Genomic DNA, 271764 nt, shown 5'->3' with positions numbered 1-271764 from the left:
GAAGGTATTAAAAGTTCGGCCCGGCTGAACTTAATGTTTTTTTCACTTGTTTAATACTGATGTAAGACAGACGAGATAGTAGTTTTTATAGATCGAAGGAATATTTGAGAGTAACTAATTTTAATAAATATTTCAGAATTTAGTTATATTTCAGTTTTTATAATTAAAATGCATTGATAAAGGATTGAACCTGACGTGGCAGATAGGTGTAGACCAATTTGGTGACCATATATGTATTCAAAGTTGACTGCTACTCCCAGAAAAGTTTGAAACTGCCGACATAGAAATGTTTAATATTTATATTCTACAGTTAGTAGTTTTGAAATTGGTTATTTACCAGTCAAAGCCCAACGCACTAGATATTGACCAGAGGAGGAAATGATGGACAAGTTTAACAGTTTGCCAAACAATCATAGTGTCACCAGTAGACGTACCCGTAATTTCTCTTCTTTCTACAATCGGCGATTTCATAATCTCTATACGCCGTCCTTTCCCTAACCGTTGGCTTAGCCACTTTCAGAGAGTACACCAATCGTTGCTTCAGACGCCAATCTGATGTTCGGCTAGCAGTAAGATTTTTCCGAGGCAGCATTAATGCTGCAGCCGCTAGCTTTAAGCCTGCTCGGCGAATACTCAAAATAGAAGAGACACTGATCCCAGTGGTTTTCAGTTGGAAGTGGGTAGTGTGGTCCCACTACGGAAGCAAGACAAGCTTTTGTCGCCATTAGCGAAGACTCTTGAGGTAGTTATCCAGTTGTCAATCATCACCTTACCACAACCCTTATACAGGGTGAGATAAAAAACTGCAACATTTTTTTTTAATTTTATGAATGAAAGTAAAAAATGTCGGAAATAGCACTCAATTTTAAAATGAAACCGTCACAGGCTGCCCGAATGTTGCTCTGCAATATTTTGGCCCATTCCCGGCGAAGTGCTTGCTTGAAGTGATCGACATTTTGGTATTTTTCATTGCCAACCTTGCTTTTCAAGACACAATAGTTCAACGGATTGGTATTCAGAGATTTTGGTGGCCATTGTGCGCTGCAAGTGAAGCGAGTAACCTCGTTTTGTAACCATTCTTGGGTGGCGGTTGCTGAGTGCGATGGTGCTGTGTCCTGTTGGAATGTCCAAGGCCTGCGGTCAAAATGTTTGTGTGCCCAAGGCTTTTATACACCCTTCAGAATATTTTCGCGATAATATTCGGCATTTATTCTGATGCCACGGTCGATTAATACGAGCGGAGAGCGACCATCGGCTATTATGTCGGCCCACACCATCACCATGGCCGGCGCTTGAGTTCTGGTGGCCAACCGAAGGTGCACATTTTCAGCTGACCTCTTTGGCAAGTAAATACGATCATTTCGTTTGTTTACAAACTGCTGGACAACGAATATTTTCTGATCGGAGAAAACCAAATTCGGCGGTTCACAACTTTCGGCCAAGCGAAGCAACTCTTTAGCCCTTTTGAGTCTATTTTCTTTCTGTTGCGGTGTAAGTTCTTGCATTTTTTGGAATTTCAATGGCTCTACCCCGAGCTCATGTTCCAATATTTGCCGAATAGATATTGTGATATGTTTAGCTCACAAGCCATTTTTCGACCAATGCGACGCGGTCTTCGATCAAGTCGCTTCATTACTATTCGAACCATTTCTGCTGATGTTGCTGTTTTCTTCCGTCCACTTCCTTGACATCGGATTACGCTACCAGTATAACGGTAACGAGCGATGGAGTGCTCTAACGATACCCCCTTGTGGTTTTCCAGCCAAATATAAAGAAATCAGACTATCACGCTTGAATTCCATCACAAATAACTTTTTTTTTGTAAAATTCTCACCAAAATGCTTTTGTACGCTTGTAAACAAAATACTGAACTGTCACTGGAATAATTTTAACAGCTTTCGGAAGAGTGGCTTAAAAATTTTTTCACCTCACCCTGTACAGAAATATGTCCATAACTAAAATTCAAGAATTCTAAGTTGAACCAGTAGTTGGCGTCTAACGTTAGAATTTAAATGAAGACTTTCAATCTCAAAATTAACTGTTTAAATTGTTTTTTATTCTAGTATCTGAAACGTAACATCTTCTGTCCGAAATGTCATCAGATTTTTTAATCAACCCTCCGTTCTTGTATTCGCCCAATAGGATGTTAAATCCTTTAAAAAGTCTTTCACGCGCCTCCACAACATTTCCAACTTTGAGCAATTTAAACAAATTTTCTAAGTACTCTAGGAAATTCCTTGTGTCATAATTTTTTATTGGTATTTAAGTCAGAAGTCCAGGTGGTGGTGTTTTAGTTTGCCCTGATCGACAGGTAACAACTCGAGAAAGACTGTCATAAATGATGGGCGCAATCAAAATGAAATCAATACAATTAGCAGTTGTTCAGCGCAGCGTTCGGCTACCTGCTGCCAAAGCAATCACTCGATGTTTTTCGTCGGCCGACCTCTCTTCGTGGAGTGGTGATAAGACAGTTTCAATTAAGACATCAACGAGTAATGTTGTTCGGTGGAAGTCGTTGACGGATCACGGCGTATTAGGGAATACGAAATCTTTCGGAACTTTTAAATGTAGATAGAAAATAATAGTAAGAAAAAACGGACATGGAAATTCCAATACATGTTGCAGTGCGTATTTGTCCCAAGGGATTGCAAGAGGTGAAAAAAGAAAATGAAGATACGAAAACTCAAGTGAAAGAAGAATGTGCAGAAGGAGAAGAAGACAAAGTGGATAACATAAAAACGGAAGATAATGCCCTAGTGATTAAGAAAGAAGTGGATGAGCTAAATGCCAAGGACAAATGTTGTGTGCGGGCAATACCGTTTATAAAAGGCCTACCAGGTCTAACGGCCCCAGGTTGTAGAGAACCGCCAGATGTTGTTCAAGTGGGACCCCATTCATTTCCCGTCACCCATGCCCTACCCTTGGACTGTAGCCAATTATATGTGTATCAAAAAACTCTGCTACCCATGATGACCATGCTCATGGAGGGCTTTGATGCTTCTGTGGTCACATATGGCCAGAGGGGTTGTGGTAAAACCTATACTTTATACGGCCATGGTCCAACACAGAGTGATGATCAAGGCCTGATTGCCTTCTGTGTACGGGAAATATTCAATCACATACATCGTCATCCGGAAAGGACTTGTATAGTTAACATCACCTGGGTGGAGATTTGTCGTGAGATCATCCGAGACATCTTCGGTGTGGGCAGTGTCCAGTGTATGAATATCACAGATGCCTTTCATTGGCTCCAAGTGGGCTATAAATTACTCACCTCCAACAAAACACAAATGGGTCATTCTCTGTTCAGCATCACACTGGAACAACGTTGGATCTCCAAGGAGGGTCTGATACAACATCGCTTGTCGACAGCAAGTTTTACAGATTTGTGTGCCACGGATCGACTTATGCTTAAAACTCCCAATGATCAAACCACCTATGTGCCCATGGACAAGGGACTACAGGCCTTGGAGTGTGTAATTGGCAGCCTCATAGATCCCGCCTTGGTCCACAAGGGCTATGACTGCATTCCCTATAATCGCAGCATGTTAACGACCATGTTGAAGGATTCATTTGGTGGTCGTGCCCAAACCTTGGTCCTGGTGTGCATCTCACCGTGGGAACGTGACATTGCAGAGACCATTGCCAATATGCAGTTTGCCTTTAAGGTCCAGTGTGTCCATAATTTTGTAGTTATCAATTCATTTTCGGATGACAATACACCGGCCATACCGCAAGAGGTACCGACACAAAATAATGACATCAGTGAGGAAGACGTTAATGAAGAGAAGGATGGGGAGGAGGATGAGGACGAAGAGGATGAAGACGAGGACGATGAAGCTGAGGAATCCAATTCTCCAAAGAAATCTCAAGACCCATTTGCCTTGCAATTCGCAGCCAATCAATATTCCAAATTGGTTTCCAATGCCGAGGATTTACTATCAAAGTGAGTATCTGATGTTATTACATTTTTTGAATATATAGGGTGAGATAAAAAAACTGCAACAAAGTCAAACACCATATTTATTATATACTTTTTTAAATGTTATTGAATGAAAGCACAAATGTCGGAAATAGCATCAAATTTTAGAATAAGTTTAGATTAGTTCGAAATGGCTACCTTTGGCACGAATTATGGCCTTCAAACGGACAATGAAACCGTCACACGCTGCCCGAATGTTTCTCTGCTGTATTTTGGGCCATTCCCGGCGAAGCGCTTGCTTGAGGTGATCGACACTTTGGTATTTTTTGGTGCCAACATTGATATCCAAAATACTCCAGACACAATAATCCAACGGATTGGTATCCGGAGATTTTGATGGCCATTGTGCGCTGGAAATGAAGCGGGAAACCTCATTTTGTAACCATTCTTGGGTGGCGTGTGCCAGTTGGAATGTTCAAGGTCTGCGGCCAAAATGTTTGCGCGCCCACGGCTTTAATACACCCTCCAGAATAGTTTTGCGATAATATTCGGCATTTATTCTGATGTCACGGTCGATTATTACAAGCGGAGAGCGTCCACCTGCTGTTATGGCGGCGCTTGAGTTCTGGTGGTCAATCGAAGGTGACCTCTTTGGCAAGTAAACACGATCATTTTGTTTGTTTACGAACTGCTAGGCAACGAATGTTTTCTCATCGGAGAAAATCAAATTCGGCAGTTCACAACTTTCGGCCAAGCGAAGTAACTCTTTAGCTCTTTTGAGTCTATTTTTTCTGTTGCGGTGTAAGTTCTTGCACTATTGGAATTTCAATGGCTTTACCCACATTTAAATGTTGGAGTGCTCTGACGATAGCCACTTCCAGCCAAATATAAAGAAATCACACCATCACGCTTGAATTCCATTACGAATAACTTTTTTCTGGAAAATTCTCACCAAAATGAGTTGTCACTGGAATAATTTTAACAGCTGTCGGACGAGTGGCTTAGAAATGATAGCAGTCTGAAGTTGGTTGCAGTTTTTTTCATCTCACCCTGCTTATCTGTTGCCAAATCAGGGTGGCAAACCACTTGTAGATTTAAGTTGGTTCGGCTCAGGTTTTTAAAATGGGCTTCAGATGGCTCAAAGCGAAGTTTTGTTTCGGTTCAGTGGTAAGCATAAATATGTGCTTGTCCTGTTTTGCACACAAACTGCTTGTCCAGTTTACTAATTTTGGACAGGTATGAATTGCCGATTTCAATATACTCTATGGGCATTTGCAACAATTTGGTTATAAATTGTTGTAGAGATATCCAGAATGTGAGACTCAACAAGAACGTGGCGACCAACGTGAAAGTTTGTAATATAAACAAGTTAAAAAGTAGTAAGTTCGGCCGAACTTTGAGTACCCTTCACCATTTGGAACGAATTTGGAAATTTTCAGAAAATAAAATCGTTAAAACATTCTGTTAAAATTTTAAAAATACCGAATATAGCCGTTATATTGAGGTGTATACAACGTGGGCCTACATAGGCATTGTTTGTCATAAGCCATTACAATATTCAAATTCGAAACTTGAAATAAACGATGAATAATGTAGCTAAAATCATCAAAATACCGTATATAGGGAGGTACCGTTATATCGGAGCTGTGCGAAGACCTGGACCTGCATAGACAGTTTTCTGTCACAGGCTGTAGCATCCATTACGAACTTCAAACACCACATCTCAAACAATTTCGGTGCGTATTGTACCTAAAATCGTCAAAATACCGAATATAGGGATGTACTGATATATGGGGCTTATACGAAGACCTGGACCAGCATAGACAATTTTCTGTCTTAGGGTGTAGTATCCAATTCGAACTTCAAATACCAAATTTGAAACAATTCCGGTGAATAATGTCGCTAAAAGCATCAATATACCGAATACAGGGGGGTACCGTTATATGGGGGCTATACGAAGACGTGGACCTGCACAGACAATTTTCTGTCTTGGGGTGTAGTATCCATTACGAACTTCAAATACCAAATTCGAAAGAATTCCGGTGAATAATGTCGCTAAAATCATCAAAATACCGAATATCGGGAGGTACCGTTATATGGAGCCTATACGAAGACGTGGATTTGCACAGACAATTTTCTGTCTGAGGGTGTAGAATCCATTTCGAACTTCAAATATCAAATTTGAAACAATTCCGGTGAATAATGTCGCTAAAATCATCAAAATACCGAATATCGGGAGGTACCGTTTTATGGGGGCTATATGAAAACGTGGACCTACATGGCCCATTCACGAACTTAACCTGCCTACTGGAAAACTAAACATGTGTGCAAAATTTTAGCCATCTATCTCAATTTATTCGAAAGATAGCGTGATTACAACAGACAGGCAGACAGACGTACAGACAGACAGACAGACAGACAGACGGATAGACAGACAATGAACCTAACCTAATGAAAGTTCGTGAACTAGCAGCCCATTAAGAAAATGGACCAATAGAGCTTCTAACATGGTATCCAGATACATAAAAGTAACTTACATTTATATGTTGTCTGCCGATGACAAAATCAGTGTGGTTACGGTACCCAGCAAATTAAATAGCTAAATTGCTAACTCGGAAGATGTTTATTTTATCTTTCAATCTGCATAAATCAGACCTTCAGAGAATATTAATAAAAAATGGAAAAAGAAGACAAGGCGATACTGGCGCCCAACGTTGTTCCGAAATCATACAGGTTTAATGGGACAATATGTAAGGTCTCAAATCCATAATTTCGAAAAGCGTTAAACGTAAACTATTAAACGCCAAATAAAAATTCAGCTATAATTAAAATAAAATGTAATTAAAATCGGTTTCTAAAAAAATAAAAATTTGTTTCCCTGGAATATTTTGTGTCGAGCAAACGTTTTTTAAAAAAATTCTGATTTATGTCTAAACGTTTGAAAGTTTTTATTATTATGATTATGATTATTATTATTATTATTATTATTATTATTATTATTATTATTATTATTATGATTATTATTATTATTATTATTATTATTATTATTATTATTATTATTATTATGATTATTATTATTATTATTATTATTATGATTATTATTATTATTATTATTATTATTATTATTATTATTATATTATTATTATTATTATTATTATTATTATTATTATTATATTATTATTATTATTATTATTATTATTATTATTATTATTATTATTATTATTATTATTATTATTATTATTATTATTATTATTATTATTATTATATTATTATTATTATTATTATTATTATTATTATTATTATTATTATTATTATTATTATTATTATTATTATTATTATTATTATTATTATTATTATTATTATTATTATTATTATTATTATTATTATTATTATTATTATTATTATTATTATTATTATTATTATTATTATTTTATTATTGTTATTATTATTATTATTATTATTATTATTATTATTATTATTATTATTATTTTTATTATTATCATTACTGTTATTATAAAAAATAAATATTCTATCCTTCCCCTTTTTTTCTTTGACAGATTAATAAATTCCAATGCCATTGGAGAAGATGAAAAGCAGCAGATTGAATCTTGGCTGATACAGAAGCAGGAATGTGATGACTGCCTGAATTCCAATGATTCCTCTCAGACCGATACAATTTTGGATCCCATACAAGAACAGGATGAAGCGGAACTGCAAGAAGGCGAAACCCCAAAATTAAATGAAGAAGAAAGTGCAAATGAACTAAGTGATCCCGATGTTACCGATCCGGAACTGTCCCTGCCTGCCAACTCTGAAAATGATTCCGATTCGGAACTTCAATGTTCAGATAGCGAAAACAAATTACAATTGTTAATGGAAAAACTGGAGAAGAAAACGGATGAAATGGCAAGAAAGAAATATGTCGACTTTATGAGCCAGCATCCCAAGGCTGTAACAGAATCCCAAGAAAGTGGGCTATTTCGAAGGACCACAAATGCTGAGGAGAGGAAACCTTCATTGGCTTCGTCGGAACGTGGACGTAGGCGCTCCATACACCCTGGATCGGCTTTGTCAAGTGTGGAACTTGCCATGCTGCAACAATTGGCCACAAGAGAACAAATGGACACGGGGACGGGGAACAAAGAGTTGGGACCGAGTAAAGATACAACCTGGGAACCCAAAGCGCATTCTGGCCGCGAAGCCATTGATAAGAAGATACGTAAATTAGATGCCAATATAGAGGGGCGTATGAAACAAATCGAGGAGCTAGAGAAAACAATACAGCTGAAACAGAACATTATTATGGATCTGGTGGAGACCAGTGATACCAGGACCACAGCCAAGCAGAGATTTCACAAGAAACGCAATAAACTGCAAGAGGAATATGACAAGTCGAAGAAGTCTTTAAACAAAGCTCTGCAACAGCGAAAGGACAAAAAGGAGGTGGAACGTTTGAAGGCCGATGTAGCTCGTTTGGAGCAGCGGCTTAACGATGTGACCTCCATAAAACACATTGCTGGGGATAGTGTGCAAAAAGTCAAGAAGCTGCAGCAATCTCTGAAAGATTCTCAAACCCTGTTGGAAAATCTCAAGAAAAAGGTGGAAAAAGAGAAGAAAAAGAAGGAGAATTTGGAGCAGGAATTGAAAGACCTGCCAAAGGAAGAAGAAATACCAAAGAAAATCACCAAGGCATTGGTCCATCCCACGCCAGCCGAAGAGCATCCTGAAATGCAAGAAATCCAATCACGTATCAATCATTTGGATCACATTCTCAAGGAGAAATCAAAGAATCTACAGCAACCTCAACAACAGCAAGAAAATGGCGCCCAACATGAAGGCCTCCGACATGAAATTAGAAATTTACGTAAAACACGTGATCATCTTTTGGATCAGCGATGTTTTTTGGATCAGAAATTTAAGCGGGAAAAGGCTCTGAGCCAGAAAGAGGAACGTAAGCTCTTGGAATGTGATGAGGCCATAGAGGCCATTGATGCTGCCATTGAGTTCAAAAATGAAATGATCTGCGGCAATAAGTCCATTAATACCGATGAACGTTTGCAGCGGGAAAAGGGCGAACAAATGCTTATGGCCAGGCTTAATAAGCTGAGCAGCGAAGAGATGCGCACCCTGCTCTATAAATACTTCAATAAAGTCATTGACCTGAGGGACTCATCGAGGAAACTAGAAATGCAATTGATGCAGCTGGAACGGGAGAAAGATGTCTGGGAATGGAAGGAACGTGTTCTATCAAATGCCATACGCCAAGCCCATTTGGAAGGTGAAAGGAAGGCCATCCTGATGCAGAGACAACATGAAATGAAACTCACGCTCATGTTGCGCCACATGGCTGAAGAGTCCTCCATGAGTTCAGCTTCATTCTCGGATCAGTCACTTTCCTCTTTGTCGAGCATACACAAACCCTCCTCAATGGCTCTGGTGCCCACGACGATGTCCATAACAACTTCCGGTAATACTGATTCCGATTATCAATGGCCCCATCAAATGAATCAAAAACTAACAAAACTACCCAGACTCAAGGAAGACGCGCTGAGAATGTGTCCACCCCCAGATCATCCCCTGCCGCTCTACAAACAACCCTTGGACGCTTTTAAAGGAAAAACTGTAAAAGTTGCGGCTGCCACTTCTCTGTTGGGTAACAATTTCGCCGAACCGAATCTCAATTGGCCCATGCCAAGGCCAACGAAAACAAATGACATGGAACTATGTCCCCTACCGGATCGTACGGTTACCAAATATCAGAAAACCGAAGATAAAATCAAGGAGAAGGAAAGTAAAAATAAACTTTTTGCCAAATTTCAAGTCCTGACACGTTATGCAACGAGTAGTCAGCGACATGAGGATTCTGCCACATCGAATTCTTCAAATTCCAGTGGAAAATCGAATAAAGAAATTGCCTTGGAAACAATATCGCCAGAGAAGCAGAAGAAGTCATCGAAGAAGAACCAGAAAACTAAGGTGACACGTCAAAAGAATAAACTCATAATTCAAGATAAGTCGAGAAAGAGCTAAGGCGGGAAAGGTGGAGGTGGAGGGAGAGAAAAAAGAGACAGAATCATGAGAAGTTTTAAATATGAGGGAAAGAATGGGAAAAGATAAGGTGGATAGTTTTTTTGAAAATGGTTGAAAAAGAAAGCTAAAGACGAAAGTGGCGCCCAATGTGAAAAACGTTTATACTTGAAAATATTAAACTAAACATTTTTGAAAGGTGCAAGTACATACAGAGTTTTTTAACTGGCTTAAGACATCGGCAGGCTTCTTCGTAAAAGATTCTCAGGTTAACTTAGTTCAAAGAAGCCAACCGATGACTTAAGCCAGTTAAAAAAGCTTTTTATGTATTCTCACCGTAATTTTTGATTTCAAAAGCTTGACAGCATTTGTAAGGTCTTTGGTTAAAAATAACCTGGCACTCCCTAAGAAAAACATGCAGAATCAGATGAGCGACAAATATTTGGCGCCCAACGTGAGAACTAGTTTTTTTCTACTTGTCATAAAGTTGTTCTACTTGTCATAGTTGAAAATTTCGAATTGTATGTTTAGACTGGCATTTTATATGAGGTATTTGGGTCGAAATACCATCCAGAGTTAGAGGAACCACGAATATGTGGCGTCCAACGTAAGAACTGGCATGGTGTAATTTTTTATTTTTCGATCTTTAATCGTAGCCAACGAAATCTCGAATTCCCAACTTTTTCAAAACCCCTCGTTTAAAGTAAAAAAGAACAAAGAACATAAGGCGTCCAATTATAATTGTCAATCTTAGGTGTCCAAACGGATTGTATATCTAACATTTAACGCTAAGCACATGGTATACGGTGTTCGAATTCGCAATTTATAGAAAAGTACTTCCGGGAATCCAAAAAATTAAATCATGCATCGATCATTTGGATCATATTCTTGGGTATATTAATCAAATAATCTATGGTAACAAGAAGGAAACGGCGCCCAACGTGAGGACCGTAGATAGCAAATAATAAGTCTACATAAAATTTGTAAACAAAAATTTGTGAAGAATGATGTATATCCTGAGGAAGGTTCCTTTTTCATTTATTACCAGTCGGAACAATCCAGTCATTTGCATTGCATTGGTCGTATTAAGCACAATATTCTTATTTTTAAACAGTCTATGACCGTTGTATGTCATAAACCCAGAAGGTACTAAAAGAGGTATTCCGAGGTAGTACAAATTTAGGCTGGATCCGGTACAAGCTTCCCTGTACGAGGTTTCTGTAAACAGTACCGCTAATTTTGTCTTCATATGCAAATATTCATTTATGAGTGTCATTTTTGTCAAACACCTATGCCAGCACTTTTTCAATCCCCGAAGCCCTTAAATATTCAATTTTGTGATAAAAATTAAATTCTTTGATGAATTCTGATTTCATCCCTTCAATGGTCTTTTGTTCAGTTTTGGGAACAAACATGTCTAAAGAATACAGAGGCTGCGATTAAAAAACTTGCGCGAAAGTAATTATGACCAATATTTTGATGTACCTTGCTATTGAAATGCACAGTAAGCTAAATATTCATAGTTGGCGCCAAACAGAAAATGATGAGACTTTCGATTTAGACAATTTCGACAACATGTGATTATTACCGTACACAGGGCTTAAATCCAATTGGAACAAGCTTTCCACGATGTTTAGGCAAATCCCGTTGCTTTCGCTTGTATTTCTTTGGAAATGATCAATAAATGTATCCTCAGTAAGTACATGGCGCCCAATATGGGGGATTAATGTATGAAATCTTCAGAATATTTTCATTACATGCAGAAAATACCAGGAATGTTCTAGCAATGTAGATGTTACGTTGGGCGCCATCCAGGTGTTGTTCATAAAAATTAAACATCCGTTTGTTTTTTTAGGAATTTTACATTCTCTAGAAGATTATTCTGTAATTTTCAATAGATTTAAGCTCAGAAAAGCATAAAAATACAGCGTTGCCAAACTCCGGAATTAAGATTCAATCATTTGGAGTGTTATCGACGAATTTTAAGTTTCCAAATCCATTGGTGTCAAATTGTGGACCTAAATGTTGTATTTTCAGAAACAAAGTTCGAATCAAAATTGAGAATTGCGTACTCCAGTGAGATTTCACCAGATTAGGGGGCTAGTGAATCAACTTCAAAATGACTTCATGGAAAACAGTACAAAAAAGATCAACGTTGGATAATCCACCTATTTAACATCCAATGTAGCGATGGGTAGTTGATAAATAGGCTTAAGATTGTATTGTCAAAATGTTATATTTTGACCGAAATATGCATTCTGGTTTGCAAAATGGGTCTAGTAAAAGGATTATCGGCATAGATGACAAATTTCGTTAGCAATGGAATTCTTGTAAACAATTTTGGTATTCGTCCTTGTTTGGTATATTTTCTATGAGTTGATATAATCTACAGATAGGTCCAATTCGACACTGAGAGGAGCAGGGACGTACAGGGCCAAATTAGGACGTTTCTGGCCTGAGTACGTCCGTGGAGAGAATGTGTATTATAGTTGTTTAAATGTTGTCTCCGAAATAATGTTTAGACGATATTTGCTAAATATTGAGCTCAAGAGTCAGTTGGCGCCCAACGTGAATTTGAAAATATTTTTTTATTACATTTCACAAACTTTATTTGTTTTACGATTCTATACCTTTTTAGATGTAATTCTCTGAATTTCATTTGTAATTCGAAAATTTCATTTGTATTTCGTGAATTTAATTTGCGATTTGAAACATTTCTATTAACATTTCATACATATTACTTGTTATTCATGAATTCCAAATGTATTTTATTTAATTGCCTTTAAAATTTGAAACATTTTGTTTGTAATTAGAATTCATGTATTTTTCGTGTTGTTCCATTTAAATTATTCCTTTTACAATTCTAATATATTTTTTTTGTAATTCGTAAAAACCAAGTACAAACCAATTTACACATTTTGAATGAAATAATTCAATCTTCATATAGAATAATTCGAATAATTATTACACCTGGCACATTCGAATTAAATTGCATATGTTTCGAATTATAAACGAAATACACGAATTACAACTGAAATATTACAAATTACATATGAGACAAGTTTAAAGGAGGTATAAATTTAAAAAAAATGCAATGCCAAATTAAGATGTTACTTTTTTCCCTGAAAAATCAATTCGACTGAGAAGTTATTAACAATCACAAGTATAAGAATTACCTGGCGCCCAACGTGAAGTGACTTTAATTTTAACCTTGCATTTCATTAAAATTATTTCTGAGTTTTAATTTTTGTAAAAATTATGGAAATATTTAATTTATGAAAAAGTGGCGCCCAACGTTATTACCAAGTATATGCAAATTTTGGAATTTGTCACAGAGAAATGTTTAAATATTAAATTTTGTTAATGCCTTCTATCTCACTTTTTGAGTACATTTGTGCTGAACTTTTTAGCGAAAGTGTTCATATGATGTTTTCGTTCTAATATCATTTAGATCCAACAAGGGACTTTATTTGGAATTTTCATCATACGAGTGTAATAACACAAACTATCCAATATTCCGCCATACTTTTAGCTTTGTTCAGAAAATGAAATAGAATTTTCGCTTCCTTGAGCCAGGGTTTTCTCTTGTCATACTCTCTAATTTTTTTCTCATCGCTCTTAGCCTATGACAACAGAATTTAGATTTTAAAATGTAGAATATAAGACAAATGCGTGTATGTTTCTGTAAATATAAGTCATAGTTTATAATAACCGACGAATTTTGATCTCAAAGATTTAAAATCTCATAATAAATAATATTTTGTATCACTTGTAATTTGTAACTATGTTTATATGTATTTTTAAATAACTGCTGTAATAAAAATTTTCATAAAAACATTTCTAGTCTTAGTAAACTTTTGTAAACCAATTTGTCAAATAAATAAAAATAAGAAAATACATTTTTTTCGAAAAAAAAAAAAATAATTCAACAACAGAAAAACCCATCTATTTGGATTTCGTTTTACCTGATAACAAAATAATTGCAGTTTGCTGTTGCTTGACTTAGCAGATCATAAAAATGTCGTCTTTCCCTTTGCCGTCTGAAGGTTGTGAGAGTAATTGTTCTCAGAAAACGCATGTTTGGATTTCTTGGATATTTGAAATACAAAAACATTGCGAATTTGTAAAACAGGTAAGCGAAAAGGTAAATAATTGTGGAATTTGGTTAGGGATTTACGATTAACGTAGGAGAGACAGAAAGAGAAACATTGATTATTCTCTGTTCTCCTTGTGGCAATGTTCGTTCGTTAAGTCTTTTATTATTCTTTTGCAAATATGGGTTTTAATTCATCGGAATTCCACTATTTTTAAGTGGCAAGGGGGATTATTTTATAGTTTTATGAGGCCGCTAACTAAAAATGATTTTGCTAGTACAGAATAAATCTGAAAGTTTCGAAATTGCATTCCTTGTACTGTAGAATTTATTGATTCGGAAGAAATTGAAATGGCGTGTATTCAGTGTTTTTGTGTGGTACTCAAAATCGTAAAACATACCTCTTTTTATATGCTAATGGTCCACGGGAATGTGGCGGTATTCTGTATTTTTTTATGATTTTAGCCAGATATATATATATATATATATATATATATATATATATATATATATATATATATATATATATATATATATATATATATATATATATATATCAATAGATTTTTCCGATATGTATTATGTATTTGAAATGCGCAATGGTTGGTAATGTTTTTATACCCTCAGCCATATGGCTGCAGAGGGTATATATCATTTGATACGGTCAAAACGTGCCTAGTCGAAATAACGGTTTTAGACCCTAGACGTTTCAGCACATTTGGAGTAGATCTAACGATGTCCGTCCGTCCGTCTGTCTGTCTGGCTGGTGCGCACGATAACTCTCGAAGGAGTATCCGATTTGGTCCAAACTTGGTACATCGTAATATATTTGTCAAACTTAGATCGATTTCAGAGATGGGCAATATCGGTCCACTCCTTCTGGTACCTCCCCCACAAAAGGTCGAAATTTTCAAAAAATGTATTTTTGCACAGAAAGAGAAGTGATAATCCGTTTTTGCTCCAACTTTGCAAATCCTAATATTTGCGTCAGTGCTAGGTCAGGTATAAAAATGGACAATATCGGTTCACTCCTTCAGGTACCTCTCCCAAATATAGTCAAAATTTTGAATAACTACAACTCTCATAAAATGTGATGTAAGACTCCGATTGTCTTCAAATTTCACACATCCCAATATTTAAGATGGAATATATCGGTTCACTCCTTCTGATCGAAATTTTCAATAAAATATATTTTTTGCACAGAAAGAGAAACGACAATCCGATTTTGCTCCAACTTTGCAAATAATAATATTTGCATCAGTGCTAGGTCTGGTGCGAAAAGGGACAATATCGGTCCACTCCCACAAAGGGTCAAAATTTGAAATAATTACAACCCTCATAAAATGTGATGTAAGAGTACGATTTTCTTCAAATTTCACACATCCCAATATTTGTATTAATCCAAGGTCTGGTGTTAAGATGGACCACTCCTTCTGGTACTTCCCCCACAAATGGTCGAAATTTTGAATATCCATTAAGGTCATAAAATGCGAAATTAACATCGGAATCCATTTAGACTTGGGACACCTGAATATTTCTATCAACCCATGATCTGTTATAAAAACTGTAGTTATTGGACCATTCCTTCTGGTACCTCCCCCACAAAGGGTCAAAGTTTTGAATATCCATTAAGTTCATAAAACGCGAAATTAACATCGGAATCCATTTAGACCTTGGACATCTGAATATTTCTATCAACACAGGATCTGTTATAAAAACGGTAGAGATTGGACCATTCCTTCTGGCACCTCCCCCACAAAGGGCCAACGTTTTGAATAACCAAAACGTTTATAAAATACGAAATAAGCAACAGGTTCTCTTTATATTTCACATATCCCATTATTTCCACTAACAAAAGATCCGTTGTGAAGATGGGATATATCGGTCCAGACCTTCTGGTACCTCCCCCACAAAGGCTCAAAACTTTGAATATCTATGAAGCTCAAAAAAAGCGAACTTGCAATTCGATTCTATTCAAGACTTGGTATATCCCAATATTTCCATCAACACAAGATCTGTCATAAAGGTGTTGGAGATTGGACCATTTCTTTAGCTACCTGTCCCACATAGGGTTCAGTTGATACCTCAATCACAAAGGGTCACAATTTTCCCTACTTTTATCTGTCACAACTTGCAAAACAACTTAGCGATTCTTTACAGCTTGCTATATCTAATAATATCTCTCTTTGCCAGATATCTGAGATGAATATGGAGTTTATGATTTTCCATATATTGGATATAAATGTTCGATTTCCTTATAATATACCAATATTTTAAAATGTATTAGATGAAACATGAAATGGAATGTTAACATTTTCTAAAATTTATCACATGCCTCCTGCATAAGGTGTCAAACATTTGAAAAATCATAACAGAAGTCAAAATATTTTTAATAATCGTACATTGGCTCAGGGTATACATCTGTCGACAGATACATTTTAACTTGTTTTTTTTTTTTAATTTTTGTAATCCTGTGATTCTCCCCACACTGAAACTTCAATATACCACACAGTTTTGGAAATTTTGAACCCTCCTCGGAAGCCATATAATGGTGAAAGGTAACAAAATTTTAGTCTCATCGAACATAAGTTCGGTTTCTGCAAAAAATAAACAAATTGTGGTGATGAGACATATCGGTCCATTGTTCATGTTTCCTCTTCCATAAAAGGCGAGCTGAATTTAATTATTTATTATAAAAGTCAATTAAGTACTTATTTACTTATTAATTCTTAATTTTTTACCACGAAAAGTCATTATATAATTCGTAGTTTAGTCGTAGTTTAGAAAATAACTATTAGTACCATGCGACATGCCCTTGTTAAAGTAATGTGTTTGTAACTATTTTTGTCATTATAAAAACTACAAGAAATTGGATTAAGCCTTACTATTTTGCAACAACAACATATTTGTAATGAGTGTTTTTTTCGGGGCATAATTACTCTCACAAAATGTTAAATGGATGTTCTATTTTCCCGAAATGATATATTTAAATTAATTCTTTGTGGAAACTCACCCCCATATCACAAATCACCAAAATTTTGAAAAACAAGTAAAAAAGCTGTAAGTTCGGCCGGGCCGAACTTTGAATACCCTACACCATTTGGAACGAATTTGGAAATTCTCAAAAACAAAAAAATCCGTTAAAAATTCTGTTGAAATCTTAAAAAACCGAATGTAGCTATTTTATTAGGGTCTATACGACGACATGAATCTGCGTAGGTAACATTTGTCATAAGCCATTACAATATTCAAAAGCGAAACTTAAAAAAAAAAAATCGGTTATAATGTCGATAAAATCAAAATACCGAATATCAGGAGGTACCGTTATATGGGGGCTATACGAAGACGTGACCTTTACAGACAATTTTCTGTCGTAGGCTGTAGTATCCATTACGAACTTCAAATATCAAATTTGAAACAATTCTGGTGAAAAATGTTCCTAAAATCATTAAAATACTGAATATCGGGAGGTACCGTTATAGGGGGGCTTTACGAAGAGGTGGACCTGCACAGACAATTTTCTGTCTTAGGCTGTAGTATCCATTACGAACTTTAAATACAAAATTTGAAACTATTCCGGTGAAAAATGTCGCTAAAATCATCAAAATACCGAATATCTGGAGGTACCGTTATAGGGGGATATACCAAAACTTGGACCTACTTGGTCATTTTCAATACCAAAAGTCTTGCAGACATAACATACATTACAGAAAATTTTTATCAATCTACTTCAATTCGTTCGGAAGCTAGAGTGATTTCCACAGACGGATAGACTGACAGACGGACGTACATCGCTAAACCGACATAGAATTTTATGCTGATTAAGAATATATACTTTGTGGGGTCTAAAATGTGTATTTCGAAGTGTTACAAACGGAATGACAATCTTAATATACCCTCCATACTATGGTGGAGGGCATAAAAAGTGAAAAACTTTAAATTCCACATGAAGGAATTTTCTGTTTTAATCTAAACTTCGAAAATCATCTTCAAACTTTATTTCGTTTTCTTCTACCCCTTCCCTCCATAAATTTTGAAAAATCGTGGATCTCATGTGACATTTCTCTTTCAGGGGGTAAAATGCTTAGAAAGAATTTCTAGTATAGGTTTTTAGACAATTCCATTGAAAAATATAGGCAAAATCATCAAAATATCGAATATAGGGAAGTACCCTCACAGAGAACTCCTTGTGTAGAATTTCAGACAATTCCATTGAAAAATATGGTTAAAATCATCCAAATACCGAATATCGGGAAGTACCGTTATGTGGGGGCTATACTATATCGTGAACCGATATAGCCCATCTTCTAACTTTACCTGCCTGCGAATAAAAGACTGATCTGTGTAAAATTCTAGCTTCCTATCTTTATTCGTTTTGACTCTAGCGTGATTACAACGGACGGATGGACGAATAAGGCTAAATCGTCTTAGAATTTTACGCTGATCAAGAATAAATATATACTTTGTCATATCTAAAATTATTATTTCGGTGACGAACTTAATATACTCTTCATACTATGTGTGGTGGAGGCTATAAAAATAACCTCATTTATTGTGTATTGACCTAGACCATATCATGATGATGATATGATACTTTCGAACATAGTTGTTTTAAAAACGCGTGGATCAGTACTTTGATTTGAAATCCATCCCTTGATCTTCGGTGTTTTCATACACAATTTGTTAAAATTTAGGACTCTAGCTTTGGATGCCATTAAGTAGACCCTAATGAAAGCACTCTATCTCCCTATTTTAAAAAAATTAATGGTCTTAAACTGTTTTGTTTTGTCGTTATATATATTATTCCTCGAATAATTGCAATTTTTCTAAAAACTACGTAAAAATCAGCAAATTTGTACTGAATTCGTAAACACATAAGGAAAGGCAAGTATAGGTGGCGCCCAACATATCCACCGTGAAATGCAGTGGTTAATTTCAACTGAATTCTTTTAATACCCAATGTCATATGCATCCGCTCACATTCGCGGTATTCCAAATCCAAGCACACACACACTCAAACACAAAACTTAATCTCATGGCAGGTATTCAACAGGTGTAAAATCACAAAACCGGTAAGCGTTTAACAATAACCCACATCCACACTCTCACACAAAACATGCGCAATACCCAATGGTCGCAACAGCCGGCTTACGAATAGCAATAATCAAAATAAAAACAACAACAATGACCAAAATAACCCAAAACACTCGCTACCTACCATACCACACAATTCACAATAACGCCTAAAATTGCCCACACTTCCCCTGACACTGGGAAATTTCCAGCACAAAGGGAAATTTATGGTCTGGACAAGTTTTGTGCGAGACACCGCCGTCAGTCACCGTTTGGATATCGGACGGAAACGTTCTTAAATCGTGAGGTAAACCGGAGTTTTTAACGGTTATTGTAGCACACACACCGACACACCCTGTATACTTTGCTGCTCAGCCCGAATAGAACCACCCCCCCGTTTGGAACGAGACGGGTTGGATTATTAAATTTTTGTTGGCTGCTGAGGAGTACTGGAGATACAGTGGATAGACAGACGGACAGACCAAACTTGGACGACAATCTGACAGACAATTTCAATTTGTTTGAATTCAAAATTTACTGAATTTGTTATTTTACAAATTTATTTTTATTTTGTTTGTTTGTTTCTCCGTTCGTTTAGCGTGTACCGTCATCGACATCTCATATCGTCATTGCCGTATCGTCTATCTTTTGAGAGCTCTAAGCGTTTCATTTGCGAATCTTGAAATCATCAATTAATTCATGAAACCGGTCGGTCGTTTTATAACGTCGTGGGTGCTTGAATGAAATCGAAAATCTAAAAATCTTCAGAAAGTGAATAAAGGAAAATAAAGCTGCCAATTTAGGAGCAGTCTTTGTTCCGCCCAGTGGAATAAGAATCCCCCTCCATCAAAAAAAAAGGTGAAAAAATGTGAAAAATATTTAATGAAAAAAATGAAAGAAGTGAAAAATTGAAATTGAAAAAATTGCAAATTGGATAAACCAGCCACCCCCCAGGATTAGTGGCAGTTTAACCCATTGCAATTCTGGTGTTAATATTGTCTGCTAGCCCCTCTCCGAGTAGAATCAGGAGGAGCAGGTCCTGCAATAAGTGCGAATGATAATTTTCCCGAAGAAATTGTGGATTTTAAGTGCAAATAATTTTCCCCGGAGAAAAAATAAATTAAAGGTAAGCCAGCCAGCCATCCAGCCCCTGTTGAAAAGCATAATTTGTGAAAAAGTATCAGGAAGAAGAAGAAGCAAAGGATGCTTCTTCTTCTCGTTTTAGTGGAAAAGAAAAGAAGAAAAAAAGTACATAGCTCATCATTAACGTCCAACGACTAATACTGTGAAAAACTTTTCTTTTGCTTTGCAATTTTAAGGGTGGTGTTTTTCCGTTTTTGTTGTTCCTTTTTCCCATTTGACTTGTTGTTGTTGTTGCTGTTTTTGCATTTGTATTGGTTGGGTTCCCATTCACATTACTGTGTATGGGTGTTGTGCCATTGTCTAAAGGATTTTCTCGTTGAAAATTCTTAATTTCTGCAGGATTTATTGGAAAACCGTGGAAAATTAAAATAATTTTTATGAAAAATTGAAAGAATTTCCATGTGGTTTTATTGATTTTTCCTAGTTTTACTTCCTTTTTTTGTCTTTTGACAAGTTGTAACTCTCCCCCTCTACCCCAACTACTGCTGGCAAATTTGTTTGCAATTGTTGGTGGTGGTTTGGTGTCTGGCAGTCTCTTCATCAACTGCGTATTCGGGTTCATGCGACTGTGTGTGTTAGGGAACAGAGTTGCCATGTCATGGGAAATATTTTAGAGGATAATGCATATATATGGAGTAAGGTAATCGACGTATCACAAGAAAGTGGGATCTTGGGAATGTTTATTCAAAATTTTACGTTTGAGGCACAAAATATTAACAATTTCAAAATCAACAAGAAATCAAAGGCGACAGTACTACACTTTTAAGCAGCGACGCGCCAAGAAATGCTTTTGAGAGGGCTAGTTGAAAAGACTGAATTTTTCTATGTAAAAGGTAAAAACATGTCAGAAAAGTTAATATTTCACAAGTGGTGATCCTTGCTTTCAAGCGAAGTTTTTCCAGATCTAAAAAACTTTGGATTTTCATGAAATAATTGTTTAAGATTTTGAGATGAATAACTACATTTTGCGATTCATGGTCAATATCAAGGTTGTTTTTTTGAAAATTGTCCATATTTTTAATTAAAAATATATAAATATATATTTAGAAAACTGCCTAATATACAGGGTGAGATGAAAAATCTGCAACCAACTTCAGTCTGCTGTCATTTTTCATTCAGAACAACATTCGGGCAACGTGTGGCGGTTTTATTGGCCATTTGAAGGCCATAATTCGTGCCAAAGATGACCAATTCGAACAAATCTAAACTTATTGTTAAATTTGATGCTATTTCCGACATTTTTTGCTTTCATTCAATAAAAGTTTAAAAAATGTAAAAATTATGGCGTTTGACTTTGTTGCAGTTTTTTTATCTCACTCTATAATGGTAAAATGTTTGAAATCGGTCCGAACTTTCCTCTTCATAAGTTTTCCTAGAAATTATTTTTAGAATTTGCCACATACATTGAAATCGGTCCGAATATTATTTTTATAATGCCAATGTATAGCACTCTTTTAAGCTTTTTCTATACCGATATTGGATCGAGCGAAACGTCCTGAAAGACACACGCATAATCAAATTATTTCTTCCAGAAATGATCATACATTTCGGAATCGATAGCACTATCTTAGAAAGATAGTGGCCATATATCTGGTCATATACCGAGACAACCGGCATTCTACGAATAAATGGTTCAATGTTGTCTTCCAATATGTTAATTGAAGCGAGCTCGCCTGTTTAGACATGCGCTATAAAATAACCCCACAAAAATAGTCTAATGGCGTTAAATCGCACGATCAATAAGTCCACTTTTTCGCGTGCTCTACGGAATGTGGTAAAAAAAAAAATAAATGAAAAAAATAAATGAAAAAAGCCGCTCTAAACTTTTAACATCCTCCAACATTTTGAAGGAACTTCAAAAAATCCGTCGAAAAATACCTCTCAAATTTTCTCAGGCTGTAGTACCAAATCCGAACTTCAAATTTCGATGAAAAAGTCGTAACGTTATGATTTTTGAAGAAGTCCAAAGATGTCACTAGCCCATAAACCGCACCAAACTTTGACTTTTTCTGGAGGCATTTGTAGTTTTTGTAATGGTTCTGGCTGATCTTCACTCCAAAATCGACAATCCTTCTTGTTTATATAACCATTGAGCCAAAAATGAGCTTCGTCGTAATGTGAAAGAAGCCCGCTATTAACTTAAAAGAGCACGCATTTTGATAATAAAATTCAATACTTCAATGACTTCAGTTTTATTTCTAGAATTCAAATTCAAGGGAGAGAATGTATTAATTAATTTTTATTAAGTCATTTAATGCCGGTAATGCGATTCTCTAACTAGTTAATGACAATTACCGATAACACCAATTTTTTAATTGCTTATTAATTTGGCAATTAACAAAATCTGTCGAAAAGTCAGCTACGAAAATAATTATAGAAAGAAACAATTTTCTTCACATTTTTCAATTTTGCTTCTAAAAGTTACCGATTTTAATGGTAAAAAAGTTAGAGAAGTCAAAATCTGATTGATAGTTAGATAACTAATTATTTTCTGAATTTGCATAACCAATTTTAATTACCGGAAGTGTGCCGGACATTGTTGAGAGGTCTCTGTTTTCCTCACCTCTATTATTCGTGAAATGACAATTTCGACAATTATAATTGTCTAAAGTAAAACAGAAGTTATTTCTTCTATTTGATGGTAAACCTTTAAACTTTAAAATAAATCTGTTAAACTTGGGCAATAAAACTTTGATAGAAAATGCCACTCGAACAAAGTTTTGAAATTTTCATAACTTTAAATGCAAATATGTTAAAAATAATATCACAATTTCTCCATAAATCGCTGAATAATTTTGATTTATTGTTTACAAATTCCCCTTGACATTATTACAGAATGTGCACACATATCCATTCTTTTCTCAAATTTGGCAACCCTTAATTCGTTTTAATCTTCTTCTTCCTTGTGCATGTGCGTTCTAAAAATGCGAATGTATTCTCCGTTCATTTAGCTTTTGCATAGGTGTTCGCTTGTGTGTGTGCTTGGGTATGTTTCAAAGTTCCACCACCCCTGTTCAAAAGGGTGTGTACATGGGTGAATTTTTCCTTTTTCTTTCTTGTACAAACATACATACCGACTTACGTATGGACGTACGTTCTCCAAAAACATTTCTCTATGTTGTTGCCGTTGTCGCCCCTGCCGACACAACATTTGTGCGCTGGAACATTGTAAAATCAGTCACAGCGATTATATCCATACACTTACACACATCCCTTCTCCGGCCAGTGGCGCCCGATTGCGCCACCCTTCTTCATCTTACACAGAGCGACGCTCTCTAAGCACGTTGTTTTGCATCGCCGACAACGATGACGACCATAAAAGATTGTTGGTTGTTCTTCCCTGTTCGTTCATCGTTTGGTTTGAAACAAGGAAATTTTTGGCGTTTCCATAAAAATGTTTTATTTATTGTTGTTGCCAGTACGTACGTACACGGTGGTGCATCGAGAATGATTCATATTGGGTTGTGTTTTATATAGAGTTTTTGTTTTTGTGTCTAGCAAACATGTGACTGCAGTCTTTGCAAAATTAGGGAATAATTCAATGCGATTTTACAGGGGAACTATTCGGGGAATATGAAATTTGAAAGAAGTTATTTTCTGTTACCCATGAATGGTGGAACGAAATTATTTGAAGTAGGTGCTGAACTGGAACGCAAATATTTGTCAATATGTTCCCGGGGAAATTTGACAAAAATCCATCAAGTTTCAGTTTCAGGATAAAATATTAATTGAGAGATAGATGCACACTCGGACGATGGTTTCACGGCCCAATTAGTTAATGACAAAGGGATCCCTGAAATTGTTTTGTATCAAAGCTTTTAAAACGTTGATTTTTTCTCGAAAAACATCAAAATATAAATACGCTTATTCTGAAAACATTGCAGGAAATATTCGGAACTAGACACAGTATTGTTCTTCGACAGGAAATCTGATCGAGGGCAAACTTTTAATTCTACTCTCCAACTGTTTACGGATAGAAATGTTTTTCGGTAACGGATAAAAGGATATTTCCGCATATCTTTCATACAAATATTAATTTTAGACTTTAAAATACTTTCCATGTTATATACACTGTTCAAATATTTTATCTCATTCCGATTCAGGATGTTATTGAATCTAAAATTTCAAGAATATAATAACTTTAAATGCAAATATGTTAAATGATTTATAAATATTTCGATTGTCCAATTTTTATTTTTTTTTGTCCGATTGCCAAATTTTTAATTATTCTCCATTCACGCGTTGGACGAAAAGAATTGTGAGAAGAATGGAGTGAAAAGAGGTACATGTCTAGACTTATCTCTCTAATAACTTATCCCTCTTTAGGCAAGCTTCGCAGGTTTAAATAGGGATCTATCAATTGAGTTCTTCGCTTCATTAGGGGAACTAGTTCTATGAAATTGTTCCGCAAAAATAGCAGATCGAAACTAGACAAAGGAAAAAGTTAGAGTTGTTACTTGAACATGTCTAGGAAAAAATAGGACTTTCCAGAAAAAAAAGTCAAGATTTACGGAAATAATTGAATTGCTGATTAAATGTCTCGTGATATTTTAAATTTTACTTAGGGAACATAATTTAGCTTTCAATTCGTCGATACGTCTTATGGATTTTTAAATTTTGTAGTAAAAATCGCAAATCAATTTTTTAATTTAGCGGAAAAAAACCATGGAATTGTTCTGACCATACAATTTTGGAATTCAAAATTTTGAATGAAAAATAATCTATATTAATTAAAAATAAATTTTTTGAAAAACAAATTGAAGCATCTGAACATCGAAGCAAAAGAAAATATTTGAAAATAATTTTATTTTGAAGTTGGATCACTAAGCGCATTAGAACTAGTTCTTTCATGTAGTTAACTTGATAAGTTTGTCATAGTTCCCATTTGCTTCATCTTATAAATGCATAATTTGTACTTCCATTAACGTTTTTGGTCCGGATCCAATGTTTTTATACCCGATTGAACAAGGCAAGGACTGAAAGAACTAAAACTAGATTAAAGAATAAGTTTGACATAGTTCCTTGACCAAATAGTTCATTGGAACTAGTTCATATTGGAAAGACAACTCGATGTAAGAAAATTCTTCTTCTTTTTAAAATGTTTTTCTTTTTTCACAAATAAGTAGATTTTTATAAGTTTTCTTCTACGACACCAATAGGAGGTTGTTATCATACGCAATTATTTCTTAAAAATTGTTACAAATTTAAATAATTTGTCATTCAAAATTTTCAATTTTAAAATTGGTCCAGCAGCTTTGTAGATGCGACTACCGGAATTCTTCCACCATATCTTTCTTTAAGAACAAGATAACGTCTTTGGTTCTGATACCGTAAAATATAGGATTATTATCGATAAGAAAGGGCATAAACATAACCGATGTATTCGCTTACACAACATATCAGAGTTCAATTTAAGAAGAATTTCTACACCTATAACTTTGATAAAGCAAAGCAGAGTCCTTATACGTTCATATACAGAATTAACCAAAACGGTAATGAAAAAATAGGTGAAGATACCGTTTACGGAACAAATTCGAAACACTTTATTTGAAATTCGGGCATAGACCGAACTTTAAGGATATGGATATAATGGCACAAGACGATTCACACTAGAAATGTAAATCTACCACCGGAAAATGGATTATAAAACTGATACGGAGCACTGTGCACATATTTATAGAAATTTAGTACATAAGCACAAATGGAAGAAAACTTAGTTAGACTATGACATCAAATTAGAGTAGACGTTTTCCTCTAAAATAAAACTAATATAATATTTGTGTGTTGTATAATTTCTGTTATTAATTGTGTAATTTGCAACAGATCCCTGAAGATGATTGCCGATGACAATCGAAATATTGGATATAATAAAGAGAAGAAAGGAAATAACTAAATAAAATAACTAAAAACTAACTAAAAAAATTGACCTTTAGCCGAACCATCATCAAACACATTAAGAATTAATTCGAAATTTCCTTTTGTTATTCATAATTTGAGAATTCCATTTGTTATTCGATTCGATTCGATTCCATTCCATTTTAATTTTAAATTATTTCATTTGTAAATCAATTTATTTCATGCTTAATTCAAATTATATCATTTCAAATTCGATTTATTCCATTTGTAATTCGAATGATTCCATTTGCCTTTTCGAATTACAAATAAAATTATTCGAATTACGAGTGGAACAAATGGAATAATTCGAATAACAATTGAATTACAAATGAAATTTTACGAATTCCAAATTAAATTCTCAAATTGCAATTGAAATATTTCGAATTACATTTGAAAATGGTAATTGAAAAACTATAGTTTCCAAATATTAACTTTAAATGCAAATATGCTAAAATCGGCGAGTATTGAACTTCCCCTATACATGTTTTACTATCATTTGAATCCTTTTAAGTTATTTTTCCATTCATTGTGGTGCATCGATGTGCCTGACTTCTAAACTGTAGCTCCACATCTCAGAGTTGAGCATTTTGAAAGCAGTATAACCTAAATGGGTGGGTCATTGATCTTTTGTTGCTTCGCCAAAATAACAAATTACTACAGCCAAGATTTGAGAATCTAAAACGCATTGAGACACATCTGAAAATAAAATTTAATTAGGTAGTTTATTTTATAAAAAGAAAAACAATAAAACTACATTCTTTAAAAATTATAAAAAACATTTCATGTGATTTTTTCTCACTTTTCTTTATGTTTATATTGGAGTATGTGTGTTTGATTTTCAAGTATCACTTGGCCGGCAGTGCGCAAGTCACAGAACTGTCAAACGGCAAACATTGTATGGCAACTGTCAAAAATTCCCATAATATTGAGTGGGGAGCATAACAGAGTTGTTTTTTGTTTGTGTTTTTTGTTTCTCTCTAGTGAAGTGCATGAGTGTGGCTGTCCTGTTGGTTGCTTGTTCTTTGCTACTCACATTTCAAGTGGTCCATGTGTTTGTCGGTCCTTGCTGTCCTTATGCTATTTAAAAATTAAATTACATTTTCAACGCCATAGAGTTGGTCTTCGTCACGACAGCGATGATGATGCTGCTTATGATGTTGAGCTACTGGAAAATCATTGCCCGAAAAAAGGCTTCTTAGAAGAGAGACGAAACATCAAAAAAAGGAAATTAAAAATAAGACATCATTCAGGCAGCCAGGCAATTGTTTAAACATTTGTAATGCTTCTTACTTCCCCGTTGATTTTGGGTAGTTTCTCTAAAGAACCCTCTATTTCCGGTGATAGGAACATAATTTCATCTTGCCTTTTTTTCTCCGTCAGTGTTATTTTCTTAAGGATTTTTCCCAAAGACAACCATGTGCTTTCCTCCCTTGGCTCTTTAAACTTCCTCCTCGGTTTCTCGCCTTATTATATTTCTGTGTTGTAACAGCATCTTTGCACCGCCCCTGGGGGCTACAAGAGTCTCAATGAGAGTCGTCATCATCATCGTCATTATGATGAGAACGTCAGACATTTTATTTTCTTCGTTTTACGAATTATTTTGTTGCTGCTGCTTGGGGTATTGTTGTTGTTGCAACATTTTTGTTAGTGTTTCTTTGTTGTTTTGCGAGCAGTATTCGTCGTTTCAATCACCCGTATTTTTTTTTGTTCTTGTTGGGGGCATCATGAATGCTTGCCTGCATTGCTTGCAGTCTAGAGTTGTTTGTTTGTCTCCTGTCTTGTTGATTTGTTTGTGTGCAGTTTTTTATTGTCCTGCATCAGGATATTAACCTCAAATGTTTTTTTTTTTGCATGAATGATTGATTCAACTTCAACTAAAGGGCGTATTTGTTACACATTTCGGAATTTAAAAACTTGGAAAGGTCGTAAAGAGAGCCAATGCGGTATTGAACTTGATAATGGGGAGGTTTATTGGACTAGTCGCATCTATAGGTTTCGTAGCCCTAAAATAAGACGGATTTCTCAATTCTTAAGTATTCTGTTTGCATCCTGGGGAACTATACAGAACTTAAGATTTTCTTCTTTTTTGAAAATATTATAGGTCTCGGTTGAGTTGTTTATTTTTTGAAAACGTGTAAATGAATGCAGTCCTTATATAGTTTCCTGTCGACCGGGCTCTAAGGGACTGGATAAACCATATGCTAAGGAATATATGAATAAGTTACGGGCTGTATGACGTTAACATAGATTGGTCAAGGTACGTCACAGGGAAGAACTAATATATGTCTTTTCACAAGGAAAACAAAACTGGGGCACTTCGATGAACCAATCTTCCTGAACAAGAAAATCAATATTTCCAATAAGGTTAAATATGTGGATCTGATTCTAGGTAGGAAACTTAATTGGAGATACCACATCCAAGAAAGAGCTAATAAGGCTCATTGATACTGGGCAACGTGTAAAAGGGTTATAGGCTCAAAATGGGGATTCAATCCAAATATGACACACTGGCTATTCAAAAGTCTAATTAGATCCATTCGAACGTATCGGTGGACTGGTGGACAGCTATGGATGGATGGATGTAATAATAAAATATTACAGAAAGTCTTACGAATGTGCTGCTTAAGAATTTGGAAAACGTGAGGACAAACCCAATAGATATTAAGATACGATATGAAGCAGCCATAGGGCTCAGCGCGACGGACGAGTGGACACATTAAAGCCAAGTGACATACCATCAACATATTTTACGGGTAACAACGGAGAATCAATGGAAAACATTTTGTCGGACCGGATACCTGAAACAATTGTAGCTGCATCATGCAAAACATTAATTCCTATCAGAGACTCGTGGATCGACGGATTCCTATCGTCAATGCCCACTGGAAACTGGCATAATGCCAACACGAGACCGGCTACCATAAACGTCCTAACGGACTGTAAGATCGCCAAGAGGCTATGTAACATCCAAAACTGTAAATCAATAACTATTATCAACACCGCTCAGTACGCATTATACGGGTACCAGGTCATATGGGGACTAGAGATAATGAGACAGCAAACTCTCTCGCCATGACAGGCGGGACGCTAAATGCGTCACGTGTAGAGGTAAAGAAATGGCACAATGAATAAGTAGGGAAAATTATAAAAATCCTATGGAGAGAGATGGAGAAAGAAGAGATTGGTGGGGTAACAAGGATCCTAACGGGGCACCTGATCCTACAAGCCCATCTGTACAAGATATGATGTACAGATAATAATATATGCAGGATAACTATGGTAACTGTCGGTCTTCTTTCAATAACTTTAAAGTCCAGAGCGCACAACAGACCTATACTGGCTTAAGTGTATGTCCACCAGGACATGTGGCGAGTGTTTCGCCCCTCCTCCTCTCTCAATCATATGCGTTCGGAATAAATTATAATTTTACAAATGTTTGTGGTATGAATTCAAAGAATAAAGTTTCAATACTTGAGATTTATAAAATGTCATTCTATACAGCTGTTTTTGCAAAACTGACGCATACTTTTAGGCGTCGTTGGCTTTAAAATCATAATATCTGATTGCCAAATTATTTCATGAAACTATTCAAATATCTTGTTCAAATAACTAGAGAAACGCCCATATATTTGCACTTCAAATAAGTTATTCTCTTGCAAGTTCACAATGAGGTTATGTATGACCAAAAAAAGAAGAAGAAAATTAAGGAAAAAAGTTTCCAAAAGTCAATAGAACTAAAGTAATGAAAAAAGGACGAAATTGAAAAGGAACAAACAAATTTCTACAAAACAAAAGAAAAACAAAGTCTTTAAAGAATATCTTGGCAATTTCCAATGACATTTTTGGTTGTTTTTTCCAAACACAATTCCCCCTTTGGAGTTTTACAAAAACATATTTTGTCGTTGCAATTTCTGAAATGTCATCTGAGCAATGGATTTTTTGTTTGCTGTGACTTAAGTGTTCGAAGTGGCCACTTCGTTAAGTCTAAAGCAAAAAAAAAAGAATCGGGGATAATTTCAACCCTTTGTTTTGGTAATAACTTCAGGCAGATATTGGTTTGCTCCGTTTTTTACATTTACTCCTGCTCCTTAAACATGTCTTCTCCGTTGAAGTGTTAAACGATAATATCTTCTAAAGAAGATTGCCTTAGCAGAATGCTTAGACAGAAAAGTGTTTAATGTTCGACGGTAATGTGAGTCAGATAATCGACTTTACATTTTTTTGTTGTTTTATGTATTAAGCTATTTATGACAATTGTTGGGAACATAGACATGGGGAAGCCGGAGAAGGTGATTTCAAAATTGAAGGTAATGGTGGGAAAAAGGGGGATATTTAAAATGTTATTCCTGCCACTGCCGATGTTCCAATTAAAAGACATTTCTGTTCAGTTTGACTTCTTTATTCTGAGTGATTGATATAAAAAAACTTACAGGCTAACCATAATCCAAGTATAAGGTCCCTCTTCAAACACATCTTATTACCAAATTATCTGTCAAATTATTTTGAATTCGCCACAAACTAACGTATGCATCTAAAACGAACGGTCAAGTCAATATTTTTATTTTCACCTCGAGCATGACATTTTATCTGATAAAATTGCAGATGTTTTTAGACTGATTCGCTCGCAGGAAGCCATGATGCTAACAATTTTAAAAAATTAAGCTAATATTTACATGTTGGTAGTTATGTGTGCGATCTATTCGCAAATGGAGTTCCATTAATCCAATAATTAAAAAGGTGCCTAGATGAAAGATCCGACGAAATACTGTCTTTTTCAGAGGCTGCCAGCGGTGAACGCTTTTGTGGCGCCCAACGTAACAGCTAGTCAGGAAGACCAAGAAAATAAAAATAGAGTAGCTAATAGAGGAGAATTTTTTGGAGAGAAGATTGAGGCATATTGCAATAGTTCAGCTTCAGTTCGGAACACTTCCAGGCGCTTTAAAGTAGACACCATTATTTTATCTATGCTTATAAACAGCTGTTTGATCACCAAAATGGGTTAAGGAATTTTCTTACTAATTTTCATCATATCTTGGGATCATACAAATCTCATACATTAATATAAGAATCTCTTTCTGAATTTCCATTCCGCCATGACCCAAGCACCAAACTTCCTTCCCCCAAAAAAACTTTTACTATACTGCTTCGCTAAATTTATTTTCCCATAACATAAAATTGAGTGCAAAATGTACCAACTGAACTTCATTCACATATTTTTCACTCGCCTGCAATCGATTTGAACTTGAGAATGATCGCTTGATGATAAATTCCCCGCGCTGGGTGGATGAACCAAAAAAATGTATTGAATTAAAATTCAATGCTCTGTTGTTGTGTGTCTGCCATCATCAGTAAACGTCACGTTTTTAGTCGTCGTAATGTTATTCATGGATTCCAAAGTCTGGCTTTGGGTAAAAAAAGAGGAAAAAGACAACAAAATGAAAATGAAAGATATGAGCCACTGAAAATAATGTAATTATTTTTGGGGAGAAAAAACGTGGAGGACAAAAGAGTGCAGGACTGTTTTTTGTTATTTTTTGGAAACAAAGGTTTAGTTACCCTAAAATTGTTAAATAAAAAAAAATTTCCCTTATGAAAACAGCGATTGGAACAAAAAAACAATAATAGTAACAAAACATTCTTATATCCCTGAATGTCTTAAAAGCCCAAATTTAATTAATGAATTTTTCAATGTTAAATGTGCCAGAAAGGACAAAAAATTAACATTTCGAGGGAGTTTCCTCCTCCTACGAGGGTGATAACATGGTTCCCATCCTGCAAAATGTGATGTTCTTGAAAAATTACATACTGTTCCGCAATATTGTTTTTTATGTCAAGACGTCATGACGCCATCTATAGTTGAAATCTTCATATCGATTTGAGCGATCTGTACAGCGTTTAATTTTCGTGGCGCCAAAAATTTAATAAATATTGAAACAATGACATTTGGTATATATTTTATTATAAAACAAGACGGCAAAAACAATTCAAGGCAACTTCATTTTAAATAATCCCGCTTTGAATTTTCTGTAATTTTTCTTTGTAACTTAACCTATTTTTTGTAGGTTCTCATCACTGATTTGTGTATAATTGCACAAGGCTACCTTCTTAGTTCTACCACGAATTCAAATAAGAGTGAATAGATAAATTTGCTCTAAGAAAAGTACTATGCCCGGACCAAAAAATAGCAAAAATTTCAAAGCTATCGGCCAATCGGAAACTGGCAACCATACTGCTATTTCTGTGTATTCTCTTCATTTTACCATCAAGTCTTACTAGTTTTTTTGGGTCCGGTAACGGAGTTCAAGTAAGGAATTAAAAAAAAATGGCACAATATAGTACTATATTACAGGTTCTGGAACAAAAATATTATTAGAAACTACATCCTTTAGAACCGAAGGTCCAAGTAATTCATTATTACAGGGTGAGCTAACAAAGCCAACGCCATAATTTTTACATTTTTTTTAATTTTACTGAAATTTACTGAATGTCGGAAATACGATTTAGAATAAGTTTAGTTATTCGAGTTGGCCACCTTTGGCACGAATTATGGTCATCAAACGGCCAATGAAACCGTCACACGCTGCCCGAATGTTGATCTGTGGTATTTTAGCCCATTGTCGGCGAAGCGCTTGTCAATCTTGCTTTCCAAAATACTCCAGACACAATAGTCCAACGGATTGGTAACCGGAGGCTTGGTGGCCATTGTGCGCTGGAATGAAGCGAGAAACCTCATTTTGTAACCATTCTTGTGTGGCGCGTGCTGAGTCCTGTTGGAATGTCGAAGGTCTGCGGCCAAAATGTTTGCATGCCCAAAGTTTTAAAACACCCTCCAGAATATTTTCGCTATAATATTCGGCATTTATTCTGATGCCACAATCGATTAATACGAGCGGAGAGCGACCATTGGCTGTTATGGCGGACCACACCATCACCATGGCCGGCGCTTGAGTTCTGTTGGCCAACAGAAGGTGCACATTTTCAGCTGACTTCTTTGGCAAGTAAACACGATCATTTTGTTTGTTTACAAACTGCTGGACAACGAATGTTTTCTCATCGGAGAAAACCAAATTCGGCAGATCACCACTTTCGGCCAAGCGAGGAGACTATTTAGCTCTTTTGAGTCTATTTTCTTTCTGTTGCGGTAAGTTCTTGCAGTTTTTGGAATTTCAATGGCTTTATCCCGAGCTCTTTCTTCAATATTTGCCGAATGGAATATTGTGATATGTTCAACTCACGAGCCATTTTTCGGCCACTGCGACGCGGGTTTCGATCAAATCGCTTCTTTACTTTTCGAACGATTTCTGTTGATGTTGCTGTTTTCTTCCGTCCACTTTCTTGACGTCGGGCTACGCTACCAGTATCACGGTAACGAGCGATGGTACGAGACACAAAAAATTTATTCACATTTAAATGCTGGAGTGCTTGAATTGACGCTTGAATTCCATCACGAATACCTTTTTTTTTCTGGAAGATTCTCAACAAATTTCTTTTGTACAAATATTTGTATTTATTAAGGTCCGGTACGAATCATAACAGAAATCAAAATTTATTAAAATAAACGGGCAATTGACTGAAGGTATACATGTGTCGGCAAAACTGACCTATACTTTTTAACTTGGTTTTATTGAAAGTTTTAAACCAAATCTTAGAAGCATCAGAATCTTGCATTAAGGACAATATTACACAAGATTTTATGAGCAACGCATTCTTTATTTCAGTTTTCGAAATAGACTTTGTACCATTTTTTGCACACTGCATACTTTTTGGCTCAACAAATTTTCCGGCAGTGTTATTAGGTACCGATTTTTAAACCAGGGATGGTATTCCCAAATTTCATGATTATACTTCGTTGAGATCTTATGACTTACATCAGAACTATTTTATTCACAATTAAAAAATATTTAAATTTTATTCATAAAAAAGCTAAGCTAAACATAAAAAAACTAATTTTATAAATAAATAATCTATAAGCTGTCCTGTTTAAACCATAAAAACCTAAACTTGTTTTCAAAAATGTTTTAAATAACGCCATCTGTATTTAAATTTCTCAATTTGATTTTTTGCGCCTCCCTTTCAGAGCCTATTGTCTATTTTTCGGTGTTAAGAATGATATAATTATTGAGGCAGGTCAGGGGATAGTACTTTTATAATTTCCGGGTTCGAAATTGTGCTACTCCACACATAAAACTGATCTGGAGTTATTTAAAAACTTCGCTTTTTTTGAAAGTTCACTTTTCATTTTTAAAAGTACATATTCTTCAGATCTTATCTTTTAAACCGGTTATCTTTTGATTAACATATTTTAGTATTAAAAACCACCCTCCTTCATTCACAATATTCTTTTTTCTAATGATTTCAAAACCAAAATCTTTCAACAACTCTCAATTAAATTGAGGAATTCAAAGCAGCTGTAAGTGATCGTTACAGGGGAAAAACCACCCTCTCACAATATGACAAGGTCCATACGCACCAGACCCCATTAACAATAAAACACAAACGCACACACATGTTGTCATCTGGATATTAGATGGAATGGAATGAGGAGGAGAGAATGAACGAATGAAAGACAATCATCCCTCAACGCCTCGTTGTGTTTCCAATTTAATTTAGAGAATTGTTTAAATAAACCATTAATGAAAAAAAAACTGACACAACAAATTGTAACGTATTTTTATAACAATAAAAACAACATTTTTTTATTGTAATATTTCACAAAAACAAACAAAAAAATATTGGGGTGTAAAAGATCATTGATCTGAATAAACAGTTTTTTCACTCCCACTTAAGGTACACGCACACACCAACTTTTGTTAACCCTCCGATGAAAATGGTTTTTTTCAAAACAGAAAAAATCCATAAAATTTATGGCCTTCTAAGATTTGTCGGATTGCATTTCAATTTCATAATTTCCGTTGCAGCTGAGATATTTTCAAATCAGCGCATTTTATTCTCAGAAAAAATCTTAAAATTTTTTGGATGCTAAAACAACAAAAAGCTGTCATAAGTCAGCTTGTTTAAATTTTAACAAATGGTCCACCATAGCATACTAATGCACTTTTTTATGTCTAGGAATAACAATAAATTTTCGTAGAACTAAAACTTAATACTGTCCCCTCCTACTCTCCCGTTACACCACACACAACACACTCAGTCTCTTAGCCAAAAATGAAAATTGGAAACTAGAACGGACGGCATTAATGTCACAGTTATGATGTCTATAAATTACCATTCAATAAATTGTGGGATGCTTCCAGAAACCAGCTCCAGGAAAGTTTTTTCGTAAAAATTTTAGGGGAAAACTGAAGCCATATATTAATTGGATCTCAATTCGATCCATTTATGACACCGGGATGGCTACCAAGGAACGACATCACTTTATTTTGGGTGCCACCACAACTAATTGCTGTCTTAAAAATGGAAATTTTATGGCCCTATAAAATTTGTTGGAAATTTTCTTTTAAGATGTGATATATATGGAAGAGGCGGTGTAATACATAACTAGAAAATATCTTACAAAGTGTTATAAAAGAAGAAGAAATTAGAAATAAGAAAAGAAGAAGAAATTCCACTCAAGTGACAAATTAATTTCAGGTGGTAACTCTGGAAATAAAATTTATTTTCTCATAATAATATTAAAAGAGCATGATTTCCGTTTCTGAGCGGGAGAGAGAGAGACTGAAAAGGGTAAACAAACTCCCAAACGGAGGCTATAAAAATGTTTGGCCAGTGGATAGTTCGGCCTTTCATGAAACAATAGTTCAGTTGCTCATTTCAGTGAATATTTAATTGAACTACAACATCGTCCCAATGTGTGCCTTTTTTGATATGAGTAGATGAATGAGTAAATGAATTGCAACACTCAATCCAGAGAAGGGAAGTCACTGTTTGGCGCCCAATATCTGTTGCAAATGTCATTCTTCAATTTTGTGCCAAATTAAATTTATTCTAGAGCTACAATCCTGTAAAGGTCTAAGAAGTACATTCTTTTTAAGAGCAACACTGGGCGCCAATTTTCAGTATTTCTTTGCACGCAACTGTATATAAGAAGGTTTACCACTTGTTCGCCAACAGATTATTTGTGTTTATTCTAAAACAAAAAATGTAATCCTTATTTTTGACGCCATTTTCAATATTTCTTTTGGACACCAATGACATCTTATTCTGAAACAAATATTTTAAACCTTACATTGGGCGCCACTTTCATTATTTCTATCGGTGACCATGCAGCTTAGTTAGGAGAAGACTAGATGTTCTACAGACGAAGAAAAAGAGGCGGATTATCATCAAAACACCCAATCAGTAATCATGTCGACAGCATTGGGATGTTGCAGATTTTATAGCCTAATGTAGTGGTTCGATGGTTTTGTAGCACCTCAAATGCAACCAAACAGAAACTTAAACTTTTTGTGATACCAATCTAAACAAGACATCTCTATCGCTTGTAGATTAGCGGTCTATTATTGTTTACTCTGAAGTAAATATATGAAACCGCAAATTGGGCGCCACTTTCAGAATCTCCTTTAAAAGCCATTTGTAGTGTGGGTAGAAGATTGGATCTTGGTCGATGTAATCTACATGTGGGATTTGGTGATACTCTAGTCATGACATGTAACGGCACTACAACAATTATGTCCTCGCCTTTGCTGAGAGAGAGAGAGGGAGTAGGGAGATAGTACTGTTTGCTGTGGTCAGAGATTATCCCTTAGCGATCCTGATCTAGGCTTTAATAGAAAGAGAGATTAAGGGAAAGTAGTGATCCGGGTTTTGGTTTGGCTGAGAGTGAGAAAATAGAGAAAAAGTTCCGAGTAGTGCCAGTGACCGTTTCTTTATAGAGAACTCATCTTTATAGAGAACTCGATATTCCTCTCGCCTCGATATGGCTCGTAAATCTAGTCACGTTTACAGGTATAGGTTTGGTATAGAGTGGGAAAGTAGACCCAAAGTTCTGAGTACTGTGATAAGGATAGTTCCGTGATCGTTTCTACTTTCCCCTCATCTTCGCAGAGAACTCATTATTTCTCTGCCCCATTTCATACTCATGGCCCATTTCATTCAATGACTCCCACAGCAATCCAGATGTTGGATCTGCTGAAGGAGGGTAGGAATATAGATTTGATACACTGAGTATACCGGATAGATTTATAAAAATCCATCGCGTCCTTTTTAAATGGTATTAAAACAAACCCACCTTGGGCGCCACTGTAAAAAATTAGTTTTTGAATCCAATGAATGTTTTGAAAATTAAGAAACTTCGGAATTTCTTCGACATGGAACTCTTAGACCAACGTTGGGCGCCATTTATGAAGATTTAAAATTAGATCGGCTTAGAAACAGAAATAATTACATTTAAATAGAAGCATGGAAAACAGTTTCCCATCTCTGTTTTGTACTAGTAAAAATATTTTTTTTATTTTGGTAAAACTGCAAGAATCTTATCTTGGTAGGAGATACTCAATTACATAAGGCTTTCTAATGGAGGATATTTAAATTATTCAAGTGATAATAAAAAGTCACCGCGATAGTCTCGAAACTGCTTTCACTGGCCTTTATTTCGTTACATATTTCATAATCGGAATAATCCAATAATAATATCGTTATAATGTGTGCTTAATTCCGCATTGGGCGTCCTATGCCTAATGCAATATATTAGTAGTACATAATTGAAAAAAAGATAAAGAATGGAAACAGAAGTTTCCCATTTGCCAAATAAGTGTAATAAAAGCATTTCCCCCACGTTGGGCGCCACTCTGAAAGTGGAATTATTTTGCTTATATAAATCTCTGATTTTTTTTCGACTGGCTATTTAATTTTCATTAGCAACGTCCTTTTGAAGGAACAAAATATAAATATAATTGTAACAGAAGTTTTCCATTTACAAAATTTATATAAAAGAAAGGGCATTTGGGCGCCATTGTAAAAAATACGATTTTTTTCTTTGTGTAATCTTTAATTAGCTATTCCATTGACGTTGGTTTAAAATTAATAAAAACTATTTATTCCTCGCCCCGATTTGGGCGCCATTTACATAATGTAACTAATATCGCTCTGCTGAGGTACAACCAAGTATACCGCCACCGCATATTATGGGAATGCATTTCAGTAGGTAGGTAGGTCTTTTGGGTTAATAGAACTCTTGAGACTTCACCTAGAAACGTTCATTTGAAGGAGAAAAATATAAATGGGCCAAAAGTTTCCCTTTTGCCAAGTTTCTATTAAATACGGGATTGGCATTGGCCTAAACTGGGAGATTTTTGAAAAAATAAATATTTTTGTATAAACTTTAATCAGGTTTCCATAGACTGGCCGGTTATTTTTTATAGAATCGTTAATTTGGAATTCCAAAAAATAAACACTCTTTGCCCCAAATTGGGCGCCATTTGCATAATGCAACTAATATCCCCTTTTTTAGGAACAGCCTCACACTCTTGTCACAACCAACTATATCGCCACCACAAAACGTAGCGTAAACTTCACACAACGCGTCCTAATGTTATGGGAATAAATTTCAGTTGGATGTAGGCTGGCAGGTTTTTGGGTCAATAGAACCCTTGAGACTTCGTTTGTGGGAAGTCTTGCGAAGAGTTAGCCAATGTATAATCCATCCATCTTCTTTTGATTCTTTCTTCCACAACTCAGTCTCCTTAATTTAAGTTTTCTTTGAAATATTGGCCATGCCAAAGCGTCAAAGGAAGTCTGTTAAAAAAGGAGAGGGTGTTTTTTATCAACAATAGCAACACAAAGCCCTTGAATAAAGTTTCCAGCTCAGTTTTTTTTGTAAGGCAAACTGCATAATTTAACATAAATTAATGAACAAATGTATGCAGACCTACAATGGCATTAATAATAATGAAAATAACAAAAACAAATTTATGGCTTTTGTAAACAAAGTTTAATTTAATAGAAGTCGAACAAAAAGCAAAACAAAACAACAGCAACGGAAATTCTCCATGTTTCCGCTGGAGATGACAAATGGAATAATAGAACTTCGCCAAATGCCAACACCACCCCCATTTCAAATGCTTTTAAATAGTGGACATATTGTCATTTCGCTTTTGTACATTTTTCTATAATAAACAAAGGACCCCCTCTCGTTTTTGATTATATTAATTTTTTTCAAATTTGTTTCCAAACCGTCATGGACATAAGTATTCAGAGAGAGAGCTAAAATTTGCCTTAACTCGGAACGTAACTTTCGAGGATAGTCATTGTTATTTCCAATGTCTAAATGCCACGAACCTTCCGATTTCTGTTTTTTTTTATTTTAAACTTAATTGAATTCCCCCACGTTTCTTATATTAATAACAATTAAACAAAAATTCATTTAATTAATTCTCTTTTTTGTCTCTTCTTTTCTTTCCAGATCTTTGTGCCTATATCCACTTGAAAAAATAAAATAAAATTAGTGTCCAGTGTTTACCCAGTGCTGTGATTGTGATTTTTTCCTCAATCTCGCGTTTCCTTCTCACCAGTCTATAATCCTCTTTAATTTTGTTTTCTAGGTTATTTGATTGCATTTCTCAGTGCGTTTGAGAAATAAAATTGAAAATAAAAAAATCGATAGTGAATTTTTTCTGTGTGCCATCATCATCATCAACACCGCGTACTTGGATTACGTGAAACCCTAAAAACAACAACAACAATTAATTAAATCACAACTAAATCGAAAACAAAAAAAAAAACACACCAACCTTCACTTTATTATTAAGCGTTGGTTTAGTCAAGCAAAAGCGAATATCTTAAATTTGAATTTGATCTCACCCGAAACCAAAGAACAGCGCATGATACAGCGTTCCGCAATGGGGCTATTAATCAATATTATAAAATGGCTAATGCTATTTGCTGTGGTCACAGCTTACTGTAAGTATTCGAGAATTTATTATTATTATTAATAACATTTTTCTCTTATTATAAAAATCTTTCTAAAAAAAATTTTATATAAATAATAATCGAAGGCATAAAAATACTCTTTCTTTTAGAAAGTGTCCTTAAAAACACATTTCTTTCCGAAAAGGATCTTCAATAGAAATTACCATTGAAGACAAACAATTTTTCTTTTAGAAAAGTTTTCTCAAAAAAAAAAAAAAAATCATTGGAAAAAGTCTACATACAGCTATTATATTTCTATGAACGTTAATTAATATTTTTTAATCTAAAATATTTATATTTTGTGAATTTAAACTTTTAGGCATAGAAGACACTAAGCTTTAAGTTATATTGGGCATTATTTCAGACCATGCTGGACTTAGAGCTGTTTTTAGGGTTGTCGGTTACTAATGTCATATTTTCTTAGTTTGTTTCTAAAATATCCCAAACATGTTCTATTGGATTGGGGTCCGGCAACTGGAGAGGTGACTTAAGTTGTCTTGGATCATAATTAAGAAGCCAGTCCAGGACTACGTAAGCTGCATGCTTCGGATCATTGTCTTGTTGGAAGATCAATGGATCTTTTTGAGACGTAAAATTATCGACAAATGGCTTCAAATGTTTTTCTAGTATGCTCTTATATAAATATCGGTCCATAGTGCTTTTGATAGGATCTAAATTCCTCACTCCCAACTCCGCAATTGCTCCCTGAACCATCCACTACCACCACCATGTTTAACTTTACGTATTATATTTTTGACATCTAGTGCTGTGGTTTTCTCGAATCTTTTGATCCACTAACACTTTCAAAAATGTTTGATTTACTTTCGTCGGTGAATAGAAAGCGATTTCAATACAATAATCTATCCATTGTCGATATGTAATTTGACAAACTCTAGGCGAAGTTTTTGGGGATTTTCCGAAATTGGTGCTGCTCTGCTTCTAAATCCAATTTCATGTAGCCCATATCTCAAAGTTCTCGGATGGACTATCTTGTTTGAACATTTTTTCACATGTCTCACCAATCACGCAGCACTTATTTTTTGGATCCTGGCGTACTTTTTTGCGAACACTGCTAACAACGCTCTTGAATTAAAGTTTCCAGCTTTTAGCTATTAATGACATATTTCTTAGTTTTTTCTAAAATATACCGAACATGTTCTAATGGGATTGAGGTCCGACGACTTCGGGAGGTAAGTTAAGTTGTCTTGGAGCATAATAAGGAAGTCAGTCTAGGACTACGTAAGTTGTATGCTTAGGATCATTGTCTTGTTGGAAGATGCATTGAGTTCTGAGACACAAATTATCGACAGGTGGCTTCAAATGTTTTCCTAGTATGCTCTTATATAAATATCGGTCCGTAGTGCTTTCTGTAAAAACTAAATCCCACACTGAATCCAGAAGCCAATCCATCACTCTACCACCACCGTTTTTAAAATAGGTATTATATATTAGGGATCTAGTGCTGTGATTTTCTCGAAACTTTTTATCGTGATGGTTCGAAAATGTTGTATTTACTTTCATTGGTAAATAGAATGCGATTCCAATAGTCAATCCCTTGTCGATATGTAATTTGATAAACGCAAGGCGAAGTTTTCGGGGTTTCTCCGAAATTAGCGGTTTCCTATGTGCTACTCTGCTTCTAAATCCATTTTGATGAAGCACATTTCTTACAGTTCTCGGATGGACAATCCATCACTCTATCACCACCGTTTTTAAAATAGGTATTATATATTAGGGATCTAGTGCTGTGATTTTCTCGAAACTTTCGATCGTGATGGTTCGAAAATGTTGTATTTACTTTCATTGGTAAATAGAATGCGATTCCAATAATCAATCCTTTGTCGATATGTAATTTGGTAAACGGAAGACGAAGTTTTCGAGGTTTCTCCGAAATTAGCGGTTTCTTATGCACATTTCTTATAGTTCTCAGATGGACAATCGTGTCTGAAAATTTTTCCACATGTTTCGCCAATTTCACAGCACTTATTTTTGGATCCTGACGTACTTTCTTGAGAATACTGATAACATCTCGTTTGGATAACTTATTCGGTCTACCAGATCGCGCTTATTTTCAGTTTTACTTCTTTCATTACAGTTTGCACAATTGAACGACTTAAATTACAAGTTTTGGCGATTTCTCGGTATGATTTTTATACCCTCCTCCTTGAAAAGGAGGGTATATTAACTTTGTCATTCCGTTTGTAACATCCCTAAATTACATACTGATTATGAAATATATTCATAATCAGCATAAAATTCTAAGTCGATTTAACGATGTCCGTCTGTCTGTCTGTTGAAATCACGATACAGCACACATTATTTGACAAAGAGTGTCAAAATTTAGCAGAACAATTTGTGTTTTGTGTCTAGGATGATTGGTATTAAAATATAGGTTCATGTTTTGGTATTATATAACGGTATCTCCTGATATTCGGTATTTTGATGATTTTTTCCACATTTTCTCACGAATAAATTACAAGTTTTGGCGATTTCTCGGTATGATTTTTATACCCTCCTCCTTGAAAAGGAGGGTATATTAACTTTGTCATTCCGTTTGTAACATCCCTAAATTACATACTGATTATGAAATATATTCATAATCAGCATAAAATTCTAAGTCGATTTAACGATGTCCGTCTGTCTGTCTGTTGAAATCACGAAACAGCACACATTATTTGACAAAGAGTGTCAAAATTTAGCAGAACAATTTGTGTTTTGTGTCTAGGATGATTGGTATTAAAATATAGGTTCATGTTTTGGTATAGTCCCCATATAACGGTATCTCCTGATATTCGGTATTTTGATGATTTTTTCCACATTTTCTCACGAATATGTCTAAAAATTGGTATTTGGGGGTTCTAATGTTTCCTTTACCCTAATGTGGAGGGTAAAAAGGAAAACATAATGTTTTTTTATTTGTTTATAAATAAAATCTTAAAATCGTAAGGCGTATGTTGACTATATTCCTTCACTGTATGTCTATCGCGCTATATATGATCAATATCAGGTTTTCATTTATGAATAACTTAAAATAATTCAAAAGAAGTTGTCTATATATATTTTTTTCATATAGTTTGCAAGTTTATTCCAATCTTCTTCTTTCCAATGCAAAGTCTTTGTCTTTCTAATAGTTTTTTTTTTTTTTGATTTGCATCATTTCCCTACATTCACAAATGATATTAATTGAATTTTCTGATTCTTCCTTGCAAAAGTTACAAAAATTATATTTTTATTAGAAAATTTCAAACGAAATTTGTAAAGTTCTTTTTTGTAGTTCAACAATTTCAAAGCATTTTTCTTTGGAAAATAGAACGAACTAAACATCTGCTCTTTGTCTGCTGATGTGAAAATTTCTAGCATTTCATTGATGGGAATAATTTCTTCATCTGTTTTATACTAAAACGGAAAATTCAATTTAAAGCTATGAGCCAAAAACACAGGCAATTTTTGTCATTGTCATCACCGCTGGTGGAAATTATGGCATACATAATCGTATTGTGGAACAGTGGCGTATGCGGGGACTATTTTATGGCGGCAAACAACTTTTAGATTTTAAACACTATTGAGAATTTGAATAGAATTTGATTTAGAGCAAAATTTAAAACTTATCTAAGAAATAATGTTGGTGAAGTTTGGAGTGATCTTTGTCTTCTTTTGTATTAATCGATTTGTCAGATCTCTGTTGTGTTCTCAAGCTTTCTAAGGTGTATTTTCCTACTTCCCTTTGTCTCATATTTTGACGTTTGTAAAATCCGCAGCTGTGTAGCCACTCTCTATCATATTCAGAAAAATGTCATTGCTACGTTTCTGTTTTATACATGTGAGTGTCAGTGTAAATATGTTCACTTAGAAGAAAATATAGTACAGAAAAAAAAAACATCATGCATTTAATCAATTTTAATTGAATGATGACCCCGCTCAATAAATGTTAGCGGCATCACAGTTAAATTGAGGATATTTTTAGCAGAAAAAAACATTTTACAATGGAAGTAGCAGTACTTTGAAAAATTTCCTCACAACTGAGAGTTTTGGCTTCTATGTTTTGAGGGGAAAGCTAGCGGCGTTAAAAGGAGGATAGAAAAATCTCTAATTGATTATATCTCATCCGCTAAAAATTGCTTTTCTAGAGGTGTCCTTAAAACAGCCATGCTCATAATATCTGCTTTAGTAGTGGTAAAATACTAAGTCGCCCTTTCAAATCAATGGAAAATGAGAATCGATAGAGAATACATGCGCGTTGATTATACTTTTACGTTCGAAGCTGTCCATAGCTGCATTAAAACCACTATTTCTTCTTTGAAAAGGTGGCTCAAGAAAATGCTTTATTCTAGAAAGTATACTCAGAATTACTCTTAAATTTTTTAAGAGCGACATTTCTTCTAGGAAGTTTCTTCAATGTGGGGTTTTAGGACCATGTACCAAGTTACGTTATCTTTTCTGACTAAAATATTTGAAAAATATTAACTTTAAATGCAAATATGCTAAATTGTTTTAAGTTGACTCGTTAGCCTTGTTTGGTCGCCATTTGTAAGTGCCGGTAATAGATTTTCCTTTACCAAAGTTTACTCTAAAAATTCCAAAAATGATTAACTTTAAATGTAAATATGTTAAATTAATACTCAACTTCTCTCATCTAATTTCTTCCCTTCATATCTTATTCAAATTTAATTCCCAATACCTTTGAAGACATTTCCAAAATTTTACGTTTAATTGTGAAGATCCACTGTATTTGGTAAAACGTCTTCCCTCAAATTTATCACAAACCAGTTCTTATGTAATTCCAATTTGACATCTAGCTATAATGCAATGACCTTTCAATTAAATTGATCATTCTATACGGCTATAATTTCAATTGTTTTAATGACCAATTGAAATAGTAGCTGTTGCGTGTCATTAATATTCCAATCACAGATTCAACGCCTACGAAACTCACGAAAAAATATGAAAGTAATAGAATTGTAATATTAGAATTGTGTATTCTTGTAAATGCTGAGGTGCTTGTCAGAATTTTGATGACAAGCTAGCATTTTTAAATTTTAAAAGAGAACTAGAACCATTTTATATGTTTCCACACTGTTACTTTGCTCTGAGCTACACATTTTTTGCTCATATATCTGTTCTATATTAACGTTTTCTGAGAAGTATTAGAATTCGTTGGCTATGATTCATAGATAATTGCAACACTTGATAATTTTCTAAAAGAAAAAGGCAATCTGTACAAATAAGCTTTAAACATTCATACATATGTATGTATTGTAGTAATACTTGAAATAATTGCTACCAAAAATGAATCACCAACCAAAAGGTTGTTAAGAGAGGTAAAGAGAATGTTTCGTGTTACGCAGTTCGAAACAAATTGGGAATCATTGAACTGAAAAGCTACCCGCTCTGGTAGCTCAGAAGGCATCGTCGTGATGACGGGAGGGAGATAGAGAAAGGGAGACACGACTGAATTACATATGTGAATTGCTAGATTAGCAGGTCCACTAAATATTTTATGAGTTCAAGGTAAGGTCAGATGAACCAACATGCAGTTACCTTAAGACTACTGCTCCACTAAGAGACCTACCATTGGGTTCATCCTAAATGGAAGAAGAAAAAATAGTTTTCTGATCCATAACGATATATTATCGCTTGGTTTTTACTAAACAAAGATCAGTTGACTGCAATTTTATATAATTTTGAACTTATCTAAAACTATGAACATATAATTTCTTTTATTATCTATCGTTTAACTTTAAATGCAAATATGTTAAAATACTGGTGCTTACAATTTTTGAGACTTACTTACTAGCGAGTTTGTCGTAATTTTAAGCCATGAAGAAGTAAAATACTAATTAGATTTTTTATAAACTTCCGCCCTTTTGAAAATAAACAAATTTTGGTTCTTACATTGTTTTATTGGTTTCCTGTTCAATTTGTGTCCAGAGACTTTCACCATAAGGAAACTATTTCTAAATATTTGTTTAAATGAAATTATGGTGGGCAAGAATATTTTCAAATTTGTAACGTTCAGTCTACAAGTGTCCATCCCTAAGTGTCTGCCTCGCCTAAACGACAAGAAAAATGTGTAGACATTTGTTTTTCTTTTTTTTTTGTAAATTAAAATCACATGAAAGCTACATCATTATGAAGAATTATTGTATCATGTATGGATGCGTGTAATACAAAAAGAAGTATAATCCACTAGCCTGAGATCAAGCAAACGCAAAATGTTGAATAGGAGAGGAAGGCAGATGGGGATCGACCTCATCATCTAAATATGTTTGCAATGTGGTAAAATTTTAATGTTCAGTAGTAGTCCCGGCAATGGAATGAAATTAAACCAGCAGCAGCCAGGCACATGTGTCATCACGGCACAGATCCACTCCACACTTGGTGTCTGTGTATCTTCTCAGCTGGCCAGACGGAAAAAAAGAAACAATGAACCTATATAGTCAGTAAGTCAACCGCATAGTAAGCTAACCATTCACTCAGTCAGCCCGCCAGCCAGATCCACAGTCATCGTGTCACATCCAAAGCAACACCAAATGATTCCAAATTAAACAGGAAATAAACAATTTAAATGCGTGCAAATATGGTAGGGACCACGACTACTGTTCTCTCATTTGCGTTCAGCGAAAAAACTGAAACAAAAATGTTAAGCCCCAAAAAATAATAACAACCAACAATAATAAAAATGAAACAAAGAGTGAAGAATTTCCATGAAAATAATGTTTCATTCTATAGCTAAATAACAACAAAGCGAAATGCTTCAATGAATGAATTAATGCAGATCCATGTCTAGCTATGGGCTATGGTGGATCATTGTTTTGTGAAATTTCAATGGACTTTTTACCATGACCTGATATTTGTTGGTGTTGTCCATTATTAATAATAGAGTGGGGGATTCATGTCAAGGGAATTTTAATTATGGGTTTTAAATATTAACTAAATATGTGAATGTGATATCATATTTTTTTGGGAAAATAACTTTAAATGCAAATATATTAAATAAATAAAATTTTAAAATTTCTAAATGTGTGAAAGACATGGTTTAGAGTGCATTTCAAGTAGAGTATATATCGTCAGCTGTTTAAACTTAATGAAAGAATTTTTAGGGCAATGCATACTTTTAGGCGTTCGTACATATTTTCATTATATGATCAAATTTAGCGACGTTTAGAAATGTTTTCCAGGATATTATCGCAAAACTCAACAACATAAAACAACAACTATTGAGGCATCACAATAATGCGCACAATTTTGTTAATTTTCATGAAAGTGTCTTAGAGGAAGATAGGCCAAAAAGTATAGGACAAGGTGCGACCAGACGATATCGGTTTTAGATGTGAATAACTTTGTGTACTTTCACCCTAGTTCGATAAGTTACGCCTGCGAGACGCAAGCCTTTTTAATTTTATTTATAATACCCCAGACAGCAGTTTTAAATCACATTCAAGTCTTTCTTGATCCTGCTCCGTGATTAAATAGCTGGACGACTTTCATTGCCAGAAAAGCGTGGCCGGTCGCGACTCTTCTAAATAAATCACATATGAGTCTTCCCCTAGATTAGTTAAGAGTCTTCTTCACCAGTTTTTCTAGTTTATCAAGTCTTTTTCATATCGTGTCTTTATCATTTATTGCACTTTTTCTTTAAATTTTGAGTCATTCAATCGTTTACCAGTCGTAAATGAGTATTTTATTTTCATCACCCTTTATACAGGGAGAGTTAAAAAACTGCAACAAAGTTCAATGGCATAATTTTAAGTTTTTTTTTTTTTTTTTAATTTTATTGAATGAAAGCTAAAAATGTTGGAAATAGCATAAAATTTTAGAATAAGTTTAGATTTATTCGAATTGGTCGCCTTTGGCACGAATTATGGTCTTCAAGCGGCCAATGAAACAGTCATATGCTGCCCAAATATTGCTCTGGGGTATTTTGGCCCATTCCCGCTTGCTTGAGGTGATCGACACTTTGGTATTTTTTAGTGCCAAACTTGCTTTGCAAAATACTCCAGACACAATAGTCCAACGGATTGGTATCCTGAGATTTTGGTGGCCATTGTGCACTGGAAATGAAGCGAGGAACCTCATTTTGTAACCATTCTTGGGTGGCGTGTGCTGAGTCCTGTTGGAATGTCCAAGGTCTGCCGCCAAAATGTTTGCATGCCCAAGGCTTTAATACACCCTCCAGAATATTTTAGCGATAATATTCGGCATTTATTCTGATGCCACGGTCGATTAATACGATACGATAATGGCGGCCCACGCCATCACCATGGCTGGTGCTTGAGTTTTGGTGGCCAACCGAAGGTGCACATTTTCAGCTGACCTCTTTGACAAGTAAACACGATCATTTTGTTTGTTTACAAACTGTTGGACAACGAATGTTTTCCCATCTGAGAAAACCAAATTCGGCAGTTCATTACTTTCGGCCAACTGAAGCAACTGTTTAGCTCTTTTAAGTGTATTTTCTATTTGTTGCGGTGTAAGTTCTTGCACTTTTTGGAATTTCAATGGCTCTACCCCGAGCCCATTTTTCAATATTTGCCGAATGGAATATTGCGATATGTTCAGCTCACGAGCCATTTTTCTGCCACTGCGACACGGGTTTCGATTCACCCTCATCTCACCTGTATATATTGACCAAGCTAGATCATATGTTTTTGTAATGAAGCGTTAACTTGAACTAGATCGTTAGCGAACTATAGAACTCTAATCATATATGTTCTTCATTTCTTTCTTCAGTAAAAATCCGATCCCCAATGTTCTCTCTCTTTTTAAAATTTATATTAACTTTAAATGCAAATATATTAAATTTTCCAAAGAATTTTAAAAACTTCCGGTGCTCTAATTCTGAGTAACAGAATACCATATTCTTTTTTTTACAAATTGCTCTGTGTCGTCGAAATAATTAAAATTCTTTTATTTTCATTCACAAAAAATAAAAAAGAAATCCATTTAGCATTCTTCTAAAATTTTACAACAAAAAGAGCAGCAATTATTTCAAAAGAATGCTCTTTCAAATGTGAAATATTTCGTGTTGAACTATCTTAAAACATCGACACTTTATGGGCCGCTCCAGTTTATCCAGTGTGATGTAGAACGAAGGGGGAGCAGGAGGGTCGTGGGGGAATGAGTGCACAGATCTTTGACTGTCTGTCATCCACACAAAGCAAAACAAATGTGTGTGCGCCTAATATTTATTTTTAACATTCGAATTAAATGTGTGCCGATTACTCCCTCTTGCCGGGATGTCTGTGTGTTCCTCGAACACGACCAACAACTTTAGACACAGGCACGCATGTCACGCACTTGGAACATAGGCATACACATAGTTTTTATTGTTGTTTCCTCATTGAGCATTACATTTCCACACCAAATCGTCGAAATACAAAGTGACACACAAATGTATAGAAATATAGAATGAATTAATCGAAAATCAGCATGTGCTCGCACCCTGCTTTTTACTCAGAGGGAAGACAGCCGCAAATGACAGGCACATAATGGACACTGGAGCGAGCCCGGGAGTGAGAAAACAAAAGAAAAACAAAAAAATTATTTTGCCTCTGTTTAATGTTTCAATATGAATTTTATGTTGCCACATACGACACATTTTAATGGCAATTTCGGAAACGATGTCTGCTTAGAGTGTCAAATAAAAATGAGCTACTGAATCTATGGAGTATCTGCAGAAGAGAAATTTGTTTTTCAAAGGGATACTATAATACTTTTTTGAATAGATTTTTAAAGAATATATTGTGTTGAAATCTTCTTGACGTTTTCTCTATGGTCCCCTTCCTTCTCGGTATGCCAAGTGTTTAACATATGCTCGAAATAATTGATTTGCTGATGGACGGATGGCATAAACATGCTTAGGAGATTTCAAATGGAAGGGGTTAATCCCACACTTCAGTTATGATATTTTTAAATATTTCGAAAGGAAAAATTAAAAAAAGGGAATAATTCTGCTAGAGGCGAAAGGGTTGAAACAATATGACAAAATTTTCCAGTACAACGTTAACGATAATTCAACATATTTGCATTTAAAGTTAATATATTTCCATTTTTAAGTTGTGACTTTGAAGAACGTTCTTGTCAATAGTAAAATATGCAAAACAGTAAAAGAACTTGTATCGGAGACGGGAGCCAAATTCTTGAAACAATTTCGATTGAAATGACTTTCTGCTTTTACTTTAGATTAGATTAGAAAGAAACGGAAATTTTGGTAGAAACAACTGATGTTCAAGCTTAGTATTCGATATTTAGTAGTTTCTACAAAATCTTTCAATTAAATCAAGCTGAAATTCAGAATGTATTTCGAGAGAATTTGGTTCAGGCTTCAGAGTCGAGCTAAGAATCCGATGTCCGCGCCTTAAGCCAGTGTCGGAAGGTGTATATTGTTTTAATTTTTGTTATTCAGAGCTAAAGTAGCTTAGGCTTCGACCTTGACTCTAGTAGAAAAAATCGCTCCTTACCCCGAAGCTCTGGCCAGGACTTACTTGTCGACATATTCGCCATGAGAGAAATTGGAAAGGAGACTGTGGAGCGTTGGAACAACTTATTTCGATACATTAAAAATGTCTGATGTTTGGTACAGATTTTGAATGTCTTGATCAACAAATATCTTGAAAGGGATACTTTAGCTTAATCCACAGAGAATCAGACAATCTCTGTAAAATCTGTCTACTTATTTTTATAATTAAGAAAGGAGTCATTAAACAAAACATGGTGGTCTCGAACAACTGCAGCAGAGACCTTAAAAAGTAAATGTTGTTGTTTTGGCCCGTGAGATATTCGGTTTGAAATTTACGATTGAAATGTAATGTGAAAATTTCTCCAAAGCAACCATGCCAATCTACAAATTGCCAATTACCCTAGATTTGAGATTGTGCAAAATATTTTATTGCATTTTAAATTAACCACAATATTTATAACCCTTGGCATGAATGGATTAGTGTGGGCAACACTTTGTAGAACACCTTCACGTGCAAAGTGTCACTATGAAAGTTTTCCACCATAACCACTGCCCTGCCCCAGGAAGATGACAAGAAAATCTCACCTGAAAATGACAGCAACAAAATGTTTAGGTTCTACGAACAAAACAAACAAGGTAGGTAGTTTGGTAAACTGACAACACGACTGTCATCAACACCAACCAACCAACCAACCGACCTCCCAAACATGTTGTACGTCTTCCTTATTCACATTCAATCATAGAAAACCGAGCCACACATCAAACCGACTAGCTGTCTGCATAGACTAGAATATTAGATGAGGTCTTATGACAGGCCAAGTAAATAGGCAAAGAAAAAAAGCATCGTTGTTGAAGAACACAAGAAAAAAAAAAACAAATATGCTAAAGAATAAAAAAACCAAGACAAAATCAACAATAAACGGCGATGACAACATAACTTAAAGTAAACCTCAGAGAGATGTTAAAAGAAAACCCATAACCAAACAATGTTCAAATTACGGGGAAAAATTATAAAGCAACCAAAAAATGTAGTTGGTGGATAGATGCAGTTTTCAGATTGGGGGTGTAGTATGAAGAGGTTGGTGATTTCTAGGTGATTTTAAATTATAAAATATCCTCTTGATTTGGTCATCAAACCAGCTGATAGTTTTTTGACAAATGCAGTTTTGGGACTTTCCTGGCAAAAATAGCCAGACGAACCCTTTTTTTTGAGCTGATCTTCGAGAAGATTGGTTGTGTAGATGTGCGATGGTGCTGAGTCCTGTTGGAATGTCCAAGGTCTGCGACCAAAATATTTGCGTGTCCAAGGCTTTAACACACCCTCCAGAATATTTATATTCGATAATATTCCGCATTTATTCTGATGCCACTGTCGATTAATACGAGCGGAGAGCGACACCATCATCGTGGCCGGTGCTTGAGTTATGGTGGCCAACCGAAGGTGCACATTTTCTCTGACCTCTTTGACAAGTAAACACGATTATTTCTTTTTGTTGTTTACAAACTTCTGGAAAACGAATGTTTTCCCATCGGAGAAAACCAAATTCCGCAGTTCAGCACTTTCGGCCAAGCGAAGCAATTCTTTGGCTATTTTGAATCTATTTTCATTCTGTTGCGGTGTAAATTCTTGCACTTTTTAGAATTTCATTGGCTTTACCCCGAGCTCATTTTTCAATATTTGCCGAATGGAATATTGCGATATGTTCAACTCACGAGCCATTTTTCGGCCACTGCGACGAAGGTTTCGATCAAGTCGCTTCTTTACTTTTCGAACCATTTCTGGTGATGTTGCTGTTTTCTTCCATCCACTTCCTTGATGTCGGGCTACGCTACCAGTATCTCGGTATTCATTCACATTTAAATGCTGGAGTGCTCTAACGATAGCAACTTGTGGTTTTCCAGCCAAATATAAAGAAATCACACTATCACGCTTGAATTCCACCACGAATAACTTTTTTTTTTCTGGAAAATTCTCACCAAAATGTTTTTGTATGCTTTGTAAATAATATACCGAGCTATCACTGGAAAAATTTTAACAGCTGTCGGACGAGTGAAAAAATGACAGCAGTCTGAAGTTGGTAGCAGTTGTTTCATCTCACCCTGTATTCCTATATCGTGGTGCTTCGAGCCATATCATAAGTAGACATTCAGTCATATGTTGAGGTAGTGTCCTTGGAACCGAGGAGAAATTTAACATTTTACAATATCAGGATTAACTCGAATTAATTAGTCCTTTCTTTCGTTCTCTCTCCAATTCACCAAATTTTTAGCCCTACTCCTCTCTCCATCTCAGAACTTCTACACGAATTGCTCTTGTAACACAAAACGTTTATATGTTGCTGAGGCATGTAACCAACCAATGGGACAAAAAATGGTGAGGGAGGGAGTGGGAGAGAGAAAGAGGACAACCGCCATTACCACCACACAGTCAGGGCTGATAATACAAATTTGTGGTTACTCGAGAGAGATTTTTTATGCAACGGTTCTGTATAACATGCCATAACCATTACCATCACTTACCACTTGGAAAAGGTGTCATACAAAATTAAAATAAACTTGACTAATTTCCACATCTCTTCCTCTCTTGTGTCCTCTCTCTCTACCACTCTCTTATAAGTAGTTGTTTTTTCTCTGGGGAGATATAAAGGAGAAGTGAGGATGATGGACGTTTGGTATGTGAAACATTATTAGCTGATGAAAGGCTTTTGAGGTACTATGGCCTAACCATGTGTGGGTGGAACGTTTCCACCCTCTCTCTCTCTTTGCGACATTCTCCCAAAGAACACACAAATGAACAATTTTAAAAAAAATATATGTATTGCTGCTTATGATGGTTACAGAGTTGGATTCCTTTAAAGGAGTTGGGGAAGGGAAGACATAACACAAATAAATTGTGAACGTGATTAGTTTTTATAATTAAATGGATTTTAAGCAAGCCGACTCGTTTATTCTTTCCTTCATTCTTTTGCTATCGTTTTGGTAATATGTTGATAAAGAAAAAGATGGCTTTTCCCAAAATGGTTACCAAACGTAAATATTATTTCTTTTTGGAATTCTCAACCCCTCGAAACCAAAACGTAGAGATTCCTTTTCATTCATAAGATTGTCAACGAAAGATAATTTTTTATTGGCTATTCTTTTTGGAGTTTGTGGTGTTTTTTTCTTCTGTTTTCGTTTTTGGGTAGAGAAACATGGAAATATGGATACATTGAAATATGTCAGTCTGACTATAGAGAATGAGGCGCGAAAGAATATACCTGAGAGTGTATGAGTCACTATTTTATCTTAATTATCATCTTGTTAAAAGGTGAGGTGGCACCCACCAAAAAGAAACTGTTAATTAAAGATAAGAGATTTTTTTGGGGGAGAGGGGGGAGGTTATTTTATGATCCACCGAAATGTAGGGAAACTTGTTATATTTGATAACGGCGAAATGTCGTCTAATTTTTGGAGCAAAAAAGTCAACGAACCTGGTAACAAAGAGGCAGTGCTTAAATTTTAAATACAACAATTGAAAACTAATTTGCAACAATCAATGCCTGTATTTTATTATATTGGAAGACTTTCTTAAATTTATAGTAAAATCCAATGGATAAATTTCCCTGAAGTTCTATTGGCATGTAGTCTTTCAAATTATTTTCAAGTAATAGAGGATTTCAGAATCAGATAAAATTGTCTACACTTTCAATGCACTAGAATCTCCTGTAAAAGGTGAAGGTCGGTTAGCCTATAGAGCGGCTCTGATAGTCATAGACAAAATTCCCAAACAAATATATTGCCTTTAATAAAGTCGAATATCCTATATTGAGGCAGGAAAGCTAAAGAAACAAAATATGCAATATTTATTTCGAAGGTTAAGAAATGAGAAGTACCTTGACATATTGATAGAAGGTCATGAAACCAAGCGGTCTATATAGATAGTAGAGAAGCTAGACATTCTATAGGCGAACAGAAAGCCTTAAGAGTCTAAATGGGAAGCCTATATAAGAGGACTAAAATACCATGGAGTCTATAAAGACGCGGTGGAATATCAAGGGGTTTATACAAAAAATCCTAGAGATATATACAGATCAACTGAAAGGTTAAGATTTAAATATGGGCGATCTCATATGGCAGGGGGACCTGTATCCGAATTGAAAAACCAGGAGTTCTTCTAGGCGACTGCAGAGTCCAGAGAGTTTAATGATGCACAAGAAAGGCAAGTGAGTTCCCCATTCGAGCTATAGAAGGTAAAATGCCAAGGAAGTCTACAGAGTCGATCTGGAAAGTCAGCAGTACTAATTAAACGAAATTTGTAAGGACGAGCTGAAAGGCCAAGATTTATAAACAGATGAGTAAAATACAAACTAATTTTGCAGGCAAGCTGAAAGTCCTGGGAGGCTTGTAGACGACGTGTTAGTCCAGGGATTCTAAAAGTTTTCTGAAGAGCAAAACAGTTGACAGTTGTCTTATAGGCAAGTTGGAAGGCCGGTGGATTTTTTAGCCGAGGTGAGAGGCCAGGGAGTAGGTATAGAGGTGCTGAAAGACCAGTCAGTTTATAATGAGGAGCTTAAAGGCAAAATAGTTTGAAAGGCCAGGGAATCTTTTAGGTAATCTGGGGGTTTTGTAGACTAGCTGAAAAGAGAAAATCTAGGGTACCTTTATACGGTGTGAGATAAAAAAAAAACTGGAACAAAGTCAAATGCCATAATTTTTAAATATTTTGCTAAATTTTATTGAATGAAAGCCAAAAATGTCGGAAATAGCATCAAATTTTAGAATAATTTTAGATTTGTTCACATTGGTCACCTTTGCCATGAATTATGGCCTTCAAACGGCCAATGAAACCGTCACACGCTGCCCGAATGTTGCTCTGCGGTATTTGGGCCCATTCCCGGCGAAGCGCTTGCTTGAGGTGATCGTCACTTTGGTATTTTTTAGTGCCAATCTTGCTTTCAAAAATACTCCAGACACAATTGGATTGGTTGGATTGGTTGGGCCGGAGATTTTGGTGGCCATTGCGCGCTTTAAATGAAGCGAGGAACCTCATTTTGTAACCATTCCTGGGTGGTGCGTGCTGAGTGCGATGGTTCTGAGTACTGTTGGAAAGCCCAAGGTCTGTGGCCAAAATGTTTGGGTGCCCAAGGCTTTAATCCACCCTCCAGAATAGTTTCGCGTTAATATTCGGCATTTATTTTGATGCCACTGACGATTAATACGAGCGTAGAGCGCCCATCAGCGGTTATGGCGGCCCACACCATCACCATGGCCGGCGCTAGAGTTCTGGTGGCCAACTGAAGGTGCACATTTTCAGCTGACCTCTTTGGCAAGTAAACTGGATCATTTTGTTTGTTTACAAACTGGAGAAAACCTAATTCAACAGTTCACCACTTTCGGCCAAGCGAACCAACTCACTTTAGCTCTTTTGAGTCTATTTTCTTTTTGATGCGGTGTAAGTTCTTGTACATTTTGGAATTTGAATGGCTTTACCCCGAGCTCATTTTTCAATATTTACCGAATGGAATATTTTTCATCTCACCCTTTAGATGATGTTAAGAATTCCCGATAAGAAAAAACACTTTGCCGTTGGGATCCTGAAATGTTTACAATTGGTCTACGCCTAATGTCCACACTCGCCCTTGTGGAACCGTACGGAAAGAGGAAAAATACAAAAAATTCTAACAAGTCGACTTGGTTTAAATTTTGCATTGGATTTTCTTATGGAACAAATTTCTTCAGAGTAAGAAAACGTATAGAGCGACGAACATAGCATCTTTAAATTGGGAGGATGTTGGCTTGAACATGTCGGTTGGTTTCGTTTCACTAGACAAATCAATGTTTTTTTAATATTATTTACATTCCCATAGAAATTAATCCACTTCCAAATTCTTATAGCAGCACAAAAAGATTTAAATCTCTAGCCTCCAGAGTTCAATAAATTTCTGTGGAATACAATATTTAAGGACAGCTGGTCGGCTATTGAAATGTCCTATTTGATGTAGTTCTGTGTCGATTTGCTCTCCTCCTCTCTTTCTCTCACCCTCCCCTCCATTCATAGAATTTCTCTTAATACATTTTTCCATTTCAAGTAATTAGTGATCCATTTAATTTAGCCATGGCTGGCAGGATACATTTGAAGGATAACAGACAAACCAACACTCAAACAAAAACACACACAAGAGACGGCAGGCAGGCAGTCGGCCGGGGATAGGGAGGCAAATGAAACCTTTGTGTATGTATCCATATAATAATTAAGGGTAACGTACAACGACAGACTTGTCGTGGTGGTGGTGGTTGTGATGGCAGGCTCTCTCTCTATTTGGTATGGCAACGATGAGGTGGAATTTCTTGGTATTTAGAAAAAAAAAAAAACAAATCGTGAAACAAAAGGATATGACCTCTTTGTTCAGGATAACAGCAACAACAACAACAACGTCGAGAGAATAAAGGCCTACGAAAAAAAGCAAAAACAAAAACACAACAAGCATCACGTAGTAGTGTATCACAAAATTCATTGTTGTTAAGCTGAGACTGATGCTGCTGCCATGAGAACCTCTTTCTTCTCCATTTTCCCCCCGTCCCATTCATGAGTAATTGCAGCAGCAGGAAAAAAAAATACTGAAAAAAACATGTACAGATATTTTATACATTACAGGTCAGGTTGCCTGAAAACCATTGCCGTACAATCTTTTTTTCAATAAATACTGATACACAAAACATGAATGGGAATTAAGAGGCCGAGCGAAACAAAAGACAACATTCTTTTTTGGGGTTACATTCTAAGGTTAAATTTGGCATTCTTTTGTTTCCACTTTTGTGCGAAAAGCAAAGGTTATTTTAATAGAAAATTTAATTTTGTTATTTCAATATATTGAAAATATTTGAAAGGATATAAGTTAGATTTCAGCATTGGAGAGATGTTTTACTAGGGGAGGTGGTTCAGAAATTGCATAGATCCCCAATGGAAGGTCGGTGTTATTGTTATTTTAATATTACAGAACTCTATACCATTGAAGAGGTGGAAAAATTTCCAATTCATTTTTTCGCGGAAGAAGAATTCAATTCCAGATCATTTTAGAACAGATCTTTAGTGCCCTTTAATAACCAGTGCGTCATCCTAGGTTTATGTTCTATTTGGTGTTGTAATGTTAGGCGCTTGTTAACTCTTTGACATGCAGTAAATTTGGGTAAAAAATTATTATAGTCCCATGGCAAGTTTTCAAGTTTTAAACGTAGTGTGTGAAGAAGCTCAACAAAAAGGTTGTAGTTCTTCAAGTCCTAAGATGTTCTTATAGTCCTCCCAAATATATCTCTGAAGGAAAATGTAGGGCTATGATAAGCCGCCAAAGATTATTCAAAAAAAATTTTTTAAAGACCTCAAGAAACATTTTGCAGAATTTATTTTAATCAAATCTAAATTCTAGGCTTGGAAAGCTCTTCAAAATAGCTCTTTTATTCAGCTAATACCCCAAAAATTGTTTCCTTAAAATTAAACGTTTTTAGTCTTTATAGTGTTTTAAAAATAAAATTGAAACTCCTTTTGTGAAATGCTCTAAAATTCAATGTTTTTAGTTCTTAAAGACTTCTAAAAATAACCTTAAAGCTTATTCTGCTCTTACAGTCCTTGAAACTAGTTCTGAAGGCCCATTAAAATAGATTTTAGTTTTTTTTATCTGATGAGTACTTTCAAAAATAGCTCTGTAGGCTCTGTAAAATATTCTGTTTATAATCTATATATCTTATAAATCCACGTTTATAGCTCTGGTAGTAATTCAAAAAATTCTTTAACCATTTAAGAGAAAATCTTTTAAAAATATTCATTGAAATCATTTTTTAAGCCTTAAGGTCCTTCAGAAAATATTCCCTTAGATTTCGCGAGTATATCTTTTCAGAATATATTCTTCTTAAGGTCATTCAAAAAATATTTTATTTAATTCCCTTTAAAACATATTTTTGGAAAATGAATATATTTCTCTAAGCGTTTTTAGATAAAAAAATATTTTTTTTTCAAAATTTACGTTTTGGATTTAAGGATCCTTCAAATATCGCTCAAAATATATTTTTTTCTAAATACATATTTTTTGATCAGAAGCTCCTTCAAAGGAGGTCCTTTTTTATACCCTACACCACACTGTGTTAGGGGATATTATGTCTTTCTGCATTTGATTGTAATATGCAGAATGATGCGAAATGGACTCATAGTTCCTCTTGATGATCTCCATAAAATTACATTCTAAGTTGATTTATGCCAAATTTAGATATAGCAGCCATATATAGATCTTCGTCCAATTTCACATTCAAAATATGCACATATTTCAAATTTGGTGAAAATCGGTTTAGATTTAGTGTCCAAGTCCCTAACCTTGGTAATATGCCCTCCACAAAAATGATATTTGATATCAGCTGCAGCCTCTGCCAAATTTCGAAATTGGTTCAGATTTGGATGTAGCTTGAATATTTATCAGCTAAAATTGTTTGGAATTTCGTAACGAATTTATCCTGGAAGCAAATACCGATTCAACCGAATTTATCCTAGAAGCAAATACGGCTCTGGGCAAATAAAACTATATGCGGCATGTACTTTTATACCTTCAGCTATATGACTAGAGAGGGTATATATATCATTTGATACGGCCAAAACGGGTTTAGACCCTTAAAATCCGTTTCAGTACATTTGGAGTCGATCTAGCGTTGTCCGTCCGTCTGTCTGTATGGCACGCTAACTCTCGAAGGAAGTATCCGATTTGATCCAAACTTGGTACATCGTAATATTAATGTCAAGCTTAGATCGAGTTCGGAGATGGTCAATATCGGTGCACTCCTTCTGGTACCTCCCACACAAAATCTCAATATTTTCAAAGAAACTAATTTTCTGCACAGAAAGAGAAAGAATAATCCGATTTCGCTCCAATTTTGCGAATCCTAATATTTTCATCAGTGCTAAGTCAGGTTTGAAAATGAACAATATCGGTCTACTCCATCAAGTACCTTCCCCACAAAGGGTCAAAATTTTGAATAATTATAACTCTTATAAAATGTGACGTAAGCGTTCCATTGTCTTCAAATTCCACACATAACTATATTTTTATTAACCCATGGTCTAGTGTGAAGATGCAATATATCGGTCCACTCCTTCTGGTACCTGCCCCACAAAGTTTTAAAATTTTGAATATCCATGAAGCTCATAAAATACGAAATTTACATCCGATTTCATTCAGACTTGGCAAATCTCAATATTTTTATCAGCACAAGATGTGTCATGTGTTGTGTAAAGATCGGACCATTCCTTCTGGCACCTCCCCTTTAAAGGTTCATAGTTTTGAATAACCAAAACGATTATAAAATCCAAAATAAGCATCCGGTTCTCTTCATATTTTACACATCCCATTATTTCTACTACCACAAGATCTGCCGTGTGGATGGGATATATCGGTCTACACCTTCTGGTACCTCCAAAGGGTTTTAAGTTTTGAATAACCAAAACGATCATAAAATCCGAAATAAGCATCTGGTTCTCTTCAAATTACACGCATCATAATATTTTTATTAACCCAAGGTCTGGTGTGAAAATGGGATATATCGGTTCACTCTTTCTGGTACCTCCCCACAAAGGGTCAACATTTTAAGTATCCATGAAGCTCATAAAATCTGGAAATTAACATCCGATTCCATCTCTCTCTCTCTCTTGGTACATCTCAATGTTCCCATTAACACAAGATCTGTTATAAAAATGGTACAGATCGGACTATTTCTTCTGGTAGGGTTCAAGATTTTTGAAAAACAAAACGCTCAAAGAAAGCGAAATAAGCATCCAACTCTCTTCAAATTTCACACATCCAAATATTTTTGCTAACGCAAGATCTGTTGTGAATACGATATATATCTGCAAACCCCTTATGGTACCTCACCCACAAAAGGTCACAATTTCCAATACCTTTATCTGTCATAATTTGCGAAACAAGTCGGCAATTCTTTACTACCTGCTATATCTAAATAATTTTCTTAACCAGAAATCTGATATAAATATGTAATTCTAAGAATTTAATATTTATAATATTTACATTTAGCCTTTAAAAAAATATAATTTTAGTCCTAATAGTCAATGGCAAAATATTATCTCATTTTTTAAATTTCTTAAAAACACTTTTATATAAAAAGAGAACATTCATACATTGTTCTTAATAATTTTTTATAATTTATTTCAATTATATTCCATGTCCATTTTAAAAGCTACACGCACTTTTCACATTTATCAAAAAAAATGTTTATGGTCATTCGATTACATCAGAGATGGTTGGGTATGATACCCATAGGAGAAAAGCTCTGGAGGAAAAATATGGAAAATTGTTTTGGCTGTGGATAAAAATAATATAAAAAATGGAAAAATATTTACCGAGGGGGTTAAGCAGGGAATTCCATGGTTTCGGAAAGAGTCAACAGTATACAACATTGGACCAATCTAGTTTTATGAAAATATAAAATGAAAATTTTTATAAATTTTTTTAATTTCATTTTTATCAACTTTTACAAACAAATGTCAAGTGAAAAAATTTATGATAAAAATCTGTTTCAATTCAAATTTTTATAGAATAAGAATCCAGCCCCAAGTTCCATTAATTAGTTTGAAGCCTTACTCATACTCTTCCCCTCTTTACCCCTGGGTAAATATTACCTTTTTTTCAAAAATAATAAAAAATCGTCTGTTATAAAAAAATCTGAAACTAAGTCTGACTTATTTGACATATCAAAATAAATATGCTATTTCAAAAATTAACTAAAACTCTTTTCCAAAATTATAAATAACACAGCCACATTCAACAATTGCTGTAATAAAATAGTAAAAAACGCCCTACAACCCATCTCTGCCAACCATGGAATCTCAAAGTGTTTTGGCAAACAATTTCCAGACCAATTTTTGCGCTAAAATTTATCGCTGATGGTTTTTTTTTGTTATTTCTTCCAAACCCGCATGATATCCAATGAACTAGAAAAAAATGTAAACAAAAAAAAAAAAAAAAAACAAAAGCAACAATAAAGGCATTCTTTTGTATGGCAAAAAAAGTCAAAGCTCATTAAAAATGAAAACAAGAAACAAAAAATAGTAAAAATAACAGCAAAAATAAATGCTACTGCCGCTCAAATAAAAATGAAACATGAATGACCGGTTTATGATATGGTCGGGTTGGCTGGCTGGCCATTTAAACATGAAGTCATTGAAGTCAAATATTATGGTCATGTTTTCGTAAACGCATGCCACCACTACAGAACTTGCGGATTTTTTCCGAAAACAATTATTGATGATACCGTACGGAAATTTTGAAAAAATAAAGGAAAACATTGCCATTGATCTACCCCCATTTCGCCCATTCCCAGCATCTCTGGCATCATTCATCTCCTCAATCAAATTTTGTTTTTTTTTTCTCTCTCTCTGGGGTACATAGATATATATAAAATGGTATTTTTCCAATTTATTTAAATTAATAGAAATGAAATTCATCTTTATATCAAGACAACAACCACAACAACAATTGAACTAAAGTCTTAAGAGACCTGAACTAAGTTATGTTCAAGATGCTATGGCGGCAGCATAGCCATAAATTAGACCATAAGGTCATTCAGCTTCCAATTCCACAAGTGTTGTGTGTGTGTGTTTGTATGTAATTGACTAATGGACGTACAAGATGCGACATTGTTTGGCTATCCCATAACTGGGAATTTCGTTTGCAAGTCTCCAAAGAAAACAATCGACGAGATACTCGGTATTGTGACAATTCCAATGGGCGTTGCATTTGGAGGTGTCGGAAAATGTGGGATTTCTTGTTTGTTTGTAAATAATTTCTTATTTATCATTTAAGATAATGGCTTTTGGAAGTGCCGCTCCATATATGGCAGAATATCAAAATCAAATTTAGTCAGTTTACAAAATAAGAGTCCACCCACACGGGAAGACCGACAGACACATGTGTTTTAGTTTATTGGCCAATTGAGTTGGCAATTTGTTGATGATAATGAAGGTGTTGTGAATGCAAACAAAATGCAGATTTGGAAAACAAATAAAATGGGTGATATTGAGAAGCGGGAATGTTTTGAGAAGGAAACCAAATGCCATAGAAAACTTTTTCACAAAAAAAAAAAAAAAAAAAAAAAATGATGCAAACTATTATAAATGTTTTGGAAATATTTTTCAAAGTTTATATAAGCTCTGAATTTACTAGTTTTGCATTTTTTAGATATCGTAAAGGGAAAATCATTCTTGTAGTCTTGGAACAGGCCGAAAATTAATATAATTTAATTTTTTTTTTCGATAACTCTAAAAAATAGTATTAAAAATTCATCACGACCAGGAAAGTGCCCTTAAACTTTTACTCTACAGTGTTCTTAAATTGTCTTGGAAGAAATACAGGGTGAGATAAAAAACTACAACAAAATCAAACGCCATAATTCTTAAATTTTTTATTTAATTTTATTGAATGAAAACAAAAAATGTCGGAAATAGCATCAAATTTTAGAATAATTTTTGATTTGTTCGAATTGCTCACCTTTGGCACGAATTATGGCTTGAATGTTGCTCTGCGGTATTTTGGTACATTCCCGGCGAAGCACTTGTTTGAGGTGATCGACACATTGGTATTTTTTAGTGCCAACCTTGCTTTCCAAAATGCTCCAGACACAATATCCAACGGATTTGTATCCGGAAAATTTGGTGGCATTGTGCGCTGGAAATGAAGCCATTTCCATTCTTGGGTGGCGAGCGCTGAGTGCGATAGTGCTGAGTCCTGTTGGAATGTCCAAGGTCTGCGACCAAAATATTTGCGTGCCCAAGGCTTCAATACACCCTCCAGAATAGTTTCGCGATATTATTCGGCATTTATTCTGATGCCAACACCATGGCCGGCGCTTGAGTTCTGGTGGCCAACTGAAGGTGCACATTTTCAGCTGACCTCTTTGGCAAGTAAATACGATCAATTGTTTGTCTATAAACTGCTGGACAACGAATTTTTTCTCATCGGAGAAAACCAAATTCGGCAGTTCACAACTTTCGGCCAAGCGAAGCAACTCTGTAGCTCTTTTGAGTCTATTTTCTTTCTGTTGCGGTGTAAGTTCTTGCACTTTTTGGAATTTCAATGGCTTTACCTCGAGCTCATTTTTCAATATTTGCCGAAAGGAATATTGCGATATGTTCAGCTCACGAGCTATTTTTTGGCTACTGCGACACGGGGTTCGATCAAGTCGCTTCTTTACTTTTCGAAACATTTCTGCTGATGTTGCTGTTTTCTTCCGTCCACTTCCACACAAAAGATTTATTCACATTTAAATGCTGGAGTGCTCCAAAGATAGCCACTTGTGGTTTTCCAGCGAAACATAAAGAAATCACACTATCACGCTTGAATTCCATCACGAATAACTTTTTTTCTGGAAAATTCCCACCAAAAATTCTTCTGTACGCTTGTAAACAGTATAATGAGCTGTCATTGGAATAATTTTAACAGCTGTCGGACGAGTGGCTTATAAATGACAGAATTCTTAATGTGGTTGCAGTTTTTTCATCATACCCGGTATATTTACATATATTCTTTAAAAATCCACGTTTAAAACTCCGATAGACCTTCAAAATATCCTTTAAAATTCACGATCAGAGCTTTGATAGACCTTCAAACACATTTTTTTAAATATGCACGTTTAATGCTCTCAAAGACCATAAAAATAGCATTTATACCCCTTTAAAACACTGTTTAAAGTTCCAGGTGTAAGGTTCTGATAGACCACCAAAAATGTCTTAGCCTTTGGGAGATCTTTACAAAATAATAAAAAATCATGTTTGGACCTTCAAAAAATATCCCATAAAAATCTACGTCTAAGGCTCTGATTGATCTTCAAAAAATATTCTTTAAGAATCCACTTTTGTGGTTCCAGAAGACCTCCAAATAATTTTCTGTAAAATTCCATGCTTAAGACTTGAATGCCCCTCGAAAATATTAGTTAGAAATCCAGATTTACAAATTTCATAGTCCTTAAAAATATGCTCTTAAAAATTCGGGAGTAAGGCTCTGCTTCCAAAACCTTCATTAAACATCTAATTTTAGGCTCTGATAGACCTATAAGTAATATTCTATACAAATAAAACATTAGGGCTCTAAAACACCTCTAAAAAATACATCTTAAAATTCACTTTAAGGCTCCGATACTCCTTCAACAGAATTCCTTAAAAAATCTTTCAACAATTATTCCTTTAAAAAATGGTGTTTCAAAAATACTCCTTAAAAATCCAATTCTTATGAGACCAAGACCTTTCTCAATCCAAAGTGAATCTCCGGAGTAATTATCCGCAACGCAATTCAAATTTCAAATCCGACAACGACGCACTTCCTTTGATTTAAGAACTTCAACGTATTGGAATATTATCAACAATTATTTTCGGTTTCGTTCATTCTTCCATTGTTTACCTTCTGTGGCCCAAAAACAGAGGTGGGTTCGATTACCTCTTTCCGCTTGAACACTTCCGCAAAGAAGTGTTAGGCCGTTGACATGTTTGAAACAATTTCAATGTTTGTGTTCCTAAACCTAAATAAGAAGAAAACATCCAAAATAAGTGACCGACCGCGCCAGCGATCACGTGTTGATGTCATTCACTGGGACCAATAAACCACCGCGGACTTTGAACAACTAAATTGAAATTTTTAGATCAAACACGCAATGTTCGTTGCGTGTCGCTGGTGTCATGGAACACCCCGGAAAATAAAACCGAAAACTTTGTTTGTCATCAATTGAATTGTTTGAAAATCCCGATTGGCCTCACCACCCCACCCCCACCCCTAGCTTCAAAAAGAGTTTACAAATTCATATCATATTTAATTATTGTGGACTAATTAGTCCCGGCCCATCCAAACTAGTGCCGGCTTTGGTGTCAAATCGAGCATGAGCGACGAACTTCAAACGACCAATGAATGACCAATTCAATGGACTGAAAATGAACAGCAACAACAAAGTTGGGTTGTTTTCCATATTTTTCGGGGGATGGGTTGATTCAACAGGAAATTATTTCATATTCCCAAAGAAGGGATGGAGGTGGGTGGGGGTGTGGTGTGTATTTCGGGGAATAAGGTGAGCACTGAGTCCAGTGAGGTGTTGGCTTGTTATTATCATCCAAGTTAATTTCAAAGAACATGTCATTTTTGGAAAGAACTTCCTCCCCATTTTGTTTTGAAAGCGGGTGGTTTATGTTTTTGGGTATAATTTGGATTGTATTGGGAAAAACCCCTTAATAATAACAATTTGAAATTTGGCAACATGCATGGTTAGGTTTGAGGTTGGGCAGGAAAAAAGATGACTATTATTCATAAAACATTTTTGAAATGAAAGTTTTTATATCCTCAGTAAAAATTATCAAAAAAAAAAAAGCCTAGATTTGATAACCTTGTTAATCTATCTGAATTTTTTTTTCTGAAAATCGATGTTATTAGAATTATTGGTATCCAAGATATGAATATTTTCAAATACTTTTTGAGGGGTTTTATCGGACTAGAGCTTATATATAGTGTGAGATAAAAAAAAACTGCAACAAAGTCAAAAGCCATAATTTTTTTTTTATTTTTTTAAATTTTATTGAACGAAAGCAAAAAATTTCGGAAATAGCATCAAATGTTAGAATAAGTTTGGACTTGTTCGAATTGGTCACCTTTGGCACGAATTATGGCCTTGAAACCATCACACGCTGCTCGAAAGTTGCTCTGCGGTGTTTTGGCCCATTCCCGGAGAAGCGCTTGCTTGAAGTGATCGACACTTTGGATTTTTTAAGGCCAACCTTGCTTTCCAAGATACTCCAGACACAATAGTCCAACGGATTGGAGAGATTTTGGTGGCCAATTTGCCCTGGAAATGAAGCGATGAACCTCATTTTGTAACCATTCTTGGGTGGCGCGTGCTGAGTGCGATGCTGCTGAGTACTGTTGGAATGTCCAAAGTCTGCGACCGAAATGTTTGCCTGTCCAAGGCTTTGAAACACCCTCCATGATATTTTCGCGATAATATTCGGCATTTATTCTGATGCTACGGTCGATTAATACGAGCGGAGAGCGGTCATCGGCTGTTATGGCGGCCCATACCATCTCCATGGCTGGCGCTTGAGTTCTGTTGGCCAACCGAAGGTGAACATTTTCAGCTGACCTCTTTGGCAAGTAAACACGATCATTTTGTTTGTTTACAAACCGCTGGACAACGAATGTTTTCTCATCGGTAAAATCAAATATCGGCAGTTCACCACATTCGGCCAAGCGAAGCAACTCTTTAGCTCTTTTGAGTCTATTTTCTTTCGGTTGCGGTGTAAGTTCTTGCACTTTTTTGAATTTCAATGGCTTTACCCCGAGTTCATTTTTCAATATTTGCCGAATGCAATATTGCGATATGTTCAGCTCACGAGACAGTTTTCGGACAGAAGTCAAAATATATATAAATAATCGAACATTGGCTGTGGGTATTCATCTTCATCATCATTCATCCGACTGATACTTTCTAAATTGTTTTTAAATTAAAATAAAAATTTATTTCATTTTTGCTCGACATTTAGTTGCCTTTTTTATCAAAATTAAGGAGACTTTCTTTAGATGAAATTCTGGTAACAAAAGGAAATAAAAATTGTTTTTTATTTAATTCTGGGGCATTATAGCACTTTACATTTAACTTACTTTAAATATCTTTGATTATTATCTATTATTATGCATTGAAAACTGGACTGCACGGACATATAAATATTACAATAAATAATTAATAAAATAAATCACAGTTAAACTTAAGCTAATGTTATCACAGAACTGTTTCTACACAATCTCGCAATTGTTTACTGAAGCTTGGTATTATCTTTGTCTTCTTTTGTTATTTATCGATATTGATATCCGCTGGTGTATTCGTAGGCTTTCTGGTGTTTATCGTTTGTTTTCTTTCTGCTCTCTATTGAAGGTCTTGACGTTTGCAAAATCAGCTGTTTTTCGGTTTCTTTATTTATGTTTATTGTTCTCTTGGTCTTCTAATAAACTTTTTTAAACACAATGTTTTTTTTTGAAAGGGAAATCGTTTTGCAAAACATTACTGTCTTCCTTATTGCCAAAACATATCCTACTGTCATATCAATTGTCTTCTAAAATTAGCAATCCCCTCTCGTGATTTCAACACTTTATCGAAAACTGCTCTCAAACATTGGACCCCAATAAAAAATGATGACTCCATTAAAACAAAAACAATAAAGAAAACAAAAACGTCAAACTAAAACGCAATGTGCAAAAGTGAAGAATTATTATTAATTCATTGACACTGGATAGACGGATGATTGGATGACGTTGCGACAACAATACACATTCGATAACCAACCAGTGTCGAAAAACAGACATGATTTTATGGTCAAAGCACGTTCTCACACACGTTTACTCACTCACCTCTTTGTTGAGAGTAAAAAACAAAATAAAATGAGAACATTTGAATGGTAAACAGCAGATGGATGGATGAATGGTTAGGTAAAAGATATTCGATAAAGATAGTAGCTGCAAAATAACAACAGCGTGAATACCTACCATCCATTCCATTCATGTGCAATGAATTAGCTTAGCCGTGACAGGCGGTTGGTTGGTTGATTAGTCAGTCTGATTGTTTTGCGATCGTTTGTTGTATAGAGGAGCATAAAATTCTGAGTATTTGTTTCTATGGAGACCATCTACTCCACTATTCTGTTGTTCGTTGTTCATTTGACAATCTGATGTCAAATTGATATCTAAACGGCGGGGCTCCACTACACAACATGTGTTGTATTTAATGTTGTTTGCCATAGTTTTTTGTTGTAGCCTGAATTCATTCTTAATTACTTTTAATTTTAAAATAAAAACAACAGCAGCATAAAAAAAACAAACGAATAGAAAATTGTCGAAAGGGAAATAGTGAATTAAGTCATATTTGATTAGACTCTCGCTCATGGCTATGGGTTTTAGTTTTAGGCTGCCTGACACCACATTTCTGTGAGGTAGCCATTAAATGAAAGTGGAAGTTTCTAAAATATATTAACTAGGCAGGGATTGAAACATAGCCTATAGATTACACTGTGGAACAGTAAATGTGAAAAAAATTTGCTAGTTCTTATGGAGTTTTAAAAAAATGCTTAAAAACTCAAAATTTAAAAAAAATCGAATTTAATGTCAAATAAATTGCAAAACATGGCAGATGTTTGGGAACATTTATATGTCAAAAATATTGAAATGCTCTTTTTTCCAAAAAGAAGAGGATTTGTATATGTTTTCCAATACGGAACCAATCGGAAGTTGTTATATAATGCATTTTTTTTATAATTTTTTATAAATTTTATTAAATTTCATTAAAAAATTTCAATTCTAAAATTGTTTTGACAGTTCATTGTCCCTGCAGCTGTGTCGATGCGATTACCTGTATTCTTCTACCATGTTGCAAATGAAACATCTCGTAAAATTTTAATCTTAAAAACTGGAATATGATTGAGATCCAACTTTCGTACTTTGGAATTTAAAATCTTGGAAATATCAAATATCAATATATTCTAAATAGTGGCTAGAACAAATAACAGCTCTACATTGAAATTTGGCAAGAGGGCATATTATTATTGTTGTATGGTCCCGTCATATAAGGGCGGAACCAGATTGGCAATATTTGTCCGATATATTTTCAATACACTGAAATCCTTAAATATCAAACAAGGAATAGCTCGGTTGGAAAATGGGAAGGACATTTTCAATGAGATGAAAATCAGGAGGTACCGTGATATATGTTGGTAAATATATATGTAATGCTCTGTTTCAGAACCTGCAACAACCTACATTTTTGAATAGTTTTTTCGATATCATAAATTAAATTCTTGCAAGTTCTAAAACAGAACATTTCATTTAACCAGAAAAGATACAAACATAACGAATTTTTCTCGAGTTCGGAAAGGTTTAATAATGAGGGAGAGTAAGAGTAAACGAGAGGTAATTCAAAGCATTTTGAAAGAGGATCTCAAATTATAAATTAACATAAAAATCTATAAAAAAAGACTAAACGAAAGGTCCGCAAACATATTTTTTGAAAATCGTTTTTAGTTTCGGCAACATATCTAAAAAAATATGGAACCATTAACTCCCAATTTATGGCCCTCTGTACATAAACAAAGAATGAATGCCTTGAGAAGGAACTCAAATGAAAGGCATCAGGGAGTACATTCCGGACATGTGAACCGTATAGGCAAAAAGAATTTCGGAATTAGGAATTTTTCGAAATTCCTAAAACAAATTTCTTAGTAAATTCAAAAAACCCCTAGATCCCTATATTTGCAAAGTACTTCGCGAGACCTTTCATTTGAGGCCCCATCAACCCCCTTAAAGTTCAGCGACAGACAGACAATCAATCAATCAATCCTTAAAGTTGAGCGACAAATATTTAAACAATTCACAAATCTCGAAATGTGGCCCATACATTAGGTCAAGGCCTATCATTTGAGCTCAGCTTCATAAAAAAAATTATAAATAAAGGCATAATATTTATAAATAAAGGCATAATATTTATCCCCGGTACACTCACTCTTTCTCTCTCTTTGCTTTTCGAACTCGAGAAAAATGGATTGTGACTTTGCTAAATAATTTTGAATTTATCTTTACGGCGCTATACCTAAAGGTGAGCCGGTCTGGTCTCAACTGACAAAATCAGAAATAAACCGACGTGGAAATTCTGTCCGATCGTAAAAATATTTGGTCTGAGAGAATATTTTCGATTAGTGCTCGCAAACCATAGAATAATATATGTGATTTTTTAACCCACAGCTTCAAACAATAGACAAGCAGATATCATTGTTGCCAATCTCGCTTATAAAGCAAAAATGGTCTGTTTCAGAACTGTTTTTTTAATAGAAATATTCTTGAATGATTAAAAAATCAACCAATTCTTTGCAATATTCTGCTTTAAATACTTATTAATATCATTTTTTTAACAGTAGCATGTCACTCGTGCTCCCATATAAAAAAGCAAAAGAGTGGAGAGCAAACTTTTAAAAACTCATACTCTTCGAGCAATTTTGCTAACTAATATTTCTCACTCGCGAGTAAAATTGAGCAGATCTGAGTTCTGTTTAACATACCCTAAAATTTCCCGATTTTAGCTGTAATTTCCATTTGGTAATAATTCTTGACCACCTGTTAACTCCCTTTACGACTTTTGCAAAGAAAGGCAAATGAGTTCGCAGATATCTCTGTGAATATTTTTCAAACCAACTTTTTATTGTATTTTTTATTTTTTGTATAATTTTCTCCAATATTGACATTAATTTTTATTGTTTACATTCGCACATTGTCCATATTTGCTTATTCAGTTAATTTTTTATTTATTTGTTTGTCATTATTGTTCGAATCTTTTTTCTTTGTAAAAGAAGCCATTGCAACTTAAGTAAATTTTCAATTTTATTGTTATTGTTGCTTTTATAAATATTGATATGTCTGTGTTTGTTGCTATTATTATGTTTGTAAGATTATGATAAGGATGATCACATGGAATCTAAAGTAGTTGGCAGATATTCTCTCAACTATGAGAGGAATTCTTAAAGGGAGTTCTTCTGAAAGGAAAGCTCTAAAATGTTGTACATTTTTCTATATTCAAGGTCCTTAATTGTTCATAAACACACTTGCCATTCTTTTCCCACCCCTTAGGTTTAGGAGGTGACCTCTAAATTAAGAAAAATATTATTTTTTTTAATTTAACCGATAACTGGGTCTCCATGGGACTCTCTAAAAACATAACCGCCACTAATGACTTTAAGATTTTTTATTGTTAATGCAAAACAAACAATTAAAATATCATTAAAAAATTAGATCAACCCTATCAATTTGCTGTCACATGAATCTCTTCTAAATGGGCCCCATATGCATTGCTCAGCGGCCACATGGCGATCATCGGCCCAGTAGCTGTTTACAGAGTTTTATGATCGCCTTTTTTTATTGTTGTTGCTTTGTGGTTATTGAACGAAATGCTCTTCACTTACAACAGTATTAAGTGACAATGAGTTGTTTATACAATTATTTAACATTTAAGTGCATGTTTGTATGTTTGTTTATTACATACTTTTTACAAGATGTTCAATTTTTTTTTCTTGTAAATTCTTAAGATATTTGATTAAATAAACAACACCACAATTTGATTAACACCAAGAAATTACATCATTTCTTTTGGATATCAGTGTAGGGTGGTATTGAAAATATGACAAATGAGGTCGAGTTGTTTGATGAAGCCAAGGTCGAAGCTTCCTGCAATGAGGTCAAATTTAGTAGGTGGACAGAAAGGAGGAAAAGGCAAAAGGGAAAACTTATAAATTTTTAAAAGTACTATGTCGGTGATAACCTTGGATTTTTCGAGAATGTTTTAGGCGGTTTGAAAAAATACTGCCCGGAATCAAGAATATTATATAGGACTGTCTTCGACATTTTCAAGTTAAGAAGTCTCAGAAATATAATATTTTTTTATTCCAAAAATTCGATTTAAGATTTTCAAATACGTTTTTTAAGGATAATTGGATAATTGGATTGGATCCAATATCACAGATTGGATAAAAAAAAAGAATTTGAAAACTTTTTTTAAATTCAAAGGTATCAATTGTGGGGGATTTTTCTAACCATAAATTTTAGTAAATTTTCCAAAACTGAATTTAGATTTTGTGTGAAAGCAAAGGTACGATTTAATTTAGTTTTATTCTTCGCCAACTGCATGGACTTTTCCTTTTCTGACCCATTTTACAATAATTCAATGAACATTAAATTAAATTCTTTTTAATTCAATCCCTGTATTATTCAGTAAGTAAAGCGTGGAAAGCTCATTACTAAGCGTAACATACAACCAACACATGTCAAATTTATTTGAAAACCCATTCCCCACTTGTTTTTTATCCACTCACAATTATTGCGAATTGATATTATGTTCGCTTAAGTGCCTACTACAACGGAAACGTTCTAAATATTTGCCTCACAGACCGATTATAGAATACAGAATAATCGTATAGCACAACAAAAAAGTATTACTTAATGCACATTTGTTGTTAATAATACATTGGATATCAAATTAACCAAATATGGATGGAATGTGTCATTGCAGTGCATGTTAAGTTAATAGAGTATGAAAAGTTGGTCGATAACAATATTTTATTTTAGTGATTGGGACTTGCCTTTATCAATTGCACGATAAAAATAGCAAATTGGTAGCTTTTCCTTAGAAAAATTTGATCGATAACGAAGTTTTGTATAGAAAAATTGGTCGATAACTAACTTTTACATAGAAAAGTTAATCGATAGCCAACTTCTCTTTAAAAAAGTATTCGATAACGTAATTATTTATAGAAAAGTTGATCGATAATGGACTTTCCTATAGAAAAATAGATCGATAACGAACTTTTCTTTCGAAAAGTTAATCGATAATGAACTTTTCTATCGAAAAGTTAATCGATAACGAACCTTCTCAAAGAAAAGTTAATCGATAACGAACTTTTCTATAGAAGATCAACTTTTCGACTTAGATCAACGAAATTTTCTATAGAAAAATAGATCGATAACGAACTTTTCGATAGAAAAGTTAATCGATAATGAAATTTTCTATTCAAAAGATAATCGATAATGAACTTTTCTATCGAAAAGTAGATCGATAATAAATTTTTCTGTACAAAAGTATATCGATAGATAACTTTTCTATGGAAAATTAGATCGATAACAAACTTTTCTAGAGAAAAGTTAATCGATAATGGGCATTTCTATAGAAAAGTTAATCGATAACAACTTTTCTATAGAAGTGTTTATCGACAATGATCGATAACCAACTTCTGTATAGAAAAGTTGATCGATAACAAACTTTTATATAGAAAATTTGATCGATAACGAACTTTTCTAGAGAAAATCTGATCGATAACAAACTTTTCTATAGAAAAGCTGACCGATAACGAACTTTTCTATAAAAAACTGATCGATAACAAACTTTTGCCCAAAATTGTTTTTTGAACATAGTGAGTATGTTTGAAATTAAAGTATTATATTTTAAATCGGTATAAAAGAATAACCCTTTTTTCGATTATGTCCCTCAAATTGCCCCCCTGTGTCAACTTAAATTCCCCACAGAATTGTTTTGCTGCCGTATGTTGTTTACAATCGCAATCACAAACCCTTGCCACAAAACTGTGCTGTTGTGTTGATGTTTGAATTGCAAAACTTTTGCGCCGTTTGTTCGAGGAAAGGGAACGACATCGAAGCGAAAAAGATCAGATCATTTACAGACCATAGCTCTTTTGTGGTGTCACATATTGAGCAGAGATCAGTAGTTCGCTTTTGTGGAGGAAGGAAGACGTGTCTGAAGATAAGTTTATGTGTGTGTAAGTGTATCAGTGTCTGATGGCCCCAATGAAATGCAGCTGTTGTCTGAAACATCTGCCGTTTTTTGATGAACTATAAGTGAGAGTTGTGAATAGAAGGAGTAAGGAAAGGGGCAAGAAGTGGGAAATAAAGTCTTAATAACAAAACACACTTAAGATTATTTCTAATTTTGCAAAATATTTTCAATGTTTCTTGCGTTATTTGTATTACACGCGATAGCTGAGAATGGTCTGAGTATGAGATTTTAAATTAAAATTCTTCTCCATTTTTTGCAATCCTTACTGTCCACACTTATTTGTGCTTCTTCTTCGATTTTGGAGCCACTTTATTTTTCATGTAGGTATACCAAAATTTGAAGCAGGTGTTTTTATGATTGTTTTTTGTGCCTGGATTTCTGTGAATGGAGCCGGTATTTTGTGTGACCAAGAGGGTCAAACAAGTTGTGTGAATTTCTGTGTTTATGTTTTTGTTTTTATAATAATACACAACAGACGTAAATTCGTATAATTTAATTGCATGAGTTTTTAAAAACCCAAATCACGTTGTTTTGGCTGATATGAGGCAAGTATGAAAAGGAAAGGAATTTCTATTTCGAAAATTCAAAATTTTATCAATACCTTGCTGGGAAAGAAAATGAAAAAACGTCAACAATAATAACATCCTTTTACAGTGTACTCATGGGTTTTCCTCCCTTGTATATATATCAACTCCCTTGACATCGTCGTATTTTAATCTAAAAATGTTATTCTAAGGCATGTGTCAGAGATTTGCACCCCCTTAGTGAGGAGAGTAGAAGTGTGTTTGAACTCAAAACAATTACGTAATTTCTTCTTTTTGTCTGCATTTTTTTGTCAGTTCTGTTGACTCTTTTGCTACCTTTAGTTATTTTTTCCACCATACCCTTAGGTTGTCTTTAAGAAAGTATAAAAACGGAAGATAAATGCAGCAACTAAAGAAAGGAGTAGGGAAGGGAGTATTTTGAAGCTTACACTCCTGACAAAGGCTATATAAGTTTCAACTGGGGGGTTTAAATGAAGGAGACACAATCGACATATAGGTGTTCTGCATGTATTGATGTCTGGTTGACAACGAACTTTCCTAATAAAATATGTTATCAAAAATATTTTCAGAAAATATGGACAAAAACTATTTTTTTATAGAAGAAAGCTTGCCGATAACAACTTCTTCCAATGAAAAGTTGGTCGATAACATCTTCTTCCAAAGAAAAGTTGGTCGATAACAACTATTTCTATATTAAAGCTGGTCGATAACAACTATTTCCATATAAAAGTTGGTCGATAACAACTATTTCTATAGAAAAGTTAGTCGATAACAACTATTTCCATATAAAAGCTGGTCGATAACAACTATTTCCATAGAAAAGTTGGTCGATAACAACTATTTCCATAGAAAAGTTGGTTGATAACAACTATAACAATTATTTCCATAGATAACAATTATTCCATAGATAACAATTATTTCCATAGCAAAGTTGGTCGATAACAACTATTTCCACAGAAAAGTTGGTCGATAACAACTATTTCTATAAAAAATGTTGGTCGATAATAACTATTTCTATAGAAATAACAACTATTTCTATAGATAAGTTGATCGATAACAACTATTTCTATAGAAAAGTTGATCGATAACAACTATTTCTATAGAAAAGTTGATCGATAACAACTATTTCAATAGGAAAGTTGATCGATAACAACTATTTCTATAGAAAAGTTGATCGATAACAACTATTTCTATAGAAAAGTTGATCGATAACAACTATTTCTATTGAAAAGTTGATCGATAACAACTATTTCTATAGAAAAGTTGATCGATAACAACTATTCCTATAGAAAAGTTGATCGATAACAACTATTCCTATAGAAAAGTTGATCGATAACAACTATTTCTATAGAAAAGTTGATCGATAACAACTATTTATATAATATAACAATTATTTATAGGAAAGTTGATCGATAACAACTATATCTATAGAAAAGTTGGTCGATAGCAAAAATTTCTATAGAAAAGTTGGTCCATCACAACTATTTCTACAGAAAAGTAGGTCGATAACAACCTTTTCTACAGAAAAGTTGGTCGATAACACCTATTTCTATAGCAAAGTTGGTCGGTAACAACTATTTCTATAGAAAAGTTGATCGATAACAAGATAAAGAAACGTAAGTTGATCGATAACAACTATTTCTATAGAAAAGTTGATCGATAACAACTATTTCAATAGGAAAGTTGATCGATAACAACTATTTCTATAGAAAAGTTGATCGATAACAACTATTTCTATAGAAAAGTTGATCGATAACAACTATTTCTATTGAAAAGTTGATCGATAACAACTATTTCTATAGAAAAGTTGATCGATAACAACTATTCCTATAGAAAAGTTGATCGATAACAACTATTCCTATAGAAAAGTTGATCGATAACAACTATTTCTATAGAAAAGTTGATCGATAACAACTATTTATATAATATAACAACTATTTATAGGAAAGTTGATCGATAACAACTATATCTATAGAAAAGTTGGTCGATAGCAAAAATTTCTATAGAAAAGTTGGTCCATCACAACTATTTCTACAGAAAAGTAGGTCGATAACAACCTTTTCTACAGAAAAGTTGGTCGATAACAACTATTTCTATAGCAAAGTTGGTCGGTAACAACTATTTCTATAGAAAAGTTGATCGATAACAAGATAAAGAAACGTAAGTTGATCGATAAGAACTATTTCTATAGAAAAGTTGATCGATAACAACTATTTCAATAGGAAAGTTGATCGATAACAACTATTTCTATAGAAAAGTTGATCGATAACAACTATTTCTATAGAAAAGTTGATCGATAACAACTATTTCTATTGAAAAGTTGATCGATAACAACTATTTCTATAGAAAAGTTGATCGATAACAACTATTCCTATAGAAAAGTTGATCGATAACAACTATTCCTATAGAAAAGTTGGTCGATAACAACTATTTCTATAGAAAAGTTGATCGATAACAACTATTTATATAATATAACAACTATTTATAGGAAAGTTGATCGATAACAACTATATCTATAGAAAAGTTGGTCGATAGCAAAAATTTCTATAGAAAAGTTGGTCGATAACAACTATTTATATAAAAAAGGTATTCGATAACAACAATTTCTATAAAAAGTTGCTCGATAATAACAATTTCTATAAAAAGTTGCTCGATAACAACTGCTTCTATAGAAAAGTTGGTCGATAACAACTGTTTCCATAGAAAAGTTATTCGATAACAACTGTTTCCATAGAAAAGTTGGTCGATAACAACTATTTCCATAGAAAAGTTGGTCGATAATAACTGTTTCCATAGAAAAGTTGGTCGATAACAACTGTTTCCATAAAAAAGTTGGTCGATAACAACTGTTTCCATAGAAAACATAGCAACATTTTCTAAAGAGAAGTTAGTCGATAACTATTTCTATATCGATAACCACATTTTTATATAAAAGTTTGTCGATAGCAACATTTTCTATAGAAAAGTTCGTCGATAACAACCTTCTCTAAAGAAACGTAATTAGATAACAACCTTTTATGTAGACGATTTGTGCGATAACAACATTTAAGTTAAAATCTACCGATAAAATGTATTGTTTATTACGAAATCCATCCTTATTATTCAATATCACATCCCTTTCCTTTTTATATCGGGCGCCACATTTCCAAGTGAACCATATTCATGCATCTGGAACAGTGTAAAAACAACTTCACCTTCCTTAAATCTTCTACACAACTCCCTCCCTTCACTCCCATAATCAGAACCATGTGAATACGACAAACCAAAGTCAGACACAATTTGCCTTTGCACGATGATGCACTCAGCGGCAGCGACACTATAAAGTGTCATCGACACCTTGTTTTCTCTCCATGGCAGGGCTGTCATAAATGGTTTTCCATATTAAAACAGAACAGATGATGATAATGATGATGGTAATGGTAGTAATGATGTCTGTCTTGCAAAAGCCAAAGATGACAAGGCAGGCGTAAATTACTCCCGCTAAAATAGGTGGACCATGGTATTTTTAAATCTAAATGAGGAACATGTGCTTTTACGGGAGATGGAGAACCAAAAAGAAAACAATTTTGAAATAAAAATTTAAAAATATTTAATTGTGCTTGTGGTAGTGGTGCAGTCGAGAATTTGTGTCTGTGTGAATTTATGACAAACGCATTTGGACTCACCACTCACTGATCCGTGACATTCAATTGTACACTTTGGACTACTGGCTGGCTGGTTGTCTGCCACAATGGCACCCTAAAGGCATTTGCCAGGAGAAAGAGGGACGGAGGTTGGATAATGAGACGGATAAGCTGTGGATTTTGTTGTTGTCATACAACTTTGTATGCACAAGGTTTAGTACGGAAAGCTTAGCATAAACTATGAAAAAAGAAAAAGAAAAATCCAATGACGTCTTGTTTTTCCACTTGTTCTTTGTCTATGGTGGCATGACAATGACACAAAGTGACACACAGAAAAGACAAAACGGAGAGGAAAAATGCAATAAACCACAACAATTTAAGGTCACTTCCGTTTATGTTTTATTTATTTCTTTAGATTAGTTTTTAATGAATTTGAATGAAGATTAATGTTTTTTTCCTCTCTTTGCAGCATCCTCTACAGCCTTGGCTGTTAACCCACCCGATGCCGACCAAAAAGGACCCGTCTTCTTAAAGGAACCCACCAATCGCATTGACTTCTCCAACTCAACTGGCGCCGAAATCGAATGCAAAGCTAGCGGAAACCCAATGCCTGAAATTATCTGGATTCGTAGCGATGGTACTGCCGTGGGTGATGTTCCCGGTTTGCGTCAAATCTCCTCCGACGGCAAATTGGTATTCCCTCCATTCCGTGCCGAAGATTACCGTCAAGAAGTCCATGCTCAAGTCTATGCCTGTTTAGCCCGCAATCAATTTGGTTCGATCATATCACGTGATGTCCATGTCAGAGCCGGTAAGTTGGAAGTGTTCTAGAGAGAGAGTTTAAGATGATATTTGGGCAAGAGAGAGAGAGAGCTGGAGAGATGGGCAAACAGCTTTTCTATATAAAATAGTAACCAAAATTTCTATCAAAAAGTTGGTCGATAACCAGATTTTCCATAGAAAACTATGATCGACTATGGAAAATTTGGTCTACTAAATTGGTTATCGGCCAACTGTTCTATAGAAAACCTGGTTATCGGCCAAAATTTGGTTATCGACCAAGTTTTCTATAGAATAGTTGGCCGATAACCAGCTTTTCTATAGAACTTGGTCGATAACCAAATTTTCTGTACAAAAGTTAGCCGATAACCAAATTTTCTGTGGAAAAGTTTCTCGATAACCAATTTTTCTATAAAAAAGTTGGTCGATAACGAAATTTTCTATAGAAAATTTGTTCGATAACAGCTACTTCTGTGGATCAGTTGTTCGATAACAACTACTTCTAGGGATAAGTTGTTCGATAACAACGTTTTCCATAGAAAAGTTGTTCTATAACAACGTTTTCCATAGAAAAGTTTTTCGATAACAACGTTTTATATAGATAAGTTGTTCGATAACAACGTAATCTATTTCATGTAGTTCGACAACAACGATATCTATAGAAAATTTGTTTGAGAATAACGTTTTCTATAGAAACGATTTTCGAGAACGACGTTTTCTATAAAAAAGTTGCTCGATAACAACGTTTTCTATAGAAAAGTCGTTCGATAACAACGTTTTCTATGGAAAAGTCGTTCGATAACAACTACTTCTAGGGATAAGTTGTTCGATAACAACGTTATCTATAGTTGAGTTGGTTGATAACAGCGTTTTCTATAGAAAAGTTGTTCGATAACAACGTTTTCAATAGAAAAGTTGTTCGATAACAACTATTTCTATAGAAAAGTTGGTCGATAACAACTATTTCGATAGAAAAGTTGGTCGATTACAACTATTTCTATAGAAAAGTTGGTCGATAACAACTATTCCTATAGAAAAGTGGGTCGATAACAACTATTCCTATAGTAAAGTTGATCGATAACAACGTTTTCTATAGAAAAGTTGTTCGATAACTTATTCTTAAGATAAGTTATTCGATGGCAACCTTTCCTATAAAAATCTTGTTCGATAAAAATCTTCTTACTATCTTTCGCTCCCTATCTCTATCTCTCTCTCTCTTAACTTTTCTATAGAAAACGTTGTTCGATAACTTATTCTTAAGATAAGTTATTCGATGGCAACCTTTCCTATAAAAATCTTGTTCGATAAAAATCTTCTTACTATCTTTCGCTCCCTATCTCTATCTCTCTCTCTTTTGCCCTTAAAACAAAAATTTTCAGCTACACCATTTTTTTTTGTTTGTTGAATGGTTTCAACTTCATCGTTGGTATTCAAAATTTGTGTTCACTCTTTCCATCGGCGGCGTTGGTACGTTGCACCCACCGGCAGTGCGTGTGTTTGTGTGGGTGCCTGCACATGTGGGCCTCAAGTTTGCGAATTGATGTCAGGGCCTAAAAAACAGTGCTCAAAACATTAATTTAAAGATCCTCGGGGGAAATTCTTTGAAATGTGTTTTAGAACATCTCCCTCTGCAGTAAATGTGTGTGTGTACGCGGTGTGTTCATTTAGACAAAAAGGATACACTTTAGAGTTTTTGGCGCGTGTGTCCCCCCTTAACAACAATAACAACAACAAAAATGATGATGACGACGATGATGCAACAATTTCGCACATGAAACGCTTTAGAAAACTTTACTCCCGAACACAACACTATTTTAATGGCATTTTAATTAAATTTTTCCCTTGCTCTCACTTAGTTGCCAGGCAGACGACAATGACAGTTCTGCTTCTTCTTCTTCTGCTCTTCGTTGCTGGAAATACATTCATGGAACAATTGGAATTGTAGAGATAAGCGCATAATCAACGCTGCTTACATATGTTTGTGTGTTTTTGCCGGAGATACTTAAAGTTTACTAAATAACAATAGACCAGCTATGCAAGCTTAGTTTTATGGTTTTCTTACTCTTTTGTTGTTTTTGCTCGCCTTTTGTTGCAGACTAAAACCCCATGGCGTTTAACTGCCGGGGCATAGCACAAAAAAAAATAAATATGGAAAGGATTATTTTGTCATAAACTTTGACATCAAGTGTTGGCATTATGATGAGCGTTATATCACAAAATGCGTGTAGTGAAATTTTAAAGAAAGAAATTTGAAACCCAGAAAAAGGTCAAAGGTTATTGTCATAAAGTTTGTAAAAATGTAAAACTAGTCTAAATTTATGCAATTAAAGATCATTAACCATAATTTTAGCATTTATATAATGGAAAATGTCATTTAAAACGATGAAATTATCAGCTTTTAAATTTCTTGGAACGATATGGAAACGAAGCACCGAAAACAAATTCACCAAACCGATTATAAATCACGGATAAGAAATTTAGATAGCCTAAGTTCTTTATTATAAATATCAGTTGTTAACTTCAATTGAAAGCAAAATCGCTTCAGTTCGATGGACCAAAGTTTTTAATGAAATTATTTAATTGAATTGTCATTTGAAACTTTGTGGGAAAGACATATAAACTATCAGTTTTTAATGTTTTGGAGCAATATGGAAACGAAACACGGAAAACAAAATATCACCAAAACGATTGTAAAACCTCAATAATTAATTTAGAAAGCTACAGGCTCTTATTAATCAATATCAGTATTTCCTTCAATTAAAAGCAAAATCGCTTTAGGTTAGTGGACCAAAGTGGAATTGAAACAAATAACCTTCTCATTGAAATTATTCGGAATAATAAAAAATAACCTTTGACTTAAAAATACATGTTTTCTGCAATTGAAACAAAGTGGAATTGAACCATAGGTTGTATATTTGACACATTTGTGAAAACAATTTATTATAACATTTGTTAACCGTTGCTGTTATATCTTGAATTTTTATTAAAATTTCTTAATAAAGTAGAGGTCTCAATGTGGAACGTGTGGAATTGATACTCCCGTACGTTTTTATTCTTCATTTTTTGTGAATTTGTTAGCTACCTCATTGTCCAAAGTAAAAATAAATTATTTTAAATTAGAATCTTATTAAATTCTCTTTGAAGCTCTTTAACTGGAGCTAGGAACAACATGGAATTGAATCATACCTATATGTTTTTATATAATTTCTTTAAAAATAAATGATACAGCATTAACACTGAAGAAATATGGAATTTCAAGGCATGAAACGAAATGGAAATGGAACACACAAATATTAAGTTATAAGTAATGTTCAGAATTTTTCTCAGTATTAAAATTTTTATTATAGCTATGATGCAATGGAGCACGGTACAACATGGGAAATGAAACAACATTTGTTAGGATAAGAGTAGGAGAAAGTCGAAAATCATTTTTATTTAAATTGTTAAACTATGACGGAACCAAAGGTGACACTTGAAGATTTTTTTAAGTTTCATTCAATTTTCTGTAGAGCACTGGAGTTAGAAACAACGTGGAATTGAAACATATGTATACATTTATTTATGATTTTTATGAGAATTTTTGGTAAAATAAATGTTGCTGCATCCACAATACTGAAATACGAAACTTCAACAAATGAAATAATATGGAAATGAAACACAAAAATTTTGAGTCAAAAGCAAAACTCAATATTTATACTCAGAGTCTACAGGAATGTATTTTTTTGCAGAATTTCCAGATTGGATCATAACTATGGTGTAATGAAACAACATGGAAAAGAAACAATATTTGTTAGGATAAGATATGTAGAAAGAAATATTTTTTTGTAAATTATTAAATTAAGGCAAATTGAAAAATACTAAGCAAAGGGTCTAGGAACAAGATGGAATTGAAACCCATGTATGAATTTAATTATGTTATCTGTTAAAAAATGGAGGACCATAAAAACTGGGAAAACAAAACATTTCCAGACATGAAACAAAATGGAATTGAAACACAAAAATTTTAGATTTGAAGGAAAATACACAAAATTAATACATTTTTATTCTCAGAAGATATATGAATGCTTTTTGGCTTTTGAAATTTAAATTTACATCATAACTATGATGCAATAAAACATGGAACAACATGGGAAATGAGACAAAATTGGTTAGAATTACATTGATGGGGATGTTTTAGGTATATCAGGATATTAAGCCAAGTTGAAAAGGATTTCTCCTATGGAAATCATATTCTATTTACCTATAAAAAATCATAGAATGGACGTTTAAAACGAAGTGGAAGTGAAACATAATAGGTATTTCTTTTTAATTTACAATAAAAAGTAAATTAAAAACTTAAAAAGCTTAAAGAGGTAGAATAAACATACAAACATCTTAAATTCCCTTTCTAAAGAAGTCCACTTAAACAGGTGTACAAAGCTGGTCATAAAAAATAGGTACATATTTCTCCCCCTCTCCCTTTCCCACCCTTCCAACCATACCCCAGCAATTCCTAGACCATAGATTATTAGATGACATGTCATGAAAGCTTAGTCACAGTAGCCATCATTGTCATCATCATAACTTTGGCTTTCGAGATGACGTGACACATTATCGTTATGATGACGACAAGCCAGCCGGGGTGGGATGTGGTGTGTGGAGTGGGGCATGGGACTAAAGTAGCTACATGCCTCTCGAAGTCTATGTACTTAGCAGATATGTTTAACATTTTCTCAGGTTAAACGATAACAAATAAGTAACGAAGAAACAAAAAAAAAAAAAAAAAAACACTGACGAGGAAGACAAATAGAACGGAAAACCATAAGAAGAGTTGAATGGCTAGAGCAACAGCTTGTAAAATGTTATATTTAATATATTAAACTTGGCACTTTCCGGGTCTAAATGGTAGAGGGATAGTTAAGAGCTTCCTGGAGTTCTTTTTTGTCCAGGTTTTATAATAGCAGAATATGGAATACTCCCTCCCCTCCCCAAAAACTTGATAATTTAATGTGACTAAACATGTCTACCAAAAATGTAGCTGTGGGTTTGTTTGGTTACCTACGAATCTTGATGAGTCTCACTCTCACACCTAGCCCATAATAAGGTGTATTCAACTACTTGAGGTTGTTTTTTTTTTTTGGTTATTATCTTCAATGTTTACTTCTGTGATTAATTAACTTGTTGTTTTTGTAAGACACTGAGGAACACCCCTTCCCATTGTCATACCCCCACGCTAATAGGTAATTTTTTGGCAATTGAAAATGAGGAGTGTTTTTTTTTGGATGGTTGGTTGGAGTTATTTGATGAAACCCAGATTATGGTAATTCATTCAAAAATAGTAGTGGAATGGAGTAGGTGTGTGTAGTGCTTTAAAGGGGAGCTTTCAACACTAATTAGATTAATTAATTATGCTCATTGTGATAAAAAGACGTTGTCATTTCCAAGTAGGCCAGGTTTAATGCTAATGTGTTGATGGAACCATAATTGTTCTTAAAATACGCCACTTTTCTAACGTGGAATCCATGGAATGGGTGGAAGGGAGGGATGGATGGGATTAAAATCATACTATAGAAACAGTTTTTTGGTTAATGTTAATGTTTCTTTAACATGAGCAAAAATATGGATTTTTGTTAAGAAGATATTCATATTTTGTTTCCATTCCATTTTGTTCCATGAATAAAATTCCAAAATTTTATTTTATTTATACAAATCTTATAGCATATGTTTTTAAACAAACACAGTATATGTTGGTATTTAAAAATTTATAGAATTTTTGATGTTCCAATTCCATTTTGTTCCTTCTTCGACAAAATGCAAGTTATAAAGTCCTGAGTTTGACAATAATTAATTTAGAAATAAATAAAAAGTTAGCTTAGTTTCAGTTCTTCAATCATAAATCAGAATTTTGGGTTTCATTCCACTTTGTTTCATGTCTATAATCTGGCGTAAAAATTATTTTATAATTTAATTTATGGCATTTAAAATAAAGCATAAAATTTATTTTCTTCTGAAAGATGTGATTTTATGTGTGTTCCAATTCCATTTTGTCCCCTGTTTTTTTTTTTGAAAATTTTCAAATTAATTTATCTTTTGTTATTTAAAATAAAAACCAGCAATATACTTTCTTCTTGTAGAAGTAAGGATTTTTGTGTTTCAATTCCATTTTAGTTCATATGGAAAGAATGCAATTCCTAACTTATTTCAAGGGAAACATAAATTGCTTATTATTATTAGTTTCAGTTTTATAATTTTCATGTATTTCTTTGTCAATTCCCCTTTTTTCCATGCTTTATTTAACTCCAAATAATGAAGACCACATAAAAATATATTACAATTTCATGAAAGATACAATTTTGGCTATATATCAGTAATACTTCAAATCAATGTTTCAATTCCATTTTGTTTCAATTAGGTATAATCTCATTTAAAAAAGTTAAATTTTTGTTATGTTTTTCTAAACATGGCCACCGTCCATTACAAATTAACATATTTTCCGCCAGTTTGTGTTTTCTTTCTTCGACATAGACAGGTGTCTGTAACTATAAAAATGATTTGTGTCTGATGAGTTTATGTGGGGGGATGGGTAATCAACAACATTTTGTCTCGGCAAAATTATGATTGTCTTTTAATTAGATAAAAAACTCTTGGTAAATTTAACAATTTAACGCTAGTTTAACGCCATCGTACAGAAATGAAGCGGAAGTTAGTTTAGTTCGTGGCTGCTTTAATCTCATTAAGTTAGATTTTCTTGTCGTCTATTGTTTTATGGAGGAATTTTAAGATTTTAATTAAGTATTTTGTAAAATTAAATAATGAGCAAGACAACATGGGGTGGGATTTGTTATGGAAATTGAAGAAGGTTTAGACTAGTAAAAAAAATGGAAAGAAGAGGCGTAACAAAATCGGAAGGCCATAAGAAGATCAATGGTGGAGTTCCAAAACATTTTTGTAAATACATTGTTGGGATTAATTTTTTAGTAAGATTCTTGTTTTTTAGGATTTGAAATAAATAAACAATTCTAAAATGTTTCAATTCCATATCATTCCCTTTAAAAATGCTTCTTATAAATTCAGACAAATTCTTTTTCCACAATAAACTTTAGTTTATATCAATAAATTTACCAATATTGAACTGTTTCAATTCCATAACGTTCCTCAAAAATTGTATTACAAATTTGATTTAAAAAACAAGGAGCAAGAAACTTGTGGTGGGATTTGTTGTGGAAATTAAAGACAGTGGGTGAGACGGAAAGATGAAATTTTGAAACAGAATGGTGAAGGGTAAAATATAGCTGATCAAAGTTAGCACCATCTTTCCCATATCTGATTTCCTTGTTGTGCGTTAAGTTTGACTTTAAAAGAAGAGAATTTATATTAAGGTGTTTTATTTCCATGGCGTTCCATAACATAGTTTCTAATGGTCTCTGACATTTATGTTTTAAAATCAGATCCGTGAATTTTTGTGTTTTTGAGCAATAAAATATTCGAACATGTTTCAAATTTGTATCATTCCTCTTCAAAATTCTACACACAAATTCAGGAGAAAACTTTTTTCCAAAATAAATGTCTGTTAAAAATGCGTGCAAAATTTAACTGTTTCATTTTCGCAACATGTTTTGTTAGAACGATTTTTATTTTTTTAAATTGAATAATGATCCAAACACATAAGGTGGGATTTGTTATAGGAATAGGAAGATGGTAATATTTTAGAATTAGGCAGAAATGGGAAATTTTCTAGGGTAGGGTAAACCATACCCAGAGGCCATGAGCTGATCAAAGGTATTGTTAGCCACAAAAATTATCACATCAATTTTTCCAATTTCCTTTAAAAAAAAAAAATAATTTTTATTTCATGAGTTTCCACAACCTTTTTTCTAAATTCTTGTTGAAAATAATTTTTTTACTTACATATTTAGGCTTGTAGATCAATAAAATTTTCCAAAATATTTCATTTCCATTTCATTCCTCTCCAAAATTATACCTACAAATTAAAAAAAAAAAATAATAAAACTAAGTTTTTTAACTAAGTTTTTCTTTAAAAAAAAAAACTTCGAAATGTTTCGTTTCCACGGTGTTCCAATTTGTTTGTAAATCATTGCTGGAACTTATACTTTTTTTCAATAAAAATTTCAGTTATTCTCCAAAAAGCATGGTATTCCACAATTTTTTATTAGAAATTATTTAAATATTTATGCCCCAAGACTTATGGCTACAGAGGGGTTTTTTCATTAAATTAGGTTCATGTACTTAAGAACTAGAGAAGTGGCAAATTATTCATTTCCACATCATTCCTCTCCGAAATGCAACTTTAGGCAATTGTAGCTCTTCCAAAACCAATTTAAGTCGCTATAGAGTCGAGAGTATTTTGATTCTCTGTCGTTTTTAGAATCACTTATTTCTTATTAGTGTCAAATCGAAATGAGTGTCATTTCCATATTATTTCCTAAAAATATAATGAGTTTTGTAAATTTCATTTCTTCTAAATTAAATTCCAATTGTTCTACAAAGTTAACTTAAAAATCTTTATTTCATGGAGTTTCTAAGATTTTTTTATTCCTAGTTATTGTTCTTGATTTTTTTTCGCTGTAGTTGCATCTAACTGAGAGCTAAAGTGTTTCATTTCCACATTGATCGAGGATCAAAATTTACAAAATAAAATTGTATTCAAAATAAATGCCAATTATTTCATAGATTTGTTCTATTCCATAGAGTTTCCCTGAAAAGAGAAACTAAGTGAGAGCTAAAGTGTTTCATTTCCAAATTGTTCCCTAAAATGTTCTCTGAAATTTACAATATTCCTTGCTGAATTGTCGTCGTCATCATCTGTGGACTTTTTAAAACTTATTTTTCCTTTATTTTGGTTTTTCAATTTATTTATTGTTCCCCAATCTCTCTTTCCTCTCCTGATTTTGGGCCACACTCTCTTGCCGTTGGTTTATACTTTTGTGAATTCGGTACAGTTGTGGCCCAATACTATGAAGCTGATGTCAATAAAGAACATGTCATACGCGGCAATGCGGCTGTTATTAAATGTCTGATACCCTCATTTGTGGCCGATTTTGTTGAGGTGGTCTCCTGGCACACGGACAGTGAAGAGAATTTCTATCCTGGATCAGAATATGGTGCGCGTTTATCGCTTACATAACTCGTAGTGTGTTTGAGTGTTTGCCCAATTATTGATACTGAGTAACTAAAAAAACCAAAGCACGTTGGCAAAATCGATAATTTTTTAGAGAAATCAACACTTTGTTTCACCATAAACTGCAACGCCATTGTCTCTTTTCCCCCTTTTTAGCAAGTAGTTTCTTTTACAAGGGTTTTTTGGAGAAATTTTATTTTGTTTTTTTTTTTCATTGTTATTGATTTTAATTTATAATATTTTTTTAATTTTTTGTTTTGTAATCTAACAATTGAACCATTTTTTCATTCATCTTTTTCAATTTAAAAACAAAACAATTCTGTTTCCAGTCGTTTCCCAACACTATGAAGAGGATATCCATAAGGCTTTTGTTATTCGTGGCAATTCGGCCATTTTGAAATGTGATATACCCTCATTTGTGGCCGATTTTGTTAGTGTTGTCTCTTGGCACACGGATCAGGATGAGGATTTCATGCCAGGCACTGAATATGGTGTGTGTGTGTGGGAGAGAGGGTTAACTATTCACCCCCCAAACTCCTATCACTTTTTTTCTTTCACTGTGTAACCGTAGTAATGTTGTGTGTAAAAAAACAAATTTTAATGGATAATTAAATTAAAAAAAAAAACAACAACAACAACGAAAATAATCCCTAATCCTTCTCACAATTTTTTAGTTAGTCAAAAACGAAAACCAACACTACAACAACAACCAAAACACACTAAACAATAATTTAATTCAAACCAATATTTTACACTAAACTCTGTAATCAACACCGGAATTGAAAAGTCTGTGAAACACTGCTGCTGTCTAGCCAAATTGCAATTAGATTTATTTTTGTATAAAATCAGCTTTGTGTGCACAGTTATAAAACAGCAACAACAACAACGAATTGTAAATAAAATAAACAAATTGAAAATGTTAGGGTATTTTCAAAAAGGGAAGGAGTTTTCAAAACAATTCTTCTAAAGAAAATTCTTCAAAGATCTACAGCAACAGTACTAATTTTGCTACGAAAAATAAAAAATATTTTTAGCCATTCTCTAATATTCCCTTAAAAAACAAGTAAAATGCTCTCATCTCAGCTCCCTCAGTCCTTAAAAAAGTTATTAAAATTTCGTTTGTAGGTGTTTCAGAAAAAGTGCTTATAATCCATTTTTATGGCTTGGATAGTCCTATAAAATTATTTGTTCCTTTTTGTTGGTATTCCATTGATATAAAGTTCTTCATGGCACAGATACTCCTTAAAAAGGACGATTTTTCAAAATATCTCGAAGAGAATATCTTCCCAAACAGGAAACGAAAAAAACATATAGATATTTTCCATTTTTGTTTTGTATTAACCCCTCTGGGATTTAGTTTAGCGTTTTAGAATAAAAACTCTTGTTATACCCTGATACGGCCAAAACGTGCCTCATGGAAATAACGGTTTTAGACCCTAAGTCTCTTTGGATGAAATCTGTTTCAGGACTTTTAGAGTCGATCTGGCGATGTCCGTCCTTCCGTCCGTCTGACTGTTTGGCTGGTACGCCCGATATCTCTCGAAGAGACTATCCGATTTGGTCTATACTTGGTACATCGAATTATTATTAAACTTAGATCGAGTCCGAAGATGGGCAATATCGGTCCACTCCTTCCGGTACCTCCCAACAATAGGTCGAAATTTTCAAAAAAAAAAAAAATATTTTACTGCACAGATAGAGAAAGTATAATCCGATTTTGCTCCAACTTTGCAAATCTTAAAATTTGTATTAGTGCGAAAATGGACAATATCGGTCCACTTCATCAAGTATCTACCCCACAAATTTTAATAATTACGACTCTTATAAAAAGTGATGTCCGATTGACTTTAAATTACACAGATCACAATATTTGTGTTAACCCAAGGTCTGGTGTGAAAGTGGAATATATCGGTCCTCTCCTTCTGGTACCTCCCCACAAAGGGTCAAAGCTTTGAATATCCATGAAGCCCATGAACAGAGAAATTAACATTCGATTGCATTCATATTTGGCACATCTCAATATTTCTATAAACATAAATCTGTTTTAAAAATGGTAGAGATCGGATTATTCCTTCTGGTACCTGCTCCATAAAGGGTCTAAATTTTGAATATCCAATACGATCATAAAATCCGAAATTAGCATCCGGTTCTCTTCATATTTCATAGATCCCATTATTTCTGCTAAAACAAGATCTGCTATGAAGATGGTATATATCGGTCCACTCCTTCTGGTACCTCCCCCACAAAAGGGTCAAAACATTGGATATCCATGAAGCTCATAAAACGCGAAATTAGCATCCGATTCCATTTAGACTTGGTACATCTCAATATTTCCATCAACGCAAGATCTGTTATAAAGGTGGTGGAGATCGGACTTTTGGGAGATTTTGAAAAACAAAACTTTCAAAAAAGCAAAATTAGCATCCAACTTTCTTCAAATTTCACACACATAAACATTTTTGCTAACACAAGATCTGTTGAGAAGATGATATATATCTGTGAACATCTTCTGGTACCTCATCCACAAAGGGCCACAATTTTCAATACCTTTACCTGTCATAACTCGCAAAACAAGTCAGCGATTTTTTACAGCCTACTATATCCATAGAAGTTAAACAATTTGAATAATCATAACAGAATTCAAAAAAAATTTAAATAATCGAACATTGACCAAGGGTATACATCTGTCGGCAAAACCGACTGATTGTTTTTAACTTTTTTGTAAATCAAATTGAAGACATCAAAAATGTAGGCTTCTTGAATAAAATTGAAAATTGTAATATACAAATTATAAACAAATGATATATGCAAAAATATATAAACACAAATACTGAATTTAAAATTAAACACCAACACTTAACATCAACAATTCTCACACAACAAACACAAAAGTTAATTCAACAACGAAATCAAAAACAAAAACTCACCAACACTAAATCACAAAAAATAACAAGGATACTAAATATCAACACAGAATTAATTTTTTGTTTATCTCAATTTTTATAATAATTTGATTTTCAGTATTTTTTGATTTTTATTTTATTTTTGAGTTTTCGCCAAGGGAAGTGTTTCCACTCAGCTACTGTTTTTCAGTTAAAAATTTTCTTATTTTTTTTTTTTCAAATTTATTTCCATATAATTTAAAGTTTGAAACATATATATTTTTTTCCATGCCAGTTGTTGCCCAATATTACGACACCGATGTAAATAAGGCCTATGTCATTCGTGGCAATGCTGCCGTTTTGAAATGTGAAATACCCTCGTTTGTTGCCGATTTTGTTAGTGTCGTATCCTGGCACACCGATCAGGATGAGGATTTTATGCCAGGCACTGAATATGGTTTGTGCTGAATGAAAAGAAGAAAGAAAAAAATCAAACTATATTTAGAGTATTTAGATTTTAGAAGGAAAAAAAATGAATTATTATCTTCTGAACTGAAGGGGGATATCAAAACAATACCAACACATCCTGTTTTTCTTTATGTTTTTCAATTATTTTTTTAAATATTTTTTTTGCATCGAAATTTTGTTGTTTTTTTTTAGTATTCATATATTAATTCTAAAATTGAGTCTCATTTTGAATTATAATACCCAACATCCAAGGTTTACAATTTATTTTATTGAGAATTTTTATAAAAACGTTATAAGTGTAGAGAGTTTTTGCTACTCTTGCTTTAGTGAGTAACTCTGTGCGACAAAATTAATTTTTTTTAATAATTATTGGGAAAATTCTGCGCATTTTGAAAATAGAGCTAAAAAGAAAGACTCGTGTAAGGGCGTTTTGAAAGTTTAATTCGCAAAGTGGGGGGCAACTTCCTCCTCCTCCATACTTCTGGAAATTTTCGGATTAAGATTTCTCGGAATCCGTTTATTTTAGGTATATCGTATCTTCGGCACTTTAACGTACTAGAAATGTTTTGGTGGAAAATTTTAACCCCCAAACGAGTCAACAAAGGACGATCCCTCTAAGCAGTATCGTAGCCAGTCAAAATATTCTACAATATTATTGGTCATGAAATTCTACTGTGGGTCGTATAAGACGTCAAAAATCTAAATTTTGCAACCAACTTCAGACTGCTGTCATTTGAAAGCCTCGCGTCCGACCGCTGTTAAAATTATTCCAGTGACAGCTCATTATTTTGTTTACCAGCGTAAAAAAGCATTTTGGTGCGAAGTTTCTAAAAAAAAAAGTTATTCGTGATAGAATTTAAGCGTGATAATGTGATTTCTTTATATTTGGATGGAAAATCATAAGTGGCTATCGTTAGAGCACTCCAGCATTTAAAGGTGAATAAGTCTTTTGTGTCTCGTACCATCGCTCGTTACCGTGATACTGGTAGCATAGCCCGACGTCAAGGAAGTGCACGGAAGAAAACAGCAACATCAGCAGAAATGCTTCGAAAAGTAAAGAAGCGACTTGATCGAAACATGACCGCGTCGCAGTGGCCGAAAAATGGCTCGTGAGCGGAACACATCGCAATATTCCATTCGGAAAATACTGAAAAATTAGCTAGGCGGTAAAGTCATTGAAATTCCGAAAAGTGCAAGAACTTAAACCGCAATGGAAAAAAATAGACTCAAAAGAGCTAAAGAGTTACTTCGCTTTGACGAAAGTTGTGAACTGCCGAATTTGGTTTTCTCCGATGAGAAAACATTCGTTGTCCAGCAGTTTGTAGACAAACAAAATGATCGTGTTTATTTGCCAAAGAGGTCAGCTGAAAATGTGCACCTTCGGTTGGCCACCAGAACTCCAGTGATGGTGTTGGCCGCCATAACAGCCGATGGTCGCCCTCCGCTCGTATTAATCAACCGTGGCATCAGAATAAATGCAGAATATTATTCTGGAGGGTGTATTAAAGCCTTGGACACGCATACCTTGGACATTCCAACAGGACTCAGCACGTGCCAACCAAGAATGGTTACAAAATGAGGTTCCTCGCTTCATTTCCAGCGCACAATGGCCACCAAAATCGACATTTTTTTGCTTTCATTTTATAAAATTTAAAAAAAGTGGAAATTATGGCGTTTGACTTTGTTGCAGTTTTTTTCTCACCCTGTATATACCTAAAACGAACCGATGCCGAGGAATCTTAATCCAATAATTTCCAAAAGTGTCGAAAAGGGAAAACTTGCGTTCACCATTTACTTTGTGATGTAAACTGCCCAAACGCCGATAAATGGGTCTTCTATTTTTTGTTCCACTTTCAAAATCAGCTGGATTTTTCCCATAATTATTGAAAAGATTGAAAATTGAATGCAATGTATGAAATATATCAATTGTTTTCCATAATTGCCTTAAATCTCTAATTTTATCTAAATTTTAGAAATATTTGCTTAAATTCCTCTCAAAGTTCTAAAAGACAAAAATTAGTTATCAACTGAGAAATTTAAAGTTAAAATAATTAAAATTTTAATAAAAAAAAATTCAAATTTGGCAAACAGTTCAAAGCCTTAGGAAGCCCCCTTTAACTGATTTCATCAATCGATAAAAAAAAAATATTTTATATTTTGAGAATTATTATTTTATTTTTCCATAATTGTCTCAAATCTCCTATTTTATTTATGTTTTAATATAATAAATATTTTTTAAATTACTCCCAAATTTCTAAAAGAGAAAAATTAGTTTTCATATGGGAGAGTTACAAAAGTCTTTTTTACATTCCTAAAATTCTTAAAATTTGTAATTAAAAAAAATTCAAAATTCGAAAACAGATGAAAACTTTTAGGAAAACCTCTTTAACTGCTTACATCAATAGATCAAAAATACTTTTTTTTGAGAAGTTGGGAGAAGGAGTACTCCTAAAAATTAAATTAAATATAAAAGATATATATTTTTTAACTATTTTCATTCCCGCCTGGAAAAATCACCTTTTCCAGAATTTCTATGCATTTGGCTAATGATGATTTTTACAAATTAAAGAGCTTCTTAACACTCCTCAACTTTATTCCCACAATTATCATTAACCAAAGCCAAAAACAAATCTCAAAACTACTCTTCTCCTTCCCACCCTTCGACATTAGAAGATTCATTCATTCACAACAAATGAACCTTTTAAACTTCAAGTTTGTTTTCCAACTCGATTCAAAATCTCATGCAATTTTCTTCATGATTTTCAAGAATTTCTCACCATGACTGCTTCTTCAGTTCACTGACTTTTTATTGCACTTTGTAAAACAAAAAGAAAAACTTTATCTAAATATGAGCATCAAGACACAAAAAAATTATTTATAAATTCCATTGCGTGTTGTGTTAATTACAATGCAACTTTTTATTCGCAAATGGAAGGCAAGAAAATTAAGTTGGCAATTTCCACTTTTGCTGTTTTTCTTCCACTCGAACTGATAAATTAATTTTCTTTGTTCTTATTTTAATAAAAAAATATTTAATAATTCCCATGACGTGTGTGTGTGGAGATGAGTGAGAAAATTCTTTTAATTACATCATTGGGTATTAGGATGGAGAGGAATTAAGGACGGAATGTTCTTGAAAAGTCAACGGTTTGAAGGAAAAATCCTCAATATATTCCAAATCAAAAAAAAAAAAAAAAAAAAAATAAAGACAAAAAGTCTTCGCAATATATCTGACAAAAGTCCGCAGAATATTTTTGTTAAACAAATTAACCCTCAGTTGAATCATTAAATGGGTCTTTTAGGTCCATTTCTTCAAAATACGTATCTCATATTTTTTGTTTGCTTAACTTTCATATATTTATTTTAACAATAACTCCCCTCCACCCATCTCACATTCTGCCTTATAGTTGTACAACAATTTTACGAGTCGGAGGTAAACAATGAATATGTCATTCGAGGCAATGCGGCGGTTCTGAAATGTTCCATACCCTCGTTTGTGGCCGATTTTGTGCAAGTTATATCGTGGCAGGATGAAAGTGGCGAACTATATGCCACCTTGGATGAACAACAGGGCACGGGTACAACGGAAATATATTCACTGATCTTAAACAATTTAATGTTACTTTCTTGGTTAGCTCTACAAAATCCCAGACCCACAAATTTCCTATCCCCGAAAAAAAATATATTTTCCAAAACATTTTCAATTTTATTTTTGCTTTGCTTTGTTTTTCTTTATTCTCTAGTTGTGAATCAATATTATGAAGCCGAAGTTGTCTCCGAATATGTTATCAAAGGCAATACAGCGGTATTGAAATGTACAATACCCTCATTTGTGGCCGATTTTGTTAAAGTCGAAGCCTGGCTCTCGAGCGAAGGCTCTGAATATTTACCCAGTGAAGATTTTGGTTAGAGTTTTGAAGACATATTTCTTTAAAGTATTTTTAAAGTTGTATTTGAAGATTTCCAACCTTGACATCCTTTTGTATCCCCTGTTTATCTTTTATTAAGTTTTCTATTTTATTTTTTATTTACCTCTTACACATTTTATATTCTAGTGGTCAACCAATTCTATGGTGCCGATATTTTGATGGAATATGTCATTAAGGGCAATTCGGCTGTATTGAAATGTTCGATACCCTCATTTGTTGCCGATTTTGTTAAAGTCGAATCGTGGATCGATGAAGAGGGCACCGAATTGACACATTCCGATAATTATGGTTTGTTTACATTTTGAGAGAGAATTTTGAAAGTTTTTTGCAATTTTTGAAAATAGATTTTTTCTACTTCTTCTTCTGCTTGGATGTAAAATAAAATGTTGGGGGATTTTTTTCTCGGTGTTAAAAGTTATATTTTTTCTATTCCCATTTTGAATCCTATCCAATGTACAGAAATTTTTTTTAAGATTTTTTATTAACTTTTATATATTTTAGCGTTAAAATTTAAGAGTCATTCGGATATGTTAAAAATTTTTATTGGTAATCTTCGTTGGGTTTTTCGAAAGACCCACTGCAGTGGTTGACTGATATTCTTTATGTTAGCTATATGACGACATGATTTTCCTAACTGTTACTGCCTAAGAGATGTATTTCCTCAGCTCTGGAGAAATCGACGCTACTTTGTACTAGCAGGCTTTGATCAATACTTGTCCTTCTTGGGTTGCAAGGTGGTCCCTTTTTATACCATATCTTTGCGTACCCTGAGAACTCGATAATTTCAAATTATATGTTTAAACCGGGAGGTACTTGTACAGTTTTACGTTGGGCGCCATTTATTATGTTTTCATATTTTTTGGGTTCCTTTTTTTGTTATCAAAGGCAATGCGGCAGTAATGCATTTAAAGGCGCCACCTTTAAGTGATTTCGGAAGACCTTCGAAATTCCTGAGAACAGTTTGAAGCCATGCACTTTATACCTTTTAATACACTGTGAACTCAATAATTTCAAATTATAGGTCTAAATCGGGTGGTACTTGCAATGTGTTACGTTGGGCGCCACTATTTTATGTCTTAGTTGTGTTTCGAAATTTTGTTTAATTTTTTTCTGGAAATTGAAATTAATTTTTTACAAAATTTTCCATTGCTTCCTGTGATCTGTGTTTTCATCGGAGGAATTCAGGGGATTTTTTTAGATTGATTGATTTTGATGATTTTCATACCTTATGAACTGAATCATTTACACAACATATCGAAATTGGGATGCGCATTAACTATGTTATGCTGGGCGCCACTTTATTATGTCTTCATGGCTTTCATGTTTTTATTCCATATTGTGAACAAAATAATTTTAAAAATATATAAAAATTCGAAGTTATCTTCAATATGTTACGTTGGGCGCCACTTTATATATCTTCGTGGATTTGAAATATTTTCTCTTTTCGCCATCATTTTTTTATTTCTGTTTTATAAAAACAATTTCCCCTGCTTAATTTTTTGAAATTTAAACGAATTTATTTTTTTTTATGAAAAGTTTCCCTTGCTTCCAGTGTTCAATTAACGTTGTGAAGCCGGAATGATGAGCGAATATGATATCTAAGGCAATTCGGCAGTATTGCCTTCATAGGGCGCCACCTGTATGTCAATTCGGGATACCTTCTACATTTGAAGTTATATTTCATCCATACTATACCTTTTCATACTTTGTGGACTCAAACGTTTTAGACAATATGTAAAAGTTGGGAGGCGCATTTCTTGTGTTACGTTGGGCGCCACTTAATTATTTCCTCGTGGTTTTCTAATATTTTTTCATTTTTGTAACATTTCTTCTTAAATCTGGAAATTATTTAGACATTATTTTTTAAAAACTTGCTTCCAGTTGTCAATCAATTTTATGAAGCCGAAATCATGACCGAATATGTCATCAAAGGCAATGCGGCGGTATTGAAATGTTCCATACCCTCATTTGTTGCCGATTTCGTAAGGGTAGAATCGTGGATAGATGAAGAGGGCGAAGTTTTGTCGTTTTCCGATAATTATGGTTCGAAATAAATCCATTTTAAAGTTAAAAAATTGTAGATTTGATTAAAAACGTTTCCCACTACCCTCTCCCTGATTTTGATTTTGATTTATTTTTTTTTTTAACTTTTTCAAAAATAAATTTTATTTTTAATTTCTATTTGCTGCATTCTTTTTTGCAAAACTATTTTTAGTGGTCTCCCAATTCTATATCACCGAGGCCGAAAACGAATATGTCATCAAGGGCAATTCGGCTGTTATGAAGTGTAAAATACCCTCGTTTGTGGCCGATTTTGTACACATCGAGGCCTGGGTTGATGAGGAGGGTGTTGAGCTCTGGCGTAATAACTCAACACAGGCATATGGTACTTATTTTGAAGCCATAAAAAAAGTTGAAACGAAATTTAGATATAGCTTAGAGTTTTTTATTCGTGAAGGGGGAATGTGTTTGTCCTGAAAACTTTATCCCAAAAAATCCTAGTTTTTTCTAAAATTGTCTTCATTTTCGTATCTTTTGGTTTGAAAGTTAATTTTAAAGAGAAAAAATACAAAAATTAATTAAAAAGGTGGAAATCAAATTGAAAAAAAATTATAATTTTAATTTCTCCTTAAATCTGCAAGGGAAATTATCAAGAATAGCATTTTCGCTTGAGATTTCCTCACAGAAATTAAAACTTAAATTTCTCAGTGCCAAAATTTGAAACTTGGGTAGAATCCCAAGAAGAGTTCCCTTAAAAATATCTTTGGGTTTTTACTCCTTTTCTTCTCTGTAAAAACTTGAGTGGAATCTAAGAGAGAGTTCTCTTTGAAATATATTTTTATTTGCAGTCCTTTTTAAACATCAGTTTTTGCTCTCCAAATCAAAGGTACTCTTTAGCCGAGCATTAATTTCTTGACTTCAAAACATTTTCTCTTTCCTTTCTTTGAAACAAAACACTAAAGTTGTCATTCAAACCTATGAATCGGAGGCCGACAATGAATATGTCATACGCGGCAATTCGGTGGTTATGAAATGTGAAATACCCTCCTATGTGGCAGATTTTGTGTTTGTCGATCTCTGGATGGATTCCGAGGGAAATAATTATTATCCAAATAGTGAAGAGACTGGTAGGAGAAAATTGTCAAAATATCGATTTTTTTACAATTTGCTAGGCATGCTGACCCCCAAACGAAGATGGAATCCTCTCCCTTAAATTTAATGTTTCAAATGGTTTTCATTTCTTTTTTTTTTCATTTCCTCTTCAGTTGTCCATCAGTTCTATCAGACCCGTGTCATTGATGAGTTTGTTTTGCGTGGCAATTCGGCCATTTTGAAATGTGCAGTGCCATCGTTTGTGGCCGATTTCATAGAGGTTGAGTCATGGGTCGATGAGGAGGGTATGGAAATCTTTAAACCCTCCAAAGATGATAATTTGGGTAACATTTTCTTTCAAACTTTGCAGATTTGTGTTGTGAAAAAACAAAACAGATCCCACAATCCTTTCAAAATCCTTGGGCCCATACTAAAAAAATTCCCTGATTTGAGAAGTCTATGTTAACTCCTTTTTTCCTCTCTCTCTGATTTTCCAGTTGTTAAACAATTTTTCGAATCCCAAGTCTATGATGAGTATGTCATCAAGGGCAATGCAGCCATTTTCAAATGTCAGACTCCCTCCTTTGTGGCTGACCATTTAGAGGTCACCGATTGGCTGGATACCGATGGTGGTGTTTATACCAAAAACGAAACGGGTATTACAATCTGCGATTCAATAAAATTTCCCGTAGTTTTAGTAACAAAATTGGAGGGGGTATTTTTTAAGTTTTCCTTAAACCTTTTCTTTTGATTTCCTTTAATTTTTTGGTTATCTATTTATCTCTCTTGAAATTTGTTTTATTTTTCTACCTTAGTTGTACCCCAATCCTATACGGTTAATGTCATGGACGAAGCTGTGCTTCGTGGCAATAGTGCCATTTTGAAATGTCACATACCCAGCTTTGTGGCTGATTTTATACAAGTTGCCTCGTGGCTAGAAGACGAGGAAAGGGAAATATTACCCACCTCCAAGCAGGACATACAGAGTGGTAAATAGCAAATATTTATGTCAATGTGTTCAAATCCTCTCTTTCTCACTTTCAACTCAAAACATGTTCCTTGAGATCATTTCTTTCCAAATAAAAAAAAAACAAATCCTTTTTGAGGTCGTTTTCAGTTTCCAGTTTCGGCAAAACAATAATATGGGTATTCATGGTTAAAGTTTAGGTTCAGTTAATTTAGGTTTCATTCATTTCGATTTCCTTTTTTATTTTCAAAATTACGTTTTTTTGTTTCTTTTCTTCATTTCCTTTTCATTTGTTTCTTTTAAAATTTCCCATTCCCAACTATATCCCATGATCCCACACATTCCATAGGCCATTCCTGGCCTACCCCTATCACCAAGAGAAAAATCCCCCTTCATGTTTGTTAGTAGTGGTAGTAGTAGTAGTTTTCGTTACTTTTTTGTATATATTTTTGTAAATATTTGTGTAAAAAGTGCTTTAATTGTCGTCTAAAACATATAACAAAATTTAATAAAAATTATAACCTGATTTATTAATTTGTAAAAATTAAAGCATTTTTTATTCAATTGCATGTCATTTTTTATGTAAATATATTTTATATTAGAATAATGTTTAAAGGATGTTGAACTAAAATTTGTAAATAAACATCCTTTGAACATTAATAAAAATAGGAAGAAAATCTGAAAACTTGTATAGAAATAAAGATCACAGTTTCATAAAAAAGGAATTAAAACTCGGAAAAAATAATTAATAATTAATAACTTTAAATTATGTGTTGGATTTATTTAGAAAGCGTTAATTTCAAAACGAAACTGACAACTTTGCAATGTTTGCTGTTTGTTTTTATTATCATGATTTCATTTCGGCGAAAAAGTGTTGCCTAGTTCACGAGCAATGTAGTTCAATGGAACGATTCACTGTAAAGAGGGAATGAACTAGTTCGGTCACAATCATTCATAGCGAAGCTCATGCATCGACAAATTTCGATTGAAATGGATTTTATTTGCCTATGCACATATTCATTTCGATTGACATTTGTTCGATATAAAATGTGTAAAGTTGGCACTAGGAAATAGATCAGCCAGGGACCCGGCAAATTAAATAATTAAATAACAACAAATAAAAATTGTTGTTATTAAAATAATTAAATAACAAGAAAATATTCAAAGAATGACTGAACTATATGCATCTGAGAAACGATGGAAAATCAATGGAACTATCAGCGAGTCTTAGTTAAATAGCGAACGACTGAACTAAACAAAAGAACTAGAGATTAGTTCATTGACACGATGAATCTTGGCTTTAAATTACATTCCGTATTGATTCAAAAAGTGGTATTTTCAAATCGAAGCTAACAGCTTACAACGTTTTCTAGTTACTACCATGATGATTTCAAATCGGCAAAAAATGGAAATAATGGAACTGAAAACTGTTCACAAACGGCTTAGTTCAATTGACCGACTCATTTAGAAGAACAGCTGAAGTAAGTGAGTCAAAGAGATCCCTTTTGATTATATTTGGAGTGAGGAAAATTCTAATGATCCAAACCGTCTGAACTTAACTGAAATAGGGAGCCGGCGAACTAAGATAACGAACGTAAATAGTGAATAGCACATCCAGATGAGCACTCCAAAGCGATGTATGGACTAAAAGACGGAACTAGTTCACCAAATGAATGGTCCAAAATAATGAACTAGTTGATCGAAAATTACTAAACAAGAAATGGAAATAAGCTCTTTTGACTGAACTAGTTCATAGTTCGCTATTTGGGTCAATAATTCGAATCAAAATCGTTCTCCACAAAAAGCGACCGTAGTTTAGCCGAGGAAGAGCATTCTAATAAAAGAAAAACAGTGTCTTACAAAAGCGGCAAAAGATTAGACTAACAGAAATACTAGTTCATTTAAATAGTGGATTAAAAAAAATAAATTAATTAAAAACAAGCTTAACAAAAAATGTGTATTTGAAAGACGAGAAACTAATTTTTTGACTCATATGTGTTGAAGTTTATACCAGAGTTGAAAAGTCCATTTTATTTCTCTGAGCGATCCATTACGTTTAGCTCTGAACTAGTTCACTATATATTTCAATCGTTCTCTGAGACTAAATCTTTATATAACAAAATACAGCGACCGTAAAGAACCGATAAAAAATTATAAAAAAAAAAGTTTCAAAAAAATGGGCTAAAATAATGAACTAGTTAATTTTAAAGAGCTTGAGAGAAAAGAAGTGTCATTTAAAAGACAAAAAACGAATCTTTTAACTCATATTTGTTGGAGTTTATATTCGAGTTGGAAGATCTACTTTATTTTACCGGGCGATCCATTTAATTCAGTTCTATTAACTGAACTAGTTCATAGTTCACAATCTAGTTCAGTCGTTCGAATTGAAATAGTTATCCGAGACATAATCGTTATATAATCACAAAATACAACTGCGCTTGATATAAACCATAAGCAAACTAACTATGAACTAATGTAGAAGATGTAATAAAAGAAAGGCTGTGTCTCACTTATAAGTTAATGAATAAAATTATAACTAGATTCGCAATAATTCCATCACTGATCATAATTCCGTGATCTAGAATGAGATAAACTGAACTAGTTTGCAATGCATTTGTAATGCATCGTTCAATTGGACTATTTCGTTTGTGAACCATACAACTCCAGTTGCCAACTCGTACAAATCGTAATATTTATGTTATGGTAATCTTGAAAAAAGTTAGGATTTATTATAAATTGCATATATCAATTATTATAAGTGCTAGCATATCGCCAAAATTATATCATTAAATGTGAAGCTGTATTATCAATATCTTTTTGCTGGAATGTAATCATGATTGATGTATTGTAAATCATATTGTTTAAACAGACAAACTTTTCAACGAAAATCTTCATCTCTGGTAAAATGAAGAATAAATGAACCCAACCAGCATACAAAAGACTTTTAAAACGTAATGGGATCATAATATTTTATTGCGAGTTAAATGAAAGCATAGTAAAACTCGTACACTGAACTGATCTATTTTTCTCGTTCATAACCTCAAGTTGGACTATATGAAGTTCCTTTACTTCATTTAGTTTGTCCCTTAATATTTAGATGCCAATTTTCTTTAAATTTCATCGTTCATTTTGAATTTCATGGTTCTTTTTGGTTCACAGTTTCAGAGGAACTAGTTAGATAAACAAAATAACATATCCTTTCAAAATCTGTTGCACTTATAATCTCTCTTTGAGAGTTGAATAAAAGTAAAGTTAAGCAATCTCGTTTACTAAACAGTTTCTTTATCGTTTGGGAGCTATAGTTCCTCCACTTCATTTAGTTTCCCACTACATTCAGTTCTCTTGAGTTTATGATCGTTCCATTTGAATTAGATCGAACTTTTTTGATTCACAGTTCCAAATGAACTAGTTTTTCAATAAACAAAATAAGTGTATGTTCTCGAGCGAAAAAAAAAACTTCCAAAACATTAAAAATTTTAAAATTAAAACATTTATAAAAATTGCAAAAGTAGGAGATTCTTTCAGGTACTAGAACACACCAAAAATTCAATAGAATATCTATCAAAGTTTGTATTTTTGTAAATAGAGTTAATTGCAACCTGTTTCCTATCTCTACGGAAATCAGAGAGCTTAACAAAGCTTATAAAACAGAGCGATGTTGAGTAAAATTAAAATAACTTGAAATTATATTATATCATTAATTATTTTATTGTATTATATATTATTAATTATTACATATATTTTATTAATTATGTTTAGGAAAATACCGAAATGAAGGTAAACAACAAGGTGAACTGGATCCAGTTCCCATGTGAATTGTTACATTAAACTAGTTCGTTCCGAAATGACACAAATCTAAACAAGCACATTTTCGGTTTTGTGCTGTTAAATATAAAAAAAATATTTATAAATTGACATAATTTGCTTTAAAACAATATTTATCTATACAAATATTCAGATTTTCTTCTTTAAACTTTTCTATTAATATTTATATGCATGTTTATTTTTAATTGCTTGCTTATAATTACTAACATTGCGTAAACAAAAAACACTGTACAAAAATGACACTAAAATGCCACAATATTTACTAAATCTTGTAAATATGGTTTTGTAAAAATAATGTAAAAATTTAACAAAAAATTAAAAGAAAGTGTTTTTTGTTATTGCAAAGTAAAATAACAAAAGAAATATGAAGAATATATTTTAATACAGAAAGATAAAACTTAAAATTGCAAAACATATTAACATTCCAAAATTAGCTACATATTTTCTTAAATCACATTAAACTATATAAAAATAAATTTATGTTTTATTTTTAAATTTAATATTTCAACTTAAAGATTTCATATTTTCAGAGTTAAACACTTTTCCAAAAACTTTTTGTACTATAATTAGTATATATAAATATAAAATGATAATAAATGTATAAAACATAAAAAAATAATATTCTTCATATTTCTTTCAGTTAAACGGTAGTGGTTATTTTGTTACATGTTATTTGTACTTAAGGCTCTTGAATATTGTTTATTAATTTTGAATTTTTTTCTCTCACCTTCTTTTTCAAAATCTTTTGAAAATCTCAATATCATAAACTCATACCAAAAGATGGCAAATATTTGGTCTTGCCCTCTGGAGAATTGCACATTCGCGAAGTTGGTCCCGAAGATGGTTACAAGAGTTATCAATGCCGCACCAAACACAGATTAACCGGCGAAACCAGATTGAGTGCCACCAAGGGACGTTTGGTGATTACAGGTAAGTTGGCCAGATTTTTCTTAACTATATATTAATCTGTATTCAAGTATTAGTTATGGTATTTATTATGAAAAATTAAATATAAGAAAAACAAATCGAAAATAATGGGGAAAATATTAAAAAAAAAATAATATGAATGCAGAAATTGTTAAAAAGTATGCATTTAATTAAATATAAATTGTAAACAATATATTTGATAATAATTTAATTGCACATTTTCGCCAAAAGCAAAATTAAACTCGTAAACACTGGCCTTTGGGAAGAAATACTCATGTATATGTAAATATTGTTGCTGAAATGACAATTCTCAAGGTCCAACCGGTAACTTTCTTTAAAAAAATGATGTGCATCTGGGCATAACCATCTCCCAAAACTTTCCACGCCTGTTCTAAAATACAAATACATATGTACATGAATATACAATTTCCTTACAAAAAGGACCTTACAAATTTCCAAATTCTTCCAGACATTCACAGATTCCGAGTGATTCTTATACCCTTGTCAGTTCCCAGCAGTGAGTCGATGCATCTACCCGTATACTTCTACCATGGGTCTCTTGGATATCTTCTTCAGTGGTTTCGGCTTTCTCTCTCTCTCATTCAGAGAGGTGAAATTACGACTGCTTAGCGAAGTGGTAATCTATGTCTCGTATTTCTCAGTTTGTCTTCGCTTTCAGATTTCGGTTTAAATATAATTCGTTTGAAATGAAATATTAATATCACAAAAACTATAAATTATAAAAATGTTTAATATTTTATAAAATTTTAATAACGATTTGTTTTTCTTATATTATAACGAAATGGAAATATTTTAAAAGTATTTGAAGTTCAATATTAAAAATTTTGTTCATTGTTTCAAAATTATTGTTATTTTTAGAATCCAAATTTTATTCTTTAGATTATTCAACGAAATAAAACAGATTTGAGTTGGGAGTACATAAAAGTATTTTTTAACTGGCTTAACTCATCGGCGGTCTTCTTCATAAAAGAGCAAAAGTGTTTTAGGTTGATTTAGTTCAATTTCGACCTACAATTTACACTTGCCCACCTTACGATTCTTTGTTCTTGTACAAAGAAGCCATCCGATGACTTAAGTCAGTTAAAAAGGTGTTTTATGTATTCTCATCTTTATAGTTCCCTCAAAAACCTTTTGAAATATTTCCATTTAAGAGGAAGAAAAGTGTTTTGACTGAAAATAAAAACAAAATCATTTTCATGAACATTTATATATTTCTCGTCAAAATACTTTTCTTTTACAAAAATAAAAACGACATTTTCAAATAATAATAACACATTTTTTTTTTAATTTATTTTTATATAATTGCAAAATTTTTATACAAATTAGAAAATGTCGTTTTTCAAACATCATTCAAAAGGGGAAATGTTTTTGATACTAAAATAATGTCCTGAATATATAACAAAAACTAATTGCAAGTAAATAAATTCAAAAAATCAGAATAAGATTTGAAAATAAAATAAAAAATTTGCCTGGGTATTTCCAATAAAAGCTCTGGAAGAAGTTGAGATAAATCCAACGAAACGTTGAGTCAAATATGAAATTTGAACAAACTAAAAAATGTAAAACATTTCCCCTTTTCCACAAAATAAAAACAAAAAACAATCAGCATTGCTCATCTCAAAACATATGATTTTTTGTTTTTATTTTTATGTTATTTTTATTTAGTTTATAAGCTGTATTTGTAGTATTTGTTGGGAGAGAGAAAAGCAAAACATTTTCAAATATTTTTATAAAAACAAAAAACAAAACAATCAAAAAGATTTTTAGCTTAAAATCTTTTTTTTTGGCGGAAATAAAATATTAAAATAAAAAAATATAAAAATTTAAAAAATAAAAAATTAATTAAGTGTTGAAATTAATCTAGAAAATACTGTAAAGAAAAGTAATAAGTCTCATCGCCTTGCCATATCATGATAATGGCAGCGAAAACTCAAAACTATAAAGGTGACGGTACATAAGCAGCTTGGCATCATCGCTTGGCATATTTATGTGAAATTATAAGGGGAAACGGCGGCAGGATACGAGAGCGGCTCTGGCCTCCCTTTATTAAATGTCACAAAATATTTCATGCGAAGACTTCAAGCTGCTTATGTACTCACATCTTAAGTTTCATATTGAAAATATTAGTATCTGAATAAAAATAGTATGAAAGCCGAGAATTAAAAAAAGACTTATTTTGAAAATATATTTCAATTGCAAAATTAAAAAATATATATAAAATTATAATTTCAATTTATAATTTAATTTCACATAAATATTTTTTGTATTAGAAGCTACAGTAATAGTCTTCAAAAAAGTAATAATTAAAAAAAATAGTCATATGTTTACAAACATTATTTAAATTAAAACGCGTCACATGATTTGAAAATGTTTTGCCTTCTCCCGTATTATTTATATTTATTATAAAAAATATATTGAAAACTGCCTGAATGTTGGGATAGGGTACCCTAAAATTTGTTGCGCATTTTTAAATTAAATTGCAATTGAATTTTTCAAAGCAACAAATTGAAAATTTTATTAAAATGTAAAGTAAAATTGAAATTAACGTAACGTAAAAATTAAATTAAATCGTAATAAAAGTTTGTCTAAAAATGCTTGACTTGAGCTTGAGTAAAATGGTGCGCATTTCCCAAACGAAACCCTTTAAAGAGCCCCTGTTTCCAAAATATTTTCTAACTCTCTTACTTGCAAGGTAAGTCCTTAGTAAAACCCAAATTACATCAATATTATTTAATAATATATAATATTCTTTATTGAAATTTAAAGAAAATATTTATTCATTTTATGAAACAAAACACATTTACAGAACCAGTTGGTAGGGTATCACCGAAATTTCCCTCCCAACAAGTCAGCAGTACATTTGTGGCAGCGGCTTATCAAAGTTTAACTTTACTCTGTCCGGCCCAGGCCTATCCGGCACCGGTATTTAGGTGGGTTTTCATCAAACATTATCGTGATAAAAGGCATTATTTAAATTGTCAATTCCTTGGAGTATACGTCAAGTAAATAATCTATCTTCGTAAAATGCAAAATTTAGGTCTCAGTTTCCATGTTTGGTAACAAATCGGAAAAGCCTGTCTCAACTTTCATGTAGTTTCCATTAGATTTTCGTCACAATAGAAAATGTAATTGATCTTTTGAAAACCTAATTTTCCTTTAGAACCTGTGGCCAGTGTAGCTCCTCGTTTATTATCCGGCAATGATATAAAAGTAATTGATAAAGCCTCAAACTCTACCATAACTTTGTTGTGTCCAGCCCAGGCATATCCGGTACCATTTTTTAGGTAATTGAATTATTTTTAGATCAGAAATAAAATTCAGTTTCCCTATCATATGATTTAATTGAGTTGCAGATTTCTAGGTCCCTACATTCGAGCAAATATCGATTTAGGGATTCCTGTTTAGTGAAGTCAAAAAGTAGATTTCTAATTCCCTTTTTATTATTTCTCTCATCTAGGTGTCGTTCTTAATTTCATGATTAAAATTTATGAATATTTGTTTTTTTCTAGTAATCTGGTAAATTTTTTTAGATAATGCGATTAATTTGGATTTGTAGGTCTCTATGTTCGAGCAAATATCGATTAAGGGATTCCTATTTAGAAAAATAGGTGTCGCTTTTAATCCCTGATTCAAATATGAGAATATTTCTATTTTGTTGTTATCCGCTATCATTTACGATAAATAAACTAGATTTTTTAATATTTGATTTCTGATCTATTCCTGAACTGCCGGACTGCGATAACCAATTTTCCCTTTATGAGATCGAAAGAATTTCAAAACTGTTGATTCTTGCCGGTCCTGGAACAGGCCACCGATTTGCTTGAAATTTAATTTAATTCACTTGTCGAATTTTAGGTCCCTATATTCGAGCAAATATTGATTTGTAGATTCCTGTTTAGCAAATAAACAATCGATATATAGTTCCCTTTTTATTATTTCACTCTTCTCCGTATCGCTCCAATTTTATGACGAAATATGTGCATATTTTGTCTTGTACCATTTTTAGGTAATACGACTATTTTTACATTATAAAAAGCATATTAGTTTTCCTGAAATGAGTCTATTTTAGTTTTCGAATTCTAGGTTCCCATATTCAAACAAATATCGATTTTGAGCTCCCTACTTAACTAAATAAACAATTGATTTTTGTTCCCTTCTTTATTATAAAACTCAAGTGTAGATGTCGCTTCTAATTTCATAATTAAAATATGTGAATATTTCGTTTTTATCCTCTAACATTTCAATTCATTTAAAATTTAATTCAATTATTTTAAATTTCAAAAAACAAATACATTTTTAACAATCGATTTAGTTTACATATTTAATTGACAGATTGGTAGGCCCCTTGATTCACGCAAATATCGATTTACAGTTTCCTTTTTACTAAAGTAAACAATCGATTTATAGATCCCTTTTTTAGAAAAAAATTTCAATCTAGATAGCTCTATAAAACAATACTTATAAAGGACCTATCCCAACATTTTGAAAACAAACATTAATTACGTTTTTTGTTTTCAAATTATAAATAATTTTTATTTCTTCAAGAACCTGTTGCTAGTGTGGCGCCCAAATTCCCTAGCCAACAGACAAGTAGTAGCTTTACCGCGACCGCTCAAAAGAGTGTGACATTGATATGTGCTGCCCAGGCATATCCAGCGCCAATATTTAGGTGGGTTTCTAAAGAGGGAAATTCAACATTTCAATACTATTTTAGGGATTTGGTTTACAACTAAACTTAAAAACCGAAATATTTTAAGGATTATAAGGTACTGCTAGGTCTTTACAGGTTTTAATTGTCAAAATTGTGTATAACTCTATCCCAACATTTAGGATCATATTTTAGTGTTATCGCCTTCATTATCGTTGACAAATCCATTCTTTCAATTTAGAACCAGTTGCCAGTGTAGCTCCTCGTCTGACCACTGGTGATGAGTCGCGTATTGTTAAAGTTTTTCTCACCAAAAATGCAACTCTGCTATGTCCAGCACAGGCATATCCAGTGCCATTCTTTAGGTAAACATGGTTTATATTAAAATTAAATAAATAATTAAATATTACTTTGGGATCACCTAAGCCAACATTCAAAAAGTTTTCCTCTGAGAGAAATTGGAAAACGTAATTCTAACCTCACTCCTTTTTTAGAACCATTGGCCAGTGTTAGTCCCAAAATTACTGGCGGTGATGATAATATCAAAACACCCAAAGTTATGCTGCAGCAAAGTGCCACACTACTGTGTCCGGCACAGGCATATCCAGTGCCATATTTTAGGTAATTACAGGAAATTATGTTATCCAACACCATTAATGTCGCGAACAACCTAACCCACATTAGGCAGTTTTCCCTTCTTTAAACTTTTTCTCCTCTGAGAAAAATATAAAATTTTCTCTCTTCCTCTTCTTTAAGAACCCATTGCCAGTGTGGCGCCACGTTTAACCTCTGGCGATGATTCGCGCACCGTCAAGGTTTATTTGGAGAAAAGCGTCACTTTGTTGTGTCCATTTCAAGCTTATCCGGTGCCCATATTTAGGTAATATACGTATGAGTATTTTCCGGTACAGCTCTTTCCAAATTCTGGCAGTTTTTATATTCCATCCCATGTAGAGATTTATAAAAATGAATTTTTCAGAGCCCGTGGGTAGTGTTAGCCCAAAAATTACAACGGGAGAAGATTTCAAGCATATCAAGGCGAAACGTGATCAAAGCTTGAGTTTACTGTGTCCTGCTCAGGCATATCCAACACCATACTTTAGATAATTTTCGTCAAAAATTTCTCGGAGGTTCAATTCAGCATTTGACACATTGAAGTCTTGATGCCCATGTCTGCCACAAATATGACATTATTCTGTAATTTTCCCAATATAAGGGCAGTTTTCATGTAAATGTCACCGAAATTAAAAAAAAAATCAATTCGTTTCTAGAACCCATGGGCAGTGTTAGTCCCAAAGTCTCAACCGGTGAGGATGTCAAACACACCAAAGTTGCCTTAAATGAAAGTCTAAGCCTTATATGCCCGGCCCAGGCATATCCAACACCATATTTTAGGTAAAATATGGCAATATATAACTAAACAGATTTAACTTGTTACAATTGGCGCCCAACGTAAGCTATTTATTTTACTCTAAACATAAAAAGAGCAACAAGTTTAAAGAGGACTTTGGAGGCTATAGACAAATTAAAGTCTGCTTATTTAGAAGAAACTACAAAGAAATCTCATATTGGCAACCAAAGAAGTAATTAACAAATATATGTGACTTTTCTAACCGGCGCCCAATTGGTGTTTCTTGCTCTCTTAAAAGAGTTCAAAGCAGAAAAAAAAACACCTAAAATAATTTCTTTGAAGCTGTTCTTTTTAATTAGCAAAAAAATATATATTTCCGAAATTTGTAAGCTGCTTCTACGTTGGGCGCCAATCAAAGAATTTTAAATTTCCTATATTGTTTGGTGTATTTTAACAATTTGGTAAAAATCACAAATTGACCGCCAACCTAGAGGTCAGTTTCCACAATAAATTAGACATTTGAAAAGAATTTTTTCTTTTGGGCGCCAATCAAATAATGTTTGGATTCATTTTGAGATTCAATTGAGATTTCCCAATGCGTTCTTGTTTTTAGAAAAAGAATCTTGTTGTGTCGATATGCACTACAATTTTTCTCCGAAATTAAAGTCATAGCTTCGCACATTGGCGCCCGATGTGGGTCACAATTATTAAAACTTCAAAGGGCCTGAATTTCACTGGCTATCAATTGATCTGTTCCAGAACTGCAAAGAAGTAAATTTTTTCACTACGATAGCCGATTCTCCCTTTATGATATCGAAAAAATGCTAAAATAGTAAATTCTTGCAGGTTCTGGAGAAGAAAGCACAATATTAACCTGATGCTGCTGACAGTCTCTTATCCCAACATTAAGGTTAAGTTTTCCCATTCGAACCCCTTACACATCACAATTTTGTTGTTCTATCAAATATATAATTTTTTAGAGCCCATGGGCAGTGTACGACCCAAGGTAAATGTCCAAGATAAACATCAATTTATCGATGTGGATATGGGCAACGATTATGCCCTTTTGTGTTTGGCTCAATCGTATCCAACACCGGCTTTTAGGTAATTTTTTTAAACTTTTTTTTGAAATATTATACGACAAATTTCCCAGACCACATTGGGGCAGTTTTCTATAGTTTGATTTAATAAAGATTCAATGGCAGAGTCTCTCCTTTTTAGAACCCCTCGGAAGTGTTAAACCCAAGATCAATGTCCAAGATAAAGTTCAGGGAAGGGAAATAAGTCGGGGAATTGATTTTGCCCTATTGTGCCCGGCTCAGTCATATCCAATGCCAGCATATAGGTAAATTTGAATTTCCTTGGAAGCTGGACTAATATTTTAACGGAGGTCAATGATTTCGCAGGCATGCGGAATTTGAGAGCCATCTATTTGTCAATTAAATAAATTCATACTCGAGTTATGCAGTGCAAATTCGGCAAGGCGATAATTAAGTGATATTTTTTTCGTAGTACTTTAAACAGTATTTGTTTCGGGCCCTGCAATGATATGATACGACAAAAACAAAATAGACTTATTGATATAGACTTCCCGTAATCTGACGCCACCTATATGTCAAAAAATGAACTCATATTTGATTTATACAGTGGAGAGGTTCATGGCTAAATAGGTATTATTTCCCCCCTTCTCTAGATGTCCTTTCAAATTTCTATTTCCTTCTATGTCTTTGCCTAGGAAGAGATAGCGCTCAAGATAAACATTGGTTTATCCATGGATAATCCGTTATTTTGCTTGATTTTTGTGTTTTCGAACTTATTAAGAATTCACTAAATTGGATTTCTCTATCCACATTGGGGCAGTTTTCATAAGTAATGCATAGTCGAAATTCTAAAGATCACAAAATTTCCTTTTTAGAGCCCTTGGGAAGTGTGAAACCCAAGATAAATGTCCAGGATAAATTGCAGACAAGGGAAATAAATCGGGGAATTGATTTTGCCCTACTGTGCCCGGCCCAGTCGTATCCAATGCCAGCTTATAGGTAACCTTTTTTCTTGTCAAGCTGTATAGAGATCCCATTTAATATTCATTCTTTCATATCGCAATGGAGAGCCACCTATATTTCAATGTAGTCAATGTATGCTTATTGTTATCCCTTGCGTTGCTTCCTTCTAATTCAATGAGATCATGTCTCTCCTCTCCTCACCATTAAACAGAGTGTCTGTATTATATAGATACAATGTTTAAAGATCCGTTTGATTTGGGATCCACAATTTTACATAGATATATCTTGACAGAGAGCCACCTATATCTGAATGTAATCAACGTTTCTTTGTAGTTATGCAGTGATGATGGTTTTGGCTAATTTTATGTGAGCATTTCCCTCAACTAGGTGTCGCTTCCAATTCGCAGATTAAAATATTCGAATATCCCACAATTTCAGGCAGTTTTAAATAGTATTTAGAGCATGCCTCAATTTTCCTTTTTTTGGCCAGAACCCATTGGCAGCGTACCGCCCAAGGTTAGCATTGATGATGAAGTTGCCAATGCCCGGGCTCACGTCCAGCAAAGTCTAAGCCTAAAATGTCCCGCCCAGTCGTATCCAATACCGATTTATAGGTAATTTTGAAAAATTATTGACACAAACTATGCCAGCATTCAGGTTCAATACTCTAAACATTTTGCTATTTTTGATCGGTATTTTTCACATTTTTTAGAGCCTTTGGGTAGTGTTCCACCCAAAATGAATTTGCTAGAAAAAGTTCGTACCATGGAGGTTGCCATCGGTCAAGAATATGCCATGCAATGTCCTGGCCAGGCTTTTCCAGTGCCAATAGTAAGGTAAATAAAATGAAAGAAATGTTATAGAGAAACTTTAGATAATAAATCTCATAAAAAGGCCATTCTGGAGAACATTAAGTCCTTTGAGAAAGAACTGGAAAAGCGAAATTTAAAATATTATAACAAAACTTTGGAATATTATATAAAATAGAGAGAGATTAGAATGTTTCTTATTACTTCCCTCTCTTAATTTGCTTTGAAAGCAAGCCTTTGGCGACGGATATCTAACTAGGCAATTTAAAAAAAATAGGAAATCCTATCCCAGCATTGGTGCCAATTCATTTTAGTTTCAATTCTTATATCTGGGTTGTTTTGTAAAATTTCAGAACCCCTTGGTTCGGTGGCGCCCAAGATACCTAACCTCAATGATAAGCTGCAGGTCACTGTGGTAGCCCTGGGTCAGACTTATGCCATGCAATGTCCTGGTCAAGCTTATCCAGTACCGGTTGTAAGGTAAATTTATAAAAATCTTTACGAAATTTTCGTTGTCGGAGAGTATCAGGTTTCGGGAAAATATCTAGAGCCTATCCTAAACAAACATTCAGGTTTTGTTTTTCAGAATAAATGCTTAATTTAAGTTTAACTGCCTTCCTTTAGAACCCCTGGGCTCCGTTGCTCCCAAAATACCAAATTTGAATGACAAATCTCAAATAATAATGGTGGCCAAGGGTGAAAAATATGCAATGCAATGTCCAGGTCAGGCATACCCGGTGCCTATTGTAAGGTAAAGTCCACAAAGAATTTTCTTAACTAAAAACCACTGAGCTGTACCTCAATCATTTTAATGAAAAGTCTCAAATATTAGTTGGCAACTCTGGCATGTGGGGCATACCCGTTACCAAGTCTAGGAAAAGTGATTTTTGACAAATACACAAGTTTCTTTTAAGGAACTCTCTCTCTCTCTCAAATATCCCTTTCGCCCAACCCTACCCCAACATTCTGCAGCTATTTTAAGTCTCAATACTTTTTTCACAAAATGTTTATTTTCATTTAATTAGAGCCCCTTGGTTCCGTACCACCCAAGATCACAAATCTCCATGACAAATTTCAAGTGTTACAAGTTAAACTCGCCGAAGATTATGCCATGCAATGTCCTGGCCAGGCCTATCCAGTGCCATTTGTAAGGTTAGTAAGTAAAAATAAAATAAAATGGGGAAAAAAATTACAACATTTTGCGGCATCAAAATATACAAGTATATATTGGCGCCCAAGGTGGGACCAGAATATCATGATGATACCAAGCATTTTTTCACTTGACTCTGAGAGAACGAGAATATGTTGCATATTTTTTATTTGACTAAAAAACAACGAATTTAGTGTAGAGCGTCAAACTATCTAGTGGCGCCCAACGTGAAAAAAGATATAATTTTTTTTTAATAGAAAAAGCTACTTAGAGAAATCTACAAACTAGAATTTAAATACAAAATACATACGCGGGGCTAGTGGTGCATAATTTCTGTTGGCGGCCAACGTGGGTAAAATTTCATATTTTCCGGTTAAAAAAATTAAAATATTTAATATTCCATGAAATACGTTGCTTAAAATTCTACCGTGACTTCTGTACACTGCCTAGACAAACCTTCACATTTTTCGACATTGGATAAACCCTTCCTCATGTCCCTTCTAGAATGGTGATGTGTAGGTTATTGTTCTCAAAATAGCAACGGAGTTGTAGGACAATATAGGGGCGCCCAACATAAGGCGAGAATTAAGTATTCTTATTTAAATTACATATGCGTATTTTATTATTTATGAATTCCCCAGATAGTTGTTAAAAACAGGACAACTTTTGTTGGCGCCCAACGAGGTGTTGTTCAAATAATCCTCTAAATTATATAAAAGCCCATTAATGAAGAATTAAAATGAAAACAACTTTTCGCAGGAACGTTAAACAGGATCACTGGTACCTCTTCCCAACAGGTCTTCAGGGAGGCTTTTTTAAATTTTCAAACATTTTTAAAAAATCACAAAATTTATCCCTTAGAACCCATGGGCAGTGTAGCACCCAAAGTTGATACACGTGATGAGTTCACTTATGCTCGAGTTCGTTTAAACGACGACAAGGCTCTTATATGTCCCGCCCAGTCATATCCGGTGCCCATTTTTAGGTAAGCCACTAATTATCGTTCTTCATGCGATCCATATGAGACTACCCTGCACCACATTCAGGCATTTTTTTCCTAGTTTGAAGGATAAATATAAAGTGTGCAATTGAAATTTTTACAGAACCTTTGGGCTCCGTGGCTCCCAAAGTCGATATCAAGGATGAGGTTAACAATGCCAGGGCGCACAAATCGCACAGTGTGACCCTGATGTGCGTGGTGCAATCATATCCTGTGCCTTTTTATAGGTAAAGCTTAGTATTTTGTGTTGATAACAGTTTCTTAGGGTCCCTAACCAACATTCAGTCTTGTTTTGAGATGGCGAAAACTATTTAATTATTCAATATAAATTTCAGAGCCCTTGGGTAGTGTGGCGCCCAAGGTTGATCCCAAAGATCGCATAAATTGGGTGGATAAACATCAAGGTGTGGCATTGAGTCTATTATGTCCAGCTCAGTCATATCCCATGCCAGCTTATAGGTAATTTTTACATCTATTTCAGATAAATGAGGCTGTGTTGTTAGGGTTTTGACAGTTTACAAATACAGCACTGATTTCTAAGAAAAGGTCGACAAGGAGAATACACATCTAGATTATGCCGTTGTAATACTTTAAATGACTTGTGGAAATACTATTCTCCCCCTACGGCAGCCTTGCTCATAATATATGCATTAATAGTGGTGAGAGACTCTTTGCCCTGTGAAATCAACGGCAAATAAACATCGAGAGAGAATACGTGTGCTTTGTTTATACTTTTTCGTTCGAGGCTGCTCATAGCTTCCCTACGCTTACTTTTTTATAGCATACTTGCGCACTCTGATTCCTGATTTTGTAAATATGGAATGCATGTTGTGTAGAAGACCTCTTCCCAACATTCAAATAAGTTTTCTCTCTAGTTTTCGTATTAGTATCTTAAAAAGAGCTTATATTATTACAGAACCTCTAGGCAGTGTTGCCCCCAAAGTCGATGCCAATGATAGATTGACATTGGTGGATAAATATCAAGGCATGGATATGAGTTTATTGTGCCCAGCCCAATCCTATCCCATGCCAGCCTATAGGTAATTTTTTTACAATTGACGTTAAAATTATGATGAGCTATTAGAACCCTTTCCAACATTCAGCAGAAATTTGTCCTTGACATAATTAGCCTCTACAAATTTCTAACTTTTTTTGCAGAGCCCTTGGGCAGTGTTGGCCCCAAAGTAGATGATAAAGATCGTTTAAACTTAATAAATAAACATCAAGGGATTGATTTGAGTCTTGTGTGTCCAGCTCAGTCATATCCAATGCCAGCTTATAGGTAATTACAGAGTATAAATCAGTGACTCGTATAAGGATCTCAAAAATCCGTTTCCTAAGCATTCAGGCAGTTTTAGACTCCTAGTTTTGGGGTCTTGGAATGTTGACATTCATTACATATTTCCCCCTATTTCAGAACCCCTTGGCTCAGTGGCGCCCAAAATCGATATGGATGACAAATTGAAATTTGCCTCAAGAAAATCAGGCTCTGCCTTTAGCATCACCTGTCCTGGCCAAGCGTTTCCTACACCGGTATTTAGGTATAGATCGGAACATAAATACATTTTCAAGATCGCTATCATTGTCGTCGTGCACAGCTTACGTTATATTCCATATCAAGTTATAGGTAATAATGGATATTAAATTAGTAATTCCGGTGCGGATCTTAAGTGTCGGTTCCCTAAGCATTCAGACAGTTTTCAGACTCTTTGACCTCGAATTTCTTCTTTCATTAAATATTTTACCCTTTTCTAGAACCCCTGGGCTCGGTGGCGCCCAAGATTGACATGGACGATAGGTTTAAAGTAACATCAAGAAGAGCGGATTCTACTTTCAGTATCACCTGTCCTGGTCAAGCATTTCCAACGCCGGTATTTAGGTACTAGTCTTAGTTCACTTCGTATAACAGTATTTTTATTGCGGTTCCGTTTAAGGAACTAGTTCATTATTTCCTTGCAGTTGCTCGTTAGTTCCGTATGATTTAGTCATGCATCTCTCCCTAATTCCTAATTCAAGCTGATAAAAGACCAAAGGAACTGGGAACTATTTTCTTGGGTCTTTTATCGGTTTCCCCTTATTTTGGGTTCTTTTAGTATGCAGGTATTTACTATTAAGGTAAAGACCAATCGGTTGTATGGTTGTGGTATTCGTAATTTATGTAATTTTTCTTAGTTAAATGACACCTGGTTAATTTTCGCTCATTCGGTAACTTATCAGTAGATATTTCAGTTGTTTTTAAATAAGCTATAAAGAATGACTTTAATTGAACTAGTTCAGCTGTTCTGATTAGTGAAACGTTAAATTGAACTAGACCATTTGTGAACTACACATCATTATTGGATACCTTGACCAAAAATATTCAGGCGGTTTTCGTTTTGATCTCATTCACATATCAAATAAGTTTATCCTTTTCTTAGAACCCATGGGCTCAGTGGCTCCCAAAGTCGATTTAAATGACAAAGTGAAAATTGCAATAATAAAATCACAGGCTTCGTTGAGTTTGGTTTGTCCTGCCCAGGGTTATCCAATGCCGGCATTTAGGTAAACACAAAGCCTCAATTATTTCTAAGACTATCTCGACACAGGCAGTTTTCAGAGCAGCATTTTTATACTTGATCTAAAAAGTTAATTTTTATAGAGCCCGTAGGTTCCGTGGGACCAAAAGTTGAAATCAAAGACAAGGTGGGCATATTTTTGGGTGAATCCCAAAGCTCCTTGGCTTTGCTGTGTCCAGCTCAGGCCTATCCCCAGCCAGCCTATAGGTAAATGGATTTAAAAATTAAATGAATATATTAAGGGGTTCCATATCCAAGCTTGGTTGTCGAATGAATAGAAATATCCCTAAAATAAAATCAGTTGAATTCGAAATTCGTAAAAAACACATGTTTTGTTCCTAAACTGCAATAATGTAGAACTTTTTAGTACGATAAACGATTTTTCCTTTAAGATGTCGAAAATTTCCAATACTAGCAGATTCTTGCAGGTTCTGGAACAAACAATATCGTTTGCCCAATATTCAGGCAAAGTTTTCTTGGCATTCAGGGAATATTATTAATTAAAAAAATCCTTTTGCTAGAACCCATTGGCAGTGTTGGTCCTCGAGTCAACCATCAGGATGAGTTTCGTCATGAAAAAATCGGAGTACAAGGAACCATAGCTTTGCAATGTCCAGCCCAGGCTTATCCGGTGCCGATATATAGGTAATTGTTTGAAGAATTTCCTAACGTTTTTGAAATGCTCCAAAATGGCGCCCAACAGTTGGCACGAAAAAGTATATTTTTACCACCTAAGAAGTAATTTTTTTCATTTTTTTCTTCCATACAAGAAAGTTTGAGATAGATAAAATGTCAATGAGTAAAAAAAATACTTAGTTAATGGCGCCCAATGCGAGGCACAAAAAATGGAAGTATATTTTGTAACCTTCTTCCAAATACATAATATTTTTTCATCTTAAGCATTAAAAATAAAGCATACATTATTTAAACAGTGGCGCCCAACAGAAGGGCTTGACAAGTTTTTTTTTTCAAAGTCAATGAAGAAAATCGTCAGCCTTTAAAATTTATGTTTAGCGGAAATGATTCTACACCCAAAACAGTCAGTTAATAGCTTTTAAAGTAGGGCACTAGAATAGGTAGCTAATGTTGTTCTCTCTAAATATTGATGTATAAACTTTTGGCGCCCAATAAGGGGCTTTAGTGATTTTTGGTCCCAAGTAAACATTTAACGTTAGATCCCGAGTACATAGCTAATGGCGCCCAAAGCTTGGTACGGAAAATATAGAAAATAATATTACAACCTAATTTCAAATTCAAAAAGATAGTAAGCTAAATATTTTGAACTCTAAAAAGAGGGGCGAAATAATCGCCACATGTCCTTGGTACGGAAAATATAGAAAATAATATTACAACCTAATTTCAAATTCAAAAAGATAGTAAGCTAAATATTTTGAACTCTAAAAAGAGGGGCGAAATAATCGCCACATGTCCTGGGAGAAATACAATAAAACCAATAAAGGCCAGTTGTGCGCTCTAGACTAAAATGTTATTGAAATAAGACTGACCGTTTGCAGTCTATTATATTTAAAATTCAGATGCCATAAAAAATCCTTAACTGTTTTATTTCATTTACCATGATCTGATTAAGGTCTGGTATGGAGTCTTTCCGTAAAAATTTGGATCTGATATTTGCAAACGCTGGACATTTAAGTTTCCCCGCTTCGCCTTTGAGTTCAGGCAGTTTTCCACTCTATTTCAATCTTCATTTACTCACATCCATATTATTTTCTTAGAACCTGTTGCCAGTGTTGGCCCTCGTGTTAATCATAAAGATGAGTTTAGCCATGAAAAAGTGAAAATCCATGGTCCGATAGCTTTGCAGTGTCCAGCCCAAGCCTATCCGGTTCCGTTTTATAGGTAAAGCCATAGCTAATTATTTAAAATTCTTCAGAAATCAGGTATTTTAAATGAAAAAAAAAATATTCTTCGATAAAGTTGATACGTAATCGATATTGATAAAGACTAAATAACTTGAGAAACCTTGTTATCGATCAACAGAAAATTAAAAAAAAATGTAAAATCGATAAAGTTGATACGTAATCGATATTGATAAAGACTAAATAACTTGAGAAACCTTGTTATCGATCAACAGAAAATTAAAAAAAAAAATGTAAAATCGATGCAGGGTTTTCACATTCTCTACTAATCGATAACAATATTTTCAGCTTTCATGTATATTCTTCCAACGTTGGAAACTTCATTTTATGGATAAGAAATTGATACTTTTTATCCAAATTTCAATATGCCTCTGTATTTAATTACAACGCTATTGTCGATTTGATATTTTGATGTTGGTTACATAAAGAAGTTATTGATATGTTGTCATTAGTAAATTTTCGAAATAAGGTGGAAAATATTTCAATTTTTCGGATTGGACTTTTCAGCAAAATTTTCTCGTTTTGTAAAAAAATACTCTAGAACTTGTAACATTCAGGTAGTTTCGGTAAGTTCCTTATGGACAAAGGAACTAATATTCGTCCTTTTGTCTCCCTCCAGAACCCATTGGCAGTGTTGCGCCACGTGTCAATCGTAAGGATGAATTTAATCATGACAAAATCCCCCTGCAAGGCACCATTGCCATACAATGTCCAGCTCAAGCATATCCTGTGCCAGCTTATAGGTATGTTTCTAAGATATTAGTAAGGGTTCCACCTTTAAATTAACGGCAGTTAAAATACTGGTACTACTCAGGGTCAATCTCGAGCATATGCCCTCTCAACAACATTGAGTTTTTCTAACCCGAAGATACATCTTCTTAATATAATTTTCAATTTGTTTCTAGAACCTGTGGCTAGCGTTGGTCCCCGGGTCAGTAAAAAGGATAGCTTTGAAATTGATACCATTGCTCAGGGTGGCAGTTTGGCCATATTGTGTCCAGCTCAAGCCTATCCCGTGCCAGTTTTTAGGTAATTTGCATTCGATTTTTAGCATAAGACAAGAGGTTATCTAGATTCCAACATTCGGGAAAGTATTCAAAATGATGTCACTCAAACGATTATAAAATATTTAATTTTCCAGAGCCCTTGGGCAGTGTGGGTCCACGAGTCAATCGCAAAGATAGTCTCAACTCGGATACCATTTATCAGGGAAAGGATATAGCCTTGTTGTGTCCGGCCCAGTCGTATCCAGTGCCGTTCTATAGGTAGGGCATATATGGGGGTTTTAAACCAGCCTAAAAGTATGCACCTGTTTTAATTGATATTCATCCACTACATTAATTTGAGTGTCCGTACTGATAAAACTAGTATAAAACAAAAATTAAAAAAAACCTGTTTTATCCAGAAAGTGTAGAGTATCAGAATTGTCAGAAATAGGTGTTTATCTTCCGAAATCAACTTATAGCTTATACCAAGCTTTTCACAAGCTGAAACTATGATACTATTTTTACGCAGTCAAAAGGGCCAAAGAAACCCCAATTCTCTTCATTTTGCCCGCACCACAACATTAATAGTATTTTTATTAACTTTCCATAACGAGCCTAAAAGTATGCACCATTATTAGGTTTACACATTAACATTCAAACTGTGCAGATTTTCAATTTTATTTAAAAGTTCTTAAAAAATACTTAGTTGGGTAAATTTTTTGATTACAGAACCAGTTGCTAGTGTCGGGCCCCGAGTTAATACCAAAGACAGTTCAATAACTGATATAACTCACAAGGGCAAAGCCATAGCCTTATTGTGTCCGGCTCAAGCCTATCCGGTGCCAGTGTATAGGTAATGTTCGAATATCATATAGTTAATACCAAGGACATTTTGATCAAAAATCCACTTCACATTTGAATCTAACTCTCAATGAAAAAGGAGGAATAGAGCTTATACCGCGTTTTATTTTAAAATTCAAAAATTATTATTTTATTTGCCTATATCTACAAAAAAAAAAAAAATAATAATAATAATAATAATAAAAATAACTAGTATTAGTTCAGAGGGATTTGTAGAGGCAGTTCATTCCATGTTCCAACTTAAGCTTGTCTTCAACTAGTTCCACATACTAAACCCAAACTTACTATGACCAATTTCTTCAAATATTTTCTCGTAATTTAAAGCTCCTCAAGATAGGCAATTAGATTGTAACGTAAGCCCAACATTCAAAGCAGATTTCCGCTTGAAAAGAAATATTTCAAATATCTTCACATTCCCCTATCTTTGCTCATTTCTCCTCCCATAGAACCCATTGGTAGTGTTGCTCCCCGCGTCAACATGGCCGAGCAATTACAAAAATCTGCTGTAAGCCTTCAATCACCAGTTGCACTATTTTGCCCAGCCCAATCCTATCCGGTGCCGGCCTACAGGTAACTCAAATGCTCACCAAACTTTTCGTATTGTGATTTTGCATTATTAGTTTGACGTAAATCCTATTTAAGGTTATTGACATTCGCTTGCCCGCCCGGCCAGCCATCCAGTCCTCTACCCAACAAAAAGGCAAACGTCAAAAGTTTTTCTGCTTTTGAAAGTTTTCTTCTTTTCTTCTTAAGTACTTTAGTTTAGTGTTTTGATTGTTTGATGAGGACGATGACGAAAATCTTGATGTTGTTGTTATTGTTTTTGTTATAGAACCTGTTGGCAGTGTTCCACCCAAAATAAGTGTGGGTGAGAGGCGCAAAGATGCCGAGGCTCGAGTCGAGACTTCGTTGAGTATATTTTGTCCGGCTCAATCGTATCCAGTGCCAGTTTATAGGTAGGCAATTAAATTGGTTTTTTGACAATATTTATATTAACTACCTAAAAGTAGGCAATGAACTTTTCTAATTGTGCCTAAAATTATGCAACACCACCATGGCAAAAAATTCATTAGCTCATAATTAGATTATTGATTGCGATTTATAAAATATACACAATTTCTTGATCATTGACTGTGCCTAAAAGTATGCTCACTTTTTTCACAAAACTATATATGATTCATTTTCAAAGAAACCAAGACCCAAGTATCCCACATTCAGAGTAGATTCCAATAAAACAAAATTTTATTATACATCATATTTTGTATCATCCTCTTCAGAACCCGTGGGCAGTGTTGGACCCCGCATAAATTTGGTTAATCGTCGTAACGATGCCGAGACAGCCTTAAATGCAACAGTTAGCATATTTTGTCCAGCTCAAGCCTATCCCGTGCCATTTTTTAGGTAAATTTAAGCTGAAATGATTTTTTTATTTAGAAAAATGCAAATAAGGTTTTCAAACAACTTCGGGCAGTTTTCACTTGGTGGTTAGAAATTGAATCATTTTTCATATTTATCCAATTGTGTCATTTTATAGAACCCATGGGCCATGTGGGACCCAAGATAAGCATAGGTGAACGTTTGAGAGATGCCGGCGCCAAGTTGGGTGCAAGTTTTTCATTATTTTGTCCAGCTCAGGCCTATCCAATGCCAAGTTACAGGTACGAAACAATTTTTTTGGAATTGCCAACTGGGAAAATAATTTAATGGAGTCAATGAAAAAATTCATAGAATAAATAAAAGAAACAAACTTCATTATTCTGTCGGGATAAGGCTTTTCTATGACTAACTTTACGACATTAAATTAAGTTTATTAACTTTGCCAACTCAGAATTGATTTCACATAAATTCCACGTAATTATTCACAGAATCAACAAAATATTAATTAAATTGGTAAAATTGTTGGCCAATTACTTTGGAAATTTCTCAAAAATAAAAATTTGAGAGTACCACGGCCAATCCTTCAGACAGTTCAATTAATCCCACATCAAATTTTCAAAATTTCTGTGTCCCTTTTCCAGAACCCATTGGCAGTGTGGCACCAAAAATTGCCGTCGAAAATCGTTTAAAAAATGCCGAAGCCCCATTGAAACATAGTATAACTTTATTTTGTCCTGGACAATCATATCCGGTGCCATGGTTTAGGTAATGTTAGGAAATATACATTTCGATTTATCAATTAATACATATTTTGTGTGATAGTAGGAATATAAAAAAACCAGAGATATGAAAAATATCAAAAGATATAATTAAGAAGGAAATCGTTTAAAAGTGGGAGATACAAGGAGATTAAAACAGAGAACATTATGATTTTTAATAAAATAATTGTCTGATATAATTAACAGTTATATGAATATATTATTATTTTTATGAAGAGACGCAACATCCAGTCTTCTGTGATAATAAATTGAAGACACTTTACTTGCCTTCTGAGAGATAAGGGCCATTTTTTTTATTATTTTGAACGCGTTGAACCATCTGTCCAATTCAATCTTTCAATTTTTGTTTCCCCATTTCGATTTCTACATTTATCCAGCAATTCTTGAATTGCCACATAGAGATGGCGTAGTATTAACTATGACCTGGTATTCTTTAAGGAATATGGCGCCATCTCGATTAAAGGTATAATTTCTCATTTACGTTGAAATTATTAAATATATCAAAATAGAGCCAAATAGAAGGAGAGAATATATAATACACACAATCGGAGAGAGAGAGACGGGTTTATCGAAACTAAACGTATCTCTCTAGTTGTGGCTTTGTCGATAATATTGGACGCGTAAAATTACACAAAACTCTCGTCCAGTTTAGCTCTATATTGTCATATTTTATCATTGCAACCTTAATGAGAAATTATATTTTAATCTAGATGGCACCATATAATCTGAAGTAAACTGGGTCTTAGTTAATACTGCACTGCCATCTATGAATGATAATTGAAAAGAGTTGTAATTTACAAGTGGTGAAATATTGAAATTGAAATGGGGAAGCTAAAATTGAAGGAATTCAAAGGATGGATTTTAGAAATATAGAATAGAAATTCGAAATATAGGAGTTGAGTTAATTTTTTGTAAAAATGACTCACATACATCGCTTTGTTTCAAATGCGCAGAAAAGATATAAGATGATTTTTCCTTTAAACCATATTATGCTCAGCTTTGAACGTGAGGTTTCCGTTTCTTTCAAGAGATTTAATTGTATCACTCATTTGAATTCAGTCAAATCAACAAGATTGACCCAATACTATCACAACTCTTTATAATTTGCAGTAAAATGTGTCTCTTCTAATATTACTGTGTGATATTTGAAAGTATTAATTTACATTAAATACACAAATTATCTAAATATATTAAGAAACACAATTCGACATTTTTCAGAGAAAACATTATTATTTTACAGACGGAAACAAATTTTTCCTAATTGATTTTTAGTATCATAATATTATTCCAAAACTGAAGACAAATTCAACTCCAAAAAATAGCTGATTTTTCTATGAAAAATACTTTATCCAACCTTAGATTCTGGAAGAGTCTTCTCTTTCGAGAGAATAAAAAGTACGACCTGTTTGTAAAATATATGTCAGAGCTATGCCATGTGATTATACCATGATATTTTCACCATTTCTTTTTTTTTGTTTTCATTAATGCTACGCTGCCATCTATATGTGACAATTGAACATAGAAATTTCAACGTCTGGTGAAATAAAAGTTGAAAATGCTGCTTCCATCGATACGATGGCAACAGTTTTTGCCAACATACGGATTAATTTGATAATTGTAACTTTTTAAAATAGAATGGTTTGGCGGGAGAAAACGATAGAGATTTATAATGAAGTCGAATGGTAAACTTCTATTTGACTTTCCGAAACTAGGTCTACTTTTTATTACATGGGGGAATCGCGACTAGTTTATCCAAAACTTTTCCAACTTAAAATTAGCTGTTGTAAAATTCTTTAAGGTGCGAATACATAAAATTCTTTTTCAACTGGCATAAGTCATCGGCTAGCTTCTTCAGAAAAGAACAAGGGAGCGTAGGGCCAAAATCGAACTGAGTCAACCTAAAAAACAATTTTTTCCTCTACGAAGAAGTCAGCCGAGGACTTAAGCAAGTTAAAAAGCTTTTTATGTATTCTCTCCTTTACTTGGTTTGCTTTTTTCGCATATAGATGTCAGCACATTATTAACCGAGATACAAGCCATTGAAAACTAGATGGCGTTATACTCAAAATGGGCCAGGGCTTACTATTTTTAACGTATTATGTATGTTTGCAATAAATTATTGAACAAGTATTGAATAAGAAAATAATAAATGTTTAACTATGGCCCATTATGAGCTATCCGTCTAAATTCTTTCTAATGGCATATATTTTCGCTAATTCAGCGTTGCCATCTGTGTGAGATATTTGCAAGTAAGTAGGCTTGGGAAATTAAAAATTTAAGTATAAGATTTTCATTCGTCTAGGTTGTCGATCGGAATACAGGATTATAAAATTGAAATTTGAGAGATATTAAAAATGTTCTTAGAGCTTCTTATTCGATATACAGAAACGGATACGTTATCCGAATATGCCCTCGAATCCCAACATTCGTGTAGTTTCATTCTTATTAATTGAAACTAATATCGCATTTCCTTATTCAGAACCTTTGGGTAGTGTTGGACCCAAAATCAATGCCCAAGATGAACTGAACATTGTACGTTCAAGAATAAATGGGAGTGTAACATTACTGTGTCCCGCCCAATCATATCCAGTGCCGAGATTTGGGTAAATTAAATATGAAATTAAAAATAATTCTTAATTCTCAGTTCATTATGGAATCCTAAAATAGACAGGCATAGAAGAAATGCAAGAATATTAAATAACCTGCCGATATTAAAAAACGACGGGGTTTGTTACAGGCCACTCCGTTTATCCGTTCTATTTTTTAAAATACCAAAATTCAAAAACATTCAGGCAGTTAAGTTTTTTCTTATAAGTGTACCGCATGCTTCAGCCCACAACTTTGCATTTTGTTTCAGAACCCGTTGGCTCTGTAAGTCCTCGCCTAACATCCGGTGATAAAACACGAAATGTTGATATTTATTTTGAAAAGAGTGTAACATTGTTGTGCCCCGCTCAGGCGTATCCGGTACCATTTTTTAGGTAACATAAAAATTAGCGATAAACTTCTAAAGAATTGAGTAATGATTTTGTAGTGGAAAATATTTTTGAAATATCATCCCAAATTTAATTCGGGCAGTTTTCATGTTGTTCCAGAAAAACATTTTAGATTTTACATGACTTTTATAATTATTATCTATTGTAGAACCCATCAGCGGTGCTGCTCCCCGAGTTCAGCTTATCCAAAAAACCGCCATCGAATTTGTACGTTTAAATGGCACAGTTAGTCTAATGTGTCCGGCTCAGGGTTATCCCGTACCAAGTTTTAGGTAAAAGTCTAAGAGATTTTTTTTTTGATTAATCTTATCCTATAGCCTATGAAATTGACTTAAATCCGTCAATTTTTGAAATTTAAAATTTTATAATTAGATTTTATTAAAGAGTTTAAATTTTTTGGCGAAAATCTTATATTTCCGACAAATTCTTCTGTTTTACTTCGGGCAGTTTTCAAAATCACAAATTTTATTACACCTTCTACATTTTAATAAGATTATATTTTCCCCTGTAGAACCCATTAGCAGCGCCTTACCCAGAGTGGCTTCTTTGTCCAAATTTGATATGAAAACCTATGCGGGCAATTCCACATTTGCTTTGTTATGTCCAGCCCAAGGTTATCCTGTCCCAGTTTTTAGGTAATAAACCAATATTCAGGTAGTTTTCAATATATCTTATTAAGTATAAGAACATTAGATTCGCAATTTCATACTGTTTTCAAATATTTTGGAATCCAAAAACAAATTATTTTTATTTCCCTAGAACCCGTTTCAAGCACTGCACCCAAAGTGCCACCGGTTAGTGCACGCCCACTGAGCATAAAACAGACATCAAGCGTTTCGATTTTGTGTCCAGCTCAAGGTTATCCAGCACCAAATTTTAGGTAACGTCAGTTTCTTCATTTGGTTTTCCAAAGTTATTTCATTAAAGAGAAATAATATCTAAATATATATTTAATGAAAACTGTTAACTGTGGGTAGCCAATGTTCAGTTTTTTGTATTTTATTAACATAGTTCATAACACAGAAAATATCTGTTTTCCGTGAGAGAGTTAAAAGGGCGAATCTGACAATGTTTTGGGTTTTCTAAAAAAATTACATGCCAGAGGAAAAATAGTTCTGTATTTTAATGAACATTGCTAACAATGTGTAGCCAATGTATGAGTTTCTGTATTCTATGAACACTGTTCATAAATAATAAAATGTTAGACGAAGAATATAAATTATAAAAAAATTCAATTTATTTAAATATTTCGACTGTATTCTTCTGCTAGATTTCTCTAAATGCAAAGAGTACTAATAAAAACAACCAGACAGCGTATATTAATTAAGAGGGAAAATATAAGCGAAAACTAAAAAAATATTAACAAATTTTTGCGATTTTTAAAGGGAGTACATTTTCCAAGAAATAGGGATTTTTATTTATTTATTTTTTTTTTAATTTCCCCCAGAAACATTCAGGCAGTTTTATTTGTAATCCTAAATTAAATCTCCCATTGCTTTGTAATATTCCAGAACCCATTTCCAGTAGTCCACCCAAAATCAATGCCCTAACCTATAAACCGAATGTGGTGAACAATCATGAAAGTGTGGCAATACTATGCCCGGCACAGGGTTACCCTGCACCAAGTTTTAGGTAGGTTTTATAACAGTTGGCTAGGTGTTGGCTGCCAAGAAATGAAGTGTCAAGTGTCATGGTTTACTAGCGTTATTCTCTCTAATACTCTATATTTCAATTATGCTCACAATGAGAGAGGTTCTCGTCTTTTCAAATCAACCCCAAATGAAAAATGAGAGGAAATAGGTGTGGGTTGTTTTTCCTTTGAGGGATGCTCGTAAGAGTTATAGACAATATAGGCAGGATAAGTTGGTAAATGGGCCATGTCGGTTCACGATTTCGTATAGCCCTCCTCCTCCTCCCAATATTTGGTATTTTGATGATTTTAGAGACATTATACATTATGGAATTGTTTACAATTTCGTATTTGAAGTTCAAAATGGGTACTACAACCCATAACAAAACCCACGTATATGCAGTTATGTTTTAAAACACGTAATAGTAGAGGGCATTCTGTCACTTTTTCCTAGTTGGTCACGTTTAAAACAGACCTCCGAAAAACTCGCTCAAATTTGTACAACGAGTGAAACTCACTCGAATTCAATCGAGAGCGCTGCTGAGAGCAGTAAAATCGAGCTAACTCTTTTTTCGGTGTCGTGTGAGCAAAATTTGTTCAAAATCGAGCAAATTATACTCCTGCCGAGCACTCTTTTAATATTTTTATACCGTTGTTGTATTTCTATGTATGGGTATTTTTTCTGTATACGATCACACCCCTTCTTTTCCCCTCCTCTAAAGTGCGCAGCAACATCAAAACCCATTTGCTATTACACATACACGCACACATGGATCAAAAAGTAAAATGTTTTTTCCACTCATTTACACTCTTAGAGCAAACTTTTGCACTATTTTGAGAGATTCTGCTCCCACTCTAATTTTCAAGCAGGAGTGACTCGTGGGTGCTGCCACACATAAGAAAAGAGTGAAGAGTAAACTCTACTCTTCGAGCAATCCTGCTCGTGAACAAGTTTTGCTCCCGAGTGAAATTGAGCAAATCTGTGCTCTGTATAAAAGATTTTTTTCTTAAAAATTTTATCAGTTTGGAAGGGTTCTGTTTATGTTGACCTATACATGGCGCTTTGCAATAAAACCACTGAGTGGATTTTATATTAATTTTTTCGTTTATCCCCAGAAGTTGTATAGCTCATTCAGGCAGTTTTCAAAAATAATATCTCTGTTGAAAACATACTATTAATTAATTTTGTTGTATAGAACCTGTTTCCAGTACAGCGCCACGTATCCCCTCGATAATGAGTAAACCTTTTGAGCTGAAACAAGAATCCGATATTTCATTGCTATGCCCAGCTCAAGGATATCCGGCACCAGTTTTTAGGTATAATTTAAAAAAATCTACAAAATATTTAGATAATTATTAATAGAATATATACCCCCATATCCAACATTCAGAGACAGTTTTCATAATTTGCGTAAGATTAACATTTATCTTTGTTTCCTCCATTCGAAATTAGAACCCATTTCCAGTAGTCCTCCGAAGACACCATCTTTACAACAGAAACCCTTAGAATTAAGGAAAAACCATGATTTATCACTGCTGTGCCCGGCCCAGGGTTATCCAGCTCCTTATTTTAGGTAAGGGTTGTAAATGTCTTTTTTCAAATATTCTGAAATTAAGGGAGACTTCGAAGTTCCTCTCCTTACAGATAATTAGTGGTTTTTTGGAACTAGAAATATTACTATTTCAAAAGTAAAAATCCTCGCATGTCAATTTTTTTTCGATATCATAAAGGGAATATCGGTTATCGTAGTAAAATCTTTTACATTCTTGCAGTTCTGAAACAGACCAATTATAAGGATGCGTTGTTGAGAGTTTTAGCGGATTTTTCTCTTAGGCAAAATTTTATCGCTAATAAACTAAAAATCGTTTCTCCATTTTCAACGCAAAGTTGCCAAAATTTCGATTTTATATTCATTTCATATTTAGTTTTGTCAGTTGTAGCAATTCTTATTAGAAAAGGGTAGAGAATCTCAACTAAAGACAACTAAATCGTTGCATATATATTAGTTCGTATCAAAATGGGAAAAAAAGATCTGAGATATACGATCACAAAGTCGGTGATGTTGAGTCAACATTGCAATTTTAATCACAAGCCAAAGTCGAGTAATTTATTTCAACGTTTCAGACAGTTTTCAATATTAATCAATAATATTTCCAAACTAAATTGCAATCAACTTTCAATATTTTTCTAAATGAAAAAAAAAACATGTGTATATATGTCTATTTGTAGAACCGGTGGGTGGCAAAGCACCTACTCTTATGTCGCATGACATAAAACGTTCTTGGATTGAACGTCAACAAGCTCACGACATGGCATTATTTTGTCCAGCTCAAGCATATCCAATGCCAGCATTCAGGTTAAGTTTTATATTTTTATTTTTCTTTAATGCATTTCTAGTTTTTATTTCGCAAAGATTTATAAGATTTTTGTAATGAATGTTTGAAATCTAATGAATGAAAAACTAGTTTTCCTCTTTATTACCAAAAATGTGTAAAAACGTATTGGCGTTTTTTTTTTTGCTATTGATTTGTATGTTGTTGTTTTTGTTTTGCTTTTAGAGCCAGTTAGTGCCAAAGCCCCCACACTGTCTGGCGACATCAAATGGTCGGGCATTGAACGTAAATGGGGCAGCAGTTTTGCCATCCTGTGTCCAGCCCAGGCATATCCGGTACCAGCTTTTAGGTAGTGGAAAAGATTTGAAAAAATAACATTATAACGATTTTTTTTATAATTAGGAAAAATGGTTGTTTATTATCAGATGCAGGGAAGATGAATGATATTTAAATAGAAAAATTAAAAAAGCCATTCTATTTAGAAATATTATAAGAGTCCCTTTAAGGTATTATGTAATGGTGTATACGGTGGTGTTATATGGATTCAGGTTTACGATGGCGCAATTGCCATAAATTCTTTATCTACATTATTCTAAGTCGATCAATACAAAATACCTCTGTTCTTGAAAACTAGATAGCGCTCAAATTATTTTATGTTGCGCTTTGAAATAGGGCTACAGAAGTCGATTTTGGCCTTTAAATGTTTAAAATCAGTTTTCAATCGTTTTTATACTTGATCGTTTTCTAATGTATCGATTTTTTGTGGAATCGTTTTGGCATTAGCCAAAAACTATGCGACAATGAATGGTGTACTAAAACAGCGAAACAGCTGGTATTTGCAAAATAGTTTTCGGTTCTGATAAAATACTCTCTGCACAGGCTACGTAGTAATTTCTACTGGGAAAGTTGTAGTACTTGCCTACTAATATAAAATATTCTTCTACAGTGAAAAGTACCATTTATTTCAATAAAATGTCATTAAATTTTTTATCAGGTTTAAATTGCCTCAATAACCATGTTAACAATTATATACAATATAGATAGATAGATACTATATAGATCGCTTACCTTCAATTTACACTATCTTTCCAACACATACCTATTATATATTTCATTCATCTCTTACTGATTTTGCGTACGCAAAAAAAATCTTTCAACACTTCAACTCTCGTGTTTTCTTCTTTATGTTCGCAAACGCCCACCCATTGCACCTACATATGTAAACAGAATATTCACAGTTGTAATGGTGGGGAGAGAGAGACGAGTCATTTCTACTACCAGACAGTCAGTGAATTCAATCCATAAAATAAAATCACGTTTTACGACAACTTACTCCATCTAGTGGTGGCATGTGCCGTCAGAAGACACCATATACCCCCCATTCAAAATGACATGCTTACACATCGAGCTTCCCAAACAAAAACAATGTACATAGTTTTGTTTACCCACAAAACACAGTGAGACAAAAGTCGGAGAACAACAAAAAATTCTCACACACATAGTTACTCACACCAAAACACCACACACATACACAACATGCCCCCATCAACAACTCAAACTCCGACGGACCCGGTATTTGTTTTTGTTGTGCCAATTTATGAGGTAAACAAAAAAATAGCGGTTCTGTCTCCAAGTAAACAGCTGATTTTCATGTTTAAACAAGGCGTCTCTTTTGCTCTCATGGCCAAAAAATTTGTTCCCTTTTGAGAGAGACAACAACAACTGATCAAAAGAGATGGCAATAGAGAAGTAATTGCACTGCGCATGCCTGAGAGTTTGGAAAATTTCCCAAAACAATTACCCCTACAAAACTTGTTGCTCTCGTGCTCTCTTCCTTTCTTTTACCGGGTTATTCTTCATTGTTTATTTATTCTCAAAAAAGGGGATGGGGTTAATGTGTTCCTACGTTTTGTTTAGAATGTGGCAACAAAACATAATAACAAAAACAAATATGATGTGAGTAAATGAAAAACAGAGGGAGCAACAAAAAAAAAAGAGAGCATGTGCATTAAACTTGCTCTCTTCTACAATTTTTATGAATGAAATCCAATTGTTAGTCACGTTTTTGGGTCAGGTTTTGTATTGCCGGCCGTTGAAAAAAGCTCAATGCTCTTGTGCTGCTGCCTCTTCTTCTTGTGTCATCGATGAGGCGCGTCATGGAGAATGGCAATAACTTTGAGTGTGTGTGTATGTGACGGTGTCGTTGGGGGTTTATTCACTTTCATTTCAACACTTGTTAGAAGTTGTTGTTATTGCTGTTCATTTGATTTCTTTTGTTTTCACAGAGAATCGCCGATGACGATGATGTCGACGACTAGACTCGTCTCATACAATGACGATTTCCTGTTCCTCTGTCGTTGTCGCATAAAAACTTGTTGCATTCTTTGTTTATTATCGTTGTTGTTGGTGCTGATAATGATGGTGTGGTGTGGCGCTAGCTTAACCTTGATTTTTGTTTTGCTGTCTCATTCACACGTGACCTCTTCGATTTAATTTTTAACATTGACCTTTGTTAGACTTGCAGTGAAGAGGAAGAAGAAGATGAAATGAATGGTGGTGCGTGTCTACCTAGGTATATAAATTGTAATTTCGTTGAAAGGGGTTTGAAATGGTTACTAATTTTAGACAAATGGGGGAATGACGCATTTTCATCGTAGCATGGCTGGATATTAAATCTAATGAAAATGCTACCTATAATTTAAATAAAAATTTGCCTAAATTTTTTATTTTGAAATTTGAATTAATACATTTACATCAAATTATTAATATCAAAAATAATAATAATAACTCGAAGATAACTAGAAGATTTGGAGCAAGTTTCGCTCCCGAGTGAAAACGAGCAAGTCTGTGCTATGCTATAAACACCGAATATAGCATCAAATTGTGGCCAAGAATTTATGCCAAATTTTTAAGCGGTAGTGATAAGTTTCGAAAATATTCAAATTATTTCAAATTTAGTCGAAACTTGGAGCTGAAACTTCGAAATACCGTAGCTCTTGAAAGTAGGCTATATATTGTGAACAAGTTACATTCAATTTTACTCTAACACGATGAGAACCTTAAATTTGTCCTACAAGAAAAACAAAAATCAACTTGCTTCTGGAAAATTTCGATAAATATTTGAAGCGCAAAATAATTATATACATATTTTGATCCAAAATTTATTATGAAGATGTATTTGGTTTTATTAAAGAAGGATTTTCTATGACCTGAATATTTCGGGAGAAAAAAAATAAATGCTTTTTAATCGAAATTTTGATTTTAGTCAAAATTTCCCAACACTCCGGCATTTTCTTTGTGAACAATTTATACAAAATATATAAATTTTCAAAATATTAAAAAATTTTGTCTCAGAACCCATTGGTACCAAGGCTCCCACATTTTCGCTGGAATATAGTCTAATTGAGGTTAAAAAGCATCAGGGAGCCAGTTTTGCCCTACTATGTCAAGCCCAGGCATATCCGGTGCCAATTATCAGGTAATATCACAACACTTTGTCTAAATAAGTGAAAATCAACATTTGTTGTTTGATGAATAGTTTTTGTCAATCTGTTTGGATTACCACATCGACTTAGGCACTAAAAGTCTTTGAATTGAAAGTCGACTTATGTATATGTGTGTAGATGAACATATCTTGAAAATTATTGATGTTGTCTACTCCCTTTCTCAGGGCATTTTTGGGTAAAATTAAATTGATAAGAATTTTTTTTATTGAGACTAGTCAAGCTATGCTAAGGTTCTGACAAAGCTGTTTTTTTTTTTTTTTGACAGAATAAAGCCGTTGAGTACTAGAACGAAACTTTACTGTTTATGTTAAGTTTCATATGCGGGGCAGTAAAAATTCATTATATTTTTATTTCGGTTATGTGTCTTCCTTTAAAAAATCTCTACAATTCCTAATTAAACAATATCCCAAACATTCAGGCAGTATTTTTTTCTTTTGATAAATTTGTTCATCTACATAAATAATTTTTCAGAGCCTATGGGTTCTAGGAAGCCCAATTTCCCAGGTGGTGTAAAGACCTTCGCCCATGATGCTGATATTTTAACAACATTAGCACTCACGTGTCAAGCTCAAGCCTATCCGGTCCCCGTTTTTCGGTAATAATTATATAAATAATTATTACCGATATATAATATAATAATTATATATATAAATAATTGTAACATTTTCCATTGCTCAATATTCAGACAGGCTGCATTAAATTTTTTTAATATGTGTAAATAGATATAGCTAAAATTATTTTCGAAAACGATGCTTTCATATTTCAGAACCGCTGGGTTTAAGGGCTCCCTCATTTCCCAGTGTTGCCTCAAGATTTACTGTATTTGTTCCCCTGACTGAAACAATTGCCTTAACTTGTGAGGCTCAGGCATATCCAGTGCCATATTTTAGGTAAAGAAAGCATTCAAGTTTGATGGTATTGAGTTCAAGCACCTCATTTTTCACCTTTGCTTCAGAATTTATTAAATTTAGAGGCTACATAAATTCTTGTTCAACAAATAATAGAATGAAAACCATTTCATTTAATATTTTTTTCGAAATAGTTTATTCAGTTATACTTGTTTTTTTTTTCTTTAGTTACAGGTCCTCTCTTTTTTCCGCCAATGTCTCGAAATTTCTCCCTTATTCAGAATATTTCACTTGACCTGTGACACTCAAAATATTGAATATTTTTCTATATCTTTCTTTTCACATTGAAATTTCGAACCGTCTTATATACACTATTTTGAAATAATTCTTCTCCATATGCGGTGCAATCCGATGATTTGTATTAGCCTAAGAATTTTGAACCATTTTGTTTACTTTTCCCAAATTTGTCATGACTGGAAGATTAGAGATATATGCATTTATTAAGGCGAAGGTCATCAGTTGATGGAGATTTAATAATTTTCTCTTTAGATTTGAGCTTTAAATGACCTAAGGAGATGTGCTTGCAAATTGGACATATTTAAAAGCTTCCATCTATGCGCCCATAAATAGATAAATGCCTAAACGCTTTTTCATTCCAAGTTGGTCTATAGTCTGACTGTAGAAACCTATTTTCAATGCCTAACATTTACATTTCCACAATGAGCGCACAAAGTGTGAGACTCACTCGAGTTCGTTCGAGTTCGAGTTTGTAGATTAAAACGCTAAGCTTTCTGTTGGACTTTTGTTTAATCGACTCTCTGTATAAAAAATCTGAATGTAAAAATTGCGAAAATGGGTTATAATATATCTTGCCAAACGCTGTCAAAACCCTGCCGAAAACCTCGATAATAGTTGACCTAAAATTATGCAACAATTTTCGCAGTTATATTCTTAACCTTTTATTTGTCATACGTAAGAAATGTCAAAGATAGACCCAAACTTCTGCTGGAAACACTATATAGCAAAAACCTCGAAATTTTGATTTCGCAAAAATATTGATGTTTTTTTTTTTCTGATTGAGCCCAAAAGTCTACATTTTCGTTTAATGGAAAAATTTTCAACTTTAATTGAAATTCCGTCTTTCATATACAATAAATATATTGTCAATCAAAGGAGGAATTAGTCTCTCGAAAATTGTGCGTGTTTACACTGGCCAACTGGTTCTTTTATTGAAATAGAAGGGAATATTGCCTGTAAATATGTTTAAAAAATTTTTGTTTTTCTTTTCATTCAACAGAGCCTGTAGGAGCAAAAGCTCCCACCTTTTCTAGTGATTCTAAGGTTAGCATGTTTGTGCGGGCCATTGATTCAAGCTTTGCCCTCCTGTGTCAGGCTCAGGCTTTTCCAGTGCCCATTATAAGGTAAACATATAGAGAAGTCTGGCTCTTTCCTAAAATGGATTTAAATGTTTTTAGTCCACGAAAATTTAGAAAGCTTTCATCAAGTTTACGTGAAGATCGTTGTAAAAAGTTCGCTTATTAAGATATCTCTGTGACCCTTATAGGCAACATTTCCTAATGAAAGTAATAGATTCAAAGTTCTAAATTTCACAGTTTCTCACAGAACTTTATACAAGTTTACCCCTAATTCTAAAACATTTTTCGAAGTTTGCCATATCTTCAGCATTCCAAATATTATTGGAAAGCTTTTTCTATTATTTATATTCTAAAATATGCACATAGTCGTTGGTCTGCATATTCTCAGTAGCTTTTCTTTGGGTTTCAATTTGATGAGAAATTCCGGAAACTAAATTTAATTAATATAATCGGCAAGATGTAAGGCTATGTATCAAGGTAGATCTACTAGGTAGTCGCATCACTCCAGCTGACGGCACCTTTAAATGTCAAAACAAGTTGTTGTAATGCTGAATTCGTCGTAAATGAATACAACACAAAAACAAAGTTTGTTTATGTGTTGATCACTAAAAGTGTTTTAAGATAAAAACTTTTTTAAAAATGAAGAAATATTCGTCAATATATTTAAATAAAACTCTTTATTTATTCGCAAAATTTCTAATATACAGGACATTTTTGAAGATTATTCTCAAATCATATACTATCATAGCTCACTTATTTATTCTATCCACCAAGTGGCTACTAGTTTGGGAGCTTTAAGCAATATATAACAATAACAATTGGAATTTATTTATTTCAAAGTTCTTGGAAATGCAAACAGTTCTAACGCTTTACAATATGTGTAAGTGATTTTAAATTGCTAATGGGAAGTAGAAATTCAAATTATTCAGAATTATTGCATTAATACCTTTCAAGGCAGTTTTCAATATACTTCTCTTAATACCTCATCCAAATTGTCAAAATCATTTACAATTAATTGCATTACCTTTCAGAACCCATGGGCTCCAAAGCTCCCTCCTTTAATACAGATTCCAATGTGTTTTCTTACACCCGTGCCATTGGTCAAAGTTTTGCTCTTTTATGTCAAGCTCAAGCGTATCCGGTACCAATTATAAGGTGAAATTACGATTATTTATGAATCTATGATCTTTTCAAAAACTCTAAGAATTTTTAACTATGATAACCGATTTTCCTTTTTGATATCGAAAAAATTGAAAAAGTAGTACATTCTTGTAGGTTCTAGAACAAAGTACTAATAACAACATTCAGTCGGTTTCGAAGCTTTTCAAGTATCTATTTTATGTTAAGAGAATACATATTTTTTGTTCCTTTAGAACCGGTTGGCTCTAAGGCTCCAACATTTTCCAGCGATTCTAAGGGCAGCATTTTTGTAAGAGCTGTTAATACCAGCTTTGCTTTACTGTGTCAAGCTCAAGCTTTTCCAGTTCCAATTATAAGGTAATGCTTCAGGCAGTTTTCAATATTTATCTTTGTTGAACTTTTAAGTATGTTATGATGTTATAAAGCTCTAGTGGTAAATACGGGAGCTCTTTCCCTGAAGATCTCAAGGTCTTCTCTAAAATATCTCAAAGTCTTCTGATGGAGCTTTCAAAGTTTACCTTTTTTATAAAGTATTATGCGTCAAAGATATTTATAAAAAATTAAATACAAATTTGTTTTGATTCTGCAAAGCTTTTATTTTAAAAGCTTTTTAGTTTGTCATATTTTTAAATAAGTTCATTTGTTTCTATTTTAGAGCCTCTAGGCGCCAAAGCTCCCTCATTTAACAACGACGCAAATAGCTTTTCCTATACTCGCGCCTTAGGTCAGAACTTTGCATTGTTATGTCAAGCTCAAGCTTATCCGGTTCCTATTTTTAGGTAAAGTTATGTAACATAATACATTTTATAATATGATTCTACCAGCCCTAAGCTTTCCATTTTCAATGCCTAAACCGAAAGCTTTCCATACCACTAAAAACTATAGCATTTTAGGCAATATTTTGCTCCAATTATGGGTCAGCAGCATAAAAGCTAAGTTCATTTTACAATTTAAAGATCTCGTATCACGAATTATGGTTTTAAGCTTGTGACTTAGTTCAGCTTTTAAGCTGCCTTTGTGAAAGCTCCACCTAAATAGCTATCTTGGACTAGAAACTCGATTTTGAAACTCGATACCCTCATGGATATCATAGGAAGCTTTTTGTATTGATTAAATTAGAAACAAATTAGTGATATATCTCGATTCCGAAATTTTATTATGTAACATCCTTTTTTGATCTTTCCGATATTTCCAACATTCAGGCATTTTTTTGCGATTATAAATAAGAAAAATAAATTATAATTCAATGATTATTACTTTTTAGAGCCTGTCGGTGCTAAAGCTCCCACATTCAATACTGTATCGAAAATTAGCAGTCTGCTAGGCAAAAGCTTTGGTGACATTGTGTTGTTATGTCAAGCTCAAGCATATCCGGTGCCTTTTTTTAGGTAATTGCCGAAATTGTGTATATAGATTAATGTGAGAATATATAAAATGATTTTTGGTTGGCTAAAGTCATCGGCTGGACTGCCTTAAGTATAAATTATGTGCCGAAATTGAACTAAGTCAACATGAAGCTTCATTGTTCTTTTACGATGAAGCCAGCCAGCCATGACTTAAGTCAGTCAAAAAAGCGTTTTATGTATTCCCATCTTAAGGCAACCTAAAGCCCCTTTGTTCTTTTACGTAGAGACCAGGCGATGACTTGGACCAGTCAAAAAGTGTTTTATGTATTCTCACCTTTAGAGCTTTATCCTACTGAAAAAATAGCACGAAAGCTCCATTTATGAATTATTATGGCAGGATTTATGTGAGAAAAAGCTGAACATACTAGCAACTGGTTCTTTTTTTTTAATTTAGATCTCGAATATATATTTTTTTAATGGGAAATGCAAACATTTTCTACACAGCTTCTACAAAAGTTTCATTCAACATTCAGGCAGCTGATACCCTTTAAAAAGCTCTTGATTCTCTTTTTTATGGTCTATATAATATTTTCCTCTCATCTCTAGAACCGTTGGGCGCCAAAGCTCCTGCATTTGCCACTGCCTCGAAGGGCAGTATTTATTGGCAAGCTCAGGGCGAAGATTTTGTTTTACTATGTTCTGCGCAAGCTTATCCAGTGCCTGTTTTTAGGTAATTTTTTGTGAACAAAAGCATAAATATTCAGGCAGTTTTCAATTTATTTTTGTTTTTTAAATCAGAATATGTCCTTTGTATAAACTTCTAAAAATCATTGAATTTATAGAACCCTTAGGCGCCAAAGCTCCTGCCTTTCCTTCAACCCTAAAGAGTAGTACTTTTTGGGAAGAACAGGGCAGTGATGTGGTTTTACTTTGTCAAGCTCAGGCTTATCCGGTGCCGATTTTTAGGTAAAAAGTTTTAAGGGAACACTAATTAATATCTTGTGGACAAAAGCTTTTGAAAGCTGTAAAACCATTTTGAAATCTTTAAGAGAATTTTGTTTTGTTTTTTTTTTGGAAAATACAGGAACGAATCTGTCACAATTTCTTTTAAGGGAAACTAGGCCGTTACACTAGCAACTGGTTCACAAAAAGCTTAAAACTCCATTTTAAGTTTACGAAAATTGTTTTTTATTATTTTCTAGAACCCCTGGGAGCAAAAGCTCCAACCTTGCCCAGTGATGTTTCGAGTTTTACCATTACTCGCCAATATGCCTCAAGTTTTGCCCTGTTGTGTCAAGCTCAGGCGTATCCAGTGCCCATTATAAGGTAAATCTCTAAGTCAATAAAAAAAGTTTCTAGGACCCTTCGAAGCAAAAAGCTCCAACCTTGTTCAGTGATATCTCGGGTTTTACCATTACCCGCAAATATGCCTCAAGTCGTACCTTGTTGTGTCAGGCTCAGGCCTATTCAGCGCCCATTATAAGGTAAAGCTCTTAGCCAATAAAAAAACTTATCTGGCTCAATATTTTGTTTGGAAGCTCGCTAAAAATTTGGGATTGCAACACTCTCAATGGGTTCTCTGTTTTCCTAAAAATATGTTATTTGATATATTTTATTTTGACTTCTAGAACCTATGGGCTCAAAAGCTCCCACATTTTCATCGGATGTGGCCAGTTCAACTATAATTAGACATTACGGTCAAAGTTTTGCCTTATTGTGTCAAGCTCAGGCATATCCAGTACCAATTATAAGGTAAAAGTTCATTTAAAAATTAAAGCTCTATTTTGTGAAGGAAAAACTTGTAAGTTATTTTAATATGGACCTCAAACCAGTTCCTGATTCCGTGTCGGGCAGTGAGTGGCACTTTTGTGTTCTCCCAGTTTTGTTACTCTCTGCTTGTGTTGTTTTTCAATTGGTCTGATTGTGAGTGAGAGAGAGAATTGAGAGAAAATTGCTCTCATTTAAGGCTCGAGTGCCTCCATGTGCCTGTCCCTGTCCTAGCTGTTAAAAGAGAGTTTGTATTTCCAATATATGAGTTTGTGGTGCTTATTTTTTGAAGATATTGAAGTAAAAGCTTTATGGCTTGTTGTTTTGGGGCTACACTTCCAACTGGTTATTTAAGGTTCTTTTGTTGTCTTATATTTAAAATTTGAAACTAACTAATTTTTTGAAGGACTTTTCGGACAAAAGCTCTAAAGCTTGTATTTTTTAGCTACACTTCCAACTGGTTCTTGAAAGAGGAATTTATTTTCATGAATTTGTAATTTTTAAGTCCCGCACATTTGATATTCCAGAACCCGTTGGCTCCAAAGCACCCACATTTTCAACCGATTTGGCTAGCTTTACTATTATACGCCATCATGGTCAAAGCTTTGCCTTATTGTGTCAAGCTCAAGCATATCCGGTACCAATTATAAGGTAAAATTCCATTAAAATAATATGTCAAAAAAGGATTTTAAATTTAATTCGAAATAGAATTTAGCCAAAGCTTTTTATACATTTACAAAATCAAAAAGTTTAGCTCGAATATAAAATCCTCAAACCTTTTTCAAAACTTGAACGAAAGCTCTATCTTTCAGGCCGTTTTAATTTAAAAACAAAAAAATTAATTTTTAATTTTATTTTAGAACCTGTCGGTGCCAAAGCTCCCACCTTCTCGGGGGAATCGAAAAGTTTTACATTTGTCAAAGAGATTGGTCATAGTTTCGCGTTACTCTGTCAGGCTCAAGCATTTCCAGTGCCAATTATAAGGTTGGTTTCAAAATAGTTGCACACAAATTAAAAGAAAAATTCAGGCAGTTTTCAATAAATGCTTTCATTATAGCATTTTTTCAATGACGAACGAAAGCTTGTTACAAAATCCCAAACCTGTCATATTTCATACGCATAATGGATTTTTTTCTTTTAGAACCCATGGGCAGTGTAGGTCCCAAAATAACCGGTGGTCGTCTACAGGAAATGACTAGAAATTCTGGAGATAGCATGGCCATAGTTTGTATGGGTCAGGCTTATCCAACTCCGGTTTTTAGGTACTCAATAAAATTCAAATTATATGAAAAAGACATTCAGGCAGTTTCAATTTTTTTGCATTAAAGGAAAAATTATTAATATGGTTTAAATTTCTAGCAGTTCATTTTCAATAGCTTAAGGATCTATTTGAAATATGTTATAAAATTATTTCCAGAACCCATTGGCAGTGTTGGTCCCCGTGTATCCGGTGATCGTTTGCAAGAACATACCATGAATTCCGGAGATAGTTTTGCCATTTTATGTCAAGCTCAAGCCTATCCAATGCCAGCTTTTAGGTATTGAAAAACAACTTTTTTTGAATAGAAAAAAAAAAAAAATCGTTTGGGCAGTTTTGAATAGCAACTAAAGCTTCTTTTCGTATTTCTTTATGTTTTTGGTGAAATAAATAATTTTTTGCTATAGAACCTGTGGGTCATGTTAAACCCCGAGTTGCTTCGAAAAGTATTGAAATAAATGATGTCCACTTGGGTGAAACTTTTGTGGGTCACTGTCCCGGGCAAGCATATCCTGTGCCGGTGTATAGGTATTACAACCCATATTTGACAGAATATTACTTAATTTTAGGGTTTTAATTAGCTTTAAAATAGTTGTTTTTGTTCTTTGGAACTTTTCTTATCGAATGATTACCATTTGATAAATAATCAATCCACGATCATACTTAAAACTTAATGTAGCTTTTGAAGACTATTAAGCTACTTGCCAACGAGCTTAAAAGCTTTTAAAACATCCAAAAACATATTAAGATAAGATTGAGTCGTACATGAATGCCAGCAATTAGAACTAGGATAAACTTTTATATAGATAAAAATAAATTTCACTGAAAGCTTTAACATGTAAAAGCTATTTGGACGCGATGTAATCTCAATATCAGTCTTAGTTTAAGGGCAGCATTTTATCGAGGTTTGAATGGATTTCCGCATTCCACCAACGACATTTTAATAGAGCTTTTAATATTTAATAATATAAGAATGGTAAGAATGCATAAAGCTTCTAGCACCAATTTAAAAATCATATTTTCTTTAATTTCGAATCTCAAAGTATATATTGCTTCTAAAGAAAAATTAATAAAATTCGGGGTTGTATACCTCGAAAATTAAAGGTAGAGAATAACTAAAAGTGGATTTACTTTTAACGATCAAATTAGAAAATATTTTAATAGAGCTTTAGAGCTTTATTATTCGTGTGAAAATCAGTCGTAATATCCTACCAGCTTTTAAAAGCTTTATTAGATTTTGGATTAAATCCAATATGATGAAGGCTTCGATATTTCCGTCTAGACAATTATTCAAATTAAATTTTTAAATTTTTTGTTAAAACGATTCTCACATAGTTTTTAACGATAATATTTTAATATATCAACAAATTTCAAAGCTTTTGGATTTTCAAAAAGCGTTGCAAATAGTAAAGCTTTCGTAGTCAACTTTTCTTTTATATATTTAAATAGCCTAAAAACTTGTAAAAACAATAAAACCATAATAATAAGGGTAAATATATATTTAAAGCTTAAGTAAAGTTTTAAAGTAAGAAATTCAAAGCTTTCTGAAAAGTTTCAAGTCAATCACACGTATCTTCTTCGTTGTCAACAAGTTTGAAAGCTTTCAATTCCTTAAATATCATTCGGAATATGAAAGCTCGTTAAATATCATTCGATATAAGAACAAATATGTTAGGATATTTTCTTGTTATTTCAAGCTATTCACAATCTATTTAAAGCTTTTTATATAAATATATTTTGGATGTATGTTACTTTAAAGCTTTAGTTAACTTTTCAAAGCTTTGAAGTAGCCTTAAGCTATTGTTGTTTAAAAATATAGTTTTTAACATTTGTTTTTCTTTCAGAGCTTTGTCAATATATCGACAAGTTATATGAAACTTTTGAATCGTCAGATATCATATGCAATGGAAAAATTTTTGTAATGATAATTGTTTGCTATTTTTATGTAGCCAATGCATTTCCTAGTGCTAGAGGCTAAACATTGGCAATCTTTTGAAAGCTTTTTAATTAAGTGTAAAATACAATAGACTTTGAAATCAAGCTCTGGTTGACCTCTCTCCATTATGACATCTTCTAAATGCTCTAATTGATTGACGCAGAAAGCTTTTTTATTTAAATAGAAGAGTTTATTTTAAGACTTGGCAGTACGACACTAAAACTTTTTTACTTTTAGACGATTTGCAGTACTCAAACGCTTTAAAGCTCCTGATTAGTACTTTAGTATAAATATGGGAAATATTGTTCTTATTCGCATCTTGAATCTTCTAAATCATGAAAATAATTTCCTTTTTATATCTTGTCAGTTTTTTTGCGTTCCAAATAATCCAACGAGCTTTAGAGATTTGATTCTTTTAATTCCGGGCTCGGCTTGTTTTGATCCTCTCTTCGGTTAGGTTGTCCCTGCTAGGAGTGTTTTAGGACCCCTAAACTTTTGCGTTTAAATAAAAATGGTCTTAAAATCTGTTAATAATGATATGAAATGCTTTAGAAATTAAATGCAGCCTAGCAGACAAAAGCACAGGTAAGTAAGGGATTGGTTCATTAAGTCGAATGGAAATTAGGTGCCTGTTTATGTATGTCGAAAAAATGTATTTTCCAATTGTATTCTATCAAAAAATAAATAAATAAAAAATAATAATAGTAATAATAAATAAAATAAAAAAATAAATAAATAATAATATAAATTTGAAAAGGACAAACAAGATTAGCGTTTTTCTATTGCATTTTTCCGACTTACATAGATTGGCCGTAAGATAAAACAACAAATCTCCACTCGTTACTATGAACCAGGTCTTAAAGCTCTTAAGCTTTCAAGGTAAGTTGAGCACAGCTGCTTGGTGTTTAATTTGAATTTAATTTAATTTTAAATGTGTCTCCTGCTTGAATTCCCAAATTCCAAGCTTTTCCAATTCACAACATTACATTTCAATGTGCTTTTGAACCAAAAATAAAAACCTACACGCTGGCATTTCATATCAGACATTTTTCAAGATCATTTTTGTATTTTTCACCAACTTAGTGCAAGACAATTGAAAATTAATAATTCTTCCCCCCCCCTTTCAGATGGTATAAATTCATTGAAGGCACCACCCGCAAACAGGCTGTTGTATTGAATGATCGCGTCAAACAGGTTTCGGGTACTTTGATCATTAAGGATGCTGTTGTCGATGATTCGGGCAAATATTTGTGTGTTGTCAACAACTCTGTGGGTGGCGAATCTGTGGAAACTGTTCTCACCGTTACCGCTCCATTGTCGGCGAAAATTGATCCACCCACCCAAACTGTTGATTTTGGACGCCCAGCCGTTTTCACCTGTCAATACAGCGGCAATCCCATCAAAACCATTAGCTGGTTGAAGGACGGCAAAGCTATTGGCCATTCAGATCCCGTTTTACGCATTGAATCTGTAAAGAAGGAAGACAAGGGCATGTATCAGTGTTTTGTACGCAATGACCAGGAATCTGCCGAGGCTAGTGCTGAATTAAAATTGGGTGGCCGTTTCGATCCCCCTGTTATACGTCAAGCTTTCCAAGAAGAAACCATGGAACCCGGACCAAGTGTATTCCTAAAGTGTGTTGCCGGCGGTAATCCAACCCCTGAAATCTCCTGGGAATTAGATGGCAAAAAGATTGCAAACAACGATCGTTACCAAGTTGGGCAGTATGTGACCGTGAACGGAGATGTTGTGTCGTATTTGAACATTACCTCGGTGCAATCGAACGATGGTGGTTTGTACAAGTGCATGGCCAAGAGCAAAGTTGGTATTGCTGAACATTCTGCGAAATTGAATGTCTATGGTTTGCCCTATATTCGTCAAATGGAAAAGAAGGCCATCGTTGCTGGTGATACTTTGGTTGTGACATGTCCCGTTGCTGGTTATCCAATTGATTCGATTGTATGGGAGAGAGGTAAGTGGGATTTTTTTTTTTTTTTTGAATATTTTTAAGAACTCGTTGAAATGTTAAAATAGGACATTGATTGTTTCCCAATAATTTATTTTTAGTTTAAAAATTTTGAGGAACGCCACAAAGTATGCTATAAAACCCGAAATGTGAAGAAGTCACTTTACGTATCAATCTAACAGGATGTGTAAACTAGTCTTCAACGAGTAGAAACAGATTAAATAATGTACAGACAGAGACAGGGTCCGAGACAGGAAGTGTTATATTATTTTTCCACCAGAGGGTGCGACAATAGTTTTGCTACTACTCGGCTTTGAAATTATTTATTTTTATTTTATTAGAATAGTTTTGGAAATTTGTTTTTGTTTTCTTGGAAATTTGCCGATTTGTATGAAAATAGACAAATGAATATTTTTTTTTAAAGTCGAGGAGGCTGATGGTGGCTTATATGCGTAAAAATATTTTGGCGCTCTCTGGTGGAAAGATAAAATAATACATTCCTCTGTCTACACATTATTTAGTCTGTTTACATATTTAGTTTATGGTCGTTGCATACTTTCTGGCGCACATATAAAACATATGTTTACAAAACGGATGAGAAAAGTCGAATTCTTATTTTCATATCGAAAGTCGGCTAATCGAAAGTAGAGTTTCATATCCCTGACATATCCCAAATATAAACACATTTATTTAATTCTTAAAAAATGTTTATCCCCCTATTTCCATCCAGACAACCGTGCCCTGCCAATTAACCGCAAACAAAAGGTATTCCCCAATGGCACACTCATCATTGAAAATGTTGAACGCAACTCGGATCAGGCCACCTACACATGTGTTGCCAAGAATGCTGAAGGCTATTCCGCTCGTGGTTCCCTCGAAGTTCAAGTTATGGGTAAGTTTTTCAATGTTTCAATTACCAGGTCACATTGCGTAAACAGACAAATGTTGACAACAAACAAATTTTGAAAAAAAAAAAAAAATGAAAATTATTCTGGTGTATCTTGAAAATAATGACATGGAAGATTGATGGGTCCTGAAGTCAGTCCGAATACTATAAAAAGATGAATTTTGGGAATTATATTTCAGTATATAGATTAAAACGGATAAACGTGATTTTGTTCAGAATTTAAACTTAATTCTAGCAAAATTGTCATCTTTTATAAAATTGTTCCTATATCTCAAAACTGAAATAAAATTCTCCAAAATTATTTTTCCGTAATCCAAGATTATTTAACCTTAATGTCATTATTTCAAGACCCCAGAAATCGGTTAGGGTAAATATGTGTAAAAAAACAATCGTCTCCGCCGAAAAAAACATCATCGTTGGTTTATTGTTCTCCTCTAAATTCTGCGTATATGTTTCTCTCTTAGGTAGTTGCGATGTGAAAAAGTTGTTTTTATAATCACGAATATTTGTATGAAAATGGGGAATCTTTTTTATTATATATATTACCTTATTAACATTTTGTGACAAAACGTTATACGTAAAGTTTGAAGATCTCTTAAAATTGGAGAATCTATCTAAATCGTTTTTATTTATAAAGTGTATAAATGATCTTGTAAAGTTCCATTCGAAAATAAGAAGGGCAAACTAAATTGATAAGAGTTTATTTTACAACTCCAAAGAATGTTACCAATGCTGTCAGGAAAAAATATAAGAAAATATTTCAATACAAAGCTCGAAGAGATTCAACGTTGGGCGCCAATTTCGACAACATATGGGCCTATTGTTTATGCGAAGTTTAAATTGTAAGGTACTTTAAATATTCAGGAAGTTCGAGTTTTATCTGCATCTGCAACGTTGACCAAGAATATATCAAAAACGTTATTAAACGTTTTGATATTAATTTGAGTTTACGTTGGGCGCCACTTTTTGGCTTATGCATAGTTTTTTTTTCGATAAATTAGGAAGCAATTTAAATATTGATTAAGGGCTACTTTTCACATGTCAATAGTGGTAACAAATAGATCCAAACCACTGACTTCATTTCCAGTTTGATTGACGTTGGGCGCCATTTAAAATATATAAATATTTATTTTTATACTGGCGCCATTTCAAGTATATCTTACAATTTATTGCTTTATTGTTATCTCCCGTTTATATTTACACAACTACGTTCACGTTGGTTTAAAATCGATTCACAACTTTTGGATAACAGTTCTGAAAGGATAGAAATGATTAGCAAATAAATTTGTAACATGGATTAAAAAATTCCAAGTCAAATCATTTTCTTCGTACAATATTCAATCTTACACTTAATGTTGGGCGCCATTTTTAAGTTTATTACTTTTTTATTTAAATTAAATTATATTTCTTGTTTCGACAACTCTTGGGCGCCATTTTGTAAATTTTTTTCAGTGAGCTTTATTTTAGCTCCATATAGCTCTTCTACTTTTTGGTCCTTCGAGACAAATAGTATATTATATCCGTGCTTTGAAAGTTCCTAATATAAACACATGTTAAGACAGTTGGGCGTCAGTTCAATTCATCAGATCCCATTCATACGATGTCTTTCATGTTGGGCGCCAATTCTTACGTGAATTTCAACATTACTTTACATCCATATTTTATCTTTTCACATTCGACATTTTGTGAGCAGATGTGTTATGTAGCTGACAATCTGCAATTATATTGAACCGTTCACTAAAGTGAACGGCGGAACTAGGTTAGTTTGGAGGGTTCTACAACGTTCTTCAAAGAACATACGAAGTATATACTAACCAATACCAACAAAGAATAACTCAAAGAAAAGTGAACTATAGGAACCAAAGTAAATAAGTATTAATAACAACCAACAGAATGTCAACAATGCTATAACCTAAAATGGCAAACGATGGAACTACTCACTGACAAGGTTGGTGAAATGTGCATAGCCAAACGTTGGGAGTCACTTTAATTTCCAAAGGTAATATATCTCCATTGGCCTCAACATTTCTTTAAAACTGATTCGAACACTAAAAAATAATTTTTTTAATCAACTAAAATGTGCCAAGTGTGGGGAAAAGGTACACATACCAACGTTGGGCGCCAGTTTCATGAATCTGAATTTCAGCAGATTATTTTTCTCCAATGACGATAAAATATTTTTTTAAAGGAACAATGAAATTTGGTTTTTTTCGTAAACTGTAATGCCCAATACCTTAACGGTCCTTCTCTCCTTTTCTTTGGGGCCAATATTGAGAGTTTCGTACATTTGCATTATTGCAGGCTAAATGATTTACTTAAAATTATAACAAAGAAATTTCGAACAGAAATTGGTCTGAACTTAATTTCTTGATAAGCGCAATATGTGAAAAAATGCAAATACGAAACATTGGGCGCCACTGGCAATAGCGGCAATTATAATTTTCTATTGTAAGTGTGGATCACATTTTATTGGCTTTACCTCTACTCTGATCCAGAATCGGTACGTAACTCCTAGGGCAGCATTGGTACATTCCTTGGGTAAAAATTGTCTTTTTTCTTGAGAATATTTCTATTTACAACTACAGAATGTTATTTTTAAACCCATAATCAATCTTCAAATTTAAAAATTCCGTTCAAGGTTGAACTGAATCTGAATTGAATTAAATATATTTTTCTACTATTTTGTTTTTAAAATCTGATTGGATTGTTTCTAAAGAACTATTTTATCGATTTTGAACTTTTTGAATATTTTTAATTTTGTAATTAAAGAGTTGATACGATTATATTAAAAGCTTTATTTAAGAAATATGTGGCTTTTCAAAGCTTATGTTTACATTTTTAGTTCAAGCTTTTCAGAACTAAAAAAGCTTTGATACTTAAATATTAAAATATTGCTCTTCGCTCCTCGTAGTACCACCACAAATAGTGCCATTTGATTTCGGTTCCGACATTATCAATATGAATGATATGGTCTCGGCAACGTGTACCGTCAACAAGGGTGATACACCCATGGATTTGTATTGGACCACAGCACCCGATCCCAGTTTGGGTGTGGGTCGTCTCATGACCAACGATGGTATTTTGATAACAAAAACAACGCAACGTATCAGTATGTTGAGCATCGAGTCGGTACATGCCAGACATCGGGCAAATTATACCTGTGTGGCACGCAATGCGGCCGGGGTGGCCTATCACACAGCGGAACTGAGAGTTAATGGTGAAGAAGAAAAATAATTTTCCAATTTTTTGTTGTAGAGTTATGATATTCTTGAAAAGAGTTTTGGTTGTTTTTAATTGTTTTTCCCCTCCCTTGTTTTGATTGGCATAGTTTTGCCCCAAATTGTACCCTTTGATTTTGGCGAGGAAAGTGTCAATGAACTGGACATGGTATCGGCTTCGTGTACCGTAAATAAAGGTGATCTGCCCTTGGATATCCATTGGACGCGCAATGGTGGTCGCATTTATACCAATGACGGTTTGGTGGTGACCAAAACCAGTCAGCGAATGAGCGTTTTAAGCATTGAATCGGTAAGGGCTCGTCATGCCGGAAACTATAGCTGTGTGGCGACCAATAATGCCGGGGTTACCAAACATTGGGCCTTTTTAAGAGTGAATGGTTAAGTTTTTGAAATTTTCGCCCGTATTGTTACTGGAATTTTTGTAGATTTGATTTTAAGTTTTTTTTTTTTTGGTTTATTTTTCTTTCAACCTTCCCACAAAGTCTTACCGCAAATTGTTCCCTTTGATTTTGGTGAGGAGAGTGTCAATGAACTGGACATGGTGTCCACCTCGTGTACCGTGAATAAAGGTGATTTGCCTTTGGATATCTATTGGACCCGCAATGGAGGACGCATCTATACCAATGACGGCCTGGTGGTGATGCGCAATAATCAACGTCTAAGTGTGCTCAGCATTGAGTCGGTGAGGGCCCGCCATGCAGGCAACTATACCTGTGTGGCCACCAATAGTGGCGGAGTTACCATGGCCTCGGCCATGTTAAGAGTTAATGGTTGGCAATGATAAAAAATTTCTTTTAGAAGATGTCTTATGTTTACTTTGTTAGATGTTCGTTTCCTTAAAATTTAAGAATGTTTTTATTTTCTTCCCTCCTCTGTGAAGTTTTACCCCAAATCATGCCCTTCAATTTCGGTGAGGAGAGTATCAATGAAATGGACATGGTTTCGGCTTATTGCACGGTCAACAAGGGTGATCTGCCCATGGATATTTATTGGACCCGCAATGGTGGCCGGGTATTTAGCAATGATGGTGTGGTTGTAACACGCACAAGTCAACGCATCAGCGTCTTGAGTATTGAATCGGTGAGAGCAAGACATGCTGGAAATTATACCTGTGTGGCCACAAATAATGCCGGAGTCACCACACAGTGGGCCATATTGGCTGTGAATGGTTAATGAAATTAATTATTGTTTTCAAGGTTTTTTGAATTGTTTTTTCTTTAGTTTTCGTTAACTCCCACTCCCAAAATATCTGCGAGGTAAAATTATGGAAAAGTTGTGTTATATTTTGAATTAAATATGGCATATCAATTTGGTCCTTCGATTTGGCCCAAATAATTATAGCATATTTAAATTGGGATCATTTTAATTGAAAAGTATTTTTGGCCCTTCAAATAGAGTCAGGGTTTGCTAAATCTCACTTATAAATTAGTACAACATTCTTGTGATTTTAGGTGTCTACAGTTGCGTTTCTGTTTGGGTCCTTCGAGTTAGATTTGAGTGGCTTATGTAAATTTCTGAGATAAAATTATAGTCAGGAAGTTTTTCTTTACTTTATTAAAGTTAACACATATATTTTTTGGTCTTTACACCTTAGTTGGCAATTGGCATTGGATTAAATTTTTTCTATTTTAAAACTTTGTTAAGGTCGATGATTTCCCGGTTTTCAGTTACATTTTCCAGTAGTTTGAATTGTATCGAAATATTCAAATGTTTCATGAATTGATTTAGTTTATATATTTTTGGTCCTTCGTCATATACATTTCTCTTAAAAATTGGTAAAGGCTAGTGGAAAGTTGATCTACATTACGTTTCAAAGGACCTGACTTTGAAATGTGAAAAATTGAGGTTTTCCTTTTGGAATAGTGTTGCCTAGTTCATAAATGACCTAGTTCAATTCAAATATTCTCCGACAAGAACTTCTGCACTTCGGTTTTTAAAATCGGTTTCTTTACTTCATTAACCAATACGAAAGAGTCAATGAACCAAGAGAACATACGAAACATGAACTAAATCCAGTATTGAACTTCATGAACGAATGGAGCAACTTAAAGATTACCCTCCGACGCATATTAAAACCACAACTACTGAACTAGAATGACGAACTAGCTCATCGTAAAGATCTGAACTAAAGAAGTGATCATGAAAATGAACTAGTGGATCAAGCCTTATGTTGAACAGTATTTTCTTTGATTATATCTTTGGAACTTCGGCAAATACATAAAATAGCTCAAAACCGATGGATATTTGAACTACTTTACGTTCAAAAGGAGCCAAAATATATAAATATACAAAATTGAGATTATTTTCTTCGTTGGAAGATTTGCTTGGTTCACAAAGGATCTAATTTAATAGAACGATTGCCTGAAAGGAGCTGTTGAATTTGCTCGGTTAAAATTAGTTTTTCATAGATCATCGAAGAAAATCCGAACTATCAATTGGTTAATACCGGCGAGTCTACGAAACAAGAGAACGAACATAAAGAGCGAACGTCAACAGATGGAAGATCATACGAAACATGACCTAAATCGAGTATTGAACTTGATGAACGAATGAAGGATCAACTGATAGCTAGACCACTGAGCCATACTGAAACCACGAAGAGTTCATGAAAATGAACTAGAAGGCCAATCCTTTTATTGAACCTTATTTCTTTCGTCGATTATATTTTTTTGGAACTTCCAATAATACATTAAAATTGGTGGACATTTAAATATGAACAATTTCGATTATATGTTTTTTTTTTTTTGAATAGTGAAGTATAGTTCACAAATGACCTAGTTCAATTGAGGGATTCACAGAAATGAGCGGCGAACAATAGAAGATAAAACGAGCCGTGAACTTACTTGAACATTGAACTAAACTATTAAATGAAGGAACATCGAAGACACACTGAATCCACGGGAAAAGTAAAAATGAACTAAGAGATCAGATCTTATTTTGAACCATTTTTCGTTCCTTCGATGATATTTTTTGGTACTTCAACTCATATTATATCCTTTAGTTTTAAAAAAGGCCAATAGAAATATACAAATTTTTTGGAACAGTGTTGTATGGCTCCCAAATAACCAAGTTCAGTGGAAAGATTCACTGAAAGGAGCTGGTGAATTTGGTCAGTTGAAGTTCGGTTTTTATAATAAAACTCGAACTATCTATTAATCAATACCGACGACTCTACAGAACAAGTCTGCGAAGGTTTGAGTAAAATAAAAAGTAAAAAAAAAACAAAATAGCTGCCAATGACTTTTATTCAATTTTTCAAATAATTGAACATTGCAGTAAACTAAAACAGATAAGTGAACATCTGAGACATACTGAAACCACCGTGAACATAAAAATGATATAAAAAGCCAAGACTTATTTTGAACCGCTTTCCTTCCTTCGATTCAAGTTTTTTTAAGGAGCTAAAAAGCAGAAAAAAAATGAACTGGCATCTGCGAAGGTCTGAATAATATAGAGAATAAAGAAACCAAAATAGAAGCCAATGAACATTGAATAAAATGAACGAATGAAAAAAATAAAACAATCACTGAGACACCCTGAAGCCATGGTAAAAATAAAAATGGACTAAGAGGCCAAGACATATTCTGGACCGAACTTCCTTTGCTAAAAAATAGTTAAAAACTAGTGGAAAGTTGAACTATTTTATGTTCAAAAGGTGCTGTTTTGTTCCAAAATGAACCAGTTCAACTGAAAGATTTATTGCAAAGAGCAGCTAAACTTGGCCAATTGTTATTAGGTCTGAAGTTCATTAAAGAAAAGACGAATTATTTATTGTCCGATATCGACGAGTCAATGAACACAAAGAAAGTGAGCAGAAGAGACCAACACAAAGTGAGTATTCAATTGAGCGTCTACAGTAAATGCGAATTGTGAACAAAATGACGAATAAAATAGCCAAAGTAGTCGACAGTGATATGTGTCAACAGTGAACGATGGAAGAATCGAGCATTGAATTTAATGAGCGATAAAAATGGAAATTTACGATTAAACCGGAAGGAAGGCGAACTAATTCATTAAAATGAGCTGAACTAATGCAAAGTTCACAAAAATGAACAAGAGTACATAGACGTGTTTTGAACCCTTTTTTCTTCCTTCAAAATAGGTTATTATTCGTTGTTAGAAAATAAATATCTTAATTTTGGTTTTCGAATGAAAGTGGACCACACGTGAAAGTATGCTTCTAGTCAGATATTATTTTCAAAATGATCAAACCGGATGTATCGTGGTACTCGGTGTTTTTAATTGTTCTTCGTTCATACTAGTTAGCGAATCGTTGTGAATTCGTTGCCTCTTCCCTAAAGCGCCGCCTAAGCCAGGCCCCGAGCCTATATCAGTATTAAAAAAGTATTATTGTCTTTATAACATTCAAAATCCTCTGTACTTTTCTATGATTTGTCCTTTCAACTTTTATACATTTTGGCCCTTCGAGCTATAAGTTTCGTAAATAGAGACGTTTTTATTGAAAATTGTGTTTTTCATTTCTCCAAGTTAAGCAATTTTAAACTTCTACACTTAAAATATCAACCTTAACTTCTTAAAATTAAGTGCCACCACAAATTATGCCCTTCACATTTGGCGATGAACCCATAAATACCGGTGAAAGTACCGGCATCCAGTGTATGATACAAAAAGGGGATGTACCCATCAACATAAAATGGACCTTGAATTCCCGGCCCCTGATCAACAACGAAGAGGGCATTACGATTTTGAAACTATCGCCGAAGACCAGTGTTTTGAATATACCCAGTGTGGCGGAATTTCATCGGGGTGTTTTCAAGTGTATTGCCGAAAACAAGGCTGGATCTACGTTCTATGCTTCCGAATTGAAAGTTAATGGTACTTTTGGAAAACAATTATTAAAAAATTTATAAATTTTAGAAATGGTTGAATATAATTTTGCTTTGTTTTGATTTAGTTTTTGTTTACCTCTTCAGTTCCTCCCCAGATAATGCCCTTCTTTTTTGGTGACGAGCCCATGAATGTGGGTGACATGTTTGGGGCCCAGTGCATGGTTAGTAAGGGGGATTTACCCTTGAATATTTATTGGACGTTGAATTCCCAGCCCATTGTCAGTGGTGAGGAGGGTTTTACATTGATGCGCATGAATCCAAGGACAAGTAGTTTGAATATTTTGGCCTTGGAAAGTAAACATCGTGGGGTCTATCAGTGTATTGCCAACAATAAGGCTGGTGATACTGCGTACTCGGCGGAATTACATGTTAATGGTTAGCGGGGAAAAGTTTCTAATGTTAAAGTTCTAAGAATTTTTTTCCATTTTAAGTTTTTATATTTATTTTATTTATTATTTGAAAATTTCCTTCCCTTTAGTCCCACCCCAAGTCCTGGCCTTTAATTTCGGCGAGGAGGTCTATAACATGGGTGATGTGTTCAGCACCACCTGTGTAGTGTTGAAGGGTGATTTACCTTTAACCATCCACTGGACATTGAATTCCGAACCCATAACATCGGGCCAGGATGGTTTTACGGTCATTAAAATGAATGCCCGTACAAGTTATTTGAGTATTGAATCGTTGGAGGCCAAACATCGTGGCATCTATCGTTGTATAGCCGTTAATGTGGCTGGTTTGGCTGAACATGCAGCTGAGCTGCAAGTACATGGTGGGTTTTCCTATCAGACACCTGCTCACACAAAAAAAAACACAAATTTTTCGATACTAAAACTTCCGTCTTCTCTGTAGAATGCCTGCGGTAAAAAAGTTTACTAATCCTTGGTGTTTCTAACAAAAAATTAATTTTTCACTTCTGGTCTAACAAACGAACATTTGGTTGTGGGGATTTTTGAGAATGCAGAATTTTGTTGTTTGTTTTTTATCATCTACTGGAGAGAGATGTTTTGCTGAATTTCGGCCTCTTTAAATCAATTGTAAAAGTTCTGAAAGAATATTAAATTAGAATGTCACTTTTCACAAAAAATATTAACCTGAATTGCAAAAAAAATTCTAAACCATTCTTTCGTGTAGCTATTTTTGACCCATGGTAAATATGTTCCCATTTTGCCTTGAGGTCAGAATAAAAAAAAACACAGACTTGGTTTTCATATTTTAATTAATTTTTCGTTCTTGGATACCTAAAAAAATTTGTGAATTAGCTCCTACGTAGCTGAATGCGAAGATATTATTCAAAACATATGTTAACATATTTTTTTGAACATTGTATTGTGGAATTAGGGGGTTTCAGCTAAATGCGGGATTTAATGATTCTGCCGCTAAGCATTCCATCAATACAACTTACTAGCGTATCATAGACCATAATGCTGCATAATGCATTACGTATGGATTTGAGTTCACATTATTGCAGGCTCCCCTCTATGTCAAAAATGCCCCCAGTGTGTTGGTCTTCGTCTCCATATTTCTTCAATATAAATGGCTACCTCAAATGACCTCACCTAACGCTTTGAGTTGCTCACCAGTGAGTAGTCCAGCTCCGTTTTTATATCCAGGTCCATGAACCTTTCAAGGCTAATTATTCTATTGTCTCTTTCTGTAGTGTGCCTTGGCTTACCAGTTTTAATTGTTTGAGAAAAGGTCATACTGTGGCCAAATGCAATTCAGGAGTGAAGTGTAGAGTATGTAGTGGTGCACACCATTTCTTACTTCATCGATACGCTTCTGATAATCCAAATTCAAATCTGTATCAAGAGCAGCCGTCTACTTCTGACTAGAGCTCTTTTGGATTCCGGTTCTCAACCTAATTTGATTACTGAGGACCTGGTACAGAGGTTTAAGGTAAAACGAGAAAGTGGCAGATTAAATCTAACTGGCATTTCTGAGATATCATCGTTCTCAAAGAATAGTGTCCAATTGTCTGTGATGTCGATGCAATTGTTACAAAATTCTCGGAGTTGGAAGAGATTCCAAATAATGCGTTGAAGATTTGGTCTGATGAGCAAACTAAGTGTGAGGAACGTTTCCAAAAGAATGTGCGACGTAACCTCTCACCATAGACAAGGTATATATGGTATAACACCATCCGGTCCAGGCGATTTATAGGTTGGAAGGAAGTGATCGCCCACTTGAATTTGTTTATGTTAATTAACCTATCTAGGAGCTAGTCATCACCCTCTGATCTGAGTGTAAATGAGTTGCTCCGATATCTTTACTGTTGGGAAAATGCTAGGAGGTTAAGAGTGTCAAGACTAGAGTATGTCCATACGCCATTTTTTTTTTCAATTCACGGCGAAGCGCTTGCTTGAGGTGATCTACACTTTGGTATTTTTTAGTGCCAACCTTGTTTTCCAAAATACTCCACACACAATAGTCCAACGGATTGGTATCCGGAGATTTTGGTGGCCATTGTGCGCTGGAAAAGAAGCGAAGAACCTCATTTTGTGAAAATTCTTGGGTGGCGCGTGCTGAGTGCCTAGTCCTGTTGGAATGTCCAATGTCTGCCGCCAAAATGTTTGCATGGCTTTAATACACCCTCCAGAATAATTTCGCGATAATATTTAGTATTTATCCATCGGCTGTTATGGCGGCCCATCACCATGGCCGGCGCTTGAGTTCAGGTGGCCAACCGAAGGTGCACATTTTCAGCTGACCTCTTTGGCAAGTAAACACGATCGTTTTGTTGTTTACAAACTGTTGGACAACGAATGTTTTCTCATCGAAGAAACCCAAATTCGGCGGTTCACCACTTTCGGCCAAGCGAAGCAACTCTTCAGCTTTTTTGAGTCTATTTTCTTTCTGTTACGGTGTAGATTTTTCTTTGTATCCCTTGACGAAATTGAGTTTTGTTCTGGTGAATTTAAATTTCCATAAAAAAATCTCCTCTTTAAATATTTTGGGTGTCTGAAATCATTTTTTTTTGAAAAAAAAGAGTTCCAATCGAAAAAGTAGTCCTTTTTAATACCAAATTCCAATGAAATTTTACAGTACCCCCACAAATCAGTCCCTTCAGCTTTGGTGAGGCGATTTTAAATCGTGGCGAACTAACCAGTGTTGTTTGCAATGTACCCAAGGGTGATTTGCCTCTCAATATACATTGGACCCTAAATTCGGAGCCAATACAATCGGGCCAAAATGGATTTATGGTAATGCAGATGAATGCTCGTACCAGTTACCTGAGCATTGATTCGCTACAGGATCAACATCGTGGCATTTATCGTTGTGTGGCCGTCAATATGGCTGGCCTAGACGAATACGCTGCAGAATTGCAGGTTAATGGTGTGTGCTTGTTTCTTTCACTTTATTTGATAAGCAATTATTCTAAAGTGTCTTCTGTAAATCGTTACTAACTCTATTCTAAACTCTTTATAACATCATTTGGATCTACTGTGCTTCTAACTAATTTCTATACGACATGGGATTACAATTTAGAAAAAGTTTTGTTGTTTGTTAAAAGAAGGTAAGATAATCAGGGTCTTATATGGACAAGAATTATAAGGCGAATTGAGTTTTTTCGAATGTAAAATAAAAAAAAAATATTTTTTTATAGAAAACATATTGAAAAGAATTTCCTTTAGTGAAATAAAATTTGTACAAACTTTCTAAAAAATAACTGTTAAATTGAATTTTGAAAAAAATATATATTGAAATTGGTTTTTATATTTAAAAAAATCTAAAAATAATTTTTTAAACTGTAGTACCACCCCAAATAAGTCCCTTCGGCTTTGGCGAAGAACCTTTGAATCGCGGCGAAGTGGCTAGTGTTGTTTGTGTGGTGCCCAAGGGTGATTTACCAATGGATATATATTGGACGTTGAATTCCGCGTTGATTGTAACGGGTGAAAATGGTTTTAATATTTTCAAAATGAACAAAAGGACCAGTTCGCTGAACATTGATTCTCTGGAGGCACATCATCGTGGAACCTACAAGTGCATAGCTAATAATTCAGCCGGGTATGCTGAATATGTTACTGTGCTGGATATCAATGGTTATTTGTGATTTTTCTAAAAAAAAAATAATAATGAAGTGTAGTATTGGAATATAGTTTTGATTAATTTGATTTTTTTTTATTTCATCCCTCCTTGTCCTGAGTATGAAACTATTATTTTGAAATCAGAACCCTTTATATTACCCGGAGAACTAAGTTGATATAAGAAAATCGGTTAAATGATTAAAAAGTTTCGTTAGCAAAATTGTGAATTTCTTTAGAGGAATTTGAAATACTATTTTTCATTTAATTGAAATGGTATTTGAATTTCAGTAATTTCTAGCCTTTTTTGAACTTGATGAGTTTTTGAAAAAAAATATATTTTTTTATTTGTTGGATATAATATTCATTTCATGGTTTAAAGAAAATTTACTGTTTAAAAGTCTAATTTAGTCTTGCAAATGTATATGAAAAAGTCCTAGGCTATCTTCAATAATAAATTCATTCCCTATGACCTAAATAGCTAGGTGTTGCTTTCAATTTTCAATAATAAAGTTTCCTTTAGCTGTATTGATAAAATAAATCATGCTTTATTTTCATAATTTTTAAGGTTGAATCAAACCTTCCGATATTCTGATATTTTGAAACTACCTCCCAAAATTAGATATAGAAAAACTTTGGTTTCGTAGCCGGTGTTGGGCATAACTAGAGGAGAAAATCCCAAGGCCCGGTCGAGGAAAGCCTATTTAAGAAAAGTAAGGAATTTAGAAAAAACTTTGGTTTTGGGAGCCAGGAGAAAAGTAGAAAATCCCAAACCCTGGCCGAAGAACGGATACTTGAAAAATGAAATTAAGAAAAACTTGGGTTTGCTTATCCGGTGTTGTACATATCCAGAGTACAACTTAAGCATCAAATTTAGAAAAAAAAAACTTTGGTTCAAGGTACTGAACAGAGTTGCCTTGTCCGTTTTCAAACAACCATATCTCGGGATTCATGAAAGATAATAGCACACATTGTAGCAGTAGCACACATTGTAGTTCAACTATAATTTGCATGTATTTTTTTTTGACCCCCAAAATGGTCCCTTTTTCTACTTTTCCGAACTGTTTTAAAAAATCACTTGTTGGATAGATATTTCCATTATCTTTGATACCTATATTGTCCATATCGGTTTAGTAAGTTAGGTTAAAGGATGCGCGGTTGTCTATAAGAACCACTCCACTCGGAGACCTGCTGTTCCATTAATTTGGTGATATTTGTAATTAAAGTGATGAATAATCCAAGAGAGATTATCGTGTCGTGTTTAGTCACTTTAGTCTTCCTTGCTAACTGAAAAATACCTGCTAACTCGGTTTCGGAAAATGAAGAGAAGTTATGTAGAATTTGCTTAGAAGCCTCTGTCTGACACCAAAAAGGGTTCGACAATGTCAGAATAAGTGGTCCACAGTCTCAGTCTCATCAGTATCGTCGCCACCCCACTCAGAAGTCATAGCCCTAATATACAGTGACCTGTGATTAATCCCACCACAAGTCTTAGATCAGATTTCCCCATGGAAATGAGCGACCTTGATGCTCTTTTAGGGATCATCGGCTATATTTTCTTGGAGACATTACAACTCCTTCCTTTTAGCCAGTTTTCTTTAAATCTCCCAGAGTAATGTTCATGTATCACTTAGAAAAAATGTGCACAAAGTTTAGTATTAGGGGTCTAACATGGGCCTTGGGCCTTACTTTCGGGTCAAATATCTGGGCATTCAAAATCTTTCCCGGAATCGGGGTACGAACTGAAACAAAGTTCACAAAAATTCGAGTGTTTTTATAAAATTAGAGTTAAGCCGAATTTTCAAATTTAAATTGCAACGCTGAGATATTTTATTTGAAATGATATTTCTCTAAAAGTCTTATTGTACCTGAAAAAGTTAAGCTAGATTGGCGTTTTTTAGATGAATAGCAAAATAGGGTTGGCTTTACCCAGAGCATATATATAGATATGCTTGAGTGAGTTTCAGATATGCTTGAGTGAGTTTTACACTCTACTCAAATTCGAGTGGGAGTACTCCTGTTAGTTGAAAAGAATAAATCGAGAGTACTTCAATTATCTATACCACTCTTGAATAAGAGACAGTAGGATTTGTTCGATTTCGAAATTCAGCAGATTCTTCTCTTGCCTAGTACTGTATTAGATTTTGTGAGATCGTAGTTTTATGTGCAAGTATGTGTACGAGCATTGTTGTTTTTGCACATCAAATCCACATGACTTTTGCAATACCTTCCCCTACTTTTCTCTCCTCACATAATCAAAATCGGTTTAACCACACAAAAAAGTACAAATCAGCAAAAATACATTTATTTTTCCACTCGATTTCAGTCTAAGAGTAAACTTCTTCTTTTCACTCGATATCATTCTAAGAGTAAACTTCCTCTCTCTCTCTCTTTCCCATTTTATCTTTCCTACGCTCATTTTTCAAACAGGAGTACACGCTAGCACTCTCTTAAATAAAACAAAAAGTGGGGAATAAAATTTTTGTCAAACTTGCACTCTTTGAGTGCTCTCGCTCGGGACTAATTTTTACACGCGGGTAAAATGGAGCTCTAATTTAATCAAAATTGTTTTCATTTTAATGGAAATTTTGTTTACTAGTCTTAAATAAAAACAAAATTTACCATTCGAATTAATTCGAAGAGAAAACTTTTTCTCTTTTTTAAATTTTCTCTCTCATACTCTCATTTTTTGAACAAAATAGTGGTGAATTAAGCTTTTCTAAAACTTGTACTCTTTGAGTACTCCCACTCAAACAAGAAATTTTAAATCGACAGCAAAAGTGAAAAAGTAGTATCTCTGGTTTTATAGGAAAAATATGTTATTTAATAAAAAAATCTTTTTTTATTGAGACTCAGTTAGGTCTTTGTAATGAATTGTTTTCGAAAATATTTGTGAACTCTAATTTATTTTCCCGCTTTAGTGCCTCCTCAAATTAGCCCCTTTAGCTTTGGCGATGAACCCCTAAATCGTGGCGAGGTAGCCAGTGTAACTTGTATGGTGCCCAAGGGCGATTTACCGCTGGAGATTTATTGGACCCTTAACTCGGCATTAATTGTGACGGGGGAAAATGGTTTTAATATTTTCAAAATGAACAAGAGGACCAGTTCTCTGAACATTGATTCTCTTGAGGCCAATCATCGTGGAACTTATAAGTGTATTGCCAACAATTCGGCGGGTTATGCGGAATATGTGACTGTGCTTGAAGTCAATGGTTAATAATATAAGATTTTATGATTATAAATAAGGCAAATTAGATATTTAAGTAGAAGAAATTATTTGAATTTTGATTTTGCTTTTTGTTTTACCCCCCCCCCCTCATTCAACCCTCATATGCATTCCCCTTTCAATAGTCCCACCCCAAATCCAGGCCTTTAGTTTTGGTGATGAGCCAGCCAATACTGGTGAGATTTCCGGGGCAATTTGTATGGTGCCCAAGGGTGACTTGCCCTTGGAAATACGCTGGACGTTGAATTCCGCTCCGGTCATAACCGGAGAACATGGTTTCACTTTGTTGCGCATGAATGCTCGCACAAGTTCTTTGAATATTGACTCTTTAGAGGCCCATCATAGGGGCACGTACAAATGTATTGCCACCAACAAGGCTGGATCGAATGAATATTCGGCGGAATTAGAAGTTAATGGTTTGTCGTCGAGTTTTAGATCTCTAAAGACTTTTTTGAAATTTTTTGTTTTTATTTTTTTTTTGTTTATTTTTATTTAAAACTTCCTCCTCCACAGTACCTCCCCAAGTCTCACCCTTCAGTTTCGGCGATGATGCAGCAGATGTGGGTGATATTGCCAGTGCCACGTGTGTGGTGCCCAAAGGCGATTTGCCTTTGGATATCCAATGGACTCTCAATTCGATTCCAATTGTAAATGGTGAAAATGATTTCAATATTTTACGTTTAAATAAACGTACCAGTTATTTAAATATCGAATCGTTGACTCCCATGCATCGCGGTGTTTATAAGTGTGTGGCCACAAATAAGGCTGGATCCAGCGAATACACGGCTGAATTACAAGTCAATGGTTGGTTGATATTGGAGTTTTTAAGAGAAACTAACTAAAATTAGGTCTAACATGGATTTTTGTTGTTCTTGTTGCGAGGCTGTTTTGGATGGTTTTTGTTGCGTATATATGGTTGGCTGAATTTGTGAAAATTTAGCTGAATTTAAAAAGGTGTTTAAAATTCGCAATGATTTGTTGTTAGTGAAAATTTGGTGGAAAATTAAAATTTTGCTGAGAATAATTTGGTGTTAATTTTGGAAAATCTAAGCTTTGCTGAATGCACTACTTCTGAAGCTGAATTGGTGAAAATATTGCTGAATTGTATTAAATATTGAAATAATGGTATAATTTGGTGTTTGTTACAATTTTGTACAACGAAAAACTTTGCTGAATACTAGAATTCTTAGCTGAATTTGAAATAATGTAGCTGAATTGAGTGAAATTATTTTTATTACCTCAAGTTGTTGAATATATACGAATTTTTTCAAAAAGACGTTAGGTGCGAAAATTTTCAAGGATTTCGCATCTAAGTTAAATTTTTGCGAACTAAACTTTGCTGAAGTAAAAATTTGCAGATATACAAAGTTTTCGTCTTAAATTAAATTTTTCCTAACTCAAAACTTTGCTGAATGTGCCATTTCGAAGCTAAATTTGATTTTTAATTCGATTTTCTGCGAACTAAATAAATACCCAAACAAATAAATATACAGAGTGGGATAAGAAAACTGCAACAAAGTGAAACGCCATAATTTATACTTTTTTTTTAAATTTTATTGAATGAAAGCAAAAAATGTCGGAAATAGCATCAAATTTTAGAATATGTTTAGATTTGTTCGAATTGATCACCTTTGGCACAAATTATGGCCTTAAAACGGTTAATGAAACCATTACACCCTGTCCGAATATTGCTCTGCGGTATTTTGGCCCATTCCCGGCGAAGCGCTTGCTTTCCAAAATACTTCAGACACAGTAGTCCAACGGATTAGTATACGGAGATTTTGTTGGCCATTGTGTGCTGGAAATGAAGCGAGGAACCTCATTTTGTAACCATTCTTGGGTGGCGCGTGCTGAGTGCGATGGTGCTGAGTCCTGTTGGAATGTCCAAGGTCAGCGGCCAAAATATTTGCGTGCCCAAGGCTTTAATACACTCTCCCGAATATTTTCGCGATAATATTCGGCATTTATTCTGATGCCACGGTCGATTAATACGAGCGAAGAGCGAGCATCGGCTGTTATTGCGGCCCACACCATCACCGGCGCTTGAGTTCTGATGGCTAACCGAAGGTGCACATTTTCACCTGACCTCTTTGGCAATTAAACTCGATAATTTTGTTCGTTTACAAACTGCTGGACAACGAATGTTTTCTCATCGGAAAAAAACCAAATTCGCCAGTTCACCACTTTCGGACAAGCGAAGCAACTCTTTAGCTCTTTTGAGTCTATTTTCTTTCTGTTGCGGTGTAATTTCTTGCATTTTTTGGAATTTCAATGGCTTTGCCCGAGCTCATTTTTCAATGATCGACACTTTGGTATTTTTTCGTGCCAACCTTGCTTTCCAAAATACTCCAGACACAATAGTCCAAAAGATTTATTCACATTTAAATTCGGGAGTGCTCTAACGATGTCCATTTGTGGTTTTCCGGCCAAATATAAAAAAATCACACTATCACGCTTGAATTCCATCACGAATAACTTTTTCTCTGGAAAATTCTTACCAAATTGATTTTGTACGCTTGTAAATAATATAATGAGCTGTCACTGGAATAATTTGAACAGCTCTCGGACGAGTAGCTTAGAAATGACAGCAGTTTGAAGTTGGTTGCAGTTTTTTTATCTCACGCTGTATATCTCACCTTGTAAATGGCAAATATCGTCCATTTCGTATCGGAAATGGACAATATTTGCCATTCCTGCGGAATCATGGAGGACAATTTGAATTATCATAACAGAAATCAAAGTATAATATTAATAACCGAGCATGGGCTTTTTAACTTGTTTTAAATATTATCCCCTAAAGTTCTGCCCTTTTCATTATTTTTTAAAAATAACAAACCCCATTGAATTCGCTGTTTTTTATAAAAGTTTGAAAATTAAAAAAAAAATCAAGAAAAAAAAGTTTGAAAATTAAAAAAAAAATCAAGAAAAATTATCGATAACCATCAAAACGCATTTATTTTCCCACAAAAGTTCCTCCGCAAATTCAGGCATTTTCATTTGGTGATGGTCCTGCCAATACCGGAGAAATGGCTGGAGCCTTCTGTATGGTTTCCAAGGGTGATTTGCCGTTGGAAATACGCTGGACCCTGAACTCGGCACCGGTTATAACCGGTGAACATGGTTTCACTCTACAACGTATGAATGCACGAACAAGTTCGTTGAATATTGATTCCTTGGAGGCCCATCACAGGGGCACATACAAATGTATTGCCTCGAACAAGGCTGGCTCTGAGGAATATTCAGCGGTGTTAGATGTTAATGGTTTGTCTGGACGTTTTAAGAATAAAAACAAATGATTATTAAAATATTTTTTTGTTTTTTTTTATTTTATTTTATTTTTATGCAAATTTTTTATTTTAATTTAATAGTACCTCCCCAAGTGTTACCCTTTAATTTTGCCGAAGATGCAGCCGATATTGGTGAGGTGGCCAGCATCATGTGTATTGTACCCAAGGGGGATTTGCCAATACGAATCCAATGGTTTTTGAATTCACAGCCCATTGTTAGTGGTGAGCATGATTTCAGTGTTGTCCATTTGAATCGTCGCACCAGTTCCTTGAATATTGAATCCTTGGGTGACATACATCGGGGAAGTTACAAATGTCTGGCCACCAATAAGGCTGGTTCGAGTGAATATACTGCGGAATTGGAAGTTAATGGTTTGTGCCATTGTTTTTTTTTTTTACTTTTTCTAATGGTTTTTTGGGTATTTTTATCGCGGATTTGTTGATGTTTGTCTGTTGTTCTACTATAAAATGCTGCGTTTATTTATAGTTTGCGGAATACGAAAATAATAGCCTATTGACTTAATTTTACAAGAATTTTAATTTCCGAATTGAATTTTAAATTTTTGATTTTTTTTCCTCTACATAATGTATTTAAACCCAGTAAAAATACACCTCACATATTGGGTTTATTTTGAGTCAAAAAATAAGCGCTTATTTAATCGACAGATAGTATAGTGTACATAAAGGGATTTTGTGACTGGCTTAAGTCACCGGCTAGCTTCTTCGTGGAGGAACAACGGTGTTTTAGGTTGACTTAGTTCGATTTTGGCCGTTCGCTCCTTTGTTCTTTTCCGAAAAAGACAGCCGATGACTTAACCCAATTAAAAACAGCGTTTTATGTATTCTCACCTTTACTTCTCGGACTTGGCCTTGTTGAAATAATGGCTTGGCAAGCCGATTTGTGTATTTGGGTTATTTTTGATGCTTACACATTACGAAAAATTGCAGCAGAATTGTTAAAAGCCTCTGATTGGAGAATATAATTGATGGTTTAAAATTTTAGCCGAATAAAAAAATATTTTTATACCCTCCACCATATTTAGACATTTTAGACCCCACAAAGTATATTCTTGATCAGAATAAAATTCTATGTCGATTTAGCGATGTTCGCCCGTCTGCCCATCTGTGGAAATCACAATAGCTTCCGAACTAATTGAAGTAGATTGATGAAATTTTACTGAAATGTATATTATATCTCCAGGACTTTTGATGTAGGTCCACGTTTTGGTATAGCCCCCACATAATGGTACCTCTCGATATTCGGTATTTAGATGATTTTAGCGACATTATTCACCGGAATTGTTTTAAATTTGGTATTTGAAGTTCGTAACGGGTACTACAGCCTAAGACAGAAAATTGTCTGTGCAGGTGCACGTCTTCGTATAGCCCCCATATAACGGTACCTCCTGATATTCGGTATTTGGATGATTTTAGCGACATTATTCACCGGAATTGTTCCAATTTCGATATTTGAAGTTCGTAATGGATACTACAGACTATGACAGAAAATTGTCTGTGCAGGTGCACGTCTTCGTATAGCCCCCATATAACGGTACCTCCTGATATTCGGTATTTGGGTGATTTTAGCGATATTATTCACTGGAATTGTTCTAATTTCGGTATTTGAAGTTCGTAATGGATACTACAGACTAAGACAAAAAATTGTCTGCGCAGGTACACGTCTTCGTATAGTCCCATACAGCAGTACCTCCCGATATTCGGTATTTTGATGGTTTTAGCGACATTATTCGCCGGAATTGTTTCAAATTTGGTATTTGAAGTTCGTAATGGATTCTAAAGGCTATGACAGAAAATTGTCTGTGCAGGTTTACGTCTTCGTATAGCCCCCCATATCGTTACCTCCCGATATTCGGTATTTTTAAGATTTTAGCGACATTATTCACCGAATTTTTTTAAGTTTCGCATTTGAATATTGTCCTTGTTCTCATATAGACCCTAATATAACAGCTACAATCGGCATTTTTGAGATTTTAACAGAATTTTTAACGGATTTTATTATTTTTGAGAATTGCCAAATTCGTTCGATATGGTGTTCGATATGGGGTATTTAAAGTTCGGCCCAGCCGAACTTACAACTTTTTTACTTGTTTTATTATTTATAGGAACCAAACGAACTTATTTTATTTAAATTTGTAAAAAATTTTACCAACAGGTGATTCAAACAAAAATAGGTCTTTAGACGGTAAATGACCTAAGTTTGGTGGAAAAAAATAAAAACTTAGATGAATTAGTTTTTTTCCTTTGCTAAATAAAATATTATCTTTGCTATATTGGAATTTGTTTTTAAAAATAAAAATGAGAAAAATAATAACATACCCCGTCTTTCCTCAAGTACCCCCACAAATTCAGCCATTCAGTTTTGGAGATGAGCCTCTAAATATGGGCGAAGTTGCTGGGGTATTTTGTATGATTCCCAAGGGGGATTTGCCATTGGAAATTCTGTGGACCCTAAATTCGGCACCCGTTATAACGGGAGAACATAGCTTTACTCTGCAACGTATGAATGCTCGTACAAGTTCTTTAAACATAGACTCCCTGGAGGCCCATCATAGGGGCATTTACAAATGTATTGCCACCAACAAGGCGGGAACTACAGAATATGCAACGGAATTAATTGTTAATGGTTTGTCGAAAAAAAATTCGATTTTTATGGAGAAAAAATTAAATATTAAGGACTTTATTTTCTGTTAATTTTTTTAAGTAGTATTTATTTTAAAATGTTTTTATTTAAAAATTTCCCCCTTTGCCCCCAAAATAGTACCACCCCAAGTCTTACCCTTTATATTTGGTGAAGATGCCGCCGATGTGGGTGATATTGCCAGCGCGAATTGTGTGGTACCCAAAGGTGATTTTCCTTTGGAAATCCATTGGTCTTTGAATTCCCAGCCCATTGTAAATGATCAACAAGGTTTTAGTGTTGTGCGTCTAAACAAACGCACCAGTTCATTGAACATTGAATCTCTAACAGCCCATCATCGTGGTGTTTATAAGTGCATTGCCACAAATCAAGCTGGATCGAGTGAATATGCTGCTGAGCTACAAGTTAACGGTTGGTCTGTGTAGTAAAGCTGAAAATTAAGAATATATATATAAATGCTTTTTTGTGTAATTAATTTGTTTGCTGGTAATGGTGGTGCCTATATTTTATGGTTTGCTGAGTACTTAGTTTAGGCGAGCGAGTATTTGCTGTAAACAAGGCTTAAAACGTGAAAATATATAGAAAATTTTACACTTCTGTGCACATTTATAGTTTTGCTGAATATGAAAATTTTGTACAACGGAATTGAAAAATTGAAAATTATTTGAAAATTATTTTTGACAAATTTTTATTATTTTTCTTTGCGAATATACTTGTGCCCACTTGAATTATTAAAAATTCAAACATTGTGTTAATTTGAAATAAGTTTTTTTTTTGATTTTAAAGGGATTTATAAATAATTCCTAGATTCTATTAATTTGAAATATTTTTTTCGGATTCTACACTTTGCTGAGTACAATCGATAAAGTTGTTAAAATTTATTTTATTATTGTAGAAAAAATAAAACAAACAAATGAAGTTTGTAAATAACAAATAATCGAATAGCTTGTTCTACAAAAAAAAAAAAAAATATTTTTTGTTACAATAACAAAGGTATTTTATAATTTCGATATTGAAAAAATTCTGCTGAAAAAAACTTATCTGATTTTTTTTTGGAAATTTGACAAATACAGGGAGAGATAAAAAACTGCAACAAAGTCAAGCGCTATCATTTTCACATTTTTTTTCTTTAAATTTTATTGAATGAAAGCAAATAATGTCGAAAATAGCATCAAATTTTAGAATAACCTTTAAATGACCAATGAAACCATCATACGCTGCCCGAATGTTGCATTGTGGTATTTTGGCCCATTCCTGGCGAAGCGCTTGCTTAAGGTGGTCGACGTTCGACCTTGCTTTCCAAAATACTCCAGGCATAATAGTCCAACGGATTGGTATCCGGAGATTTTGGTGGCCATTGTGCGCTGGAAATGAAGCAAGGAACCTCATTTTGTTACCATTCTTGGGTGGCGCATGCTGAGTGCGATGGTGCTGAGTCCTGTTGGAATGTCTAAGGTATGCGGCCAAAATGTTTGTGTGCCCAAGGCTTTAATGCCACCTCCAGAATATATTCGCGATAATATTCGGCATTTATTCTGGTGTCATGGTCGTTTAACGGCCCACACCATTACCATGGCTTGAGTTCTGGTGGCCAACCGGAGGTGCACATTTTCAGCTGACCTCTTTGGCAAGTAGACACGATCATTTTGTTTGTTTACAAACTTCTGGACAACAAATGTTTTCTCATCGGAGAAATCGAAATTCGGCACTTCACCACTTTCGGCCAAGCGAAGCAAATCTTTAGCTCTTTTGAGTCTATTTTCTCTCTGTAGCGGTGTAAGTTCTTGCACTGTTTGGAATTTCAATGGCTCTACCCCGAGTTTATTTTTTAATATTTGCCGAATGGAATATTTCGATATTATCAGCTCACGTGTCATTTTTCGGCCACTGCGACTCAGGTTTCGATCAAGACGCTTCTTTACTTTACTTCTTGAACCATTTCTGCTGATGTTGCTGTTTTCTTCCGTCCATTTCCTCGACGTCGGGCTATGCAATCAGTATCACGGTAACGAGCATTTAAATACTGGTACCAACATTTAAATACTGGTGTGCTCTAACTATAGCCACTTGTGGTTTTCCAGCCAAATATAAGGAAATTGCACTATCACGCTTGAATTCCATCACGAATAACTTTTTTTCTATAAAATTCTCACCAAAATGCTATTGTACTCTTGTAAACAATATAATGAGCTTGTAAACAATATAATAATTTTAACAGCTGTCGGGCGAGTGGCTTAGAAATTGGTTGCAGTTTTTTCATCTCACCCTGTATATCCTTTAGATGAGGGCTAGTTTTCGAAAATTTTCCTTCTGAGTCACATGAGTGTGAAACATCTTCTGCTGAATTATATTTTTAGCAAAGAAAAAAAAACTATCTTAAATATTTTATTTTCGCGAACCAGTTCCGCCACAAGTTATGCCCTTTTTCTTTGGCGACGAACCCTCAAACTATGGCGACAGCACTGCCGTCCAATGTATGGTGTTTAAGGGCGATGTACCACTACAGCTGCATTGGACTTTGAATGGCCAACCCATCACCAATGAACATTCGGGTATAAGGATTATAAAAATGTCTCCAAAGCTGAGTTCATTGAGTATTGATGCCATCAATGGAAATCATCGTGGCCTATTCAAATGTATTGCTACAAATGCTGCGGGAACGGCGGAACAATCGGCTGAGCTGATGGTTAATGGTTAGATGAGAGAAAAATTAATATTTTGTTGTTATTATTATTATTATTTTTTGTGATTATTTAATATTGTTTTTGAACAACTTTCTTCCCATTTCCCTGACAAAAAAAATCATCCATAAAAATTCTTACCTAAATAAGCAATTTTTATTCTCACGTTTGCACATTTGAGGGATTTTAAAATCTCCATTTTAAGAATATTGCGGGTGAATTCCATAAAACTTAGCTGAATATATGTTTTTCTGGAAATTTGAACAAATTCGAGTATTATATATAAAGTTTTGGTTGCTGAATTCCATAAAAGTTTGCTGAATATATTATATCTTCCTTTCCAAAATGTTGCTGAGTTACATAAAGGATCGCTATCTCGAAATGAGTTTTCGGATTTTTTTTTTTTTTTTTTTTGAAAAATTTCCGCATTTAAGGCGGAACGTGTTTGCTGTTTGCTATTAAAAATAGGTGAATACATTTTTTTTGATAAATATGGTAACATTTTTGGAAATTCTAGCCCTCGACGTAAAAACTATGCTTCTGAATTTTTTGAAACTTTTTATTAATTTAAAAATTTTCTGGCTTTAAGTGCCTGTTTTCTGTATGACACAACGAAAGTGAATGCGAACAAATACCACCATTCCGAATATTTCTTCTTAAGTTTTTCTAAGAAATCGCATTTGAAATTGTGGTTTTCGTTCCCAATCACTATCGTATCGTCAAAAACACAAACAAAAAAAAAATAAATAAATAAATAAATAAAAATATATATAAATAAATAAAATAATAAAAAATAAATAATTAAAAAAAAAAACAAAAAAATATTTAAAAAAATTAAATAAATAAAGTAAAAATAATAAACTTTCTGAATAACATAAAAACAGGCTGAATATGAGATATATTTCAATTTTTTTTTGTTATGTTACCTCCCCTCGTTGCAACATATATGTATAGTGCCGCCCCAAGTCAAGCCATTTTCCTTTGGCGATGAGGCTTCCAATTCCGGCGATTCGGTGGGTATACAATGTTCGGTGTCCAAAGGTGATTTACCCATCGATATCAAATGGTCGCTGAACAATCAAACGCTGGCCAGTGGAAATTATGAAATCATAATTGGACGCATGTCAGCCAAATCGAGTACCTTGAATATTGACTATATAACGGCGGATCACCGTGGCTTCTACACCTGTACGGCCAAAAATGCGGCCGGTGAAAGTTCCTATGAGGCTGAACTTAAAGTTAATGGTTAATAATGAGTTTTAAACAAATATTTGAAAACCCTTTTTTGTTTTGTATTTTCTTCTATGTTATCCCTCCTTAAAGTCCTTCCCACAATACATCCCTTTAGTTTCGATGAGCAAGCCAACGAAGGTGACAGTGTCCAGTTGACATGTCATGTGGCGAAGGGGGATTTGCCCTTGAAAATCCGTTGGCTACACAACAATTTGCCGTTGTTCTCACATCTGGGTGTTTTGACGTCTAAAATTGGTGATCGCATCAGTTTGCTGACCATTGAATCGGTTAAGGCGGCGAATATGGGAAACTATAGCTGTGTGGCCACGAACAAGGCTGGCCAGAGTTTCTATGCCACAGAGTTGTTTGTAAATGGTAGAGGAAAATTTTCGAAATTTTTTATTTCAATTTTTAAAATTATTCTTTAGTTGCTTTACTACCCCTAACCGAAACCTCCTCGAAAATTCCCAGAATTAAATTAGAAAATTTTTATTATTATAAAATATATTTTGCTGAAAATGATTTCAGGTGTGCTGAATTAAAAAAAATATATTTTAATAAATAATTCGGCAATTTTTTTTAATTTTGAAAATCAAAAAAATCGTTCAATAATTGTAGATTGCTTAATTTTTGCACTTAGAGCACATAAGTCAATGTTTCATTTACATTTAATATTTTTTTTTAAATCCTACTTTCCCATGGAAATTGGGGAAAAATGCTTAAATATTTGCTGAATTGTACATCGAGTGAATGAATTGAAAATATAATAAGAATGGATGTAAAATTTACGTAATGTTGAAAAAATGAGCTGAATTATCTCCATGTTAGAATGAATTAAGGAATTGCAATGAAAATATAATGGAATGATTTCAATTATCATTCCTTATTAAAAAGCCGTTGCTGAATAAAGTCTCGATTGGCTGAGTAGCTAACCTAAACCACAATCCCAAATACCTTTGGCAGTACTTTTAAATATAAAAACTCAAAAAAAGTCTTCGTCGAATTACATTTCTAATAGATGAATAGTATAAATGTATATTAAATGCTTAAATTCCTCCTTCCCCACCTATAGTACTACCCCAAATTATACCCTTCTCCTATGAGGATATCATCAATACCGGTGATTCGGTGGATTTACTTTGTCAAATACAAAAAGGTGATCGTCCATTGAAAATTCATTGGAGTTTTGAGCGACCCGCCGATATCTGGCGTTATGGCTCCCAGCAGCCGATAATGCTGACAAATCGTATTAGTAGTAAATCGAGTATTCTCTCAATACCGAATGCTACACCGGCCCATACGGGAACGTATACTTGTACAGCTAGTAATGCAGCGGGTTACACATCGTACAGTACAAACTTGACTGTTAATGGTATTTTTATTTTTTTGTTTTTATATTTTTTTAGTTTATAACTTATTAAAATAACAATAATATATTATAATAATCATAATAATAAATAATAATTTTATATTCTAGCTAAGACAACTAACAATAACAAAGTGCTGAGTGCTGCTTGTCTCTTGAATTTTTCCGCTATGCTGTCTTTCTCTCTCTTTTTCTCTTGAATTTCTTTCGTTTCTCTGCTCTCTTCAAATAAAATATTTTTAGTTGTGATTACGAAATGTTATCAATTTGAAAACCCATAGGAAATTGTTTACTAGACTGAATTGTATTAATGGTTAAAATTCAGCCCATAAATTATCTAATTATACAGAAAATCTTTTGCTAAAATGTATGTATATATATATATATATATATATATATATATATATATATATATATATATATAAACTCTATAATTTGACAAGTGGAGTTGTTATTGAAATTAATTAAATTTGACTGAAAAAAGAATTTCAGTTCAGCTGATTTTCATTGGTGCAAAGAATTCCTTGAGTCATTTTGGAATACTTTTACTGTTACTGTTATACACATAATGTTAGAGTCATATGTAACTTACTTTTTCTACATGTATGTAAAGGATTATTATAACATACTTTAAGGCGCTTCACATAATTTGTTATCTGAGAAGAAACGCTTTAAAGTACATATTAATATATTCACAGTATAAGAGTAATATAAATCTATATAGCGTTTCGTTTAAGTTTACAAATTTTTGGGCGCGCTAAAAAGCTTTCTTCAAAAAAGGCTAATTATAAAATGTTAAAAAATTACTTTGCCTATGACTCTAACACAATGGGAAACACAGTTATTTAATTGGTATTCATTAAATCGTAAGGGATTATACCTTTACAAAATGCTGAAATTCTGACGATTTGGAACTATTAAATATATATAAACGCTCTTAAAGTATTTTTTTCATATTTAACTGACTGAAGTACTAATTGATTGGGTTATAACATTTTTTAGCGATATTTTTATACATCATTTGATACGGCCAAAATGTGCCATATCGTAATACGGGTTTTAACTTAACTTGGTACATCGTAATATTATTATCAAACTTAGATCGAGTTCGGAGATGGACAATATCGGTCCACTCCTTCTGTTACCTCCTCCACAAAAATTCGATATTTTCAAAGAAAATTATTTACTGAGTAGAAAGAGAAAGGATAATCCGATTTTGCTCCAACTTTGCAAATCCTAATGTTTGCATCAGTGCTAGGTCAGGCGCACAAATGGGCAATATCGGTCCACTCCATCAACTACCTTAACCACAAAGGGTCAAATTTTTGAATAATTATAACTCTTATAAAATGCGATGTAAGAGTCCGATTGTCTTCAAACTACACACATCACAACATTTTTATTAACCCAAGGTCTGGTGTGTAGATGGAATGTATCGGTACACTCCGTCTGCTACCTCCCCCACAAAAGGACGAATTTTTGAATATCCATTAAGCTCATAAGACGCGAAATTAACATGCGATTCCATTTAGACTTGGCACATCTCAATATTTCTATCAAAACAGGATCTGTTATAGAAACGATAGAGATCGGACCATTTTTTTCTGGTATCTCCCCCACAAAGGATCAAAGTTTTGAATAACCAAAACGTTTATAAAATCCGAAATAAACATCAGGTTCTCATTATATTTCACTCATCTCATTATTTCCACTAAGATAAGATATTTTGTGAATATGGAATATATCGGTCCACCGCTTCTGGTACCTCCCCCACAAAGAGTCAACATTTTGAGTATCCATGAAGCTCATAAAACGGGAAATTAACATCCGATTCCGTTCTGACTTGGTACATTTGAATATTTCAATCAACACAAGATCTGTTATATTGATGGTGGAGATCGAACCATTTCTTCTGGTACCTCCCCCATATAGAGTTCAAGATGAAAAACAAAACGCTCAAAGAAAGCGATAGAACATCCAACTCTATTTAAATTTCAAACATACAAACATTTTTGCTAACACAGGATCTGTTATGAGATGATATATATCTGCGAACCCCTTTTGGTACCTAATCCAGTCACAATTTTCAATACTTTTATCTGTCATAACTTGCGAAACAAGTCGCTGATTTTTTACAACTTGGTATATCTAAATATTTCTCTTAACCAGAAATCTGATATTAATATGTACCTTTCCGAAATTTATGATATCGCATAAAATTGGATATAAATGTTCGATTTTCTTTGTAATGCTTTGCCCATACCAATATTTTTATCTGTATTAGATGAAGTATGAATAATTCGGTCCGCTATATCTGTTACCTCATGCCTATTTCCAAATTTTCCCAAAAAATTGCACATATATCTCATATAAAATATAGGAGGTAGTCGTTATAGTCCAATTCTGGCACATTTTAATATTTATATCAGTCTTAGGTTAGATACGAATTGGTAAATTTTGGCCAATTTCGGAACCTCCACCGCAAACTGTCAACAGTTTGGATAATCATAACTCAAGGCTGGAAGTATATATCTGTTGGCTAAACAGAATGATACTATTTTACTTGTTTTCTTTTTTTTCAATATTTACAACATTCAGCTAAATTGAATTTAAATTTCGAAAACTTTGAGGTTTATTTTAAAAGATAAATGATTTTTTAAGAGCTATAAGAGAGACTGTGCCTCAAATGCTCCACCTTCTTATAACAATTTTAGCATGCTCTTTCCAATATTTCACGAATAAATTCGTCAATGTTGTCTTCCAATGTGTTAATTGAAGCGAGCTCGTCTATATAGACAAGAGCTTTAACATAACCTCAATATTAAATTACAATTTTTAAAACAGCTAGAATTTCGCTAAAATTAATTAATTAATTTAAAATCATTCGAACCGGTGCTCTTCGGTACAGCTGAATTGCAAACGTTTTCAAGGTCTTGAGAAAAAAATTGATTTACCATCGATTATTTTCCTTCCCTCCTATATTAATCCCTCAAACGTCTTTTTAAAGTTGCCCCAAAAATTGCGCCCTTCGATTTTGGTGAAGAGCCCCTAAATTATGGAGAACCTGCATCGGTGCAATGTACCATATTGGGTGGTGATTTGCCAATAAATGTTACCTGGCTACTAAATAGCAAAGCCATTGATAGTTTTCATGACATCTCACTGGCTCGACTGGGCAAGCGAGTCAATGTCTTGACCATCGAATCTGTGGCGGCCCATCATGCTGGCAACTATTCGTGTCGGGCTCAAAATAAAGCTGGTGTTACGGAACATTTTGCCAGCTTGATTGTTAATGGTTGGTTCAAAAGGAGAAATTGTTTAATTTTTAAAAATATTTTTATGGTTATTTTGAATTTAATTTTAAATTTATTTTAATCCCCATAATTACCTCAAAAAATCCCAAAATTCCTCTTTCGAGTAAAAAGTTAAAAATATAAGAAAAAAGAGTTTGAAAATAATAAAAAAGAAAAACTTGTGGGAAATTTACTGAATATTGTAAAAGTATTGAAATATATTTGTTGTATTTTATTTTACCCCCACCCCTCAGTCGCTCCCCAAATTGTACCATTTTCGTATGAGGACATCATCAATACCGGCGATTTCGTTGATTTATTTTGTCAAATACAAAAGGGCGATCGTCCATTGAAAATTCATTGGAGTTTTGAGCGTCCCGCTGATGATATGCGTTTCGGTGGCGAACAACCGGTTATGCGTACCAATCGTATTAGCAGTAAATCAAGTGTACTCTCAATACCAAATGCAACGCCGGCCCATACGGGAACCTATACCTGTACAGCAAGTAATGCGGCGGGCATTACTTCGTACAGCACCAATTTAACAGTTAATGGTAGTTTTTTTTTTAATTTTAAAAAGATTTTATATAATTTAAGGAAGGCCTAGACTAACCTTGGTGCTAAAGTGATTAACCTATATCAAACTGAACTCAGCCTTTACTCTCCCACTAACCTCTCACTCTCTGTATTGTGCTTTGTCTTCATTTCCATATTTCATCATGCTTGCACTACACTATCTCGTTGCTTTTTGTGGATGTGGTGTGAGTAGTTCCACCTCGCATAACCCCATTTCAATTTAGTGAGGAGCCTTTAAATTTTGGCGAACCCGCTTCCATCCAATGTACCATCTCGGGTGGTGATTGGCCCATGAGTGTCGAATGGCTGTTCAACGGATACCATTTGCCAGCCCATTTGGAAATTGCCACAACGAAATTTACACGTCACACACATGTTTTGGGTATTGAAAGTGTAACGGGAAATCATGCTGGAAATTATACATGTGTTGCGAAAAATCATGCTGGGAAGGCTGTGCATACAGCCAACTTGGTGGTTAATGGTGTGCTGCTGAAATTAATTAAAATATTAAAAAAATATGATATTTAAAATTTTGAATATTAATTTTATTATTTTCCCTTCTCCTCGTGACCTTTAGAAGTCCTGAATTACTGTTCGGAACACAATTGTTTTAACCAACACTACCCTATCACATTGAACACACAACATACATAACACACAAAAATAAAAACCTCTGTTGAAAACTTTAAAATAGACATCCTGTTCGAGTCATATGTAAAGTGATTTTTAACATTTTTGTAGCAGGCTTTTAGGCGCGTCCAACAATTTATAAACTTAAATGCAACGCTATACTCTGATGTACATATCATGTGCAATGCTCTGTAATATTCATGTACTACATGTATTTGTATTACATTTAAACTAGAAATATATAAATATATACGATAGATACGAATTTTATGAAGTGCCCGAAGTTCCTGAAAGTATATTATAAAAATGCTTAACATAAGAAGAAGAAGAAGTAGCTTTACATATGACTCTAACATTATGTGTATATTTGCCTTAAATTTACTATTTATATATGAGGTATTTATAAATAAAAGTGGTCACCGACCGCAACTTTCGAACTTATTTCATCACAAATTTGAAGTGAATTTTGTTCTCCGTCTGAATTAGCGAAGTTGAGATTTGGCCCCAACACAATTAAATTTGCCATTGTTTATGACTGTACAGTATTTATGTATGAAGCTATTTTTCCGATTTTTAACTTTCTAAAAATTGGAGCACAACGTCTTAAAAATTCAAGGTGATTTTAAAATGTATTTAGTTAAATAACTTTAACTCGTCTATAGGAAATAATTTTCGTTGTTGCAAAATCGTCAGGCAAAATCCCATTATTGTTGTTTTTATAAAAACAACGTTTGTTTATAAGTGGAGAACGAAATAATTTTCCTCATCCTTCCTGATAAAAAATGTAATATTTTCATTTTTAATAAAAATTGTCCCTTGTTCCCCCAAAAGTCGCCCCCAAAATAGACCACTTCGATTTCGACGAGGAGTCTCTGAATCAAGGAGATCCTGCATCGGTACAATGTACCATAATGGGTGGTGATTTGCCCATAAATATTACCTGGCTGCTAAATGGCAAACCCATTGATAGTTTTCATGACATCTCACTGGCTCGTTTGGGCAAAAGGGTTAATGTTTTGACCATAGAATCGGTGGCTGCCCATCATGCCGGCAACTATTCTTGTCGGGCCCAAAATAAGGCGGGTGTTACGGAACACTTTGCCACTCTAGTGGTTAATGGTTTGTGAAATGCAAAAAAATTTAATTTCTAAGTCTTTTACTTCTTCCTTTTTTTGTATTTTTGAAATCCCCTGCATCCCCTCCAAAAAAAGTTTGGCGATGAACCCCTGAATTTTGGTGAACCGGTTTCGGTGCACTGCACAATATCCGGTGGTGATCTACCCGTTTCGGTTATATGGACCCTGAATAGACATCCTTTGCTACCGGAATTGGATATTTTAACGGAAAGGCGTGGCAAACGCATTAATAATCTTATGATTGACTCTTTGGAGGCCAAACATGCTGGCTTGTATACTTGTATAGCCAGTAATGCTGCTGGCAGAACTGAACATTCTGCTGAGTTGATAGTTAATGGTGTGTGGGCTGGGAAAAATATGTTTAATATAAAATTTGAAATAATTAATTTAAAAATGTTTTAAATATTTAAATTATTATTTTTATGAAATATTATTTGTTAACCTATCCTTGATCCCAAGATATGGAAATGTTTCGAAAAAAAATTATTTTATTGAACATTGTGGTTGTCAGCGCATATGCATGAAAAGAGAGTCGAGTCATCAAATTATCATAATGTTAATTTTTTTTTTTGACTTCAACAATGATGTATTGAAACTTTAATTTTCAATTGAATTGTCAATAAAAGGGCCGAAAATTATTTGAGATCGTGATTGACCCATATATCTATGTTATGTTGTTGTAAGACAATTTGCATCGAATTTGATAAAAGTAGCAATTTTGCCAAGATTTGAGAGATTTTTTTATGAAGCAAAATTAATGATATATTTTTATGGTATATTCTGTTTTTACACATATATTTATTAAGAGACTCATAATGAATTTTGATCTACAATATTTCGTCCTTTGATACCTTTCCCAAAAAATTAAGTATGTAAGGAGATTTTAACTCAGATTGAGACGTGTATAAATAAAAGTTAAAAACGTAAACACATAATTTCCACTTGTCATATAAATTTCGATTGCAATTTTCTTAAAAGTTATTGTACCTAGGAATATAGACTTATAGTGAAATTTGATATAGACTATTTCCTTCTTTGGCATTTTTTATCTAAAACGAAATTTAATGCTACTTTAATGTTCAATCTCAAAAGACCCTACGAAAAATGTACTAAAAAAATGTGAAAATTTTTCGTGCTTTTTGGCGAAATTTGATACAAATATTTTTCGATATATAATGGAAATAGAGATTTCTTTTCTTTGGTAACTTGTAATAAAATTTGGTATAGAATATTTCCTCCATTGTAACTTTTTGTCTGAAACGATGTTTTATGTTACTTTCATGCTCAATCTCGAAAAAGTCTTTAGAAAAATATACTAATATATGTTCTTTTGGCATTATTGATAGAAATATTTTCCGATATATAATGGAAATAGAACAATTATTTCTTTGGTGACTTATAACAAAATTTTGTATGGAATATTTCCTCCCCTGGTACTTTCTGTCTAAAATTAACTTTAATGTTACTTCCATGCTTAATCTCGAAAAAGGTCCTTAGAAAAGTGTACTAAAAAGATGAAAAAATGTTTGCAATTTTTTTTTTGGCCAAATTTGATACAAATATTTTCCGATATTTAATGGAAATAGAGATTTTTTTCTTTGGTGACTTATAGTGAAATTTGGTATAGAATATTTCTTTCATTAGAACTTTTTGTCTAAAACGCAGTTTAAAGTTACTTTCATGCCTAAAGTCGAATAAAGACCATAGAAATATGAACTAAAATATAAAAAAATCAAGTTTTTTTTACAAAATTCGATACAATTATTTTCGATACATAATAGAAATAGAGATGCCTTTTCTTTGGTGACTTATAGTAACATTTGGTGTAGAATATTTCCTCTTTTGACATTTTCTTCCTTAAAAGGCGTTTTATGTTACTTTCATGCCTTATCTTGAAAAAAGACTACAGAAAAATGAACTAAAAATTTTAAAAAATTACGTTTTTGGCAAAATTAGATACAAATATTTTCCGATATGTAATGGAAATAGAGATTTCTTTTCTTTGGTGACTTATAGTGAAATTTGGTATAGAATATTTTCTTTCTTGGTACTTTCTCTCTAAAATGAAGTTAAATGCTCAATTTCGCAAAAAGTCCTTAGAAAAAAATTGCTAAAAAAAATAAGAACAATTTTCGCGTTTTTTTACAACATTGATATTATTTTTTTCTTAATATATAATGTATATAGAGATATATTTCCTTAGGTGACTGATAGTGAAATTTGATGGAGAATATTTCCACCCTTAGCACTTTTTGTCTATAACGACGTTTTATGTTACATTCATGCCTAATCTTGAAAAAAGGCTCTAGGAAAAAATTATCAAAAAATGGGAAAATATTTGGGTTTTTTTTTTGTCAACATTGGTATCAATATTTTCTTAATATATAATGGATATGGAGACATCTTTTCGTTGGTGACTTATAGTGAAATTTGATGGAGAATATTTTTGTCTTTAACGACATCCTGCTCAAATGATGATTGTAGAAGAATTTCACATAGACTCGTAAGAAGTACAACTTTATCCCTAAAATAGGCTTTGAATTTTTATAAATTCTTGTTGTTTGGGTATGATTTAGGTTTTTGATGTATTCGCGGACCTAGAGTAGAATTTTATGATATTCCAATTTGTGATATATTTTGACAACCTACGATACCTTTAAAAGGGAGTTTTTACCCATTTGCAGAAAAATGGACCAAAAAGACCACTTTAGTGACTCACTTGAAAATGAATGTTTTCGATTATAATAACTCACGTATTGTTATCAGTAAAATTGTCGAAAATACTATATACCAGAAATCCACGGAATCTTAATCCCAAAAATGTAAAAAAAATAGAAGAAGAAGGGGGTGTAATTGTCCTCCTTATTTAGGTCAACATTGTGATATAAACTTTCAACACGCCGATACACATCTCAGCAAAAAAAAAAAAAAAAAAAGTTGTATAAGCCAAATAACCTATTGAAAGGAAATGTAAACAAACTAGCTTATCATTACTTGTAGCCTTAAAATAATGGTTCATTAGTGAACCCATTATCAGATAATGGAAGTTTTTGCTGGGATCCTTCTCTTCTCCTTCTTGAAAGAATAATTTGGTGGCGCAGTGTTATTGATGTCTCAACTATAAAATTTCTCAAAATGTCTACAGATATGAATTCAGCCGGGCTGAATGTATAAATAGTGTAAAAATTATGCAGCTTCAATAATAATTTTTGAATATTCGAAAGATTTTGTTAAAATGGAACTAAAAATTGTTGTCTTATATTGTCCAGTTCCACCCAAAATCAATCACTTCTCTTTCGATGATGGTGAGGCCATGAGCTATGGTGAATTTGTAAATGTTCAGTGCATTATTTCGGGTGGTGATTTACCTGTAAATATTACCTGGACCTTAAACGGTAAACCCTTCGATGATTACTTGGAAATCTATACCACGAAACGTGGCAAACGTATCAATGAAATGACAATTGAATCGGTGGCAGCCAAACACGCCGGCAATTATTCATGTATTGCCGCCAATCGGGCTGGAAGTGTTAACTATACGGCGGAGTTAAAAGTTAATGGTGTGTGTTTGTTGTAAGACATAAAGTAGTAATGGTATTTGTTTTTGTTTTTATTTGCTTTTCTTTGTGAAATCCCTACCACTCCCACGCTTCCCCCCAAATACCACATCCTAACTGTAGTACCCCCCAAAATTGCTCCCTTTGATTTTGGTGATGAACCCTCTAATTTTGGCGAATCGGCCAGTGTTCAATGTTTGGTGACATCTGGTGATTTTCCGGTGAATTTTACATGGCTTTTTAACGGGCGGCAAATAAGTGATGCTGTCTATGATGTGTCCATGGTTAAGTTGGGTAAAAAAATTAACGTACTATCTATCGACGTAGTGAGGGCCCATCATGCCGGAAATTACACATGCATGGCCACAAATCGGGCCACCTCGGTGGAGCATACTGCCGAATTAATTGTTAATGGTACAATAATTTAAAACAAAACTAATTTTAGAAATATGGTTTTCTTTTTATTTCCTTTTATTGCCATTTTAATTTTGAAAATACAGTCCCTCCTAAAATTGCTCCCTTTGATTTTGGTGATCATGCTGTGAACTTTGAGGAATCCGTTTCGGTAAATTGCTTGATCTATTTGGGGGATTTGCCAATGGACATCACCTGGCTGTTCAACGGCAATCCCATCAATGCTTATACGGGTGTTTCAATTGTCAAGGGCGGCAAAAAGGCCAGCATTTTGACAATTGATTCGGTGCATGGTGGTCATGCTGGAAATTACACATGTAAAGCTAGAAATGATGCAGATTCGGCTGAATACACGGCTGAGCTGATTGTAAATGGTAGAGAGAAAACTATTTTTTTTTTTCTAATTTAAAAAATTCAAAATTATTTTTTTTTTTGTTTCAATTATATTTTGATTTCAAGTTCCCCTTCCAAGTAGACATTTTTTGTAATAAAAATGGTAAGAAGTACAGAGAGTTGGAATTATAAGCATTTCTTTCATCACTTCGAAATTGTAAATTTTTGTGTTAAAAATAAATACTCAATTTGAATGGAATTGAATTGAATCTATCCTATACTTAAACTATAAATATATTAATATAGACTATGAATCGTTTAGTTTTAGTTTAAAAATTGTAGGGGCTCCTAAATGTATGCTATAAAATACTAAATTCAAAAAAATTACTTTACATATGACTGTGACATGATGTGTGAACTGGCCTTCAGTTTCACTCCATCTTTGCTGAGTTCATGAATTCAACATTAATATTTTTAAATTGTGGAGACTTTAGATTTTTTTTTATTTTTTGATAAAATGTTGATATAAGTTCTTAAATCAACCAGCCTGCTGACCTATTGGAGTTCAAATATTTTGAATTTCAAATATTTCTTAAATATTTAAAAAGTTCTTTGTACCCGATTTTTCTAGCTCCCCCCAAAATAGTACCCTTCGATTTCGGTGATATACCGGCCAATTTTGAAGATTCCGTGTCCGTGAATTGTTTAATATCCTCGGGCGATTTACCAATTGATATTGAGTGGTTATTTAATAATGAGCCGGTGAATATTTTTGCCGGAGTTTCGGTGATGAGAGGTGGCAAACGTACCAGTTTGTTGACCATTGATTCCGTGCATGCCGGCCATGCTGGAAACTACACCTGTAAGGCGAAAAATCGTGCCGCTTTTACAGAATATTCGGCTGCCTTAATTGTTAATGGTGGGAGTTTGAGAGAATTTTATAAATATTTTTAGTGTTAATGTAATTTTTTTAAGATTTTTAATTTGTGTTTGCTTTTCCTTTCCCATTCTTGTTTTTGAAAAAAAATACAAGTTCCCCCTAAAATAACTCCCTTTGATTTTGGTGATGAACCGGCCAATGTTGAGGACTCGGTGTCCATCACCTGTCTCATCTCCTCGGGTGATCTGCCCATTGATATTGAATGGTTGTTTAATGATTATGGTATTAGCTCCTATTCGGGTATAACGGTGGTGAAGGGCGGCAAAAGGACCAGCATGTTGACCATTGATAATGTCAAGGCCCATCATGCTGGCCGCTATAGCTGCAAGGCCAAGAATCATGCTGCTGCTGTGAATTATACAACGGAATTAATTGTTAATGGTATTTTGCTTTGGAGAATTATTTTTAAATTTCATAGATTTAAGTAAGCTGTAGTATACATTTTGTTCATTAAGTTTTTTTTTCTTAATGTGTCCAGTCCCTCCCAAGATAACCCCCTTCAATTTTGGTGACGAACCGGCCAATTATGAGGAAACGGTCTCGATTAGCTGTATTATTTCGTCGGGTGATCAACCCATTGATATTGAGTGGTTGTTCAATGATTATGGCATAAGTTCGTATTCGGGTATAACAGTTGTGAAAGGAGGCAAACGCTCCAGCATGCTGACCATTGATAGTGTCCAGGGTCGGCATGCCGGCAATTACACCTGCAAGGCAAAAAATAATGCAGCCTCCGTAAATTATACGGCTGAGTTGGTGGTTAATGGTAGATTTGGATTCTTCAATTTCAAATTTGTATCTTTAATATATTTAAGAATGTATTAATTAAACAATTTATTTATAATTATTTTTTTTGTGTCCTGCCAGTCCCCCCAAAAATAAATCCCTTCGATTTTGGTGACGAACCGGCCAATTATGAGGAAACGGTTTCAATTAGCTGTATTATATCCTCGGGTGATCAGCCCATTGATATTGAGTGGTTATTTAATGATTATGGCATCAGTGCCTATTCGGGTATAACAGTTGTTAAGGGTAGTCGACGCTCCAGCATGTTGAGCATTGAAAGTGTCCAGGGTCGTCATGCAGGAAACTATACGTGCAAGGCCAAAAATAATGCGGTCTCCGTTAATTATACAGCTGAACTGGTGGTTAATGGTAGAGATTTTAATATAAAATATTTAAATATTAAATGTATAATTTTTTAATGTATCATCAATTAAATAATTTTGTATATCCCTTTTGTGTTATATTAGTCCCTCCAAAAATAAATCCCTTCGATTTCGGAGATGAACCGGCTAACTTCGAAGAAACTGTTTCGGTAACATGTATCATAACCCTGGGTGATCAACCCATTGATATTGAGTGGTTGTTCAACGATTATGCCATATCAGCCTATTCGGGTATAACAGTTTTCAAAAATAGTAAACGTACCAGTATCTTGACCATAGAAAATGTTAGGGCCCATCATGCTGGCAATTATACCTGTAAGGCAAAAAATCATGCAGGTTCTGTCAATCATACGGCTGCTTTGGTGGTTAATGGTATTTGAAACACATTGTGTAACAGTTATAACAGTTAATATTTTATTAAAAATTAAGTACAATTTAAATTTTGTATTTTTATTTTTTTTTTTCTTCCTCCCCTTAAAAACAAGTACCTCCCAAAATAACACCCTTTAGTTTTGGTGAAGAACCGGTGAATTTTGAGGAAACTGTATCCATAACTTGTATTATCTCCCTGGGGGACCAGCCCATTGATATTGAGTGGTTGTTCAATGATTATGCCATTAGTGCTTATTCGGGTATAACAGTTATAAAGGGGGGTAAACGTACCAGTATCTTGACCATTGATAATGTCAAGGCCCACAATGCCGGAAACTATACATGCAAGGCCAAAAATCATGCGGCCGCTGTAAATTACACCGCCGAATTGGTGGTTAATGGTATTTTTTTAAATAAATAATTATTTATTTTACAAAAAAATATGTAGTTAGTTTTTTACATAATAAGTTATTTTTTTATCATTTTCCATTCCTCCCTTAAGTACCTCCCAAAATAACACCCTTTGATTTTGGTGATGAGCCATCGAATTTTGAAGAAACTGTTTCCATAACTTGCATTATCTCCTTGGGAGATCAACCCATTGATATTGAGTGGTTGTTCAATGATTACCCCATTAGTTCGTATTCGGGTATAACAGTTATGCGCGGAGGTAAACGTACCAGTCTTTTGAACATAGACAGTGTAAAGGCCCATCATGCCGGCAACTATACTTGCAAGGCAAGAAATCATGCGGCGGCCGTGAATTACACGGCGGAATTGGTGGTTAATGGTAGAATAAATAAATTTTAAAATTAAATAAAAATTAACATTTTTATTTTAAATTTAATTTAAAATTGTTTTTCTGTTTTTCATCCTCCCCATAAAAAAAAGTTCCCCCAAAAATAGTACCCTTTGATTTTGGTGAAGAGCCAGCCAATGTGGAAGACTCGGTTTCCATCACCTGTCTCATCTCGTCAGGTGATCAGCCCATTGATTTGGAATGGTTGTTTAATGATTATGGCATTAGTACCTATTCGGGTGTCACCGTGGTCAAGGGTGGAAAAAGAACCAGTATTTTGACCATAGATAATGTTCACGCCCGCCATGCTGGGAAATACACCTGCAAGGCCAAAAATCATGCAGCGGCTGTTAATTATACAGCTGAACTAATTGTTAATGGTAGATGATTGAAAATAACTAAACACATTATTTAAAAATTAATTTTTAATTTTTTAATAATTTTTTAAAATATTTTCATTTCTCGCACATTCCTTCCTTGATGACCCCCTCGAAAGGAAATTAAAAATAACTAAATTATTTTATAACACACAAAATGTCCTTTAGCTGCACAAGCCCCTCATAGAAATTAATCAGAAGAAAAAAATATTTTTTTATTCCCCCCTAGTTGCCCCCAAAATTGCACCCTTTTTCTTCGGCGAAGAACCGGCAAGTTTTGAAGACTCCGTTTCCATAAATTGCCTCGTGTCCTCGGGTGATTTGCCCTTGGACATTGAATGGCTGTTCAATGAATATCCCATAAATTCGTATTCGGGTATAACGACATCGAAAATGGGCAATCGTTTGAGTGTTTTAATGATTGATTCGGTAAATGCTCGTCATGTGGGCAACTACACCTGCAAGGCTCGCAATTTGTGGGCTTCTGCTTCATACACGGCGGAGTTGATAGTTAATGGTAGTTAAAAAACTAAAAATTAAATTTTATGTTAAAAAATATCTTAAATTCTATTTTTTTGTATTAAACATTTTTTGTTTAATTAGAAAAAATATAAAAGTTTTATTTTTTATATTTAAAAAAAAATAAAATTTTTATTTTATATTTTTTTTAATTCTTTATTAAGAGTTATTTTTATTTTTTCCCCTCGATCCTCCTTGAAAATTGTGCATGATAATAGAAGGCTTTGAAAAGGTGCTTTATATATTAAGATTTTTTTATAATATTTTTATAATTTTTGTAATATTTTTTTTTTTTTAATAATTGGTCCATTGGCTGAATACATGCTTATTTTGATTTGTATATGAATATATAGGACGATACATTCATATTGCATAAATGTAAAAAATCGGATATTATTTGTCACAATTAATTATAAAGAGGTTAAAACAGATCTATTTTTCTCTGACTTATCGAACTTCCTTCGTATTAAAAAAAAAATGGAAAACCGCTGCCATCAAAAAAAAAAAAAAAAAAAAAAAAACTGGTGATATAATCAAATTGTGCGAGACCTTTGTTATTAATTTTTAGGATTACTTGTAGTATTTCAGATAACTACGAGGATAGTTCAAGTAGTCGACCATTTTTTGATCTTTAAATTATCAGGATTCGGATTTATTGCATTTAATTATAAGAAAATTGAAACACCAGGGACAGATCAATTAGTCCTTGACTTCCTGAACTCCCTCGTAGTTAATTATTTCCTGACTTCCTATGCTCCCCTGTCCCGATCAAGTTTAAAGACTACAGTCAAATTCGGAGAGACTAGTTTTACTTACTTTTTATGTTTACCAGCCTAGTTAAAAAAGGTGGTTTAAAAAAGTTATGAAAATATTGATCTGAAATTATTGATCTAAAAATTATTATGACGTAATTTAATGACAATCACTTATGGAGAAATTGAAAATACTTTTTGAACATCCCTCGTATTTATGTTAAGTATTATGCTGTTTACATCAGGCCCGGGCGGAGATTAACACATTTATGCTCTCCCAATTTTGTTACTCTCTGCTTGCATTGTTTTTAAATGGGTCCGATTGTGAGTGTAGGGAGAATTACGCTCAGTAAAGACATACATGCCTACTCTTGCCAAAGTAAAAGTAGCCTCTGTAATAAAAATGGCAAAATATCGATGGGCACTACATTTGATTATTCCGTTTATTAACTTTTATAATTGCGGTGCTCTCGGCATCCTGTAAACAAAGAGATTTCAGATATTGGTTTATTAATAAAAAGTTCCTTTGTTCTTCTTACCGCCAGCAAGAGACATTGGTCGATATTCTATATTATCGGACCAAGGGAGTTAAAATTTCGATATTTGGTATCTAAAATAACAATAACATTGATACTATCGGGTACCAGTAAAATAGAGTGATATTTTGAATTTCCACTCTTCAATAAAGAGCCCCTGGCAAATAGACATATCACTAATTGATATGGCAAATGTCGATTTTTTGATACTATCGAACATCCGGCTAATGGTTTAAGATTTCTTATTCCGATAATTTACATTCAAAATATCAATATTATATTATCGGGTCCCAGTTAAATAATGTGAGATTCCGAATTTCGTTTCTTCAATAAATAGCCCCTTTGTTGATATCTTCGTTTGCTTCGACACATCTCTGTAACAGTTCTGTCAAAATGTCCACCGTAACATTCTATGATCGGCTTTTAAAACATCGATACTATCGGACATACGGCTCACGGAGTGAGATTTCGGTTATGGAAATATTCTAATATTCATACTATCGGACATCTAAAAATTTCGGTTCTTCAATAAAGAGTATCTCTCCTATAGCGCTGAGACATATTTTTAATAGATCTGGCAAAATATAGATGGTTGCCACATTCCGATAATTGACTTTTAAACTATCGATCTTATCAATATTATTGGACATCTGGCTATTCGAGTGAAATTCCGGATATCGGTTTCTCAATAGAGAGTTAAATATTTGTTCTCTTCGGTAGCAAAGAGATATCTCTATAATGCTGATATCTCTCGATGGTCCCTAGATTCGATAAAGGAAACTTTAGTTGGCTGTCAATACATAGATGTTATCAATAACATCGGACATTAGACGAGATTTAGAATTTCGCCTCTTCAAAGAAGGGCTTCAATGTTTTTCTCTCAGCTAGCATAAAATATCAGTGGTAGCACTATTCGACAATCTTCTAAATTATGTTCTAAAATATCAATGTTATCGATGCTATAAGTGAATTAAAATCGATAAATAGGATATTTCAAATGTACGATATGGAATCGATACGCCTGAAACTGTCGATTTTGAAAATTTCACCCGAAAATAACAAATTTTAAAATAGTTGTTCTGTTCCAGAACTTGCAAGAATCTACTATTTTTGCAATTTTGTTAACATTTTTACAGTTTTGGGACAGACCAAGTATAGGAAAGTCTCAATATCGATTGAATAATATCGTATATAATTATTAAATCGATATTGTGACAGTTAGAGGATATATCGATACTATTATAGTACCATTAATTTTTCGTCAGCTCTAGTTTTGAAGAAGTTTCCAGAAGGCATCTACGAGTCGTAGTTCCAACTCAGCTGAACAGAGATGGAATTGTTTTTGTAAATTTTTTTTCTATGATCAAATTAATTTGGTACAATTCTATACGAAAAAGCTAAATTATCGTCATTTTTATTTAAAAAAAAAGGATTATATCAAAAAAGGGTTGAAATAAAAAATAATATTTTAGAAAACCTGAACAATATTGAAATGAAAATGCGAAACTTGCACCTTTGAATTGCATAACAAATTATTTATTTTCATATTCTCCACCCTAAACAGTACCCCCCAAGGTAGTGCCCTTCGATTTCGGCGATGAACCGGCAAATTTTGAGGATTCCGTATCGGTTAATTGTCTGATATCCTCAGGTGATATGCCTGTCGACATTATTTGGATGCATAATAACAAAACAATGGAACCATTCGGGGCGGGTATAACAATACTGAAAAGTGGCAAGCGAGCCAGTGTCTTGACCATTGATTCGGTGCATGCTGGTCATGTGGGAGACTACACTTGTATGGCCAAAAATAGAGCGGGACAGGCCAATCATACAGCCGAATTGTTTGTTAATGGTGCAGAGTTACAAAATTTTGATAAAATATTTAAAATTGGTTTACATTTTTTATTTAAATTTTAAAAATCCCTCCCTGTCTGTTTTGTTTAAAGTCCCTCCCAAAATAACCCCCTTCGATTTTGGCGATGAACCGGCCAATTTTGGTGATTCGGTGACGATGCAATGTACCATTTCGAAAGGAGATCTGCCGGTGGACATCAATTGGTTGTTTAATGGTTATGCTTTGAATGATTATTTGGGCGCCACCACATCGAAGATTGGCAAGAAAGTCAGTGTTTTGACCATTGATTCGGTAAATGGTCACAATGCCGGCAACTATACCTGCATTGCCAAGAACAAAGCCCAGACAACGGAATATACGGCTGAATTGGTGGTCAATGGTTAATAGAAATTAAGTTTTAAATTATGTAGATGGTTGGCTGTTTTATGATTTTATTTTGTTATCTTCCTTTTTTTCTATCTTTCCTTGGTCCCATATATTTTCTTTTCCAAGTGCCTCCAAAAATCACTCCCTTTTCCACCGGTTCTGAGGCGGTGCATTTGGGTCAATACATTACCTATCAATGCACCATTACCGAGGGCGATTTGCCTTTGAATATTTTGTGGACCTTTAATAATCAACCCATGGTCAATCAGGATAATGAGGATATTTTAATTGCCAAAATGGGCAGACGTAGTAGTGTCTTGACCATTGAAAGTGTCAGTGCCCGCAATGCAGGAAACTACACATGTCAGGGTTCAAATGTGGCTGGAAAGGCCAGCTATACCACACAATTGAGAGTTATAGGTATTTTAAAATAAATTTGTGTATCAAAAGCAAATATTTTATTTTGTATTAATTTTTACTAATTATTTTAACTATTTATTTGTAATTATCTTTAGTTTTGCCCCATATACGTCCATTTACCTTTCAAGAGGGTCCGGCCGAGACCGGACAATATGCCACGCTCCATTGTTCGGTGACATTTGGTGATTTGCCATTGAACATCTCATGGCTGCATAATGATATGGAAATTGATAATAGTATGGGTATTTCCATGATGATGGTATCGAAACGTACCAGCGTTTTAACCATTGAATCCATTGATGATCATCATGCTGGAAATTATACGTGCGTGGCCGAAAATCATGCTGGCATACAGAAATATTCCACGGAATTAAATGTTTATGGTTAGCTGGAATTCCACCACCCCCCTCCCCGTGCTTGTCCTCTCCATACATATATTTTACTAAAATTTCTTACATTTTATCTTCCAAATATACTCTTTCTAAAAAAGTATTACTTACATATATCTGGAATTTTGCCGCTTTATAATGGGTTATAATCAAGTAGATAATTTGTGAGATGAGTTCTGTTGTCTTTTGTGGCATGCATGGTTTAAAATGTTATAATTGGCAGTAGAAATAACAGTTGGCACACAAAAATTTTGCATGAAATGCACCAAAGAATATCATATTATTCCGTTAGCCTGAAAGTAGGCAATAAATAAATAATACTTAATTAATTTATATTAATTCTAGATTTATACAAATTGGAATTGACGTTTCAACTTAAAAAAATACTTCAACAAAATAATTCTCTAAACTGAATTAAAAAAAATTGTTTATGTAATAGAGAATTGGATTTTAAAAAAGTTTCATATAATAGGGAATTGAATTTTCGGTTTACTAAGTACGAATAAACTATTCGGATGTTTTATAGCTCCTTAAACGACGAATTAGAGGAATTCCCAATATCAAATTACAATTAGGGATATGTAGTAGAGAAACAGGCTATCGATTTTGCCCTGTCAGTTAAAAGTCGATTATAACAAATCATCCCAAAGTCAATTTAAATTGATTTCCATTTTAAAACATTTTACGATATTTTTACGATATTAAAAGAGTAAAAAATAAAAATAATTGCTTCTGGCGTATATAAAAGTAAAAAATTGATCTAGAATCTCTAAACGAAATTCGATCATCAAAAATATATGTACATTTTGCGGCATTAACTATAAAAAATGCAACTTTGACTTTAAAGGTGAGAATACAAATATGGTCTTTTTGACTGAAGTAGTTCCTTGAATTGGAACCGAAATGACTGCAACTAAGGAGATTTAATTCCACTGTAATGACGTGTGACTGAGTGCCAGCCGAATATCGGAGAATATCAGAGTCGCTAAACCCGTATCCCTGTGATTGTAACGTCGACGACGCGCAACGTGGTTTCCATGCCTTGTCGGTCGATAAAACTGTCTCCATCTGGTTGTTTTACCGACAAGGAGTCAAGTTCTGTTCGCTAAAGCAACCTCCCAACAATTTTTGTTTATGGAAAGCGCGTAATGCTTTTATTCGAATATGGAGAAAATCGACTACAAAAAGTTGCCTCTGAATGCCATCTTGACAAGTGATTTAATAATTTTTTTCTACTCGCCTAAAGATATGCAACATTTATTTATAAAATCCAACTACGACTTAAATTTATGACAATTTTTACACTCTCAGCCATATGGCTAGAGAGGGTATATATCATTTGATACGGTAAAAACGTGCCTAGTCGAAAACACGGTTTTAGACCTTAGGTCTCTTTGGACCAAATCCATTTCAGAACAATTGGAGTCGATGGTGCGCACGATAACTCTAGAAGGGAGGGTCTAAATTTTTGAATGATTACAACCCTTACAAAATGTGATGTGAAAGTCCGATTATCCGATCAACTTACACACATCACAATATTTTTGGTCTGGGGTGAAGATGAAATATAGCGGTCCACTCCTTCTAGTACCTCCCCCACAAAAGGTCAACATTTTGAATAACCACGAAGCATATAAAACGTAAATGGAGCATCCGATTCTTTTGAAATTTCACACATGCCAATACTTCTACTTAAGCAAGATCTGATGTGAAGATGGTAATTTTCGGACCACCCTATCTGGTAGCCACCAACCCCCAAAGAGCCAAAATTTTGAATAAATATAACGTTTATAAAACTTTAACCAATTTTCCAATTTCGCACATTTCAATATTTCTACGAACACAAGGCCTGGTGTGAAGCATGGATTGAACGGACCACTCCTCTTGTACCTCCCCCACAAAGGGCCCAAAATTTGGAATAACCATGAAGCGCATAAAACGCGAAATGAGCATCCGATTACCTTCACACTCGGCACATTCCAATACTTCTATAAACACAAGATGTGCTGTGGAGATGGACAATATCCGACTACTCCTTCTGGTACCTCTTCCACAAGGGGTCAAAATTTTAAATAATTATTACTCTCATAAAACGCGAAAATTTCGAAATATATGAAATATCTAATTTGAGGTGAAGCAATTAGTCGTTATAAAATCGAAATCTGATACGTTTTAATATTTTTATCAGACTTTTGTCAAATACGAAATGAAAAATATTGGCCCAGAAACTTCTCCTATGAAGGGTCAACAGTTTGAATAATCATATCGCAAGTCAAAATATATTTAAATAACTCATAAATTGACTGAGGGTATGGAGCTGTCGGATAATACCGACTGATTTCATTAAACTTGTTTTACTCCAAGGAATCCTAAAAATAGTCCATTATTATTTCTGTTGTTAAAGTGTTACCCAAAATTGCTCCTTTTACTTCGGGAGCTGAGGCTTTCTATCCCGGTGACTATTGTACACTGCAGTGTTCTATAATTCATGGTGATCATCCCCTGTTGATTTATTGGACTTTTAATCAGGAAAAACTCAACGAATCTCAAGCACAGAAAATGGGAATACAAATTTCCAAAATAGGCTCTAGAAGCTCAGCACTGACCATTGATTCAGTACAGGGTCATCATGCTGGCAATTATACATGTTATGGCAAAAATGCTGCCGGTGTTACAAACTATACGGCAACACTGGTTGTTAATGGTATTTTGAAATATATAAAATTTCAATATTTTTATTATTATTTTTTTTTTTGTTATTAAAATTTTGTTTTTTTTTATTTGTGTCATTCTGTTAAGTACCTCCCAAATTGGCTCCTTTACCCTCGAGTTTGGATTCGCCCCTACATGTGGGTGATTATTATCAGCTAAACTGTGCTGTGTTACATGGGGATGCCCCCTTCAATATTACCTGGTATTATAACGGTGAAAGGATCTTCAATCAGGAGGGTATTACGATTTTTATGCACAGTACACGCAGCAGTTCGCTGAGCATAGAAAGTTTACGACCTGAAAATGCTGGGAAATATTCGTGTGTTGGTGCCAATCGTGCTGGCTATACTGAAGTATCTACCAATCTAACAATTAGGGGTTTGTGAAAGGATTGAATTTTATTTTCCCACCTCATTAGCTGTAGTTGTCACTAATCCTAAAACACGAATAAAAAACGGGAAATGGATAATCTAATATAGCATAGTTTTAGGAGGTTTTGGCTTTAACAAATTGTGTAAATAAAAAATGTGTTGTTTGTTCAGTGTAAAATAACATAAAGGTGGCAGTGTAAACAATTCTTCAAAAATGAAAAGTGAAGAGAAATCACTAATAGATGTTCTAGATGAAAACCTAAAATTATGCAATATTTTTTTAGTTCTGTATCACCACCCACTGCACTGTATATTATGTGTTACACCTCATTTTTTGATTTTGATTTCAGAATTACCTGAAATCGAATCATTTCAATTTAATCCAAATGGGGTCAATGGCGGCCAAGCTGTCAGGGTTATGTGCATGATTACATCCGGGGATTTACCCATTGATATTTATTGGCTCAAGGATGGCCAACCGCTGTTGAGATCAATTTATCACAAAATCGATGAGTATACTTTGATATTGTCCTTGCGTCAGACCAATATTGGTGATGCGGGCAATTATACCTGTGTGGCCAGCAATAGGGCCGGAGAGGCCAGAAAATGGTCAATATTGAAAGTGAAGGGTAGGAAAGCTATAATGAGATACTTTTTTTGGTCTTTTGTTTTTTTTTCTGTTATTTTTTGATGATTTATTTTTAATCCTGGAATATCCTGAGAATAAAATTAATAACAAAGGGAAATATTTTAAAAAATTCTGGAAAATATATAGACATGTTTTATTCCAAAAGATATATTTACTTAATCTAACCCCTCTTCTTATTTTTATTTTCCCCCCATTCAAAGAACCCCCCTATTTAGCCCGTCTCGCTGTATCGTCGGCCATCAGTAATGTGGGAGATTATGTACAGTTGACATGCATTGTTACCAAAGGCGATTTGCCCATCCTCATCGAATGGCTATTGAATTCGGAAAATGTTGTACAAAATCTACCCCACACTACGGTGGCATCGGTGGGTTCACATACCAGTCTATTGATGATCAACAATGTAACGGCCCAACATGCTGGCCAGTATGCGTGTAGGGCATCGAATTTAGCTGGTTTCTATAATAGAACCAGAGATTTAATTGTCAATGGTAGGAAGCCAGTGAATGGCAAATTTTCATTGGAATTTTTCTTCTTCTTCCTCTCTTTTTGAATAACAACAAGTTTTTTCTTCTAATGCATTTTTTTGATAAAAAAAACTATTTTTAAATAGAAAACAAGTAGTTTTGGGATTTTTTCAGCTAACAATTATGGCCATGAAACTCTATACCACAAGCATTCGGAACTTAAGTTTTCCAGAAGATAATATTTAAAATAATAACATAACATGAATATGAAATGAAAATATAATTAAATTAATATTATTTTTGAAAGTAAAGTGTAGAAAATTCGAGAAAAAATCCGTCCGTTAAAAAATAAAAAAATTGGATTCGAAAGATTTCCCTCTAATCAAATTACATTTTATTCAGAATGTGACCCTAAAAATATGCAATATTTTTTAAGAATTGGAATATTTGATTGGTTAATAAATTTTGACCTGAAATTATTCAAAATTCACAGACAGGAAGGAGTTTGAACTGATTAGTCACTTCCCCATATTAATCATAGGGAGTAAACAAAAGACTTAGGACACAAACCCAATTTAAATTTCAACAAGAAAAACTTTGTTGTTTGAGAAAAATATTTGTCACAGGATGAAACCAAAGCCTCAAGTCCCTCACTAACTCATTAATTATGCTCTGAAGTAAGGGTTTTAGACCCTAGGTCTCTCTGTGCAGAATTTGTTTCACGACATTTGGAGTCGATGCAGGGATGTCCCTCCATATGTCTGGCTGGTGATCACACATTTAAACACGAGGGGAGTGTCCGATTTGGTCCAAAATAGGTATTATCATACACCCAAATCGTGTTTGAAGATGGGCAATGTCGGTTCAAACCGTCTGTTTCCTCCCCCATAAATTTTCACCGAAAATAATTCCCCTCATAGAACAATAAACAATTTTCCAATTTTGTGAAAGCTTTGCAAATTCTAATATTTTTTTCAGCGTTTTGTCAGGTTAGAAAATGGACAATTTCGGCCCACTTCATCAAGTACCTCTCCACAATGGTTCAAAATTTTTAATAATTACAACTCTCCAAAAATGGAAAAATGACATCCGACTCCCTTCAAATAACTCATATCTCAGTGTTTCTAGTATCTCAAGATCTAGTATAAAGAACACGCGTAGAACGGACTACTTCTTCTGGTACCTCCTCCACAAGGCATCAAAATTTTGAAAAACCACGAAGCTTATAAAACACGATATTATCTTCCGATTGCTTTCAAGCTCAGCACATCCAAATACTTCCATCAAAACAAGATCTGGAGTGAATATGGGCTATATCGGTTAACTCCTAGTACTTCCCCCTCAACAGGTCAAAATTTTGAATAATCATGAAGTTCATAGAACGCAAAATAATAATTCGATTCCTTTCAAACATAGCCCATTCCAATATTTGCATTAACACAAGATATGCTGTAACAATAGGATATATTGACTTACTCCGTTTGGTAGCTCCCCCCACAAATACTCAGATGTATAGGGACAATTTCACATTTTTTTTTAATTTGTATTGCATACCTTTCAGCGCTTCCTTTAATGGTATATAATATGCTCACAATATATAATATAAATATTATAAATATATTAAATTATACTATAGAGCACTTCTTTTTAGTTTAAAAAAATTGCGGGGAGCGCCTAAAAGTATGCCATAAAAATTCTAAAAATAAATGTGGAAAAACTCGCTTCACATATGACTCTTAAATATTCCTTTAGCGTCCAAGCTTTCATAAATTCCAACTTAGGGAGGAAGCCACAATCTTAAGACACTTATCTGCAGAAGTTATGATTCGCAAAAACAAAAGACTTAAGACACAAACACAATTTGCATTGAAGTGGTTTGACTTTAAGAATTTCCTTTTCATATTCAGTAAAAAAAACTCACATTTGAGGCTTTTAAAATTTCTATGTTACGTCAACATATCTTTGTATATTTTTAAAGTATTTTAAAGAAATCCCTTGAAAAAAATCCAATAAAAAACGTTATTATTTTTCAAAACTCAAAAGCTTGACAAACATTTAGAAATGGTCGTTAGATTTGTTTCTTTCAAAATATGAAGGTGTTCACATATTATGCTCATACTATAGTCTACCCCAAATGAAGTATTTAAATATCAGGCATTTAAAGGCCTTCCATATCCGAAAAGTAATGAATATAAGAAATTTATACACCCTTTGTTAATGATTTCTGTTTTGTCCTCCGAAAAGTATACTTTATTTTATTAAAATATAAAAGGATTTTGTTATTAGTTATTGGATCACTAAATATTAACTGTGGTATAGAGTTTCCATGAAGTCGGCACATGACGACATTTTGCTCTAATTCAAATTTTTATGACGAAGCGCCTTTGCCTTTTTACATAGGCAAAGGTCAAAATCGACCAGCAATCAAATCGAATTTTTCTCACATATATATTTTTGCTTTAAATACCATGCAAACGTTCCAAGAGTTTCCGAAACTTCAACATATGGCAAAGCAAACAACTATTTGTAAATAAGCATATACCATTTTAAAAAGTATATGATGTAAAATTTTTTAAACAAATTTGGCAATCATTTATTCAGAAAAATCAGCTCTATAAAATACCTATGCATATGATTGTTGAAACACACCAACACAGCAACAAGAACAGCATTAAGACAAAGCACCAAAATGAAAGACTTCCCAGCACCACACAACACCACCTAAAATAGAAAACCAAACTATATCCACTCAGCACCAAATTACACCAAACAGCAATAAGAACACCATAAATTTAGAAAAAAAACTGATAATCAAAATCACTTGAATACAAGAAATACTCAAAAAAAAAAAAAAAAGGAGGCTTGTCAAAACTATGGCTTAATTTATAAAGAATTCCCTCAGTTTTTGGCTTCCTTAAAATTGTTTTGAGTTTCTTTTTTTTTGTATGATTAATTGTGATTCATTTTTATTATTTTGTTATGGAAATTTTGTCAGCTTATTTTTTTAAGATTTTCACTGTAATGTGGTATGCAAAATATATTTAAAAGAAAAAAAACACAACTATAAATGTGCGCAGCAAACATCATCGTATCCAAAACAAAGAAATCAAACAAACAGACAAACAACAACAAAATTCAAAACAAAAACACCCATGATGTCTAAACCAAATTTTTAACATCAAATACATGTGTAACCAAAAAATACTAACTTTCATCTCAAACTCAAAACTGCTCTCTTATATATATAAATATGTACTTACAACTACTACTATGCGTAACTCAAATACTCATTATCCATATGTGTATGTATGTGCGGCAAAGCAGCCTCTACAGACCTAAACTGCATTGCAAAACATAAGTTTTTTTCGCTATAAAAGTTTTCGCAAAAAAAAACTAGAATGGGAAATTCAATTCCATAAACAACATAACGAAAACCAAAATTCTCCCCTCTCTCTCGAAAAATTATTCCTTGCTCTCTTCCTAAACACCAATTCAACATCCTTTCCTACCGCCCTCCCTTCCTATTTCCCTTCACATTCATTTATTTTCATTTCATTTATACTTTTTGTTAATTCATCATTTTGTATATAAACAAAGTAGCTTAAAGGTTGTTTTTAAAATTTGAAATCTAAAAAGAAAAAAAGTTCAACTAATTTGAACCCTGAACAACCTCTAACCCTTTGTTTTTGAACTGCATGCCGTATAAATTAATATTTTTATTTATTAACAATTTTTCTTTTATTATTCATCCACTACTCACTTTATGTTGTCCCATTATGCTTGAGTTCATTATCATAGTATATAAGCTTTTTCTGTTGTAGTTTGTTGGCTTTTAGTATATAAGCTTAAAAGTGTTTACAAGGTTTACAGCAAAATTGTGGAATTAAAAAAAAATGGCAAAAAGAATTAATTTCGTATTTAAGGGCATATTTGTAATGGCAAAAACAAAAGACTTAAGACACAAACCTTTAAAAAATATATGACTTATGATCTGTTTATGCTAAGCTCTATTGGAAAGGAAACGACTGAGCTTAGAGCAACAACTTGGATTTAAAGGGACGGTTTTCAATGACTATAACAAATTAAAATTAAATTAAAAAATAATATTCATAAAAATAATATTAAAAATAGAACAGTGTTTGGCTTGCTTGTTTGGGATACCATAGTATTTTGTTGTTGCAAAATCGTCAGGCAAAATCCCATTATTGTTGTTTTTATAAAAACAACGTTTGTTTATGAGTGGAGAACGATGGTAATGTTTACCAGGGGGTAAGGCAGGGAATACCTAGGTTTCGGAAAGAGCCCCCAATCCTCATCAGTTCCCTTGTTTCTTGTCTGGGATATTCTCCCCAGGAGTTATTTTAAAAAATAACTTCTATGACAAAAAACATTTTTTACCCAAGTGACGAGACAAGAAACAAGGGAACTGATGAGGATTGGTGGCTCTTTCCGAAACCTAGGTATTCCCTGCCTTACCCCCTGGTAAACATTACCATCGTTCTCCACTCATAAACAACGTTGTTTTTATAAAACAACAATAATGGGATTTTGCCTGACGATTTTGCAACAACAATATTAAAGATATATAAAATAAAAAGACAAAAAATAATAAATATCACAAATTATATTAATATTGATAATAATAATAATAATAATAATAATAATAATAATAATAATAATAATAATAATAATAATAATAATAATAATAATAATAATAATAATAATAATAATATATAATAATAATAATAATAATAATAATTAATATAATAATAATAATAATAATAAATAATAATAATAATAATAATAATAATAATAATAATAATAATAATAATAATAATAATAATAATAATAATAATAATAATAATAATAATAATAATAATAATAATAATAATAATAATAATAATAATAATATAATAATAATAATAATAATAATAATAATAATAATAATAATAATAATAATAATAATAATAATAATAGAATAATAATAATAATAATAATATAATAATAATAATAATAATAATATAATAATATAATAATAATAATAATAATAATAATAATAATAATAATAATATAATAATAATAATAATAATAATAATAATAATAATAATAATAATAATAATAATAATAATAATAATATAATAATAATAATAATAATAATAATAATAATAATAATAATAATAATAATAATAATAATAATAAGATAATAATAATAATATAATAATAATAATAATAATAATAATAATAATAATAATAATAATAATAATAATAATAATAATAATAATAATAATAATAATAATAATAATAATAATAATAATAAAATAAATAATTATGATGAATATAAAAAATATATATTAATATCAATAGTGACAAAAATGTATTTTGCAAAAAAAAAAAATAATTAAAAGACTTAAGACACAAGAACTTGTGTGACATATCTTTAGATAAAACGAAAGACTTAAGACACAAGTGTATTTTGTACTACTGTTAAGTAAAACAAATATTTAATGAAATCGATAGGAGCGAATTTGAGCAAGTTTAATGCAACTCCTCGAAACAAAAAGAAGTGTTTGAAGTATTTTCTAAGAGAAAAGTGGACTGTCTTGTAACCCATTCGAGTTTCCTCGCACTGAGTCTTGTAAAACAGTCTTCAAGATCAAAAGTATACATTTGTGTCATATCAATATATAGAAGCATCTAAGGCACATATTTTCATATTTTGTTCCCTATGATATAACGAAAGACTTAAGACACAAACCCGGCTCACTGAGTTGTGTTTTACGTCAAGACTATAATATTGAGTACATATTATCACATTTAAATATTGTTTTAGATTCTGGCATATATCAAAAGACTTAAGACACAAACGTTCGTATGGAGATTCGGAGTTGTGTCTTAAGTCTTTCGTTATCTCTTCATACAAACGTATGTGACTAAGCAAAGCTGGAAGCGAGTCTTTCGTAAAACGGCGCCACCCCTCCTTTTTATACCCTCAGCCATATGCCCACAGAGGGTATATATCATTTGATATCGCCGAAACTTATCCCATCGGTTTGCCCCTTAGGACTTTTTGGACCAAATTCAAGACATTTGGGGTCGATCTTGGAGTGTCCGCCCGTCTGTCTAGTTGGTACACACAATAATTCTCGAATGGGGTATCTGATTTGCTCCAAACTTGGCACATCGTTATATTATTATCAAACTTAGATCGAATTCAAAATTTTTACAGTAAATAATTGACTTTATAGACCAAGAAAGGATCATCCAATTTTGTGCAAACTTTACAAATCATACAATTTGTATCAGTGCTAGATCCGGTGCGAAAATGGATATTATCGATCCACTCCAACAAGTGCCTCACCCACAAAAGGTCAACATTTGAAATAAGTATAACTCTTATAAAAGGTTTAATAAGACTCCGATTCTTTTAAAATGTCACACATCCCAATATTTCTACCAGTACAAGATTTGGTATGAAGAACGGATAAAACGGCCCATTGCTTTTTTTACCTCAATCACATCGGGTCAAAATTTCAAATAGCCATAATGCTCATAAATCACGAAATGACCATCCGATTTCTTTTAAACTCATCTCAGTGCAATCTACGCAAGATGTGGTGCGCAGATGGGATGTATTGGAGCACTAATTCTGGTAGCTCCCCCACAACGGGTTAAAATTTGAAATAAACAGAAATCTCATTAAATGAGAAAAAAACATCCGATTCTCTTTAAATTTCACACATCCCAATATTTTTCCAAAAGAAAATGTGGTGTGAAAGTGATAGATATTGGTTCACCTCTTCTAGCACCTCCCCACAAAAGGTAACACTTTTTAATGATTGGATTTCTCATGACTTGCGTAACAAGTCAGGGATTCTTTTCGAACTTGACTTTTACAATTCTTCCTTAACCTGAAATCTGTTGTGAATATAGAATTCATCGACCCTTCGGAGGTACAAGCATCTCTACAAATGATTAAAATTTTGATTAACGAATGGTCGCTTCTCTTCAAAATTTGCACATCCCAATATGTTTTTCAGTATTAAAGTGAATTACTTCGGTCCACTAATCTGGTACCTCACGCATATTTCAACAATATCCAAAAATTGTCACATATCTCATATAGAGGTTCCTTCTGTCAAATTGTACTATTCGTATAAGACTTAGGTCAGAAAAGATATGGACAATACATATTGCCCCCTCCTTCGTAACCCCCCTCATAAAGATTTAATAGTTTGACGCAATTCAAAATATATATTTAAATAAAAGAAAATTCGCTGCCGACAAAACCGACTGATACTTTTTAGTTTATTTCTGAATAAAAATTTCAAAAATCAATTTTCAAAAATTTGCCTGATAATATTTAAAATGAATATATTGATAAATGTTTTATACAGCCTAAAAGTATGCAATTAGTTTGGGGAACTACATCTTACACATGCTGCTGTTGAAACGACTACGTGGGGAAACATATTTTAAAATGTTTTTTTAAATGTAAATAAATTTAGGAGACATACGTTGCTATAAAGAGAAAACGAAAGACTTAAGACACAAACACGCAACATATAACGACATACATATTTTTAAATTCTAATGAAAATCAAATGATTTACGACATAGCCGTCCGTTTCTGTGTTTCCTTAACACCAGACTTAAGACGCAAATCTCGATCACTGAGTTTGATTTACATTTTCGCTTTGATTTTGATAAAAAGTACTTTTTTACACATTAAGACTTACCACTTATTTCCAATTTTCTTTTACAAATCGAATATCTGGCAACGAATTTTGTATTAATATAAATGCCAATTATTCCTCCTAGAAGTATACTTTACGATATATACATTAATAGTACATATTCATCCTTAAGCTTTAAGTCCTAAACATGAAAATAAATTCCAGCTAAAATATTTGTTTTAAAAAAATTAGCTAAATTCAATTTTTTTCTTCAATATCCAACAACGATTTTCAAATGGATAATATTTTTTCAAATTAAAAATTCAAACCAAGAATTTAAAAATACTTTTATCAAATGATAATTTTATAAATTATGGATTTCTTGCAACAAGGTCCAAGAGTATTTTTTTTAGCCTAAAAGTAGGCTTTACGTATTTGAGATCAAGGATTTGTTTTCTTTTTCAAAAAATTAGCTTCAGTTGACTCGTAGAACTGTTAAAAGGCCAAAATTTCGGAATTAAAATATTGTTTCGTTGACAATTTTTTTATATTTTAAGATGTGTTTTGAACAAATTTTACGCCCTAAAGGCCTTATATTTCAATCTCCTGTGGTTGATATACAAAAAATAACCTTAAAATATAAGAAATCATTATAGTTATAGAAAATATGCCAAAATTTTCTAAAATGCCACAAAAAACATGTAAATAACTTGCCCACAATTTTGCTGGAAACCGTAAGTAAACGCAATGGAAATGAAATCAAGTGGTTTTAGAAATTCGATTTTATTCAAAATATCAAAAACTATGAAAAATAGAAATAAAAATTAATAAATTTATCCAAAAATAAAAAAACAATAAATCACTTTATTTCGATTTCTATGGTCTGTCCGTCGGTCCGTTTATTAAATAAAAATCCACTGCCGCATGTTTTATAAATTTCTATTCTTAAAATTTACAAAATTTTGAAAATCGTATTAACATTATTTTTCTTTGTTTCTCCAAATTTCCGAAATTTTCCCCAACAATTAAACAAAAACAACAGTACCACCAAGATGGATTTTGGAACCCACCGACAAAGCTTTTGCCCAAGGCTCAGATGCTAAAGTTGAATGCAAGGCTGATGGCTTCCCCAAACCACAATTGACCTGGAAGAAAGCTGTGGGTAAGTACAATACACAAAATTATTTAATTTACTTTTGATATTTTAATATTTCTCTCTCACACTCTCTATCAGGCAACAGTCCCGGTGAATACAAGGATTTGAAGAAGAACGACAACATTCGCGTTGAAGAAGGCACCCTCCACATTGACAACATCCAAAAGACCAACGAAGGTTATTATTTGTGTGAGGCCATTAATGGCATCGGTTCAGGTTTGTCAGCCGTCATTATGATCAGTGTCCAGGCTCCACCAGAATTCACCGAAAAATTGCGTAACCAAACCGCCCGCCGTGGAGAACCTGCCGTCCTGCAATGTGAAGCTAAGGGTGAGAAACCCATTGGCATTTTATGGAACATGAACAACATGCGTTTGGACCCCAAGAACGATAACCGTTATACCATTCGTGAAGAGATTTTGTCCACCGGTGTTATGTCTTCGCTCTCCATCAAACGTACTGAACGCTCCGACTCGGCCTTGTTTACCTGTGTTGCCACCAATGCCTTCGGCTCAGATGATGCTAGCATTAACATGATTATTCAAGAGGTTCCCGAAATGCCATATGCCCTCAAGGTTTTGGACAAATCTGGACGTTCGGTACAATTGAGCTGGGCCCAACCCTACGATGGCAATTCCCCCATCACCCGTTACATCATTGAATTCAAACGCTCTCGTGCCTCTTGGGATGAAATTGATCGCGTTATGGTGCCCGGAGATACCACTGAAGCCCAGGTGCAAAAATTGAACCCAGCCACAACCTACAACATTCGTATTGTTGCCGAAAATGCCATTGGAACCTCGCAGACATCCGAAGCTGTTACCATTATCACCGCCGAAGAAGCTCCCTCTGGAAAACCACAAAACATCAAAGTCGAACCTGTCAACCAGACCACATTGCGTGTCACCTGGAAACCACCCACCCGCTCGGAATGGAATGGCGAAATTTTGGGCTACTATGTCGGATACAAGCTCTCCAACACCAACTCCTCGTATGTCTTTGAAACTGTGAACTTTTTGACTGAAGAAGGCAAGGAACATAACTTGGAACTGAATAATTTGCGTGTCTACACCCAATACTCGGTGGTCATACAGGCCTTCAATAAGATTGGTGCCGGTCCATTGAGCGATGAAGAGAAACAATTCACTGCCGAAGGTACCCCCAGCCAGCCACCAAGTGATACATCCTGCACCACCTTGACTTCGCAGACAATTCGTGTTAGCTGGGTCAGTCCCCCACTGGAATCGGCCAATGGTGTGATCAAGACTTACAAGGTTGTCTATGCTCCCAGTGAAGAGTGGTATGGTAAGTATGGGAGGCCATAAAGAAGGGGAAAGGGAAATTTGTAGAGAAACTAATTTATCCAAATTTTAGATGAAACCAAACGCCATTACAAGAAGACTGCCTCCTCGGACACCGTTTTACATGGCCTGAAGAAATACACCAACTACACCATGCAAGTTTTGGCCACCACTGCCGGAGGTGATGGTGTTCGCAGCGCTCCAATTCACTGCCAAACCGAACCTGATGGTAAGCCTTTGGGAGTTTAATTTTCAAAAACAAAAAATCTAATTTATTTTATTTTCCTCCCACAGTTCCTGAAGCCCCCACCGATGTCAAGGCCCTGGTCATGGGTCAAGCTGCCATTTTGGTCTCATGGCGCCCACCAGCACAACCCAACGGCATTATCCAACAATACACCGTCTACACCAAAGTTGAAGGAGCCGAAGGTGAACCCAAGAGCCAAAAGATTCCCCACTACCAAATGAGCTACGAAGCCACTGAATTGGAAAAGAACAGCCCCTACGAATTCTGGGTCACTGCCAGCACCAACATTGGCGAAGGTCAACCCTCAAAGAGCATAGTTGCCATGCCCAGCGATCAAGTTCCTGCCAAGATTGCCTCATTCGATGATACTTTCACTGCCACCTTTAAGGAAGACGCCAAAATGCCTTGCTTGGCCGTGGGATCACCTCAACCTGATATTACCTGGAAGATTAAGGGTGTTGAATTCACCGGCAATGATCGTATGCGTGTCCTGCCCGATGGATCTCTACTGATTAAATCTGTCAATCGTCAAGATGCTGGTGACTATACCTGCCATGCTGAGAACTCCATTGCCAAGGATTCGATTACCCATAAATTGATTGTTTTGGCCCCACCCATGTCGCCTCAAGTAACGCTGTCTGCCACCACCACTGATTCGTTGACTGTTAAGGTTAAGCCCCATGAAGGTGATACTGCTCCTCTGCATGGTTACACTTTGCACTACAAGCCAGGTAAGTGGGCAGTTCTGAAGCGGGAGGTTAGTGTGAGAGGACTGTGTTTGATTTTTTTTGTTTTTTTTTAGAATTCGGAGAATGGGAAACCGCTGAAGTTGCCGTTGATGCCCAGAAATTCACAATTGACAATTTGCTGTGTGGTTCACGTTATCAGGTTTATGCTACAGGATTCAATAAGTAAGATCCTTGGGATTTCGAAAGCACCACCTCTTTCCAACATCTTTGATGTTTTGTTGTTTAAAAATTAAATCTGAAATTGAATCGAAAATAATTTTTCAAAAATTTTAATTTTTTTATTAGCATTGGCGCCGGCGAAGCTTCTGACATCTTGAACACCCGCACCAAGGGCTACAAACCCAAGTTGCCAGAGAAATCCCGTTTCATTGAAGTCTCCTCGAACTCGGTCTCATTGCACTTCAAGGCCTGGAAGGATGGCGGTTGCCCCATGTCTCACTTTGTGGTGGAAAACAAGAAACGGTATGTATTTCTATATCCTGGGTACAGTGGCAAGAAGGGAATATTAAATGTGTCATTACGTCCTTGTCGGATACCCTATAACGTCCCTATAACATTGTATTAATAAGAGAGTAAATTTATTGACTGATTGACTAACTGACGTAACGATTCATCAATGCCCAGGCGAAACGGCTGAAAGTAGAATTTTGAAATTTTGGATGAGGGTCGCTCATGGTCCGAAGGGGCCAGATAAGGATAGATTTTTAGAAATACGCGCCAGAACGGTACGAAAAGTTTTAAAAGGAAAGGAACCCCTGACGTACGTATTTGACGTACCAGAAGATGAAGGACTGTTAAATTTGGAATGAGGGTCACTGGTGAGTGAACTGAGTGTATGATGAATCTGTCAAAGGGTTCTTGGAAATTCGCACCATAATTGTACCAAAAGTAATAAAATGTACTATATTTGGTACAATTTCGTATCATATGAAAGATTAGAGCTGAAAACATGAAATTAGGAACGGGAATCAAGGTCGAGGAGTAGTTTTTGAAAATTGTACTTATGTGCACGAAAGTACTAAATCGTACTAAATTTGGTACAATTTCGATTTGGGTGAACCGATAGAGCTGGAATTCTAAAATTTGGAAATAAGATTATTAAGATGTGTAGAACATTTTGGAAATTCGTACTTATGTGTACTAAATGGTACTAAACTTGGTGCAATTTAAATGTTGAGAGAACGGAAATTCGTACTTATGTGTACTAATTTGGTTTTGATTGAGCGGATTTATTTGGTAATTTGAAATGATGGTATTGGGGTCTCTGCTGGTGCATATGGTTAAAATAATGGGTTGGAGTTGGAAATTTGTTCTGCAAGCATACGAAATGTGCTTTTTGGCACTGGTTGGTATTGCTTGAAATCTGTGTAGGGTTAAGATTTGGAGCTGGTTTTGGAAATATGTACTAAAAAGTACTAAATGGTACTAAATTCGATATATGGGTGAGGGAAGTATTTGGTATTTGGGGAAAGAAAAGAGCTGAAAATCTGAAATTTGGTGTGAGAGTCATTGATGTTGTGTAGGATAGGTAATCTAAAGGGTTTTTTTCGAACTTCTAACCATTTTGCGTACCAAAAATACTAAAATGTACTAAATTTGGTACCTCTGAGAATTGTGAGAACGGATAGTGATAAAATCTGGAAATTTGATCTGAAATTTAATTCTTGGAAATGGGGGGATGTAAGGAGGTGATTTTGAAAACATGTACTAAAAGTACGCGAAGTGTACTAAATTTGTTACAATTCCGGTTTGAGTGAACGGATAATGCTGAAAATATGAAATTTAGTATTTTGATCCTTTTTGGTAAATGGTTTGTTATAAAGAAGTGTTGTTGAAAATTGGTCCTGAACATTCCCTGGTATAATTATAGCCTGGACATATGAAAATGGTTTAGGAAATGTTTACTTTAATTGTACGAAAAGTACTAAGTGGTACTATACTTGGTATTAAGTAAAGGTATAGAGATACAATTCGGAAATTTGATATTCAGATTACTACTACTACTACTCATGGTATCTGTATTTGAGATTTGGACGTATATTTGTACGTAAAGTACGAAATGGTACTAAATTTGGTATTAGGTGAAGAGATAAGGCTGGATTCCTCAAATTTCATATTGAGGACTCTGTTGGTATCATGCATTGAGGTATGGTGGTTGTTTTTTTGAAATGTGTACTATAATTGTACGTAAGGTACTAAATAATACTAAATTGGACGTGTTTGTGGAAATGTGTACTTTAATTGTACGAAAAGTAGTTAGTGGTACTAAATTTGGTATTGGATGAAGGGATAGTGCTAAAATCCTCAAATTTGGTATTGAAGCCTCTTTTGGTATCTGTTGTTGAGATATGGGGGTTAGTTTTGGAAAGGTATACTATAAATATAGGAAAAGTACTAAATAGTACTAACTTGGTGTTGGGTGAAAAAATAGAGCTAAAATCCTGAAATTTGATATAGATGTCACGATTGGTGACTGTGGTGGAGATATAGAGGTGGTAAGGGAAATTGGTACTATAATTCTACGAAAAGTACTAAATAATTCCAAATTTGGTATTGAGTGAAGCGCTACGGCTAGAGTCCCGAAATTTGTTTTTGAGGTCTTTGTTGGTATCTGGTATTGAGAAATGTGTCCTGTAATTGTACGAAAACTACTAAACGGTACTAAATTTGGTAATGGACGAAATCAAAGAACTGAAATTCTGTATTAATTTTTTATTATTAAAAAAATTTGTCGAACTCAACAATTTTGAGTACTAAAAAGACACGGACTGTTGGAACGAATCTAAAATGTTGAGTTGGACTTTTCGCTGACGAAGTAGCGGACACTTCTTAGTTTAATATATACTATTTAATTCTGAACAACCTCTGAACCACAAGAAGTTAAAGCTTTAACTGTGTTTTCTTTATATCTCTCAACTAATTACTCCTTTTTCTGTTTTAAAACTTTTTATTTTTCAAATTATAGCGACCAAATCGAATGGAATCAAATTTCGAATAATGTTAAGCCCGACAATAACTACGTTGTTTTGGATTTGGAACCTGCCACCTGGTATAACTTACGTATCACTGCCCACAACTCTGCCGGCTTCACTGTGGCTGAATATGATTTTGCAACATTGACCGTAACTGGAGGTATTTATATTCTGTTTTCCAATTTGTATTTGAATTTTATGGACCCTAATGGGTCCTTTTAAAAAGAGATGGGAGAAATATTTTTAGTTTTCTGCGATAGAAGGAAAACTAAAATGGCTTCCCTCCCTTTCCCCTGATTTTGTAAAGACATTGCTTTTGTACATAATGTTGATACTACGTGATGTTTTAAGGTTTATGGCAAGGAATAAAAAAAAATTGACTTGAAATTGGAACATATAAAATTAAATTATTTTAAATAATGAAATTTGCCCATAAACCTTAAAATAGAAAAATATACAAATAACAAAAAAACATTTCTTTCCACCCAGAAAGTAAAGCTACACCTGCTTCAATGTAAAGAAATACCAAAAAAAAAACTATGATTTTCTTTAAATTTTCTTTTCCATTATGCTTCTTTATCTGAAACAAAAAATGTCTTAATTTCGTCTTGTGTAAAAATGTTTTTTTTTATTTAATTTTTTTATAGCACTGTATAAAATTATCATTTTCAAAAGGCTTGTTGAAATTTCCGTTGATTTTTTTTTGTAATTTCTTTAAAGAATATCTTTTTGAACCCTAGTATAATCTAAGTTTTTGTAAACAAGTTGAGCAACAAAAAAAAAGTTCTATAACCCAAAAAATTAAAAATTATTGCATAAATGCAATTTGTTTTTCCCACTGTTGATGAATAACCAAAAGAGAAAAAATTAAGTAGTTTTTAGTGAACATCTGCTGCTTACTACTAGTGATGAGCACCATTACATTTTTCTTTGAATTTTTTGTTTAGCTGAAACCAAATGAACAAAAAACAAAAATCACCTACACTGAATGATTTGAATCGTGTAGTTGTAGTTGACTAATTTTATTCTTTTCGTTATTTTTTTTAGTTAATTTTTTATTAAATCATTCTTATAGTTTACAAATTAGTAAAAGTGTTGCAATGAACTGAAGTACTCGTTTTATGTCCCCTTAAAATGAATATATCTCCCCCCTCGCCATCCTTTGCAAAGATATGCGCCAATCTGTGTGTGTATGCAAAATAATGTGTGTCTGTATTTGTGTAATCTTAAATATGATGGCATGCTGTAAATCATAATACACAATTTATTGTTATTTATGTAAAAAAATATATTTAGAGAGGTCAAATATTAGAGCAGGTCCAACAAACAAAAAGTACTGTGTTGACCATTTTGCAACAACAAAAAAAGTACGATAAAATAGAAAAAGAAAGTTATATTTAGAGGATGTTGGTGTCTTAGAATGTATAAATATGTTCTTTTCAGTTCGTGAGATTAAGAATTTTCCATTTCCAATTTTCCATTATAATCTACTTAAATAGAATATTCGAAAAAATGTTTCCCATTATACGAAATATTATTTTTTTTAGTTTATAAACTGGATCATTTAATAAATAGAAATAAGCATGTTGTTGTTTAGAAAGAAATGTATATTTATAAATCATGAGCTTGTTCTAAGTCTACCTCTTTGCTAGAAATAAGTAGCCGAGGTCCATAATCAATTACGGCATAGCGAAGCCTTTTTGTGCCTCTAAGCTGCATAGACGAAACATATCGGCACTCGAAAAATGAGAAAAATTATGTTTAGGACATATTGTTGTGTTGCCAGGGCCTTTTCGGTTAATTTCGGCTAACATTTGCCTTTGCGTCCCAGACAACTTGTCTGTTGTGAATTTAGCTCACTTCCTCTAACATCTTGTCTACATGTCCTCTCTTTAGGTACTCAAAGACAGTATAGTCGCTCATTTAACTGAAGGATGGGTAGAGATTTATCTATTATTATTTTATTTAAACTGCTTCCCGTTATAGCTGAAAGTGAACTGTTGGCCTGTCGCAATACGTTCGACCTAAGTTCTTGCTTGAATTCGAGCATGAATTCTTCTGTGAGCAAAAAAAAAAAAAAATTGAGCATACTCTATTTTTCTATGCAACTCTTATACAATCGAATAGGCCTTGCTCGACTTCGAGTGACATTAAAATTTGGTCCATATCAAGGAGATTGCACTCTTTCCGAGTGCTTCTTTAGTTTTTGTCACACTCTTTGATGTAATTCTTTTACGAACACGACTGTCTCGCGAACTCCACCACGTAAGATAAAAGAGTGGAGAATAAACTTCGCAAAAGTCGTACTCTTGCAACACTCTAGCTCAAAAGTATGTTTCCATCGTGAGAAAATCTGTGTTCTGCCTTTAATTATATCCCTCTCTGCACCATTCAAAATATGAGGATGCACCCGGAAATTGTTTGGCAGAAAAGATCATCCGCCTATTAAATCCAGGGTCACCTTTTTCGAGCAAAAAACTAGGTTTCTTTTAAGAACAAGTAAAGTGTACGTTAGATTTCCTCTTTGAGAGTAGCTTCTCCGGGGCCCAAGTATCCACAAAATTTATTTCATTCAGAGAAAATGAAGAATTTTTCTGCTTGATTTAACTTTATTTTTAGGGAATTCAGAAAAGAGACTAACTAATTCACCTAATTATATTTACACTAAAAAATCTCTTTGTAATACTCATCCGACTCGTATCGGGGGGAGCCCCAAAATTGGGGTTGATATAACAGAGACCTGGCCAAGTACTTTGATCTTCACAGGGAAATGGGTAAGATCGGAACTGGACAAACATGGATTCTACCGCACGCCTCTACAAGGATATGCAAGGATGCTTAAATGAGTTCTCAAACAAGGCTCTACAGGAATATGCAAGCATTGTACTGCAAGACACCTAAATAATACTAATGTAAGAAATCTAAAAGGATATGCAAGGGTAATTGCAGATTAACTTATGCAAGGATACTAAATAATTCTATATGGATATATAAGGATTTTTAAGAGACCCTAAACAGTACCTAAGTAAAGCACGACAAGCATTCTGCTATGATACACCTTAATAAGCATTTAAGCAAGTCGTTATAACGATATGCAAGGATAATGCAGTAAGTGCTTAAGCAATGCTCCACAAGGATACTACTCCAAAAGGTCTTAAAAAGAACTCAAGCAAGTTGCTACAAGGAAACTATAAGCAGAATTCGAGCAAGGATTTTACAGGATATACAAGGATTCTGTTGTGATGTACCTTAATAAATACTGAAGAACGGCGATACATAGGTATACTACTGGGAGAGACCTAATAAGAACTCGAGCAAGGATCTAAAAGGATATGCATGGATATTGCTGCGAGACCTTAATAAATACCTAACCAAGACTCCACAAGGAAACGCTAGATTACTACTACAAGAGATATTTATAAAAAATTAAGCAAGCTGCTAGAAGGATATGCAAGCACATTTCGGGAAGATACTTTAGCAAGTACTCAAGCAATCGGCAAACAGAATTTACAACCACACGGATCCTTGATAAGTACTCAAGCAAGACTCTACAAGACTATGGAGGAAAACAATGGCTGGAGAGCTTAATAAGCACAAAGGCAATGTTCTAAAGGGATATGCATAGATACTACGACAGGAGATTCCAATACGGACTTAACAAATGGGATCGGGATCAGGGAGTCAGATTCCTGGATAAGTATTCTTAGATGCGAATTCTATGGAGATCTCGGGATAAGAACTCTAAGCCAGAATTGATGGGACTTTGTTTAGGCCATTTAATTTTCACCGTCAAAAAGTAGAAGCTATCTTGTTTCGACGCTATGAACAGAGTTTCCCAAGTCACAAAAAAAAAAAAAACATTCTTTAAATCAGATCAAAAACGTCTTCAAATCCCCAAGCCAATGGCTATGCTTCTAATCTCAAACCATAGGAAATTCTTCCTATTAGCACTTACAGATTGTGAGGGCATATAACCAATAAGACGTTCAATATGTAAATATAGGAAAGAAAATATAGTAAAGGAAATCCAGAAACGTAAGGTGTATAAGTAACATCAATAAGTACTACAAAGACGTAAATAGAGGAAAGCCTCAAAAATTAAAATTAATGCAATTTATATGAAATTTTAAAAAACAAAAACAATTGGTCATTCCATGGCGGAACGAAGCTGCTTATGGGGAGCACAAAATATGTGCGTATTAGTAACGACAATACATATCCGCACCCATGAGCCACCAAGTCAAAGAATATAAACTAGGAAGGTCAAAACTGATTCTAAAACAAAATAAATAGATTTTTTGGGATAAAATGTATAATCTTTAATAGATACTTGTACAAGAATGCGTCATTGTTTAATACGTTTTTTTTTAATATTACTTAGTAATTCAAACAATAATATATATTATTTGCAATGAGATTTTATATCAAAAATATACAATAAAAAATAATATTTAGTACATGTATTATGTCTAAAACAAATTTTTATTTATAATAAAAATCAAAAAAAATTAATATTATACTGTTATGGGACATGAAACGAGTACTTTGTTAAACACATTATTGTCAACACTACTAACTGATTTAGAAACGTTCACATATTTTTATACACAGCTAAAGTTTAATTTCATTTCATATTCGTATATAATTTTGCATTATTTTTAGCAAATTTTTTCATTTTTATTTATTTATTCTTTAAAAAAAATAATTACACATTTTTTTAAGTTCATATTAAAGAAGTTGAAGAAGAAAAGAAAAAAATGAGCAAAGATGAGAAAGCATACTAATTTGATTTCCAAAATCGATTTATATATGGGGTTTTATAAAAAAACTGCTATTACAACTATTGTTATTGTTATAATTATTATTATTCTTATAATTTTCCTTAGCCTGCAACAACCAAAGTTTAAGATCATCATCTCAGATAAAAAGCAAACAAACATTATTTTTGTCCTTGTCTAGCAACAGAGCAACAAAACAAAAAAAAAAAAAAAAAACATGAGAACAGTTTATTTCGTTTTTTAATTAAGTATTTATTTTTTTCGATTTATCCAGAAAATTTCCTTTAACATTTAGTTTTAGTTAAATTTTCAATTTGTTTTCGTTCCCATTTTTTTTTAATAAAAAAATTACCTTAAAATAATTACAAAAGAAACATCAACATCATAAATAATAGTTAATTTATTAAATAACCTACCTCTAAACAATATAAACTTACTCAATTAAAATATTACCTAGTACTTGTTATGGTTATGTTTGATGAAAACCAATTAGAGTTACTATTTTTATGGAATGTTGTTACTATTTTTCATAAAGTTTTTTAACGTTTTTATTGATTATTTCCATTCATATGCGCGCTGCTTTTTTAAAAAAGAGAAACAGTTAAGGATTCCAATGAAATGAAAAAAAAAAATAAAAAAACAAATTGCATTTATAGTTAATTTAACAGAAATTTATACTAGAACTTAAGTTTACAAATTTTAAGCGTTTTTAAATGCCGTCCATGTAAAATAATATTACTTTTTTCTAATCCATTCACCATTACATTTTTCAAAATTTTGTTCCATACACAAATCGTTAATTATGCCTTCTAGAATTAATTTAATTTGTTTCTTAAAATTATAAAAACGAAATACAGAAGAAACTAACTGCAGGGGCTAAGTGTTCAATTTTTATTGTCAATACTTCAAGTTATTCGAAATGTCAACGAAAATAAGGAAATATTAAAATGAATAACGAGCGTATAAGTAACGTCGAAACGTATACCCATTAGTGCACTATTAATTGAAATAAAAATAAAGCGCTTGTTCTTTATGATTCCATTCTCGATAGGTTAGAGAAATATTACCTTATGAAGATATATTTTCAGCAGAAAAATTAACTCTTGTGAAAACCACCGAAAATCAGCTGGGTTGCTCAAAATTGCTTTTGATATCATATTCTCTGAAAACTTCAACATGTGATCAGAAATCCATTTAAGGATCAAATGTTCTTTTCTATTGAGAAAAATTGAAATATCCTCCCAAATTACATGCAATGGGCGTATAAGTAACATCATTAGTTATACGCATCAGCAAGCAATCAATGTAGGGTGCGTATAAGCAACGACAATAGTTATACGCATCGACTACATCCTCTGAAAATAAAGTTATTCAGGGTAATTCCCAATCATTCAGAGATGTTCCCAAGTTTTTATTAATCGCAGTAATTGCACAGTTTTTTTTCTAATATATAAGTCACAGTTGTTACATAAATGTGATCTAAAACACAGGAATTGTATGCAACAATACATTAGGAGGGCCTTTAGTAGCTTAAATTTCTATAGTCTTAAAAATGATGTTAAATGAAATTTTGAGAACAGTTCCTCGTGTATATAAGTAACGTCAATGATTATACACATCGTATTCCAATTTTTGATATTCCAACAGTTCACAGTGAGTTCTGAGGCGTTCTCCTCAAAGTTTGGAGTTTTTTATGCTGCAAATATAAGGCCATGTAGATGGCCTGTTAATTCGAAAATTTGAGTTGTTAAGAGCTCATTACTTCAGATCCACGATCTTTGCCTATCTCTTTCTCACACCGATATTCTCTATTTGGACTGGATTAATTTCAAGGTATTTGTATTTCAAAATTCTAGACATTTTCTCACGAAAAGTTAACAGGGGCATGAGTCGAAAGACTAGTTATCAAAATACATATAATTTTTAATTCTTTCAAACTCGGAGAATTGTTAAGAATCGTCGTTTGATTCTTATAAAATTATGAACTCACTGCAAAAATTTTTGCTTTAGAATGATTCAACCTCCCGATATCACACTTTTCAAAGAAAATTCCAGGTTACTTTGATGTCGCTTTAATTAACAGCACCTCCGAAATAAAGATCTTAAAAATCAGGGCAATGGAAAATTTCATTATTTGATTCAGAGCGTATAAGTGTCAACATTACTCTTACGCACCCCTTAAAAATGAATGAAAATAAACCAAAGAAATGTTCTTCACTTATTCTGCAATAATAGCAGTTTGAATGGCATTTGGGTAAATTTTCATTTTTCATAAAACTCCTGAGGTTGAGAAAAATTTCCACATTCATACCAATTTTTGTGTGGGTTAGTAATAAAACGGTTGCGTTTTATTAAAAAAAAATTAAAGACCATTGAATCATTTACCCAGCGTATAAATGATGCCAGTACTCATACGCTTTAATAATCTTAGCGAAATTAACAATCTTCAGAACTTTACCATATATTTTTTGCTAGAAAATATTCAAATGGTATTCTAAATATCCATAACATCCTGTTATACATTGAAAACTTAAACCACAAATCTTAAAAAATGAATAATAAAAATGATGTATTTTTTGTAGGAGGGAGTATATGTGATTTACTCCTATAGGTCACATGTAACTTGTCCACTAAGGAGGGAGTTTGAAAATAAATACTACATCAAATAGTCATATACAAATTTCTCTCTTACTTTAATTAAGATTCTGAGAGCCCTTGAATTGTTTTCAAAATTGAAATTACATTATGCTAGTTATAGAGCGTATAAGTAAAGTCAATACTCCTACGCCCAAATGTTCATACATTTCATATATCTGGGTTAACCTCCAAATTCTGACGAATGGCATTCCGTTACCTCTACGGCGTATTAATAACGTCAATACTTATCCGCATTAAACTAAACATCTCTTCCACGATAACTTACTTCAATATTTTTTTGGATTTCTGAACTTCAAATTAAACATATACATACACCAGGAAGATTAATACTTCCAAAATAGCAAGTAAATCTCATAAATCAAAAAAGCATTCCTGAGCGTATAATTAATGTCCTCACTTATACGCCACATTGAATGATTTATGATTTTTTAAATATATTCATGTATATCGCATCGCTTATTTGAAACATTAGATATTTTTTAGGATCATAGGAAAATAATTCCCATTTCATGATTAAAATATAACACAAGAGCTTAAACAGCAGACAATTTATGTCAGATGAAAGCAATAATCATCTATTCAAACGTAAATTTTATTAATTGCTCTGAATGACTTAACAATTCCTCCAATTTCTTTGAACTTAGATCTTGTAAGACCCATTGAGTATTGATCTCCTCAAGATCTTTGGGATTAGGCAAGTTAAAGGGATAGGAAAAAAATTATTCTCTGTAATCCTAAAATAGGATGAATCTTCCTTTGACATTTGTAAGTGATTGGGACACAATCATTTCTTAAGTGTTGTCCCCTTTAGTTTGATATTCTATGTATTTTTATAAATACGAATTCATGGAATACTGTGGCGTATAAGCATTGTCAATACTTATACGCCCTTTATTTATTTAATTAAACTACGATATTTTAAATAATAACATGGCGTAAATAATTTTTGATACTTAAGATAGTGCCCAAATAGTTATTGGCAAGAAGATGGGACTGATTGAAATATAAAAAGGAGCCCATAGATATTTTTGGACTTCTCTTGGCATGTATATCTCACTCACATGAATTAAATAGGATGATTCTTTGCATTAGCTCTTTAGGTGATTAGGGCACAATCAATTCTTAAGGATATCTCAATTTAGTTTAATATTTAATGAATTTTGAAATAAGAAGTTATTAACCGTTGACATTTTAAGAGATAAATACAACTTTTGGGAATACTGTGGCGTATAAGTATTGTCAATACTTATACGCCCTTCAAATAGACCCAAGAAACTACGAATTTCCTGAGGTTATAGCAAACTTTTAAATGATTTGACAATAAAAATTGAACATACAAGCCCTTTCAAGCAATAATTAAAAAATTCAAAAAAAATCTCGAAATTTTTCTCTTTATGTGTTACTAATCGTTTTTTCTATCTCTCTATATATATTTTACTGTTTCTAATGATAATTCAATTTAAATTATAAAACTTTTTTAATTAAATGTTTTTTGTGTATTTGTATATTAGAACGGTACAAAGGTAATGTTCGAACCTATCAACTTTTTGCAAAGTAGCATTTCTTTTATGAGTTTTGTTTTGATCTACAAAGAAAGACAGAAAAAAAAAACGAAATAAACATTGTTTGTTAATTTAATTGGTTATGGTTATGTCCAACAACAACAACAACAACAAATTGCAAAAATTAACAATTCCCTGATCTCTGTATATGGTTAACCTTTGGTTGTTACAGGAACAATTGCCCCATCGCGCGATATGCCCGAATTAACGGCCGAGGATACAATTCGCATCATATTGTCGAACTTAAATTTAGTTGTGCCAGTTGTAGCGGCTTTGCTCGTCATTATAATCGCCATAATTGTTATTTGTATACTGCGTAGCAAAGGCAATCACCACAAAGGTATCTATAAAATGTTGAAAACTAATTTTGATTTTTTTGTCTCTCTCTCTCTTTCTGTCTCTTTTCATTTGAAATTTGAAAACCAAAAAAAAACGTAATCGATACACCAATGTCTGTCCATGTTATGTTTTAATTTGATTACAAATGTGTTATTGTCCTTTTTTGGTTCGGTTTGTTTGTGTTGTTTTTTGAATATTTGTATTATTTTGGGAACTCACACTCACACAACCACAAAAACCGAAATTTATCTAAAAACTATTCCAACAATAACAACCACTACAAAAAAAACTGCTTGCTTGACGTTAAATGGCTTTTGTATGTCTAATCATAATCAAAACAACAACAACAATAATCATGATAATGATGTTCGAAAATTTTGAAATATAATCTTTGAAAATTTAATTTCGAATAAAAATAAAAAAATAATTGCCACATTTTTTAAAATTAATTTTTTCAAAAAAATCTTGAAATTGTTTCTACTCAAAATTATTTAAATCGTTTCTAAAATGAATTTAAAAATTCATGACATTTTGAATAACGTAAATATGAATTTCCAAAAATTCTAATCATTTCTTTTTCTATTTCGAAATTTATTTGGAATATTGCAAAATAATCTAAAAATATTTTTATTAAAAATTTTACACAAATTCGAATTTAATTTTCGAATATATTTCGCAACATTCGAACATTCATTTTAATCAAAACAAATGCATGTATACGTTAAAAAATAACAACAAACACAACAACAATGAAATACAACAAATCTACGGCCTTATCCTGGACAATTAAATATGGAAACCGAAAAAAAAAAACTCAATAACCTCAAAAAGGAACCGTTGCCCCTCTCGACGATGGCCGAGGTTCTGGCAATTTACACACCCGCATACGTCTGCCCGCCTGGATGCCCGAATGGTTGGATCTAAACTTTATGGTACCCCTGATTGCCACCGTTATTGTTGTATTTGTGGGCATATTGGTTGTATGTGTTGCCCTGTCACGCCGGCGTTCGGATGATTTACGTGGAGGACAAAAGGATGTCTATTGTAGGTTGATTTGTTGTGATGTGGAATGCCTGAGAGTTTGTTCTCACTCTCTCTCTCCGTTTCACTTTGAGTGATGTTTCAAAACCAAAGAAGTTATTGCTCTTGTAAAAATTCACTACTAATTTTAATTCCAGAATTTTTTTTTATAATTTTTACTTATATATAATAATTTATTTTTTTCTTTTTTTAATATTTTCTTTATTTTTTATTTTATTTCTGTTTTTTTGTTGACATTTTCGAAACAAAATCGAAACACATAAAATCGATGGCCGCTTATCGTACACAACAACAAAGCGGAAATTTTACGTTTCAAAGGTCACTCATTATTAACTGAATATTTGAACTAAGTAAATAGAGTTATTCAGTTCTCTGTTTTAGTTTTTAATTTTTTTCTAATAGAGACTATAAGTGTTGTAAATATACATAGATATTTATAAATGTTATAGCATGTTTTGGATATATATACATTATATTTACACGAAACACTTTTTAACCAAAATTCCAAACAAAAAACAAACCAAAATTACCAAACATTTTACAAGAAAAAAAGACAATATCAATTGAATATTTTAATAAGGTTTGAAAATCAAAATATGGCTGCACACAAACAGGACTAAAAATAAATATTAAAAAATATTCTATTCTCCCATTTCCGCCCAAAGGAATGCTCTCTATGTCAAAAATATGAAGTGATTAGCTCTTAAGTTGAGATGGCGCCCAAACAATTTTGTCATTGAGAGGGCCCCCGTTAAAATGCCACAGAGTACTTAAAAGAAGGGAATTTCCAAAAACGTCCCTTAGCTCATGAATGTTTTCTAAAATGCCACCTTGAAATATGTTTTCTATTTGAAAATAAATATAGAGTTATTAACGCACGTTGGGAGCACCAAATACCACTATAACAAACCTGACTACCGCTAGTACGGTTAATGTCCGTTTTCCATTCCTATCCGAAAATATGCAATCAACGTGTAACATGTAGGCGAATAATTGGTGAACTTGAGATGTCGCTCGTTGAAAAACACATAAAAGCGCCAAGGATATTTTTATTTCATTTGAACCCTACTAGATACGTCGAAATTTTAAACACCACGTTCCTCATTTGGCTCTCATGTAAAAGGTCTCTCATGTGAAATTAGAACAAATAGCTATATGAGGAATTCAAAAAAAGAAAATGCCAGGTGTGAAAAAAGTTACAGTTTCTAGAACTCCTCCTATTTTTAACCTGAACCTTATGTAATTTTTTCATTAGTACAATTTCGGCATCACATAAATGTTTTGTTTAAATTTCCGCCCAAAAGCATGCTTTCAATGTTTAAAAATGGGGTTAATATTTTTTCACGTTCAGATGGCGCCCAAATGATTTTTGATATTGGGATAGCTCCTATTATATAGAATAGGGTCTTTTTGTTTATTTTGAACCTCTCTAGGTAAGTCGTATTTGTAAAAAATCCATGTCTTACCTCGCTCTCATGTTAAGGGATTCTCATGCTTAATTAAAAGAAATGTTAGTCATGCCGGGAAGGTGGTATAGTACCCTAAAGTGGAATTTTTAAAATTTCAGTTTTACTCTATCCCTGCAAACCAAATATGTATCTTATAACGCCTTCCTACTGGTCCGGTTAAAATAATCCCTATGTTTTCCTTTTCCGCCCAAAATTATGCTCTCTGAGTCAAAGTATTTGATAGAGATGGCGCTCGTTAAAAATGTGGAGGAGCACAAATAATCTTTCTGTGCCTGTCTCACTCACATCTCGCTCAATTGAAAAAATTAAGCCATGTGAGGAACTTAAAATCGAATTCCTAAAAACTCTGCCTTATCATCCACGCATACCATACCTGTACTTGTTTGTTTTCCGTTTAAGCCTATAGATGCAAATATGAGTTGAACAATTGTTCATATTGAGATGGCGCCCAAATTATTTTAAACCTTAAGATGGAACTTGTTAAAATATATAGAGAGGCTCAAGGAATCCTTTTACTCATTTTGAGCCTTTTATTAATCACACTTCCACGTAAAGCGATTCCAGTGTAATGTTGAAAAATATTAGCATGGTCTAGAAGTCACGGCATTCTAAACCTGAACCTTATAAACTTTCTCCCGTGTTAAGGCTATACAATATTTTCCATTTCCACGTAAAAGTATGCGCTCTATGCCTGAAAAATATGGTTGAATTATTTGGGATATTAAGATGGCGCCCAAGTAATTTTTTGAAATGAATATGGCGCTCATTAAAAATAAAATATTAATAAAATATATTAAAATATACAGATTCGCAACAAACATTTTTGCTAATTTGAGACATCTTAGGTACATCAAAAATCTAAAAGCCTCTCACGCAATATTAATATATTAAAAGTAGTAAAGGAGAAGGCTATATTTGTAAGTGTTCTCTTAATTTGAACTACAAACTCTTTTTAAATGAGTACGGGAACAATTCTCTATCAAAAAGTTGCAAAGATTTTCAAGTGTATAGATTGCTGCAACTAAAGGCCCGGTTACACATAATATTAGAGTACAGAAAGTTTGTGAAACGTCACTATATATAACTCTAATTCCTGTGGCGCCTTTTAAGTCTTATTCATACTTTTCAACCACCTGAAATGAAATCTGCTGATTCGATTTTTTTCGTTGATAAACGTTGAGAGCATTCGTTCGTCTACATTTTCAGTAGACAATGCTTTAAATAAACAAATATAAAAATGGATAAATAATTTTTGACATTGAGATGGCGCCCAAGTGCTTTTATTTTTTATTCAAGATGGCGCTCATTAAAATATACAGATAAGCACCAACGAACTTTTTTCTAATTTTGAACAGGCTTAGAACCATTGTCCAGCATTTATTTACTTCCAATTATAGCACGATTCAAAAATAAAAGTGATATTGGCATACATACAGATACAAACTTATTTTTATAAAGTCTTTATGTGTGCAAGCCATAAATTTAAAAAAAATTAAAAAAAAATTATAATTTCTAAAAAATAAATAAATACGAAACTTTACACATCTCATGAATACATACATATTCTAAAATAATTTCTGAAACCTATTAATGTACATAATTTCAGTGTTAATTTTTTGTGTATATATAAATTATAAACATGTATTTTATTTTTGTCATCTCATTAACCGAAAATTGGCAAAATATGAAAATTTTTGCGATACAAGATTAAAAGTACTCAAAAGTACCATCGTGGTATAAATATGGGTTCTCTCAAGGCTAGCCTAAAAAGAATCTCTAAGGTGGAGTTTTTATAACCAACAAATCAATATAAAATCCAACGAGCTCTAAAACGCCTTTAAAACGGATAATTCTAACAAAAGACAGTACAGAGTACCTTTATTGCCTTGTCTGGAGGCTCAATATTTATACCATGAAATGAATAGAACAATATTCCCCAATATTAGTTAAATGTTGTAGAATAATACCCTAAAAAGGATATAGACCCCTTCTCCCCCCACTCAACTAAAAACCATACCCCTTATTGTGGATTTTTTTATTTTGTTTTTGACAATAAGGATCTCATACCCCTATAAATATACTTATATATCATACTATAAACAAATTTTCTGTCTCCCCAGTCTCTCACTACTATCCCAACTTAACTGTGTAAATATTACTCCACCAAAATATCAATTAGTTTTTTTTCTCATTCCAACTTGGACTCTTTTCTCCACTATCTTTCACTCAAAATTCGTTCCCAAAATTAAATGTTTTTTGCATATTTTTGTGTTACTACATATTTTTGTGTGTAAAATTGACATTTCTTAAAAACACCCCCCTTCACCCACCCCTCTTTCAAATATTATTCCCCAATTTTATAAAAAAAATAAATAAAAACTAAGATGCTTTTTATATAAAAATAAAATATTGAAATTGGAAAATGAATTAAAAAAACAAATAGTAATCGCAAAAATCCAAATTCTCTCGCTGTAATCATTCATGAAGACATTAATTAATTGTTCTTAAAATTAATCTTAATTTTTCTATTTCCTAATTGCAAAAAGAGAAAACACCTTTAAAGAACAACAAATTTGTTTGGTATATTTGGTAATTGTTTATTTAAGTTTCTTTGGAACCAGTTGTAAGCACCCTGTAATTAATTCTTAGCAAATTGAGCAAAACCAAAATAACTAGCCCAGGATTGTGAGTGACTTGTTGAACAAAAAAAAGACGTTTCATGAAGTATGGCACCTAAAATTCGAATGATTTGTGATTGTTTCATTAAATGCACCAAAAAATATTAAAAAAAAAAAATAATAAACAGAAGTAAAGTAAAAAAATTAAGAATGTTTAAAATTTTCGCTAATGTTCTAACAACCACAAAAAAAAAAACAAAAAAGAGAACTCTTCCTAAAAAACTGGTAAAAGCATCTTCAGTATTTACAACACATATCTTTTCCGTTCTTTTGGACCCGACAAATATTAATTCTAGATGATGTAGTTTATAATCAGACAATGGGACCTGGCGCCACCCTGGACAAGAGACGACCCGATTTGCGTGATGAACTCGGCTATATTGCACCACCCAACCGCAAGCTGCCACCCGTACCCGGCTCCAACTACAACACCTGCGATCGGATCAAGCGAGGTACAGTGATAAGTAAGCATCTAAATTTTCCAAAACAACATTTATTAATACCAACTGGAAGTTTTTCTTTTTTTATCGAATTCCATCGTTTTGATTTGATACATTTTCGATTGCATTCTCTTTTTTGTTGCCAAGAAAAACCAAAAACAAAATGCAAGCAAGCAAGGATAATATATTTATACATACAAATCTGAAAATACAATATACACAATCCTGTACATGCGAATAAGATCCTTGCATAATTTTGTCCATACAGCAACAAGAACAACAGGCTTTAGCTTCTTTGAAATCATACAAACTGAAAACTACATATCTCTACTCGAGAAGCCCATTACCTCATGTTCATTACAAAGAGAAACTTAATTTCTTTCAATTTGGTGTCGTTAAAAAAACATTATTATTTCAAATGTAGAATTTTTAAGGCTTCTTTTTTGCCTTAATAATTTTTATAAAATAGTTGGTGTTTTGCATGTAATATTTTATTTTTCAAAAATAAATGTTGTTGGAAATTTAGATTTTTTATAATATTTCATACTTTTATATCAATATTTATATATGTGTTTTATCAATAATTAATTAATGGAAAATTAATTGGAAGTTTGATCACTTAAGGAAAACAACACAAATAAAAATCAATGGAGAAAAATCAGCTGATTGACTCACATTTAAAAGTTTCCCCTAAAAGTAAGCAATACTTAAGCAAGATAAACAATAATACAAGACGTGTCTGTTGAATACATATTTGGTTATAATTCGTATTGAATTTTACTGTATGTCGTCTGTTTTTTTTTTAAGACCAAAAAAGCCAATAATTTATCAGATGTTTGCTCGACTTCGGGTTTTCTTTAGATCGCCGTTTCACAAAACCCTACCATATTAAACCTCTACACCATATTTTCAATAGAGAATTTCAATTATTTCGCCAAATACAATGTCTAACATATGCAAGGTGGCACAAAAGTAAACTTCCGATGTTTTTTGGCTGTAATTTAAAAAAAAAAAAAAACTTTGATTTTAGATGAGTTTTATTTGGTCCTTTAGTTTTTTATATAAAGTCGAGAATATGAGCTCTTTTTATGGCATTTTCCATCATTTTGGTCAAAACTTCCTTCTTCTTGACGGATACAGTCTTTCAGAGCTGAAAGAGTCTGATGCTTGTTCACATAAACCCTCGACCTCCAAAAGCCTCACAAAAAGAAGTCTGGATCGGTCAAATCAGGCAATCTTGCTGGCCAGTTCAAATCTCCAAAACGGGAGATAAAGCGCCCGGGAAATGCATCCTTCAGCATATCACTTGTGCCACGTGCAGTGTTGCCGTTGCTGTCGGCAAAAAGAAGTCGTTAAGCGGACTCTTCGTGTGTTACACGCGATTTTTCAGTGCCCAAGAAGCGAAAATTTTGCTTATTTACGTACCCGCTAAGATGGAAATGGGTTTTATCACTCATGATTATATTTGATGAAAAATCATCTTCTTCTTAGTGGTGTATATGGATGGCTTGAGCGTATGTTAGACGCGATTGGCCGTCAGCAGCTAACAGCTGATGCACCATCTGGACTTTGTACGGAAACATCTTTAAATCTTGCACCAAAATTCGATGTAAAAACCGCCGACTGATATCCATTTGCGTGGCACGTAGCTTCCATGACATCCTCGGCTACAGCAGTAATATTTTCTGCAGAACGGATACTACGGGGTCTGCCACGCCGGCAGCGTCTTTGCCATCGTCGCAGTGTTTCACCATTAGGCGTTGGACGGCCGGGAAATCTGCGATGAAATTCATATTGTGCCAAAGTCACCGATCGATTAAAGACCGATAAATAGTCACCAATATTCCGCGTTCTGGAGCTGTGTAACGTAACATTGTTTATTTGTGTATTTCGCATGTGTTAACTACAAATATGTTAAAACAGGACTGATATTAGGGGCCAATCTTTCCAAAGATCTTTATGCCCATTTTAAAACCTCCTTGAATGGAATTCGCCTCATCTGTCATCTTATGAAAGGTGCCTTATTCAAATATATGATCGGACGAAATTGTCGCAAGAGAGAACATTTATAATATCATGTTCAAATATTGTCGGAGAATTATCTGTTTCATACTTTTTTGTGGTTAACAGATCTTTCTCGTACGGAACGCCATCTACATTTCAAATTATTCATAAATAGTGTTTTTTTTTAATTTTCTGCTCTAAAGTAAAAGCTAATACAAAACAGCGAGTTCTGATAAGCTATATTTAATAGTTTAAATATCGCTAATCAGAACTCGCTGTTTTGTATTAGCTTTTACTTTAGAGCAGATAACAGTATCAGACGGTTATTTAAGTCTCCTGAATTTAAAAAAAAAGATATGTCCAAGATTTCATTGCATCATCCGGAGAACGCCATCTACGTGTTAAATTGTAAATTGTTTCTTTAAAAGTACACCTATATTTGAAGAAGAATACACCTATGATAGTTTTTTAATTGAATGATTCGGCAATGCCAGCTACATTTGAATGTTAACTATGTCCTTTGTATTATCTGAACAGTTAAACTCAGACTAAGCTAAGTTAAAACAAACCCAAAATAAGAATATTAAAGAACCAATCGACATAATCTCACTGCCTTGTTGATGTCAGGATATAACATTTTAAAATTAATACACCCGAGATCTTAGCGCAAGGAAGAATTACAATAAACAATCGACAAAACGCCATCTATAATTCAGTGTCGACAACTATACTATTTCTTTCTTTTTGGGATTATTACAAAAAATTTACAAAACTTGAATTTTTCAAGGGCTAATTAAGAACATATTTATTTTATTTCATGGGTTCTCTGTTAACAGTATGAGAATATAATTTTCCTATATCTGGAAAAAGAATCCATTCAAGATTTGATGTTAATGAATCGTCACATTTATGACCATGAAGTTATTACTTTTACTGCGACACGTTTTTCATATCCAAATAACGAGTTGAGACTTGATAAATATCTAATGAAGTACAAATCAGGATCCTGACATCATTTAATTGTTCATTATAAAATCTGCGGAACGCCCTCTATAGTTCACCTTTACCAATTTTTGTGAATAATGGATTTTTTGTTAATTTTCGAATTTTTATAAAAAAAGAAACAAAATACAAATTTTGTAAAGCCTAATTCAGAACATATCAATAATTTTATCTGAGTATTTTGTTGTTAGCGGTAAAAATTCTCCTACATGTGAAGAATTTTTTTTGGCTAGAGCAGAAAACGTTCAGGTTTCTCTGAAATAAATAAAAAAATACATTTTTAAGGATTAAATAAATCTTGTGGCTTATATTTTCTTCAATTCAAAAGAGTAACAAAAGCTGGTATTTATCCCTTGAGTTTAAGAATTATCAAAAGAGGGTTAGATTTTTTTATGAAAAACTTTGTGTTGCCTAAAAATAGGCAACATTTTATGAACTATTTTTTATCTGACTTCCAATTAGTTTTCTCATAAAAATTATGTAAAATATAAAATTGTTTTTAATTTTTACAAATACCAATGTAAATGTTTCCTTTTAATTTCTTTTTCATATTTTGATGGCTTTTTAAACAATTACTTTTGTGTTGCTATATCTGTGTGTGTATTTATATCAAAAACAAAATGTATTAATTTAAACAAAAAAATCCCGAACAACACATATCCTCAACAAATAACCCAAAAACCAATGCCCCATTCCAAATGATCCGGTATCAAACTACCTTCCACCCAAAAACATGTACATTTTTTGGAAATATGTAAAACGAAAATATGTGTGTATGTGTTTGGTATATATAGCACGTGGTGGTATGCGTTCAAATCACTCAACTTGGGATCCCAGACGACCCAATTTATACGAAGAATTGAAACCACCACCAGTACCCGCCCATGGCAATCATTACGGTCATGTCCACAATATCAATGAATGTACCTATAAGCATCCAGGTAGGTTGTGGTTTTCATTTGTTATTATTTTTATATTTTGTTGGTTAAGTTTGTTAAATATTTAGTTGATGTTTTATTTGTTTTTGAAATGAAAGTCCAGTTCGAAATGTTATATAGTTGTAAGACTAATAGATTTATTAAAAATTAAACTCAACCCAACCCAATGTGGATCTTTTGACTAACAAAATTACTAACTTTTGATCATGAATTGTCAATAAAATGTAGTCTTAAACTGGACTTTCAAGACGATGATTTTAATTTTAAGTATTTTTTTTTTTTTTTTTTTTGTAAATATTACTAACAATTATTATAAATTTCGTAAAAAAAAATATGGGAAAGTGTAAAATACGACATTGATTTAATAACAATCAATATCTATCAGAGCAATAAGCAAGTTTCCCCCCTCTTCCACATTTCTTGAAAATTTCGTATAGAGATTCCTTGAAATCCATTGATCTTAGGTATGTGGAGTCTTCTATTGCAGATAAAAATATGAGAATTATTTTAGTCGAAAAGTTAACCCTCAAGAGAGCAAGCAAAGGGGTCTTTTTGGTCCTTAAAATCACTTTATGGTTAAAAAAAACTACCATAAAACACATTTTAGGGTTATGTGAATTTATGAAAAAATCTCCTACAAAACATCATTTTAGAAGGATGATATCAAAGACAAAAATATTCTTCACCAAATTTCACTATTAGTCTTCAAACAAAAGAAATCTCTGTATCCATTGCATATCAAAATAATATTTGCATCAATGTTCCCAAAAGAACTAAAATATTCTTTCATGTGTTCTTATATTTTTTTCTTGGCCTTTTTTCGATTTAACGCCTGAAAGTAACATAAAATTTTGTTTTTGGCGAAAGGTGTCAAAATAAAAATTTTACAGAAATTTTCACTATAAATCTCAGAATAAACCATACATTTCGGAACGATAGTTTTGAGGAAAATTACATTCGAAATTTATATATTAAAAGCGAAAATTATATTGTTGCCTTTTTATTGTTAATTTCACACATTTCCAATCCAAGTCAAAATCTCCCTTTATACTTAATTTTTTGGGGAAAGTCTCAAAGGAAGAATTACTCTAGATCAAATTTCAGTGTGAGTCTCTGAACAAAAGAAATTTGTATTTTCAATGTGTACCATGACAAAATATCAGAAATGTTTGTTAATAAAATACCTTGTTTATTTTTAAAAATGTTTGCACTTCTCCCCAATTCGCTGCAAATGTTTTTATAGTTTCATAGCACAATTGCTAGTCTGGGTAGTAGAGTTTCGGGTTCTTCGGGCCAGACGTCAAGGCTTTTTGTATAGGTTTGACTAAATGCCAAGAGACTCCTATATTTCGCAAAATTAAGGATACAGGTTTGGATTTTTTTGGCTAATAATAGGACATATCATTCCACTTTTTGGAATACCCCATACACAGGGTGAGATAAAAAATCTGCAACAAAGTCAAACGCCACAATTTTTATTTTTTTTAATTTATTGAATGAAAGCAAAAAAAATTCGGAAATAGCATCAAATTTCAGAGTAAGTTGAGATTTGTTCAAATTGGTCACCTTTGGCCTTCAAACGGCTAATGAAACCGTCACATGCTGCCCGAATGTTGCTCTGCGGTATTTTGGCCCATTGCCGGTGAAGCACTTGCTTGTGGTGATCGACACTTTGGTATTTTTTAGTGCCAACCTTGCTCTCCAAAATACTCCAGACACAATAGCCCAACGGATTGGTATCCGGACATTTTGGTGGTCATTGTGCGCTGGAAATGAAGCAATGATGCTGAGTCCTGTTGGAATGTCCAAGGTCTGCGGTCAAAATGTTTATGTTCCCAAGGCTTTAATACACCCTCCAGAATATTTTTGCGATGATATTCTGCATTTATTCTGATGCCACGGTCGATTAATACGAGCGGGGAGCGACCATCGGCTGTTATGGCGGCCCACACCATTACCATGGCTGGCGCTTGAGTTCTGGTGGCCAACCGAAGGTTCACATTTGTAGCTGACCTCTTTGTTTGTTTACAAACTGCTGGACAACGAATGTTTCTCATCGGAGAAACCCAAATTCGGCAGTTCACCACTTTCGGCCAAGCGACGAAACTCTTTAGCTCTTTTGAGTCTATTTTCTTTCCGTTGCGGTGTGAGTTCTTGCACTTTTTGGAATTCCAATAGCCTTACCCTGAGCTCATTTTTCATTATTTGCGAATGGAATATTGCGATATGCTCAGCTCACGAGCCACTTTTCAAAAAGATTTATTCGCCTAAATGCTGGAGTGCTTTAATGATAGCCACTTTTGGTTTTCCAGCCAAATATAAAGAAATCACACTGTCACGCTTTTTTTTTTTTTTTTTTTTTTTTTTTTTTATTTTTATTTATTTAAATTCGTGTCAAATATTACAATTATATATACAAGTTCTGAGATTTTACTTTTTATAGTATTACAGCAGGTAAATTCAAATTGGTTTAACCATATTATCTAAATAAAATATCACAGTTAAGGAGAAAAAGGAATGGAAAACCTTTGAAGGACTTTGATTAGTTTAAGAAATTTGGAAAAAATAGGAATAAGTCTTCTTTTAAGATAAAAGTAGATTATACAAAATTTTTATAATAAATTTCTTATAAGACTGTAGTTAGATCTTCTGCATCGTTCTTCGAATGACAGAGTCTGTTGCCGCATAACCATTTCAATGGTTTTATGTCCGTAACGAGAATGTAGATGACTTGTAGAATAACGCCAAATAAGATTATGAATGATTTTTAAGTTCTTGTTTTGTATTACTTGCAGTTTTTTAATAAGATAATTAGCAGTTTTGTTATACCAGGCTTGACAAGCATACGTCATAATCGGTCTTATACACATTCTGTAAAGTAAAACTTTATTATGTATATTCAGCTTAGATCTTCTATTAAGTAACGGGAATAAAGACCTTCCACACTTAACTGCCTTTTCTACAATTTGGAGAATGTGTTCTTTAAAGGTTAATTTACTATCTAAAGTAACACCTAAGTATTTGATAGATTTTTTTATTTCAATGTTATTTCCCTGTATTTGGAGAGGAATGCTGGGAATACGCTTTGGCGACTTATTAAATGGGAAAATTATGGCTTGCGTTTTTTCCTTGTTTATTTTGATCTTCCATTTATTGAAATACTTTTCCACATGTTGTAACGATAATGCGAGTTGCTTTGTGATAGCATTTGAAAGTTTACCCGAGCATAGAAAGGCACTGTCATCAGCGTAAAAAGCGGCGTCATGACTCCTTTTGATTGTAATATCCGAGGTAAAAATTGAGTATAAAATAGGTGATAGAACGGATCCTTGTGGCAGACCAGCTGGAATATTTCTTGTTGACGAAAAACAGTTTTCTAGGTTAACGAAAAAAGTACGACCCCTTAAAAAATTCTGTATGATTTTTTGAAGATACAATGGGAAGTTTAGCTTGTTAAGTTTGAAAACCACGCCGTCATGCCAAATTGAGTCAAAAGCTTTTTCAATGTCAAGTAAAACAACACCAGTACTTTTACGAGCAGCTTTGTTTTGTTCAACGATGTTAATTATTCTTTTGATCTGGTGAACTGTTGAATGTTGACTGCGGAATCCAAACTGTTTACAATTAATTATATTTTTTTCTTCCGTATAATCATTGATTCGTCTATAAATAACCCTTTCAAAAAGTTTTGAAACGGAACTTAACAGGCTAATTGGCCTATAACTATTTGGACTTTTTGGATCTTTACCATTTTAAGAACCGGGATAACTTTAGCCTTCTTGAATACCATTGGAAAGCTTCCGTTTTTTAAAAAGCTATTGAATATGGAAGCAATCGTGTCATAAAAGGTCGTTGACATGTTCTTTAATATAATATTGCATACACCGTCAGCTCCAGGCGCCTTATTATTCTTAAAACTGCGGGCTATTTCGAAAATTTCTCCTGCACTTGTTAGTTGGTCTGTATTTAATTGTCCAACACAAGCGTTTTCAATACTATTAACAACTTTGTAGACTTTTGAGTTCATCGGTGATTGGTAGTTTAGTGTAATCTCATGTGAGTTCTGAAAAATATTCGCTATTAAATTTGCCTTTGCATCCAACGATGTTATTTGAATTCCATTAAGTTTAAGAGGAGGGACCGACGAAGGTTTTCCTTTAATATATGTTGATATTTTCCAAAACTTTTTGCTACCTGTGGGAAGATTTGATAACAAATTTGACCATGTTTCATTTCTATCTTTGTCCAGATGATAGTCTATAAGCCTGTTTAGCTGCTTCATAATGGTTTTTAGCATGTTCCTGTGTAACGGATCGGCTGTCCTTTGATATTTACGCAAAATAGTTTTTCGCTGTCTAATTAGGCTTATAGAGAGGTTGGATATTTTATTTAAATATGGTTTTGGGGTTTTATATGGAATTAGGTCATTAACAGCCTTTAATATATTTATTAATTTTTCCAAAGAGGATTCACCGATATCTTCTGTGAGAATTTGTGACCTAATTTCACTATCCACCCGTGTTCTTATTGCAGGCCAATCTGCTAGATGGTACAAAGGAAATTTATTTTCGCTAACTGCAATCGAACCATAAATATGGCAAGTAATAGGCACATGATCAGAAATTAGTGCATCTGGATGAGTCTCTATATCAGATATTGGTAAAGATGAATTAGATATTAAGATATCGACGGTTGATGGTGTCGTTGGAGTAGAATTTTGTCCGAATCGTGTTGGATTTGGAGGATAGTAGACATATAGATTTGTCTGGTTTTGGTAATTAAAAAGAATATTTCCGGCGGCATTATTATTTGAGCAATTCCAACTTTTATGCTGCGCATTAAGATCGCCAAATATAAATACATCATTTGTTTTATTAGACAGCGTAATCAAATCTTCTTTAAATATTGATTTGTATTGTGGAACATAGACTGATGTAATTATAGTATTTCTGCCGCTTATTTGGAGAGAAATGCTTAAACTTTCGGAGGCATACAATTTATCTTTTGTAATTAGTTCATGTTTAATGGTTTGCTTAATCCCTACCATTACTCCACCGCCATGCGACCGACGGTCGTTTCGATAAATTTTATAACCCCTAATTTTAAATTTATGGTGAGGTTTGAGAAATGTCTCGTTTAAAAGAAATATGTCAATTTGTTTTTGACGCAAAAAATTATCTAGTTGCATTTTTGCTGAATTAGTCGTTATGCCCTGACAGTTCCAATGCATAACATGAATCTCATTAATGTTGTATGAATTATAATGCATGACGCAACATCATACCTAGAACTCGTAGCTTATCATATTTATTTCTACACTTTTGTAGAGCATCGACAGCTTCGAAATATATGTCTAACAACTTGTCGTTCGATAAATCGTCAGTATCATCAGCATGCTTATTATTGCTTAGAATGCTGGAGTAAAGAATACGATTACCAGCTGTTCGTTGATCAGCTGAAGAAGCATGTGTTGTGTGTGCACCTGCTGTGGCTGGTCTAACACGCGGTCTATTCATATCTGTTGTTAAATCAACAGCTGATTGATTTGAAGTGCCTTTGTTGTTGTGCCCAACTTCGGGAAATTCGTTTGTATCAAAACAGAACTGATCAACATTTCGCCTTTGGGTACCAGGAACTGATCGTGATGTTATTCTCCTTCGCATTTCTAAATATTCTTGTCTGCAAGGGCTCTTGGGGTCGTCTGCTTTATGGTTCACATTTTTTAAGTTCTTCTTCGAACAATTAAAACATTTATACACCACAGGGCCCTCATGCTGTGTTTTATTGAGAGTGCAGACAGATGAATCATGGTTTCCAGCGCATACAGAACATACCGCTGATCGGTGACAGTTTTTAGAACCGTGCCCATACATTGAACACTTTTTACAAAACGTGGGACCTTTGTTGCCTTTAATTGGGTTTCTCCACTTAATACTGATTCCAAAATATATCGTATTTTGCGTATTTCCTTCTTTGACACTTGATTACGGTCGAATTCTAACATATAAATTGCGTCGTCCGCGCTGGAGCGGGTCGTATTTATTTCTTTCACACTTTCAGGGACTATGTTATGAGTGTGTTTAAATTCTTCTATTATCGATTTAGAATCACGTCTTGGAAGGCCGAAGACAACCAGTTTAAAACACTTGTTATTTCTCAGATCGTGAGTATAGAATTTACTGCCGTGTTGAGTGAGTTTTTTGATTGCTTCTTCGTACAACAATAAGGAACTAGAAGTAACCTTTGTTCCGATGGACATTCGTTTGAATTTATATTGGGATCCCATTAGTGCAATTACCTTCGTGAAACTGGTTTCTTCGTCGACCACTATAGGGGGAAACTTTTCTTTCCGGGTTGAGATTTCGCCTTCCTCATCACCAGATGTGTCCATATCATCTGTATCGAGGGCTTTGTAACGATTGGACGAATCTAGAGCTGTTGAAGTTCTTGGATATTTAAACCGTGGATTGTTTCCAACAAACTTCGATCTTCGTTTTATATTTTTAGTTGCCATAGGCAATTAATTTTACGAAATTGAATAAAAAGTTTTTAATATTTTACTTTTCAAAAAAATTGTATTTGCGCACAGAAAAAAACGTGTGGTATCAGCTGATTACCAGAGAGCACTGTCACACTGTCACGCTTGAATTCTATCACGAATAACTTTTTTTCTGGAAAATTCTCACTTTTGCTTTTGTTCGCTTGTAAACAATATAATGAGCTGTCACTGGAATAATTTTAACAGCTGTCGGACGAGTGTCTTAGAATTGACAGCAATCTGAAGTTGGTTGCAGTTATTTCATCTCACCCAGTTTTTTCATCGCACAAAGGGAACTTGTTAGTGATTTTTTCTTGCAAGCACTGCATGAGCTTCGGACGTTAATTTTATATAATTTTTATTAACAGTATCAAGAAATTTAAACACTTTCCCTAGATATTTGTTGTCTATTTTATTCTCTCTATATTTCATTTTATCTTCATTTCACCTTATTTTCTAACAATTTAAGTTCATTTCCTTATAATTAATTCTCTTAACAACTCTTAAACTTGCTCATTTACTAATGGTCCTGTCGTCTAACCATTTCCATTAATAGTAAGTACTCTATAAATAATAAAATAATATTAAAGGTAATTCCGATATCAAACTTCATTATTGCATGTAAATCAGCTCACCTTTTTGCATCCCATCAAATAAAAAGATATCATTTTTTAATTTCTCTTAAACACCAACAACAAACTGACACTCTGTTTACACTAATTGTTTTTAAAAACCCAGTTTTCTGCAATTTTCTAATTCAAATTTATTTGTCCCTATAAAAATAAAAATCCTAATGCAGGCATGGAAGATGAGATCTGCCCCTATGCCACTTTCCATCTGTTGGGCTTCCGCGAAGAAATGGATCCTACCAAGGCAATGAACTTCCAGACCTTCCCCCATCAAAATGGTCATGCTCCACCCGGTCATGCTGGTACCATGGGACCACCTGGACATCCTGGACACATGCACTCACGCTCCGGTTCTCAGTCGATGCCACGTGCCAATCGTTATGCCCGCAAGAATAGTCAAGGTGGCCAATCGTCGATTTACACACCCGCTCCTGAATATGATGATCCCGCCAACTGTGCTGAAGAAGATCAATATGTAAGGGAGATTAAAGAATAATAAATTAGATTTGGATAACTTTAATTCTCCCTTTTTAATTCCAATAGCGCCGCTACACCCGTGTCAACTCCCAAGGTGGCAGCTTGTACTCTGGCCCCGGACCCGAATATGATGACCCAGCCAACTGTGCTCCCGAAGAAGATCAATACGGCTCTCAATATGGCGGTCCATATGGTACACCTTACGATCATTATGGCTCACGTGGTTCCATGGGAAGACGTAGTGTTGGTAGGTGTCAATATTTTGAATTAAATATTTTTCAATGCCTTATTTGTAATGCCTTTTGTGTAAAATTCGACTACTTACAGGTTCCGCCCGCAATCCCGGTGGCAACAGCTCTCCCGAACCCCCACCACCACCACCACGCAATCATGACATGAGCAACTCATCCTTCAACGACTCCAAGGAAAGCAATGAAATATCTGAAGCCGAATGTGATCGTGACCATGGACCACGTGGCAATTATGGCGGTAAGTTTTAAGGATTTTGTATTTCAACTATTACATATATTAGTTATATTATGTATGTATGTATACACATATCATATCACAGCTACATATTCGTATCAGACAGCTTCAAACTAATATTGTTATTAACTACACTGGCCTACAGTTTTGAAATGATTAGTTGTGGATTTGAAAATTTGGAAAGTTTGTGAATTTTCCAACAAATATTGAATGCTAAAAATTGAGACTATAGGACCAACCAGCGCGAAGGAGGAATATTAGGACAGTAAACCTGGATTTGTAAAAATGGATTTTTAGGAAATTTTATTATGCCCACCACCTTGGAAAGGAGGGTATATTAACTTTGTCATTCCTTTTGTAACATCCCTAAATATTCGTCGTAGACCCCATAAAGTGCATGTATTTATAATCAGCATAAAATTCTAAGTCGATTTAACGATGTCCGCCTGTCCGTCTGTCTGTCTGTTGGAATCACGATACAGTCCAAATTATTTGACGTAGATCTTCAAAATTTAGGAGAACAATTTGTATTGTGCTTAGGATGGTTCGGATTGAAAATGAGATTTATCGGTCCACGTTTTGGTATAGTCCTCATATAACGGTACCTCCCGATTTTTGGCCTTTGGTTCTGCCTGCGGTGGCGAATGGCGTATGTGTAGGTCCACGTTTTTGGTTGGTTTTAGTATTTTGATGGTTTTAGCGACGTTATTAACCGGAATTGTTTCAAACTTGGTATTTGAAGTTCGTAATGACAAAAAAATCATAAGCAGGTCCACGCCTTCGGATAGTCTACATATAACAGTTTTCATTTAAGTGGTAGTTTCCGGAAGTTTTTTGGAAATTTTCAAGTTCTTTCCAAATGGTGGAGAGCTTTAAAAGTTCGGGCCGGCCGAACTTAACTGCCTTTTTACTTGTTCTAGTTTTAATTCGAGGACTATTAGAACAGTAAATTTTAAAGAAATGTAATTGAAATAAATTCTTAAACAATTTTTATGGAATGTAAGAAGAGTAAGTGTGCATTTTTAAAGGATTTTTTTGAGGACTCTCAGTTCAGCATACGTGAATTTTTGAAAAAATTATTCCGAAACAATTAGGAACGGAAACGTAGATTTTTGGGATTTTTCAAGGATTCTGAGGACAGTTTTTATTTAAGGACTATTAGGACAATAAACGTGGATTGTGGAAATTTTAATCCGAGGTCTATCAGTAAATTAAACATGGACTTTTATAGAATTTTCATTCAAGCGGTTTAAAAAAAAAAAAATCATTAAAAACTACCAGGACAGTGCATGTAGATTTTTAAGGAATTTGTATTAAATGACTATTCGGAACAGAAAATTTTATGTATGTTCTAAGGGCTATCCGGACATTATTTTTAAATAATTTTAATTCAATAATGGTAAGGAATTTTTCTTCCAAAAATATTTGAGATTTTTTAAGAATTTTTACTGTAGGACCACAAGAGGATTTTTAAAAGGACAATCGCAATAATAAAAGTAGTCTCCTAGAGCATCCAAAGTTGACTTATGCAAACATTTTTTAGATTTTAATTTTTTTAGGTTTTTTTTTTATTAAAGGACTACCACAGTATCCAATCGTGATTTATTATTATAACTGGTTTTCAATTTGTCCTTAAGGACCAATCGTAGTTTTTTTAAAAATTAATGTTGAAAGACTATCAGAACTTCCAAGTGGAATAATTTTAATCTTTTACTTTACGACTATGAAGGCAATCATGTAATTTTTCAAAAATAGTATTTTCAAGGAATATTAAGGCAATATAGGTAGATTTTCATTTCTTTAATAAAAGAGAAATATTTGTTTCAAGGACTATCAAGGCAATATAGGCAGATTGTAATTTAAAAAAATTAAATTTTTAAAAAATATATAATATAATTATTTTTTTTAATAAAACAATATTTTTTCCATGTTTTCCCAACTACTATCAATAATTTAAACACTTTTTTCAAGTAAAATTACATTTTAAAGGAAATTCATTTTCAAATCACAACTAATTTACCCTGTAGGCCAACCATATATGTATATGTATGTAATATCTAAATATGTATTATTTAATCATAATTATCCAAAAACAAATACTGTGATTTATCATTCAAAAAAATCTCTATTTTGTTTATCAACTAATTCTATATGTATGTACATAAAACGAAAAAAAAAAACAATGTGAAACAAAAACTAAATTTTTAACAGAAGATACTAAAGATGGTGAGTGACATTGTAACCAGACAATCAAAACGTATTGAGTGTGTTAATCGTTTAGTGATCATCACATTCCCTGTCACCAACAACAACAACAACTTCCACCTCACCTATCACCATTGAGAATCATTTATCACTGTCTCAAATAGAATCCAAAATATTCATTATATCGCCCACAACAAAATTCACTCATGAGCGATCGATCAAATATTCATATAGAAAAACTATAGTTTATAGAGGAAAATTATTTATTGAAAAATATAAAAAAATAAAAATCGATTATTGGTCTTTCCGAGAGAGATATGTTGACATATCGTTTATTATTAGGAGCAAGGGGTCTTAATTAAGTTTTCTATCTAAGGTTTTTCTTATTTGTTTTATAATGAGAAAAACCTAAATTCAGAAGACCAAATAATCGAGAACACCTGTAACAGACCCCTGTATATATATTTCATGTAGAATAATATAAAAATAAATTAAAATAAAGCAATTAGAGCACATAATTAGATAATTATCATACAAATATTCACAGGCCAGTTTATATTAAAATATATAAAAAATACTTGAAAAACAAAATCTTCCCAATATTAGGAATTTTAAATTTTCGACACAAATCCTAAACTTGTGTTAAAATATAAAATTAAAACATAAATCCCAATTTGAGTTAGGCAACTAAACAATCGTTACATATTTCATAAATCATGAAATCACATATCCAACTCTACAGCATACAATATTCGAAATCATTCAGAATTTAATCATACTGTGTTTTGCGCTAATTATAATTTATGTTTTTTTAATATACATATTTTTATTTGTGTGTTTTTATACAAAATTGTGTTTAACATTTTTTTGTGGTTTTTTGGTTTCATTTCATATTAAAATTGCAAAAATTTCCATTTAAATTCATGCACTTTTCATATATATATTTAGATACATTCGCATATTCACATACGCTTATTTGTACAAATATATATCATATTGCACCAAATTTCATTTTATTTTTTTTTTTTTTTTTTTGTGTAACTAAACAAAATTGTACTTTTTTCATTATATATATTTTTTTATTTTTTTAAGATTTTTATACCCTCCACCATACTATGGAGGGTATATTAATTTTGTCATTCCGTTTGTAACTCCTCGAAATACTCACGTCAGACCCAACAAAGTATATATATTCTTGATCAGCGTAAAATTCTAAGACGATTTAGCCATGTCCGTCTGTCTGTCTGTGTGTCTGTCTGTCTGTCTGTCTGTTGTAATCACGCTATCTTTCGAACGAATTGAGATAGAAGGCTAAAATTTTGCACACGTGTTCATTTTTTCAGTAGGCAGGTTAAGTTCGTAAATGGGTCATGTAGGTCCAAGTTTTCATATAGCCCCCATATAACGGTACCTCTCGATATTCGGTATTTTGATGATTTTAGCGACATTATTCACCGGAATTGTTTCAAATTTTTCATTTGAAGTTCGTAATGGATACTACAGCCTAAGACAGAAAATTATCTGTGCAGGTCCACGTCTTCGTATAGGCCCCATATACCGTACCCCCCGATATTCGGTATTTTGATGATTTTAGCGACATTATTTACCGGGATTGTTTTAAATTTCGCATTTGAAGTTTTTTTGGAAATTGCCAAATTTGTACCAAATGGTGGAGGGTATTAAAAGTTCGGCCCGGCCGAACTTACAGCTTTTTTACTTGTTTCTTCATAAAAATAAGATTTATCAAAGAAATATTCAAAGACTAGTAAAACAATACAGAGGGGTTTTGGGATTTTTATTCAGGAAATAGCAGAGCAATAAACGAGAAGGTTTAAAAAAAATTTTCATCTAAAAACCAATGTGATTTTTTTTTCAAATTTTTAAATACGGACTATCAGAACATAAAACGCAATTTTGTCACGAATTTTTAATAAAGGATTGCTTGAGAAGTTTCATTGAGAGAATATCACAGAACTAAACACTCTTATCCAAGTACAAACAGCGACTTTTTGGGACCTTTTATTATGGGATTATAATAATAAAGATGTCTCAAACACCCTCAGAAAAAAGACTATTTTCAAGAGTTATCATGACCATAAACGTGGATTTTTTGAGAATTTTATTTCAAGGACTCTCAAGGCATTAACATGATTGTTATTATTATTGTTATTATTTTCATTATTATTGTTATTATTTTCAAGGACTTAAATGCTTTTATAAGCACTCAGAAGAGTAAACATATATTTTAGGAAACTTCAATGACCAAATCACGATATTTTTTATTCAATTACTATCGAAGTAGGTAACATGAATTTGAAGAGTTTTTAATGAGGGATCAATATGTATTTTTAAGGATTTTTTATAGATTTTTATAACTATTACTGTTTTCACCGATGATTAATTAAGAAAAGGATAAACGAATTTAATGGATTTTTATTCGGACCAGCGTTGATCTCTTAGGAAAGAGCTTAGAGAGAAGTTTTTATGGACCAAATTTGATTGTCATGAGCTTTTCTTAAAGGACAAACGGGAGTATATGAAAAGTTTTTATTCAGAAACTGTCAAAACAACGGAAATTTTAAATCAAGGACTATTACGAGTTTTTATTAAGAGATTAAGGTTATTTTTAGTTTTTATTTGAAGACTTACGTGGGTATTGAAAAATTCTTGAATTAAGGACTGTCAAATTATTTAAAATTTTTATTCAGGGACTATCACGAATATTTTTAGGATTTTTTATTCAGGGACAAAAGTCAATATGTAACAAATTGAAAAGTATCAGTAGATTTTGCCGACTGATGAAAGGAGGAAATAAAAAAACTGGAACAAAGTCAAACGCGATATTTATAACATTTTTTTTTTAATTTTATTGAATGAAAGCAAAAAATGTCGGAAATAGCATCAAATTTTAGAATAAGTTTATATTTGTTCGAATTGGTCACCTTTGGCACGAATTATGGCCTTCAAACGACCAATGAAACCGTCACACGCTGTTCAAATGTTGCTCTGCAGTATTGTGGTCCATTCCCGGCGAAGCAGTTGCTTGAAGTGATCGATACTTTGGTAATTTTTAGTGCCAACCTTGCTTTCCAAAACAGTCCAGACACAATAGTCCAACGGATTGGTGTCCGAAGATTTAAGTGGCCATTAAGCACTGGAAATGAAGCGAGGAACCTCATGTTGTAACCATTCTAGGGTGGCGGGTGCTGAGTGCGTTGGTTCTGAGTCCTATTGAAATGTCCAAGGTCTGCGGCCCCCAGAATATTTTCGCGATAATATTCGCCATTTATTCTACCACAAGATCTGGTGTGACGATGGGATGTACCAGCCCCTCTTTCTGGGGTCGACATTTTGAATAACCAAAACGCTCATAAAATGGGAAATAAACATCCGATTATCTTCAAATTTCACACATTCCAATATTTCTACTAGCATAGGATAAGGTGTTAAGGTGGTAGATATCGGCCCAACCTTTCAAACTTAGTTCAGAAATGAAATGGGCAATATTGGACCACTCCTTCGGAACCCCCTAAAAAGATTTGACAATTTGAATAGTCATAACGCAAGTCAAAATATATTTATATAAGCGGACATTGACTGTGGGTATAAATCTGTCGACAAAACCGAATTTTTAATTTGCTTTTTTATTTGGTATGATTTTTTACTTGAGGATCGAGGTTGGTTTTATTGACGCACTAATGTGGGTTTTCAAGATTTAATTTTTAATTTTCAGTTTTTGCTCTTTAAGGACTAAAAGGAAGACGAGCTTTAATTTTATATTATTTTTCATTCAAGGACAAAAGGAGATTTTTAGCGAACTTTTATTCACGGATAAAAGTGTGTCTCTTATTCACGGACTTTTGGGATGACAAGAGTGGATCTTTAAAAATATTTAATCAAAGACGTGTAATTTTTTGCGGAATATGCATGCAAGGACAAATGGGGATTTTTTTTAAAAACTTGTTTTTTCAGATTTTACTCAAAGAGTAATCTCGATTCTTCCGTAGATTATTTTCAAAAAAATGTGCCCGTAACAATAGGGGTGTTGAGGAATTAAGACGAGAAAGTTCGGATGTTGTAAGGAACTTTATTCCGAAGTACCAGGACTATTTCAAATGATTTCAATTATGCAAGGTCAATATTCCCTCCTTAAATATTTTGAGATGTTTTTTTTCAAGAACTTTACATGGAATCAACAGGGCAAGGACTGTAGCTTCTATATTTTTATGGATTGATTTAAGATTTTTTAATCCTAGACTAAAAGGGTAGTAATTATAATTTTTAGGACATACGAGGACCTTCCTATCATATAAAAGGAGCATTTTCATTTTTTTTTTTTTTAGTTTAGTTGTATGACCTTTTTTGTACAGATTTTACAATTTTTTTTCTTTGCCATCAATATTTTTTAGATCAGTGTCACTGCATGGAAAATGAAAATAAATTATTTGCCACAACAAAATCATGTTTTGTTCGCATACAAACATTTTTTCTTTTTAATTTTTATACAAATTTTACACTTGTATACCTTGTACATACATTAATATAGAATTAATTTTTTGTAAATCTTACCAAAGACCCCCGCCCATTTTATGTCACTGCCCATGAAAACTGCATTTACCTTTGCCATACAATTTTTTATAGACAAATTTTGTTTCATCGATAAATTGTAAAAATTCATAAAATTGCTTAGATAATAACAGTAAACCCCTTGTAAAATTATTATTTTTTTGTTGTTATTCTTAAAACTAAAAAACATATTTTTTTATTTATTTTTTATTTCTTTTCATTACCATCAATTTGTTGTAATACATTTGTTGTGGAATGTTGCCAAAACGTATAAAATCCTTCCAACAACATATTTTCTTCCTCTAACGATTTTTGTATGAAATTTTGAAAACGAATTTCGAATTCGAACCAAACCAAACCAACAGCTGTTAAAAGGTCTCCCATCCACAAGGATCAACGTACCACCGAAGAAATGCGTAAATTAATTGAAAGGTAAAGTAAGACCCATCCCCTAAGCCCTATGCATCCCCCTACCCCCAGAAAATTAAACAGCAATGTTGAATACCCAAAGCCAACAACACAGATGCAACAAATTAATATAGCTTTAAAACAAACAGTTGTTAAAAGTTCAAAATAATACGTTTTTTTCAATATATAACTCTTTTTCCAAACACCCCTACCACCGAAAACTACAACAACAACATAATGTTAATCACCTGTTGATCCTTTACTAAAAAATATTGTATTTCTTTGTATTTTTTCCATTCTCTTTAATATTTTTTATTAAAACAAAAAATCCTTTTCCTTGTTTTTGTAATTGCCACAAAAATCCTGTAGTCGAAGACATTTGTAAGTTTGTATGTATGTTGGTAGTAAAATAAAAAAAAAGTATGAGCACGTAGTATATACTTGTGTAAGTAGTGGTAGTAGTACTAAATTGGTTTTTGTTTTATGCATGTCTGTGTGTGTCTCTTTTTTATTTAACTGCATGACTATTTTTATTTTTATTTAATATTTATTATTTCTTGAATTATAATTTGATTGAATTTTCTGTTAATGCAAATCACAGTTTTGAGAAAAAAAATATATATATCTTATAAAGAACTTAAAAATAATCAAATATTTTACCAATAAATTTAATATATATACAAAATATTTTTATTGTAATAATCGCAAAAAAATATCTGAAGCTTATCTGCAAACAAGGAAAAATATTTAAAGGTTAATTAAAAAAACTGAACAATATTGTTTGAGGTCAGGACTGCATATCTAAACGCTAGTTGCGTTTTTTAACACAAAAATTTAAAAAAACTCGAATAACTGCCTACAAAAATGAACTCACAGTTTTAGAACCTAAGTATCACGTCATTGCTTAGTTTAAAATTTTATCAAAATTCGAAATCTGAAAAAAATATTTTACTTTACTCATCGAATATTTGTAATATATATTTTCACTGGAAACGATTTTTAATGCATAAGGTCTTTAGAAGCTTTTATATGTATACAAAAGCTTTAAGACGTCCGCTAGAATGCATTTCACGCATAGAAGAGCTTTAATGGGTATTTTATAGATAGAAGAGATTTTTCCAGATCTTCTACAGATAGAAGACTTTTTACAGGGAATCCTAAGATTAAATTCCCTCCTCTGATCTTCTAGGAATAGAATATATTTTAAAAGTATATTAAAAGAAGACCCTTTAGAAGATTTATTCGTTTTGCTACTCTTTAGATTAGCTATTGTGATTGGAAATCGAAGTACAGATCCACTTGCCCGATATAGGTATCGTTGGGAAGCTTATAAAAATACATATCCATGGATACATATCCATGGATGGATTCGGAAATTATAGTGAAATAATTGATTTTTTGGACCCGGTTTTTATAAAACCTCCAAAAAGTCGAAAAAGGGACCAAATTATAGCTGACACTCTTACCTTTCCAAAATACTAAAATTTGTACCAATACCATTTTATACCCTCCACCATTCTATTTGTAAACCTCGAAATATTCATAATAGACCCTACAAAGTATATATATTCTGGATCAGCGAAAAAATTCTAAGACGATCTGTCTGTATGTTGTAATCATCGAACGAATTGAGATAGAAGGCTAAAATTTTGGCATAAATGCGTAGTTTATCAGTAGGCTAAGGTTGAGATCGTAAATCAGCCATGTCGGTCCACATTTTCGTATAGCCCCCATGTAACGGTACCTCCCGACATTCGGTATTTTAATAATTTTACCGACATTATTTACCGGAATTATTTTAAATTTTATATTTAAAGCTCGTAATGGGTACTACATCCTATGACAACAAATTTCGTAGGCAGGTCCACGTTTTCGTATAGTCCCCATATAACGGTTTTCATTTAAATGGTAGTTTTCGGGTTTTTTTTTAATATTGAAGTTGCTTCCAAATGATGGAGGATATAAAAGGTTCGGACTTGCCTAGGTTACTTGTTATTAAATTCGTTTGGTCAAAATTTTGTGTACAACAACTTTCAATATATAAGTTTTCCTAAATTTAACAGTTGTTGTAAGTATCCGGTCTTTGGCCGGGGTTTGAGATTTTCTCCTCTGGGTATGTCCCATACCGGCTAACGTTTCCTCTAAAATTGGACAAATATATTTTAATTTCGTTGTCGAAAAGTATTTATATCCTACACTACATTGTGATAAGGGTATTATGTCTTTCTTCATTTCTTTGTAACATGGAGAAGGAAGCGTGATAGACCCATACTTACTTTTGAGGATCTTCATAGAAATCCTTTCTGATTCGATTTATGTATGTCAACCCGACCGTCCGACCATGTATTATTGTGAACAAAATGCAGGTCGCATTTATTATCCGATTGAGATGAAATCTTGCAAACAATATTTGTTTAGCCCAAGGACCTATTAACCCTATTATAATTGGTCAGATTTAGATATAGCTCCCATATATATCTTTATCCGATATCAGGTTAATTGTGCACCAAATGGCTAATATAAGTCCAAACGACCGAATTCAGTCTAGAAGCAAGTAAATCAATTTTGTAGAAAATTGCTTTAGATATAGCTATAGCTCCCATATATATGTTTCATCCGATTTGGGGTTTAAAGTTCTTCACAAGCGTAATATGCATACCACAACAACAATCTTTGGTACCAGATATCAGATACAGCCCAGAAATACCTCTGCAAAATTTTATCAAGATCGGTTCAGATTAGGATATAGTTCCCATATATATCTTCAGCTGATTTCGGGTTAATTGTGCACCAAATGGCCAATATCAGTCCAAATTACCTGAATTTTTGTGCATCCGACCTAATTCAGTGTAGAAGCAAGTACATCGCATTCGGTCTAGAAGCAAGTTCGGAGAAAATCGATCAGGTATAGCTATAGCTGACATATATATGTTTCATCCGAATTAGTGTTTAAGTCCCTTAAATTCGTAATATGCATTCGACAACAATGATATTTGGTGTCACTTATCGTATAAAGCTCGGAAATACCTTTACCAAATTTTATCGAGAACGGCTTAGATTTGGATATAGCTCCCATATATATCCTTAATCCGATTTCAGGTTTATTGTGCAAATAATTGCTAATGTCAACCCAACTGGAGTGAATTTCGGGACGTACATTTACATTGTGCAACTCGGCTCCGATATATATTTTTAAATATAATCCTTCTCCAAGACATTCACTCTATAGCAAACCATAACTTTTCTAAAGTCAAAAATTGATATACTTGAAATAAATTCTTTTGTTACGGGAGCTCCACTAAATATGCATAGTGGTGTAGGGTATCATATAGTCGTCCCCGCCCGAATTTTCCTTATTGGTTTTACTTTTGAGCAGACACGTTTTTTTTTTTGTTTTGCTAGAATACCCGTAGAAAATATATTTCGTTAAATTATGCCCAAGGCCAATGTAATAGTCACAGGAGGCGAATTAAGATCTTCTTCTCCGGCTATCAAAAGTTTTTTTGGCATGAATCCAGTAAAAAGGGAGAAAATACCAAAAAAATATTTCACAAACTTTACATATCAATGTTTGCATATATCTTTCGATAAAAATGTTTTTAATATTTTAAATTAAAAAAATAGTTTTGACAGTAGAACACGACAACAGGTGGCCTTACAATGTTTCTATCTATACAAGACATATAAATGGTTGCCTCGCGAACCCCTATTAAAGATCTCTCTTACAGCACGTTTACATATAAATGGGTTATCCCACAGGATTTGGATTAAAATTACAATTACAAAAATGTACGATATAAATATGGCATTAGGCTACACAAAAGGTTCTCGTTTGTTTTGTTTTATTCTTTAAGAGAGAATAAATCTTAAGCAATCTTTGAGGTACTTACTAAATTAAAGTACGTTCACATACATACCTTTATCCAAGTTGGCAATTGATCATTCACAATAAGTTTGGCTGTGGAAAATATGCGTTAAATTTATTGTGATTGGCTAATTACTACGTTTAACTTGGATTTTGTTGGTAAACACGCTATTAGTCATTATTAATTAAATATTAGCATCAATATGACGTGATACTTAGGTTATGATGTGAGCCCATATAAATACAATAGATATTTTCAAAAATTAAAACCAATTCTATTTCACATAATACCTAACTACTATTTTATCGTGCGTTCCCTTAAGGCTATTGTAGGTTCGTTAACCAAGCACAATAAAGAAAACATATTTATGAGTACATTTCGTAGCAAACCTAAATTGTTAAACTAGCCTGTGCTTGTAAAGCTGTAATATTGGATATCAAAATAATTATGTCTATTTAATAGTTTTTTTACCAATTAACTAATAATAATTCATCATATTCTTATCCAAATTTCTTATTTCCAAAAAAAAATCTAGAAACGAAGCCGGCCCAAAACAACTCCAACAACAAAGTGGCGCAGGATTCACAGCCTACGATACTATGGCAGTGTAATTTGTAAATTAGCAAGGAAGGCTAAGTATGCAAACCGCAAATAAAACAAAACACACACCTCATAATCATGAAAATGGATTGAATGAAAGAGTTCAGCATTGAAATAAAAGGATAAAAACACATACACACAAATAAATATTTCAAAATATCATCACTCATGGCTAGAATTGCCAATACGAACATAAAACACGCAAACAAATTGACTAAAAAAAACCAAAATTTGAGTGATTTATACGAAAAACAAAACATAACTATATAAAAATTAAGGAAACCAAAAAACAACAACACACTCATACATACACACATTAACGATTTTCTTTCTTGGAATGAAATGAGATTTTGAAGAGGGGGTGAAAAAGTTAAAGGTTGTCTCAAGAATATTTCAACACTTGTTCTTTTGTAATCGAACCTTTAAGACTTTTTCCCCTTCTTGGAAAAAATTGTGCGAAAGTTTAACAGACACAGACACACAGAGATACATAGACACAAAAACCAAAATAACGAAAAAATCATATATAAAATGAAAGAAGAAGAAAAAACTTTGCATTTTTTAAAAACTACATATATATAAAAAGCAACATACATAATATATACATATAACTTATATTTAAAAAAAACAACAAAGAGAAAATTAAAACCAATCTTTTTTAATGTATAAGTGTATTTTGATGGAAAAGAAAGATATAATTAATATTGAAAAAAAAAAACAATTACAAACAAACAAAAAGAAAACGATAAAGTCATTGTAAGAATGAAGTGAGAAAAAATAATACAAAAAATAGAAAAAAAAATAAAACAAGAATTCATCCAAATATTAAGAAAAAAATCAGGAACATATGGAACACCACAGCAATACAGACTCATATGAAATAACAACAACAGCAAAAAAAAACATATTTTATTATAACAATATAAAAAATACATTGAAATCAATAAAATAAGGTTCAAGATTGGAGAGGAGAAAAAATTTGTGAGGAGATCGGATTTTTTCGAAAAAAAAATATATTTTTAAATATACATATTTTTTTCAATTTCTATATAAAATTATTAAAAATGTAACGTGTTTTTTCAAATCTTTACTGTTTAAAAATCTCGTTTTGAAACATTTTGGATTTTTCCAATGTGGTTTAAAGTACGTTTACATACAAGTTAGCACAGATAATTTATCAATCACAATAGCATTGAGTATGGAAACATACGTTAAATTTATTGTGATTGGCAAATTATCAGGGTTATCCCGGTGTAAAAATCTGAGGTAAACACATTGTTATTTAGCTAGAAATATTTTAATTTCTTTGTCCATACAAGTAATTTGTTTGCACTCTCAAATTGGTGGAGAATACACCAGTGCATACTCAGCAGGGTTGCCAGATCAATTTCTATTATAACAAAAAATTTTTGGGCATTTGTCCAAGAAAAATGATATTTTAAATTCCCATTTTTTAAATATTGAATTACTCAAATTAGAATAGAGAGTACAACAGTGCATACCCAGCAGAGTTGCCAGATCAAATTCTATTTTCTCAAATATTCCCGGGCATTGGTACTAGAAAAAATATTTTTTCTTAAACTCATGTTTTAAATATTAAGTTTAACAAAATAGGGGATACTACAAAAAGCATACTCAGCAGATTTGCCAGATCAATTTCTATTATCTCAAATATTCCATCTATTGGAAGATTTTTTTAAATTCCAATTAAATATTTTATGCACATTTGGGCTAGTGAGGAAAGAGGCCGTGATGAAAAATAAAAATTTTTGGCGTTGCCATACTTACTTCAACTAGCTCAATTTTTTTTTTTTTTTTTTTTTTTTTTTTTTGAAGAGCTCCGAGTGCTTCTTCAAGTTCCAAGTTTTGTCTTGAATATATAATATGAACGATAGTCTGTCATTTTTAAGAAGGATGAAATAGATCAAAGCTTAAATCGTGACTTCGGCGTGAAAACACAACTCTGTTGCCATGTTTGTCTGAAGGAAGCGAGAAAATACAACGCTATTGCCAGCCACAAGTGGCAAAAGGGCTGTATTTTCACGCCGAAGTCACGATTTAATTATCATTTTTAAATGATAATATTATTAAAAAATTGGAATAGCGTTGTATTTTCTTTCCGAAGACATGATTTAAGCTTTGATCTGGTTTAGTCTTTAGGGCTAGAACAGACCGTGATGAAAAATAAAAAATTATGGTGTTACCATATTTACTTCATCTAGCTAAAAATAAATATTTTTTCCGGAAAAAATGTTAAGGTTCTTCAAATTCCAAGTTCTTTTCTTGGTTTTTCTATATCAACTAAAGTCTGTCATTCCTTGCAATACTCTCTGAGATATGAAATTTCAACAATTTCAGGTGTTGCCATATTATCGCAAATAGGCCAAATATAATTTTTAATTTAATGCTACTACTTAAAGTTTCAGGTGAGAGAGTGCGTTTTAAAAAATCAGAACTAGAAATGTTGCCATATCAACTAAATTTGGCCAAAATTATCTGGGGGAAAAATATCTTCTTACTACATTTTATACAAAGAGATTCCAACTGCTAAAGAACCTTTATATACAATAAATTTGACTGTAGAGAACATGCATTAAATTTATTGTAATTGGTCAATTATCAGATTAAAATCGGGTAGTGACTTTGTATGTAAATGTACTTTAGCAGTTGGAATCTCTTTATAAAATTTGAAATGTAACATGAAGATATTTTCCCCTAGAAAATGTTGCCCAGATTTAATTAATATGGCAACTCTTCTTATTCTGATTTTTATGACTCACTCTCTCACCTGAAACTTAATAAAAAAAGTAGCATGCCTTTGAAAATGGCTGTTGAGCCGAAATTCCAACGGTTTTCGCAATTAAAAATTATATTTGGCCCATCTGCGATAATATGGCACACCTTAAATTTTGTATAAAATATAACATAAATATACTTTTTCCCTGGAAAATGTTGCCAATATTTAATTGAAATGGCAACGCTTCTAGTTTCGATTTTTTAGGACAGCTCTCACCTAAAAAAAAAGTTTGTATGTAAACGTGCTTTTAGTGAATATCAATTTATTTACCGATCAATTTCGACCTTATATTCCTGAAATTTAACAATTTCTGATTCTGTCTATTTGAAATTTGTATTTTATTTTAATTTGGTTTTTAATTTTAGAAAATTATATAATTTAAATCCATTTCTCTTCCCCATAATTTCCACTTTTCGAATCTTTAACCATGTGACAAACCAAATAACCACACAACAAGCACAACAATTCAATTTTTAATTATATTTATTTATTTGTAATTAAAAATAAGATTATTTGATTTTTGTATTATTTTTTTCACATCAATTATGTTATAAACAAGAAAAGGAAGAAGAATCTCATCCCTATATGTATATGTATGTACGTATGTAGTAAAGTGGAAGTGACAACGTAACGTTAAAAAACACTCACACACACACATTTATACGAGAGAGAAAAAAGTCATTATATTTTATTATATATTTGCCATTTATTTTTTCTGCAAAGAGTTTTCTTAAGAAAACCTAACTCCCCTAGTTTTTACGAAAAAACATGTTTTAATTTAAGAAAAAATATAATTTTTATTTTTTTTAATTTTTAATCTATTTCATTATGGATCCTATTAATATTATTTCGAAAAAAGAAGAATTTCAATAATTATAATTTTTTTGTAATATTTAAGATTGTGATGTTTATAATTTAGTCATTATAATTATGTTTGTACCACTATTAATTTTGTATGTAACTCTAAGTGACACAAACACAAACAAACAGACAGACATAGGAGCAGGTTCTACAAAGAAAAACATAAAGAGAAGGTAAAAGTATGTTTAAATAGAATAATCTCCACCCGGATTAACCCTGATAATTGACCAATTACAATAAATTTAATTTCTATTAGATTTATTGTGATTGGTCAATTATGGAGATTTTGTATGTAAACGTACTTTAATATCCTTTCACTTATTTTTAAAAACTGGTCAATTGTGTAATATTTAAATATTTTTCAAAACAGTGCTTCCCCCCAACACAGAGACACCCTGCTGCACACATAGTTTACTCCGGAACAACATCACTTTCATTTGTATTATACATTGGTATTACCCTTTATTTCTTTTTACTATAATTGCTATATATTTTTACTTTTTAGTTTTTCTAAAAGAAAAAGCTTTAATAATTTTCGCCCCTTTGATTTGTAATATATTTAGATATCATATTCTATAATTTTCTTTTTGAAAAATTGTAATTTATTTTGTTTAATTTCATTTAAAGTGAAATTTTTCTTCACTTTCTTGTAACGAAAAGACCCCCCTCCCTCAACACACACTATATTCAAATTTATTTATAATTTTATCAAGTTTTTTATTTAAAATTATTTTAAGTTTTTCGATTTAATTTTTTTAAATATAAACAAAAAATTTAAAAATGTTTAAAATTTGTTTTGTTTTATTTAATATTTTTTATGTTTTTTATGGTTTGTATATATACATTTTATTAAAGCGGTGTACTTCTTCTTTATTTTAACCAATATCAGTGGATGTTGACCAGTCCGGCTAAAATCTGTTTCCGTAAAAATCTTTATCCGCGTTAACCCTAATAATTGACCATTCACAAAAAATTTGAAGGAGAAAAAATATTCGTGGAAACTATTGTGATTGGTTAATTTTGTTGTGTTAACCGGGCAAACATTTTGTATGTTAAAGCGCTATAAAAGTAGGTTCACATCCAAATCGCTACCCGGGTCAACCCTGATAATTGTTCAATCACAATAAATCTGCCTATGGAAAACCTACCTTAAATTTATTGTGATTGGGCATTGTGATGAAGATTGTTCCGGCTAGAGATTTTGTTTACAAACGTACGTAGAGATGGGAACTGTTTTTTATGCATTGAAATTTGACAATGTAAATTACAGAAAATGCAGAACTGGGAATGCTAATTTGAAATGAGGTTACTTTTATTTCATTGTACCATGGAGAGACTATTTGACGATTCATTTCAATGAATATCCAATTCAATTCAAATTTATTGAGGCTTTTTTTAACACGAAAATGTCACTTCAAAATTGTACGTTTCCGTGTTAAAAAAAACAAAGGCTCAATCATGATCCAAGTATAAGGTCCCCCTTCCAGCTCAGCTGATTACCAGACGATCTGTCAATTAAATTTGAATTCGCTGCAACAAAAACAAACTTCAAAACGATGGTAGAAGAATACAGGTAGTCGCATTGCATAGCTGCTGGGGCAATGAACTGTCAAACCAATTTTTAAGTTAAAAAGTTAAAATGAAAAATTATTGCAATGCTTGGGAACATTAATATGTCAAAATTGTTAAAATGTTTTGTCAAAAATAAGTAGATTTTTATACGTTTTCTAATACGAGGTTGTTATGATATGCAATTTTTACATATATCAACAATTTTTCGTTTAACATTTTTAATTTCAAATTCGGTTTGACTGTTCATTGTCCCAGCAGTTGCGTCGATGCCTCTACCTGTATTTTTGTACCATGTGTTATACATACAAAAAATGACAACAAACATATTCGCCACAAAATTCTTCTGTCAAGGCGAAAATATTTATTTTGACATTTCATCTGGTAAAATAACAGCTGTTTTTAGATTAATTCGCTCGAAGGAAGACCTTATAATTGGGCCATGGGCTCAATAAATTTGAATTGAATCGAATATTCATTGAAATGAATCGTCAGAACTAGATGCATTGTCTAATCTCTTTAAAGTACATTTATCTACAAATATTTAGCCGGGTTACCCGTGATAACTGAAAAAGCACCATACATCGCTAATTAATGGGTTTTTAATTTTTTCAAAAGAATTGTATGTAGGCGTGTTATTGGTCCATCGAGTTTCTTTAGTATGTTAAGTTTTGTCCTAGCGCGTTCCGTTGTTTCTACTTATGGCACAATAAATATGTATTATCCTAGAAAAATGTGTTCATAAAACTAGTTATCCGAATTCGTATATTCTCTGGAAAAAACACGGTCTATCCGGGTAAAGATTTTTGATTATTTAGCGTGAAAGACATGTTTGATATTCATAAAAGGTAATTCTCTCATTTAAGGTGGGAATACAACAGTACATACTCAGCTGGGTTGCCAGAAAAATTTCTTTTTTCTCAAATATTTCCAGCCATTGGTCCTAGAAAAAGTATGTTTGTTAAACTCTATGTTTTAAATATTGAATTTCTCAAATTAGATTGGAAAATTAGATTAAAATTGGCCAAACTTTGACATTTAGTCCGATTTTAAACCACTCGTCGCTTACGAAATTTTGACATTTGACGCCAGCGCTTTGATTTTCATAATATGTGAGAATGCTATAGATCAACGGAACGACTTTTGATAATTTCTCCGAATAATGATCAATAAGAATTCCTAGGCTTAAGGTATTCAGAGGACTTGAAAACGGCCAATCTGCCGACAGAGTCCATTATTCGGTCTCCCAATAATGGACTCTGTCGAACGAAGAGAAATAATAACAAATGACGTTATTTATTAGACAAGTTGAAATAGTTGATTATTGTGTCGACACACTGTCTCTCTCTTCTCCGTGTATTGTCTGTCTATATTTGTGTTATTTTTCTACTAGAATTGTAAATGATTTGTAAATATACTTTTATTTATTTTTATGAACCTTTTTTATTTACCACGTTAATTTTTTTGGAAAGGTCTCAATATTTATCACAAAATTTAGTGTGCCATTGAGAAACGACAAAAAAAACAATAAAAGACTGATAAAACCATTTTTGTGTCATTGTAAAACAAATATTGCTCAAAAACAACAAAATTTTTGATGGAGAAACCAATTAAAAGCGCAGATCATCATCGCCATGAGCCTAAGTAGGTGATAAATATTGAGACCATGGCAATATCTAAATCTTACAAATATTTTCAAAGACTCGGGCAGAAAAGTGAATGGTTATTCTTTTTTTATAGAAATAAGTTTAATAATTTAAAGTATAATTACATTAGGCATCATTTGGATTTAAATATATTATTTCAATATTTTTTTTTAATATTGACAGCTCTGTAATTCATATTCTAATAAAACTTATTGAAACTTATTTTATTTTTAGTTAAATATTAAAACTTGCTATTCATTTCAAGTTTTCAAAATGTCATCAATTCTATTTTAAACCCTCTGTTTTTGTTAACTCCTCAAAGTATGCTTTGAAAATTAGTCGTTTGAGAGTCTTCTTATTTCACAGCAAATGAGAATTCTGTTATAATGGATATTAAATTTTAAAATTTCGAATTAAAAACAGAATAAAGTATATGCATCCTAAAAGTATGCTCTGTTAATTTTGACAGTTATACATGGGAGAGTAAAAATGACAACGTTTACATTGAAGCCTTTTAATGTGCTAGTTGCTCAGCACTATCAGATATCTCAATTTAAATGTAAAGAAGATACAGAGGCTTTTTTTCAATAAAATTTATTTTTTTTAAATTTTATAGAGGGAATTTTATAAAATAATTTAATTAATGTTTTAACGCATTAACGTTTATTAATTTTATAAAATTAATAATTAATTAACTAATTTATAAAATTGCCTCTATAAAATTTATAAAAATAAATTTTATTGAAAAAAGTCTCTGTATCTTTTTCATATTTAAATTGAGATATCTCATAGTGCTGAGCAACTAACTAGAGCAACTAATTAATTAATTTTATAAAATTAATTAACGTTAATGCGTTAAGACATGTCTTGGAAGCTTTTAAACTTTAGATTTTTTAATGTTTTAATAAAAAATTATATTTTCTAAGCCTCACTAATTTACGGAGCGTTTTAGATTAGGGATATTTTGCAAATTCGAGGTACTTTTAACTGATAACATTTTAATGGCAAATCGTTTAGGGTGATTCGTCATGAGATTCATACAAAAGTTGATTAAAAAACTGTTTTAGAATGCCGATTTGTTGCATTTAATTTCATATCGACACAGAAATTGACCCTTTATCTGAATGAAAATGTTAATACTTACAATTATTTAAACTATTATTTTTTATTATCTGATAATTATAATTTATTTTTAAATATTTTAATACAAAAAATTTTTTTTTGAGTTTTTTAACGAATCTCCGTGCATAAATAATAAACGAAACATATGGTAAACAAATAGCATTTACTTTTTACAGTAAACGAAAAGAACAGAATAACAGCCATAGAAATTAATTACAAAATAACGAAATAGAAAAAAATAACAAGTTTGAGAAACCACCTCTAAAAATGAAAATAAAAATTAATATTTATTATGACTTAAGAATCTTTAAAGTTAAAAACATGCATAATTTATAAAATATCAAACTACAATTTTTTATCTACACCAGAAGAAACAAAAAAACCAAAAATAAAACTAGTAATATTTGTTATGTGTTTTAGTTGCTTACAAAGAAAAAAGAGGCTTTTTACAGTTATTCTTTTTTTAGAATTAAAATAAATTAAATTAATTAGCCAAGAAGAAACTTAATTTTAATGCGAAAACTAATTTTGTGTTATTTTTTGATATGGGTTTTATAAATTAAATATATTTCATAAATTTCTAAAACAAACACAAAAAAATTATAATCTAATAAAAATAATATATGAATGTAGTGTTGTGAACTATTATATAGATGTATGGCTTATTAAACAAACAAAAAAAAAAAACTCAAAACATTTAAAAATATACATATATAATTACAACAACAATTTATTAAAAAAAAACTCATATTACATACAAAAAAAATTATATTACATACAAGTAGACTGTTAAGATTCATTGCAAAGATATTTGAAAATAAACAAAAATTGAAATCCAAAAAATATATATATGAAAAAATAATTACAAATGCATATTTCCATAAATTACACAAATAAAAAAATAAATTTATATTCAAACCAAAATTTATGCGCATTACAAAATTTTTTCAAAATTATATAAACACAAAAACAAAATTGAAATGATTACAACGTTCTGGAACAAAGAAGAAAATTATATATCGTAAGCATAGAAATTGCATATAAAATTAATAGTTAAATCAATCAAAATCAAAACGAAAAAAGGAGATATTTAAAAAATTTATAGTCGTCTCTAGAAGACAATTGGTTAAAATAATAATATTTGGCTTAAAACAAACAACTTTTTCGGCAAATAGAGCGTGTTAAATAAAAATAAATACATACATATTTCTTATAACATTATTTTACATACACAATCGTCATATACATTAAACTAAACAGATTTGCAAGATATTTAATGAGGAAGTGGGTAGGAGAAGTAACATATTTGGGTCACCTTATAAATTGAACTTATTTCTTATTCATTAAATGGAGCAATGGAATTAATGGAACCCTCAACCATGCGCTATTTATAAGAGCCGCCTTTAAAATCAGATGACTACCATGGATCCAATCTTTGCATTGTTTATTTTTTCTCTGTACGGTACCTGCATTTTTAGTTAAATGAAGCAGATTTTCCCCATTGAAATCAGTCAAAATGTCAAAATTTGTTTTGATAGATATTTGTTCTGTGATTCCATTCACAATTGGTGTGTTGACAACTCATCTAGATGATCGGCCACAGCAAATGTATTTCCTATTGATTGTGACAAGGATAAACCCATGGTACAATTATTTCTAGGTGGTCCGATTTCAATTTACCATGTCAAATTTAGATGTACAGAAAGCAATTTCCCATCTCTGGTTTGACAATCATTTTAACAATAAGATGTTGTCAAGAGATTAATTTTGAAAAAATGGTAAACATATGGCAGTACAAGATTACCATTTTAATTCTACCATGGATAAACATAGGGTATCGTGAATAATGCATATTTTTAAGCACCAAATAGGTTATTGGTTAATTATCATGGTTAAACCTGTTAAAAATTTTGATTGTTTACGCAATATTAGTTAAAGATATGTTCTTGGTGAAAGAATTCTCATTGATTTTCAATAATTTTCTTACTTATGAAAAATTTTTTTGGAGTTTAAACGATCTTTGGTCAGGACATGGTCGAACGAAGAAGGTGAAGTCGTGCAATCATATGTTCAGCATTTTATTATCAAAATTTGTTTTCATAAATCCAATACATACACCCAAATTAGTGATGGGAGCCTGTTTTCTATTCAGTTAATTACAGAAAATTCAGAGCTGGGAATTGTTATTTGAAATGAGGTTACCCTAATTTCATTATACCACGGGACTGAATAAAAAAAAGCCTGCCAAAACTAAAAATAATAATTTTAAACGTATTCTTTACAAATCTATTTAAACATACAGTCATACTTAAAATCGAATTTTATATGGAGGTTCTTTGGGGAATTGATAAAAAGCCCAGGACTAAGCAAATCCTCGTGTAACTAAAACATTTGTGCGCCACAAATGACCATATAATTAAAACAACTCGTTTTTTAATCCTATTTGAACTCAACTAATTAATAAGTTGGTATTTTGCCTTTCAGTAGTTCTCTCGAAGTGCTTTTCAGATAGAATATTCAAATGATTAAAGTGAGAATACACAAAACTGGCTTCTTCTTAAAAGAACAACGGAGCATAGGGTGAAAATCGAGCTAAGTCAACCTAAACCTCCTTTTTCATTTACGATTAAGCCAGTTGATGACTTAACCTTTAACTTGTGAGGTGACATATTTTATAACGTGGTGGTAAATTTTACCCCTTTAAATTTTACAGAAAAAAAACTTTGTTAAAAATTTTATTTGATAATAATGTGTTTTTTAAAAGTAAGCTTGTATGTTTTAAATTACAATAAGTAAAAAAACATGTTTTTTTTTAATGTAAACAAAATTTTTATTCATTGTAATAGAATAGAGAATTTCAAGAAAATGTGAAGGGAGGGTAAAATTTACCACCACCTCAGGAGTTAAAGGTTAAGGTGGGAATACATAAAGCGCTTATCTGGCTGGCTTAAGTCATCGGCTGGCTTCATCGGAAATACACAAAGGAGCCTAGGACCAAAATCGAACTAAGTTGACCTAAAACTCATCGTCTACGAAGAAGCAAGCCAAATATGCCCTTTATGTATTTCCGCCCTTAAGCCAGTCAAAAAAGAGTTTTATATACTCTCACCTTTACTCAGCAACTAGCACTGAGAGAACTTTATTTTCTAATGTATAGATATTAGGTATGTCTTTTTTCTTTACCGAAAAGATTAAGTCAGTAAATTCTTTAGGGAGAGCAAAAATGATTTCGCCCTTTTGTGAGAAAATAGAAAAAAACAGTAAAACACAAAATTAAATAAATTTCTAGCGGAGTTGCCATTAAACAGTTGATCAAAACGCCAACAAACGGGCATTTTTTTTTTTTTAATTTTCGTAAACGTTTAAAATGAAACTGTCAAAATATATTCCAAATCTCTGCCTCTTTTATTGGATTTTTGCTTAAAAAGACGATATATAGTTAGAAATATACAATGGTGTTATAAATATACCATTTAGACAATGAGATGTGTTAAAAGGTTTAATAAAAACAACTTGTAAACATATGATTGCACGACTTTACCTTACTAATTCTACATTGAGAACAACAATCAGTAAAAAAAACAACAATAAAACTGATGTTTCCCAAAATTATATGCGTGTAGGTTTCAAAGCCGGGATAAAATTTTAAGTTTTATAACTATAATGTCCATCATCAAAAAAATAATTTAAATACCCAATTCAATTTTAAAAATGTTTATTACTGCCCCAAAACACCAGATTACTAATCAGCTAATCAAGCTTACAAACTTTTACTGAAGAAAAATTCACAGGAAGTTATTTCACAGTTGTTCTCGCCATTCGCCTTCACATACCGACTTTTGAATTATTGAACAACATCCAATAATAATTTCTTAGAAATTATTGTGCTGTACCTATTGTTATATCAGAAAATTCACCTTGAAACTAAAAATTGAAAAATAAATAAAACAAATGATGCAACAATTTGCTTAAAAAATCAAAAGGTTTTTCGTTTTTACCTCATTGGATTTTTGTGATTTTCCCTACGTCTTCATTGTTCCATAGGGTTATTTGTTTGTTTTTTTTTTTTTGCCCATGTCTTTAAATCTAGAAGTGAGCATTTAGCGGCATTGGATTATCCAAGATTACGTAAAGAATAAAAAGACACTAGCAGTTTTTAATGACAGTTTAATATTCAGCAAAAAAGCAGTAGATGTTGAACAGTTGATAATCTGTATTAAATTTGTAGTTTAAAACTGATTGTGTGTGCCCTGCTTTTAGATAGGGTTGTGTAATTCGACTTTCGCTTCATTTAATTTTGGCCTGAAAGCTTCAGAGCTAAATTTTGTTTGTGACTAAAAACACAAAGTCGCCTTTTTGTAAGCGATTTTTTTTTAATTACAACGAGCTGATGATCTATCCCTTAAGTTTATCTACCTTAAATATCTTGCAAATCTGTTGCAACAACCACATTAAATTATATGTATCTTATAACCATTCATTACAAACAAATCAGCTTAATTTTTTTGAATAACATAAACGCTTCATGCATATTTACATTCATATATGATTTAAATTATGTATTGAAATGTCTTCTTTACAAATTCAAAATAACTCATTCCCATAAATATTAAGAATATTTTTTCCACATAAATCATAAAATGAAATGAAGGTATAGAAGAAGAAGAACAAAAAATCAAAATCGCATCTCTTAAAGCATAGTTCATAGTCTTAATAAAACCAAAAGTAAAAAATCTTACATAAAACATAAATCATAAATTCCCCCATTTTTCTACTACTCAAAAAACGCATTATCATAAATATTAAACCCGACCCCTCTTAATGTACACCCCAGACACCAAATCTTTCGCACAATTCACATTCATTCCCTCTCGCTCCCACATAAACAACATTTTTTATACTATCATGACAACAACAAAGTACTATTACAAAAAATCCTTGATCTTTCCTTCAACTACAAAAGGACATTTTTGTAGAAAAGAACATTAACCCTATCTTACAAAAAGAAAAAAAAAACGAAAAATATAATTAAATACCATACTATACATATTCTATATTACCAATTGAAGAAAATTCCCATTATATAAATAACAAAAAACAAAAATATTGCATATTGAAAAACAACATTTAATTAGCAAAAAAATGAACATTTCCCCATTTAAAAAAATGAAAATTTATCAAACGTATGCATACTACAAAAAAAAATTATAATAATATTATATATAAAAATATTAACAATTTCTCTCAAACGTAACAAAAAAACAACAACAACAATTTATGAGAAACAAAAAGAACAACCAAATACCGCATCTAATTTACATAAATACATATTATATAATAATAAAGAAGAACAACACAACAACAACAACCAAAACATACGAAAAACAAGAAAAACTTCCACAATTTCATGTTGGATCAATAAAAAAACAAACAAAAACAAAAATTCTGTGTTTTAATTTAATTCTGTGTTTAGATTAGGTACAATTTTTTGTCTAGGTTAACCCTGGACTATGGAACGCAAACGAAACGAAACAAACTAAATTATTGTGAATGATCAATTATCTTCATTAATCGTTAGCATTACCCAAGGCCCATTATGCAGGTCATGCAGATCACAATAAAGAAAAGCTGGTCGTGCAGATCACAATAAAGAACTAAAATTGAGATCGAAAAAAAAACGATCATAATGTCAAAGTGTTTGCTTACGTTTTTATACGTTTAATTCACAATTGGAATTCGTACTGACAGTGCGGGTGAAATCACCTTAAAATAAATAAAATAAAAATATTTTCTGTATAAGTTCGATACTTTGGTTACGCCAAGATATATGTTCGATACGTTGGGCTTAACTCTAGTTTAGTAAAAACTCTTAAATTTTTTCAGTGGTAGGTATTTTAACCATGATCCCGGGAAACTATTTTTTTCTTGGGGGACGGACCTGGGACCCCAGATTTTTGACCCGAAAGTCCGGGTTCAAGACCCCGACTAGACCCGGATCCACTTACCCGATATAGACAATATGGGTATCGTTGGAAAGCTTCAACGGTCTTCAGTAGCAACATTCTCATCGTTCCAGCTTTTGATGTTTTCAACTGTGACGTAACTGGAAATAAGCGAAAACTCATCGAACACCTCCGTATCTTGACTACTGCTAAGAAATCTTTGTGTGATCAGCAAATCCGTCACATTCTGTACGTCTTCCCAAGTAGGGACTTTTCTCAAATTTGACCATTCAAATACTGCTAGTTGTGCATTGAACTGGCACCACTGTTCCAAGTATTCTTTACTTGTCTTATAAAAATCCGCTGCCGCAGTTTTCACATTCTGCTCATCAACAGCAACGTCAGTTTTTTGTAATTTTACCAGTAGATTGCGGACGGAATGAGGAAGGAAAATCGAATTCTCTTTAAGTTCTAAGTTATCTCGGAGACGATTAATTTCATTCGTAGACTCCATTGCGGACACGTTTTGTCCCTCGATTTTCAACACGGCTTGATGAAAAATCGCTGTCTGTGCGTGCAAAAAATATAACCACAATTCAGAGCTGGGATTTTCGAAAAACGTTTTTAAAATAGTAGGGCATTTATCTATGCTCAGAAAATAGGTTTTCAAAGGCTGAAACATTTTTAAAATTCTCTCAAGCGCCGGCATTAAAGCAAGCCACCTTGTTTTACTGTAGCCCAACAGTTTCTGATACTCTGTGTCGGTGGAATCACAGAACTCTTTTAGAACTTCTACCCGAATGCTGTAGATGTAGAAGAATGAATAATTTTTCACAATGATGCATTCGAAGTCAACAGGGAGACAATCTGCGGCTGTTTTGATAGCATTATGAATTATATGGGCTCCACACCCAATCCCAATGAGCTGCCTTCCGACGGATAGGTTCAATTTCGCGTAAACATTATTTATCCCTTTTCTATTCTTTCCTCCGAAATTGCAGTTTGTATTGTCTGCACAAAATGCCACAATTTTCTTATTCAAATCATTGCAAGATAATACTTCTTTCAAATAATCCACAATTATATCAGATGATTCGCCTGGCTGCTTTTGAAACTCTAAAATCCTGACTCTCACGCCTTCGTATGGTACAAAATAGCGAACTAAAACAGGGAATAATTTTATTGAGCCATGATTGGAAGCATCGGTTAATAAAGATATGCAGTGGGCTTCGTGAAGGTGTTCTTTCAATTCGTCCATCGCCATAGGTGCCAGCACATTTACAACTATATCTTGTGATTTTGTACGGGCACATCTAAATTTTTGCTCAAAACATGTTTGTATTAGATTTGAAGCACAGTCATTCGAACGAAAACTGTGGTTTTCTTGCACTGTGTGGTACGCCCACGTACCCTCCGCTGCAGCTATATCCAAGTCTTTGGAAGTCGCCAAATTTGTTCTTTTAAAAAAAGAAAGCATTGACGAGCTTGAAGCGGCAGCTTGATCAGAAAGCTTGTGTTTTTCCGATTTTAAATGCTTCTCAATATCACTGGCACCACCATGTCCAACACTAAAATCAGTACGACATTTTTCACACGTAACGTCTGATTCACCACTTCTTTGTTTTATAAATGGATACTTATTTTGCAAAGAAATGTTAAAAGTACACTTGCGTTTAGGTATTATTGTAATGTTACAATCACTAACATTGAAAATAAATTGTTTGACTTTGCTCGCCTTCTCCGACTCCGCGATGAAAAGATACCAGAACAATTTAGAGCGTCTATGCTTAGGGTACTGACAGAGTGACAGAAACTTTTTCTGTTTTTATAAGCATTTTTAATTTGGTGATTTCCCTTGTTATGCTGGAGTTAATGTCAACGCCGTCGACGACGCCGAAAATGTTGAAACAGATTGAACTTTTTCGGCGTCGAATTTCTTACGGCGTTAAGATTAACTGCTCTCATAAAATTTCATACGATTCAATTTTTTTGACATTTGACGCCGTCGACGACGTCGACATTAACTCCAGCTTTAGCATTACAAAATCTTTCGAGTTAATTTTAATGTTAATGTTGCTTGAAAAAAACTATGCAAACAAATTATATGTTCACGGGGAAAAAAATAACTCATGTATTTTTCATCGATATCAATATCCAGTATTTTCGAAAGCGGGATATTTTTGCTCTCGCTGGGAACAGCGGGACAGATAACCTTAAAGCGGGACTGTCCCGCCCAAAGCGGGACGTATGGTCACGTTAGGTATATATCATTTGATACGGTCAAAATGAGCCTAGTCGAAATAACGGTTTTAAACCCTAGGTTTCTTTGGACCAAATCCGTTTCAGGATATTTGGAGTCGATTTTGCGATGTCGTTCGTCTGTGTGCCTGGCTGGCTGGTGTGCACGATAACTCTCGAAGCGAGTCTCTGTTTTGGTCCAAACTCGGTACATCGTAATATCTTTGTGTAATTTTGATTGAGTTCGGAGATGGGCAATATCGGCCAACTCGTTCTGGTACCCCCTCCCACAAAAGTCGAAATTTTCAAAAATATATATTTTTTGCACAGAAAGAGAAAGGATAATCCGATTTTGCTTAACTGTGCAAATCCTAATATTTGCATCAGTGCTAGGTCAGGTGGGTTACTATGTAACTTGATTCGAAAGTTCGAACAAGTCAACAGTAGTATTCGAACCGAATTTAAACTCTTACTATGTAACAGTTTCGGATCGAGTAAGAAGTGCTGCAACTAAATGGATTTATTTTGGCAGTACTTTCGAGTGTATTATTCAGAATTGGCAGCATTTACTTCACAAAATATCGAACATATAAAAAAAGAAAACAAGGCAAAACACAGATATTAAAAAGAATTAAGTTTCAGGCGCTTCAAAAAAATCGATTCGTTTGCTGCCTTTAGCCAACTGTGGATGTGCCGTCATAGAATTGAGTATTGTCTGAAATTGGATATATTCAATTTTTCAAATATATCTGCCTATTTGGTGATATCACGATACAGTCTGCATTATTTGAAGTACAAAAATTCGGCACAATAATTTGTATTGTGTCGGTATCGGTCCACGTTTTTGTTTAGCCCTCATATAACGGTTGCTCCCTATATATGATACTTTTCAACGGAATTGTTCAAAATGTGGTATTAAGCGTTTGCAAGGGGTTCTACCTATTGTAGCAGAACAATGTCTGTATAGGTCCCCGTTTATATATAGCGCCCATATAACGGTACCGACTTATATTCCTCATTTTTTTACGATTTAGACCACATTTTCAATCGGTTTAGAACATTCGGTAATCGAACATTGTCCATATTGGTCCACGGTTTCTTTATAACGATACCGACCGATATTTGGCATTTCGATGATATAAGCCACATTTTCCACATAATTGTTTTTCGTTTTGGTATGGCCCCCATATAACGGTTCAACTCTCTCTAGCTAATGGTTAAATGCCCTCGGAAGTTTGTTTGAATTTCAACAACATTTTTCTTTTGCTACCTGCCCCACATAGGGTTCAAGATTTTGAAAAACAAAACGCTCAAAGAAAGCGAGAAAAGCATTCAAAATCTCCTCGAATTTCACAAACGCAAACATTTTTGCTAATACAATATCTGTTGTGCAGATGATATATATCTGCGAATCCCTTCTGATATCTCACCCACAATGTGTCACAATTTTCAATACTTTTGTATGTCATAACTTGCAAAACAAGTCAGCGTTTCTTTACAACTTGCTATATCTAAATATTTCTCTCAACCAGAAAACTGAGATAAATATAGAATATATGATTTCCCTTAAAGTTGGATATAAATGTTCGATTTTCTTGTAATTTTGCACATACCAAAATTTTTATATGTATTTGATGAAGCATGAACGCACATGTTAACATCTCATATAAAGTGAAGGAAGTTACCAATATGGTCCAAACCTGGCACGTCGCAATATTTATATCATATTTATTTAGGTCCGATACGAAATGGCCAATATTGACTCATTCCTTCTAAACCTACTCCATAAGGGGTTAAGCATTTGAATAATCATAACAGAAGTCACAGAAGTTCTATATAAAAAAGGTGTGCAAAGTTAAAAAACAGTGAATTATTTCGGTTTCGTGACATATATTTACACCCTCCACCTTGGAAAGGAGGGTATATTAACTTTGTCATTCCGTTTGTAACATCCTTAAATATTCGTCGTAGAGCCCATAAAGTATATATATTCATAATCAGCATAAAATTCTAAGTCGATTTAACGATGTCCGTCTGTCTGTCTGTTGAAATCGAGATACAGCCCACATTATTTGACGTAGAGCGCCAAAATTTAGCAGAGCAATTTGTATTGTGTCTAGGATGGTTGGTATTGAAAATGAGATATATCGGTCCACGTTCTGGTATAGCCCCCATATAACGTTACCTCTCGAAGAGAACCAAAAATCGTATTTTAATTATAAACAAGTCAAAAAGCAGCTAAATTCGGGCCCGCCGAACTTTTATTACCCTCCACCGTTTAAAGGAATTTTTTCCATCGGAAAAACAGCTAAAATTAAAAATACCGAACATAATGAGGTACCGTTGTATGGGGGTTATATGAAGACGCGGACCTGCATCGGTAATTATTTGTTCGAGGGCAGTAGTACCTATTATTAACTTCAAATGCGAAATGTTAAACAATTCCGGTGAATAATGTTGCTAAATCATCAAAATCGGGAGGCACGTATATGGGCGCTATACCAAAACGTAGACCTATATGGCCCATTTTCAATACCAAAAGCCCTGAAGACATTATATACATCGGAGTAAAATTTCATCAACATACTTCATTTAGTTTGGAAGCTAGAGTGATATTCACAGACGGCCGGACATCGGTAAATCGACATAGAATTTTATGCTGATCAAGAATAACAAACTTAATATACCCTCTCTATTTGATGGAGGGTATAAAAATATTTGTACATAAAATTCAATTCATAGACTAGTTTATTAAACATAAAAATGAAAAATAATAAATAAATAGAACATTTTAATTTCATAGACTAGACTTTTCAAAGATGCAATACATTTCTAGGAATAATTTATATATCATTGAAACTAACCACGTCAAAAACTTCAAATTCCAAATCGTCAGCATTTTCTGTCTCATTTGGTTTAAATAAATTCTTGTAATTAAAAAGCTTTAACATTTCTTTGGTGGGCTCAAAATTTAGAAATAAGGTAGTTAGAATTTTTACTGCAAAAAAATCCTCACAAATTCCGCATTTTTTTAAAAAGATGTCTTTGAAAGTCTCGAAGACCTAAAACTATAAAGATAGGACAAAATGCATTTTCCAATAAAAACCCAAATTTTAGTTATAGATGGCATTAAAATCGACTGGAAAAAATTGCATTTTTGAAAGCTCTCTCCGGAAAAAATATGGCTCCCAACATTGGGTGTTATGTTATGTTTTTTCTAAAAAAATGTCACCATTCTTTTTGAAAATAAATGAGCTTTGATAGAATAAGTCAAACACAGATATCAAAGACGTATCATTTTGAAGGCGACGTGGACAGTTCCTACATGTGCAAAGCGGCTAATGAAAAAGAAAAATGTACGATTTTCGGTAGTCCAGGAGGTATTGGTAATTGTAGAATTGATTCTGCTATGGATAAATATTCAAGTTTTTTCGCAATGGCAATGACAAATGCGAATTTTAGGACTTGGGAATTTTGAATTTAGATTCACTTATTTCCTTAGGGAACCAGTCCAACTTCTGCAGTATTGTTAATTTTCCTGCAGTATTGTTAAAAGGCCCCAAGATCGATTTCGTCATGTCAGTCGGTCTGTGTCTCTGTACGAATCACTGTAGGTTAGGAAAATCTTTTGCTATTGGTATTGACCAGAGAGGTTCACAAATTGGTGCAGTCTTCCGATATTGGCACAATGTCAAGCGAACATAACTGTTGAAAAGTACCTCCGAAAACTTCATTTTTTATTTATTTTAATCAAAATTTCCAATGAAATTTCGTAATTTAGGTAGCGCTGATATAACTTGCAGAAAACGTATTAGTTAACCCGCAAGGGCAAGTGACATTGAGACGCCCGAAAATTCAAATACGTTTAGATGCTTATCAATGCACTAACTTTCACCGACCGAGGGCATAACATCTCTATTCTGAAATTCAATGTGCTACAAATTTCATGTACCCTCCAAGATGGAGGGTATAAAAATACAAATAAAAAGCAAACCCCTCCAGTTTTAAGTATTGTTATTATATGCATAATTAGTTGACAAAATTATGCATAATTTGTGAATTTTCTATGGATACCAATCCTAAAGATTCAAAAACTATGTTCTACATGTGAAACATACTGACCAACATCTAGTTAATACATTTTTCTTATGAAAATTATCCACGATGCGAATTGATGCCTTGTTTGCCCTAACTGTCAAAAGTTCACCTCACCAACAACCAATCAATAGCACTTTTTTATATTTTTTTTTAATGATATTCTTCATTGCTGAGTAATATTTTGTTTCTTCTTTTGCAAACTTTGCCCGATTTATGGAGGAATCGTTCAGAATGTGTCCCAATGTCATACGCATTTGTTGTTTTTATGTTTTTAATTTTTTCCTGTCAAAACAAACCATTTTCTATTGAGAGAGAAGACGAAATTGACTTCTCGGTCAAAAAGCTCCTTTTTTCAAAATTCCAGTGCATTTCAGAGAGTAAAAAAGTAAATTCACTCAAAAATTAACACTATGTTATGTCATGATATCGTGACATAACATAATGTTATATACCAACGACATCTATTTTTCAATTGTAACAATTTAATGTCCCATCTTATTATATTATATGTCTTTGAAAGGAGCCTATACCGTTATGTGTGACATGTAGATGGCGCTGTATTAGAATTCAACTGCGGTAATGCCATTCAAATTGTTCTATGCAGATAGTGCAGTTCATGCAGTACTAAATTGCAGTTTGTAGAAATGAAAACAGATGGCGCAATTTAATATGTATAACGAATGCGAAACACGTTGACCGTTTATTACAAAGCAGGGTATTTGTAATGTTATACTCTTCGCCATATTGTGGTATGTGCTATGCGTCTTTAGGCTTGTGTCTGTTACGCAAAGAAGTAGTCAGGATGAATACGTATTTGATTTCGATAATTTCCATAGAATAACTTTCTATATAGCTAGCTTTCGTGAAAAAATGTTGTTTTTTTCCAGCACAAAGAGTTGCAATAATTCTGGAAATAAGTCTTCATCATTTAGGGGAAATCGGATCTGATGTACTTATAACATTCACAAATATTTTAGTTAAGTTCATAGTTAAATAATTATATTCGGCGTACGATAATGCATATACTCCCGAAGTATCTATGTAAAATCTTGTCGAAATCATACGAGAGATGACATACATCCTATAAATATGCCCGCAAAATTTGATTTGACAGATACATTAAATTTTTTATTTTTTTTTTTAACTTGATATTTTGTATTCGCAATAGGTACCACCATCTCTGATATTACATTATTTGTCACATTGGTTTGCATTGTACCTAGGCAGGTATTAAAAATGAGTTACAACGGTCCACGTTTTCTTATAGTTTCCATATAACAGTACCTTCCAATATTCGGTATTTTATGATTTTACCCACATTAGTGGAATATTACCTGCATAGGTCCACGTTTTACAATGGCCCCCCATAACAGCACCTCCCGATATTCAGTATTTTGATGATTTCAGCAACTTTTTTCACGGAATTCTTGCTAATTTGGTATTAAGAACATTGTATGCATAGTAATACGTTTTCCTGTAGACTCAACATAACGGTGCCTCCCGATATTCGGTATCTTTATGATTTTTGACACTTTTTCGGGTTTGCTTAAAATTCAGTATTTGTTGTTCATAATGGGTTTTACGGTTTCCACATAATGGTACAAACCGATATTCGGTGTTTTGATTACCCTAGCAACAACGGCCGATTCTTTACTTGTTTTGAAATAGAGTTGTAGACTACGTGAAATTTGATAAAGGATATTTTTTTCTTTGACTCCATCCTTCTAACTGATGCTTTGTAGAAGAATTCTGCTTTAACCCTAAAACGTGTATTTAATATTTATGAATTTCTGGAGTTTAGGAAATCTGATGCCATGTTTACGTTAGAACTTCTTGTAGGGTTAAACTTCTTTGAGAGGATTTATTTGAAGTAAAAGTAATGGATATGACAATTTAAATCCAAATCCAGTGGGTTAACCCTCATATATATAAACGTACTATAAAGTAATTTATTCTGGGAACTATAGTAGAATTTTATCACAAAAAAATTGTATGACATTTGGACTCTCAATGATCCCGTTTAATGGGAATGTTTATCATATTTCAAAGAAACAGCAAAAAAATTGGAAATCGCTTAAGGGTTAAATTTAGAGACCACAATAATTCATATATTATTACCGTTAATAATTCAAAGATTCCAAAGAATTTTAATCTGAAAATATCAACAAATGTTGGAGACGGGGGAAATTGTCATCTCTATACAGATTACTTTGCGAAGTTAACTTTCAAAATGCCGATACACTTATTTTATTTTCAACTCGACTTCATAATCTACTGTTTATCCTGTTATTATAAAAAGTTGAATTTTGTTGCACAGTTTAGTCATTCACTTTCATAAAATGCGAAATTATTCCCCAGTTCTGTTCTAACTATGCACATTGTAACAAGGAATTCAGATCACCTATTTATGTAATGTTATGTTATAGGGTGAAATAAAAAATGCAACAAAGTTAAATGCTTTATTGAAATGTTAAATGCTTTAAATGTTTTATTGAATGAAAGCAAAAAATGTCGGAAATAGCATCAAATTTTAGAATAAGTTTAGATTTGTTCAAATTGGCCACCTTTGGCATGAATTATGGCCTTCAAACGGCCAATGAAACCGTCACACGCTGGCCTAATGTTGCTCTGCGGTATTTTGGCCCATTGCCGGCGAAGCGCTTGCTTGAGGCGATCGATACTTTTGTATTTTATAGTGCCCACCTTGCTTTTCAAAATACTCCTGACACAACAGTCCAACGGATCGGTATCCGGAGATTTTGGTAGCCACTGTGCACTGGAAATGAAGCGAGGAACCTCATTTTGTAACCATTGTTGGGGGGAGAGTTTGAGTGCGATGGTGCTGAGTCCTGTTGGAATGTCCAAGGTCTGCGGTCAAAATGTTGGCGTGCCCATGGCTTTAATACACCCTCCAGAATATTTTCGCGATAATATTCGGCATTTATTCTAATGCCACGGTCGATTAATACGAGCATCACCATGAACGGCGCTTGAGCTATGGTGGCCAACCGAATGTGCATATTTACAACTGACCTCTTTAGTGTAAGTTCCTGCTTATGTTCTTAAGTTC

At 33.3% G+C, this 271764-nt stretch overlaps 2 protein-coding genes across 2 annotated transcripts; both read left to right on the top strand.

Moving 5' to 3' along the window:
• Positions 1–2455: 2455 nt before the first annotated feature.
• Positions 2456–9982, top strand: LOC101888411 (kinesin-like protein costa). Its single transcript, XM_005178763.4, has 2 exons — positions 2456–3946; positions 7480–9982. Exons 1-2 carry the CDS (start codon positions 2601–2603, stop codon positions 9950–9952), a joined length of 3819 nt encoding a protein of 1272 aa, XP_005178820.2. The 5' UTR covers positions 2456–2600; the 3' UTR covers positions 9953–9982.
• Positions 9983–39565: 29583 nt separating this feature from the next.
• On the top strand, positions 39566–252725 carry LOC101901133 (cell adhesion molecule Dscam2). Its single transcript, XM_020035151.2, has 23 exons — positions 39566–40010; positions 78492–78833; positions 99108–99281; positions 103865–104014; positions 120045–120168; positions 144693–145537; positions 146262–146423; positions 155006–155296; positions 204355–204474; positions 204547–205773; positions 205843–205998; positions 206064–206747; positions 206819–206927; positions 207051–207227; positions 209731–209897; positions 219906–220118; positions 224559–224714; positions 228503–228649; positions 235984–236288; positions 236357–236537; positions 236618–236779; positions 243913–243979; positions 248357–252725. The coding sequence occupies exons 1-23, from the start codon at positions 39932–39934 to the stop codon at positions 248430–248432; spliced, it is 6114 nt and encodes a 2037-aa protein (XP_019890710.1). The 5' UTR covers positions 39566–39931; the 3' UTR covers positions 248433–252725.
• The last annotated feature ends 19039 nt before the right edge of the window (positions 252726–271764 follow it).

Source organism: Musca domestica, unplaced genomic scaffold (assembly GCF_030504385.1).
Source record: "Musca domestica strain aabys unplaced genomic scaffold, Musca_domestica.polishedcontigs.V.1.1 31, whole genome shotgun sequence".
Lineage (NCBI taxonomy): Eukaryota > Metazoa > Arthropoda > Insecta > Diptera > Muscidae > Musca > Musca domestica.
This window is presented reverse-complemented; position numbering and strand designations above follow the sequence as displayed.

Bases quoted from the DNA above. Each gene is read 5' to 3' on its own strand.
- LOC101888411 (XM_005178763.4), top strand. From the start codon at position 2,601: ATGGAAATTCCAATACATGTTGCAGTGCGTATTTGTCCCAAGGGATTG. The intron at 3,947-7,479 runs GTGAGTATCTGA...TTTCTTTGACAG, and splicing joins GCCGAGGATTTACTATCAAA to ATTAATAAATTCCAATGCCA.
- LOC101901133 (XM_020035151.2), top strand. From the start codon at position 39,932: ATGATACAGCGTTCCGCAATGGGGCTATTAATCAATATTATAAAATGG. The intron at 78,834-99,107 runs GTAAGTTGGAAG...TTTCTACCTTAG, and splicing joins TGATGTCCATGTCAGAGCCG to TTGTACCCCAATCCTATACG. The intron at 145,538-146,261 runs GTAAGTGGGATT...ATTTCCATCCAG, and splicing joins TTCGATTGTATGGGAGAGAG to ACAACCGTGCCCTGCCAATT.